This window comes from Cololabis saira, chromosome 3 (assembly GCF_033807715.1).
Source record: "Cololabis saira isolate AMF1-May2022 chromosome 3, fColSai1.1, whole genome shotgun sequence".
In the NCBI taxonomy this organism is placed as follows: domain Eukaryota; kingdom Metazoa; phylum Chordata; class Actinopteri; order Beloniformes; family Belonidae; genus Cololabis; species Cololabis saira.
In genome coordinates, this window is record NC_084589.1 from 21,020,037 (window position 1) to 21,239,353 (window position 219,317).

At 40.3% G+C, this 219,317-nt stretch overlaps 17 protein-coding genes across 26 annotated transcripts in view; 13 read left to right on the forward strand and 4 right to left on the reverse strand.

The window, feature by feature from the left end:
- Positions 1-1,409: 1,409 nt before the first annotated feature.
- On the reverse strand, positions 1,410-12,692 carry fez2a (fasciculation and elongation protein zeta 2a). Of its 2 annotated transcripts, XM_061716478.1 has the most exons (9): positions 12,360-12,692; positions 10,113-10,221; positions 9,833-9,949; positions 9,086-9,212; positions 8,732-8,997; positions 7,582-7,662; positions 7,325-7,400; positions 7,179-7,244; positions 1,410-3,667 (listed from the first exon to the last, which is right to left on the reverse strand). In XM_061716478.1, exons 1-9 carry the CDS (start codon positions 12,626-12,628, stop codon positions 3,651-3,653), a joined length of 1,128 nt encoding a protein of 375 aa, XP_061572462.1. In that variant the 5' UTR covers positions 12,629-12,692; the 3' UTR covers positions 1,410-3,650. The 2 variants fall into 2 exon arrangements, with proteins under 2 accessions (XP_061572462.1, XP_061572463.1); XM_061716479.1 differs by lacking the exon at positions 7,582-7,662.
- A 1,881-nt stretch (positions 12,693-14,573) lies between these two features.
- Positions 14,574-19,163, forward strand: ubxn11 (UBX domain protein 11). The gene is made up of 14 exons (XM_061717919.1): positions 14,574-14,644; positions 14,797-14,837; positions 15,748-15,855; positions 16,021-16,139; positions 16,226-16,277; positions 16,363-16,442; positions 16,547-16,613; positions 16,709-16,926; positions 17,016-17,093; positions 17,174-17,297; positions 17,376-17,479; positions 17,583-17,653; positions 18,746-18,892; positions 18,976-19,163. Exons 1-14 carry the CDS (start codon positions 14,574-14,576, stop codon positions 19,142-19,144), a joined length of 1,449 nt encoding a protein of 482 aa, XP_061573903.1. The 3' UTR covers positions 19,145-19,163.
- A 529-nt stretch (positions 19,164-19,692) lies between these two features.
- cep85 (centrosomal protein 85) lies at positions 19,693-33,979 on the reverse strand. 2 transcript variants are annotated; one of them, XM_061716480.1, is made up of 14 exons: positions 33,863-33,979; positions 32,065-32,124; positions 31,832-31,963; positions 26,210-26,991; positions 24,707-24,837; positions 24,370-24,487; positions 24,063-24,248; positions 23,414-23,566; positions 23,167-23,321; positions 22,930-23,047; positions 22,738-22,788; positions 22,544-22,651; positions 22,197-22,440; positions 19,693-21,577 (listed from the first exon to the last, which is right to left on the reverse strand). In XM_061716480.1, exons 1-14 carry the CDS (start codon positions 33,891-33,893, stop codon positions 21,414-21,416), a joined length of 2,433 nt encoding a protein of 810 aa, XP_061572464.1. In that variant the 5' UTR covers positions 33,894-33,979; the 3' UTR covers positions 19,693-21,413. The 2 variants fall into 2 exon arrangements, with proteins under 2 accessions (XP_061572464.1, XP_061572465.1); XM_061716481.1 differs by lacking the exons at positions 31,832-31,963; positions 32,065-32,124; positions 33,863-33,979 and adding an exon at positions 27,875-28,386.
- A 2,591-nt stretch (positions 33,980-36,570) lies between these two features.
- Positions 36,571-45,419, forward strand: wdtc1 (WD and tetratricopeptide repeats 1). Its single transcript, XM_061716482.1, has 16 exons — positions 36,571-36,848; positions 37,835-37,972; positions 38,090-38,173; positions 38,339-38,385; positions 39,176-39,287; positions 39,726-39,913; positions 40,334-40,516; positions 40,628-40,722; positions 40,869-40,984; positions 41,116-41,191; positions 41,298-41,394; positions 41,487-41,657; positions 41,742-41,977; positions 42,351-42,519; positions 43,614-43,806; positions 43,920-45,419. Exons 2-16 carry the CDS (start codon positions 37,925-37,927, stop codon positions 44,115-44,117), a joined length of 2,013 nt encoding a protein of 670 aa, XP_061572466.1. The 5' UTR covers positions 36,571-36,848; positions 37,835-37,924; the 3' UTR covers positions 44,118-45,419.
- A 555-nt stretch (positions 45,420-45,974) lies between these two features.
- On the forward strand, positions 45,975-50,890 carry LOC133427654 (transmembrane protein 222-like). The gene is made up of 6 exons (XM_061716484.1): positions 45,975-46,130; positions 46,360-46,444; positions 46,722-46,753; positions 47,208-47,304; positions 47,401-47,531; positions 50,058-50,890. The coding sequence occupies exons 1-6, from the start codon at positions 46,012-46,014 to the stop codon at positions 50,143-50,145; spliced, it is 552 nt and encodes a 183-aa protein (XP_061572468.1). The 5' UTR covers positions 45,975-46,011; the 3' UTR covers positions 50,146-50,890.
- Positions 50,891-50,909: 19 nt separating this feature from the next.
- LOC133427638 (trophoblast glycoprotein-like) lies at positions 50,910-53,925 on the forward strand. Its single transcript, XM_061716483.1, has 2 exons — positions 50,910-51,548; positions 51,916-53,925. The coding sequence occupies exons 1-2, from the start codon at positions 51,289-51,291 to the stop codon at positions 52,883-52,885; spliced, it is 1,230 nt and encodes a 409-aa protein (XP_061572467.1). The 5' UTR covers positions 50,910-51,288; the 3' UTR covers positions 52,886-53,925.
- A 1,200-nt stretch (positions 53,926-55,125) lies between these two features.
- On the forward strand, positions 55,126-59,181 carry kdf1a (keratinocyte differentiation factor 1a). Of its 2 annotated transcripts, XM_061718292.1 has the most exons (5): positions 55,127-55,286; positions 55,459-55,528; positions 56,266-57,329; positions 57,720-57,794; positions 58,561-59,181. In XM_061718292.1, exons 3-5 carry the CDS (start codon positions 56,285-56,287, stop codon positions 58,635-58,637), a joined length of 1,197 nt encoding a protein of 398 aa, XP_061574276.1. In that variant the 5' UTR covers positions 55,127-55,286; positions 55,459-55,528; positions 56,266-56,284; the 3' UTR covers positions 58,638-59,181. The 2 variants fall into 2 exon arrangements, with proteins under 2 accessions (XP_061574277.1, XP_061574276.1); XM_061718293.1 differs by lacking the exon at positions 55,459-55,528 and having other exon boundaries at positions 55,126-55,286.
- Positions 59,182-61,158: 1,977 nt separating this feature from the next.
- nr0b2a (nuclear receptor subfamily 0, group B, member 2a) lies at positions 61,159-62,563 on the reverse strand. Its single transcript, XM_061718294.1, has 2 exons — positions 61,934-62,563; positions 61,159-61,814 (listed from the first exon to the last, which is right to left on the reverse strand). The coding sequence occupies exons 1-2, from the start codon at positions 62,478-62,480 to the stop codon at positions 61,579-61,581; spliced, it is 783 nt and encodes a 260-aa protein (XP_061574278.1). The 5' UTR covers positions 62,481-62,563; the 3' UTR covers positions 61,159-61,578.
- Positions 62,564-72,726: 10,163 nt separating this feature from the next.
- Positions 72,727-77,731, forward strand: gpatch3 (G patch domain containing 3). Its single transcript, XM_061718296.1, has 7 exons — positions 72,727-73,121; positions 74,567-75,027; positions 75,155-75,329; positions 76,672-76,731; positions 76,841-76,962; positions 77,259-77,386; positions 77,486-77,731. The coding sequence occupies exons 1-7, from the start codon at positions 72,740-72,742 to the stop codon at positions 77,667-77,669; spliced, it is 1,512 nt and encodes a 503-aa protein (XP_061574280.1). The 5' UTR covers positions 72,727-72,739; the 3' UTR covers positions 77,670-77,731.
- Positions 77,732-78,370: 639 nt separating this feature from the next.
- gpn2 (GPN-loop GTPase 2) lies at positions 78,371-83,736 on the forward strand. Its single transcript, XM_061718297.1, has 5 exons — positions 78,371-79,215; positions 79,989-80,145; positions 80,329-80,489; positions 82,921-83,051; positions 83,249-83,736. The coding sequence occupies exons 1-5, from the start codon at positions 78,796-78,798 to the stop codon at positions 83,319-83,321; spliced, it is 942 nt and encodes a 313-aa protein (XP_061574281.1). The 5' UTR covers positions 78,371-78,795; the 3' UTR covers positions 83,322-83,736.
- Positions 83,737-87,455: 3,719 nt separating this feature from the next.
- Positions 87,456-104,664, forward strand: arid1aa (AT-rich interaction domain 1Aa). Of its 2 annotated transcripts, none has more exons than XM_061716485.1 (20): positions 87,456-88,734; positions 90,988-91,203; positions 91,298-91,912; positions 92,005-92,100; positions 93,456-93,699; positions 94,801-94,890; positions 94,996-95,166; positions 95,672-95,993; positions 96,108-96,253; positions 96,342-96,427; positions 96,549-96,758; positions 96,849-97,053; positions 97,174-97,327; positions 97,435-97,604; positions 97,702-97,873; positions 99,021-99,146; positions 99,843-99,933; positions 100,240-101,080; positions 101,200-101,330; positions 101,434-104,664. In XM_061716485.1, the coding sequence occupies exons 1-20, from the start codon at positions 87,742-87,744 to the stop codon at positions 103,312-103,314; spliced, it is 6,960 nt and encodes a 2,319-aa protein (XP_061572469.1). In that variant the 5' UTR covers positions 87,456-87,741; the 3' UTR covers positions 103,315-104,664. The 2 variants fall into 2 exon arrangements, with proteins under 2 accessions (XP_061572469.1, XP_061572470.1); XM_061716486.1 differs by having other exon boundaries at positions 97,192-97,327.
- A 320-nt stretch (positions 104,665-104,984) lies between these two features.
- pigv (phosphatidylinositol glycan anchor biosynthesis, class V) lies at positions 104,985-107,754 on the forward strand. Its single transcript, XM_061716487.1, has 3 exons — positions 104,985-105,468; positions 105,662-106,828; positions 106,924-107,754. The coding sequence occupies exons 1-3, from the start codon at positions 105,400-105,402 to the stop codon at positions 107,209-107,211; spliced, it is 1,524 nt and encodes a 507-aa protein (XP_061572471.1). The 5' UTR covers positions 104,985-105,399; the 3' UTR covers positions 107,212-107,754.
- Positions 107,755-111,077: 3,323 nt separating this feature from the next.
- On the forward strand, positions 111,078-121,310 carry zdhhc18a (zinc finger DHHC-type palmitoyltransferase 18a). 2 transcript variants are annotated; one of them, XM_061716490.1, is made up of 10 exons: positions 111,078-111,681; positions 112,550-112,710; positions 112,974-113,123; positions 115,930-116,067; positions 116,186-116,237; positions 117,093-117,195; positions 117,274-117,386; positions 117,932-118,037; positions 118,842-118,912; positions 119,564-119,700. In XM_061716490.1, exons 1-9 carry the CDS (start codon positions 111,446-111,448, stop codon positions 118,881-118,883), a joined length of 1,101 nt encoding a protein of 366 aa, XP_061572474.1. In that variant the 5' UTR covers positions 111,078-111,445; the 3' UTR covers positions 118,884-118,912; positions 119,564-119,700. The 2 variants fall into 2 exon arrangements, with proteins under 2 accessions (XP_061572474.1, XP_061572473.1); XM_061716489.1 differs by lacking the exon at positions 118,842-118,912 and having other exon boundaries at positions 119,564-121,310.
- Positions 121,311-134,013: 12,703 nt separating this feature from the next.
- Positions 134,014-140,250, forward strand: tent5ba (terminal nucleotidyltransferase 5ba). Its single transcript, XM_061716491.1, has 2 exons — positions 134,014-134,389; positions 138,650-140,250. Exons 1-2 carry the CDS (start codon positions 134,240-134,242, stop codon positions 139,676-139,678), a joined length of 1,179 nt encoding a protein of 392 aa, XP_061572475.1. The 5' UTR covers positions 134,014-134,239; the 3' UTR covers positions 139,679-140,250.
- A 33,751-nt stretch (positions 140,251-174,001) lies between these two features.
- tcea3 (transcription elongation factor A (SII), 3) lies at positions 174,002-186,102 on the forward strand. Of its 5 annotated transcripts, none has more exons than XM_061716492.1 (21): positions 174,002-174,227; positions 174,915-174,977; positions 175,093-175,198; positions 175,293-175,395; positions 178,174-178,668; positions 178,745-178,858; positions 179,112-179,207; positions 179,290-179,358; positions 179,476-179,586; positions 179,701-179,769; positions 180,191-180,250; positions 180,409-180,480; positions 180,588-180,656; positions 180,754-180,819; positions 180,885-180,971; positions 182,240-182,400; positions 182,526-182,581; positions 182,714-182,869; positions 182,999-183,145; positions 184,469-184,540; positions 185,139-186,102. In XM_061716492.1, the coding sequence occupies exons 1-21, from the start codon at positions 174,159-174,161 to the stop codon at positions 185,145-185,147; spliced, it is 2,250 nt and encodes a 749-aa protein (XP_061572476.1). In that variant the 5' UTR covers positions 174,002-174,158; the 3' UTR covers positions 185,148-186,102. The 5 variants fall into 5 exon arrangements, with proteins under 5 accessions (XP_061572476.1, XP_061572478.1, XP_061572477.1 ...); XM_061716494.1 differs by having other exon boundaries at positions 178,243-178,668; positions 185,139-186,101; XM_061716493.1 differs by having other exon boundaries at positions 180,897-180,971; positions 185,139-186,100.
- Positions 186,103-204,223: 18,121 nt separating this feature from the next.
- On the forward strand, positions 204,224-207,669 carry oprd1b (opioid receptor, delta 1b). Its single transcript, XM_061718298.1, has 3 exons — positions 204,224-204,489; positions 205,467-205,822; positions 205,969-207,669. The coding sequence occupies exons 1-3, from the start codon at positions 204,224-204,226 to the stop codon at positions 206,496-206,498; spliced, it is 1,152 nt and encodes a 383-aa protein (XP_061574282.1). The 3' UTR covers positions 206,499-207,669.
- Positions 207,670-215,745: 8,076 nt separating this feature from the next.
- The window catches only part of rcc1 (regulator of chromosome condensation 1), a 7,854-nt gene continuing 4,282 nt past the window's right edge, over positions 215,746-219,317 (reverse strand). Inside the window, exons 5-10 of the mRNA XM_061718299.1 lie at positions 218,765-218,861; positions 218,529-218,651; positions 218,279-218,419; positions 217,346-217,465; positions 217,085-217,237; positions 215,746-216,525 (exon numbers count right to left, since the gene is read on the reverse strand). Coding sequence (XP_061574283.1) covers positions 216,350-216,525; positions 217,085-217,237; positions 217,346-217,465; positions 218,279-218,419; positions 218,529-218,651; positions 218,765-218,861 — 810 coding nt within the window. The 3' untranslated portion in view covers positions 215,746-216,349. The remainder of the gene's footprint in view (positions 216,526-217,084; positions 217,238-217,345; positions 217,466-218,278; positions 218,420-218,528; positions 218,652-218,764; positions 218,862-219,317) is intronic.

Below are 219,317 nucleotides of genomic sequence, written 5' to 3' on the forward strand. Positions count from 1 at the left end.
AATAAATACTGAATTTGAATAGTCGTCAATGACTATATAGATTATACAGAAGTAACTAAACCTCCTCCATACAACAATTCTTAAATATAAAAGTAAAATTGCCTCCAAGATGAACTGCTGTGTTTTCTTTTTCTGTTATGTAAAACTCAAAATCAGCAGTTTTGAGTCACATTACTGATACCGATGTGAAATAAGGTGTGTGATCTTTACGTGACGGACTCAGTGCACCCCAACACTACAGGAGAAATGAGTGTGCAGATTTATGAAGTGATGCTCTGCTAACAACCCTGCTTCTTCCATGATGACAGTTGATATTAGGCTGATAGCAGGATGAAGCAGACATAGAAAAGAGGATGACGGAATGAATAAATGTTCTGAGGTCCAGTCATTCTTCTACCCCCAAACACCTGGAGTCTGAGCCATATTGTCGGATATTCAAGATGCCATCTTTAAATGTCATCTTCCCAACATCTTTTGCACTCATGCAGCCCCATATCATGATTCTCCAACCACTGGTTTTTACTGAGGTTGTCTTGGTCATGTCACAGCAAGCATCTTGGACCCTATATGAGCTGTCAAATGTTTTATATTTTTATCTGAAGAAAGAAAGTGGTGCCAATGTTCATCACGTTTTTATCAGCAAGGTTTAATTGCGTTTTTTTAAGTTATTTATGTTTGTTTTATTGTTTTAGTATATTGCTGAGTAATCTGTAGAGGTTCGCTTTATGCAGTGTCCTTCAAAGCAGTCACAGATATGCAACTCCTTTAAAAGAAGTTTGTGCAAGAAGCACTCATTAGGAGCATTTTGGTTTGTTCTGTACCTCAGATATCTAAGATATTCAGTTCGTCAATGAGATTCCTGTAGCATTTTCTATCTTAGTAAAGGCTTATTCATTTTTTTCCCCCAGTTTCTCGGGTTTTATATAGCGCGCTGATCCAGACATTTTGACATATTCAACTTCAACTGCTCAGGAGTGTTCCCTTCTGTGTTGTAAACTGTACGTTTGTGCCTCTTGTTGATGTATTGCTGGTACGGCATGTAGTGGCATGGCGTACCAGCTGAGCTGAAGTTGAAGGAAGTGCATCCCAGCAGGGACGAGATTAAATAAAACATGTTTGCAATAATGACTCATTGTGTGTAAAACTGACATTAATATGACACGTAAACTGCACGTCTCATTTCTATTACCTGCTAGGAAAAGCTACATAGAACAGTACAGCAACAACAAATCATATAATGAAGCTGTTGCATTTGTGAGACTGATTATCTGTTGTTTTCAAAATCATTGATATTATTGTCTCCGCTCTGATTATCGTTGGCATGATCATTGAAATGAAACAAATGTGCTGACACAAAGAGATTTTATTTGTCAAATACAATATTTACAAAATAAATAAATAGTAAAACATGTTCTGTAATTACTTTAGAAATATGAAATTTGTTGAAAATAAGCTCTTTATGATGTAGAAAAGTTGAATCGAAGGCAGCTTGTATAAAATAATACATAAAGAGTTAACAATGCCCAGTCGAAGTGTTTGTTGCCCTTTTGCACAGCAGGCACATCGACGCAGCAGACTCCCATCCAGAGGTCGAGTCGGCGCCGCAAAAGTACAGACATTGGGTCGTTTCACTCAAATGCATAGTTGGTTTGATGTCAGTCAAGACTGTGTCCCCTCTGCCTTCAAGACATTACCCTCCATGAAATAAAAATGAAGATCTGAGAAACATACCGATGAGGTAAGACCTGAGAACTCTGACATGATTTAGTGTCTCCATCATGTTTAACATGCATCGTTCTGCTGCTTCCTCCAATTCTATTATCTGTTGTTGCTCATATAATACATATTATTGTAATGATTATTTTTTTACTCGCTGAATGTTCTTTAAACCATTTTCATAATTAATTACGACTGCACCTTCTATGTCAATGTGCTCTGTGCATTTGTTTCCTGGCTCATAATATAGTTAAGTGCTTCAAATAGATGCAAAGTCCATTGCAAGGTAGCTTTGACCTAATCTATAGTCAAATACGTTCACCAGACACTTCATTAGGTACACCTGTCAAGTACTGGGTTGGACCCACCGTTTTCTTTATAAATGCCTTATCTCTTCATGGCATACATTCAACGAGGTGCTGGAAATTTTCCTCTGAAATACTGGTCCATATTGACAGTTTTGTGTCACATAGTTCCAGCAGATTGGTTTGCTGCACATCCATGATGCAACAATCTCATTCAAACAAATGTCAGAGGTGTTTCTATTAGACTGAGATCTGGTGGTCATCTGAGCAGTGATCTTATTGTAATGTTCATGTGACCAGTTTGAGATGATTTCAGCTTCGTGACATGGCGTAATATCCTCATGAAAGTAGCCAGAGGATGCTGCTGACTATGTGGTCAGGAGCAATACTCAAGTAGGCAGCATCATTTACATTACAAGTACTAAAAGGGCCTAAAGTGTGTCAAGACAATCTCTCCCACACCATTACACGACCTGTTGCCTGAACTTTTACAGAAGGGATCCATGCTTTCCTTTTGTTTAGACCAAATTTTGGACCATAACGTCCCAATGTTGCTGCAGAAATTGAGATATTGATCAGGCAACGTTCTTCTATTGTTCACTTTTGGACAGTGACCAATCTGAGAGCTTTTGTTGCTTTCAAGAACCTGATTTGCATTGTTTGGCCTGCTTTTCTCAGCTCAAGGCCCAAAGTGCTATGTAAAAGGTAAAAATAGAGGCTAAATCAAGAAGGTAAATGTTTTTGAAAATGCACTGGAGAAAAGAAAACGGAGAGGATGAATGAAATTAGATTTTTAAAGCAGCACAATGTAACTTTTCCACCTTAATATCATATTTCCAGAGTCATTGTGATGGTACATCAACTTCCAACAGGTTTAATGACACCTCTGTCATGGTCTGAGGGGTCTGACTGTATCGCCTTCACTGGCACTATGTAACTTGGAGGTGGATGGTACGAACCCTGCCGCACTACTGGTAAAGCACTACCGCTTTTGTCCAAAGGAGCCGCCAAACTCAACAAAAGCTGAAAGTTACATTGTGCTGCTTTAAATACCTGAATTTGAAAAAAAAAATCTAAAATGACTGTTTAATTTCAGTAATTTCTCTTTTTGAAAAGGATTTTTCAAATTGATTTTTAAAATAATTTGATCATGAATTAATTTAAATTAAGATAATTTCTTTAAAAAAATGCTCATTAAAATATAAAACATGAAAATACTTTATTAATTAGACTATTTATTTGTGGAGATAACTAATTTGCAGTCGAATTTCTTAATAGCTGTTTTTACTTCCCAATTTGTTCCCATTTATTAAAATGCCAGTGTACCAAATGAAGTGTCTGATGATTTTAAAGAGTGCATTCTTCACAGAATATAGTGTTTCTTCACAGTGCACGTATATTAAACATACACCACAAACATCCTAAATTAATCAGAATGCATCAATATTGAAAATTCTGATGTTTCACATAAAATAATGAGGGTAAAATATGATCTCACAGATAGAAAAAAAAAAAAACAGAGGTAAAAACATCTGTGAATAAATTAAGTGTGCTTGCAAATATACTGTGTGAATCCTCTTCATATTTCACCAGAAGCTTCTGCACAGTATCAGGCTCGGTCCACCCGGTCTACGTGGGGCAAAGCACTGGAAGAAAGGAGTTGAACAAGTGATTGTTAACACTAATCCTGAAGGATAACCCCTATAAACAAATTACAATGTGGGACATTAAGAAGAGGAAAAAGAAAAGGAAAAAAGTTTCAGCACATACACTGATGCTAACTATCTGACAACGAGAGAAGAGGCAATATCTCTATGAATTCTGATGCAGATGCATCACATGCTTGCAACTCCAATCAACAGAGTGCTTTTAAACTATTGATCACATGCTGGTTTCTCAAATGTAAAGTGTAAGGGTCAAAAGAGATTCAAGTTGTGATTCTAAACTCTAAAGCTGGCACGAATCACGCTGCAGCTACTCAGTGTGCAGAAGAGGGGAGGAGTGTCGGGGAGAGTCTCGGGGTCAGACTGCACTACATCAGTGACATCGTCAGTGACAACACCACAACAGTGCACCACATACTGAAATTTGTCACAAACCTCTCCATCCATGCTCAGACCAGAGCTACCAAGTGAAAGGCAGCAATAAATTATACAGAACAGCAAAGGCAGAGGTGAAAAAAGAGAAAAGAGGAATGAAAAAGAGCATGTGAAATGTGAAAGAAAAGACACACAAAAGATGGAGCTCAGGTGTTTAAATGTTCACATGTAGCTATTAAACTTTAACTGTTTTAAATTTGAAAAGTACAGGCAGCTGCAGGCTGTGGAAAGTTGTAGTATATAGTATGTAGTATGTAGTATGTAGTATGTAGTACGTAGTATGTAGTACTCAAATGCTCAGTGAAAACTGCAACTTTTGAGACTTCAGAGTCACCTTTTCAACATTTCACAACAAATAAAATAATAAATGATGATTTTGTGACAAATATCCATGCTATTTATGGATGACCAACACTGTCAAATTTGACATTTTTCTTTCTTGAATGCATCATCCTGAATTGATGGCAGCTTTGTAAACTTACACACTTAATATTAGACATTCATTATTAATTTCTGAAAGGAAGAAACTGATCGCTGCATGAGATGGACAAACACTGCAACAATGTGCAGGGGGAGGTTTTCAATTTTCCACATTTTGTTATCTTTCAGGCTAATCTTAAATACCTTTTTTTGTACATAGAACTATTAGTTCTCCAGCTCACGGATAATGATTACCAGTGATTACTAATATATCTTGTCTTTTGTACCATCGACAATAAACCTGTTCCTATCTTCTCTCTGTTCTTCTTCCTCTCTTTCTGATCTCTCTTTTCCTGCTCTGCCCGGCTGGCCTAACGCCAGCAGCTAACACAGGGACCTTCTTGTGATAGGAATAGGACAACCTAAATCCTAAATGAAAATGCTCCTCATTCTTCCTGAATGGAAACATTAAATCTCCCCTAATTCAGATGGAGGACCATCACTGCATGGCCATGTCCGGGTCTCCCCGGTGATTCCCCTCAGGGTTCAGGCAGAAGCTCTGGCTGTATTGTTGTGTTATTGAAAAGTATGCCTTCTCAACAACCGGAGACTCAGGGAAGAGCTTTCATTTAAGATTGCTATATATAACCTATCTAGACCTTTTCCTACAGTATGATTCTGCCACCACATGTCTGACTGTAAGTATAACATTACCTTTGATTAGGGGATGCTAAATGCCTATTATTCTCCACACAACTATTGGATATTGTTGCCAGTCGCTTCAGTCTTTCTTTCATCAGATGAGAGGGCTTTGATCCTTTTGGTCTTATCCTTATTCAGATGCCTTTTGACAATTTCCCAGTGAGGTATCATATGTCTTGAAGTGAGGAATAACTTCTGTCTGGTGACTCTACCACAAAGGCCTGACTGGTGGCATGTTCTGCTGATAGAGGTCCATCAGAAAACTTCATTTTAAAGGAACTCTGTCCGACCAAAGCATTTGGTCCTAGCAGGGTGCAAGGGGTGTGCGAACAGTGCGACCGCACGGGGCCTCGCGCCCCAAAGGGGCCTCGCGCTATGGGCCGTTTTTTTTTTTTTTTTTTTTTTCAAAAAAAAATGTTTTCAAATTTATTTATTTTTTCGTTTTTTCCCTTATAAATATCAACAGACACGTTCCATTACAGACCCAAATGTGTACTAGTCTGTGCATATCAATAAATATATGTGCAATGATGCGCGTGTCTGTTGTTCAATACAACTGCGTCAGACCAAGCGCAGACACAAGCTGCTCTGATCCAGACAGGTGGAGTTGGAACAAACTGCCACACAATGTCGAGAGAACGAGACAGAATCAGGAAATTTCCATCAGGGGATGAAAAAAGAAAAAAACTAAAGAAAATTGAAGAGTTTAATGCCTCTCTGAAAGGCTCGTTTGATAGATTTGTTAGAAAAATCCCCGATCCGACCGGGTGTCAAGCAGCCGTGGGGCCCCGCGTTGAGGCAAGCCCAGATGATGATGAGGCAGGGGAAGGTATCCAGTATTTTGCTAATTGGAGAGTTAAAATTGCGCATATAGACACTCAATCCGACCCGAAAAACCCAAAAATTTTGCCATTTCGCACAGGGCCTCGCAAATCTCCCAGGCGGCTCTGGGTCCTAGATTACTCAGTGTGAGACAGTCGGATATTGAAAGTGTTCATGGCATCAATCTTTTTTAATTCAATAACATAAGGAAAGACTCCCCGTGGCCTTGCCGAACTCTTCCTACACCCAAGATTTTGCTTCAGTAACAACCAAGGCTGCAGTCCACTTGGCCTGGTAGTATCTGCAGGCTGCTTAAGGAGTCCTTCAAGCTAACCAAGCTAAATAGGACTCTCTAGCCCATCTACCACCAATGACAACCTTGAGACAACAGCTCCACTCCATCTCTACCTTTTCTTTGGATCATGTGGTCATCAAGGGCGGATCATCAGCTCTCAATGGAGTGGTTTGCAGCAAAGTTTGAAGCAGCGAGAATGAGAATAAGCAGCTCAAAATCTGGGAACATTGTTGCCAACCAGAAAAGGATGGGACACTCAACTGGAATAATTATTATTAAGTATCTCGGGGTCTTCTTCACAAGTAAAGGAAGAATAGTAGAGGAGGTTGACAGGCAGATCAGTCTGTATGTTCAACCCGGAGAAGACTCAAAGGCAGACCCAGGGCACAGTGGGGAGATTACTGAGATCAAAGATTTCTTACACAAGTGAGACCTGGCCTAGAGGACAGATCCTGGGCCTTTCTGTTTAGGCTGTTTCCCCTGCAACGCATGAACGGACGGACAGATGGACGGATCTCCAAAAACTTTGGTTGTGTTATTATCGATTGATAACCTACTTTACAAGTCTGAAACATAATAAAATGTGGAAAACTGGAAAAAAAAAAGGTCTAAAAACTTTCTGTCAACAATTTAAGCATTGATGCTTTTGGCTAAAACCACTGCTGTGTTTGTTTCTGTAGATATTATTATCAGCACAGCAACAATGAACCGGTAACAATCATCTAACTGGCTCCTGTGAAACGAGAGTGATGCTGAACATGTAGCGTCAACGTGTTCTCCCACATCTACAGTACATGAACACTAGAGAGAAATGCTCACCGTTGAGGATGTAGTCTGTCAAGAGGCTGGGCACTTTGTCACTGTCGTCTCTCATAGCTTGGAGAACTAGAGGGTTAATCCAACAATTACAAATGAGGATCCGGCTAGAGCCAGTCAAACATCACAGTGGAGATGAAGATCCTTACTTTTGGTCAGGATCTGGAGATCTTCAATGGAGGGGGGGTGTCCTTTTTTCTCATAAGGGATGACTGTGGTCAAATACTGAAAAATGAAAAAGAGACCAATTAGATTGAAAACCAATGCATGAAAGACTGAGAAGACGACAAGCAGTATTAGATGAGAAGTGAAAAATTACAAGTGGCACAGCACATGTGCCATGTGAATTCCGGAGCCAAAAAGAGAAAACAAAGTTCAGAGGCGAGGGCGGGAAATGGAAAGTAACCTGTCGTTCACTGCACCCACTCCCAAATGTTTGCCGAAAGCTGTTTTGTATGACAGAGGAGAGTCCCTCCATGCTGAAACGCTGAGGAGGAAGGAAGAAATGCAAGGAAACGTCAGAAGAGAAACAACAAAGACTTCAAGAAAGGTTCATGCAGTTTGTTGGAAAATAAAACAAAAGCAGCAAGAAATCCACGAAGAGCAATATCTTTCATTGGAAAGGGGATTTCAGTACAGACTAGGGATGGGCGATATTTTACCATTCACGATATACCGTCAAAAAAATTCCCCACGGTAAGAATTTGTCATCTCGCGGCAAAAACGATAAATTACCGTTGATGACGTTTTTGTGCAAAGCTGATTTATGGTTCTGCGTTAAATCCACGCACAACGTATGTGAAGGAAGGAAGGAAGGAAGGAAGGAAGGGAGGAAGGAAGGAAGGAAGGAAGGAAGGAAGGAAGGAAGGAAGGAAGGAAGGAAGGAAGGAAGGAAGGAAGGAAGGAAGGAAGGAAGGAAGGAAGGAAGGAAGAAAAGAGGAAGGAAGGAAGGAAGGAAGGAAGGAAGGAAGGAAGGAAGGAAGGAAGGAAGGAAGGAAGGAAGGAAGGAAGGAAGGAAGGAAGGAAGGAAGGAAGGAAGGAAGGAAGGAAGGAAGGGAGGGAGGGAGGGAGGGAGGGAGGAAGGAAGGAAGATATGAGCCTGAAAGAAAGAAAGAAAGATATGAGCCTGAAAGAAAGAAAGAAAGAAAGAAAGAAAGAAAGAAAGAAAGAAAGAAAGAAAGAAAGAAAGAAAGAAAGAAAGAAAGAAAGAAAGAAAGAAAGAAAGAAAGAAATGAGCCACAAAGAAAGTAAGAAAGAAAGAAAGAAAGAAAGATAAATTCCCATTGATGACGTTTAGTAGTATTTAGTATCTTTTAGAGCAGTGATTTAGGGGCTCCAAAGACTGAATGTGGTGATAGATTTATATTTAAAAAGGTGGAGTTGAATTGGTATTTTTTTTAGCATCATTTTTATCATTATCGGGATAAATGCCAGAAATTATTGTGATACATTTTTTAGTCCATACCGCCCATCCCTAGTACAGACACCAATACAGACGGATGTGCCGGCAGACCAATAATGATTTCTTAAAACCGCACTGTACACAAAGTACTGACCGATCCAGGCGGTCTCTCTGTGAGGCCCTGCACTGTCCCAGCTCCTCCTTTAAGCTTCTTCTTCTTCCTCATCGACTCCCTCTGCTCTTTCTGCCGGTTCTGCACATCGATGAGCGCTGAGATGAAACTGTTTTTCACCTCCTTCTCAAAGTCCAACTCATCCCTGATAGCCAGCTGCTGCACCAGCTCCTCAGAAAACCTCCTGATGGTTGTCTCTGCCTCCTCCAGACGCTCCATCAGCTCTGAAACGTTCAGGACCCTCATCCCTGAACACTCGGACAACAAGCCCACTCATGAAACACAAGTTACAGATGAGAAGAGAATGCACTGTAATACGCTGCGGTGGACACTCACTCTCCTCGAAGCCGGGACTGCACCACTGGACGTCCAGAGAGAGCATGGACAGGTCTGACTGCGAGGGATTGCGCTCTGCCTCCATGTCAGATGAGTCCTGCATCATTTCCTCTATCTCCTCAATTACCTGCACATTGTCAGCCCATCAGAGATGCAGGACTGAAGGGTAGTTGTAACAAATTTTATAATAAGTGTCTTCCCCTTTCTTACATTCTTCCACTCTCTCCAGTCCCTGCCTCCTGATTGACGGATCCCTCCTCCCTCTCTGCTCTCATTCCTCTCTTTCTTCCTCCTTTTTATCTATTTATTTACTTTTCCTTTGTTTTTGGGGTTTGTTTTTTTTTGCTTTGAGTTTTTTTTTCTTGTTTTTTTTCTCCCCCTTTTTATTCATCTATTTTTAATTTATACTGTGTAGCTTTATTACTTAAATATTACTTAGAATCATTTTCATTTATTTGTCATTATTTTGTGTGGATTTTTTGTTCTGTTCTTGAATCAAAAAAAAAAAAAAAAACATCCTAGGAGGTAGACTGTGTATCTTTTTTTTTAAATTCCTGTTCTACCGTGCCTTACCCCCTAATAAAAAATATTAAAACAAAAAAGAGATGCAGGACTGAAAATACCTCAGCAATCATCGGTCATTAATCTTATCTTTGGGGAATGTTAATCGGCTGACCTAAATTCCTAAAAGATGACTGCATTTGGAATTAACTACGCTGCCACAACAGAGATGTGTCTGCAACGTACCTGCTCCGCCGTGACCAGGGGTTCGTCTGCCAGACAGGGCACGATGATGGAGTGCAAATCCAGCTGCTCCCGCAGCTCCTCCTTGTCCGACAGCTCGGCCGCAACATCCGTCTCTGTCTAGCCGAGAGCACAGCAAAGGAAGAAAATGTAATCATCCAAACCGCGGCAAAACGAAAATTTGAGATTTGTGATAAACTGAGGAGAGATTTGACATGGGATGAAGAGAAAGTGGGACAGAAATGGTGTGGGGGCAGAGTCACTGGGTCACTGGGTCACTCACCGGCTTCTCCTCCAAGCTGAACGTGGAAATGTAGAGCGAGCGTGTTCGACACTGACGCCAGTCCACCGGCTCCACGTGGCCATAATTACTGGAAAGAGCATTCCAGAGTCTGCGTGGCGGGAGAAGATCACTCGTTATGCAACAGATCACATAGTCTAGGAGGGGAGTTAACTCAAAGGTCAGAAAATTTAAATTTTGCTTTCATTAAAAAGCTTCACCCCAGTTTTGGTGAAGTAGCAGCAGGTTTGGTAGCAGGAAGGACAGACTAGGCGTGTGAGGGGGGATGGATTGTGGAAAATCAAGCATTTTCAAAGTTTGACCTAAAAACTAAAAGAATATATTGTAAAAACAGCCTGAGATGTGAGGATAACTTTTAATTAGTATGAAACTTATTTCATCCAATTGCATTTAAATTTGCATATACTTTTAATGAACTTCTCAATTCTCTTGTAGCATCATTTATTATTTTATCTACAACATTTTAATACTGTTTTTCTTAGCATTATTAGTGTATGTGGGGTGGAGTGGGGCGGTATATGTGTGCTGTGTGGGTATTAATGTGAGGATGTGTGTGAGAATGACCACATGTGTGTTTTTAACCATGAGTGTGTGCGTTTTTATATTTTAAATGTTGATTTTATTATGTAAAGCCCTTTGCGTTACTATTGTATGAAAAGTGCTATATAAATAAAGTTTGATTTGATTGTTTTAATGGTTTAGGAAATGTCATTTCTTTTTTTGGTGTTCTTTATCGATATTTGTATTTTATTACTGATGTATAAGACTTTGAATGGCCTTTGTGTACAAGACGTGCTATAAATAAATCTGCTTTCCTTATACTTAAGATCATTACCTGTAAGTGGATTGCTCAAGCACCCCTGTATTCATGTCAGTTACCTGAAAACAAGCCTAGGTTACTATCAAGTATCCTAATAGAGACTATGGAAACCAAACAAATGCTTTTCAGCATCACACTTACAAGCATAATCAGATTGAACTGCTCAGATGGAAAGGTTAAATGTGTAATCCTTGATTTAGCTGATCAAGTTGAAACACCTTGGATGAGATGTTTGAAAGTCAATCACAAAGCAGCAGTATGCTAAATCCTGCTGAAGCACAGGCGTCATGTCATGAGATACTGTAGCTTATAATGGATGAATTAGATACTTTTGTCCCTTCAATATGCTGAAAGACTAAAACAACACAATGATAAAGTGAAGTTAAGCACGCCTACAGGATCCTTGCCTTATTCTTTGTTTAGCGACGACTTTCAGCACAGATTCCAGCTTATGTTATAGATTGATGATCAAGGGGCAACATCTGATATTTAGTAGTATATATAAGTATGGATAAGTGCAGTTCACTGAGTGTCCACAAGGGGCTGGCCCCATGTCCCACACCAACTCCCCCCAAAAGCTAGATATTTAGCACTTTTAATGAACTTGACTTCTGTGTTATGAATAAAGGTCTTAAAGAGCAGTCATTCTTTTTCCCAAAAAAAAGATAATGTGACTTGTGCTGTTAATTATACTAAAAGATTGCTGCAAAGTCACAATTTCTTTATTTTTTTAACAAATTTCAAAGTTTATTAACTAAAAATTTTCTATTTTATATACATTTTTGAGTTTATGGATGCAAAAATTCTGAGTTTTTACAGGAAATTTGACTCCCTTCCCCAAAGTACTTCAGAAATCTAGCCAGCTTTTTTCTTTAGGTGCAACAGTTTTATACATCACTTTAGAGCATCTTTAAAGGGTTTGGACATACTGTACCCATTGCATTGTAGTCTTACAGAAAACAAACAACAAACCAAAACAAACGGGGCCCTGTACATAAGTTTGTGGGAAGAAGAACACAATATTATGTGTGTGTTTGTGTGTGGTGGGGGGGGGTACTGGCCAGTATGGGTTTTCAGTAGGAGCTGGTCCCACAAATGATGCTCACATACACATCCTTATATCATTCAGCAAGTATGAACACCACTTAAAAAAGAAGATGCAGATAACATGCCTTTGTGTGTTTTTTGTGGAGATCTGCAGCAGGATGCATCCACACTGGTAAACATAAAGGCTGATTTATGCTTCCGCGTCATACCAACGCAGAGCTACGCCGTAGCTTACGCGGCGATGCGCAGCCTACGCCGTACCATACGGCATAAGCTCTGCGTCGATTTAACGCGGAACCATAAATTCAGGCTTAAAGCCGTACAGGCCAGATACACAAACACACAATCACACAAACACTCACTCGTCTTTCTCCACCAGACTGTCTTCGTCTATCAGGGCGATGCTGTCCATCTCAGCTCCATGGTCTGGGCCGAGGTCTGCTGAGGTCTCCTGCAAACCGGTGAGCTGGTCCTGGGACCAGACAGGAGCGCAGTCTCCCCGCTGATCCGCGGGGCGGCCGCTCCGGGCCGGCGCTCCTCCCACGGAAACCCCGCTCCCATCTCCCACATTCGGCCTCCCACATTCGACCTCGTCCAAATGTGAGACAGGTGCAGCCATAGCCCGCACCATGCTAATCGCCTCGGGTGGATGATGGATTTGTTGCGGTGGAGCCGGCAGGCCTCCACATCCCCGAGTCCGGCCCACTAGTGGCCACAGGCAGCATGGCGAGCTGCTGTCACCAGCTCACCACATAGCCGGATTTATGGTTCCGCGTTAAATCGACGCAGAACCCACAGCGTACGGTGCGCGTCGCCGCGTTTGCCTACGCCGTAGGTCTGCGTTGGTGTAACGCGGAACCATAAATCATATGAATGATAATAAATAGCCTAGATACTTTTATTTTTTTAATATTTCTTTTTTATTGGTTTGCACACAATAAAAGTAACACTTGCAAAAAACAAATGTGATTGTAGATTTTGCTCTGATTGTTAGGGCTGGGCAACGCCTTTTTTAAAAGGCACATTGTCGAATAAAAAATGGTTGAATTGTAACAGTGGTGTCGCTTTCATTTTTTTCAAACATTATTGATTGAGCTGAGGAATATTAAAAATTTGGAGTGTATTTCCCACAGGCTATGAGTTGAGGAAAATAGAAAGTGGAAACTTAAAACATTTAAAAATATAACTTAAATATTTTGGTGTATCCATTTACACAAAAAATTTGGAGTTCTGTGAACTTATTCGGGTTAACAGTGTAATAACAAAGTGATTAATGCTGCCTGGAAATCAATAGTATTTTATGATTATAACCGAGGATTTAAACCTCAGAATGAGAAAATAACTGTGTCTATGTTGATAAAAGCTCATTCTAAATATATTAGATGGCCCATTTCCCCAAAGGTTAAGGAAACTCAAAATATTGTATAAAGTGTACCCGGTTGCAGAATTCCTTAAAAAAAAAAAGATTCAAGTTCGAAGTTGATCAATGTGCTTTCTGTAATGTAGCAGATGAAACTTTAGATCATATGTTTTTCCTGTGCCCTGTGTCCAGAAACCTCTGCTTAGAATTAGGAAACTGGTTACTTCTTAGAATAGAGGACATACCAGTCTTTGATATCTCTCATATTTTTTTCTATATAGATAACTTGAAGTCGAATGTATCTGACTAATAAATATAGTTATTCTCATGGGTAAATGTCATTTTCATAGTAGTAAGTGCAGGAATAGCAAACCATCCGTTGATTGGTTTTTAAATTATTTTAAATTATTCTTCTTATCCCTAAGAAAAATAGACTCCAACAAAATGGCTAAAAAGATTTGTGACGATATATCTTGTTTTCTGCTTTTTTGACGCATGCCTCAGTCCTTGCTCCTCTTTTGGCACTTTTGTTTGCCTGATTTTAAATACTGTGATACTTTTATAGTTTGCACTTTATAAAAACCCCTGTTTGTCTTTTATTTCAATATATAGTTAATTGTTTTTCTATATAGCTCTATATTTGACAGCATCTCATATTATGTCTACTAAGTATACTATCATCCTTACGAGAAGATGTTTAATTACTGTTCTATGTTGTTTTATTGTGTTCAATAAAGAAGAAAAAAAGTGTGTCTAAAATTAAAAACATTTATCCTAAAGCAACATATTTGTTTGTTATAACATGTGGTTATTTAAATTAAATAAACGTAAAAAATATATGCTACTTATAAAATACTTGCATATAGGCTATTTTGAACAATTATAAGTCAATAAATTATCAGCAGAATAAATGATCTATTCTCTGCTATAGCCATATTACTTACGTTGTGTAAAAACTGTCATATAAAGCTAAACTGTCAAATAAATCTCAAAACTAGTTATGCATGATAAACATAAATGGCGTGTATGTGAAGCGGGGAAACAGCGACCTCCTGCGGATGAAACAAACCCTGCAGGTTTCTTCAAGCTGGGGCGTTTTGTTGTTGTCATGGTGACAGAGTCCAAACAACCTGAAACAGTCACGGGAAATCCCTCCGACCAGCCTTCTGGGGAATTAAAAAGTTTATAATATCCACATTTTGCTCTAAAAAGTCAAATGAGTTCACCCTTTTCCATGTTGAAGAAAACCAAGCGCAGTCCACTGCAGGGCTCTCCCCATGACCAATGGTATGTTACCACCAAAGTGCATTCATCCAATAGTCTTTGCTGCATTTTTTTGCCTGTTCAATTTGATTCCATGTCTTCATTTTTCATACAATTGTGAATGATTATTGTGCAGATGTTAAAGATGTGCAAACACAATTATCTTTGGCCTGCAGGGACAAACAAAAGCTCGCTCTCAGGAGGAATCTGCAACAAGGTAAGCTCCAGACTACTAATAGACCCCCAGCAGAGTAACAAATCCTGTAACTTCACTTGAATAAAAATACTCACTGCTTTGAAAGAATACAGAAGTTGTTTTGTTTTGTTTTTTTTCTTTTTCTGATATTGTTAAACTGAATGTACCTCCTTAAAGCAAAGCTGTGTATACTAAGTATATTTCAAGAGACTTTTAAGATCACTTCAAAACAGAGAACCTTGATCGACTTAGGACTCCTGCAGGGCAGGAGGATAATAGCTTATCTTGGAGAAGAATGGAAATGCCTCCAATAAGTGTCTGTGAAGGAAATGACACCCTGTAGTGTGCTGGAGAAACTAACTTACATGATCAAAGGAAGAGCAGAGGGATTTGAAAATGCGTGGAAGCTTCTGCTGGACTTCCTCAACCAAGAACATGTGTTGAGTTGTGGAGTGCATTATGTAGATTTTTATTTTGTGATGTTGTAAATAATTTATTTTGTTATTTGTATGTTCTAAACATGTTCAAATGTTTTAACAAAATGTTGTAAATTATAAATTATAAAACACCCTAATAACTTTCCAAATCTGACATCCTTTTATATCTTCCTATGTTCGTCTCTGAAAAAACATGCAATTCTCATGGTGACCGATCGTTGGCTAATGGTTAATGTAGGCCACTCCTAGTTAACAGTATGACAATGTTTATGTTTTAAATGCAAACTCTTTGTTTTTGAAAGTAAATAGTTTTTTTTAAAACCCTTATTACATGCAGGGGCATAAAAAGATATTAAGGGTGTAAAATGTGCATGTTAGAACAACTTTTGAGTTAATGTACTTCATATTGAACTGCTTTTTCTCCTAACTTTGACCTGCCCCCTTCTCTATCTCTTTTAAATCCTTCTTGGTCCCTCACACATTTTTATTTCCAGAGTTTGAGGAAGATTTGGCTGCCAATGACTCTTCTGATCCAGCTCTGCACTCTTCTCTATCTGGCAAAGACCCCTTCACCTCACGGCCCAAAATGTCATTAAACAAAGGTATATACGCTAAATGCTGCTACGTTCCCTTACAGAATCTGTTTTCTTTTTCTGTTATAATAGAAACGCAAAATTTGCGTGAATCTAATCCCATCGTGGTTTTTTGAATCCTACTGTGCAGCATCACGATTTAATTTTTAAGAGATAGGTTTCTTTTTCCCATAGTAGAACGATGCCAACCAGGCCTTCCTGGAAGTGACTCTGAGGTCACATCTGCCATGATTCAGCGAGTGGCCTTGCTGGAGAAAACGGTGAAGACCCAAGCACAGGAGACAGAGAGATTGGTGAACACACCCGCCGAATAGCAGAGCTAGCAGTTCTACCAAAACACCTCAAACTCTTACTTTGTGTTTTCTTCGCTCCTTTGAAGGGAAAGATTATTTCCATTTTGGAGGAGAAGCTGAGGGCTCAAGAGGAATCAGGTATGTACAACATGTAGAGCTTGAAGAGACCTGGGTTTGAGGTGCTTTTCTAGATTAAAGTGACAGTGCTTGTGTTTGGATTTAGTAAAGACACATTGCTCAAGAGACAGAGAAGATCTTGAAAGAAGGTTAAAACAGCTGCAAAATCAAGTGTATGAAATGGAGGTAAGAAACAAGCACAATGGACGTAGGTTAATAAAATACAGTAGGCTATAGGAATAAGTTGTCCATACTGCAAAGACACAGTTTTACTGTCTTCTTCTATGCAGACATTTCTGGGTGACTGTGCTCTGGTCTCGGCAGAGAATGAGGACAGCTCAGACGTCTGGCAGCCAGGTATTTGACGATCATGGGCCCTGAGCTTTCCTCCAAACTCTCACTGAGTGCAGAGTTTGGGTTCCTCCCTCATGTTGGGTGCGTGTCTTTTATAGGAACATCTGCAGACAGAAGCTTCCGTGTCGACTTTGACCTTGTGCTGCAGAGGATCAAGGACCTGAACATCGTGACAGGGGAAGGAGAGTGTTTTGTGCAAACAACATTGACGGGAGCAAAGCTGGCAAAAAAGGATCCAATTCCACTTAGGCTCTACAGCAACGGCATGATGATGTTTGATGGTCCTTTCCGCTCTTATCAGGAGCCCAGTACCCAGGTTAACTTCCTGAAACTACAATGAAAACATCCTACTGTCGACTGGAACATTTTCTGGTTAAAACTCTTTGTTTTCTTTGGTTCTCACAGCAGTGCATGCAAGACCTGATGGATGGCTATTTTCCATCAGAGCTTCAGCAAAGATTTCCAGATGGCATACCATTTGAGGTGTGAATGTGTGACTGTGTGACTGTGTTCCTTGGTGTCTGAGCACAAATGTGCAGCTCTGATTAAAGTTCTTTGTGCAGGCTCATGACAGGCGACATGAGGAATTTGTCATCAGGCGGCCATGGGACACGTTTCCTGGCAAAGGACAGGCTCTTCTTCGGGAGAAAGATGAATCGTGGAATGCAGTCAGCTCTCAGTTACAGGGTTCGTTCTCCGGTCATCACCCTTCCACACCAGGAAATCCTGTCTTCAGTGTTGTCTTGTTTTGTTTATGATTGACAGGTAAGAACCTGAGCACAGAGCGGTTCCTGAACAAGCTTCAAAAGGTGGTAGTCGAAGCCGATAAGATGATCGATATCAGGGACTCGCTGAGGACATTACTGCAGGTGATCAACAAAGATGAATCATTCCATGGAGAATGAACTAAAAGTGTTAATCTATAAACACCTCTGCTTTAAATAGTGCTCATTATGTAACCATCTTCACTAGGGATCATCTGACACCCAGAGCAGCAGCTCGATTCTCATAAACACACCAGCACTGCAAGCAGAAGACGAGAGGTAAACAAAATGTCATGCACCCACTCTGTTTCCATTTCTCATGTACGCTGAAGATGAATCACGTCACCAGATGGTGTCAGTCATGTTGATCGAGTAGTCCGGTTTCCACACGGGTATTTTACATGACTGACTTTTGTAAAAGAATCTTCGATCCATCTCCCAATTCTTGGTTGAAAGACCTGATGTCCTTTTTATATTCAGAGAAAATTAAATACGGTATTAGGGGTTGCTCTGATAAGTTTTCTTATATTTGGGAACCTATTCTTTCTTTTAATTCTTTGGCATCCTTGGAAGATTAATTTAATTTGATTTAATTTAATTATAGGGAAGTATGATATTGCTAACCTAGTCTATTTTTTTAGGGTTCTTCTTATGTCTGTTTATTTTAATTTTTATTTATTTATCTTATTTCATTTATCTATCTATCTTTTTTGTTGTTTTGTGTGTCCTGTATTTTATTTTATTACTTTATTTTTCCTATTATTATTGTCTTCAGTCAGAGTTTGATTGGTAATTGGTACTTACTTTGGGACCTGTTTATGATTACGTATTTTGCAGTCGGTGTGTTTTGGGGTGTTTGTTATGTTAAGTTTTGTGTCCTTATTTATTTTACTTGTTTTTTTTTGTGTGTGCTTGTGTGTGTGGTAAAATATAAAACGGGGTATTCTGTTGAATCCTTTAAAAAATGTTTGTGTAATATGCATTACATCGACTACCCAATAAAGAAACGTGTTAAAAAAAAAAAAAGATCTTCGATGCAAAGTTCTGACCCCCCCCAGTAAAGTTAGGATTATGACATGGAACATACAGAAATATCAGATGTAATGATTTATGCAGAATAACTGGGTTTTAAAGGGTTAAAGTAATGAACTGGATTCAACAAGTAAATACTTGATGTAGAGCTGGATTAAATCCTGATTTGGCCAAGACGGCTGATTGTGTAGATTACCGGATGCATGGATCTGAAAACTAGGTCAGGCCGGCCTGGACAGCTTGTGATGATGTTCGCTGACAGCAGTGACTGCTGGTGAACACCTAATCCAGAGAGCAATGCTCAAGCTGTTCTTTTCTCTTTCAACAATATGTATACAGAAAGCAGACACACACAGAGAAACGTCCACCTGCCAATGCCAGTATCAAACTCAAGGTGAAATCCGAAGAGGGAAACCGTACTTACATGATGAAAATGTGCCTCTCAGAAACAGTCGGGGACCTGAGGAACCATCTGGACAAGCACAGGTGAGAGCACGCCCTCCTTCACCGACAGCATCTCCCCATTAGTAACATCTATAACCATGTGGCTGTTTTTGTCTTTATTGCAGAGGGACTGTGCTGCCTGGTTACGACATCATCAGCGTGCTTCCCAAACGCTGCTTCAGTGATGATAGTCAGACGCTCCAATCATGTGGACTCTTGGCAAACACTACCCTGCTGCTGCTGCGAAAAACGCAGCAAAGTCAACCTCTGATGGAAGTTTATAAACTTACTTAATGACTATACCTTTTATTTGATTGGCACCTTTCTTAACCAGAGGCCACCTTCCAAAGCTAAAACATTAACAAACGGGTAAGACAAAAAAAAACATTAAAACAAATTAACTTAAATTTATAATTTTTTTTCCATATCAGCTTAGCAGGAAAGACTGTTTCAGTTCTGACAGTGAAGCCAGCAGCCACTTGGCCAAGACTTTAAAACTACACATTAATTTTATTGGTTTTATCTGTAGTGAAAACCAGACGTAATTTCCTTGATGGGCTGATGGACTAAAGACCACTGATACACAACACAGATTAAGCATATTAAGTTCTTATTTAATAAGACAGGCTGCTACCACAGTAAAAACAGTCTGCTACATGGCTGAAAGATCGAGCTGATGTTGGGGTCATTTTATAACAGCAGCCTATGTGGATTTCTCATAAAATGTTTGAGCAAAACTTGGGCATGCCGGATACAGAAAACCTACTCAAGGCTTTCTGCATAGATTTAATGCAAAGGTTATAGTTAAAAAAAAAAAAAAGTTGTTAGATATAAGAAATTAATTGAAAACCAAAATCTGGAAAATCTTTATTTCTAAAATATGCAATACAAACAAGAACAAAAGTATGAAAATATAAACATCTTTTTTTCCCTTTTGCAAACATTTGAGATGTTAAGGCATGCAGTGTCTGACTTTCTAAAGTCAAATCTTGTGCTACTGAAGATTAAAAGGTCCCATGAAATGAAATATGGCTTGAGTGTCCCTGGGAGAGTTGTTCTGTATTACTGTTGTCCAAAAAAAAAAGTAAAAGTAAATTCTTTGTTGCATATTTTTTACGTAAAAATCCCTTTCAGATAAAGTGACAAGTTTTTCCAAATGGCTTTTCCTGCACACTGAACAAATAAAGAAAAATTCCTTCTGGTACTTTGTGATTGATTGAGGGGTGATCCAGCCAGCCCTTACAATCATCATCACATGGGATTAAAAAAAAAAAAAGAAACGAACACACCACAACAAACCACAGAGGGAAAAAAAACAAAAACATATGCTATGTAATATACACTCCATGGGACCTTTACACATTGTGGATGTTTTCTAAACACATTAGCACGTTATTACAGCAACACAGTAGACCCTGAAAGCTGTCACACCGAGTTGTCAATGCAAACAAAAAAATATATAATACTGAAAGTTAATACTGTTTGTCAGTCATACCTTTATCATTTAACCACTCTATCAAATGCGAGCCAGCCATAATCAACATGAAATGAAATATCCGCTGAGCAAATTATGCATAGCTCACTCTGACATATTAGTTTCACTTGAATGCATTCATCTACCAGTAACAAAAAAACAACAAAAAAAAAGAAGTCTCAGGGCCTCATCAAGCTTTGTGATGTTGCCCACAATATCCTACATTCAGAGTCAGGGAATGTATTGACTATCCTATTGGTTGATAAAACAGAGAAATGTCATTTTGGAAGAATCAGCTGCAAACAGCCCTTCTGGTTGGTCTAAAAGGAATTAGCATTGTAGTTAGAAATGTGACAAAGGCACATGCTGGTGTTCAATCAGAACGATGCCTGCAGCACAGATGTGTGTTCACAAACATTCACACACAGTTGCACAACAACTTTGACCAGAGTTTCTTTGGTATTAAGAGGTGTTGTAGGCTTGTTGGTGTGAGAAGCTGATTTGGTATTAAACCGTTCAGTTGTTATGTCCTATAGGTCACAGCTGAGTCTGATATTACAGTTCACCATTTGAAATAATGGCGCATTAGTTACTTTTTTCTTTGCAGTCAGTTAAAAGCACAGGTCAAAATATTCTCAGTTGATTGTCAACCACTTAAGGGCAATTCCCCAAAAGAGGGAAATCAAATTTTAAATAAATTATAACTGTGGTACGTCTACGTAACAATATACCCACGAGAGTGGAACAGAAAGTATAAGACTGTTAACTTACAGCATCATGTCGTCATTAAAAACACAACCAACGCTTAAAAGGATCAAGTATTAGAGGCAAGTTATTTTTTGTTAGCCCTTGGACTGAAATAGATGAACTCACCGAGGGCAGGGGAGGGTTTTGAGCTACAGGCAGGCTTGAAACTGAAAGTTAAGTCAGTTGAGGGAAGCAGAAGCTAAACCATTTGGGTTTTCCTTTGTCCTCATTGTAATAAAATTAAATTCCAGTCCTCTTTCCGGCAGCAACTAGGCATGAAAGCTGAGCCCGTGAGATGCTGCAGAGGCAAAAAGGGGCTACTGCAAGGTTCCTCCGTCAAGGTTATTGAGTTATGCAGTTTTCTCCCATGTCCTGTGCATAACGGTCCAGTATAACAGTGCGCAGTTCCTCAACATCACGACGGAGCTGTTGGGCTTCAGCCAACTTCTTCTGCAGTACGTCAGGATCCATCCAGTCTTCATTCTGCTGTGCCACTGCTGGTGGTGCTGGAAACGACAAAAAATAACTGGTACCACATCCAATCCCTGTTTCATAGCATATTAGAACATTAAAAAAAAGAAAAAGACCGAAACGCAGTAATCTTTTTTTTTTTTTTTTTTTTTTTCGCAGTTTATCCATTTATTTTGTCAGTTTTTTCACCATTGCATAAATCAAATAAATGTGCTTTAGGCATGCTTTTTAAAGAAAAAAATCTTTTACAAAATTACAAGGTAGAAATATTTTTTGAACATGAACAACTGAACATTTTTTAATTTCCCAGCATTTTTAAATATTCCAGAAGACATTATACCAACAAGGCACAATAACTTAAAATAAATAAGCAAAATTATTTTTTTGGCCATCTTTGAGTTTACATTAGGCCTATAACTGACTGTTGAAAAATTGTAACATAGTCCTTAAAACAAAAAAAATGCATTTAATAAATTAAAGTGCATTGTAAAAAAAGTGCAAAAGAAGTGGATAAAACAAAAACAAAGAAAAAGAAAATCAATCCCTTTCCCATACAAGTATTAATATGGGAAAGGGATTTATCCTCTCTATTTTATTTTATCCACCTCCCCTGCGTCATCTGAACATGCCGTGTAATCTTGAGGTAATGCTTACCAGTGAGACCAAGCAGCAGAGAGAGGTTGGGGTTTTGTCCTTGGGCTCGCTGGGTCAGAATGCTGCACAGGGAGCGCAGGTCGCTGAGGCAGGAAGCAATCTCCAAGTGCAGTCTTTGTGTGAGATGAGCTCCTGCTGGCTGTAGCAGAGAAGAGGCCTGGTTGCTGCTTCTCTGCTCCGGATCGTTCATCCGCTCCTGCAGCGTCAGATTCTGCTCCATCAGTTCCTGGTTCTGGGCCGACAGCTACAACAGTAATCAGCATCAGTGTTAGAAACCGACTGGTCCAGCGGCATCAAGAAGTCACAGTCATTATGTCCTTTTTTTCCCCGGACTCAGTCCATCTCACCTCTTTCATGGCTGTGTGGAGCTCCAGCACATTCTGCTCTTTGGCCAACACCTCCTCTCTGAGAGCCTGAGAGCTGCTGTCTTCCTGAGATATTTGAGCCTCCAACGCCTGCAGACATGTGAAGGCTTATGAATGTTAATACTCTGAAAAAGAACAAGAGCCCACACAATCACTCAAATTCACTGTGAAAAGACCTGAATCTGGGAGCCAAGCTGTTCCATCATTCGATGTTGCTTCTCAATAACCTACAAAAAGAAGAATTTGGCTTTAAAACGAGATACAACTTAACTTTTAGTCACAAAAGAGATCTTGGCAATCTCGTTTTGGGAAATTAAACAGAATTTCTTGAGGTATTTTAACATTAATGCTTTTAGCCATATTGCCACCTTTTTGAGTCTCTGCTGCTCCTCTCTTAAAGAACTGTTCTCCCCTCTGAGTTTCTCAATATCCAAACAGGGCAGTCTGGCTCCATCCTCAAGGCCTTGTTTCACCCGCTGTTGCATACTAATGACAAAAATAAAAACACAAAACAGTCATTATGCAGCAGTCTTACGGCGTCTTTGTACACGGGGAGAAAGGGGGATTCACATGCCTACATGGAGGATGGCACACAGTGTACATACTCAGTAATGGTCGTCAGTAGGTCTCTCTCCCTGCGTTTTTGCTCCTCCAGCTGCGTGTCTTTGTCCCGCAGTTGGGAGCGCATCGTCTCCAGGCTGGCTTCCAGGTCTCTTACTTTCCCTTGTAGCTGGTCAGCCTGCTCTTCAGCTTCTAAGAGCTAATTCAAACGACACAATACACTTACACTTACACATATTGACCAAAATATAACGAAACAGCCTCAGAGTAAAACTGCTGGACTCGTCTTACCTGCTTATTCTGTCTCTGGTAGTCCTCCATGGTTGGCAGGTCAGCAAGGTAGCGCTCCAGAGTTTCAATACGCTGCTGGTTCTCCCTCTTCAGCTCGGCTTCCTTTTGACATTTCTTCTTTAGGTTGTTGATGTGCTTGTCCCGACTGCGTATCTGTGCACATTATTTAGAAAATAAAAACTCAGCCAAATAAAGACCTGTTTGAAAAACCTTTTAACCAAAAGCTGGACTCAGAAGAAAGGCTTCCTCTTATCTTGCTCAGTCAAAGTGAAAATGAGGAAGTGAAATTGTAAAAACGCTAACAGCTGTACCTGTTATTTTAGACCAGATCTATTGGTGTACTAAACCTGGTTTATTTTAATACACAATCTGACAGATGTTCACGGTTCAAACACTACCAGTAATTTACTGAGAGAGGGGGAGGGGGAAAAAAAAGAAAAAAAAAAAAAAAAAAAAAACTCTTGAAGAGTTAAGGTTAAAAGAAAATTACAAGAGTAAAATGCAACCTTCAATCCATTAATGAAATAAGAACCAAGCACAGGTAATAATCATTATTGTAAGTTCTCAATGTATTTCCCCCCCTTGTACTTTTGTGGTTTTCTAACTTGCAAAACATGGGTTTAGTCAGATGAGTCAGATAAGCACACACCCTCTCTTCCTGTTTCTTCATCTCCTCAGCATGCCTCTCGCAGGCTTCCTTCAAACTCTCTGTGATCCGCCGTGTCTCAGCCTCGACGGCCCCCAGCCTGCGTTCTGCCTCTGCTTTCTCCAGGGCAACGCAGTCAGTGCGCTCAGTAAACTGTGCCCTCAGGAATGCATTCTCCCTCTGAGCCTCCTGCAACATCACCATGTGATATAAAGGACTCAACTGAGAGTTTTTCAAAGTGTAAAAAGCTTGTAAAGGTTAAAAACGATGAGAACCACGATTGTGGGAACTGCAACATGTTTCCACTAACCTGGAGACGCAACATACACATGTCCCCAAAAGATGCTCCTCGGCCAAGGAGGGCTCCGTGGACCTGCAACTCGCTTTCCCTCAGGCGCTGTTCCAGCTGGGTCATGTGCTGCTTTTGTCTGCATCAAATCCAGGTTCAACCATTAAAACAAGAACGATATTAGAAGAGTAACCTTCAGGTGGATATTTAAATCAAAAATGTCTCAGATTTACAACGCCACTGTACACTATAATGTAAAGATAAGCTGAGTTGTATGACAGTGAGACAAAGACTCTTTAACCCTCCCCTCTCCATGATAGTCCCGGTATGAGCAGTAAAAGCTGTTAGAAACACTTGCCTCTCAATAATAAGCTCCTTCTCTTTTAGCAGACTCTCGCTGGCTTTGACCAGAGCATCCCACTTGCCCGAGTCTGAGTGAAGCGGTGATGAGTACAAAGATGGATACTGACCCACTCCAGCATTCATTAACTGAAGTGAAAGAGATACAACCTGATAAGTTTCAATGTCACTGGCAGCTAAAGCTGAACTAAATATTGAAAACAAAAGCACAATTTGCAAAAACATCACAGTTTTGATCCCTAAAATAACTGGCACAAGGCAGGTGATGAATTTTCTTAAGCTGCAATTACTCTGGCATACAGTATATTAAACACAGTGTCAATAACAGCTAGTCAATTTCATATGATTACCTTTGATGGTTAAAATTTGGATACTAGCCCTGATCACTAAATAAAAGGTGCCATTTACTAACATTTAAAACAAAAAGAAAACAAAAACAAACCTGCTTTAAAATGGACATAAATTGCAAGCACATCTCTTTCATTTAAATATATTTTTACATGGAAAAATACCACAGGTATACAGAACAAGTTAGTTTAAGACATTTTCCAGTTACAATTTGTTTTCCAACTATAACAACTGGATAACTGAGACAAAGCAATAAACATGCTGTATTCCGTTTTGCAAATTATTCTCTCTTCTTTTTTTTTTTGTTTATTTATAAACCAGAGCCCCTTTTCATGACTTCGGCCCTCCCTAAAAGCCTAAACTCACTCATTGCCAAGCTCCCTTACATTTAGCTCTTTGGAATCAAAAAAAGGTTGAAAATAAAAATAAATAAGAAAGTAAATGTTTTGGAAACTACCGTAATAAGAATTATGATTATTTTTTTATTTAAAGAATGCATAATGGCTTAATGCCATCGTGTCAAATACTCCTAATCTAAATATTGACCAAAATTGGGTGCAATGAGGCTTTTCGTTGAACTATTCTGTCCAGTCTTAATCACTCATTAAGCTTCTTATCAGATTAGGAATGACTGAGCAGCAGATATCCAACATTTTTTTAAGCATTTTACAAAATACGAAAGGGAGGCAACAACTGCTTCATGTTAAAGAAACAGGATTTTATCAGTCCAAGTTGTATTAGACTTGTTTGAGGTCCTAATTGAGATTTTAATTTGTCTGACTGCTTTGACATTTCCCGCTTTAAAGTAGGACAAAGTGTCTGTGTGCCTTCAGGCTTCTTTTGGTGACATGTTATTTTTCCAATGTTGACCCATTTACAGTATTTTCACTTGAACTTGATTTCTGCACACATTTCAATGTCTTAAACAAGTAACTGACATGTGCATCTACTGCAATAGCTTTTACTTTTCCACAGAAAAGCTTTTCATTTACTCACAGCAGATAAAACTATTTATTTTCCAGTTAACTAGCAACATTAGAGGCTGAAATCATTAAGCTGAAATAGGTCAGAAAGAATTGAAAAATGCTCTGCAACCACAGGTTTGTTTTCAGACATCAATCTGTAGAATTATCTGTTCAGAAAAGATACTTGCCTGCATTTGTTCCATTTGGAGGCGTAGACTGTCTAGTTGCTGTTTATGCTGCCAGCTGGAGAGTTCACTACATCTGTCCTGCCGCAAAGGATCGTAACCCTTGGGGCCAGCATGTTCTCTGAGCAGAGCCTGGGTCTGCAAACTGAGAGGGTTTGCATAAACTCCAGCAGATCCGGCTGCACCAGGCTGCCCACCCCTCTGATTAGAGGCCTCAGCTGTACCAGATAGGCCAGCTCTCGCTTCAGGCAAAACCTTGTAACTGTGGTCCAGACCTGCTCTGTAGACCTCAGACATACAGTCTGGAGTGTCTCTAATCCCAGTCGTCTGTAATCTGAGCCTTACATCAGGACACAAGCCTCCCAGCAAGGCTGACTGGTTTAGTGTAGGTTCCACAGCAGGAGTGTCAAACCTCTGGCCATCGTCCACCCGCGTCTGATCTGTGGGGAAGAGCGAGTGGTCCAACCCATTGACGAGGCTCCGATAGCGGCTCAGGCAGTCTGGCTTTGGTGTAGCGAGATCACCTCCTACACCGTCCTGAGCATCCAAGTTGGGGGACGAGGCTGATTTGGAGAGGGAAGAAGACTTTGATGTGGAACCACTTGGAGTTCTTGAGCTAGAGGAAGACCTGTGGCCCTCGGTTGAGGACAAAGAGTCCTCCGGGCCAAACGGCTGGGGCTTTGAGGCCGGGGCGCCGGCCGTGGAGGGCATGACATGTGCAGTGGGTATGGGGATCTGACTGCGAATGGGTTGGAAAGAGGGGCTACTGCTGGAACTGTGGAAATCTTTGAAAAGAAAACAAAAAAGGAATATGATTAGAAATGAAGTGTCATTTCTAACAATTTAAGATACAAATGCACATTGTTAGAAGGCAGGGGTGTCCAAAGTCGGTCCTCGAGGGCCGCAGTCCTGCATGTTTTAGTTGTTTCTCTGCATCAACACACCTGATTCTAATTAACGGCCGTCACCACCTTGTCATCAAAGCCTGGATAGTTGATGACCAAGCTCCTTGTATCAAGGTTTGATAAAAAAAAAAAGGGACATATCTAAAACATGCAGGACACCGGCCCTCGAGGACCGACTTTGGACACCCCTGGAGTAAGGTATCGAAAGCATTACTGCAGGTATTTTTTTTTCTATTTTCGGTCAGTGAAATAAAGAAGAAGCAGCTGGGCTTATAAGTGGCCTACTTCAATGATGAGGTGTCACAACTGAAAGAATTAACAGGCTCCGACTGACTCAGCCTAGGGAATAGGCTTATAATAGACTTAAACCAAAGCGCAGGATTACATAAGGAAATATGTCATGCAATTCTGTCTTAATTACTGCACTATTACTACCAGTGTACATGGAAGACAATCACAACACAAGGTAAAGAATGTGTTGCAGAAGAACCGTTGACGAAAAGGTCTCTACTTTCCACTTTGCATAAAGTGTAATTATAATTCTCTTGACATACAGGGTTTAGCGCCCTCAGGTTATACAACAGAGAACACTCTGAACCCGTTCCATTAAGCATGCCAAAAAAATGTTAACCGCCTTCCCCTGGAAAGTTGAGACGTTAAAAATCGTGCTCACAAAGAACTTAAGGAAAACAGAGACCATTACAACCAACCACCAGGCATCTCCACACGCCTCAGTACACAACTGTTTGACAGCATTACAAACCTGAGAGACCTGTTGAAGTCCAACGACAGGAAGGCACTCGAATGCAAAAAAAATGCTTTTTAGCTTTGGCATGTTTTTCCTAAAACGTAACGAAGGTAACTATAGCTGTAGGACGATGTAAATCAAAACAGACTACAATCTTCTGCATTTCCAGGCAGCTTTAAAAACAACTGCTAAAGTTTAGACTGATGGCGGTGAAGCAAGCAGGCTCCCTGCCCAAAGCTTTATTGTCCTCAGTCGGACCAGCATGTACCAAGCTTCAAGCAAACGCATACAAACAGACATACACAGGAAAGGTTAGGGGGTATTTATAGCCCACCTCTCGAGTTACAGAGTGATCCGTGGGTACCGCTTATTTAAGCACCTTGCCTCCTCCCACACATCACACGTGTACATCCAAAGTCACAAACGGCATGGGAAGCTTTTACCTTGTCCAGTTTAAAATATGTCAGTAAAAAAACACATTGTGGGAAATTTTCAAAAATAAATAATTTTCAAAAATAAGGTACAGCACATAAATGTTTTAAGAACATAAATATTATTTTCTCTTATTCCAAATAAATGGAAAAGCCTGAAGGCTCTTCTGATTCATGATTGGCAGGAACAAGTCTAAACTACTATGTTCGCTCTGAAGACATTCCTGCCTTTGGAAGTGCATAGTGTATAACTAATATAGAGAGCTTGTTTGCTGTAGTTTGTTTTTAAAAACTCTGGTGTACAAAATACGAAGAAAACCCCCCCCCCCCCAAAAAAAAACAAGTTCATCTTCCCCAAAACATTAAAAATAATTTCCAACTTTGAAAGGCACAGCTATCTTTGTCATGACAAAACTAGTAGCACATTTATTCTGAACTATAAAGTTAATGTAATAGAGTCCTCCGCTGGCAAACAAAATCTAGTATTAACCTTGTGTATGTCCATGAGGTGTTCTTATGTCCTCCAAGACGTACTATACAGTGAGCAAAAGTAAGCCAATAACACTGTCTGAGGATTGCTGATATGAATCAGCAGAGCACCACCTTGCCTTGAAGAAAGGCAAGCTGAGACACCCCTTTCGTTTAATGTAAAAGGTTGAAAGTGCTGAACCGGAAGACTCGTTAGACCGGAACTATGCAGTGCTATTGCTTGCAGTGTAAGGAACTTTTGAAATGAGAAGCTGGTGCAAGCCACAAAAAGCTTCACAGATAAGATAGCAGAAACAATACGAAGATGGGAGACAACATGTTCTGTTTATGGTTGCGATGATCACAAAATTATATTCTTAAAGCTTTAAGTCCTATTCGAATAGTGAAACTATGACATTGGGAGATTTAGTTCATTTGAAAACATTACAACACCATGAGTATACACAGGTATTCTTGTAACGGTGTTGCTTCTTCTCTTATAATGCATTTTCTCTCAGTCTTGCTCTTATTCACAAAACCTGCAACCATTTGGCAAATCCTTCAGCAAATAGTTAGAGAGCAAAATAACTTCCTGACACATCTTGGTGGAAATGTGTGAAATTCAAGTAGGTTGTGCTTCTCATGTGAAAGGTATGTGGGTTCTGTGCTGGTATGAGTTAGTGTCACTGATCTTATTAGCCATTTGAGATACAAAATATGAACTTAAGAACGTCTCAGAGTCCAGAACAAGGTTTAATTAACATTGGCATAATGTCACCCATTAAGAATGCTCTCAAAACCAGGTCATACTGTCCATTTCTGTTCTGGAAGTTGCAGAATATAAATGCGTTACCATTTGCCAATTTTATAATTGCCTTTTGATGTAAAATGTCCTCTAACTCTCTCCTTGATTTTCTGATAGCCATAAACTCTTCTTCAATGCTTCAATTTTTTAAGTGAGACCGGAAATGCCCAGATGTCCCCCTATGCCACCCCCTTATGTGATGTTTTGCAGTTCTCAGGTTGCCTGTATTGTTCTGTGATTCAAACATTTATAGACACAATGTTGCATTTTGTTCTTACATACTGCAAAAATTATTTTGTAGGTCTAATCATTTTTGGGAGGCAGTTTGGTTTTTTTTTGGTGTCACCATCACTCCAGGAGCTATAAACAAAACCGCTTTTATACTTTTTTTTTTTATAAATAGCACCTACTAAAACAGCAGCTACTAGAGGACATCTTAGCATAAGAGGAACCAATACCTAAAACCATGGTGTATCCAATACTGTATGTGTGTACTGTATGTTAAACATGTGATCACAACATTACAGCCAGGCACAAAAAAAAAAAAAAAAAACATGACACGAAGAAATAGTAAACGTCTATAAAGGGTCAGTCACATAAACAAGTTCCCAAAAAAGTTCTAACTCTAAAGAGCTATACCCAGACCAAAGGAGTGAAAATTTTTTTGAGCAAATATGATGATTTTCACTGGTCTTCCACCCAATGGTTGGCTGTTATGTCACTTCAGTATTCCTATCTGCAGTGCAAATGCAACCAGAGAAAAAAAAGCCCACAAAAGAATGTTAAAGCTCCCCAGTACCTCCAGTCCCCTTAACCCTCAAAGATCTCTGGAAACTGTTTGGTCCAAACATGCCTAATATTAGAACTGGCCTTAGCTTTACGTAGCAGAGCAAGAGGACAAAGGACACAACAGTGTCATCTGTTGAGGGGGTGGAGATGTAGGCGTAACCAGATTAGCATATTCATAGTTCCAAATTTGCTTGATGAATAAAAGACAGTAGTCATATCCAAAACCATTTTAAAAGGTTGTTAAGACAGTTTCTTGGAGCAAAAGCAAAAAAAGAAAAAAACGTTCATGCTGGAGTGGGTTTTTTTTGTTTCACATATGACCTTATGTCTACCCCACTATTTAATAAAATGTTACTTGCACCGTTTCATTTTAACCTGTGGCCTGTGTTTGGAAGCAACAATGATAATAAAGAATCTTGAAATCTTGATATGAATGGGCACAATAGTCACATAAACAGGCAGATCATAATATGAACAGATAAAGGGTTTGGACAAAAATCATACAGCCCTAACAATTGTCTGATAAACTTGATCACTTACAGTTTTGATCCTTGTAGGTATGTTGCCTTGCCAGCACTGAGACACTGCCAAGCCCTCTACACACTGTACCGTGTTGAGGGCTTGTCCAGCAACACTGAGCTTTTCAAGAACAAGTACAGAATCAGTTTCTTTAGAAGAAATATACCAACTCCTCAATGTATTCCTACTAAGGATATTTGTGAACAGTAGAGATTACTCAGTATGCAACATTAGCAAGGAAAGCACAAAAACATGCATCAATTTGTTGTCATCAAAAACCACCTACCTACCTTTAGTACCCGCTTTGTGAGGCTTAAATCCTACAATGTTGATTCACTTCTGACAACATTTCTCATTCAGTCTATTATTCCATAGCTTTTCCTGTGGAAACATGGACCACCCATCCCTTGTGACCATCCATTACAATTAACCCTTTAGCCCAATTTTTCCCATCCAGAATACAAGGACGGTGCATAAACAGACAAAATAAATGTTTTAGAGTAAAGGAAAAAAAATAAAGCGAGTTTAAACACCAAGGGTAAGGTTCAGTCCTCAAAGGTTTTCAGCAATGGCACCTCAACATCTCCTTTCAATAAGCAAAAAAATAAATAAAAAAAATACTGAAGCAGCATGTTGAGTCAGTTTTGGCTTGTACTTCCAACTATCTGTTTAAAACTCCCACATCAGGCCAAATAAATGTTCTCTCTCCAACAAACAGCAAAATAAATGACTCAACAAAGCCTTTGCAATTTCTGCACACAAAATATGTTGAAGCAGAGTATGCAGCATAATTTCTAACTATATTAAACAACTTTTGGCAACATTTTAGTGTACTCAAAAGACAGGGCTCATTTATTCCATCATGTGCAGGTGAAGCCTTCCAACAATCACAGATAGCCGTCAATGCAACGTTACACAACACAAACAAATGGCAGAGGAAGATCAGTCAAAGCTTCTCACCTTCTGTGCTGTCAGAGGCTGAGGTGCCGAGGCCAGTGTCGCCGCTGTCCGATGTCCCGGGCCTGCGGCCAAAGCGGCTTTGAAACTTCTCCGACACAGCTGGTGTCTGCCACTCCATGTCAGCAAACCGAGCTGATATATGTTGGAGGAAATGCACAATGGCAGCCAAGTTTACATCAACATGTTTAACGGTAGCAACATGTTTGCATTCAGACAGCTGAGAGTCAACATACCAGCTGGTTTTGATTCAAAATATCTATGTGAGGTTGTCATTCCACACAAGCCAGCGTCTCCTGAGAGAGAGAGAGAGATGGAGCAAGTGATTCAGACATGAGATGACACAGTAAAAAAAGGCACTTTATTTGACAAAATGTGAGTTATAAACAGGTTAGTTAAAATCTCTCTGCACTCTCCCCTCCTGGAGGAGCTGTACAACACCCTGTACAATCTCAGGAAAGCCAGGAAGATCATCTCTCTCACCCCGGACACTTACTCTTTGAACTGTTGCCATCAGGCAGACATTTCAGGACACTGAAATCACGCACAACCAGACTCAAGAACAGTTTCTATGCCAGAGCCAGAACTACACTCAATACTGCTACATAATCAAACTGACTTTTTCCATATGCAATACTGACCGAACCGTGCAATACCTGCCATAGAATCGTGCAATACCTGTATGTTGTCTTCCTATTTGTGTCCTTTTACAGATTATTTATTTTTATAGTAGTTGTTTTAAAATATCTATTTTTTAAACCATGCACCTTAATGAAGATTGCATCCAATGTCGTTGTACCTGTACAAATGACAATAAAGACATTCTAATTCTAAAATGCAATGCCAACTTAGTGCTGGGCGGTATGACCAAAAATTTATATCACGGTATTTTTCAAAATTATATCGGTTTCACGGTATATCACGGTATTTTTTTTTTCATGCACAACTGGATGTTGACATTTTCGAATGATTTGAAAATGAATTGCTGCAGTAAATTGGCTTAGAATGGACTATTTTACTGTCATGAGGAGGAAATATTGTAGAAAAACATTAATGTCCACACTAGTATAAATACAGGTTTGCATGGCCTCACAAAATGATGCCGTTTACAATGAGGTGGCAGCACTTATGATTGTAATGAAGTGAAGGAATCAGAATGCTTGACAGTTGTAGTCAAAATACAGAACCCTTTTATTTATCAAAATTTGCAAACAACTTGAAAAAAACTTTATAAAAATGAACTACACAATGTAAACAACCAGTGAACATTAATGTTGAGGTAAACTAAAAATATGCAACTTGCATTAATAATAATATTGCTGAAGCCCAGGCACACTTTTCAAGTTTTGAAAATAAATAAAAAACAGTTAACATTAAAGAAACGTGCATCAATGTGGACTTCTCTTGAGGTAAATATCTAAATATCTAAACTATATGAAAATATGCTAAACATTTAACGATACGAGTGAATTAGAGTTAGAAACCCGAATCAGAGATGCGCATTAGACAAACCCGCGTCTCCTTCACATTGAACTAGTTACATCACTGAAGCTGCACAAATAACCTCCACCACGGAGTGGTTTTAGATTCAACACAAATAACAACACGACCACATGTCTTACATAAGCGGCCTGCCTGGTACCCGTCTCCTCTAGTACACAGCAGCTTTGGGAAGATTGTTATTGGTGTTGAATCTCCGGAGCTTCAGCTGCGCCCGCTTGTTAAATCTGATCCATCAATAGCTGATTCATGAAGGAAAACGACTCCTTAAAACCACTCAAACCGAGTCACCACGAGCCAGTACTTAATTTAAACAATTAAAATAGTTGAAAAACTCAATAATCACTGCTACTCAGACCCGCCTCGTCTTAGCAGAAGAGTTTTTAACATTTTCACATTTTGGTCTTGATGCTCCAGTGCAGCTAATCCGCGCTAGCTAGCGGCTAACTGTCTCAACCTCTGGCGGTAACACTTCATCCTGGGAACGGCGCAACAATACGCTTTTCTCGGGGCCAAAGGAAGTGTTATCTGTACCTTGTGTTCCACATAAACGCCGACTGCTCATGTGAACCTGGGTTTGGGGTGAAGTGGTGTCGAGTGTGCAGCCTGCACCGCCGCGCTGCTCCGCCGACTGATCCCCTCTCGCGGCCGGCGACCCGACGGAAGACGCGAGGGACGCTTGTTTTAAATCACGGCGTCGCACGCCGCCCTACGGCGGGTTAGCTGAAGATACACACCTCGAGAGAGTTGTGAAAGTGTGAGAGCATTTACCGTCCTGGTGGGATGTTATTCTTTGGTAGTGAGATTTTTAGGCAACAACTTTACTACTCAAGCGTTGTGTTTTATTCGCACACAGCTGCCATTGACATATAACTATGGTCTGTCACATGACAACATTTTATTATTATGGAGAAAACAAGCTAACCTTACCACGACATACAGACAGCAAGAATATCCTAGAAGTGGGTTTCGTAAGGGCTTTAACGGGTTTAAACCTTTTTAAGAGATTGTAAAATACATTTTGGACCAAAAATATGTATTACTATTGAATTACATTTCTTGCTTGTGCTTGCTGGAGACACCAGACAACTGCAACCTCATTAGAAATTATTAGGTCCCTCACAATAAATGTTTTGTTAGGATAGTATTTTTTTATACTAAGCACTTCAAAGTAATATACTGATCTTACTACCCACATTTAAAGCACAGCAGGTTTTCCATTTGAAAGTAAACGAGTTAAATGTGTTCATTGCAAGTCTTGCAAGTGGAAGTACCACAAATGCTGACACCGCTTTTTTTCGTCTTCTCTTCCCCTTTTTTTTTTTTTTTTTAAAAGGAAATGGGACATCAAAAACACATTTGGCAAATATGACCTCTATACCCTGAATTGATTCATGGTATGCCTTTTTAAATATTAATTTGTATAATTTACCGTTATTTTGCATATAGTAAGAGTAATTGCGCATGATGACTATAATTTCAGGCTCTTGAATGTGTGCAGTAAATTGACTAAATTTTGTATATATTCATTGCATCTGTTTATACCACATTACAGGGCTTCTGAAACAAGTACCATTAAATTGCGAAATATAGTCTAACAAGTGAAAACACAATTTTTTGTATTATATTGAACTTGAAGTCTATTTGCATAAAGCTTTTGTGTCACTCTCACTCAAATATTAAAAAGGAAAATCTCTTTAGAGTTGCAGCTAAATGTTTTAGTTTCTGACAATCTTCTTTGATAAGATATTGTACATCAGAATCAGAATCAGAATCAGAAAAGGGTTTATTGCCAAGTTTGTGAAACACATACAAGGAATTTGTTGTGGTGATTTGTGCAATACAATACGAATATAAAAGCAAATATATAAGAGATAAAATGTATAAACAGAAATGTACAATATGAGGTTTTTAAAGTGCCGAACATTAGGTGAACAACATGCTTTGCATTTTATGTTGTACTATCTGACTTAATTTATTATCAAAACATTATAACCCATCCGTTTTGTATACCAGATGAATCCTGTGCAGGGTAATGGGGGTCTGCTGAAGTCTATCCATTCCCAGCTCATTTCAGGCAGGAGGCAGGAGGAAAACCTGGACAGGTAACCAGTCTATCACAGGGACACATACATAGACACTACACACGCTCACACTCACGCTTTAAGGCTGATTTATGGTTCCCCGTTACACCAACGCAGACCCTACGCCATACCCTACGGCGTAGGGTCTGCGTCGATTTAACGCGGAACCATAATTCAGGCTTTACTCACGCAATTTATAATCTTCAATCAACCTAACATACATGGGTGCAGATCCCGGGGGGGACGGGGGGGACATGTCCCCCCCAATTTCTGAAAAACATGAATTGTCCCCCCCAATAAAAATACTCTAAATTATTCAAAATTGAACAAATGTATTTTCAGACTTAAAGGTTGAATATGTAGAATATTTATTAAAAATATATTTCTAAAAAAATAATACATCCACGGTGCGTTTTGAGGTGTACAGAATGAAAGCAATGGGTCCTTTTTTTCTGTTTACCACCATAACTGTGTTAAAACATGATCAGTTAGTTTGAACAACTTGTTTAGGGCTCCATATTTCATACATATAGCTATTGATCGTGCATAAAGTAGTCCCATAGGATAAAAGGAAGATGGTGAGAAGAATTTGAAATGAGTAGACACTACATGCCCAAAACCCTTAAAATTATGATTTACGAATATAACAGCAGTAATATATAATAATAATAATAATAATAATAATAATAATAATAATAATAATAATAATAATAATAATAATAATAATAATAATAATAATAATAATAATAATAATAATAATAATAATATATAAGCAGTGACACACACTGTTGGCTATTTAGGACAAATAAACAAGAAAGGTAAGCACAATAAATGATTCCCTGTGCAATATTTTTGGCCAGCCTTTACCAATTTATGGCATGGTATGAGTTGCACATTGGCTAAAAATTAAAATCAGGTTGGTGTCCCCCCCAATCCTGACATAGATCTGCACCCCTGCTAACATACATGTTTTTGGACTGTGGGAGAAATCCCGAGTACGCGACAAAAAAGAAAAGAAAAACATGCAAACAGTGCTAATCACTAATCCACCATTCCGCTAAAGGGTAATACAATAATAACCCTTATTATTCGTATTCGTGTATTCAAAGTGCTATGGCTCATGCTTTTATTGTGAAATAAAACTACCGGAAGTGTTTACTCGTCGTCTCCAGCGTGAAGGGAAGCTGTTAGCGTAAACCTTGTCAACAAACTCTTACAGAGTCTTATTTATGAGTTTCGTTAAATGGACATTTCCTAAGAGAGTTGTTTTCAGTTGAAGGAAGGCCGTGGGATTGATTTGGCTGTCACCAGTGCTCATTAAAGTCCTGCAGATGTTCCCTTTAGGCGAGGTGAGGTGTTGCTCAGCTAGCGAGGCAGCGCCGGGGCGCTAACGTCAGCCCGTCTGCTGCAGGCCGGGCCACAGCTGGACCATTCTGGTAGGATAACACCACACCAGCCCTGTTCATCTGCACACAGAACACTACTTGATCTGACAGGTGTGCATGTCCAACAGGAGCTGTTGAAGGCGGGTTGTTAGGGGGACAAGCCTTCAGGTTCTGATCACTGATCTGCAGACCAGCTGACGATCTGATGTTTACATGTAGAATATACAGGGGTGCAGATCCATGTCAGGATTGGGGGGGACACCAACCTGATTTTAATTTAAATTTTTTTGCCAATAGGCAACTCATACCATGCAATAAATTGGTAAAGGCTTGCCAAAAAATACTGCACAGGGAATCATTTATTGTGCTTACCTTTCTTGTTTATTTGTCCTAAACAGCCAACAGTGTTTGTCACAGCTTATTTATTATTATTATTATTATTATTATTATTATTATTATTATATATTACTGCTGTTATATTCGTAAATCATAATTTTAAGGGTTTGGGGCATGTAGTGTCTACTCATCTCAAATTCTTCTCACCATCTTCCTTTTATCCTATGGGACTACTTTATGCACGATCAATTGATATATGGATGAAATATGGAGCCCTAAACAAGTTGTTTAAACTAACTGATCATGTTTTAACACAGTTATGGTGGTAAACGGTTCTAAAAAAAAAAAAAAAAAGGACCCATTGCTTTCATTCTGTACACCTCAAAACGCACCGTGGATGTATTATGTTTTTAGAAATATATTTTTAATAAATATTCTACATATTCAACCTTTAAGTCTGAAAATACATTTGTTCAATTTTGGATAATTTAGGGTTTTTTTATTGGGGGGGATAATTCATGTTTTTCAGAAATTGAGGGGACATGTCCTCTCCGTCCCCCCCGTGATCTGCACCCATGATTGAGGATAACATTGTAGGAAAATAATTAAAGTGGTTGATTGTAACCTTTTACAACATCACTGAGTTGTCATGTTTGTCTTGCATGATGTGTTTTGCTTTAATGCTTGCAGTGTCTTTACAGCTCGGATTTAAAGGGGAGTAAATGTCATCTGAACTGTGAGCCCTGGACTCCTTCAGCCCAGAAAGTAATCAATATATTTTCGGTGAGGCTATGACGACTGTCAACATCACCAGGGATATCCTGCACAGGCAGATCCGGGTGAGAAGACTCATGATATAAGCATATATGAGTAGACAATGCTCATGCACACACGTGTTTTCCATTTATGCTTCATAAAGGAATTTACCATTGTTTTTTCTGGATTTACGTCTTCAGGATAAGAGCGCATCAGGCTTCCAAAGGTCCTACCATGTGACTGATCCATTTATCAAAAGACTTGGACTGGAGGCTGAACTTCAGGTCATTGAAAACATGGAGCTTTTTTTATTTGAAACCCCCACCCCCCTTTTTTTTAAATAAAAAGGAATTGAGATGGTTGTAAAAAGGAAGGGACACATGACAGGATATCTCAGTGTACCTATTATTGTAATTTCTTCTGACAGTAAATGTCACCTGTCTCAACAGGGCCATACTGGCTGTGTGAACTGTTTGGAGTGGAATGAACAAGGAGAGTAAGTGTCTGGAGCTACAATGTCACTCTGCTCACTCACATATTAGGATTCTGGTCTTCACTTTATCCGTTTTTATGGGGATAATAAGATATCTGATTATGCATCTTTTTTTTATATATATCTTTATGTATATATCAGAGTTTGGGATTGTATTTGTGCAGCTGTGTAGTTTCTCACCATTCTCCATTATTACTTTCACAAAAAAAACCCACAAACTTGGCTTTGGTGTTATATGCTACATCTTTCTGTTTAAACGGAGTATAACCTTAAAGCACAGTAAGAAGTTTTTATATGTATTGTATAATACACAATCAGGAGATTACTAGTACAGGTATATACAGCTGATAGAATAGCTAGTTAGTCTGTACTCTGTGAACACCGTAATTACCAAAAAGGGTAGTGTGGAGCTTCTGTTTCTGTTACTTCTGTGCATGCCACTAAAAATAGCTCTGTAAACTCTTAATTTGCATCAAATTTAGCACTCTCATTGTTAAAAAAGACCCAACTTAACTCACAGTTGAAAAAATCAAAACCTCACTCTTTAAAGGTATAAAAGTCATCTCCCAATATTTTACTTGGCTTATTACAGCTGCTGATACATTTGTCCTAAGGGCCGGCCTACGGGTAATAACCTTATGCGGTTGAAATACAGGGTAGTCTCCTTTAAATAAGTCTAGCATTGTGCCTTGTATCTCAACTATCTCAACAATTTTAAATGGCTTGAGTCTTGAAAGACCTGAAGAAATTTTGCTTGACAACAAATTGTCTTTGTGATTCTTTTTGTGCTCAGTCTTCTGGCTTCAGGCTCGGATGATCAGCATGCCATCATCTGGGATCCATTCAGACACAAAAGGCTCACAACTATGCACACAGGTCATGCAGCGAATATATTCTCTGTGAAGGTAAGGAGAACTGAGAGAATATGCCCAATGGGTAAAATTATTTATTAATTTACTTACATTGATATTGTAATAATATTATGGCAGCAGTGTGAAAAAAGTAAAATTCCTCCAATAATGAGCATTTGTGAATTACAGTAGTAAAACATGTTGTTTTGCCTGGAGGTCATCTGAAAGGAAATGCTGTAGAGAAATCATTCCAATCATTATACAATTTCCCTTTTATTATTATTAAAATATTGTTGAATTAAACTGAGTAATGTGATGGTTTTAAGATGGTGAGGATATAGCAGCCCAGAATTGGAATATCAGTATATTGTTGTTCTTAAAATTAATTTCAGTGTTTCTACCTGTGGTTACAAACTAACTGATTACTGTACACTAGTAAAGATTGTGTCCGTGCTTATGTATTTATTCTGGTGTTTTTCTATGTCCATGCAGTTCCTCCCTCACTCTGGGGACAGAATTTTAATAACAGGTGCAGCCGACACAAAGGTCCATGTGCATGACCTGACGGTGAAGGAAACCATCCATATGTTTTCTGATCATACCAACAGAGTTAAACGCATCGCCACAGCACCCATGTGGCCTAACACCTTCTGGAGTGCTGCTGAAGATGGCATCATCAGGTCAGATTCTGGGTACCAGATATTAATCATAGCCAATAAAGACATTGCCATACCTAAGGCTATTTTTGAAATTGTATACTATACTGTTTCGGATTTTGCAAAAGTTTGTACAACCTACTGCAAAATCTGCAATTTGAGAAAATATCTGGATGGTGAACTACTTAAAGACCAAAAAAAATGGTATTCAGCTGTTTAGTCTGCCTTGAATCATTTACTTCATTTTCCAAAACAGGAAAGTCACAACAAATACCATAGCACGCTACAAATGGAATTGCTTTTGTAATACTACCTACCAGCGACCACAGAATGCAGTACATACTTGGAGCGTGGATAGTATGCCAGAACAGAATAGGTGGTTACAAAAATGGTTGGATTTTAGTTAAAGTTTTTTTGTTTTGTTTTTTTCCATTTTCTTTACAGACAATACGACCTGCGGGAGAGCAGTAAACACTCTGAAGTGCTGATCGACCTGACAGAGTTCTGTGGTCAGCTGGTTGAGGCCAAGTGTCTGGCAGTCAATCCACGTGACAACAACTACCTGGCTGTGGGAGCCAACGGGCCTTTTGTTCGTCTCTATGACATCAGGATGATTCACAACTACAGGTTAAACAGTTCTTTTTTTCATTAATTGACAATCACTTGAATGTGATGCATTAAAATTTGGACACTTGGAAAAAGGGATTTTTTTTTTTAAGCCTGTTTCGTTCCTTACAGGAAATCTTTGAGTCAGAGCACATCAGCAGCTGTCCACACATTCTGCGAAAGGCAGAAGCCCATCCCAGATGGTGCAGGGCAGTATTATGTAGCAGGTGTGTATAAATCTAAACTATATAGTATTAAATTAATTGACCTAGAACAAATGACTTAGAACGCTAATTAGGAAACGCACCAGTTGCAATAAAGTTACCTGAGAAGGATGTTCTGAATAACATCATCATCCCTGTGAATCCTTCAGGGCATCTGCCAGTGAAACTCTCAGACTACAATAACCGCCTGAGGGTCCTTGTGGCCACCTATGTTACCTTCAGCCCAGATGGCACAGAGCTGCTTGTCAACATGGGAGGGGAACAGGTAATTTGTCTTCTAAACCAACAAGAGAAGATGAGAAGATATATAAGTTGCCTTTCATTGCTATCCCTCACTTATTAATACATTGTCATGTTTTTTGGGTATTTTTTGGGTTCTTTTTATGCTTCTTTTAGGTGTATTTGTTTGACTTGACATTCAAGCAGAGGCCATACACCTTCCTGCTCCCCAAAAAATGCCAATCATCACCAGGTAAGTCTGCCACAATACTGAATAATGCCTTACTCTGCTGCTGTATATTGAGGATTTCATCCTTACACAGCAGGTGTTGGTAATATCTGAAACTGTTGCTTTCCAGGAGATGTGCAGAATGGAAAGACCACCAATGGCGTCGCCAATGGAATTCACTTGCCAGCAAGTCACATTCGTTTTGCTGGAAACAAAATACAATCTAGGTACCCGTCACTACAAAAAACATTTCATCTTTGCTGTTGAGATGTCGAGTGGTTTTAAACATTATTTTCTACTTCTCATCTAAATGTTTTAGTTCTTCTGAGCTCCCTCCACATTTGGAGAAGATAAAGCAACAAGCTAATGATGCATTTGCCCGTCAGCAGTGGACACAGGCCATCCAGTTGTATAGTTTAGGCATTCATCAGGCTAACCGGAATGCCATGCTGTACGGGAACAGGGCTGCAGCCTACATGAAACGTAAATGGTAGGTGTCGTATACTACACAGAGAGTAGTCATACATTTCTCCTGAAGGTGTTTGTATCCTTAATCTTTTGACTGTGCTTTCAGGGATGGAGACCATTATGATGCACTCAGGGATTGCATAAGGGCCCTCACACTAAACCCCAGCCATCTGAAAGCACATTTTAGACTGGCAAGGTGTCTGTTTGAGCTGAAATACGTGGCTGAGGCTCTGGAGTGTCTGGATGACTTCAAAGGAAAGTTTCCTGAGCAGGCGCACAGCAATGCCTGTGATGCCTTAGATAAAGATATCAAGGCAGCCCTTTTCTCCAAGTCCGAATCAGGTGGGAAAAAATGAGTTGAATACCTGTTTACTTTAAGTATTGTCATCGGGGGCATTAATCGTTTGCTGTAATTTGCATAATCTTGGTATCAAAGAACTCACATTTTTCAACACAAAACTTTGTTTATCTGTTTTACAAGCATTTGTTTTAAACAATACCTTGCAGACATTTATGTTCAACAAAAAGTGCAGGAGACATCAGTATTTCTTGCCAGGTTCACTGTTAATACTGATATAATAATACATTAATGATTAACTGTTTATGTTTACATATATCCTTAACTTTTGAGAGCAGACATTTTTGTTTATTTCAAATAATTTTGAGTAGGACCATTTTCTTTTTTCCTTTTTTCTCCCCCCCTTTTCTTCACCAGCTGAAGACAAAAAAACCAACAGCTCCATTCGATTTCAATCATTCAGTCGGAAAGAGTCCATCCCCGAGGATGAGTTGGTGTTGAGAGAGCGCAGTTATGATTACAAGCACAGATACTGTGGGCACTGTAACACCACCACTGATATCAAAGAGGCCAACTTCTTTGGAAGGTCAGTACACCTCACTGACAGTCTGCTTTTCACTCACTTGGGGGCAGTCATCAGCCGTTTGATGAAAATGTAACCGGATCCTCGTCTTAGTTAAAGTGGAGGTCAAACAGGAGCTTTAGCTCATGACATGTAATTATGGGTCTATTTTGTATTAATGCTCCCATTAAACACCACTAACTTCAAACACTCTTCAGAATCAGATCAAAGCTGAAAAGCCTACAGAGATATTTATTCTTTTTGAGTTTTTAAGCCCTGTTGCAAGTTAAGAATTGTCCGTTTGTTTGGTTCATTGATGTTTACAGGATTCATAGGTGTCTTAATGTAATTTTTTTTTTCTTTTTTCAAAGTTGATTTAGCTGGAGTGGGAACACATTTTCCATGTTGACACACAGCACGAATACAAAGTAGCTGTTGCAGTTTACAAAAATAACTGTTATAGTATAAAAGTTACTGATCGTTTATCAAGTCTGATTGTAGTACAGACATGAAAGAAGCTGGTTTACTTCCCTAAACTGCAACAGTCTGATAAACCACAGAGCATAAGTTGCAATATATTTTGACTGACTGTAAAAATTGAGACACCTTTACTCACCTGGTTTCTCATTGCATTATCTAGTACAGTAGGCTGATGAACGGAAATCATTGTCTTCACTTCTTACTAAATCTTGCATACCACAACGACAAAGTGAAAGCATGTACCAATATATATATATATATATATATATATATATATATATATATATTGGTACATGCTTTCACTTTGTCTACTAAATCTTGCATACCACAACGACAAAGTGAAAGCATGTACCAATATATATATATATATATATATATATATATATATATATATATATATATATATATATATATATATATATATATATATATATATATATATATATATATATATATATATATATTGGTACATGCTTTCACTTTGTCGTTGTGGTATGCAAGATTTAGTAAGAAGTGAAGACAATGATTTCTGTATTTATATGTATATATATATATATATATATTTATATATTTTTTTTTATAGGTTTCCATAAACATGCCTTGTTAGACAGGTCTGAATGGTTTCTTTTTCTCTCTAGCAAAGGCCAGTATATTGTCAGTGGCTCCGATGATGGCTCTTTCTTCATCTGGGAAAAAGAAACGACTAACCTGGTGAGGATCCTGCAAGGAGACGAGTCCATAGTGAACTGCCTACAGCCACACCCCAGCTACTGCTTCTTGGCTACTAGTGGCATTGACCCAGTGGTTCGATTATGGAACCCTAGACCAGAGGTAAGCGGGGATACCACTGCACATTTCACATACAGAAAGTACTAGATCACCACGTATGTGGTCATAATTAGTTGTCATGTCTTTAGTTGACCTCTTATTTTGTTACTTTGCAGACAGACAGTGAGAATGGGCGTGTAGTGGAGGACATGGAGGGAGCTGCTCAGGCGAACCAGAGGCGTATGAATGCGGATCCACTGGAAGTAATGCTGCTTAATATGGGCTATCGCATCACAGGCCTGCGTGGTGTTGGCCCTGATGGTTCAGACGATGAAAACAGCTCAGAGGGACAAGTACAGTGTAGGCCAAGCTAAACAAACAGTACTCCATTCTGTTGAATGGATTTAGGATGCAAAGCACACTTGCAGCTCCTGTTTGAAACTTAGGCCCCTCCCCCTCTCTGACAGAACATTAAGTGAATGTCATGTCACATCTTTGCACTATGCATCGCCCTCCCCTGTCCAATGCCAGGACTTGCGGAGACCACTTTGGGGAGAATTCATGGAGGGTTGAGACAACGCTCTTTTCGCCCTTTTCAACACTTTAACTTGTCCCTCCATCTTGTGGTGGCAAGGGAACACCTTTTGAGGAGAGCACCTTCCAAGTCAATCCCCAGTTTCTCACAGAGGAGTTTTGGCACTTTTTGCTTCTCAGCTTTATGTTGGAGAGAGACACAGCACGTAGACGAAGCAATGAGTGGTCACAAGACCTATTTTAAGGTCAGCGTGGCCACACAGTCTCAGCGTTCCCCTGGAGAATCCCGTCACAGGCCTGAAAACAGTGCTTTGTTGCATCTCCTGTACGCTCTATATATGGAGCAACATGTTGCACTCATCTTGGCAAGGCTGAACACGCAAGTCATCGATTCTGTTAGACTCGGCCCTTTTTTTTTTTTTTGTTGGAGCTTTGGTCGCAGAAAACCTAGTGGAAGTTGTAGCTCCAGTGGATTGCATTTGTATGCATTCTTTAGTTTACAGATTTATGGAAAAACAAGGGGTTTTCTCTGCCAAAGGTTGCCAGCTATCATCTCATAAGCCAAGGATCAATGTTGGTTTCTCTTTTTCATTCAAACATAAGTTTGGCTCCTTTTTAATGAAGAGTTTTTAGTTCAGTAGCTCATTGACGAGTCTGGACGATATCAGCAAAACAGTGCTTGTAATCAAATAACTTTCTAGTATTTTTTTTTTCTGTAGTCCAATTGATTGCACATGCCATTTGAGATGAAATGTTATGGACAAGCCTTTGTTGGGTGTAAGGGGGACACGTATGCTAATTTGTGTTGTTACCGCTGGGCGCAAAATATTAGGCAATAAGTGTTCCTGGCTACACGGCTCTACCATTAGTCCTTTACTGCGGTCAGGTCGGTGTTCAGCTTGCATGAGATGTCTCTGACCATAGATGTGAGGCGGGAAAAAACACAGCTACATCCATCCATGTGGAGCTTAGAAAATAGCTCATTGTAACTTTTTTGCCCTGAAAAGAATCAGTGTTAATGATGGGGTTCTCAGCAACATGCAGCACTAGGCTTCCCTGTGTTTACTTCATTCATGTTTTTTTTTTTTGTTTGTTTTTTTTGAGAAACCCAGTTATAACCTTTGTTTCAACAGAACAAAGAATAAAAAATATGAAACACTTTTCCTGTCAGTTTTCTTTCCCTTTGTTCCATGAGTGACAAATTGTTTGCTTGTTTTATTAATGAAGGAGTTACCCAGGAGACACAGCGGTACAGACAACAGTGTACCGTACTCTTTGGGAAGCAACAGTAGGCTCATTTATCAGAGTCTGATTCTGCTGACTGTGGCAGGACAGGTGTGAGTGCAGTACATCATACTCATGCTCCATATACTGTAGTAATAATGAGGTGACCCAGTTTTAAACACTAATGGTTGAAAAGACAAATGTCTACTGTTGATGGAGCCTGTGCCAAATAAGGGCTATAATTTGATCACACACGGCTGCAAAAACTAAACTTTCCCTATTTGTTAATACATGTATTAATCTGAGTAAATGTGCCATCATTATGATCATTTTCTCTGTTAAACTATAAAAGATGAGTCTATGCTGGTAATTCCCGCCAGGGAGCGTAAACGCCACAGTCGATCAACATAGACGGTGGTGCGTTCAAGCACCTGCAGTTTTACTCGGACACTTCCGCCTCCAGACCGCCGGTGCGTCACTGTCATCTCCCCGCTGTCACTGCAGGCTGTGATGGCGGAGGTGGACGATACCGACATAATGATGAACTACCAAGCCGATTTCTCAAAAACCGACAGAAAAAACGGCCGCTACCCCTACTGCGTCGTCTGGACGCCCATCCCGATCTTATCGTAAGAGGCTAAAACGCTATTTCTGGTCTTGCAACGAAATGTTATGACGCGACAGCTCACATCTCGGACGGCAGATTGTTACTTTCCAAACGAGATGAGATCATGTTCTATCACTTTATTTAATTTCTAAAACGGTATTCAATTTAATTACAAGGCTGCGTTAAAATCACAGCACAATTAGTGTTCTAGGCTACACTATAAAGAACAGACTCATTCATGTATTCTGCAGGTGGGTGCTCCCCTTCATCGGTCACATGGGCATATGCACTTCCTCTGGAGTCATTAGGGATTTTGCAGGATCGTACTTTGTTTCGGTGAGTCCTGCTGTTTTGGATCCACTGCATCACCTCATGTAAAAGATTGTTTCTTGGTCCAGTGCATTCTTGCAAGATTACAATTAAAATGCAAATATTTTGTAACCATGTAGTTAAAGCCCTGCATTAGTAGTGAGCGTTTGTAATTTATAGCATAAAGTGTTTCTTTTATTTATTTATTTATTTAAGAATAAGGTCATTTGATTTGACTGTAACTCAATAAGGAGTTCATGTTCCCTATTTCAAAATACAGCACTTTTCTTTTCTTTTTTCTCAGGAGGATAACATGGGGTTTGGCTGCCCAACAAAGTAAGTTGATCAGTCAGAGTGTAGTATTTTGATCATTAGTGACACATATACAGGACTGTCTCAGAAAATTTGAATATTGTGATAAAGTTCTTTATTTTCTGTAATGCAATTAAAAAAACAAAAATTTCATACATTCTGGATTCATTACAAATCAACTGAAATATTGCAAGCCTTTTATTATTTTAATATTGCTGATTATGGTTTACAGTTTAAGATTAAGATTCCCAGAATATTCTAATTTTTTTAGATAGGATATTTGAGTTTTCTTAAACTAAGCCATGATCAGCAGTATTAAAATAATAAAAGGCTTGCGATATTTCAGTTGATTTGTAATGAATCCAGAATGTATGACATTTTTGCATTACAGAAAATAAAGGACTTTATCACAATATTCAAATTTTCTGAGACAGTCCTGTAGAGCAAAATACTGATAGACTGTTTACGAATCTTGCAGATACTGGAAGCTTGATGTGGACAAAGTCTGTGGTAATGGTGTAGCCACATGGGACAAAGCAGTGCAGGATGCATCTGATGAGTATAAATGCAGGCCGGTAAGACTGTATAAAAGAATTTTATTTCAACTCGAGTTTTTAAATTGTCATTATTATAATAAAATATATAAATACTTTTTCCTGCTTCAACTGTAGCACAATCTGTGCTTTGATAACTGCCATTCCCATGTTGCAATGGCCCTCAACCTCATGCGATATGACAACAGCACGTCTTGGAACATGGTGAACCTGTGTGCCCTGTCGCTCATTCATGGGAGACACGTGAGGTAAGTATCTGAAACTCATTCAGCTGCTTGTCAGAGCACGGTAAACACTCAAACAACAAATATGGTAACAAGAGTAGTTAAACATGACTTAAATGGGCCGTATTGTGCTTCTTCATGTTTTCTGACATATCCATAATGTTAAAATGATTAATTAACATTTTACATGTCAGTGGAGGGTCAAAAGATGATGTCTGCATAGGTTATGGTGGAACTTGTGCACAGAATTGACAGGAAATAGGATTTACAAAGTTTTGTGGACCCTGGATGGTGAAAACTTTGCTAAATGGTTGTCTCTGTCTTATGTAAGATATATAAGACACAGTGGAATTTTCTTATACGGTTTTGGTCTATAGGCAGCGTTATACAGGGCTCCAACCAATCAGAAGACACTTGAACATGATTTACTGAGTTCATACTGAGTTCATTCTGAGTTCTTACTGAGTTCTTACTGAGTCCTCTAATTTTCCCAAAATATCTCTCACTGTATTTTTTGTCTTTGTTGGTCTGCAAACAATTATGGCCTTATGGAGATAGATTGAACTCAGAAGAACTTTAGAGATAGCATAGATTAAAATAAGATGACTGGAAAGTTGTTTAAGCAGTGGATCTCATGAACTGGTTTAATGATTGTGTAATGATGTAGGACAGATCATTTCTATCAGTGTTCATAATGAAACTGAAGTAACGTTCTCTGGTCCATGTAAGTCTGGCACGTCATCGGAGTGAAGTTACGCCACATGCAAAATACCAGGATTTAATCTTTGCATCTAACCCCGGCCTCTTTTGATTTGGTTAACTGTATGATTGCTTTTCAGGCATATTTTAGCACTATCTTTGCTGTTTACACTCATACAACTAAACACCAGCTCAGCACTGAAGTACTTTCATATTTTAATACTGTGCTTTTTCAAAAAGTGCTGAGATGCTGTGTGACATGTAAAAAAAACAGACTACCCATAATTTATTTAACTGAAAATAGTTTCAACCCAATTCCAAGAAATGTTTGGACACTGTGTAAAATATCATTTGAGGAACAGAATGCAAGACTTGTAAATCTCATAAACCAGCTCAAAGTTTATCTTCTCTTAAAATGAACTTTTCTTACTGCTCTACTTGTTTTAAGTTTACTGGAAATCTTCCACTCTTTCCACGATAATTCTTTGATTACAGAGGACATAATGAATAAACACTTTTCTGTGGTTGAGAACATATATTTGTGTCTCTGACAACTTTGACATAGCAGTCATTTTGAACACAACTTTACTTAGTTTTGAGAAACTTCAATCTAAATATAACCTAAGGGAACATTCAGATTTGTGACTGTGAGCTCTCAGTATAATTATCCCGACTTCTAATCTTTTCCTCCACCCAACTCAACTCAGTATATGCTGGTCCTGTGAAGCTTTAACACTGATTTCAGAAGATGCAATGCAGAGGAGGAGGGTGGACTCAAGCCAAGTGTCCAACTCCTCCCCCTAAAAACTGTCTGCTGTGAATTGAGCTCTAAAACATGTTGAAACAGGAGTTGTTTTACTGCATCGCTTTAATATTTTGACAAAAGTATGTTACAGACTTTTCATTGTGACCTCAGGATATGGTCTCAGCTTTGGAAGAAAGGACAGAATTTGTCTCTTTTTAATATCCTTTTTTTTGCCACCCTGCTTTTCATTATTTACTTCAGAGATCTGTTTATTATTTCATTGTCACTTACATGCATTGTGAAGGGGATTTGGAGATTTTCATCTGAGTGCAAGACATCTGGGATCAAAACAGAACATGTGCACACTCCTCCACTTTATGTATAGCAGCTTCCCAAGAGCAAATCCCCCTTAAATCCCAGAGGATAAGCAAAAAGCTTGATTATAATTGGGGTATTTTTTCATATTGAAGTTCTTGTTATGTTTGACTATCCAAGCTTAAGTAATTAGTTAATATTTATTTTCACAAGTCTTTCTATCCAGAAAAGTTAGAAAAAAAATATACAATCTTTTTCTAATAACAAAGAGAACACAAGTAGCTGTTGTAATAAGGTGACAGAAGCCTTAACACCCGTTTAGGACCTTCATTTCAAGCATGCACGGGAAAAACAAACTGGATTTTGGTTGTATTAAGGCACATATGGCTCAGAGATCCCCCCTTCATTATTCTCCACTGACCCACATAGAGAATGCTGGCGTCACAGCTTGTGCCGCCTGTGCACTCTCCCCCACTCCACAGGAGTCTTTTAAACAGATGGGGAGTCATGTAATTCATCACCGACAGTTGCGCTCCCCTTTGTGCCACAGCTGGAGGTCACCTCACTGCCGGGGCTCCCTGCAACAACTGAGATGGGATAGTAGGACTCACGCCTAATGAGCAGGGGATCTGTGTGAAGTTACAAAACAAACAAAATAAACACGGGAACACCAAATACCTCAGCGCATCACACGTGCCCTCGGCTGTCTGAAAAACACCAGGAAAGATTGTTGACCCTGTGTGTCATTCTCCTTCAGTTTCCGCCTCTAACACAGTCTTTCTGTCCCTCAGCTGGGGCGCGTTCCTCAAGACCTGGCTGCCCTTCGCCATGCTCTGCGGAGTCCTTGCCACGTTCGTCCTAACTTTCCATCTCCAGTAGTGCAACCAGCTGCACAAGGAGATGACTTTTGTTATACTTTATGCATCATCATTGACATGAATGGTGTATTGTGATAGAGCATTTGTATATACAAAGAAAGCAAACAAACAAAGGACTTCATGGTGTGTTGTAATTAGTAGTGATCTAGTCTTTGGCAGGGCAGTTAAGGTTAAAGCCTTGCTGTTTGTCAGTAGATTTGACACTTTTTTTTTTCTCTGTGCTGTATTAGTTTAGCCAGCTCTACTTCAGTATTTGCAAATCCACTCTTCACGATATATAGTGTTTTACATGGTGGGGTCTCTGTCCTTGTTTTGCTTTGCAAATAGCATTCTCAAGGATGTCTGTCTGTTATACGACACAGTGGAGTAATGTATTTAAACTCCAGAGATGCATTTTTCATGAACGGCAATGATGAATGTGTTTTCAGTCCGGCTAATGTTGATTTCAGTGACGAATCACCGCAAAATCTTAATGCTGAAACTACTCATCTATTATTTGTCCAAGAGATATGAGCCGCTACCAAAGATAGAATGATGGAAGACCCATGTGTAAAAAAAAAAAAAAAAAAAACCCAATGTATTGTCCTCCACTGAATCGGTGCTTCTCATATGTGAAGAAAGATGTGTTCATTTTTATAAAATCATTATTGCTATTGTTTATCTTCATAAAAAAACTGTTTGCTTTCCAATTATGGAAGTGCATGCTGAAATGTTACTTTAACCCTGCCAAATGATTTTGTATGTATGTATATATATATATATATATATATATATAAAATCATTATTTATTATTGTGTATCTTTATCTGTTTAACATTGTTTTGTAAGGCAACATTTTACATTTTTCTGGTGTATGAAGCAAACTAAGGTGTAGATATGGATGCCCTAATTGTCCTCTGTACCTTTAAGGGAACCATGCACCTTTTTCATCCAGCAGATTCTGTGTGATATGAACTACCATCATTATACAGGGACCCGTCTCTCCATAGTAGGGCAGATGAGGAAGGACTGACACTGCAACGAGCAATCCCTGTCACCGATGCAGTGTTAGTCTATGAACAAAGAAGGTTGCATTTTTTTCACTGCTGCAATTCTTTCTTGTAAACTTTTTCTTTTTCAATTCTAATATTAGCTCTTGTTTAAGGATGTGTACTCTTGCGGTCCATGTGCTTTTGGGACTTTTTCTTTGTGCATCCTACCAGTGCTTGGACTGTCCTTTTGGGTGTGAGTGTTTTGCTGTCACCTGCACGGTGAAATGTGTCTCCCAGGCACTGCTCGTCGTGCCACAGAATCTCCCAGGATATGCCAGGACTCTCATCATCACAGGGAATAATATTCACCAGATTGGACCGGATTCATTTAAAGAGCTGGAAAATGTCACTAACATCATTTTAAGCAATAACAGGTGAGAATGTCAGCTTTGGTTTTTTTTCTTTGTGTGTGTGTGTGTGTGTGTGTGTGTGTGTGTGTGTGTGTGTGTGTGTGTGTGTGTGTGTGTGTGTGTGTGTGTGTGTGTGTGTGTGTGTGTGTGTGTGTGTGTGTGTGTGTGTGTGTGTGTGTGTGTGTGTGTGTGTGTGTGTGTGTGTGTGTGTGTGTGTGTGTGTAGCCATATTTGGACAATATGACTAACTTTGTTTTATGTTAACATAAATAAATGAATACTATCTTTATCTGTGAATTGGTTGTTATTTAAAAGATGTGTTACTTGTTTCCGGTTACAAGAATGGTGACATTTCTAAGAGCAGGTGTTACAGTGTTAGTCATCTTCTCAGGATTACAGAGTTGGCATCTCACTCCTTCTCTGCCCTCGCCAACCTGCGCTTCCTGGACCTCAGTGGAAACCAGCTGGCGCTCATTCATCCAGAGTCTCTCAGCATACCCGGTAGTCCGCTTCAGGAGCTCAACCTGAGCCGATCACTCTACAACTTCACTGCCCTGACGGACCTCACCACTGCCCTGCGCTGGGGGGGTGTCTCAGGGCTCCTCCGCCTTGATCTCTCTGGAAACAACCTTCCCTTGCTGCCGCCTGGAATGTTCTCCCACGTTCCCAATCTGCAGCAGCTCCGTCTCACCAACAACTCTTTGCTGGCTGTCTACAGCGGGACCTTTTCTGGCATGGATCATCTGGAGATGCTGGACCTGACACACAACGCCCTCAGTACTTTCAAGGCCGACGCTCTACAAGAGCTGGAGAGACTTGGAAGCATTAAAATACTACTCGGCAACAACCCCTACGTCTGCTCTTGTGAGATCAATGGTTTTGTAACTTGGCTGAACAAATCAAAAGCGTGGGTGGATATGGATGTTGTTAGATGTGGCTCACCAGAGGGATTAACCAACTCGCAGCTTCGAGGTCTCTCCATCCAAGCCATTGGCTGTGTTGTTCCAGTCCACGCTGAGGTGACAGACCTCACCCTGCAGACGTCCTACGTCTTCCTGGGGCTGGTGCTGGGGTTGGTGGGCATGGTTTTTCTCTTTGTGCTCTACCTGAATCGCGATGGTATGAAGAAATGGATTATCGAGACAAGAGATGCATGTCAAGATATTTTGGAGGGCTATCAGTACCGTTATGAGATTGACTCAGACCCTCGGCTTGGGCGCGTTCCAGCAGATAACAGCAGGGCTCAAAGGCATGTAGGATTAGCTCTGTCACAACAGCTGCCAAGTGACACCTGTATTGTCCAGGGCTCCACAGAAACACACACCAAAAGGGCGGCAACCTCCCCTCCTGCAGACTTATGATCGTCAACATTTATAGAAACAGATGAAGTAGACGAGATAGAGGACAGTTTTACTGCTGTTTGGAGCTCACTATATATACTGTAGTTGTAACCTGTCATTAACCCTTTAAAGGAGATGTGAAAAAAACAACATTTACTTTGATAGAAACCATTTGGTTGGGTGTTTGAAGTCACAATCAACTCAAAAATGTTGAGATAATACAACCCTGACTAGTTCTGCTTAGGTTTGAAAGCACATAATTGAGTAAACCATTCAGATTTACAGGTTTCTGTGACATCACGCACACAGATCAGAGTTATCTCACCAAACATTACATCTTGCTGCATTTTATCATATGTCTGAACTGGGTAGCACGAAGCAGTAACTCTGATCTCAATATGTGGTCGAGTTGTTAATGTCACAAATCTTTTATAAGACCTCAGAACATTTTCAACTTTTTAAAAACGACTGTAATAAACTCCTTTCAAAGGGCCTTTGTGTTTTTTGGGGCACTGAAACATTATCTGTGACTGGAATTATCTTCATCGCACATTTTAATAAACCTAATTTAGACAGCTTTAGTAATGTTCTAGAGATGCCATTTTTACTCTTGCTTTTGGGGAATGTTGTAATAACACACTGAAAATAAAATATACAATATCTTAGAAGCATGGGAAGAGTGTGTTGACTTAAACTTAAGAGTAAATCTTTATTATGCCATATAAGCTTAAGTAAAATATTGGAGCAAAAACTTCTCTAATGAAGTGTTTGTGTTTATTGTTCTTAGTAGCTCCTATAACGTTATCTGTATTGCTATATATTCAGTATATAAAAGGGACATGAACGCTGTATATGCTCACATTTAACTATGAGTAAAACATTTGTCTACTTAATTTTCTGGTCGTGTTCTGTCACTGTGAATGTTTTGTTCCTTTACAATGTCAAAGAATGTGTGATTAAGTATCTCCATGCAGTGAAAATGGGGCAGAGTGAAAGATATTGTTTGGAAACACACCTGCAGCTGTGCAGCTGTGCAGCCCTGCGCTGACGGACAATGTAAAGCTCAAACTGCCATGTTGGTGATAGTCCATGGGCCAGACCAGATATCAGTACCACTCAAGGTGACAAAACTAGCTTATGATTTTTGAAAAGATCCATGTCTATAGATGATATTTTGGTATGACAACCCTTCCTGAGTGGCAGCTGGATCATAGTTATCAGCTCATGAAGTCACCCACCCCCTTCAGAAAATTACATTTTAGATGCTTGTTTATAAAACTAAGCTGGTTCCTTATCTCATTGTGGTGTCCTTTATGTTGTGTATTTGCATGATAAAGACCAGTTTGTGACATTAGTGGCTGTTATAGTTTCATAGGAGCCTAATGATGCTCTTCTAGTTTAAGGCTCACAATGACCTGTAACAATGATATAGTATGGGGTATATTATACATTTCTTGAATCCTTATGGTCCTGTGAGTATTCCAGTTTTTGTATTTTGTGTCTCTGTTGTTCCTAGATGACACAGGGCTGAGGGCTAAAAGATAGTATATCATTTAGGCGAAAATTGTGTAAAAATGTGTGTTGTTTATAGTTTAAAGAGCTGCAGTGACCTCTATGTTGGTCAGAAAGATTCACATCTTAGCTTGAATGAATGCTTAAAAGGTCCCCTTTGACAGACATTGACAGATATCCTGTACATGAGTCTAAACCAGGATATGCAGCAGCATCTAAAATTTAATTTTAGTATGTAATGCTGGTGCATATCCTGGTGCATCATTAGGCTCCTATGAAACTATAACAGCCACTAGGCTAGTGTCACAAACTGGTCTTTATCATGCAAATACAGGACATAAAGGATACCACAATGAGATAAGGAACCAGCTTAGTTTTATAAACAAGCATCTAAAATTAAATTTTCTGAAGGGGGTGGTAACTTCATGAGCTGATAATAACTATGATACAGCTGCCACTCGGGAAGGGTTATCATACCAAAATATCTATAGACATGGATCTTTTCAAAAATCACAAGTAAGTTTTGTCACCTTGAGTGGTACTGAAAAGTGAAATTTTGGGGCTCTGGCCCATGGAAAATTTACAGAAAGTTCAAAGATTCAGTCGTTCGCATTTTACTTTTTTTTTTGTCAATTCCTTGTTGCTGCACCCTGGTGTAGTTTAAATCCATCCCTTATTATTTTTGACTATTCAGTGCGCGCTTATGTCGGGTTGATGGTTTATACCCGCCTCTCGTGACGTCACCGCTCACCTGTGGGTGGGTGTCAGGATCTGGGATTAGCTGTAGCCGCAGGTAATAACCAAACATTGGGACACACGGCAACACAGGGTACTCCCTTTTCATTTTTAGCCCAAAGAGACGACACGGAAGAGCCGGCTCACGTCGGCGGGGCTCAGCGCCGGACTCCAGGTACCAGCTTTTCAAAGTTTGTTCTCCGTCTGAAGTCTAAATTATGGTTCCGCGTTAAATCGACGCAGAACCTACGCCGTAAGGTACGCGTCGACACGCAACGTACGGTGGGCGTCGCTGCGTTGGTGTAACGCGGAACCATAAATCAGCCTTGAGTCTCTTTCTTCGCCAGACTTCCGCGGTCTGCTCGCTGAACAAGTTACCAGGGAGTAAACGCCGACACCACGGGCTCTTCTTATGCGGTAAGTGGACGTTTTTGCAAGTAAAAACTAAAACCAGTAACTGCTGAATGGGGTTTGGTAATAACTGCACGCATTAGGACGAGGACGGGTCCAAAGAAATGGGGATAATTTCCTTTATCAAACAAGCAATCAGTGCACCTAGTTTTACACTGCAAAAACTCAAAAGCTTAACAAGAATTTTGTCTTATTTCTAGTTAAAATGTTTCATTTTTAGTAAAAAAAAAAAAAAAAAAAAATCTCATTACACTTAAAACAAGACTCATCGATGGAAAAAACAACAATTTTCACCTATTTCAAGTAGATTTTCATTTAAAATAAGTAGAAAAATCTGCCAGTGGAACAAGATTTTGTTGCTTGTAATGAGAAGATAAATCTTGTCACACTGAGAGATTTTTCTACTTATTTAAAGTGAAAATTTACTTGAAACGGGTGAAAATTGTCAAATAACAAGTTATTTTTCTGGTAATGACTCTTGTTTTAATTGTAATGAGATTTTTTGACTAAAAATGAGACATTTTAACTAGAAATAAGACAAATATTCCCGGTAAGATTTTGAGTTTTTGCAGTGTATTTACATTCTCAGTCATTCAGGGCGGATATTTTAGTGGAAGATATTGTTACCTTCTCTGCTTTTTATTTGTATTACTTTGGTTTTCATCGTGCTTTTAAAGGTGTAAACCTGTGTTGCAAGAAAAGGGGCGGTTCACTGGTTTATAAACAATCCTGTTCCCCCTCAGGTCCCAGGAGCTCTGAGCCATGCCTGGCCGCAGCGCAGGGGCTCCCCAGACGTCCCGCCATGACAAACACCACAGCGCCAGCTCCAGACGGGACAACTACAGACAGTCTCGGACTGCATCCAAGGACAGCACGGCCAGCCACGACTCCTACAAGGATTCCCACGGGGAGCACCTACGGGAGCACCACACTGACCACTCCCGGTATTCAGAAAACAAGCATGGTCGCAGCAGAAGTCTGCCACGAAACGGCACAGGACGAGGCTCCGAAACCATAGGATTTATTCCAGGGTCAGCGGACAACACGCCTGCGAGCAGACCGACCTGCGGCTCCTGTACGTCCATGGGCTGGAGTGGCTGCAAGGCTCTCATCTGCTGTGTACTGACCTGTGGATTTTATGGCAGCCGAGAGCCATGCTTACCTGTTAATGAGAGCTCCACAGACCATCCCCCCAAAGCAGGTAGTGCGCCCCACCCTCCTAACGGCATGGCTGTTACCAACCCCACCTGCGGTATCCCTGTGGAGCCAGTAAAGTCCAACAAAACTCCCAAGTTGCCGGCAAGTGAAAGCTTCCGGTACCAGGATGTGCGCATTAGAGGTCAGACTGTAAAGTATCCAGTTAACGCCCCGAAACGGACCCGTATACCCAAGGAGAAAGGAGAAACCCAGCGACCAGTCAGCAACACCAGCCTGTTGTCCAATGATTACTATGACTTAGATGAGCAGTGCGACAGCACGGACGTTGACTCTCTCATCACCAAGAAGCTGCTGGAGCTTTATGCTCTTCATCAGATCGACCAGCTGGCCAAGTGCACCTCTGACTCGTCTTTCTCTCGCAAGACAAACGAGATCAGTGAGCTCATCTACAGCATTGCTCAGGACTACAACCTCGAGGAGCAGGAGGCCGAGTGCAAGCTGGTGCACGGAGTTATCCGCATCAGCACGCGTAAAGGCAAGAGGAACAAGAGCCATCAGCCAGCAGGGCAGCGTCCGAATGGCAGGAGCGACGGGACCCTCCCTGACAGTGGCAATGAGACTATGACCCACACTTTCATGAGCAGTGACTGTAAGAATATCTTTCCACGGCTTTGTTTGACACTAATAATTACTGCAAAGTAAATATTTATGATACAATTAGACTCAAAATATTACTATCCGGCCATAACATGTCAAATATTCCAATCACCTGACCCACTTTTTCCACAGTGACTCAGTGTCTTTTGGAACGCAGCTGCTTTTGTTTGTCTTTCAGTCGTAAGAATCGTAACAGCGGTGGCCAATAACAGTCCATTTGTCAGAGACAAGCTGACACAAGTATACGGTGTCAACTAAAACATTGCAAAATAACAAAGATGACCAGATAATCTCTTAGTTCAGAGCACTTTAGTGTCAGTTGAGAAGTGCTTTGTCTACTCGTGTTCATTTTGTCTTTCTTTCTTTTCATTCCCTGCTGCAGTTCCAGAGGTGAAAGTGTCTGAACAGACGCCATCAGACAAGCTGGCAAGGGAAATGAGACTTTACAGTGATAGAAGTAAGTATACGTGAGGAAATTTTCCATTACAGGCTCACAGGGCCTTTCCCGGCTGTTTTTGAAACTTTTTGGGTTTAAAAAGCACGTATGAGGAATTAAGATATCACGGTATTAAATTGCATGTCACCAGCCACAGCCTCCATTTGTCCTGGTGTAATTCCCACCCTGGTGTGTGAGTCAGCATGCACAGCTTAGACTCTAAAACCGATTGTGCCCAATGCACCTGCAGCGCTTTTTTTTTTACCCCCTCTCTAATTTCCAGTAACATACTACTGACAGTAAAAACCCTGCATTCATCCTCTTTTCACATTGCAATCCATGGCTCATTAAAAGCCTTCTCGGCACTTCTGCCACCTAACACCAACCCATCCGCCTGCCTCATTCTGACCCTCCAGCTCAGCGGTCATGCTACACCATCTACTAAAGCTACAGATCGAGTCACATTAAATATATGCCTCATAATGTTCCCCCATGTCTTCTGTAATTTTAGCAAACAACTTGGGTTACAGGTGGATTGTTGTGCAGCAGGCTTGCAGCTTGCTTTTTTCTTTCACCCTCCTTGCTGTTCTGTGACAAGGCGGTTAAAGAAAGAGGTGTCTTGTTACTGCTCTTTGAATGAGAGTAAACCACATGGTATTTGTGCAACTTTTGCATTGAGGCCTGGGAATGTGTCAACATCTTGGACTGAGTAAAAGTGTAACGGTGCTCATCTTGTGTGAACAAAATATTAAAATGAATAAAATTCATGTTCTATTTCACCTTCCAGCATATTCTTCCAGCACTGCCACGGGCTACCACTATGACACCGAAACGGACTCCTCAGGTGCTCCTCTGCTTATTTGATGAACGCAGAGCCCAAAAGTGCCTGTACTGGCAAATTCTGTAGCCAGTTTCTCCCCTTTATTGTCATTTATGCTGTTACTGAGTGGAGCACCTTTTCCCTTGGACTAGTTATATTTCTCCTTTTTAGTGGTCAAGATGATAGGAGGGGTTCCTATGTCGAGGACCCTTATCTTTCTTTCATATGACCAACAGGAGGTTGTTTTTTTTTGTCCATGTAGGGATGTGAGTTTATTTTAATTTGCATGCAGTGTTTAACGTTTAAGTGGCTGCTGTAGATGTAAAATCAGCAGTCTGGAGCCTGCAGATAGTAGAGGTTGATGTTAGAACGTGACCGTCCTCATTCCTTTTGTTTATAAAAGTTGTGTATGTTCATGCTTATTGTCTCCTGCCATTTCTTTAGGTTCCTAAGATGCAATTTGTTTTCTTTTTTTTTACCTGTATTGTTACAAGCCATATTTTGATGTTACTTTGTGCAATATGGTTTCCATTTTTTATATTATACAGTGTCTTATTTTACCAAAATAAAACTATGTGCTGTTTTACAGTTCCTGTGTTGTTGCTTTTTAATTAAGAAAATTACCTAATATGTGTCCTTGTAAAGGTTTCTTGTTATTATTTTCTTGCAGAGCCTTTTTTCCTTTTTTTTAACAAGCCACAATTCATGAAGTCTGTACATGAGCTTCCCTGTATATTTTTTAGATAAATATTCTCAAATCTCAGCAATTTTTCTCCTTTTTTTTTCTTTTTGTTTGTCTTTGGCTCATTTCCCTCTTTATCTGTGGGATTAGTGTTGTCAGGCTCATCTCCCCTAGGTCAGTGTTGTGGCAAGCAGGCAGGCATTTTGTGCCCTCAGCAAAAAGAAGAACTTGTTTGGCGGGTTCTTACAGAAAGGAAATAAAATCCTTGTCTTTGTCTTTGCTATTTATTACAAAAAGAAAAAGCGGTGCAGAAACCAAGGCTGATTTTAGGAATCTAATCTCTTTTAATTACTTTGTTTTATTTACAAACAGCACTAACAGGTTTTGTTGAAAATAATACACACCTCAGACTCTAGGTGACAGGTATGTTTCTTCAGTTATTGACATGAAAAAAAATGTTACCAGCTGGTGTGTGTGTATAATCTATACACAGTGGTTTTGAAGTATTCTGTGACTGAGGTTTTAGTGCAGTGAAACAAGACAAAAAAAATCAGATCATAGACTTGCATCGACAAAATGTTTCTTAAACATTCTTGAGATTGTGCTTTAGTTTCCATGAAAAGCAGATAAAGATTTCTTCACTCATGCTGGAAAAAAACTAAACTGCAAATGATGAATGTCTGTCTGTATTTCTGTGTCACATTTTGACCTCCTATGGATCTCTTTCCCTGCGTAACCCCCATTTCCTCCCTCCAACTCACTGCCCTCACCAGTATATTCCTGTTTTACCTGTATGAGGCGTCACGTCAAGACTCACAGTTTCACAACTGACATACCGCAGAGCCACGGCGCAGGATGAATCACACCAACTACTGCATATGGACTTCCTAAATCGTTAAATATAACTTTTGTCCATGACTTTAATATTCTTAAAAGTTGCTCAATGTCAAAAAAAAGAAAAAAGTGAATGTGTACATCGCTCCAATGAGTTGTAATTTCCATTGGGGGGCGACAACACACCACTTTGTAATTTAAAAAATGACAACAAAAAAACATTGCCCTTATACTTTAATTTTCCATATTGAATAAGCGATAATGAGAGAGCATATTACACAAGAGTGTGTAACTTTCCTAGAGATATTTATTATTCTCTCTATGTTCTGGCAGGGGTTTCTGAGTAATTAGCATGTTTTCCTTGTGCATGAGTGGGTATTTCTCCAGGTACTTCAGTTTCTTCCTACACTTCTAAAACGGTCATGTTCAGCTAATTGGAGATTTTAAATAGACCACAGGAGGGAGTGTGAGTGCATGTGGTTATCTGTCTGTAAGTGGGCCTGCAGTAGACAGGAGTACACCTGTCCAGGCTCCAGCACATCCTGGTGATCCTATGTAGGACGAAGTGAGTATAAATAATGGATGGGTGATGTTTCACGTGTAATATTAACTGAGTACATATGACACTGAAATGTTTTTGTAATGTCTGACTATGAATATTTGTCATACTGTTAAGAATGTATAAGTAATGGGCCATATTAAATACAATGCTGCCTACTGAGTTTGAAGCCTTGCAGGTTCCCCTTAGATTTAGAATACTTTCTGTAGGTTTCTGCCAAATAATTAAGGTTTGTATCAAGTAAATATATTATCAGTGTATCAACACATTGCCCTTTAAAAGATATGATAAGGTAGCTACATAAATCGTTTACAGAATTTTACTGATGAAAACTTTTTTCAAGGCATCCGTTCCCTTTTCCCAGAAAACACTCGTCATTAGAAGAATTAAAAAACAAAAATGTTGAGTTCAACATGGCTGTCAATATGGACCTGCCAAGTGAATTACAGTATTAAGGAAGTTCACAGTGGCTAAACACACAGGATAAACATTCACTGTAACATTCAGTGTATAAAAATATATTTATTTGAACTTTTATGCCAATACACGCAACATTTATTTACAACAATGAAATAAAAAAAAAAGATTCTTAACAAAAGATCAAGGACACGGACAGTAAAGCACAGTCAGCCCTCGTGTGGAAAGTAAAATCTTTCCACTTCATTGAAGGAAATCTGCTCAGACAGAGCTAAAGTGACCTCGGCTTCAGTGTAAATGTCAGCAAATCATATTCCTGTGCTCAGCAAATCACACTTTTTCTTGGCTCTTATAAGTGTGCTTCATAGCAACCCCCTGTCGGGAGTCCTTACATTTCATGAGAGGGTGCTGCACGGATGCTGTCAGAAGCATCCTCGTTCAAAATGTTCAACTTTCTTCAGGATAGTTTTCACAAAGTCCACAGCTCCTATCTTTAGAAGAGCATGTCGACCAGCAGTTCCAGCAGGTTAGCCTGGCCTATGACGGGCCGGAAGAACAGTTCAGTGATGAGGCTGGGTGTGATGCCTTGCAGCGTGGAGGCTGTGAGGAGGATTCGAGCAAAGCGCTCCTGCTGCCCTGGGTGAAGGAGCTGGACCACCTCGCTCAGAGCATGCTGAGCTTCCTGTTGTAAGCCCTCAACAAACAGGCCCGCCTTTAAATTTGGTACATCTGTTGATGGTAAACATAGAAAACTTGGATCAAATGGATGCATAATAAAGTTTTGCACATCATGCTTTTGCAAAAGTAAAATTCTTTAGTCTGAAGAGATTAATTATTTCAATTCATACCTGGATTAAATATCGTGGTCCCTTTCAGGTACGCATACTCCTTTGGGCTCAAATCCAAACTCCAAAACTTTTTAAGGCAAGACTTGAGTTTACTGACGCCTGCCACGGTGGGCTGCTCCCTTTCCAGCTCCGGGCTTTCCTGACGGTTCAGGAGAATCTTTTTCAGCATGCTGTCAGCAGGGACGTCTACAACCTCAAAGTCCACGTGCTCCTGGGCCAGACCCAAAATGAAGAGAGGAGCCCAGCAACTTTTCAGAAGTGCAAACTGGTCACTTGATGGTAGCTGGTTGAAAGCAGGTAAGTTCTTCATGAAATGAACAGTTTTCACCAGGACGGCTGACGCTGCTTTGCAGATCTCAGTGGGTCTTTTCAAGCACAGGGTCCTGCGCGCCTCACATTTGCATCTATGAGGAACTGAACTGTAGTCAAAGTGGTCTTGACTTGGTCTGCTGCTATCCATTTGGCTCAGGATGTTATAGAGGATAGGATTCAAAAACCTATCACTGCTGGTCAAACAATGACATTCCTTATCCATCTTTTTTTGCATGAATAATCTGTCTGTAGTTAAATGTGTGTGTCCTTCAGAGGATAGGCTCTTTATGAGAATGTGAGCGCTGCTGCCTTTGCTTCCTCGAGCCTCCCTGTATTTATAGAGCCAACCCTCCGCCCCCTGCTTGGTGGACCTTGAATTGTCAATACGCTCTATGCGAAAAACAACCATGTGCTCTGCCAGGTGATTGCTGGAATTACCCTGGGAAACCAATAAGCTTTTCTCAATGAAAAGTAGCTGCGGGAGTAACGCATTGATATCTAGAGGGTTGGGCCTTATCTCGTAACTGGTGTCATTAACCCAGGCAGTACCATGCTACCAAGGACTACAGAGGTAATCAGCCTCACACCGTGTCACTGCACCCGCCAGCTCACACCTGCTGAGCTGGAAACAGGCCAGGACACAAGTAGGGCATTGACCGAGCAGTTCATTCCCCAAAAAGTGCAGTTCAAGTTTATGAAATTCCATATACGGTTCAGTCAGGGATAATGCCAAACAAGTTCATGATCACAAGGAGTGACAGAGCAACAAAGAACCTCACAGAAAGAAAAAAAAGATGGTTTAAGGCTAGGAAAGATCATTTTTAACTGTCAGTCTGAAGAGCCTCCAGTAAGCAACTGCACACCACAACATACGAGCAGGTAATGTTTGTTTCTTTAACACATAGGTTGTTCAGTCACAAACTGTCTGACATAACCGGTAGAGTAAAGGATAAGGTTAGCTGCAGATAATTACCGTCTGAGGGGTTTGAGTGATTTATTATTTACATTTAAAGGAATATAAATAACCTTTTTCATGTTAAGATATCAGTTTCTTTATTCAGTTTTAGGAAACACCATCTAACTATTGGCCTCTCCTGTTTCTACTATCAGTTAAAACACATGAGGTTTCCCATCCTGGTTGTCTCTTGTGACAAATGTGTACTGCTTTTTGGTATTATGTCACACATCAACAGAGCTGGCTGAAATAGCTACAGTTAGAATCGAGGAAGAGGAGATTAAGAGACACAAGAAAGTCATAAGAGAAGAGAAATCAAGAATGACTGAACACGAGAGCAAACAAGAGTCAATTTTCAACAGGGGCATAAAAGTGGCTTAACATCCACACCCATAGGGTGATCTACCAAGCTAAAAATGTCTTAAGTTCAGATTCACGCATTAGTTGTCAAGTTCATTCACTAAAAGTCTAAAATCAAGCAACTTCTTCCAGCTTCTCTCTTTCTAGGGTCAACAGACTGGTGAGTGATCTGACGTCATTTTTTATGGCTGAGGACAAACCCTTTCCTCCATTCGTGTCAGTAACAAGAGTATAATGTTTCTTTTCCTTGGCTTCTTTATTTAGTCCATCCAGAGAAGAACGCAACAATATAAATAAACTTTATATCTTGTTATTACCATGGGACAGAAAGTAGAACTACTGTAATGCTCCCAGTTGCTGCTATAGACTGTAAAATAACAGTGGATGAAGCATTAAGTCATATGATTCATTGGTTTCTAAAGAGGCGTTTTAAAGCCTCTTTTCCTTTGTACTATGGGCAGCCCTGTTCCTCAGAAAGCTGACGGAAACACCCCCCCATTTGTCAATCAAAGTTAGCAGTGGTTACCAGCTCATACAGCCCATCATCGCCAAAATATCTGCAGAGCTGCCGGCAGACGTTGACGGCGGAAAATACAGTTGAACATGTTGACTCGATGGCAAGATTAAAAATTTCAGTTGCATTCGGCCCGGTTATTACACACTGCTGATGGCTTCGCTATGTAGCATGACGATTACAGATGAAGAAGTGATAGAGGCTAGGCTTTGGCTCAGCAGACTGCCACTCAATCATATTAGAAATACATTTATTGCTTTATATGAACTCTCCTGATGTGGAACAAAAAAGTCCCCCCCATCAGCCTTGCCATGGATGTGAAAACCAATGATTGAGACCAAAACAGTTTAGTGAACCAGGCTTTAAATATATTTATTTCTCCTTTAAAGTTGGCAATTTTAACATGGGAGTCAAAGCAGAAAGACTCACTTTTGCAACCTGCTTTTAGCGGCCAGTCAAGGAACTGCAACCTTCTGTAGAGACCCAACCTGGAGTTAGATGGTTGGTGCTTGGTTGCTGCCGGTATTTGTGATACTACAATGGAGAATGGAAGAAAGATGATGGATGGGGTTTACGCTGGTGCAAGCTCCTCCTGGTTGCTCAGCACAACAACACAGTCTGACCAGCGGCTTGTGTCCCAAATCGAGAGTTTGTAATACAACCAGTGCATCTGGTCTCCCTGCACCTTCTTTTCAGTGGGCCTCCACACCATTATCAGATGACCCCTAGGGCCTTGTCTCAGCATCCCTGTCGATAGACTGATTTCATCCTCTGTGTGGAGAATACAGCCATATCTGTTTTGTGTAAATTCACACAGCACTCATTTATCCCCATTACACCTCTGTCAGCACCTCCCAAAGTGGTACAGCCGTGAAGTAAAATGTTACACCATTCCACCTCCTGTGCCATTCACACATTATCTACAAGCATAAGATTCAGTTGTAACTTACAACTGACAACAAAAAGCAAGGTGTGAGCATGTTGAAAATGATATTAAAAATGCAGGCTAACAACCAGAATGAAAAGAAAGAGTGTCATCTTCATTTTTTCTTACAGATCTGATTTCTTTAACAATTCTCCAATATTTTTGGGAGGATTGTTAAAGTAATCAGATCATTTTCACCATCCTGTGAAAGGGCAGCCCTTGATGCTATCAGAGGGAAAACTGCACAGGTGCAAAGGAGAAGATGGGAACCATCTTGTGGACTGAAGTCTTTTCATATACATTTGCCTGGGTATCAGAGGAACTGCGTGGAAACTACAAAGCTAAGGCAAGAGACCAATTTTTTTTCACTTGTAGCCGAAAAACATTTTTTGTTGTTGTAGTATTCCCATTTATATATTTTTTCTTTTAGAAAAAATCCAGTTTATGGCACCTACAAACCTAATATCTTATCTCTGCGGTGCCTGGCACGGTGGTTTCACACGGATAAGTAAATCACTTTATTACTATTACTAATAAAAAATACTATGAAATGCGGAACTCCTTTGGTTCGGACATTCAACACCATGAACCCCAAAAGACAAACTGTTTCCCACATTCGGACGTCACACGATAATGTACCCTTCTCTTTATATCCACCGGGCCTCCTGCCAAGAAGCTTTAAAATGTCAGAGAGGTTGAGTTCTCGGGGGAAGACGTTAAACCATCGAGCAGTGGAGTCAAGGTCAGTCACGGAGTAGATGACCGCAATAAAGAGATTAAACACCAGACACAACTGGCAGCACCAGTCACCGAATGTTTGCCTAACTCCATCACTCACTTTAGTCATTCCTTTAAACAATACTCTGGAAAATCAGCTCATCTCCTCTCCCTGGGGTAATATCATAATGACACACTGCGATGATTCAAACAAGACATGATGTCCGTAGAAGATAAATAACACAGGACCATGGCTTCAAGACATGATAAAAACACACTATCATGAAGAATGTGATCCTTTCAGCAGTGACCTACAATACACCCGGCAGCCCTCGGGCTTCATGAAGCATGATGACAGTTGTAAATGCCTGCGATAAGGCGTGTGTTTATAGAAGTTAGGAGCAGGCACAGACGGGCACGGAGGACAGACGCTTATCTCTGCCAGAACAGTAAAAATGAAATGTCCTTCATTTAATAAGTGGAACAACTGTGTGTGTGATTTTGACATAAAGTAACCTCCCCAAAATGTCCTACGCAGATAAACCATGACGTTATGATTGACATGTCCAAATCTTTACTTTGCAGGGTCAAATCATTTGAAACACATGCTAACATGCTAACAATTTTCCAAGTCACTGGATCATTTCAAGGAGAATGAGAGTGAATCTTGCACCCACTGAAGCTCGGTTTGCTGTCTTTCAGCAACTTCCCACTATGATGGATTTTTTTGTTGACTTCACTTCTCCTCGTTATAGCTTTCCCACTGGGTCAGTGAACCTGCAGCATGTGTGTGCGTGTTAGACGGCATGTCTGGAGCATGACCCTTTATCTTGATTAGGCTGCTAATACAATGGATATGAGCCTGTCTCTGTTTGAAAAAGCTCAACAGCGCCTAAAAACCCCCCCCAAAAAACAAAATGTATATATATATTTTTTTTTAATTCACATTTTTTCATATTTTTCTGTGGAGTTTACTGTTAGCCTTCAGTTATGGATGAGGAATGGGATCATCAGCAGTCAGCAGTTTTATGCATTTCATTACAGCTAAGGAAAGATTTTTGTAATGTTGCCAGCATCCCTATCAGAGAAAGAAACGTCCTGAATGTTCCTGGCACGTCTTTCAACATCCCCCAAACGTATTTCATCCCAACCAATTTACTTTTGGCTGATGAAATTCTTGTTTTTCATTTTCTTTTCTTCTTTGTCTTGTTTTAATAACTTGTAATATTTTTTAAATCTTTTGTTGATAAAAGACACATAACTTTAATCTTTCAATCCTCCTTGAAATAAGTTTAATCCACAGCATTAAACAAATAACTTATATGTCTCAATGAAGTCGGATTACTTGGAAACCAGAAACAAATGTGGCACCTTGCCAGATGTATTCAGTTACATCCACAAAGTTCAGAGTCTCACAATTTTCTTTTTGCTTCTTTATGGGCCTTTCAAAAATTAAAAACAAACAAAACAACCAGAAATGTGTTGAAGCTGCATGTACAGCTTGTAAACTCCAAATGATTTATTATTTTTGCAAAGAGTGGAAACAGAAAGTTTTCTGTGTCCGTTCTGTTTAAGAAACACCAGGGTTTGCAAGTTAAAGGCTGTAGTTAAAGGCTCAGTGTAGTCATTAAAAACATATCTGGAGAGATATAGTAACTAATGTCTGCACGTAAGACCTCACAGATCTGGAAACAAGTTGGATTTTCTGTTACTACTACTGTCATTTAGCAGACAGTTTCATCCACACACATACACCATGGAGCAATTAGAGTTAACGGCCTTCTTCAGGGGCTCAAGGTGGTTCATCTTGGTTGTCATTCCGGGGCTTGAACCTCCAGACTCATGCCCAGCTCTGTAGCCACTAGACTACCACCCCTGTTGATGTAAGCTGACAATCACTTCACTTAGTGGTAAATAGATAATTCTGATAATTCAACGATATTTCAGTCTTTAACATATCTTTAGCGAGGAATGAACGTCCTTAGATTTAATGTTAACATTTTATCCCCATATACAACAAGAACTCTATAAGAGACACCAAACTCAGTTGCAATGATCTATGATGAGACCCTTCGATTTCTGGAAACACAATTTCTCTGTTTATTATATTTTAGTATTTCATAAAATAAAAAGATATATGCCTAAACATAAAACTAAAACTGGAAGTATGATTCTATATAATAAATCTGCAAAGTAAATGTTTCAAAAAAGTTTTTCTCAAATTTTTTTATCCATAATTTCTCCCTCTTAATCCTAAACAACCAGGGTTACAATGACTAAAGCATCATAATGTGTGTAATATGATGCATACTATGATGTCAGGGTCCAGACGAGTGAGTTTAGTTTTATTGCCCATTACTAACAAAATACAAAGATAAAAGCTGAGGTGAAGGCCAAAGCAGGAGTTAGCCTCCCGGTTAATGATCTCTGACCGAGCATATTTATCGTATGCCGCTGTGAAAGAGTAAAAAACACCCAGATTCAATAAATGATCTGACATTTTGTCTTTTGCCCCATTTTAACCTCCTAAGACCTGGTGTAGACATACTGTACAGGACTGTCTCAGAAAATTAGAATATTGCGATTTTCTGTAATGCAATTACAAAAACAAAAATGTCATACATTCTGGATCCATTACAAATCAACTGAAATATTGCAAACCTTTTATTATTTTAATATTGCTCATCAGGGCTTACAGCTTAAGAAAACTCAAATATCCTATCTCAAAAAATTGGAATATTCTGGGAATCTTAATCTTAAAATGTAAGCCATAATCAGCAATATTAAAGTAATAAAAGGCTTGCAATTTTTCAGTTGATTTGTAATGAATCCAGACTTTATCACTTTATCACAAACATTTTCTAAGACAGTCCTGTATGTGGACATCACACATTTTACTGTTTATTTCATAATATTCCATTTCTCAGCGGGGACCCAAAGCAACAAAAAAATATAGAAACAATGCAACAGACTGTAAAATGCATGTAGCTCTCTGAAAATTGCTTTATTGTCCATGAAAGGAAAGGAATAAAAACCCTTTTTTAAAACCCTCTTTTTAAACTTTTAAATCAGGGTTTCTGCCCTGTGATGTACTAGAGACCTGACCTTCCCCCTCCAGTAGACAGTAGAACCCCAGCTTCCTCACAACTCTAGACAGACAGACAGACAGACAGACAGACAGATAGATAGATAGATAGATGGATGGATGGATGGATGGATGGATGGATGGATAGATAGATAGATAGATAGATAGATAGATAGATAGATAGATAGATAGATAGATAGATAGATAGATAGATAGATAGATAGATAGATAGATAGATAGATAGATAGATAGATAGATAGATAGATAGATAGATGGATGGATGGATGGATGGATGGATGGATGGATGGATGGATGGATGGATGGATGGATGGATGGATGGATGGATGGATGGATGGATGGATGGATGGATGGATGGATGGATGGATGGATGGATGGATGGATGGATGGATGGATGGATGGATGGATGGATGGATGGATGGATGGATGGATGGATGGATGGATGGATGGATGGATGGATGGATGGATGGATGGATAGATAGATAGATAGATAGATAGATAGATAGATAGATAGATAGATAGATAGATAGATAGATAGATAGATAGATAGATAGATAGATAGATAGATAGATGGATAGATAGATGGATGTTTTGGTTTTCTTTGTGGCTACGCTTGTTAAGCAGATATGTCTGATATGTGACAGCGACAGCAGTTACTGAGTCTCTGCAACACTTTGTCTCTTGCTCAGAGAGGTTCAACTATGATGGAAAGTGGATTCAGTTTATCTGGGGACTTTGCAATTTCAACAAAATGAATGAATGAATGAATGAAAGAATGATAAGTTTAACCCATAGACTGTACAAAACTCCTAATCAACTTTTTCCCCCACTAAGATGTCTTGCTTGTGTTGTTCTCTCAGATGTAAGTCGCTTTGGATAAAAGCCTCTGCTAAATTACAGTAGTAGTAGTAAAATTGTTCAAATCTGTTCAATTTAGTTTTGCCAGAATAGGTTTGGCAACTCTAACTACATCGCTTTAATATTGTTACATTTTCTACTAAGCTGAAAAGGAAATGAAAAAAATGTATTCTCTATCTGATACCTTGTGACACTTTATAAATTCACTTTCTCTTCCCGATAATAAATATAGTGGGCGGGGCCAGATTAGGTCACTCACTAGTTCCTCCACTCTGAAATGGAAAAAGGTGTCAAATATTATAAAAACACTTTAACTGTGTAATACGTTCATGATTGTCATTATTATAATTATTATTTAGCATAGACTTCGAAAGGCACAACTACCAACTACCAACTTTTACCAACTACCTCCTCGCACTACTGTAAATACTTCAACCTGATCAGGTTGCAATACTTCCACACTGTGAATGCTGCAATCACCCATGTACATACTGCAACTCAAATCTTTTGTAAATCATATAATCACATATCATCTGTTTATATTATATATTATCACTCATTCATGTCTGACCTGCACTTTATAACAACAGTGTTTATTAATCTGCACTGTGTACATACATATTTATATGTATGTACACATATTTATATGTGTATATACAGTATCTGTATATGCTGTACATTGTGTTTATTTCACTGCACAAGCACTTACGGTTAGATGCTAACTGCATTCCGTTGCCTGTACTTTAACATGTGCAATGATAATAAAATTGAATCTAATCTAAACTGTGAGACAGTGATCATTTGTTATAAAAGTAACAGGTTTTGGTTCCAACATTTATGCAATGGAATCCGACTTTTCCTGCCTAATCTATCTCATTGTTAAACATTCACTTTGTGTATGTGTTTTGCATACAGTTATGAAGTTTTTAATGTTGTAACCATAGACATATATACATGTACAGGACTGTCTCAGAAAATTAGAATATTGTGATAAAGTTATTTATTTTCTGTAATGCAATTAAAAAAACAAAAATGTCATACATTCTGGATTCATTTCAAATCAACTGAAATATTGCAAGCCTTTTATTATTTGAATATTGCTGATTATGGTTTACAGTTTAAGATTAACATTCCCAGAATATTCTAATTTTTTGAGATAGGATATTTGAGTTTTCTTAAACTGTAAGCCATGATCAGCAATATTAAAATAATAAAAGGCTTGCACTAGTTCAGTTGATTTGTAATGAATCCAGAATGTATGACATTTTTGCATTACAGAAAATAAAGGACTTTATCCAGTGCTTAATTTGTCCAAGAAGAGGTCCCGGAACATCGAGGGGGTACGGGGGGGGGTCCCCCCCGGGAAATTTTTTGAGCATAATGCATTTAAATGCATCAATCTGGTGCACTTTGGAAAGCTAGAATAACAATAATAGGGTGTCTGCTGCCTTAACTTACCTTGGAACATAGCTCCGGAGCTTCTCTACCCGGCTAAACTATTCTCCGCTCCTCTGTTTGTGTGTGATGCCGCGTTCCATTTGTCCTCGGAAGTCGGAATTTCCCAGTTCCCAGTCGGAATTTTCAACTGGAACGCCCCTCGAAGTCGGATTTCCTACTGATTGGCTGCATCAACCCCAAAATAACGCCGTTTTAAATCGTACAAACACAATATTGGTATCGTTGGAAAGGGAAAAATGTCCTCTTAATTTTGGGGGGGGCTGAGATCAAATTTGGGGGGGCTTCAGCCCGTTTTTTTATTTGTAGTGAGAACATAATCCACAGCAACCGACACAAATCCATTCATGTGTATGTGTCCGCGGCGCAAGGACCACATTGATTGCGCTGCAGCTGCCCTCATCGCCGCTTTTGCTTTTCTGATTCGTTTTGAAGAATCATGCAACTCTTCCTTCTTTTTGAAAAAAGACAGTAAATTCAGCTGTCTTTTTGACATGTTTGCGTTGCTCGCTGCTGGCTCCCCAGATCCAGCAAATTTCCAAAGTTTTTTTGGTCGGGGGCGTGGTTTGCTGGCCCATCTTTTCATTGCATCAACAAATCTCCGACTCTTTCAAATTACGTTAAATCTTTATAAACAACATGAAATTCTTGGGATTTGTTCTGTAAATGAATTTATGCATATTATTATTTTTTATACATTAAAAAAAAACCTTTTTATATTATTATTGTTTTATATATATACGAGAGGTGCCGGATCTGCCCAAATAAGTCCCGGAACACAGGGAGGCCAAAATCGAGAGGTGCCGGATCTTGTTCCGGCAGGATCAGCCCCCGGGTCTCCCACTCAGAAGGCGCGCCGATTTTTTCCAGTGGCCAACCGCGGTACTGCAACCAAAAATCCCATGCGGCCCAGAAAGCTTTTTTCCCATAGACCGCAATAGTAAAAGAGAAGCCTCTAAAACTGTTCACAGGACACCTCCAGCTGTAATCCCCGGCAATTACTAATCTTTGTATTCTATATTTTTAAGTCATGGACTTTATATCCGTCAAAAATGTTTTATAACGGCCAGAAAAGTAAAAGAAAAGTCTCTTTCTGGGCGTGACGTCACGGCTGACGTCACAGCCGTGTCCGTGCATTCCACGGATGTTTTATATTAATATATATTATATAATTATATTATATTAATACATTAATAATATATGTAATGCTATACATGTAATAATATACATGAATTAAGATATTATATTAATACATATTATATTAATATTCGCGGCATTGCCCCGGGGCATGATGGGAGGCCCCAGAGCATCATGGGAGGTGACTCAACTGCGCATGCTCTATGGGCCGCTGTATGCGGAAGTAAACCCGGAAGTCAGAGATTTTTTCGGCTTATGCGCTGGCTGAGCAGAATGCATTGAAATGAATGGGCGGCCATTTTTAGTCTCCAATCCAGTTTCTATAATACATCCATGGGCAGGATCCGGCACAAATTAACCCCTGACTTTATCACAATATTCAAATTTTCTGAGACAGTCATGTCATTTCGTCCCAAACCGGAAGCGGATGTGACGTCATCTAGCGTGTGTGTGAAGAAACGTAAACAGTCATGGCGGACTCAGAAGACCAACGTCCCTTGTTCTTTGCGATCAGCAACATTCCTGAAACTTTCCGCTCTGCAGACCTGAGAAATTACTTCAGCCAGTTCATAGAGAGCGGCGGGTTCGAGTGTTTCCACTACCGACACCGGCCGGAGGTCCTCAGGGCGTGTGAGGGGCCCGGAGGGGCCGGCAGTCCCGCGTCCTCCCCGGACCCGGACGGGTCCTCGAAGAACAAGGAGGTGAAATCCTGCTGCTGTGTCGTGTCCGTCCGAGCCCGGGACGCGGACAGGTTCTTCAAGATGTATGCGGGGAACCACTGGATCGACTCTGGGGGAGCCTGGCTGTCCAGGCGCTGCGTTATCAGACGAGTGAAGGTTTCTGAAGACAAAGGTGTGTGTGATTTATTATAGTATAGCACAGTTTTAAAGGTATACAAGAAAATATCAGATATAAATACTATACGGTGCAGGAAGAGGCAAAAAAACCCAATGGGCTTATTTGAAGCCTCCACCAAAGTTATTAAGAGTTCACATGTTATAAAAAACACAAGATTAACAATATACAAAAACAAAAAGTATAACTAAGCAAAAGTGATGGCAAACTAATAATGCAATATATAAACAATAAAGACACAAATAAGTGTGTGTGTGAGTGTTACGAACTGAACAAACTAGGAGGTTCAGGAGCAACAATAGTAGAAATTTCCCAGGAAGGGAAAAAGATGACGGCTGGGAGTTTAAACAAAATTCAGGGATTTATTAATAAACAAGGACTCAAAAATTATTAAACACAAAACAATCCTCCAAAAACCGAGGACAACAAGGACTAACCATTTAACAAAAAACAATCCACTCAAAAGGAGGGACAACCAAGCACGATCAGGGAAACTCAGGAAAAACACCAAATTAAACTTGCTACACACTGGTAGAATACACCTAAATCAAAAACCCTGGCAGAACGCAAGGTGGTGAGACAGCGGTTCTGGGGAGCACTGAAGCAGTCCACGGACACCGAACACAGCAGACACCACGGTCCACACAGGACAGCCCCCCGGCAGCTCCAGTCCACTCTCCTTTGTAGCAGTCTCCTGATTGTAGATGGGCAACAGCTGCAAGGCACCATCCCAGCAGCTCCTGCAACAAGCAGAAAAAGAAAACACCACACACACCACGGCACGTAACAGTGAGTGTGCATGCCAGGGATATTGTTTTAACAACTCCTGAGTAAATAAGACTAATGGTAGAAATTATCATGTCACTATGAGTGAAACACAAAAAAAAACATGGGTACATGTACAACATTACATTGGGAAAACAGTTACAAAACAGCAGTCAAGTGGTCCTTCAAACGTCTTTTATACTGTAACATTTCAAAGAGGATGAGCTCTTTGCCAAGTGGGAAAAATCATTCCACAATTTAGTGCCCCTAAATCTCATCTAGTTTTGGAAAGAAAGTTTCTAGTTTTGGCAGAAATGCTCTCTCTCTCTCTCTCTCTCGTTACATCCATCCATCTCTGAATTGTTGTTCCGAATTTGCTCCCGTTGTCGCCACTAACCTCACAAGAACTGCCACCCAGACTACAGCTGGTGGCAGTTCTCGCGAGGCCAGTGACAATTCAGTTTGGTGTTTGAAGATTATTATATTATAAAACGGGAAATTTAATGGGAAAATACTAATACGGGAGGACGGCCAGAAAGAGGGGTAAAATATGGTAGTTTCCCAGCCAAAACGGAAGACTTGACAGGTATGAATCTGCCAGATGTTCATTTCTAGTAGGTGTAGCCCAGTGTTACTGTTGTGGATACTTATTGTCTTTCGTGTACATTGTTTTTCAGATGAAGAGTCCTTTCCCTACAAAACAAAATATGAACAGCGGCAACATGTTTCCCTAACGGAGCATTTCACAGAGGCTGATCTCAGAAGCTTACCTGAACTAAATCCACCTGCTTTGATGCAAAATGGGAATGTGGGTACATCAGTGAAAATTTTCCTCCAGCTTATCCAATCCTGCCGCCTGCCTCCGCGGCTCATACGAAAGTTGGGCCTCACCTTCCCAAAAACCAGTTCCAGTCGCCGCTACGGAAATGTACCCTTCCAGTATCGCGGTACCCGCATCCTTCCAGCGACAGAAGACACTGTATTAACAGCAACTGGACATGAAATATCAGGACCAGGCTCTTGGGCTGCTCCATCCACAAGATCAAGACCGCTGTTTGGTCGCATCCCAGAAAACATGGAAGCTAATGAGAAACACGAAGAAGTGGAAGAGGAGGATGTACAGTCAAATGCAGATGATGTGAGTTTAAGTTACTGTAAGGCTTGTGGTTGGCTGCCATTATGTCATAAATGTGTTTTCAGTTTGCAGTGGATGAATTGTCATCCATTTAGAGCAGATTATAAATTATTCATGGGTCTGGTTACAGGATGATGACTGCTGTGAGGAGTGGGAGCGTCATGAAGCTTTGCACGATGATGTAACAAGCCAGGAGCGCAGCAAAGAAAGGCTGTATGAAGAAGAGATTGAGTTAAAGTGGGAAAAGGGGGGTTCGGGCCTGGTTTTCTACACAGATGCTCAATATTGGCACGAAGAAGAAGGAGGTAGGTGGAAAAAAAACACTTTGTTAAATACTATATTTCATAATATACAGTGGGGCAAAAAAGTGTTTAGTCAGCCACCAATTGTGCAAGTTCTACTACTTAAAACAATGAGAGAGACCTGTAATTTTCATCATAGGTACGCATCAACTATGAGAGACAGAATGGGGGGAAAGAGTCCAGGAAATCACATTGTAGGATTTTTACTGGAAAGTAAATTCTTCTGTAAAATAAGTATTTGGTCACCAAAAAACAAGCAAGATTTCTGGCTTTCACAGACATGTAAGTTCTTCTTTAAGAGGCTCCTCTGTCCTCCACTCGTTACCTGTATTAATGGCACCTGTTTTAACTGGTTATCAGTATAAAAGACACCTGTCCACAACCTCAAACAGTCACACTCCAAACTCCAATATGGCGAAGATTAAAGAGCTGTCAAAGGACGTGAGAAACTAAATTGTAGACCTGCACCAGGCTGGTAAGACTTAATCTGCAAAAGGTAAGCAGCTTGGTGTGAAAAATCAACTGTGGGAATAATTATTAGAAAATGGAAGACATACAAGAACACTGATAATCTCCCTGGATCCGGGGCTCCACGCAAGATCTCACCCCTTGGGGTAAAAATGATCACAAGAACGGTGAGTAAAAATCCCAGAACCACACGGGGGACCTAGTGAATGACCTGCAGAGAGCTGGGACCAAAGTAACAAAGGAACCATCAGTAACTCACTACGCCACCAGGGACTCAGACCCTGCAGTGCCAGACATGTCTCCCTGCTTAAGCCAGTACATGTCCAGGCCAGTCCAGTCTCCAGATCTCAACCCCATAGAAAATATTTGGAGGGAGTTGTAAGTCCGTGTTACCCTGTGACAGCCCCAAAACATCACTGCTCTAGAGGAGATCTGCATGGAGGAACGGGACAAAATACCAGCAACAGTGTGTGAAAACCTTGAAGACTTACAGAAAATATTTGACCTCTGTCATTGCCAACAAAGGGTATATAACAAAGTATTGAGATGAACTTTTGTTATTGACCAAATACTTATTTTCCACTATAATTTGCAAATACATTCTTTAAAAAACGGACAATGTGATTTTTCTGGATTTTTTTTTTTTTTTTTTTTTTTTTTTTTTTTTTAATTTTGTCTCACATAGTTGAGATATACCGTACTTGTAATCCACTGTATATCTTAAAATAATATGTTAGCTCATCTTGTAATATCACTTTATTTGGGGGATACTGATTGAAAAAGTCAAATGAATGCAGTATGTTTTGTACTTTAACTTAGTTGTATTTTCACGCTGAAATAATATTTATGATTGTATCTGTTTTTTTTTTTTAAACAGATTTTGATGAGCAAACGGCAGATGACTGGGATGTTGACATGAGTGTTTATTATGATAAAGGTATGTAAGGCTGCAGTAATTACACTGATTAAGTAAGAAAGTCTAAGACAAATCTGTGTATTATCCTCAGAGAATCAAGTTTTCTTTAACCCAGTCTTTTTTCACACAGATGGAGGTGATATGGATGCTCGGGACTATGTCAGAATGCGGTACGAAAAGAGGCTGAGAGAGGGTCAAGAGGATGGATCAGGCCACAATCAAACTATTGGGAACTTTGAGAAGTTCACTAAAGTAAGAAGGTTTTCTCTGCACATTAGTTACTAATATCTCTTATTCTGTTATGAGCAGAATTTTTATTTTAATCATTGCACATTTTGATAGAATAAAAATTCCATTGCAGCAATTTTATTTTTTTTTAGCAGCTGAAATTTAAAAGAAGAAGAAGAGAAAACACGTATTCACTCTTAAATAAACTAATATGGGAAAAACTCAGGAAACAGAGTTTTTTTGTTTTGTTTTTTGGTGCTAGGTAGGTGTAAGGTAGACATTATTATGTTTTTCATTATCACAATTTGTTCATGAAATAGGGTTTTGGTCGACGCGTAATGGAGAAGCAGGGCTGGAAGGATGGTGAAGGACTGGGAAACAGCCAGGTTGGAATTCCTGACGCTCTAGAAAATGAAGGCCAACATCCCAACTGTAAAAGAGGCTTTGGGTGAATGTGAACTCTAATACAGCCAATGATACAAATTAAATATTGCGTATGCATTATGATGTAAGTGGACACTAATGTGAATTTACTTGTTTTCTGCAGGTATCATGGAGAAAAACTGCTATTGCATCCTTGGAAAAAGACCAGAAAAGAGAATCTTATAACTACAATATATGATGAACCCAATGATATAGATGGAGGCGACCCGTTACTGAGACGCCAACCAAACACCAGCATGAAATACAGAGGATGGCAACCAGGGGGCAGCATTGGCCCACGAAGATGACCATAGTTCAAATTCAGATGTAAAATAACTACTGTGTAATATTTTGTCTATTTTTTTATTAAATAATTTAATAGCCAAGCGGGGAATTTGTGCTTTGTTTGTTCTTTTTTTGTTGTTGTTGTTTTATGTTCTCAACATGCTCTCTCACGAGTCCCTAATGAAACTTTACAAAAAGACCCTTTGGGGCAGAGATAAAGTAAGAAACGGAGACTAAAGGCTGATTTATGGTTCCACGTTACACCAACGCATATCCTACGGCGTAGGGGCACGCGGCGACGCACAGCGTACGCTGCGCGTCGCCGCGTAACCTACGGCGTCGATTTAACGCAGAACCACAATTCAGCCTTCACATTGAGGCTCTTTTTTTTCAGTTTGAGGTAAAACTTTTATTTTATTTTTTTTAATAAACTTTATTTAACATTTAAAAGTACAAAATTCCTTTGAGGAAACATTTGCTTGCATCTGAAACATAACAAGCTCACAACACACAAGCGAATATGTATACCTATACATTTGTTTTCTAAGATAATCGTCTAAGATTAAATAAAATAAAAAAATATATTCAAAAATAAAATAATCACAGGGGTTGACATTTCAACAAAAGTGTTTAAGCGTAGCAAGATTGTAACTCGCATTGAGGCTCAATTCAACCAAAACAGAGGCTTTTATTTTGACATGTGCTCTTGTAACCCGGAAGTAGTTCCATTAGCATTAAAGTAAGCGGCCGTTGTACGCATGTTAACTTTTAAGCGCCCTCCTCATTAATTCTTATATAAAAGAGTATTTTTTTCTATTTTCCACAAAAGGAAACGGAACCACAATAGCAGTATTTCTGTATAGTTGTGTTTTGACACGCAGATGTTCATATCACCTCACATATGAAGTCTGAACTGATGTATTATTTCCTCCCTGTATTTGAATGTGAGGAAACTAAACTCCAGCATCTTCCCTACTAAGGTGAGAGCATGGATGTATTATAGAAAAATAGGGTGAGAGGCGGGGAACCAGAGGCGGGGAACCAGCAGGTACCTGCACCGCTGGATGCTGACACGGTGCGTGTCGCCACATGTGGTCCCTGAGAGAATCCTGCTCATGTTGAAACTCTGCACACCCTCATTTTGAAAGCATGTCCAGTCAAACGGGGGTGAAACCCTCCGTGCGCTTCGGCCAGGTGGTGATCGGACCCCCGGGCTCAGGTAAGACCACCTACTGCCAGGGAGTGCAGGAGTTCCTGAGCCAGCTGGGACGGAAGGTGGTGGTGGTGAACATGGACCCGGCCAACGAGGGGATCCCTTATTCCTGTGCGGTGGACGTGTCCGAGCTGGTCACCCTGGACGATGTGATGGACGAACTGAAGCTGGGGCCCAACGGGGGGCTGCTCTACTGCATGGAGTACCTGGAGGCCAACCTGGACTGGCTGCAGAGCAAGCTGGATCAGCACAGTGACTGCTACTTCTTGTTTGATTGTCCTGGACAGGTGGAGCTTTACACCCACCAGAGTTCAGTGAAGAACATATTCTCACAGTTGGCCAAGTGGAATTTCAGGGTAAACTTCTTAAACATTTAAGATCTAACACTGACTGTTTGTACTTGTATACAGAGGTGTCAAAAGTATTCACATTCATTACTCAGGTAGAAGTATAGATACTAGAGTTTAAAAATACTCCTGTAGAAGTTGAAGTATCAACTCAAGTACTGGTTTCAAAACTACTTAAAGTATAAAAGTAGAAGTAATGTAAGGGGGAAAAAAAGCCATTAAGGACAAAAGCCATTGAAAATTAATGCATCTTAGTATAATGCAAATAATTAAAGAACCATATATGTGTACTATTGAGCATTAACATGTGTTTCAGAGAGCAGAAGATATGATGGCTAGTTGCCTATAAGTATTGTAATGGTGCAAAAAGTCAAACTTCAGAGGTATGTTATCATTTATCCTAATGTTTATTGGAATGTACATCCAAGTTTAGTTGCAGGAATCTGAGGGAACGGATGTAAGAACAAAACTGGACAAGAACATCTGAAACAACCACAACCAAATTCACTCAATCCGGATGGCCCAATTTAACTGGATAGTTTTTTTTAAAGGCCGAAATGAAATAGAGTAACGAGGCTGTTTTTAAAATGTAAGGAGTAAAAGTAAAAAGTCGCCTGAAAAATAATTACTCCAGTGAAGTATAGATAACCAAAATTTCTACTTAAGTAAGGTAACGAAGTATTTGTACTTTGTTACTTGACACCTCTGCTTATATAACATGTCTGTTTTTTAAAGTGCATTTAGCTGCAGTAGTTTTCAATCTGCTGTACTCTTCTTTATAGCTTGCAGCAGTGCACCTTGTGGACTCTCATTACTGTGCTGACCCAGCCAAGTTCATCTCTGTGCTCTGCACTTCTCTCTCCACCATGCTGCACGTGGAGCTCCCCCATGTAAACATCCTCTCCAAGATGGACCTCATCGAGCAATATGGCAAACTAGGTAAGTAAAAGGCTGTTGTCTTTAACTCAAACAAAACAACCTCAAACTAAAAATGCTACAAATGACACGGGGCTCCTTTTTTGACAAACACCAGCTATTTTCAAACTATTTCCTACCAAAGATATTTTATTCAATATATTATCCACTGAACTAACATTTTTTTTCCAATTTGTACCTGTACAGCCTTCAACCTCGACTTCTACACCGAGGTCATGGACCTGACCTATCTTCTTGATCACTTGGCTGCAGATCCCTTCTTTAAAAAATTTCACCTTCTAAATGAAAAGTTGGCAGAAGTGATACAAGATTACAGCCTGGTCTCCTTTGTGCCTCTCAATGTACAGGTATCACTGTGGTTTTTGAATCATCTTTTTTTATATGTCGCAAAACATGTGATTAATGTGACATGTACAACAGGGATGAACAGATGTGTTTAAGTTGGGACATTAGGTGAAATGTTTTTAAAGACACAGTAAAACTTACAGCAATGTTTAATAGTGCAAGTAAATGTATTCCCATATGTACAATGTAAAAACAACTCCAGATCCATCCATCATCTATAATGACTTCTACCTACTTAGAAGTATCCAAATATCTAAGCTGTCTTTGGGCAAAAAACATTGAAGTATTTTGATTCGGCAGCTGTGTTTTTAAGATAAGAAATAAAAAAAATCCTAATTTAGGGTAATAAAAAAAGGCTCAGTTTTCTTGGGAGTAAACGGTTGAACTTTTGACCATTGGGAAAAAAGGTTATGTTGTCCAGATGATGGGTCCAGATTTGCCTTGTTTTATACTGAGGGGCACATCAGGCGAAGAGCGGTGGGTGAATCGATTCACCCATCATGCCTCTTGCATACTGCAAGCCATTGGGGGGCAGTATTATGATTTGGGATTATTTCAGTCACTGTGTGTGCTCGAAAAAAACGAAGTCATCTAACAACCTAGTATTCCAAGATGGCAGTGCGAGGACACAAGGGCCAAACTGTGAAGGAAAGTTATTAAGGGACCAGGCAACATAGAGAAATGAAAGCAAATGGAGGAAATAAATGCTGCAACACTGCATGAGCAGACTGAAACAAGGCCACAGCAAATGTGTGCCGTAATTAGAGCTAAAAGCAGTCCAAAAAATGTTTTCTCTTTTGTACAAGCAGTCTTTATTAAATAGATATCAGTGGCAATGGGGCTGTTATGTGAATCCGTTTCTATTTGTATGCATGGTTTTACTTAATTCTGTGTTGTTTTTATATTTTCTTCTGAATTAATCCAGTTTTATACTTAATTGTTTTGTTGCTAGGGTGAAGATTTTGTACTTGAATAGAAATTTCTAGCCACATTCTGAGCACCTGATTACCTTTAATAATGCCTAACAGTTCACTAAAGTCACATGTTCTGGAGGTTTTTATTTGTTCCATATTAAACACTGAATGTAATGTTTTAACTCAAGTCTGATGCTGCAGTGTACATAAAACAATTTTCCGTCCTTATAATTAGGAATAGAGCTTTTAATTTAACACTGGTATGGTGTCCTTACTCTGCATCAGCCTGTTCCCAGAGTGCATGTATTAGTGTTGGATGTAAAAAAAAGTCAGTGAATCTCAGTAAATTCATGTAAGTCCAATTAATTACAGTAGTCTTTAGTAGAAAAATAAACATGTGCAGCAGGAATGTATATACTGCTTTAATGTAGAGCTGGGCTTGAGTTCTGAGTACCAAAAAAACATGGTTAGTAAGCTCATTTTGCAGAATGCACATTTCATGTTTAGGGGGAAAGCAAAACTATCAGTAAGAAGAACTGTTATTACATCTGAGCGCAGATTTATTTTCTGCAGAAAGATGTGAGTCTGCTCAGGGATGTTGGGTGTGCACAAAGAATTCCTTCACTTCATTTCTGTCGTAAATAGGTTAAATGTCAACAGAGCATCTAATCTCTGAAGATATCGACCGAAGAGCCGGTATAAATTCCCCTCTGTCCTTCTGAAGAATTCAGAGCCATTAAAGTGATATTTCATTGTTCACACACTTTAATCATCAATCACTTGGGTTGTTTGAAACAGAAATTTGGACAATTGTTCTACAGATGGATTTACTACTTAATTAGTGTAGCCTCTCTTAACACTGTATTTGTTCCTTGACCTAACCTCTTGGATGAACACTGATATTGTATGATATGGGAGTCTAAACAATGTGCCGGCGCTGCACGAACATATGTTAGCAAATTATAGAAGCTGGTGGACGGGCCTTTTTTGTTAAATAGTAAAAATGGTGATGTCTTGTTTTCTCTGTTTTGCTCCCTCTGAGTAAAGCTTCCACTTGTTACCTTGGTGACCTAACACCATTGACCTATAAAGCAACAACACACCCCTGACCCTGAGAGAAGGAAAAGAAAGTGCTGCAGTTACTGTCAGAGAAGTTAGGGGGTTTGTGGCTTTGTATGCATCTGCTGCTTATCTCACAAAGGCAACGCTTGTCAAAGAAAACACAAGGCTGAGGAAGTTGTGTCACCACACTTTCAAGAAACCTTAATAATCTCATTAAAGGTCCTTCATGCATTACATCTGCATGGAGATGGGGGGTGGGAGCATATGATAAAGTCAGACTTATGAAAGTCTTCACGTATTATAGTTACTACTCAAACTCCAAATTGAAATGTCTTTCGGCAGCTTATTAAAGAGGCTTCAGAGAGCTATTTTAGTAAATATTTTACCAGGGTAGTTCTCTGAAATTCTGCAGGAAAATCCCCAGATCAAATGCTTTTTTTTTTTTTTTCCTCTCCAGGACAAAGAGAGCATGATTCAGGTCTTACGAGCTGTGGACAAGGCCAATGGCTACTGCTTTGGAGACCTGGAGGAGAGGAATCTGCAGGCCATGATGTCAGCTGCTGTGGGGGCCGACTTCCAGTTCAACTCGTATCCTTCCCTCATCGCTGTAGTGACTCACTCTGACTCATCTGGTTTAACATCAAACTTAAATGCACTTAAGAACTTGATAACACTCTTGTTTCTTTAATGATGTGCTTTGGGTTCAGTAAAAAGCAACATGAATCTTGAAATATAAAAATGACTTTTATGTAATTTGTTGTCTTCCTTAACATTTGATCCACTAGTACTCTTGGGGTTCAAGAGAGGTATGTTGAAACTGGTGGGAAGACTGTGGAAGAGGAAATGATGGCGCTGTAAAAGAAAAAGTGCAAATAAAAGGACAAATTTGGATGCCTCTTTAGCACCAGTTAACCAGCGAAGTTTTGGCAACGTCTATCTCACTTGGCCTGATTTCACTGCCTCAAAACAAAGGCCCTGGAAAGACTAGAATTGGATTTGGGTGCTGTACAGTAGATGCTTTCACCACACCTCGTGAAAAACACAATGAGAAAGACTGACCTGAGAAAATGCTGAGCTCTTCTTCAGGTAACAATAAGTGTGGTTGATTAACCTTCATCTTTATTAGATGTAAAAAGGTTTGGTTTTCATGTTTGTTTTGCTACAATGGATAATATTGAACCCCATATTTTATTCAGGGGTGCTGATCTTTCATGTTATCGTCAATGTAATGATCATCCCATAATAATAAATAATAAAGTGACACCATGGAGTACTGACATGTATTCATTTTCCTTTTTTTGTGTTCTCAAAATGTGCTCTTTCTATAATTATTTGATAAATTATGAAGACTAAACAGACGACTTCCGTCGTGTTTCATCTTTTGTGCATCTACACTGAAAAATGTGCAGAAGGAGATGAGAACCTGCTCTCTCCTTCTTGCTGTGCCCTTGAATGTAATGGAGGTGCCTCACAGTATTCTCAGAACTTTCTATATAGTATAGATGTAATATGATCAATATATTCAACAAAATGCATGCAATCCTTTGAATTTAGATGTATTCTAGGCTTCTTGGGTGAAATAAACGCATAGTGCGCGTTAACAAAGCCAGTAGCAGCACATCAGAACTGCAGCAGTAACCGGCTCAGGTGGTGCAGCTGCTCGGCCGGCCAGCAGGTGGCGCATGCGCTCGTCCACCCGCCTCCCGGATCCAACATAAAAGAGAGTCTGCTCCAATTTTTTCCTGCAGCCGGAGCAGAAAAATTAAGTCAGGCGGGGAGAGGAAGCCACATTAAATCTGTGTTTCTGCACAACTGGCCCTGTGTCTGCTCTTTGGGATGGAAGATCTTCTATCTTTCTAAATGCTGTTAAAACTCTGCGTATACTGTGTAGCCCCCTCCTCTGCTGCTCTTTGTGTTTGCAGCATGACCCAATTTAAAAATCTCAAAACTACGTTTTAGCTTCACGTCCACCATTGAAACTACGTCTAAACACACTCAGGCGAATATTTAACTCGAGGCTCAGTGTGTGTGTGTGTGTGTGTGTGTGTGTGTGTGTGTGTGTGTGTGTGTGTGTGTGTGTGTGTGTGTGTGTGTGTGTGTGTGTGTGTGTGTGTACTTCTGCTGGGATGCAGTTAGGACTAAAATAAAGCGTGATCCATTTGCGAGCTCGCACTGGTGTGGGAAATCACATTAACCCTGTGTGGTGTGTGATGTGGCTGCAAATTATATGTGGGCAGCTTCCTGCCTGCAAAACCGTGTGTGCATTAGGGGGGTGTGTCAGGCTGAATGTTAAATTGTGTTTCGATGTTTGTACATGTGATCAAGTATGCCCCCTCATTGGTACTTCCTGCCTTTTTCCTAAAAGCCCCCTAGAGGTAGATGCGTGTGTTTGTGAGCGCGTGAAAGGGAGTGCAAGAGAGAAACCGTTTGTGTGTGTGTGTGTGTGTGTGTGTGTGTGTGTGTGTGTGTGTGTGTGTGTGTGTGTGTGTGTGTGTGTGTGTGTGTGTGTGTGTGTGTGTGTGTGTGTGTGTGTGTGTGTGTGTATCTGTATCGAGAGTGAGAAAAGAAACCGGAAGGCAGTCCTGTCCCACTTACATGGCAAATCTGAATTTTATGCCGCGTTCCATTTGTCCTCGGAAGTGGGGATTTCCCAGTTCCCAGTCGGAATTTTCAACTGGAACGCCCCTCGTAGTGGGATTTCCCACTGGGAAAGTGGGAGAGTCTTCACCACCCCCGAGTTCACATTCCAAGATGGCTGCCCCGGTTGTAAACAGTAGAAGAGAGCTCTGTAAAAATTCGTAGCACTTCATTCTAGTTTTGGTCACACTAAATCAGTCGTATACAAGTATTGTTCGGCATATATATATGCTGCTATAGTGTAATTTAAATTTTTCATGTGGTATATGCGAACTACAAACTTGTTTTCCTACTTTGTAACTGGAACGCTGATAACTCGGCTGTGACGTCATTCCCAGTTCCGAGTTCCGACTTCCGAGGTAAATGGAACGCAGCATTAATCAATGACCAATCGAACAATAAACGCACCAGGAATATTTCAACATTTAATCTTTACACCAATTTCAAAAAAAAATTATAAAATAAACTCCCTCAGCTAAGCACACGCACACTTTTCGTTACCATCCCACCCCTGCTCAATGCAGTGCGCACACCCTTGTGTGCCAAAAATGTCTGTCTCATTTGTTTGCGCAGAAAAGGGACTCAAAAATACTTAATGTCTGTAACTGTTCTGGGTGTTTTGGTGGTTGGGGGGGGAAGGAGACGGCCGAGAGGAGAAAGAGAAGACGCATGGTCATTTCTAGTTTGGTGTAGTTCAATGTTAGTGAGCTGAGAGGAGAAGAGGAGCCTGCTCGCCCATCCCCCCACGCTCAGCAGAGAGTGTTCCTGCCGGAGTGAGATACAGACAGAGAGGAGAGGAGAGGGGGTGGTAGAGGAGAGAGGAGAGCTGAGCAGAGCTGAGCAGAGCGGGCAGGGGAGGGAACGAGAGGGAATGTGCATTGGTAGTCTCGTTTGCTGCAAGGCTTCCTCCTTCTGCTCTGGAAAAACCTGTGTGTTGCCTTTTCTTGCTTCAATACCTCTCAGAAACAGTGGTGGGAAATAACCACAAACACCAGCGCTCCCAAAGCAGATCTTTGACTTGAATATATTCATACACACATAGAAATAATCACTCTTTTTGACAAAGTATGAATATGTAACTGTTTATATGGAGAGGCCAGGCTGAATTATGTGAAGTACTTTTCAGTGTTCACGTAGTGAATTATACAGCTGAACATGTTTCATGTTTCTTACCAGACTTCTAATCAATTTTATGGTTATTAATTATTGAGTTGAACACATACTGTAGTCAGTTTTTTAAGCGTAATGACTAACATCTGACAGAAAACAACCTCAAAGACATGTTACATAAAGAAAATGGGACATAAAACCAGAATAACTTGAAAATAAAACAAAATTACCTAGAAAAGAGAATGGCTAAGAAGGGAAATTATCCAAATGGAACACAAAACAACTGCAAAGAGGGATAAATGAGACAAAACATTCAAATGAATCCCACTTTGGGACAAAGGGACCCAAGAGATACACAAAATAAGCAAAATGTGACACAAAAGAGTGGCAAAAAGATGTAAAATAACCTAAATATGACACAAAACTGGCTCAAAGAGTCAGAGAATGGCAACAAAGAGAATCCAAATGTGGCTGAAACAAGTCAGTGTAATGTCCATATAGACTATCACTCGCCCAGGTTGTGATAATCCTAATTATTTAAATGTTCGACTGTTGGAACGAAGAACTGAAGGAGGTTTTTGGGAAAGACATGACAACCCTACATTAACTAATTATATTTAGGCTCTTAAAAGGACCCAGTTGTAACAGAAAGGGGGGGCACAAAATGACTTCAGTGAGACAGAAAATGGCTGCAAAGGATGCAAAATTACAACATTTTAATTCAAACAACCAGAAGATTCAAAACTAAGCATAAAGACTTACAAAAGAGAGACATAAAATAAAAAAATATGTCAAAGAAACAAACAAAACATACTGAATCTGCATGATTTGTGAATATTTGTGCTCAGGGGACATGTTGATAAAAAGCATGGGTAACATGTACCCAGTGTGCTGTCCAACTTTTCACATTTCCAGTTTCATCAACCTTTATGCAGGCACACTTAAATAATTATATAAGTTATGAATTAATGAGTTCACCCCATCCTTGATCGCTCTAGACATTCACTTTTCTCCCTTTTTTGTGCCTCAGTCTGCATTTGGTTGCTCATATTGTTCTGAATTTCAACTCAAATTGAGACTTGTCTTGGATGTGGAGGAAAAATCTTCCATGTTTTAAGGGGGTCGAAAGGAAGGGAAAAAACCCGAGGCTTTTTGAGCCTGGAGGATCCGGTCCTGCTGCTGTGGGATCCAGCCCGTGTTTTGCGTCGCGCCGCGCGGCTCGGTAAAATGGCTGTATGTAGCGGAGCCTCGTGTTGGTTGGGTTAGCTCCCTCTGCCCGGGCTCAGTAACACAACTCCCACAACAATTTCTGTCGCTTCTCTACGCATTGTATGGAGCCTCCATCACCTCTCTAACCCGTTTACGGAGCCGAAACCGGGGAAATGGCGGCCGGATTCGGTCCGGAGTGAGGGTCGGGAATGAATCTCCACGAGGATTAATGCTTCTTAACAATTATTTATATTCAATGCGAGCTTTTGATTGTGACTGACTCGGCAGGAGCGAGGGAGAGAGAGGTGGGGGGGTATATATCATGGCGGCTCAGGTCGCCACTCTTAACACTAGCCCGCCTTCCGAGCTCAAGAAACCCGACCGAGACCCCAAGGAGGACTCGGGTCCGGCGGAGAAGCAGCAGCAGCAGCAGCCGGAGAAGAAGCAGCCGGGTCTGGACGGCGGCTCGCCGGCCGGCGGGGATCTGCAGGACGGGGCCGACGCTGGAAATGCAGGGGGAGGAGGGGAGCCCGAGATGAAGAACGGCAACGGGAACCCGCCCAGAGCCGGGAATAATACCCAGAACGACTCCGCGGGGCCGGAGGGGAACAGCCACCCGGGGCTGGTGCACCACCACGGCCCCGCGTTCCCCCCGCCGTCCTACGGGTACAGCCCGCACTACGGCCGGGCCCCTTTTCATCAACATGGCGGACAACAAAGCCCTGGCATGGCAGCTGCTGCTGCTGCTGCTGCTGCTGGTGCTGGTCCGGCCGTGCAGCAGAGCAGCATGATCGACCCGTACCAGCCCAACTCTCACGACTCCCACGGCTTCCCCAACCACCAGTTCAACAACTACAGCCCGTTCCCCCCGGGCAGGACGCCGTACCCGGGCCAGGGCTACGGCATGAACTCCCCGCGCAGCGCCCAGGCGCCGGCGGCCGGGGCCGGGGGCCAGGGGGGCCAGCAGCCGGCCAAGCCGCAGCAGAACCAGAACCCCCAGAACCAGAACCCCCAGCAACCCCAGTCCGCCCCGGCCGCCATGGCGGGGTCGTACAGCAGCCAGAGGTACAGCCTGGGGACCCCGCAGCCCACCAGCACGCCGACCCTCAACAAGCTGCTGACCTCCCCCAGCTCTGCGCGGGGGTACCAGGGCTACCCGCCCGGAGACTACAGCAGCCAGGAGGGCGGCAAGGGACCCGCCGACCCCGGCCAGTACGGGGCCAGCAGCACCCCGGGCTGGCAACAAAGGGGCCACCACCCGTCGCCCATGAGCCCGGGCCCGGGCAGTGCCGGCCAGCCGCTCGCCAGGAGCCAGGTAAAGCCGTTAACCAGCGGGTAACGGCCGCGTCCCTCCCGCTCCCTCCGCAGCCATTGTCTTCGTCGTGTTCACACAACACTCTAAAATGGCTGCCTGTCGCGGGGAGTTCTCCCTCTTTACTGCACGCTGGTAAATAAGTGCTGCTCTCGCCCCCCTGGTCCCCGCGGTTATACGGTATGTGGTCGTGGGGTAGAGGCGGGTTTTTTTGGCCGTGGACGGAGCAGGGGGACCGGGGGAGCAGAGCAGACCCGACTTTGAGACGGGGGTGAAAATGTCGGACGAAGCTCGTCCTTTCTCTCTCTCACAGAGAGCGCCCATAGCTCAGTTTACTCTCTTTAGAGTTTAAAGGGGGTGATTTTAGCAAACTTGTTAAAAAAAGCGGATTAGTGTGTTTTAGTTGCGTGCACCGTCGTGTTTTGTGCCATTTTGTTGCCCGTGAAAGTGTTTTTTGTAGACGATAGCGGAAGCGTGCAGGCAGGACGAGGCGTTCACGGTTAGTTAAGCGATTTGCGTTCATCGCCTCTAAAAAAAAAATTGCATATTTGTCCCCGAAGTTTTTTCAAAACGGGCATGTAAAATGTTTTTAGATGTTGATAATGTGTTGAAATAAGGTGTTTTCTTTGTGCTGGGGCAGCCAGCGGGCTTTCTGAGCATGCTGTCTGTAAACAGTCGGCTGAGCCTCGTGAGTGACTGGGCGCATCCCGCAGATTGAAGTTTGCAGTGGGATTTGAATTGTGGAGGTAAAATCCTGCTGTCAAAGCCAGGAGATAGTTGGTCTTGGGTTGACATGCTAGCTGAGATCTGATTGGCTACTCATCCGCTGCTCATGGCCATTTATAATTACATGTGATGCGAGGCTACAGTCGCTGATAAGAACACAGCATTAGCTCATCGCAGGTCACAGGATGCATTACTGCTGAACTCCTCCTCCTCTACCTTTTACTCTCATTAACAGGTACTGCTGGCACAACTGCCACATGGACAGTGTGTAGTTTATTAAAAAATAAATGAATTAAAAAAATAAATATGGCAGATCCATAGGCAATTTATTTGATAATTTTTTTTCTCCATAGGACCTTAGTGGTTATCACATCTCTCCTCTGCATCACTGCCGTACACTGTTTTTTATATAATTCAAATAAAACATAATAATTATAGTCATTAGGTGTTCACGTCATGCATTGTGACATTATATGCATTTTCTTATGTACTGATCAATCTTTTCAGTCTTTGATCTTCTACGTGGAAATTAGACGCTTATACATATTTTAACTTCTTATATTATAGGGAAGAAAAAAAAGCCAAACTTGAGCCCTGCCTATATGTGTTATGTGTGTGTTGCTGCGGCCTGGCCTGCACCACAAGTTTGGCTCTGTGGCTGCAAAGAATTCCCCCCAATCCTGCCCCCCAGGCCAATCAGAGTGCAGTCCATCATCTCTCACCCACCAAGGGAGTTTCCTCTCTGTCTTATGCAGATTAGCCATGTGCTACTCTTATTTATTTCACCTCATTATCTTGGTTCTTTAGCATTTTAAAGGGGCTTTTGTTGAGGTGTCGGTGCTCCTCAGCAGAATGCATATGTGGGAGATCATTTGAAATAGTGTAATGTTTTAGTTTGTGAATACACCTTGTTTTGTTAAAATTGTCAAAAAGAGCCCTGACTTGATTCTGAAATAGATCTGTTGAAGTTGAAACCAAAAGCTCACACCTAAAAGCTATTTGTTGCATTAAGTGGTATTCGGTGTTATTTCCTGGGTTATATATTCTGTCCTGTTTGTTTTTTTTGCTCTGTTGGGAAATACTAACTGTGTTTTTGGTGTCATTCATTCAAAGCCAAGCTGCCTTCTCCAGGGGAAAAAAATAACTATTTGGACCAGGGTCAAAACAGGAGCACAGCTGGGATATGTTTAAGATTGGGCAGACTGCCCTCCATTTGAAAGTAGATAAATATAGCTCTGAATTCTAAAACTGTGGCAAAGTGAGGTGAAAGAAAAAAATCAGGGTAATGAATGTGGGAAATTAGGTGTGGGGGGGGTGAAGCACAGTTTGTCCATTCATTGAGGTTTGTTTACATACTTTAGTTCTGAAATAGTTATGAACTACATCCAATTATTTTAATGTCTTTGAAGAAAATACTGTAGTGGTTAAATAATTTGCATCCAAGGAGAGTTATTTGCAAATTCTTGGACATGTTCCTGTCTTTTTGTAGTTAACCAAATGTGTTTATTTCCACATTCTTGCCATGTCCAGCCACCTGGTCCTATGGATCCAATGGGGAAGATGAGAGGTCAGCCATATGGAGCAGGTAGTCCATACAGTCAACAGCCACAGCAGGGACACACAGGTCCTCAGCCTGGGCCGGGGTATCCTGGCCAGGCTTACGGCTCACCAAGTCCCCAGCGATACCCAGTGGGGATGCAAGGACGTACCCCAGGAGGCATGGGTGGCATGCCCTATGGTCCACAGGTATTTAATTTGATCACATTCAGAATTATGTATCTTTCCTCTTACACTTGAGCCTTCTACAGTGTGTCTAAAGCTATATGTATTCTGTTTTTAGATGGGATCCTATGGACACCAAGGACCAGGAGGCTATGGCTCTCAGGGCCAGACACCATATTACGGCCAGCCGGGCCAGGCCCCTCACCCAAGTCAGCAGCAAGCCCCCTACTCCCAGCCGACACCTGGACAACCCGGCGGACAGTCACCGTACCCAGGGCAGCCCCATCCTGCACCGACATCTGCTACACATACACAGGGAGGGCCGCCCTATCAGCAACCCCACATGCCCCCTCAGTCCCAGGGGCCAATACCAGGTCCATCCCAAGGGCCCCCACAGTCTCAGCCACCTTATTCTCAAGCGTCAGCACCACAGTCAAGCCAGTCTCCCTATGCCCAACAACAGGGGCCTCCTAGTCAGACCCCACAGCAGCCAAATTCCCAGGCTACACCTGGACCACAAGGCCAATCCAATTACTCAGGATCCACGCAGGGTCCTCAGCAACCTCCTTCACAGCAACAGCAGGCACAGTCTCATGCGCAACAGCCACCAGGACATAGTCAACATCCACAGGGGCAACCTGCAGCTTACCCACAGAACTCTCAGCAGCAGCAGCAACAGCAGCAGCAAGCACAACAGTCACCTTATCAACGCTTTCCTCCACCACAGCAGCAGGTACTACCTCAGTCTATGACACAAACTCCTGTTAATTATCTTTCCTTATTTGTGTTTCATCACACTTGACCTTTTACTTTTTGTAATGTTAGGAGGTATCCCAGGACTCGTTTCAGTCCAGTGCCCCTCCATCCACTCAGCCTAAATCGGGCTCAGAAGACAGTCAAGGCCGACCCTCCAGCCTTCCGGTTAGTAATTGGTGTTACACCATTGCTCTCATACAAAGCATTTTTCATTATGATTTTAAGTTGGGATGTTTTCCCACCTTACTGCAAGATAGTTGTACATTTGGTAATTCTACAATTTTCAAAAGCATGTCAGTTTGAATCTTACAGTATTAGTATTATAAATGTAAATGTCGGGGACTTGTGTATTAAAAGCCTCCTTCTACTGTTTACCTATAATGTGGCTACTGTTTTCTGCTGTGTGGTTTGTGTTGTGTCGCTACACTCCTGTGGTTGTTGAAAAACAATTGTGTGGGTGATGCTTGTGTAAATGAAGTGGTATGTTTGAGTTATGAAAACCGAACACTAGTGGGCAAGAAAAAACTGAAACAAGGGTGTTAGAAAATATGGTTTCAATCTGGTTCCAAGTTTGTGGCGTGAAGGCAAATATACAATATTTTTGTGTTCTTGTTTAATATATCAATTTGTTTCCTATTATCATAAATTAAACAGCTAAGTGAATTTAAACTCTACCTGTGGGTCTTTAAATTTAGGGGACGAATTTTAGATGATAGATTTTAGGAATTCGTCTAAATCATGTGGAAACTATGGAAACGTGTGTATGTGAGTTCCAGGAATTTACCCGAGAGGTTACTCAATAGTAATGGTTTGAAAATGTTTTCCTTATGTTAACTCACCTCATAACATGATTAATTTGCTGATGATAATTTCAAAACCTACGCAAAATATTCATTATTCAAGATATTTTTCTGGCGTTCTTTGTGCCAACAGAGAACATGAACACTGAGGGAGTATCAAAGTGCAGACTGACCTGAGGTCAGTCACCAAACTTTGACCTGGCGTCTGGATGAACCAGGATTACATCACAAAAATGGTCTAATCAGCGAGTTGGCTGCCAGACTAAACGATTAAACATTATGCAGACCTGGCTTGCTTTAAAAAGTCAGCCGGAATATGAATCCTTCAGAGTGCTACTTTGAAATCTTGAGATGAATGTAGTAGAAATGTATCTATTGAAATCACATGGCCAGGCTGTTGCTTTATGCTGACTCTGCCGCTTGCATCTTACAAACCTCAGTAACCATGACAACCACTGGCACTAATGCACAGTCACTTTCTCCATGAAAAACATAAACAAGGACAAAGCCCTCCAGGGTATGTGTGTGTGTGTGTGTGTGTGTGTGTGTGTGTGTGTGTGTGCATAGATGTGTAGTGTTTGAATCTATGCCAGTCATTCCTTTTAATTCAATGGAGGTGTTTGAAGCTAGTGTGTAAACATAGCAACATAATCTGTGTAAAAAAGGGAATCTTTTGTAATCATTGACGTTACTTTCGTATGTTATGGTTGGTGATTTCAGGACCTGTCAGGATCCATCGACGACCTGCCCACTGGTACCGAGGGTGCCCTGAGTCCTGGCGTGAGCACATCGGGTGTTTCGAGCAGCCAGGGCGAGCAGAGTAACCCTGCTCAGTCGCCCTTCTCTCCTCATACGTCTCCCCACCTGCCAGGCATCCGAGGAGGGCCTTCACCTTCCCCAGCAGGCTCGCCCGCCAGTGCCAGCACTCCCCGCACAGGACCGCTGTCGCCCGCCAACATGCCCGGTGAGCGGATGGTTAACGCATGAAATGAGGAATGTGATATGTAACAGAATGCTGACATCATTAATGTCAAATTACTCAACAACTGTATGTTTACATCGTTTTTATAGGCTACTGTTTTTTTTGAAGCAAATTAGGTACATAACATGGTCTAATTAAATTTGACAATTTAATAATTCTGTTCATTAAGAATACTAAAATAGCATGGAAGTACATTTTATAATCCTTATTATATACAGTTAAAAGTTCTTTTCAGACTTAAGAAAGAAAAACATCCTAACACTCGGCAACATCTCATGAAATGTAAAGATGGCAACCAGAATTTTTACTTTGCTGCAAGATTGTCACTAAGAGAGGTAATCAGAATGTATGGCATCAGTGTATGAGTCGATGTAGAAAAAGAGATAGGTTTGGTGTAAAAATGTGTAATTGGTATCGTCAAATATGTCTTGCGTGTGTGGTCTTGGCTGCACATCTGAGAGTAGTGATGAAAAGATAATGATAGTAACTACACATTGCTATTTTATTGGCTTATCTTGGTGCAAGTTAAACTTTCAAAGAGTAGCTTCCACGAGTTTTTGAAAATGCTTTTTTCTCCGCCCTATACAACAGGTGGTAAATGAGAACATTGATAGCTATAGTAAAATTTACTTGAGTCAAAAGTATATCTTGAAGAGTAAAATACTTCTTAAAAACTAGTTGCATGTCCAGGAGTGAGAAGAACACGCTCTGTAATATGTGATCCATGATTACACTTTGACAAGAGAAGACCATCTTCACCTTTTTCTGCTGAAAGTGCAGTTTGTTTGAAATCATTTAAAATTTGGGTTTATGGATTCATGATGTAACACAGGTATTTTTCTTTTCTGGCCTGATTTTTCACAAGTGACATGAGAATCGAAGGTTAACTTTGTCATTATATTTACTGTTTTTCAGTGGGAGAGCAAACATTGTCAAAATTTCTATCCACATGCTCAAATATTGAAAAAAAAAAAGGTGTTTTTTTATTTACTTTCAGGAAGGGAAATTGGATCACTCAAATTGAAATGCTTCATTGAACCTTGCCTGAGCTCCAACTAACTTAACTTAATCATTACTGTTTAGGGACCCAGATGCCTCCCAGGCCATCGAGCGTGCAGTCCGACGGTAGCCTGCACCCTGCGATGAGCCAGTCTCCCATGGCCCAGGACAGAGGTATGTTGCTGTCTATATCCAGTGTGTGCATAGTGATTAACATGTCAGGATTGTTTGCTTTAACTTCTGGGTCTAAGCATTGTCCTTTTTTTGTGTTTGTCTCAGGGTTCATGCAGAGAAACCCTCAAATGCCCCCTTACGGCCCCCCTCAGTCCGCCTCTGCACTGTCACCTCGCCAGTCCTCTGGAGGACAGATGCATCCTGGGATGGCACCATATCAGCAGAATAACTCCATGGGTGGATATGGGCAGCAGGGAGGACAGTATGGCCCCCAAGGTTTGCGTTTTGAAATTGTCTGCATGACTTTGACTCTTTAATAGAAAGTTTTATTCCGTTTTGAAATGCTGCCAGAATAAATTGTTTTTTGTTTTTTTTTAAGGGGGGTGGGGGGGGGGGTCATTTGTTCAAGTACATATCCCATAAGAAAGCCTATGGAGTACATCTCCCTGTCTCATAGGAATACCATGCTATTGCTGGTTCCTCCCTCTGACTCTGTTGCAGCTATTAATAGCTGTGAAGCAAAGAGTCAGCTGACGTAGCAGAGCCTCCTCTCTGTAGAGCTGAAACCGACAAAGGCTTGTTGCTCTGGTTGCACAGCTCTCTCTGTTGCACACTGTTAAAAACGCTGTTTTCCATAGCTCTTAAATGAAAAGGGTAGTTATTAAAAGGAAAAAAGGTGTAGTTCTATAAATAAATAGCTTTTTATCATAAAATAATATTATTATTGAACAGTGTTCAGGTGCAGTTAACTGTTTTGTTGTCATTGGGCCATCATTTCCAGGTTATCCACGGCAACCTGGCTATGGCAACATGCCTAATGCCAACTACCCTGGACCAGGTATGGGCTCCATGAACCCCATGGCAGGACAGGGGGGAGGACCACCGTACGCTGGGATGCCTCCAGGAAGGATGCCTCCTAATCAAATGGGGGCACGCCCTTATGCTCCCAATATGGGCCCCAACATGGGGCCAAATATGCCCCCGAACATGGGTAACATGCCCCCGCAGGTAGGCTCAGGAATGTGCCCTCCTCCAGGAATGAACAGAAAGCCCCAGGATCCCACTGCCATGCAACACCCTGCCACAAACTCCATGCACAACAGGTTTGTTTCAAACTCTTGCAAATATCTTTTCTTATTTGCTGTACAAAGTTGTACTGACTGGTTTGTTATCAATACTTAAATAGGACGTTAATTAATAGTTTACTCTTCTTTCAGGATGCCTGGTTTCCCCAACATGCCTCAAGGCATGATGGGCTCTGGTCCCCCATATGCCCCACCAATGAACAGCATGTCTGGAATGATAAACACTCCAGGGGGCTCACCTTATCCCATGGGGCCAAACATGGCCAATAACACCAGTGGTACGTTGTGGAAATGACTGTGTGTGGGCTTTCTCTTTTAATATATGGCAAACTTGCAGCTAATTTCCATCCTTTTCATCATGTGTAGGCATGGCTCCGAGCCCAGAGATGAATAATAAGATGAATAACAAGGTAGATGGGACTGGAACGCCCAAACCAGAACCCAAATCTAAGGTAAGTAGTCTGAAATATTTAATAAATGTTTGAGGTTCAGAGGTAAGGTTCTCATTCTGTTTGGATTTTGTTGTTTTAAAATTGGTTTCTTTCTCTTTTTTTGTGTCCCGTCTCAAAACAGAAGTCCAACTCATCCACAACAACCAGTGAAAACATCACACGCTTGTATCAGCTGGGACCGGAGCCGGACAGGAAGGTTTGGGTCGACCGCTACTTGGCTTTCATTGAGGAGAAAGCCATGGGCATGACCAACCTGCCTGCTGTGGGGCGCAAACCCCTAGACCTTTTTCGGCTGTATATGTCAGTCAAGGAGATTGGAGGAATGACACAGGTTAATATGGCATTCATACGCAATTAATTATGCGGTACACATGTGGCTGGCTCACTTCTCATGATATCCCTTACTTTGCATGTGTTTTAGGTGAACAAGAGCAAGAAGTGGCGAGATCTGGCCACGAGCTTAAATGTGGGCACATCCAGCAGTGCTGCCAGTTCCTTGAAAAAACAGTACATCCAGTGTCTTTATGCCTTTGAGTGCAAAATTGAGCGTGGTGAAGACCCTCCTCCTGAGATCTTTACAGAAAACAAAAAGAATCAAGCTGCTAAGGTCCAACCACCCTCTCCAGGTTAGTCTTTCTCATCATTTTTGAGCCTGCGTGACCCCCATTTATGAACTTAAACTTTAAAACAAAAACTTGCATTGTTATTAAAGTGTATGTCTGCTCTTTTCTTATTTCACACTGAAGCATCCCTCTGCTCCACAGCTGGGTCAGGCTCTTTACAGGGCCCACAGACTCCCCAGTCCACCAGCAGCTCCATGGCCGAGGGGGGAGACCTTAAACCTCCAACCCCAGCCTCCACGCCTCATAGTCAAATGCCCTCCATGCCTCCTGGGTCCAGGTGAATTAAATTTCAAGATTTTACCCATTTATTTGGCTTCTCAAAAACATAATTGGGTCAACTCAACCTTTTTATTTCTTTTCTTGTCGCCGTTGCATCTATTCCAGGAGCAATGTTAACCTGCAGGACCCCTTCTCTGACGGAAATGACCCCACTTTCCCCAGGAAGAACATGACTCCCAACTCCGTCTATCAATCTGGCATGAACACACCGGACATGCAAGGTCGAATGGGCCCCTACGAACCTAACAAGGACCCTTTTAGTAACATGCGTAAAGGTGGGAGCTCTAAATGAAGACCTGTTTAAAAGAGTGTTTCAGTTCAAAAAAAATCAGTTTAAATTAACTCTGAATATGACGCAATTCATGTTTACAGTCGGGGAGCAGTTTATACCTGCTAACCAGGGCCCTAACAGCGTAGTGGGTGACCAACAGCAGCAGCCGCCACAACAGCAACCTCCGTTCGCCAGAGGGCCACCAGGGTCCATGGGCACAATGCCAATGGGGCCCCGACAGCAGTATCCTTATGGACCAGGCTACGACAGGAGGTAAGACTGGTTGAATGGAAGATGGCTTTTTAAAGGTTATTTAAGGGTTTAATTAGAGCACCACTTTACATTTTTATGGTCAATTAGACCTAACAGTTGTCGTTGAGTACAGGTTTTCTCACAGTTACCTGGGTTAGCTTGGATTTGTTATTTACATGAGAAGCAAATGAATAAAATGTTGTGATTTAACTAGAATCAAAAGAAAATGTGGTGCTTTTGAAGATATAAAGTTTTTACCTATCCTGTTAGTGATTCACTTAACAGTGTGTATAAAATGGTACTGTCTTTATTTGATTTGATTTTTTTTTTTATATAATACTGATAAATATTAGAATTGAGTAAGTATATTGAATATGTGTTAGGGATATAGTAGTGCTGCTTGTTTCTTTGCAGACAGAACCTCATAGTTTAACAGAAATGACAAGTTAAATCAAGTGTTTATCATTTAACATTCAGGGTAGAATATATTTGGTTTACTGGATTGTTTTAAGAACTTAATTGAACAAGTAAGTATTACGTTGTTGTTCAAGATGAGTGTTCACAGATTTGATCATTTGTTAACAAGCTTTAGGGTAAATTGCTGGATTCTAGAGACTTTCACAAGATATAACGTAAAACATTAATGGCAAATGGCCAACTGTCTACAAAGCAGCAGTTGGATTTATATTTTCTCACTTATTACTATTTTATTATTATTATAACCGATTTGTTCCTTCATTCATCCTTCTTTCCTTCCTGTTTTCCAGTTCTGTGGATTAAAACCTTTTTGTTCAATAGTAGTTTATTTGGGCCCTATTTTCAATTTCCCTAAGGGAACCTCCCACAGGGATTAATAAAGTCAATGTCTATCCATCTATCTACCAATAGAAAAATAATAAAGTGACTTTTGTCAGTAGTTTTATCATGAAACTGTATATCTAAAGCATTTTATGTAAGAATCTGTTACTGAATGATATTAATCCCAGGTCTAATTTTTTTTAGCATTGTCACGCTAACATTTTTGTATCTATGGAATTCTTTTGTTAAATGTTTTTATTCTTTTCAATATTTAGCACAATGTACTGTATGTGCAGCAGTATATATGCAGCAAATCACGGGGAGGAAAAAAAAAAAAGGTGCATTGTGTGAATTATCCTGCTTTTTCCAGATCGGAGCAAGGACTGGGCCCAGAGGGCAACATGGGATCCGGGGCTCCTCAGCCAAACCCTATGATGCCTGCCAATGCCGACACGGGGATGTATTCGCCAAATCGCTTCCCACCACAGCAGCCACGGTGGGTTCACAAAACACTTGGTTGGCAGTCTTCCTGGGTTTACAACTGCTGTCATTGTTAGCTAATTGTTCATGTAAAGCAGGATTTGTGAATGACGCAGTAATAATGTCCAGGTCTTAAAAAGTTGCAGAAATGCTTCTGAGCTGGATATATGATGAAATCTCCCTAGTTTTACCACAACGCAGCTTTTTTCAACCAGTTATGAAGTTCATTTAAAAGAAAAATACTTTAGTATCATAAACAACAGACTTATGGGATACTATATTCACTCCGAATTGGAATTAATTCTGGGAGCGTTTTTTAAATTTTGTGTCTTATGTAGTGATACAAACACTTTGATTGATTGTACTTTAAAATGTATAATGTGTGAATCTCTCTTAAATTGAGTTGGGGTTTACTGAGCAGTGCAGCTAACAGGAAAGGCTGAGTTTTAAAATGAACCTTTGCTAATTATATTATACTGGATGCCAGGGTTTCCAGATTGAATAGGAAACCCATGTTGATTCAATTGGGACTAGGTATGATTGGTATTGTGTGTAATATAACTGATTTTAATAGGTACAGTTTAAAAAAGAGGCTGTCTTTGCAGATCTAAATTAATCAAAGGGCTTATGCATCAATAAAGACGTGTGTGTTTATTGTGTGTCAGATGCAGAACATTTTCTTGATCAAACTGATTTGGTATTATGTTTGCAGACACGATTCCTATGGTAATCAGTATCCTGGACAGGGAACGCCCCCTGCTGGTTCTTACCCAAATCAGCAGTCTGGAATGTACCCACAACAGGTAAAAGATCCATCTGCACAACACCAACTCCACCCATTCAGTACATTGGGATCTGATTTGATTGATTGTTTGTTTATTTTGTAAGTTGTACTTTTAATGAGTGCATACAACACAGGACAAAAGCTTTAAAAAAGGCATTTATTGACTAGGTTCTGAATATCGGACCATACTGCTGCATAGACTCTGGTCAAAGAAAGGGCTACATTTACAATCTGTCCTGTGGGAAAATGTTGTAAAATATTATTTTTTATTGGAATGTTTCTTGAAATGTTGTGTGATAAATCTGTATACATTATCTATCTGTAGAGTTACAAGCGCCCTGTGGAAGGAGGTTACCCTCCATCAAAACGGCATGAGGCAGATTACAGTGGGCCCTTCCCTGGTGGACAACAAGCACCGCAGCAACAGCAGCAAGGAGGTGCACCCACTCCATCTTCAGGACAGCAAGAGTCGTACAATCAGTACGGCGGCAGTGGGCCCTATCCTGGACCGGACCGCCGTCCACCTCCCTCTAGCAATCAATTCCCATTTCCTTTTGGTCGTGAACGGATGCAGGGAGCCACCCCGCCTAACGCCCAGCCTAACATGCCCCCTCAGATGATGCAGTCAGGCCCTGAAGGTCCTCAGGGAGGCATGTGGCAGGGGCCCCGAGATGTCAACTATCAGAACTACGCCAACCGACAGGGTGGCCCCGGAGGCCCGCCTCAGGGACCCAGCTACCCTGGCATGAACCGCTCGGAGGATATGATGTCGTCAGAGCAGCGCATGAATCACGAGGGCCAGTGGGGAGGTCAAATGGGCCCTCGGCAGCCTCCCTACGGTCCGACTGGGCCTGGCCAACCCATGCCTCGCTCAGTACAGTCCAACTATCAGCCTCCTCAGGGCGTGCAGAACCACATTCCACAGGTGTCCAGCCCTGCCTCCATGCCCCGCCCCATGGAGAGCAGGACATCACCTAGTAAATCCCCATATATGCACGGAGTAATGAAGATGCAGAAAGCTGGTCCCCCAGTGCCTGCGTCCCACATAGTGCCCCCTCCAGTGCAGTCGCCTCTAATAAGGAGGGACATGCCTTTTCCCCCAGGATCCATAGAAGCTACACATCCGGTCCTGAAACCTCGACGGAGACTCACGATGAAAGATATTGGTATGACTTTTTAGATTGTGTTTTTGATAGCATTCATCCATACCATTGTCCTTTTTTCAGTTCAAAAAGTTGCACAGAAAATACTCTGTACCAATTTTGATTTGTGTCTTAACTTTTAGGAACCCCAGAGGCCTGGAGAGTCATGATGTCATTAAAGTCTGGTTTATTGGCTGAAAGTACATGGGCCTTAGATACCATCAATATTCTACTGTATGATGACAACAGTATTTCTACCTTTGATCTCAACACGGTGAGACTTCATATTTATTCCCTTATTGTGGATCTGTGGTGGACTATGGATGATCATGTCTAATATTTTCCCTGATTTTTGTGTTTTTTTGTTCTGTATCTAGTTGCCTGGCCTACTAGAGTTGGTGGTTGAATATTTCAGACGCTGCCTCATTGAAATCTTTGGCATTCTGCGGGCTTATGAAGTTGGAGATCCCGGCCAAAGGACACTGCTTGATCCCGATGCCTTGAAACGAGACTTGGAGAACACGGAAGAGGAGGAGCCTCGGGATGAAGACATGGAACAAGAGGAAGAAGATGATGAAGAGGATGAGGACCATGAAATTGAGGGGCCACCTCACGTGAAAGAGGAAGAAGATCAAGAGCAGTGTTCCCGAAGTCGAGACAAAAAGACAGAAGAGGAGGAGAGGAAGAGCAAGGCTTATTCATCTGGACAGACGGGCTCATTACACTCTTTACCTGCACATGACAGACCCAAGCAATCGAGTAAGTTTGACAAATTTCCCCTGAAGGTGGTACGAAAAAAAGATCCATTTGTGGCTGCTCAGTCAAATAACCATGGTAAGGTGCAAGAGTTTGACAGTGGGCTACTCCATTGGAGTGCTGGAGGAGGAGATTCAACAGAACACATCCAGACCCACTTTGAGCCATGCAAAGACTTCTTGGAACCACGACAACGAATACCTGTTCCCCAAGCTTTACTGAAGCGGCGAGTCCTTGAAGAAGAAATACGGGAAAACTGTTTGCCTACTGAAGAGGAAAAAAGAAAGCATGAAGATGAGGAAGAAAGGCAAAAACATTCATCTTCGTCTGAGAAATCAACAACCTTAGAGAAGGCCGTTAGCAGTGAGGAAGAAAAGAAGACAGATGCTGACACAAAAGAGGCTGAGAAAGGGTCTAAAAGCAACCAGGAGAATAATAGACCCATTCTTTCCTCTGGAAGTATTTTAACCCAACAGGCACAGCAGACTGGTACCATCCTGGAGGATGAGCCTCACAGTAAAGACGAAGGGCCGCTCATTGCACTGGCCGACTGGCAGGATTCATTAGCACGTCGCTGCGTTTGCGTCTCAAATATTATCCGCAGTCTCTCCTTTGTACCAGGCAATGATCACGAGATGTCGAAACATCCAGGACTGCTGCTGATCCTCGGGCGCCTGATCCTGCTCCACCACCAGCACCCCGAGCGCAAACAGGCCCCGCTCACCTACGAAAAAGATGAAGATTCAGATGAGGGGGTGGGGCAAAGGGACGAGTGGTGGTGGGACTGCTTGGAGCTCCTGCGGGAGAACACGTTGGTCACCTTGGCAAACATTTCAGGCCAGCTGGACCTCTCCATCTACCCCGAGAGCATTTGTTTGCCCCTATTGGATGGTCTTCTCCACTGGGCTGTCTGCCCCTCAGCAGAAGCCCAGGACCCCTTCCCCACCCTGGGCCCCCACAGTGCTTTGTCACCTCAGAGACTGGTCCTGGAGACGCTAAGCAAACTAAGCATCCAAGATAACAACGTGGACCTCATCTTGGCTACGCCACCATTCAGTCGGTTGGAGAAGCTATATGGGAACCTGGTGCGGTTAATCGGAGACAGGAAGATCGCGGTCTGCAGGGAGATGGCTGTGGTCTTACTGGCCAATCTGGCCCAGGGTGACACTCTGGCAGCCCGAGCAATTGCTGTTCAGAAGGGCAGTGTGGGGAACTTGCTTGGCTTCCTGGAGGACAGTCTGGCTGCCACACAGCTCCAGCAGAGCCAGAGCTCTCTATTACACCTACAGGGGATGCACTTCGAGCCCACAAGCCCGGACATGATGCGGCGAGCTGCAAGGGCTCTGCACGCCTTAGCTAAGGTTGAGGAGAACCACTCAGAGTTCACACTACATGAGTCCCGACTCCTCGACCTTTCTGTGTCTCCCCTAATGAACTCGCTGGTTTCTCACGTTATCTGTGATGTACTCTTTTTGATTGGCCAGTCAGCTGTAGGGAGCTGATCCCCTCCTCCCTGGTAACCCTGGCTTGTGTGTGTAAAACAGGGCAAGAAAAGTTCAAGTGACTGTCTTTAATTTATGAAAATCCTTCAGATTACATTCTGTGAGCCCTCCACAGGCCAGCCTTTGCTCGAGGAGGTTAGTCGCAGAGCTGTGGTGGATTGCAAACCAGAGAGATGCAGACAAAGTGACACTACTTGCAACATGAAAGCCAACTGGATGACACAGAGCAGAGCACCATGGTTAGGAGACTGTTCTGCACTTGGAGAGGGGGAGGGGGGGGGGTTCCTTTTAATAAAGATAATAAATAAATAAATAGCTGAAAAACAAAAACTGTAACCAAAGTTGCTGTCTCGTTTACAGTGAGTTTGGGAGACGCAGTGTGCCCTAGCTCTCCCCTTGAGGGCACAGTGAGTCTGTAACTTGTTGATGTTCGGAGGTGAGGCAGGCTAACTAGTGGCCTACTGGTTATAGTTGCTATAGTTGGATCCTCACCAGTACATCCGACAGTAGACAGTGCTGTCAATAAACACCTTCACCGGGGAGGCCTGTGCAGTGTGCAGTAGATTGTAGGACATTTTCTGTACCGTACTGCTCTTGAGTGTAAGCATTCTGTAACACACGTTTCACACAGAAGCTGATGATGCATCTCTAGAGTTTGAGGTCATTTTAGTTTGGTGTTAAACAGAAAATGGCTTTCTTCCCCAAAGTACCAAGAACCAACAACACCCTTACCTCCTCTTATCCCTTGATTGTATGAATACCCTTATGAAAAGAAATCACCTCTTAGGACTGGTTTTCAACTTCAAATACAGCTTTGCTGTGGTGTATATATGATGTTGTACATTATACTTCCTTTCTGTGTCTGTCTCTGTCTGTGTCACATTCTCACACTTGTTATTGGTTCGGGATGGAGGCCGACATGTGAGTTTGGTCTGTGACTTCCAGTCCCCACTAATTAGAGCCACTCCTCTGGTCTCTCCACAGCTCCGTAGTAAGGCAGACACGGCTCAAACTTGTTATCTCCTGGTATAACGAGAATAAACCTAGATGAAGTACACATTTGACAAATTTTCTCCAGTCATGGATTCTGCATATTTGTATTTCAGACTATGTAGCTAAGACAACATGTAAATTCCTCTCTTTCCTTTTTTTTTTTGGCTCAAGGAATATCATTTATTCAGTATGAAATCTTTATACTATATGTTCCACGTGGTAAGAATAAATGTACATCAAATCTTCGTAAGCTGTTTGATGGTTTTGTTCTTTTGGAATAATGATCACTGTAAAAAAATGTGGGTTCACAAAGCTATATTCAAATAATTATAAACGTATTGACATGTCAATATTTAAGATTGCATTGTTTGAATTGCCTTTACTACTAAACATTGAATGACTGCATAAGTGAAACTAATTCATCCATGGTTTGTAGTTAAGTTCTCACATAGGCTATTCTAAACTACGTTTCTTTAAAACACACTTTATATTTATTTACAAAAGAAAATTCACCAGAAATTTGAACAATTCAAATAAAAAGACCTACACATACCACTTTGTCAGGGAGACTCTCCACTGCCTCCTAGTGAAGAGAAGAGCGATTACGTATTCACTGGATTTCATAACATGACGTTCGCAAAGTAATAGTCACTAAACTAGTAAAATATGACATGAAAATTGGTAAAAACTTGACTATTAACATTTCGCTAATCAAAACAAAACAGGAAAAAAAACATACTTGTGAAGCTTGGAAGAATGAATTAGATGTGAGCACACGAGCTTTTATTTTGAAAAATCATTGTACGTACCGGAAGTAAAACAGTCACTAAAGGAGGGATCCAGCTACAGTATAAAGGTGTGAAGACAAAGATCCCAGCTAAGCGACGAAACTAACACCTTTACGACGAGTTGTTGTTTACCATTTCTAGTGTTTGGATAATAAGTAAAAGCCCGCTTAATTTCCTATTATTTCCCCCGGATAGTTAATTTTTTTAATATAAAATATGACAAATCCAGCAGAGCGTTCCTCGTAGCAGCAGCAGTGGTCATGGCTCACCTAACCGGCTTTTCAAGAAATTATCTGCCTCATCAATGACCATGGATGTGCGAGCAGTTCTGGAGTTTGCCACAGTTACCAGGGGTGTCTCTCTGTTACTGCAGGTAAGTTCAATAGGTTCCGCATTTTGGCAACTTCGTGGTTCATGTCATACACATCACTGCGGGTTTGTCGTAATATGTTTCTCTGTTATTAAATGGCACGATGACACCGTGACATGTGTAGTACGTATTGGTAATTTCTCTAAAATTAAAGTTATTTCTGTGTGCTTTAATAATGTGATGCATTCCGCTCCAGGCTGTCTTTAATGCTGCCATCCCCGACCATGAAGCTGATGCGTTCACGCCCCCTCGGACAGAAGAACCTCTGTACCTGGACTCGGTGGTAGAATGGTTGTTTGGTGGCCTTTCGCGCTGGGATGCTGAGCACTTCCTCTTCATTGCTGAGAGGGGGTACCTCTATGAGCACAACTTTGCATTTTTCCCACTCCTTCCTGTGATCCTGCGAGGCATGGCAGAGACAGTGCTGTGGCCCCTCAGCAGCTGGCTGAGCGTGCGGGGGCGGCTGCTGGTGGCTGTAGCGCTGGGCAACAGTGCCCTCTTCCTGCTCAGCGTGGTCGCTCTGCATGCCCTGAGCAGAACAGTTCTGCAGGACAGACGTCTCGCTCTGCTTGCCAGCTTGCTTTACTGCATTACGCCTGCAAATGTTTTCATGACAGCTGGATACTCGGAGAGTCTGTTTGCCGCACTCACTTTTGGAGGTCTGTTCCTCCTGGAGAAAGGCTTTACTTTCAGAGCCTGCCTTGCCCTCAGCATAGCTGCTGCCGCACGATCAAATGGACTTGTTAACATAGGGTTTCTACTGTATCTCCCATCACTACATGCCATTACCCAGATCCGTGTGTACCGAACAACAACTAAAGGCCACTGTAGAATCCTGCACTACATTTGCGTGATTATCCGTCTCCTGCTCACCTCCCTCTTTGGAACGGCAATAATTGCCCTCCCCTTCTGTGCTTTCCAGTACTATGGCTATAGGGCATTTTGCACCCCATCCACTTCCCTGGAGCAGGTCCACCCTGCTCTTTTGACGCTGGCTGAGCGGAAAGGCTATCGGGTACCAGATGAAAATGGTCCACCACCCCTCTGGTGTATGAGACCGCTGCCCCTGCTTTATTCTCACATCCAGGATGTGTATTGGGATGTGGGCTTCCTCCGTTACTTTGAGCTGAAGCAAATACCAAACTTTATTCTGGCTCTTCCTATGGCTACACTTGGCATACTGGCTACTTATGGATATTTTCAAGCTAATTCAGAACTTTGTCTAAGACTGGGACTTTGGGAGTCTGGTACAAACAAAAGACTTGACAAGCCCACGCCAGGCTTTTTCAACCCCAGAGTGTTTGTGTATATGGTACATTCTGCTGTGCTCCTGGTGTTTGGGACACTGTGCATGCATGTGCAGGTGAGGAAAATCAATTCAACTTTTCGAAGATTGTCTTGGTTAGTCTTTTTAAATAAGATATTTATATTGGCTTCTTTTTCTGTCTGCATTTATAGGTTTTAACCAGATTCATGGCCTCCTCATCTCCTGTGCCCTTCTGGATCAGCGCTCATCTACTCCTCCTCAATGAGCCACTTCTTCATCGGAGGAAAAATTCAACCCCCAATGTGACGCTAGAGAGCCACTCCAGAAATAGTTGCAAGCACACGCCTCAAAACCCCATCACTGCACTGCTACCACATTTTAAAGCCTGTTCTCCTACCACACAAAGCATTCTGGGATACTTCCTGTCATACTGGGTGTTGGGCCTTGCACTGCATTGCAATTTCTTGCCATGGACTTGACTTCATGGATTACACTGAGGTTTCATTTGTATTTATTAAGTTGTAAAGTTGTATAGACTATAGAGCTGTTTAAGGCATGTCATCAATAGAAACTTTTTTGAAATAAATTTCCAATAGTTTGAATTTCAGGAAAAGAGAAAATGAGTTTATCAAAACTAATTGCAAATGTATTTGCAACACTTATCTATACCCGTATCTCATTAATTTATTTTTGTACTTGAAAGTCACTTCAGGAAAAAAAGGATGTACAGTTCTAATTAATTCTGTTGTTTTGCCTTTTCCTACATGGTTTACTTTTTAAACTGATGTGTTTACGATATGGATCAGTTTGAACTGCACATCATTGGCACGTGTTTGCAGTTGCATGCCTGTACTTTGTATTTTATTTTATTTTTTTAATTATTAGTGCTGAGTTCCTACACAAACTTTAAAAAAGGAATTGTTCATCTAATTCAATGCACTGCATGTTTAGAAGAGTTATTCTAAGTTGTACCTTGGATCTTTTTAAATGAGCATGAAAAACATTAAAGAAGCTCAATTTTATTGCCTCAGTTTTATTTTCATTTGAGGTTTGTTGGTTTTTTTATTTGTTTTTGAAGGCACTGGTATACACTGTTAATATTTGTTAAGAGTTTCTGGCAAGTCAGCTTCAAGTATAAAAATGTGTAGAAAATATGTAGTTACTTTAAACATTATTTTTAGTGTGGTTACCCTTAGAAATGTCTTTTCCTACAATAAGATTTGCACTAGCCAATGAATTAGTTGTAACATGAGCATCTCTTTAAAACTACCAGATGTTATTGTTCTTATAAAACAATCTCTCAGAAGATTTATTTTAGTACTTAAGAATGATGAAGATAAATAAAACACTATAAACACCTAAAGAATAAGTCTGAACTGACCGTCTTGTTTCGAGTCACATACCACATAAGAAAAGGAAAAAGAACAGTCACTACGGAAGTGTTTCATAGGTGAACAATATAAATGTAGATCTTTGTAGTCTTGAATTTCAAGTACATAAATACATTTATATTTTTGGTGAAATTAAACAGTTTATGCTAGTTTAAGCACCTACACTGTGACTATAAATCTACTTGAACATTATTGTCGAGGCATCTCAACCACAAGAGCCTCCCCCAACATCCTGAACTTCCAGAAGTTGGTTATTTTGGACTGTACTGTAGGTCAGGGATGCAAAAATGTATCTATTCTAACAAATCAACAAAGAAAAAAATTAAAGCAGTATGGTTTATACTGTCTGCAAATAAATTAAAGTTAATGTAAATCTAAACACTGTTTTTTTTCTTTGTGTTTTCCTTATAGTCCAAACTTTTTTTTCTCTAATTTGGTATAAATGACGAACACACATCTCCCCTTTACGGTAGAGGATGTCTGAAAGCAACATGAAATATATATAATATATAATATATACCTTCCCAGGAGTGGCTGGCTGACCAAAATTACCCCAAGAGCGCAGTGACGACTCCCAGAACAGAACAACACCAAAGAACTGCAGGCCTCACTGCTTCAATTAAGGTCATTGTTCAAGGAGAATGTCCGGCCATCTGTTGGTGACCTCAAGCTGAAGCTCTTGGGTTCTGCAGCAGGACAATGATCCAAAACACACCAGTAAGTCCACCTCTGAATGGCTTAAGAAAAACAAAATGAAGACTTTGGAGTGGCCTAGTCAAAGTCCCGACCTGAATCCGATTGAGATGCTGTGACATGACCTTAAAAAGGCTGCTCATGCTCGAAAACCCTCCAATGTGGGTGAATTACAACAATTCTGCAAAGATGAGTGGGCTAAAAAATTCCTCCACAGCGCTGTAAAAGACTCATTGCCAGTTATCACAAACGCTTGATTGCAGTTGTTGCTGCTAAGGGTGGCCCAACCAGTTATTAGGTTTAGGGGCAATCACTTTTTCACACAGGGCCATGTAGGTTTGGATTTTTCTTTCCCCTTAATAATAAAATATTTCATTTAAAAACTGCATTTTGTGTTTACTTGTGTTATCTTTGTCTAATATTTAAAGGAGCTGTATGTAAGAGCAATAATAAAACGAATCATAAAATGACCCCGATATGTCAACAGACATTTAAAAATCATGTTCATTTCAAATACTTTTGTCACTGACAACAGCACTCAAGCCAGGATATTCCAGTTTAAAAAGAGGAGTTGCAGCCCTCAACTGATGTTGATGTTGTCATTTTTTGTTTTGGTCCTGAAGCTCCACCCTCCACCTATCTCCCAATCACCAAGTCAGTAGTGTTTCGGCATCCGGGTTGCCAGCTCGGCTCTAATTATCGCAGCCATGGCAGCCTACGTTCCTGCTGCATTCTGCAGCCTACCTGGCAACCTCTGGTCGGGGGGAGGAGGGGGAGGGTACACGCCGCTCAACAATATTTTGAAAGTGACTGCAGTACCAGTTTTGGCCATTTCTTACAGACGTCTCCTTTAAATTTGTTTGATGATCTGAAACATTTAAGTGCGACAAAATTGCAAAAAAAATAAGAAAACAGGAAGTACACCTTTTCACACAACTGTATGCATGTGGAGTGTGTGTGTGTGTGTGTGTGTGTGTGTGTGTGTGTGTGTGTGTGTGTGTGTGTGTGTGTGTGTGTGTGTGTGTGTGTGTGTGTGTGTGTGTGTGTGTGTGTGTGTGTCACTGAATGTATTAGCTTTAGGTTAAATAACTACCATCATTCCAAATCGTTGCAGATGGCACTAATTTACTCTCCTAATTAAGTTAAAATCTAATTATATTTAATGTCTACTTCAACAGCTTTGGTCGTTTTTTTTCTTTTTACTGTAAGGCAAGGCAAGTTTATTTGTGTAGCACAATTCAACACGAGGTAATTCAAAGTGCTTTACATCAACATTAAAAGCAGCAAGATACAATGAAACAGTAAATAACAAACAGAGGTGTCAAGTAACAAAGTACAAATACTTCGTTACCTTACTTAAGTCTAAATTTTGGTTATCTATACTTCACTGGAGTAATTATTTTTCAGACGACTTTTTACTTTTACCCCTTACATTTTCACACAATTATCTGTACTTTTTACTCCTTACATTTTCACGCAATTATCTGTACTTTTTACTCCTTACATTTTAAAAACAGCCTCGTTACTCTATTTCATTTCGGCCTTTAAAAAAAAACTATCCAGTTAAATTGCTCCATCCGGATAGAGTGAATTTGGTTGTGGTTGTGGCTCAGATGTTCTTGTCCAGTTTTGTTCTTACATCCTTTCCCTCAGATTCCTGCAACTAAACTTGGATGTACATTCCAATAAAGGTTAGGATAAATGATAACACGCCTCTGAAGTTTGACTTTTTGCACCATTACAATACTTATAGGCAACTAGTCATCATATCTTCTGCTTTCTGAAACACATGTTAATGCTCAATAGTACACATATATGGTTCTTTAATATATTTGCATTATACTAAGATACATTCATTTTCAAAGGCTTTTGTCCTTAATGGCTTTATTCCCCCTTACATTACTTTTACATTTATACTTTAAGTAGTTTTGAAACCAGTACTTTTATACTTTTACTTGAGTAAAAAACTTGAGTTGATACTTCAACTTCTACAGGAGTATTTTTAAACTCTAGTATCTATACTTCTACCTGAGTAATGAATGTGAATACTTTTGACACCTCTGATAACAAATAAAATGATAAAAAAAGAGGTAAAATAATAAGTAAAGGCTGATTTATGGTTCCGCGTTACACCAACGCAGACCTTACGGCGTAGGGCCTGCGTCGATTTAACGCAGAACCATAAATCAGCTTTCAGTGTTGGTTAACGGCGGAAGCTACGTCATCACGTCGTGACGTCGCCGCTGACTGATAGAAAAAAGGAAACGTGACCAGGAGCGACGACGAGCTCCGTCCGCGTCTCAATCCGTGTTGAATTCTCGATAAAACCTGAGCTAAACGTATTCCGATATTAATACTTAGGTTTAATGTAACTACCAAACATGGTGGTTAAATCCCAGTCAGCTCATGGATGGAGTCAGTTGTCAGAAGTGACCCGGGGAGAAGGAAGAATGTCTTCGTGCTAGCTGGCGGGAGTTAGCTTCAGGATGGGCGACTGAAGGCTAACAACAAGAGAAACATCCGTGTCCACACACTCGACCTCCGCAGCAGCTCCTACTGTCAAAAGGAGCTTTGTTGGTGCCTTTTTTAGCTTTTCCCAAAGTGTGTCGACGCTGTTTTTTTTTTTGCGATGAAAAACTGCGAGTACCAGCAGATCGACCCGCGGGCGCTGAGCGTGTCGCCGGCGTCGGCGCAGAGCCGCTCTGCCGGGCAGAGAGCGCTGCGGCCCCGCAGGAGGTGGGAGGTGTTCCCGGGGAAGAACCGCTTCTTCTGCGGGGGCCGCCTCATCCTGGCCCGCCAGAGCGGCATCCTCCCCCTGACGCTGGGCCTTATTATTGTCACCTGTGGCCTTTTCTTTGCATTCGAGTGAGTGATTCACGGGCTGGTTTTCAATTACAATTCTGTGTGTATACTCAGAGGTGTCAAAAGTATTCACATTCATTACCCAGGTAGAAGTATAGATACTAGAGTTTAAAAATACACTGTAGAAGTTGAAGTATCAACTCAAGTTTTTTACTCAAGTAAAAGTATAAAGGTACTGGTTTCAAAACTACTTAAAGTATAAAAGTAAAAGTAATGTAAGGGGGAAAAAAGCCATTAAGGACAAAAGCCATTGAAAATGAATGCATCTTAGTATAATGCAAATATATTAAAGAACCATATATGTGTACTATTGAGCATTAACATGTGTTTCAGAGAGCAGAAGATATGATGACTAGTTGCCTATAAGTATTGTAATGGTGCCAAAAGTCAAACTTCAGAGGCATGTTATCATTTATCCTAACCTTTATTGGAATGTACATCCAAGTTTAGTTGCAGGAATCTGAGGGAACGGATGTAAGAACAAAACTGGACAAGAACATCTGAAACAACCACAACCAAATTCACTCTATCTGGATGGAGCAATTTAACTGGATAGTTTTTTTTAAAGACCTAAATGAAATAGAGTAACGAGGCTGTTTTTAAAATGTAAGGAGTAAAAAGTACAGATAATTGCGTAAAAATGTAAGGAGTAAAAGTAAAAAGTCGTCTGAAAAATAATTACTCCAGTGAAGTATAGATAACATAAATTTCTATTTAAGTAAGGTAACGAAGTATTTGTACTTCGTTACTTGACACCTCTGATTCTGTGTGTATACTAGAGTCATACACATTATGGTTTGCATTCAAGCGCTGTTCCCTGTAAATATAAGAGTTAAAGATATATTTTTCTCCATTTTATGTCTGTTTACAGTTGCCCATTCCTGGTGGAGCATTTGACCGTCTTCATACCTGTGATAGGTGCGGGACTTTTCGTGTTTGTGGTCATCTCCCTGCTGAGAACCAGTTTCACAGACCCAGGGATTTTACCCAGGGCTACCCCAGATGAAGCTGCAGATATAGAAAGGCAGATAGGTAAGGTGCATGCTGAGATTTCATGCATACTGTGGGGCAGATGGGCCAAAAGGGCTTTGCCGTATGGAGGACATGTTTGTCGTTGAACTCCAGACCAAGGCCTAAGCAGCTTACTCCCTGTCAAGGCTGAGAAACAAAGGCTATGCATTCCTTGATGTCATGTGCTCAAGTATCTGTTGTTTTATTCTGTGATTTAGATTTTGGATGACAAGCGGAAATATTAAAGTTGTAGTGAGTGCTTCCCTTTGTACTTATCTATCAAGATACCTCAGGGTCCTCTACATATCGCCCTCCTCCCCGGACCAGGGAGATCCTCATCAACCAGCAGGTGGTAAAGCTCAAGTACTGCTTTACTTGCAAGATGTTCCGCCCTCCTCGGACCTCCCACTGCAGTCTGTGTGACAACTGTGTTGGTAAGAATGTGCTGAGAAGTTACCACTTAATCAAATATCATGAAATTGAACATCATTGTACTTGTAAATCTTTGGGTAGAAGGCGTCTTATTTTGGTCACGCAGTGAACCTTTCATTATTTATTCCCATGTTTTTATCTGGAATGTAAGGTGCTGAGATGTTTTAATGCCATTTTTAAACATCTGCTCCTTGCAGCAGTATGTCTAAATTTGAAACTGAAAGCTTGTTGATCAGCATGAAAACCTTGCAACATCTTCCTGCCATCGTCCTTCCTGAGATCCCTCCTGGCCATTGCAATAAACCTTTGAAAAGTCTCTTCGACGAGACAAATCATAAGTGTTGCAATAATTATTATTCTTTCGGGGATTAATAAAATATATTTTTGAATTTTAATCTGAAAGAAAAGCATTTATAGTTTATATTTTAACTGACCAATTCACATTCACAAGTACAGACTATTTAATCCAAAATATCAATAGAATTAGCTAATGCTTTGTTGTGTTAGACAAGGCTAAACAATCTTTTACTGTCCCTCTATTGAAATATATCATCGTCATGCAATAAACTTAAATCAAATTAAACCTAACTCCTGGAAATGCCATAAAAAATAAATAGACTGAATAAAAGTGTTAAGGGTACACCTTTTGCTGGATGCTGAGCTTATGTAGCTGTAATAAAAGAATATAAGAGAACACTGAAACCGTGAAAATGAATACAGGGTTCTGGACACACAAGAGGAACTTCAGAAATCAGAGTTGAAAAGAAGTCTGTGGTGACGCGAGACCATCTTCTCAAAATCGTAAAGAGAAGCTGCTTTAAAAGTTATTTTCATCGTGGGAGAGGAAAAAGATTAAACAACATGGACATTTTTTGAAGGAGAGTTTTAAGATAAATTACATTTACATCTTTTCAGAGACATCATTGCTGGTCTTGTTTGTGAGCGTGCCACCAATTAAAAACAGCAGCTAATGCAGATCCCCTTGCTGTGTATGAAAACGGCAACATCTGACACTCCAGCTGTCAGTCTTCATCATGATTAATTCCCATCCATCATGATTAATTCACATCCTCGTGCAGCCCCAGCTGAGTTGCATGAGGATGTGTCAGTAATGGAAAGCAAAGTGAGAGAGACCATAGATCTCCAGGAAGAAAAGTGGCTGTATGAAGTGGTGTTTTTGTGTGGCATAATTAACCATCTGAATGTGATTAAACTGCAGAGGTCGACTCATGTGTTAATGGACTTATGCACTACAGTAAAGGAGTTACTGCTCATTTTTGCCTTATTTAGTTCAGTTGGGGTTATGCAATAGTGACTTGTCTTCAGTTCATTACATAATAATGAATGTACTTTATTTTTTAAACAAAGTATGTGCTGTGCAAGATGCCAATAGAAACAATGTCTTTAAAAAAAACCCTACTTTCAAATGAAGACAACACAAAGAAAACATGTAAAATGTTGATTTATTTGTTCTGTAGTATTTAAGAAACGGATATAAGCAATTGCCGTAGTTTTGAATATGACACGTTTTGCAGTTCAAGGATTTATTTATTAGTGCTTTAAAATAAGACATTAGGGGCTGGTCAGTATGGCATGCTGTTTTTGCTGTACATGGTTTGACAGGCCGTAAACTGTGAATGTTGGCCAGCATTAATGGAGCAGTCATAGATGAGTAACCTAATGTATGTTAAAGCATTTGTGGTTTATTATCTGCAACCTGGAAGCTGGAGAGTATTTTAGAAAGCAAGTTTAACAAGTCATGAGATAAAACCTGAGCTCAAGGTTTTCTATACCTGCGTCAGCTAAAGGAGTTTGTCGTTTCTTTTTTTCTTTCTCGGTTTATTTCATTTAATGGCTTAGTCATTGCCTCATTCAACGACATTCATTTTTCAGACAATAGGATGAAGGCAAGGCCCAGTAAAACAAGTTTAACTCTACAGTTGTACCTTTAGTGTGACATACATATAAACTTGCCTTCAGCTGCCTCTCCGCTTTAATCAAGGACAACCCATTATGGCTGGAATTTCTGGGGACACGTCCTCAATGTACATATTTTTGCTTGGTGTTTCAGACAAACATTGGGCACCAACAGGCAAGCAGTTGCCTTGGCAATATGTAGTCCCCCATGCAGAACATGCTGGGGGTTGGGGTAAAAAAAATAAGAATGGACAGCAATGGATGGTATTTGCATAAGTGTTGGGCTATTAAAAATTTGATAAAAGAAACTGTAGTACTCTATCAAAAAATAAATATATAGAGATTATGCACAAGTCTGTGGTCTTATCAGCCTCTTGGTGTAAAATGATGCAATTTAATTGAGCCTTCGTATAATTTTAGTCACTCCTCAAAAGGCAATGCCATTTTTTTCTGACCATGACAAAGCCCCAACTTTGGGTAACCTAAAAACATTTTGATTCATGACCGCAGGGTCATTTTTTTGTTTTTGTTTTATTTTTTGTGCTAGCTCATGTGAAATGCTGGACTCGCAGAAATTAAAACAAGCATGTGTTTTTTATTGATATAATCTGTCAAAACATTTTTTTGTTGTTGTTGTATTGGCACCATTTTTTTATTGAATATACAGTTTAAACAGATCTGTAAATTAATTTTTAAGGTCTAAACTTGGAGTTTTATTTTCAGCGTGTTTGATAAAATGTTGTTTTAGCCACTGCACATACAGAAGCGGTCAATTCAAACAAATATCTCGATAAAATAATTTTCCAATTTCCGTGTGTATGAAGAATTTTAAACTGGTGTTAATGCTCCTAATCTGTGATGTTTTATGTTTTTTTTTCTTCTTTCTTTCAGAACGGTTTGATCACCATTGCCCTTGGGTGGGGAACTGTGTGGGAAAACGCAATTACCGCTTTTTCTACAGCTTCATCATCTCTTTGTCCTTCCTGACATCTTTCATCTTCGGCTGTGTCATCGCACACATTACTCTGCGTAAGCCCTCTCAATATGGAAAAGTGTTGAAATGCTCTGATTCTACCACTTTCATGTCATGTAATTAAGAATGATTGCAAGATTACAATTCTCAAATTTTTTTGTCTTTTCTTTGCAGGCTCTCAAGCAGGTAAAAGCCTTGTTCAAGCCATTCAAGAGAGCCCTGCCAGATATCCTTTGTAATCATGCTTTCTAATTGTCTTCCCCTTTATGGGATGAATCAGATATTTTTCTGAATTTGCTACTGATTTGTGCCAGGAAAAAGCAGATAGATTGCTGATGAGACATTTCCCACAGCTCCTCAGCACAAACCTGCTTTTAGGAATTGGCATCCAGTGAGATAGCGCTTTTAAACAGACGGCTGTCCAGCTCTGGAGTTGCTGCCTCATGATCGACTGGGATTATACCTGTGGCAAGACAAATATAGTCATGCATGGCTTCAGAGGGGTTGGATTTGTCATCCACAAGGAGGATGTGGATTAATCTCTACGTTGTATGCATGACGCTATCACGTTAGTTCAGGTTCAAGTCTGTCTAAAGTCATAGAACATTTATAGAATGTTCTATGAAATATATCTATTTTTACAAAATGTGCAAATACACCACCATGTCCGCTACAAGTAGTGCAGAATGTACTCTGTGTTTTTAGTACTTGTAGTTTAGTTTAATTTGGACAGATTTGTATGTATTTACATTTGTATGAGTTAGTTTAAAATATAAAAACATGTATTTATCTGGCCTCAGTCTCATGCTGGTTATTGTATTTACAAATTGATTTAAAAAAAAATACAAAAGTCAAAGTCTGCTTTTAAAAAGGTTTAGAAAACCAATTTACACCATCACTTTTTTGTGTTCTTGCACATATGTATGTTGTTTTGTCTGTGGTAGACTTATAAACAGAAAACTATCCAGTGTTTAAAAGCATGTCTCTGTAATGCTGAGAGGAAAATATCCGAGTTATTGGACTTGTTTGCAGTTGTAACTTCTGGCTGGGTGATTTTATGCCTTGACTCTTCCTCTTGCACTGTGGTGGAGCTGGTTATTTGTTTCTTTTCCATCTGGTCTATTCTGGGCCTTTCAGGCTTCCACACCTACTTGGTAGCTTCCAACCTCACCACCAATGAAGATGTAAGTTTTATTATTACAGGATATTAATTTGGATGATAGCCATACATTGTTTATTAATATTTCACTGTTAATTTACAGATTAAGGGTTCCTGGTCAAATAAAAGGGGTGCAGAAGAGTCTGGGAACCCGTACAGTTACAAAAGCATTATAACCAACTGCTGTGCTACGTTATGCGGCCCTATGCCTCCAAGGTGAGTAACAAAGGCGAGAGCTGCCTCAGCATCCATATATTTATCTTTTATGATGGCTACTCTGAGTCTCAGTACTTTAGCAACCTGGTGACTTAAAACTTTACCTCATTACAGTGAGCACATTTCATGCACTGCATCAGTCTACAGGACTGTCTCAGAAAATTAGAATATTGTGATAAAGTCCTTTATTTTCTGTAATGCAAAAACATTCTGGATTCATTACAAATCAACTGAAATATTGCAAACCTTTTATTATTTCAATATTGCTGATCATGGCTTACAGCTTAAGAAAACTCAAATATCCTATCTCAAAAAATTAGAATATTGTGGGAATCTTAATCTTAAACTGTAAACCATAATCAGCAATATTAAAATAATAAAAGGCTTGCAATATTTCAGTTGATTTGTAATGAATCAAGAATGTATGACATTTTTGTTTTTTTAATTGCATTACAGAAAATAAAGAACTTTATGACAATATTCTAATTTTCTGAGACAGTCCTGTATATATTAGTTGTAACTAAATCCTCTCTCTTGTCCTCCAGTCTGATTGACAGAAGAGGTTTCCTTCCTCCCGATGAGGTGATCCCTGCTGCTTCTGTCCCGGAGATGGAGCTGCCTCCCTTCACAGCCAAGAGCGACATAAACATGGTAGGATGACACCACTTGTGGTCCATCCCATAGTGCCTCCGTGGTGTTAGCTCTGCCCGCTGTGTACCTTCTCCACCCTGTATGTCCTCTGGTTCAATTCCAGACCCTCAAGTATAGTTGACCCTGTTCACCCTGTGATTTGACTTAAAAAAAAAAAAAAAAGTAGCTGATTTGGCTGGCAGGGTGTTTAGACTGCAGACATGTAATGGTCCTCTACTTCTGTGGCATAGGACAAAACCTTAAATGTGGCACTTTTTTGTTGTCATTTTTTATTTGTTTACATAGCTTTAGGAATTAAATTGCTGTATCATTCTCCTTTTGTATGACTGTACTTTCTGGTAAAGGCTTATGCTCAAAGACTAGCAATAATGTTTTTTGTCAGTATATGCAAATGTAAATGTGTTGCATTATCACTTTATTATATAATTATTTATCTCTTGCCTTGAATTTAGTACATTTGTCCCTATTTTGTCAACATATCACATGTCTTATTTGCTGTGTTCATTGCTTTATAACAAAATCTATTTTTACATGCATACATAGACGCTGTCTTAACAGTTTTAATAAACATTATTTTTGTATTTTAAGGTTTTTGTCTGCTTTCAGTTGACTTAATTTTATTTTACTTTGGAGAAAAAAAAACATTCACTGCAGATTTGAAAATGTGGAAGATGTTTATTTATATATTTTATATATATATATATATATATATATATATATATATATATATATATGAACACACAGTATGTGTATGGCAACATGAAGCATCTGATTTTCAGTGTTGTATCCGTTCCATCTTGCTAGGAGGAGAACTGTCAGGACTTTTCTTTGTCCTGCACAGCCTGAACGGCGCTGCTGCCTATAGACAGTTGATGGTAAGAGTAGGGTTGAACATTGAACTTGAGCATCTCTTCACTCACCATTCACTCCGTCCTCTTCCGTGTGATCATGGGAGCCCCCGTCATCTCATTGCTTCTAAAAACATGGTTTGATAAAAGCCAGACAACTCGTGTAGTGATTTGTTTGTGATGATGGTGTGGATAACTCATGACTGTCTGTGTAAATTTGCATGTTTCATGACCTTCCCTTCTTCCATTTATTAACACGGGCTGGATGAAGCTTGATGGCTGGTGTTCTTCCACTTTGACATACAGTTTTTCTGTATGCACGCATGCTGGAAAAAAATCAATGCAAGTCTGTTCTTCGTACAGGCTGGAAACGGGATGAAGCAGTTTCTCATCACATCTAAATCTTTTTTTCACTTGTTTTCTATTGTTGCCTTCTTATTTCATCACCTACATCTAACTCGCCAGCTGTCTCTCCATTTGAATCTGTCGATGGTGCCACCATTGAATCTCACTGCTTTCACTGTGATTTATGCATTAGATACTAATCATTTTAATCACATTTAAAACATTTTCATTACATGCCTGGTCTGTTGTCAGTGCTGCTTCATCTTTTTCAAAACGCACCATGCTCAGCTTCTCTCCTTTTCTTGATTTCCCTCTTCCTTCCTCTTCACACAGTGCACTCAGAGCACTAAGGGTGTGCTGGAGAGGATGGTCCACTCCTCTGACTTTCATGGCCTGTGCAGTCCCGGGACCCCAAAGACCACCCCGCTGGTCCAAGAGGTCTCCAGCGCTGCGGCACCAACCCATGAGCCTTCACCCTCTGCTGGCTGCTTACGACAACACGCCCGTCAGTCTGTGGACGCCCCCTGCCCCCCGTTCAGCAGAAGCAACAAAAGGGACTCGCTGCACTCGATCAATCCAGCCTTCCGCCTGGCGTCTCCCTCGCCGTCGCTCAGCCGCAGCTCCCTGATCCTGGGTGATGCATCTGACAGTGGTTTTATTGCACTGCCCTGACTCCACCCAGTGATGGGGAAAGAAGAAAGGATGGTGTGATGGAGGTAGTGCTTATGAGCACACATTGCTGCTCTTTATCACCTGGCGATGATTTTAGCCGCAGTTTTTTTTTTTCCACAGTGCGAGTCGAGATGCATGCTGAAATTTGCTTTCTCAAGATGTCATTGTGAGGAATTGATATTTATATTACTAGTGTTTTATTCTATGTGTCCCTTTTGAATAGAGGGGAGTCTTAGTAACACACAGAAGCACAATAGAGATATTTTTTTAATCACCTTTTTTTAAGACACCCCGAACATGCCTCCGCACTTCTGCAGAACCTCAGTGTTTAAGTTCCTGATAATATCTTATGCAAACAGTTAAAATCTGGGAATGTTTATACTTCGACTGTGAATGAAGTATGGAAACACAAGTTTGAATTTAATGAATAGGCATGCTCTGGATAGAAAGCCATTTTAAAATGATCACGTCAAGAGTTATCTCCTGTCTTGTCATGTCCACTGTCACTGGGTGAGTCCAGTTTGATAGTCGTATAAATCAGTCTGGAGGGGAATGATGAGGGGCTTCTTTCCCCCTTTGTTTTATTTTTACTGCTGGATTTTTGAAATTATTTGTTTGTCAGATGCTCTTAGCTTTGCACAAGTCTTTTTTGTAATGTGTATCATGTTAAGAAGCAAATTGGTTAAAAAAAAAAAGTAAATGTAGTTAACTCTGTAGTTCTGATCATCACACTGAAATATGTAGCATTTGAGTGTCATGAAATAGCATCTCAGTGTTTCTTAATGTCCACGTTTTTCATCCTGATGTAATATTTTGGACATCAAAATTGATTATTTAAATCATTTCATGATGTGTATAGAAATATTTATCACTAATTGTCACTGTTTACTTTCATTAATATCAGCTTGATGCTCCTCAGTTTGAACAATCATCTGCTTTTTTGTTGCACATTGTTGGTAGCACACAGGCTAAAAGTAAAGATATTAAAGTAAAAGGTCTCAGAAATGTTTGAGCATGTTTTCATGGTTATTACTTTGTCATACAACATGAAATGTAACTTTGTTACAAGGAGTACAGTTTCTCATGAGGTCAACTGTAGGAGTTAGATTGAGCCACTAGGGGGCGGAATGGTAATTGCATTTTAGGCTGGCAACTGTTTAGTAATGTGGACAGCAGTAGGAGAAATGCCTTTTTATGTTATTTATTTTGTTGTAACACATTTTTGAAGTTGTATATAGATTATGTGTTTGTGGAAAAACAGCTTTCCTGTAGTAATGGAGACTTTCATCAATTGGGGCTAAAACCCTTGGGTCTAGACGATTACAAGCAGTGCTCGTGCAAACACACTTGTTTGTAAATTGCAGTGGAACAATAAAAGATTTGGTCAATAAATATTTTTCAAAAATTATGATTTATTTGAGCTTTTTCCCCCACACCTTATGAATGCTTATTAGTTTCTTTAATTATCTGAAAATGTAACAGACCTTGTTTTCAGTTTGCATTATGACTTGTGGCAGACCTGTGGTGGATGCAAGGTTCACTCACTCACAAGTCCCTTGTGGAAACGATGAGGTGTTGCATGTTGACCACATGTGCTCAGAGGTTTCCATCTAGTAATGAGAATAATATGTGAGATGCAATTATTAGACATAGTGTGGATGACAACTGACACAAAACTATGTTGGGAGAGGAGTAATACATTCACGAATAACTTTACAGATTAATTGAGGTTATGGGCTAATGGTTCATACACCACAGGGTTATTAAAATGTGTGCTGGAAAAAGATGTCAATGGTTCTCCACCTGTCATGATTAGCACTCCCATCTGATTCAGCTGAGTTAGACTGCAGCTTAAACAAATTCTCAAATTTAATCACACAAAACAATAAATCTCACGATTCATTATCTTCTTTTTTTAATCTTGAGGTGATGTTTGCAGCTATTACTTATACTCTACACATTTAAGTGTTTTTTTCTTAACTTCAATTTTTTTATATACGAAATCATTCTCATAGTTTTTACTCAGAGGTTTTGATAGAGGAGAAAAACTGAAAGAATTAAAACTGATGTGGCTTAAAACATAAATTCACCTTCAATGTCTCATTGAATTCAGATGAATGATGTCATGTTTAAAAGCCACAAATGCAACAAGGTCTCGTCTGGTATAAAATATAACTTTAATTGATTTAATCAGTATTTCTATATACACATTAGCTAATTTGACTTCAAAAGACTTTGACATGTCAGCATGGCAACCTGTATATTTTAAGCTAACATGACACAGATGGTCAAACTTTTGCTTCCCTGTCTTGTAGAAAGAAAGAGCCAAAGCTTCACTTCCTCAGCAGATGTGTTGGATTTTATCACACAAAGGACTAAAGGTTTTTTTTTTTTTTTTAAAGAGGTTGCAAATCTAAAAGTTTGAGCATTGTGTTTAATATATTCTGATGAAAGTGTGGAGCAGTGGCTTTAGAAAGGTTTGAGTGCTCACTCTTTAACTGTTCTTCGGCCCGAGTCGGAGTAATGCAGGACAGCAGGCCACCCAGTAAGTGGGGGTGATTGCCCTGCTTTCCTCTTGGACTAAGGGCATATATTTAAATCGAATGCATGGCTTGATGCAGAAAGGATATAAAAAGGCTGAGCTGGGCTGGTTCTCCTCTGCTTTTTTCACTTGATAAGTAGTTGTTATATTGACTCAGACTAAACAAAACTTCACTTTTGCTCAGATTATTCCTTCTCTTTCCTTAGAATAAGTGATACAGATACAATAAATCAGGGAAAACCATCTATTTCACTTAAATCTAATAAATTCCAGCTCCTCAAAGTCCTACTCCAACACCAGTTTTAAGCCCTGATTCTGGCTTTCATCCACTGTGTGACTCAGTGTGTCTTGTTCCTCCTCGCTGAGCCCCATTTGGGAGTGCTGTCATGTGTGCAGCTGTGTGTCACACTCTCACAAGTCTTTTTCTCATCGCTCGCTGGTCTGAGATGAGCTGAAGTGAAGCACCTCGGTGAACAAAACAGGTGACTCACAGTCAGAGATGTGGTCAGCACCATTACTGGGCTAAAAGTGTGCACCTCCGCTGACCAGTGAGGCTGGATATAATTAACCCTGTGCTGAGCAGAACAAACCAGCTTGCAAGAGAGAGCAGCTGTCAGTGAAGCACAGTTTGTGCCCACTTCAAGTGAAACATGAAGATAGAAAAAAAATACTGCGGGTAACAGGTGGTTAAAATTTCACATCCAATGAGATAAACTGTAACGCATCCAAAGCTATCTGTGCTCACTTTTCTGTTAAAAAAACATATGCATGTTGCAAAATGTCATCAAAAAGACCAGGAAGTGTTCAACATCCAGAAAATGTCAAAGCAGATCAAAGTTTTTCAGCTCTTGCATCTTATGGCAGGAAATGTCTTTTCATAGTTGGAGGGGACAATAAATAGAAAAGTTGTCAAAAGTAAAGCCTGAGTGGGGATTTTACTCCTAGACTGACCTTCCACTTCTCTCACCAAATCTGAACCGTTTATCTCTTAGAATAGTAGTCATTTCTACACTTAGAATAACCAAACACACCATCCGACACAATAGCAAGATCAGTCCAAATGTGAGAGAAACTATTTTGTAACCGTGACTCTCTGCCTCCCTTTGGGCGTTCCTGTCTCTCCAAGCCCAGCTCTGTTCTCCATGTTGCTTTGTCCTGATGACACCATCATTAAACATTGTCATCAGCACTTCACTCCTTTCATATGAAGATTTATCAAACCGACTTTGATAGCACTGGTGACAGTCTGCCTATATGTTCAAATACCCTGAAAAAATGACAATTTCTTTTCATCTCTCTGTTCCTCTTCTCTACTTTTTCAACTGACCTGGCTGGCAAATTGTTTATTGAAAAGAAAAAAGAAAAATGTATGTCACTCGCAGCATGCATTCATATATTTTAAAAAGCAGAATACAACAAAAGATACAAATATTACATAGTAATATATGGTCCGTCTTGTGTAGAGTTAAGTCACACAAAGTCTTCGAATTTTATACAGAAAGTCCTCCCACCCTTTTAGAGTGAGTCTTTTGATCTTGTTCAACCTAATAGTGGTATATTGCATTCTCACAATGTCGTCTGGGCCACTGATGCATGGGGGTATTAATTTAGGATTCATCTAGAATTACAAGATAAACCTTTTAAGCGGCTGTAAAACCTGTAATTATCCAGTTTTCTTTCGAAACAGAGTATGGCCAAAGTCAGAGTCATCCACTGATAAACTTAACTGTGGTGTTCTGGACCATTTACAGAACAGAGGCATTGTAAACATTGCACAAATGGATTATAAATAATCATAATAGATTTATTTGAAACTTTTAATAAGGTGTGGCATATTTTCTGTCAGCAATGAGACGGTTTAAACCAAATCACAGCATACTCCAGTTTAAACATATAACGTTCTCTGTATGAGCAGCATTTTAAAACAAGGAGTTATAAATGACTGAGGCTTTTCCTCGTTGACTGTTATCGATGGCTTCACTCACTCCATCATTACTGTATGTGGGCTGCTAGTGGTTTGTTCCACGGCACCCCATTAGCTTTTAGTGGAAAATTTAATAGTAAAAACACAAAATATGTAGAATAAATGCCTTCTGGAGGTACCTAGTGTTCACGAGCTTGTATCACTGAACAAATCACCAAATGCATTGATGCCCTGATGAGCCCAGATTTGAATTCGTAGTGTTTTTCCAACCATTTAAGAAAAAAAAAGTGTGGGAGTTTGCTGCAAACATGGAATAGCCCCACATATTTCTGCCCTTTTCCAAACATTTACGAGTTTGGTATTGCAACCAATGTCAGGTTACGATTTTTTTTTGTGTCCAATGAAAAGTAAATCTTGCAACTATAATCTTTTGCAGCCTCTTTATGTTTCCAGGGGATTTTTGACTGGCGATCCCACCAAACATATAAAACTCTTATTTGGAACGCCCAATAACAGGACTGGAAGTTTGGCAGGAAAAGTCCTCCAAGCAATTTGGGTCACTACAAAGTCGCCAGCTTGATTCTTTCCTGTTTATCACTGTAAACTTGGATATTAGTGAATGAAGGTCTTTTTTTCAAAAAACAATTTAGTGGTTTGGTGGTATATCTGCAGCATTAGATCTTTGTAAAATTTTCCTTAACAACTCTTGCAACTGTTGTGTGTCTAAAGGTATAATTGAAACTATTGTAAGAGAAATATTACTATAGTCAACAAATGAAGCCAATTTAAGTTAATTCAGCCAATCATTTGAAAGTATCCAACACATTCATTGCATTTATAACCAGTATGGGCACTTAAAATACATTTTATGGTGACCTTAGAATAGATAGTCAGTTTTTTATGCAGCTTCACAGCCATTCCCAGTTGATTTCCACCAATGCCTACTGTATGTGTCTCTATGATGAGTGTGTCAGTGTGTGCAGAGTTTGCGCAGTCCTGAGATACGTTTATTTGCACGTTGCTTTGCGGAGAATTCCTCTGGGTGTGACATGGGTTGACCTGACTAACTGTGTGTTGTGTATCAACACACAGGCATGTATCAACTTCCCCTGGAAGCCCTGTTTGAAGGAAAGAGAGTGGTCAAACAGTCTTGGGTTACTCTGCCCAACTAATTTCAGCTTAAAATGATAAATGTGATAATTTTATACAAGCTGATGTTGTTGGTAGGTTGTTTTTTTGGTAAATTACATAGATTTTTAGTCTGCCACAGTCCTAACTGTTAGATGGGATTTCGTGCGCCTCAGTAAGGACGTGTAGGTCAGCATGAACCCTTGTCCTTATTTCCCATTAAAATCAAAACATAATTTCCACTTTGACACAAAATGCTTTAAACCTCCACATTTGATATTCTATTTGGGATACAGGGGATGTCAATTAATAATTAAAAAGGTGTGTGATAAACTGCAGTTCTTGCAGTGGAAAGATGTTGGCTTTGCGTAGTGAAGTGGAAAACGCTCACCATGGAAACCTGAACATGTGCCATGGAGTTGGATTAGTGTGCCAGGGTGCCACAGGGTCAGACCTGATCACAGCTGCTGTTACCATGAAACCCATTTGATATCGGTCTCAGTCAATCTGTGCGGTTCGCTTTGATAATTTATAAGCCATTTTTTACATCTCAACATATGCAGAAGGTGTTTTTTTTCTTTTTCTGAGCCCATTCTACTTTGTAACCATCTTCGTGTCCCCACATGTTTCCACTGTGTAAAGTGAGAGAAGTTGAGGGGACTTATGCGACACATTTTTCTGTCATATGAACCGTCCTGTCTCTGGATCATCCTGTCCTGAGTTCCTATAACAGTATGCAACAATTTATTGCAAATAAATTCTAATTCTACTGCACCATTTCAATTCCCTAGGAGCAAATGTTTTGTGACAATAGAGATTTCTTTTTTAAAAGAAAGAAAAACATCAGTTTTTGAAGAGGAAAGCTTCTCTTCTACAGAATTACATGCTGAGAGGGCAGCCTTTTATCTCCTGTGGGAGGGGTGGGGGCAGGAAGGGAGCAGGAGACTGTCAAACAGAAAACACCTGGCAGGTTGGCGAGACAGACCAGCAAATGCAGCTCTGCAGCAGGGATCACACCAAGTGCAATGTTTTTACCAGCACAGGACAGATGTGCTCTGAAGTGCAGGAGAGAGAAATTGTAGAAGAGACACCAGAAACTGAAAAAATAACAAAATTATTATTATTATTTTTAATCTATCAGTGTGAAGTGATATGGATCACATTTTCTAAGTATTTGTTTTCTTTCATTATTCTTTCAAAATATTCATCATGTCTCTGTTTATTCAGAAAACAAAGACCTGAACTTCACAAATGCTTTTTACTACCGGTAGTAAGTTTTGACACGTCACGCCTTTACTGCATCAGTTTCACTTACTTGTTAGTGCATTGGCATTTACAATGATATGTATGTAAATATAAAAACTGCCAATGTAACCAATTTAGATTCTGACTTAAAGTATGGAGCGCGACCACTGTAGAAGGACAGTGTGAACGCTGCCCGTGTAATGTACAGATGATGTTTAAACAATAACCCATTGAGGTCAATGACTTGATGTACTTGGTCATGACCCAGGTTGGTGTGGCAACGACAATAAACCTAGAAGGGACCGGCGCTGGAACAGATAGATAGTGAATGTTGATACTGTAAGGGCATGACCAGACATATTCCCAGTATCTCCTACTCAAAAGGTCAGTCCAACTTTCAGGAGAAAGAGCAGGTGACATGCCTCATACAGCTTATCATGGGTATATATGTTTTCCAAAAGAGAGGTTATGCGAAAAGGAAAAGTTTGAAAAGTTGAACATGAAGGCAGAGAGGTGATCTATAAGCCACATGGATTTCAGTTGTACAGTTAAATGTTTTTTTGCCTGAGGGGTAAAGTGGTTTGTTGATCTAAAACCTGGAGATCTGCCCTCCAGTTGTTGCTCTGACCTCTACAGTATGCAACTCTTGGCCATTTTGGCCATCTGCGCAGCATAACCGCCTCCTGCCTGCTTTCAGTTACAGCGCCGCATAAATCTCAACACTGCAGCCAAAAACTCTCACACCGAGTCTTTTATATCACTGCAAACACTCAATAGTTGGTTTTTGCTCGAAAGCTTGCTTTGTCAAAATACATAAACACCCCTTGGTGTTCATCTGATCATTAAAGCTCTTGACAGTTTGGAAACATCCAGCTGGCTCTCCGTACCCTGAAAAAAGATGTTTCCCCACCAGGAGGGAGGAGTTTTAGGAGATCTGGATGGAGATCTGAGGAAGGTGCCGCTGAGGTGGATCATACTGGCCACCCTTGTGGCTGGGGTTTGTGTCTGACTTATGTGTTGAATAAAACTGTCTCTACTGTTTTCAGATATGAAGTGGTGTCATCTTTACTAGTCATGCTGTGCTGCTCTGCTCCAGTTAATCTCATGATTGTCCAGTGATTCCACACCATTGATCTGTTACATTTCTTTTCTTTTAAACTCCTCTGCAGGATATTCCCTCTGTGAGCTACAGGAGAGGCTAGAAGTGACAAGCAAGATTTCTGGGAATGAAATCACAGCTCACTGCTTAACAGGGCTTCCCCCTCACTACTGGCAAACATACCAGAGCCAGCTCTTTCCCTCTGCTAGGTTTTGACCAGGAGCATGTGTTAAGAAAATTACAGATTTATTATTTTATATGTCTTTATGGTTAGAATTGTTAACTTTTGCAGTACGGTGTGTTGTATTCGATCTGCGGAGACTAACCCAGGTTGCCTACAACTCAAATGCCAGGACAACACACAATAAAGGGTTTGTTTTCTTTGTTTGATTGTAATTGGAAGTGAAATTTGCGTCAATGGTGGTGGGTTTGGAGCCAGGTTGATTTAAGCTCAAGACATACAGAAGCAGGCGAAGGTGTTTTATTACCACGCCCATGGGTCCTCTCTTCAACACAGGCATCTCCATAGGTGGGAAGATGTCACGTGTGTGGAGATGTTTGGTTAGAAGCTGGAAGACCAAAATAAGAAAAATACGTAGAAAAGAATGTGCGAGTGACAAACAGACAGTCTGTCTCAATTTTCTCAGATTTATTTATTTAGATTTTTTTTCATCAGTCTGCCCTGCTTCAGTGAAAGAGTTGCTTTTTTTCTTTTTCCTTGAGAGTAAGGCAAGAAGAATTTTACATAATGCATAGCCTAAGGCTATATTTGACCGTTGAGCTTCAAAGCACTCCAACTATGCAACAAACTACTGTGTTAATGCATGTGCACGAAATGTGATGCTGCTGCTTTTTTTCTCAGCAAACAAAAAAACCAACAAACAAAAATAGTCATTTTACATCAAGAGGGTTGCAACTGACCCTTTGATTGATTTTGAAACGTTTCTAGTTCCACTTTTATCAGCTAGCAGCTGCAATCTTGGGTTTGGTTAGAAATAAAGCAGCTGAAGCTGTAATCGAGTTTCAGTTTCACAACAGTAGCAAAGCTTATTTTACATTGCTATTTCATGATTTACTTACTGTATCACTTGAAGAAACTGGTGTTAACACATTGACAAATGTACCTAGTAATTGAATGTCTGGTGTGCTTTGGAGAGCCTTGTTTTCTCCAGCAGCTCACTTATCTGTTCTCCATAGCTCTGTACCGTAATCAATCAAGCAGGCAGCGGAGGGAGTCTGACGTCAGTAGCATAGCTGCTTGCGTAATCTCCCTCTGCCTTCCCATGGATTTGTCATATGGACCAATCTGGAAAAGTAAACGTGCTCTTATCACACATTCCCTCTGTTGCAGGTAGGCCCTGGCGCCTCCGCTCAACCTGGTTGTTCAGGCAAGTATCTGCTCTGTTGGCAGTCTGAGACTGAAAAATAAAGATAAACTGGGTTAAATCGGTCACATAATCAATGAAGATTTGGATGTTTTTTTTCTTTTTGACGCTATAATAGCAGCAGCTGCATTGCTATTCTAGCTGTGGCAACACTGCCCCTAAAGTTACACATGATACACTCTAATTATAGCAAACACTCAGTCTTCTTGTGTAACATGTCTGACTGTCAGCGGCGTCAAATGAAAGAAGTCTTTTTTGGGGACATAATTCACTAAGATTGTAGAAGCCTTGACAGACGAGTAAGAAAAAGAGCTTCACAACTCACCTGGTGTGACACACGAAGTGCTATCTGTCTTCACAAAATTTATCATCATGACACTAAAGTGCTTGTTGTTTGGCAACATCAGTTTTCAGTCACACTTTACAACTCTCTGTGACGTCTGGTCATGTCCCTGCACTTGAAAACTGCGTTGTTTCTCTTCCTCTCACAGCCCGTAAGGCAAAGACAGATATAGATATATGACAGCAGCAATAAAAGAACTGTCTGATGGTTTTTTCTTCTTTTTCAAAACAATCTCTGAGGGAAAACACAAGAAAAACATCTTTAGTTGGCATCCATTAAAGGCCTTTTATAATTTTTCCTCAGATGGATAGCTTTGTTATGTTTGTTTAGGGTTAGGACCGGAATCTACGTGTGTTTAATGCATCATTTGTTTAAGGTGTGTTTAAATACTGGCTAAATCACCACACCTACAAGGCTGACAGTCTTTGTTGCCATTGCTCCAGCAGGATGTCAACTCAGGGATAAACAGAAGCTCCAGCCGCTGTAACACTGGCTTTAATGATCAAAAGTCAAAATAGGGATTCTGACTAGGGATGGTGTTAGGAGACAGGAATTTTGTCTTAATTTTATGAAAAGACTTACTCCAGAGGATCAACACGTAGCTTCCACGGTCCCCAATCACTTCTCCTATGGAACTGTGAGGGAACCTGAGAATGTCAAGTGGGCCGACATCCATCGGCCATCCTTTCTCACTCATCCCCAAACTGTTTCACATTCAGGCTGCGGGGGTTCACAGCTGCCACTGGGCGGGTTATTTATGGTCACATGACGCAGGTATCTCTCATGCGTACCTAGCAGAACCAAGTGCCTCGCTGCCCAACAACCGTAGATGTTGTTGCCACAGAAACAGGATTGTGTTGACATCACTGGACTTGAATTGATCTCCTGTGGAGAACGGATCCGCACGATGATCTCCATCTGACCCCTCAAAGGTTTGAGAGACATTGTTATCCTCCAGCTGTGGGTTTGTTTGCATCAGATGAAATGTTTATGAAATAAACACACTCACACACAACTGTTTGGAGAAGACATTATGATGTGCCTGGACGAGTGTGTCAGAGCATGTGTTTCCACCCATCTGTGTTTTATGGCTGCATTACAAAAAGAAAAAAAGAAGAAAAACACACACAGGCCAATCATGACATGAACTTTAATCTCTTGTAAACATTTTATAGATGAATAAACATGCTGTATGGATAGTTATGTGTGGACTTTCATAAATGATGATAAATCTTAAAAGAGGAAACTGCTTAACTGTTCACCTGTATTGTTCAGTGGCAAAGTATATACTGGAACAATCCAAAGACTGTGTCATCATGGAGAAGTAATGTCTGCATTTGTGAGTAATGTCTATGAATGTGTGAGCTCCCTCATTAAAGGATATTTAACATGTTTAATCAGATAAGAGGCTGCACGGATGACAGGATAAGAGGAGAATGGAAGTGTGACCACAATCCCGTCTTGTAAGAATGGCAAGATTCTGCAAACTGAGAGAGAAGATATCTAATTTCTAAGAAAGTTAACAAGACTTGTTTCATTAAAATTGGTCTTACTTTTTGTCTAGTGTCTAGACTTTGTATTCTAGTCAAGAAAGTTTGGGCTTAACATAAAACTATTTGATTAGTTGTTTTTTTTTAAACATCGGCTTATTTCTAGAGACTCTGTTTTTGCAGTGTAGGTTTCAGCTTTCATTTAAAAGGTTGAACAAAAATATTGCATTCACCAATAAGAATGACACATTCTCAGGGGCTCAAAACTATTTGGACAAAGTGACATGATTGTAAATAAACCATGATATTTGATGCTTGAATGAAAATAATTCGTAGTCAATAACTGCCTGAAGTCTTGGGTCCTTGTATGTCACAACAATTCTGAGGTTCCTCCATGGAAAAGTTTTCCCATTCCTTCACTGCAGCCACCCTCGGTTTATGGGCCTCACTGCCTGTAGTTTAATCTTCAGTAACTGAGAAGCATGTTTTATTGGTTTGAGATCATGCCACTGACTTGGCAGATGAAGAATATTCTATTTCTTTGCCTTCACAAACTCTTGAGTTGCTTTTACAATATGTTTGGGCTCATTATCCATCTGCACTGTGAATCCATCAGTTTTAGAGGGTTATAACCCTTTACACCCCAGAAATAATCTTTCTATTCTCTCAGCAGTCACATCATCAATGAACACCAGTGATCATGTTCCATTGGCAGCCATGTATACCCATACCATAACACTTCCTCCACCATGTTTGGCAGAATATGTGCATAATGAACTGTTCCTTTCTTTTCCCATCATTCTGATACAAGTTTATCTTGCTTTGGTGTTGTGATTCAAGAACATGGAAGGCTTTTTCTTTTTCTTTTTTTAGATGTTTTTTCATAAAGTCTAATCTGACTTTCCTCTTCTTGAATAGTGATTTGGACCTTGTTGTAAACCCTCTGTATTTGCATTCACAAAGTAGTTTAGATACATGAACTTGCCACTTTACTTGGTACATCAGGTGTAACTAATAAAGTGTCTGGTGCGTGTACCTTCTCTTGACTTCTGTGATGTTATAAAGATGTTTTCCTTCATCTCCAGATTCCACAACCGCTCACTTTAGTTGTTTTTCTGTGCTCTTGCAGGCCCGTTGATGTTGTCGAGCTCACCAGCGCTTTCATAACCATACATTTAGACCTAAACCGGTGTTACTTTTGGCACCAACAGTTCAGCTGCTCTGGGATTTTTGTACAGGCTAGATGTGACACAACGGTTATGAGCTGGCCAAACATGAGTTGTGAGTAAGTGGCCTCAATGCTGTTAGCTGGCTTTGACATTAGTTATGACATGTGTTGAGAGGGGTAGGCGTGGCCCAAAAGTCCAAAGAAAATGCAAATCCGTGGCACATCTGGTGGTTAGTGGATGGGTTTTATTTAAGGTTAAATCTGGGCCAAAGAAAAACTGCAGATGTTGGCCATTTGTTGAGCCAAACATTCTTTGATATTTGTGAAACTTCTCTTGTGTAATATTGCTTTATTACAACATAAGTGCTATACAATAAACCTTTCAGTGGTTTCAAAGTTGCAGTTCATTGATGTGCAGCACAAGTGTTTTTCTGAAACACTCATTCTCTCTTCTTGGAAAAAAGGAGATTTATGTCTGTCGGATTTTTAATTCACCATCAACTTAGCCGATAAAAGAAATCCATCCCTCATCCGCTTCAAACAGTTCCTAAGAAATACATTACAAGGAGGTGTTGAAACGACTGTTGTCTGATCCATATAAACAGTCGCTTTTATTGAACTATTTCAATACGACAGGGAGCCAGTACTCGAGTTGAGGGGGGGATGAGGGGGGATGGCATCCACCCTGAAATAAAAACGGTCAAAATCATCCCCCTTGTAAAACTGCCATCCCCCCTTTCCATCCCTTATGTCATTTCATCAATGAATGTGGTTTTACTGCTATTTCAACATTTAGAGTCATCACCAGAAAAATAACTTTTTGACAATTTTCACCTGTTTCAAGTACGGTACATTTTCACTTGAAATAAGTAGGAAAATCTGACAGTGGGACAAGGTTCATCTTCTTATTACAAGCAAAAAAATCTTGTTCCACTGGCAGATTTCTCTACTTATTTCAAGTGAAAATCTACTTGAAACAGGTGAAAATTGTTGTTTTTTCCAGTGATGAGTCTTGTTTTAAGTGTAATGAGATTTTTTTTTACTAAAATGAGACATTTTAACTAGAAATAAGACAAATATTCTTGTTAAGATTTTGAGTTTTTGCAGTGATCCATTTTACTTATCCTGTGAAGGACAGAGTCATATTGATAAGTTCAGAAAACTGTTTTTTATTTTTGTGTTTTGATGTATTTGATGTAAGCCCAGTGGATATTTAAAGCTTACAGAAGGCTGCATTTAACTGCTGCTATGTCATTCCTGCAGTATTTCTGCAGGTGTTTTGGTCAGTGCTATTATTTGTAATATATTATATTATTTGTAATCAGCACAAATTATCTGTCCCCATATGATAAAATCCACCATCCCCCCTGATTTCTTTTTACAACTCGAGTACTGCAGGGAGCGATTATTGTTTAATGATGCGGCAGATGTGGTCAAGTATCAAAATGTACATTTGATAAGTGAGTTTACAGGAGGAAAAAGCCGTCTCCCTGGAGCTGGGGGCAGCTGAGGAGGAGCGTGTCTCCTAACGTCACATAAGGGTGTTTCGCACGGACCAGGGCGTCCATAATCAATGACCAAACCCAGGAGCCAATCACAGGACTCGCGCTAAACGGGAGGCATTAAGGCTGATTTATGGTTCCGCGTTACACCAACGCAGAGTTACGTTGCGCGTCGCTGCGTACCCTACGCCGTAGCCTCTGCGTCTATTTAACGCAGAACCATAATTCCGGCTTTAAGCTGCCTGGACCTTCCTTATGAATCGGCACTTTGCAGACTGACCGGATTTCAGCGCTGCACACAGACAGGAGGAGGCTGCTGGTCCCGCACGAACCTCCGCACTTTGAGACTAACTTTGCTTCTTCTTCCCCTCACTCCAAGACTGATAACGGGACCTTTGGAGGGATATCTATCTCTGCTGCTCCGACGAGAGAAGACTGTTTGCTGCAGTGCCGTGAGGAGGAATCCCTGTGCCGAGTCTCCTCTCACTTTACCCGGGGGAAAGCTTGCAGCATGTCGGCCGGCCCGGAGCAGAGCCGGCGCTTCTCCGTGCTGTGCTGGGAGCAGGTGCGGCGGCTGGACGGCATCCTGGGGGAGAGCGTGCCCATCCACGGCCGGGGGAACTTCCCCACCCTGTCCGTGCAGCCGCGGCAGATCGTCCAGGTATCCGCTCACACTCACACTTCTGTCCTGCTAGACTCCATCCAGATTCAGACCGCATTTATATTCAAGTAGGCTATGACATTCACACTTTTAGGGCCTAATATAATTAATTAACTTTTTTTTTTTTATATATTTTTTTATTAACATTATTTCTTATTACAACATGTTTGTGCATCAAGTAATACAAATGTGTGCAAAGAATACCTGTTTTATAATACTGTAGTTCTATTGTGTTCATTATGTCTTCAGATAGATATCCTAAAGTTTCTTTTTTCCAGACAAAATTCCGACTCCGACAGATTGAAGGTAAGAAGTCGGAAATTTGTCTGGAAAAAAGAAACTTTAGGATACCTGTTTTATAATTTAAGAAAAAGCAAAAACAAAAGAAAACAAATAAAATCAACAAAATAGGAAATAAAAAATAAACAAATAAAAAATTGCATGTACATATGAGAACACATGCCAGCGTATGCTTCCAAGAAAAAAAGAAGGAAAAAGACAAATAATAAAATAATTCTGAACACAATAAGGAAACGCATCTAATATACATGTAGACAGGATAACAATGACTTCAGTCAAATAATGTAGAAGGCACTCATTAAAAAATAACAGGTCACAAACATGTCAGATGCAAGGAGGATTATTCACATACAAAAATTTCCCATTCCACCCCCCACCCACCTCCCTTGTATGGCTCTCTATTACCTTTCATTAATATACCTACACAGTCTATATACATATATACACACAAATGTATCATAAATCTACATAGTGCAATACTAATGAAGATCCAATAATATTATCCGTGTAGTACAGAGTCTAAAGATGGATTTGGTCCAGGAAGAGTCATCTCACGTGGTCATAAATTTTAATGTAAAGTGTAAAAATAACTGTAATATCTTTATCCCCCAATTACAGATTGAATACACTTTTCCAGAGTTTCCTTGAAACCCCTTGACGACCCCTGGTGGTCTCTTATCAGCCTGAGAGCCACTCATTCATCCAGATTGTCATCCTTGGAGAATACTTTGATACTTCCTCCATAGATTGTGTTTTACTGAAACCTTTAATTATGATTTTGGGTTTCCCATTTCCTCATTTTGGAGCGCAGAACTCTTTCAAAGACTCTTTCACAGAAAAAGAGCTGTTATTAAACAATCAAAATGATTCTGGTTAGTCTCAAAAGTGTCCATCACAGTCTGACTTGAATAGTGGATATGATCCAGGCACATGCCGAGGTCCCTCCTCTTATTCACTGCGGTTGGGTCATGTTTCACCTCCTCCTGCTGTGTCCCTTGATACTTGGCTTCGTATTGACGTGCAGAGGGAAAATGCAGAGTTAGAACTTTAAAATTATTGTGTAACTGTTACAGGATCCCCTGTCCCAACCGATTTGAGCACTGACGTGTTCAAGATGAGCACAACAAGCTGGTGAAGCCCAGCGCTCTCATGCTTGTGGTTGTGGAAAGATGAATGCTCCATTGAACACTCAGGAGGCTTAAATAGGGGTTTGATTTCTAAGTGGACGGGTACATATTTTTTCCTTTGGATTTGTGGAATCCCTGCAAAAATAAAACTGCCATCTGCTACACCGATTTATTAAGTGATAGGCTGAACACTGATGAAGACTTAATGTACGGGATATTCTAGCAGCTGTGAGGACTGACTTGTGCCTGTTCATATCGTGCACCGCAGGAGTCATGAATGAGAATATTTATTTTAATCCAACTGCAGGTTTAGAGGAAAAAAAACGACCACGTCTCGCGTCAACTCAAGCATCATGAAACACTTGAGTCTAAGGAGTTGCAGCCGTGTAACTGCAGGTTAAGATAACAACACCGGCTGCTGCACTTTCTTTCCAACTCAGACTTTTGTCTCACAGCTCACGAAGTGGACAGGAATTTGCAGCCCAACTTCAATTACCTTTCATAATTTTACTTTATTTTATTTTCCAAAGAAGGTTGTCTCTTTTCCAGCAGTTTGATGTTTGATGTGAAGCCAGCAGTGCTGATAGCTGCACTTTCAGAGTGCAGAGTTTGAGACCTGTGGAGTTAACTCTGCCTGCTCCGACATCTCAGAGCAACCGCACAAACACTCAGAAGCGACATTATCATTGCTTCTAATTGGAATTTGAACCCTGTTCACGGTGCTTTTCTTTTTTTATGGCTGAAAGATTACAATCCCGTCACAGCAACAACGATTGCTATCATGATCTTGTTCTGCTGTGCTCGGGGTTGCCTTGTCTCCAAATGTTGGTCGTCAGCGTGACCCGGTGTGTATAAATAGAGCCGTCATGTTATCTGATCACCATGGGAGAGAGAGTTAACAGACACTAATCTGACAGGCCAGTGCCAGGAAGTGGATTTAGGACTGCATGTGAGCGTGTAACAGCTAATTTGTGCTGCAGTTGTTAATGTTGCAATTGTCCGCGGCAGTTGTTTGCTCAGTTCAAACAAACTCATATCTTCCAGTCAGTGAGACATGTTTATAGTATGTATCAGCTATAAAATCGACTCTGGGTACATACACTCAGAATAAAGACGTCAAACTTTTCAGATAAAATAAGGAAGTTACTGGTAGTTATTTCACTAGGACGTGTTTACATCTGGTGCAGACAGGCATGCTGGGTGACGTGATCATAAGTGGGCGTGGCTAAACACAGGTTTATGAACTCCAGAGATGCTCCAGGGCAGAACAGTGTGAATGCATGTGTGCTCAGGACTACATTTAAGGACCCTCCACTCCTCTGACATGACTCCACATGAGCAGGATAAGTTCTTCTAGGAAGTTTTCTCCTTCTCTTTTGAAAAAAAAAAAGAAATCTATAAAAAGCAGCTCTAAAAAGCAACTCTAAGGATGTGTCTGCCAGTGAACTGAAGTTCTGCATCACTGCTGAATATAAACAATTAATAGAATAAGTTTTACTTGGATTTTGAGAAAGTTTTAGATTATTTCCTAATTTTATAGGACTGTGTAGGGATTTCATGCACTTCTTGAGCATCAATTAAAATGTTTTGAGAGCCTTTTCTGCAGCTCCTATAATATATAGCATTTACCAAATTTTAAAATGTCACACTTTAACTAGTGCTACAATGTTGAATTTTTCCAGTTTAGAAAATACATATTTTTCTCATCCCTCCCTTCAACTCTGCTCCTTTTTTTTTAAATAATATTGGAATGTTGTGTGGAATAAGCATCAAATAAAGTCAGTCTTTCTATACTGGCACACTGAAGCTGAAGAGGAACACATTAGTTAACAAAGACGGATTGTAACCAGAGCGGTGGATGTATTACGGCCTCCATAACCTGTTTATATATTACAGACAGTAAAGTTGCTGTTTATCGAGAGCACACACTGCTGTGCGTAGGCAGCTGTGACCAGCGCAGGATCCCTTTTGACGAGTGTCAGCGCTTCAGCACACTGGATTTTTTGCCTTGCTTACTCTGCTTGTGGCCTCAGTTGTTATACAAAAGTATGAAATAATATTAAAAGTGGAAAGGCTGTGGGCCATTTAAATCCCACATGCATTTTTTTTAAATGCACTTAATTTGGACCTGGAGACGTGTCATCTGTGTTGTTTGGACTCTTTCAGTTTCATTGAGACTGAAGCTGGTGGTGATGAAATGGACTTTTGTGAGCAGAGCTATTGATCTTGGCTCCACTTAACTAATGATTTCCACTAGACGTGGAGTTTAGTTGGACATGTATCTTTTCAGATGTCTGTGTGTCATGCATGTTGGAGGCAACAAATGCATGTTTTCAACATTATGACTAGGGATGGGCGGTATGGACTAAAAAACTTATCACGATAATTTCTGCCATTTATCCCGATAACGATAAAAAAAATACCAATACAAAAACGTCATCAACGGGAATTTATCCTTTCTTTCTTTCTTTCTTTCTTTCTTTCTTTCTTTCTTTCTTTCTTTCTTTCTTTCTTTCTTTCTTTCTTTCTTTCTTTCTTTCTTTCTTTCTTTCTTTCTTTCCTTCTTTCCTTCCTTCCTTCCTTCCTTCCTTCCTTCCTTCCTTCCTTCCTTCCTTCCTTCCTTCCTTCCTTCCTTCCTTCCTTCACGTATGTTGTGCGTGGATTTAACGCAGAACCATAAATCAGCTTTACACAAAAACGTCATCAACTGGAATTTATCGTTTTTACCACGAGATGACAAATTCTTACCGTGGGGAATTGTTTTGACGGTTCTTCTTAAGAAGAACTGTATTTGAAGACTGACATTTTGTGCATCTGTGCTGTCTTTGTCCAGGTGGTGCGAGCGCGGCTGGAAGAGCGAGGCGTGTGCGTGAAGGACGTGAGGCTGAACGGCTCGGCTGCCAGCCACGTGCTCCATCAGGAGAACGGGCTCGGCTACAAGGACCTCGACCTGATCTTTGGCGTTTCTCTAAAAGACGACCAGGCCTTCCGTCTGGTGAAAGACGTCGTCCTGGACTGCCTGCTGGACTTCTTGCCTGCCGGGGTCTCCAAGGAGCGCATCACAGCGCTGACCCTGAAAGAGGCCTACGTGCAGAAACTGGTGAAAGTCTGTAACGACACGGACCGCTGGAGCCTCATCTCGCTGTCCAACAACACAGGCAAGAATGTGGAGCTTAAGTTTGTGGACTCTTTAAGACGACAGTTTGAATTCAGTGTGGACTCCTTCCAGATTTGCCTCGACTCTCTGCTCTTATTCGACCGTTGCTCAGAGACGCCCATGTCTGAGAGCTTTCACCCCACGGTGATCGGGGAGAGCGTGTACGGGGACTTCAAGGAGGCTATGGACCACCTGTGTCAGAGGACTATAGCTACACGCAGCCCCGAAGAGATCAGGGGGGGCGGCTTATTGAAATACTGTCACCTGTTAGTGCGAGGGTTTACGTCCTCCTCAGAGGCGGACATGAAGCTGATGCAGCGCTACATGTGCTCCCGCTTCTTCATTGACTTCCCTGACATCGGCGAGCAGCAGAGGAAACTGGAGGCTTACTTGCAAAACCACTTTGCCGGGATGGAGCACAAACGCTACGAGTGCCTGATGACCCTGCACCAAGTTGTGAACGAGAGCACCGTGTGTCTGATGGGCCACGAGCGGCGCCAGACGCTCAGCCTCATCTCCATGTTGGCGCTGAAGGTGCTCGCTGAACAGAACGCTATCCCCACTGTGACAAACGTCACATGCTACTACCAGCCCGCGCCATACGTGCAGGACATCAACTTCAGTAACTATTATATTGCACACGTGCAGCCGCTGCAGATCACGCAGTGCAGCAACTCTTATCCGACGTGGCTGCCCTGCAGCTGAGCTGGCGTCAGTGCAACCCCTCGCTCTTTCAGAGGAGTTGGACTGAAAACACCAGAAAGAATCTCATGTTTGCCAAATGTGACCTGATTACAACTATCCTGTACTGCTGTACATCTGATCGAGCCGACGTAGTAATTCTTCTCACCTGTTTTGTCTTGCGAAACATCTGTAAGATTGCTGGTCATTTCTGAGATGTAGCTATGATATCTTATTTAATTATTAAAGAAAGAACTCACGGGGGGAAAAACAACAACCAAACTTCATGTATATATATATATATATATATATATATATATATATATATATATTTCACAAGTACAATATAAGAGGAATACATTGAAGCAGATGATGGTATTTTCATACTTTTATAATTACATACTGGACCAAAGATGTATTTGTTATTCAGAAAGGATGTTATGATGTTATCAGTGCCTACAAAGAACCACAAACTGTTCTAAAAACATCTATAAAGTGAGAACTGTGTATTTAGTGTGTCATAGATTGTACTTCTCTGTCTCTTTTCAGGAAAAGAAACATTCATTTTTGTGAGATTAAAAAAAAAATAAGACAAATATTGGTTTTCTTCCTTTTTTTTGCGTCCTGGTAATATTTAGGTTAACGTTGTTCTTTGACGTTTGATCATTATCTGAGATCCTTCAGGACCACTGGAGCTTGTTGCCACACTTGTTAGGATGCCACTGGTGTGTGTTTGTCCTGAACTTGATAGCTGATGACAACATGCAGGTTTATTTCCAGTAACCAGGGCCAGTGAAATGCTTATACCGTGGGCTCAAGTGAGTCATGTTTGTTAAACTGGAGCTGAGGATCAATTACAGTTGGAGGACATGAACCATAAGGAGGCTTTTGGGAAGCACAATGGCTTCTCTCTCCTCTGTGACACCAAAAGTTTTTAACAAAGGCCCATTTGTTCTCCCATCCATTCTAACACTGAAACCCAGCCCTGTTTGCTTGACTGATACCACAGTTTATCCATGTCACTTTGCACAAGTCAAAATCTGAAACTTCTACAGACGTGAACCATTTGTTAAAAGACAAACTGACAGACCTTGGATCGTCTCAACCTTGTCCTTGGTGCAACAAGTTACTAAAATTTCAGTTTGCATGAAGAGCAGAAACCCTTCTAATGTTTCTAATATGAAATTGTTTCTTTTGCCATATTTTCTTGCACAAATGGCCATGTCAACATGTTAAGAGACTTGGTTGTCCTCAAAGCAGTGTGTATGAAGGCTTAAATTTATTTTTTAACCATTAAATCCAGGACAGCCAGCACCCATGTGCTTAGACATGTTCCAGCTGATAGCTAGCTTATAAAGATCACTTTATTAAGAGTGAGCACTACATGAGAGGGGGTTACTGCTGATAATGTATCCATCATAGTAGAGTGTACTTTAATATTTAGCAGTTTCAATTCAATGAAATAGAACTTTAAGGTCCTAAATTCAAAGTCAGAGTTAACAAATGTCTCTTTCTTTCTGCCTCACATTCAGCAGTTAGAAATGAAATTGAAGGTTAAAGTGGTTTTTATTTCTGTTCAGGGAAAATTCAGAATTGTCACTTCTATCATAAAACCATTTCTATATTTTTTTCTATATGAGGACACAATAAAAAAGAGTTCTCTTTATCAGGTGTTAAATTGAAGTAATTACAGCGCATGACATATTGCGCCCTCACAATTTAACCAAAACTAAGCCAGAATGAGAAGCAGCATTGTGATTCATTAGCTTCAAAAACTACATCTTTCAGTGATAACTTGAAGTAAGGATTTTCTGTGTGGTGTCAGTTTCTCAGGAAACTGTGGAGACATTTTGGCCCACCGTTCTTTACATTGTTGCTTCAGTTCATTGTAGTATTTTATTGTGGATATTTATTTGTTTAAGGTTTTGTCACAGCATTTAAATGGGGCTGAAATCTGGACTTTGACTGGACCATTGCAACACCTTGATCATTTTCTTTTTCAGCCTGAAGCCACCCTGAGATGGCTTCATGTTTGACTCTTACAGCGAGTTGCCCAGGGGGGTATTCCAAGAAGGAGGTTTACTGGATAAACTGGGTACGTTAACCCAGGGTAAATGGTAAACCTGGGTTTTCCGTTCCAAAATGGTCAGGTTAGGTAAGTCACCATGGTAACATAGGCTCTGAACATAACCTGGTAGGGGGTAGGTTTTATGCCAGTTTTGTTCAGGTTTTGTTCAGATAACCCAGTTATGTTCGGGTATTTAAGCGCAAGTTCAGGAGGGCTGCTGCAACTTGTTACACAATGGCGTTTCCTTTTGACGAAGGTCCCATTATCGATATAGAAGCCCAAATTGTCCGTGCAATTCACCGTGAGAGGGTGATAAGACCACGGTATGACATTTTGGCTTTCCCCAATCAGTATTTGCGAGAGCGCTACCGTTTTTCAGCAGAATCCCTGATTTATTTGACTTAAACTGCGTTGCCTTGTTCTTTTTAGAAAAGTCCAAAAAAGCTACATTTGTGCGCACATGGTGTGTGTGTGTTTTTTTTTTTGTTTTTCAGTTGTTCTATCATGAGCTTAAAATAATATTTTTCTTCCATTTATAAATCTTTCTCACTATAGATACTCAAAATTACTTAGATATGAGCGTGTAACCCTTCTGCGATTTATTAGGCAGCATTCTCTAAGATTATTGCTGATGTCTTTCCTCCTTGGTATTGTGTTAAATCGCTTCAGACCCACAAACCACCAAAATCCCCCTTTTTAGAAGTGGTCATACATGTTGATGATCAATGAATCAAGAGTATTTGATAAGGACCACCTGCCCGCTACTAAATCCCTTTGGTTTTTTGACATGCATATTCAGCATTTATTTTTCTTTCTTTAAAAAAAAAGAAATATATGTGTCTATAATACTTTAAAAAAAACTAATAGTATGGTTAAACATTATTCATAAAAGGCAATGTATACCAGATTTTAAGCTACTGCAGAGACCACACTACTTTATTTTTTTTGTCCTGATACGTAAAATCTCAGAATTGAAAGGTGTACTTTTGTCATAGATTAGATTAGAGCTTTATTTGTCGCTGAGCCAGCGTCCCGGCACAGGGAAATTCCTGCCAGTACAACCCATATGCTTCTGTCTTTGCTCCTTGTATAAGCACAGGGGAATGATATTTATATGAGGTTCATCACACACCTCACAACCCTTAGTTTATGTAACTTGCCCTCCCAGAGACTCTATTGTTATATTTTTCATCTATTGCTGTCTTACAAACACATTCAATTATAAGAGGATGAAGTAGGTTTCAAGCCTGTGCTGATGTTAAATGTGCAGTTAACTCTCCCTGTAATCAGCGGACTAAACCAAATTTAACAAAGTTGGTGCTGTAATAATTTCTAACTCATTCAGAGAAGAAACATCTGACTTTAGATGTCATTGGTGACCACTGCTGCTGTTTGACCTGCAAAGATTGCAGTTCTGAGTTCCCATCAATGTTGATATTCATGGATCAGATTTTTCTTTAGCTCATTCAACATTTCAGAGGCCTGTCTATAATTACTATATGCACGTCAACAGCGTATATCCTTTTTGTAACCATTGCTGAAGAGCTGCTTAGCAGCCTTGTTAGAAACAATCAGGCTGTATTCAGACTGCCAGCCCACATCTGATTTTTTGGCACATCCAATCAGAGTTCTACCTTTCTGACTTGGGCTATACTTTGTTAGTGATCAGATCCAATCTGTTAATCCTTACCGACTACTTTAATCCAAATAGTTGCTATTGCGGCCGTTGTTAATCCAAAAAAAGGGCCGCGAGGGACTAAGCAGGGGAGGAAACACTGTGACGCGCTTGTATAAAGAATTCAGTTCCACTCCAATTATGCGTCTGAACATTTATTCTTTTCTTTGCTTGCACGTAAAAATAATCCAGGTACCAGTTTCCAAGACAACATTTGCGTGCGTGAGTGCGTGATTGCGTGATTGCGTGATTGCGGTCAACAGAAAAATATCACCTCCTCGAGCTCACCCCCTCTCTGTCAAACCCTGAGCAGGTGAAGGTAATGAATGAAATACTATCATCAGCTGTTACCGCCCATGCCCCGGTGAACACGCCCACCACCCAAAGTGTCAATGAAATGTGCAGGTGCAATACGAGACCGTGAACATAAAAGCAGAGGAGAATTATGGCTCCTACATTCCAGCCCCTTAATTATTCCAATAATAATTACACCACTACACATTATATACAAGAAAAACTTGAGAGAAAGATACAGTTCCTTTGAATGTCCTTTTCTTCTTTAGGCCAACACAAAAAATAGTCCAAAGTCCATGTGACAGTGTCAAAATTCATAAGACAATGAAGTCTATGAAGTTCAAAGGTCAGCTGCACGTCCTCATGGATCTTCTGCTTCCTGTAGAAGGCAAACCTTTGTAATAGGTCTGTCCAGATAGCTGGTCTTCGTCTTGATCCGCACCTGGCGCACCAGTCCTCTTCTATCTGGGATCGTTTGCACAATCCTTCCTGTGAGCCATGAATTGCGAGGTGCTGAATCATCCACTATGAGCACAATATCTCCAGGAAGAAAGTTGCGCTTGACACTTGACCACTTCTGGCGCTCCTGAAGCAGAGGCAAGTATTCCTTGACCCATCGTTTCCAAAATAAGTCGGACATGTATTGAACTTGTCTCCATCTGCGACGAGCATACGTATCTTCTCTTTGGAACTGCCCCGGTGGAAACGATGGCATGGTCTTGAGCAACAAAAGATGGTTAGGAGTTAAAGCTTCCAAGTCATTGGGATCAGTGGATGCTCTGGTTATGGGTCGACTGTTGATGATAGCTTCTGCTTCGCAGAGAACTGTGTGAAGACCTTCTTCATCAAGGTTTTGCACCTTCAAGGTGGAATTCAGGACCTTCCTCACAGATCTAATCAACCGTTCCCATACTCCTCCATGATGTGATCCAGTGGGGGGATTGAAAATCCACTTAATCCCCTTCTGAAGGAGGGTGTCGTTGATTTGAACAAGGTTCCAACCTTCCATGGCCTTCCTCAATTCCCGCTCAGCTCCGACGAAGTTAGTTCCATTATCTGAGCGCAACTCCAACACTTGTCCACGTCTTGCTATGAAGCGTCGAAGAGCATTAATAAATGAATCCGTGTCCAAAGATGACGCTACTTCGATGTGGATGGCTCTTATTGCTAAGCAGGTGAAGAGAACTCCATATTTCTTCACCATGCTCCTCCCCCGCTTGATTTCAAAGGGCCCAAAGTAATCTACTCCAACACGTGTGAATGGCGGTTCATCTGGAGAAACTCTGTCCCGAGGCAAGTCTGCCATCTGTTGGTGTGCTGGAGCAGCATACAGTCGCCGACAGACAATACATTTCGACAGGATTCTCCTTATAGCCACACTAGCACCTGGGATCCAATACCTTTGACGCAGGCTAGATAACATGTGGTTGCGACCACTATGTCCCACCTCCTGATGTATATGCTGAAGAATGATATCAGAAATGTGAAGATCTTTCGCCAATATGGCAGGATGTTTAGCTTCTTCAGGCATAGCTGCTCGGCTAAGACGCCCCCCGACTCTTAGAACACCATCGTTGAGGACTGGATTGAGCTTGTAGATATGGCTAGTCCTTTTCACACTCTCTCCCTTTAGCAAGCTGTTGAACTCATCTGGAAACCTCTTCCTTTGACAGAAGCAGATGATCTCCATCTCAGCCTTTCTGAGCTCCTCAATTGAAAGAGAACCACTAGCAGCTTGAGCCTTGACACTCTGCATCCCCTTCTCCATTTCTCTTTCCTGTTGGTTCTTATCCAGGCCAGACTGAGCAAGAGTCACACTCAATTGCCTCCTTTCCTGACTGAGACGCAGCAGCAGGCTCTTAAACCTGAGGATCCAACCAACCATTTTTTTTAGATGGGTCCAAGAGGAGAAGTGATCGATCAAACGGGTTACTGCATCAACCTCCTCTTCAGCCTGTACCGCGTTCACCTGGCTCATCTTGATCTCAGGGTCATCTAGGGAGATTTTCCCAGAACTATCAGGGTTTACAGGCCACTCCTCTAAAGGTCCACTGAGAAACCGAGGTCCAGACACCCAAGCGTCGTCCTTCAGCAGTGACTCCACTTTGACTCCCCTGGAGGCAATATCAGCAGGATTGTTGGTAGTATTAACATACCTCCACTGAGACGGATTCGACACACTGAGTATCTTTGACACCCTGTTGGCTACGAAAATTCGGAACCTTGAGGTCTCATTCCTGATGTACTTCAGTACAGAAGTACTATCAGTCCAAAAAATTGAGTCATGAAGTTGCATCCGCAGCTCCTTCCTCCATATCTCATCCATTCGACTCGCCACCATGGCAGCCGTCAGCTCCATACGAGGGATAGTGATCGGTTTCAATGGGGCAACCCTGGCCTTCCCCATTATGAAAACACAGTGAACTTGCCTGTGAATGTTGTGTAATAACAGGTAAGTCACTGTCCCATAGCCGCTTTCACTTGCATCTGCGAAATGGTGTAGCTGAGCAGACACTACCTCCCCAAAATCCACTGGTTTCAGGCATCTCTCAACCTTGAAATCTGCAAGCTGACAGAGTTCCTCCAGCCATCCTGTCCATTCTTGTGCAGCCGACGTCGGTATAGCATTGTCCCAACCAAGTCCCTTTCTGCATAAGTCCTGAAGAATCCTTTTGGCAGATAGAACCACAGGCGCCAAGATTCCCAAGGGGTCATAGATAGAGCTGACTGTGGATAGGATCCCTCTCCTGGTTAAAGGTCTGTCTCTGATCATGATCTTGAACTTAAACATATCCGACTGCACACACCACTGTACGCCCAATGCTCTTTCTATAGGAAGTGTGTCATTGTCCAAGTCCAGATCCTTAACCTCCTTAGCTCTCTCTTCTGGAGGTATAGCAGTCAGCACAGCACGTCGGTTGCTAATCCACTTTGTGAGTTTAAAGCCCCCTTTAGCACAAAGGGCACGCAGGTCTTGATATAGTGCTACTGCCTCCTCTTCAGAAGCCACAGATGAAAGGCAATCATCAACATAGAAATTGTGCACGACTGTGTCAATTACCTTGGGGCTGAACTGCTCCTGATTGTCCTCTGCACACTTCCTAAGTGCAAAACTTGCGCAACTTGGTGAGGATGTAGCTCCAAACAGATGTGCAACCATTCTATGCTCCACCAGGTTCTGATAATGATCTCCCTCCGGCCACCAGAGAAACCTCAATAGATCTGAATCTTCAGGTGGTACTCTAACCTGGTGAAACATGGCCTCGATGTCTGCCATGAGCACAACGGGTTCCTTTCTGAACCGAGTCATGACACCAATCAGTGTGCTGGTAAGATCAGGACCCTGCAGGAGTTGTGCGTTCAACGATGTTCCCTGGAACGTAGCTGCACAGTCGAATACGACTCTGATCTTTCTCTTCTGCGGGTGGTATACACCATGATGTGGTATATACCAGACCCTACCATCACTACGCTCTAGGTCCTCATCTGATACTTTCTCTGCATAGCCCTTGGAGATGATGTCATTCATGAAAGCAACGTAATCTGCATGAAACGAAGCATTCTTATCAAACCTTCTCTTGAGACTCAGAGCCCGCTGTTCGGCAATCCTTCTGTTATTTGGCATGTTCACATCCACTTTCCTCAAGGGTAAGCCAATACTGTAATGGCCATCGATCAGCTTTGCAGACTTTGTGACGTACTCCATAAAGCGATCGTCCTCTCTCGACAAGCCCATCTGCTCATCCTGACTGCACTCAGGGAAATCGACCTTTAGCTGCTGCTTCCACATGTCGTCAAATCTTGCCACAGAGATCCTATTGACTGTGACATGTGGCTGTCCACAAATAGCTGCTCTACTTCCCTCTCCTCCGAGAGGTCCATTTATGGTCCAGCCCAACATGGTTTTAACCGCGTATGGGCCTCCATCAACACTCCGAACAACTTGCCATGGCTCCAGTGCCTTGGGAACATTTGTTCCAATCAACAGGTCAATCTCTGAATCAATCTCTGTTATTTGTATGTGTTTCAGGTGTGGCCACCTTTGGAGGTCTTTCTGTCTAGGAATGTTACTTTGATGAACTGGCATGTTTTTCTGTGTGAAGATATCAGGCAGATCACAAAAACAATTGCTATCCAATCCAGCCACTTCCAGATCTGAGACAACGTAGCTTTCAACGACCTTCTCCTGACCCATAGTGCGAAGGAGAATGCCTGTTCTTCTTCCCCTGAGATTCAACCTGTTCATCAGCCTCTCTGTGCAGAATGAGGCGGAGCTCCCAGGATCCAGGAAGGCGTAAGTAATCATTGTTTCATGCCCCTTCTTAGGCTTGACATGAACTGGCACGATGGAGAGCGTACAATCATGCTCACCAGCCCCTGTAAGACCACTGGTTTGGACAGAGATCAGAGCCCCGCCCAGTGCCGACTCCGATTCTCCCTTGGTTTGCAGTGAACTTGTTTCTTTTTCTTTTGAGTGAATATGAAGTATGCTAGGGTGCTTCAGACTGCATACTTTGCATGAAAGCCGTTTCTTACAGTCTCTACTCATGTGCCCAATGCACAGGCATCCAAAACACACACCATGTCCCTTTAAGAAATCAATTTTCTCACTGTGCGCCTTCTTTTCCAATTGAAGGCACAGATCCAGTGAATGTCCACCTCCACAAAACAGGCAAACCCTTGTCCCAGATGAGCTTCTCTCCTTCGGCTTTGTCACAGGCTCAACTTTCCTTTCCACTGTGGCAATGGTGGTAGCAAAGCTACTCCCTTTTGTCCTAGAGCGAGGTTGAAACTTAACTCTCACATCCTTGGTTGCTGCAACTGATGGAGCGTCTTGTATATCCCCAAACAGTGGATCACTTGCAATCTTCACTTGTCGTTCAATGAAGCCAACAACGTCAGTAAACGTAGCTCTCCGTCCACGCCTCTCCTGCAGCTCACATGCCACCGTCCTCCACCTGTCCCTGAGTTTGTAGGGCAACCTTTTTATGATGGTTAGCATATTGGCAGGCATGTCCAAATCACACATGTATTCAACTTCTTCCATGGCGTTGCAGCAGCCTCTCAAGAAGAGACCAAATGCCTGCAGAGCTTTCACATCTTCAGATTTTATTGGGTGCCATGAAAGAGCCTTTTCCATGTAGGCTGAAGCAATTTTCTGTGCATTGCCAAAATGATCTTGTAGCAAATTCTTAGCCTTGGCATATCCTCCATCAGGGACCATATGCTGACAACTCCGAACGAGGTCCCGAGGCTGCCCCCTGGTGTACTGTTCGAGGAAATATAGGCAGTCTCTTGAGTTGTCAGTCTTCTTTTCAATGCTGTTCTCAAAAGCCCTTATGAATGTGTGATATTGCAAAGGGTCACCGTCAAAAATTTGAATGTCTCTTCTAGGCAAAAATGAAAGAGACTGCTGTTGAACTAACAAGGCTGTTATTTCATTCTGTTTCTCCAAGACTGTGATTATGTTGTGCTGGTCACTGCTTGGAACCAGTGCTGCAGGGTGGTTGCTTTGGTGCTGAGGCTGTGAAGATGCTCGACTGCCTGGCACTGGTGCTGCAGGGAGATAGCCTTGGTGTGGCTGAAACAGAGGAGGTGCTTGAGTTTGTGTTGCACTTTGATGTATTTTAGCCTCTGAGCGTCTTGACAATGTGGGTGGAGGTTGTAAATCCTGATTTAAATATCCCACTTTAGGTCTTGCGCCCAAAACATGTGAACCATTCTGGCCAGCTGAAATGTTTGTATCAGGCACAAATGGGGTTGCATCAGCGCTGAGTGTCTTTAGTTTCCTTTGCCCCTTTTCAAAGTAAGAGGTCATGCCATCGGATTTCACAGATGTACTACTTGCTACACGAGATCCTCCAGAGCCTCTCAGCACATTCACTTTAGCCACTGATGCAGCTATCTCCGTTTCAAGTGCAAGTTGCTCCTTTTTCTTCCTTAACAGCTCCTCCTGTTCCTCCAATGCATGCTTGTCCTTTAAAAGCCTTTGTTTTGCCATGAGAGCGGCCATGTCAGCCTCAGCCTGAATGCGAGCTGATGATGTTGTTGAGCTACTGGACCTACTTCCAGTAGAGCTTTGCTTTCCAGACCGTCTGCTTCCAATGTTTGACACACTGTCGTATGGTTTAATGTCATCTTGTGCAACAGAGGCTCCATCATTTTGTCCCGAGTGCTTTGAAACATGAGATGAAACATGAGACTCTTTCTCAGCATGATGTGTATCAGAAACTTGAATGAGAGTTGACCCCTGTTGTGTTACAGACATGGGAACATCATTTGTTCTATTTATTTCATCATTTAATTCATCATTCTTTGCAACCTGGGCAATGGTATTGCTTATTTGTCTCCCAGTTTCAGAACACCACTGCTGGGCATCCACAACAAATCCATTATTACATCTGAGCACATTTGCAAACCATTCATTTTGTTTTTCCTGTTCCTTTTTAGGAAGTAAAGGAATCAGAGACTCATGGAACAGGGTGGTGTTTTCAACCATTTGATTCAACTTCTCCATTTGAGACTGCACTTGTGGGAAATTATCATCATTTTGCATAAGATCCTTTATTGTGTTTGTTAAACCTTTAATTTTGTTAACCATTGCTTTACGTTCCTTCTGGAGAGTTTCAATTTTATTGAACAGGGCGTTGGTAGTGAGTTTAATTTCTCTTTTTTGTTCATCCATTTTTGAACCATTTTCAACTGAACTCGCCTTTGATCCACTCACTGACATTTTCCAGTAGCAAACTCAAAATCCACTTCAAAACGATCAATCACTTCACCGCTGCCTCATAAACGTCATCCACTTCAGCAAACGACACCAGCAAACAACATCACGTCCCCAATGGACAAGCGGCAGCAGAGTTTTCAGACTGTGCTCAAACAAACAATCCACACAGCAAGAACTGAAATCGAGTTTCTACATACCGCTTCTGTTGCTGTGTCGTTTGCCCCACCTTGTCTCCGTGGCTTCCTTTTGTGAATGAAAGAACGAATGAATGAATGAAGCGCGTGCTCCAGGCGTTTCAATGTTTCCTTAGATCCAAAGCGCTCCAGCGCGATATGAGGAATCCTTAATGAACGAAAACAGTTTACTCCTCTTGATCAACACTTTGGATGAAAACTTTTCTGTTGACATATATTGCGGCCGTTGTTAATCCAAAAAAAGGGCCGCGAGGGACTAAGCAGGGGAGGAAACACTGTGACGCGCTTGTATAAAGAATTCAGTTCCACTCCAATTATGCGTCTGAACATTTATTCTTTTCTTTGCTTGCACGTAAAAATAATCCAGGTACCAGTTTCCAAGACAACATTTGCGTGCGTGAGTGCGTGATTGCGTGATTGCGTGATTGCGGTCAACAGAAAAATATCACCTCCTCGAGCTCACCCCCTCTCTGTCAAACCCTGAGCAGGTGAAGGTAATGAATGAAATACTATCATCAGCTGTTACCGCCCATGCCCCGGTGAACACGCCCACCACCCAAAGTGTCAATGAAATGTGCAGGTGCAATACGAGACCGTGAACATAAAAGCAGAGGAGAATTATGGCTCCTACAGTTGCTATGGTAACCCACACACGTAGAACAGATGTAGCTAACCAAAATGAGCTGCCTTCACTGGTGTTACAAATGGTTATGTAGAGCTGTGGTGCAAACTTTTTTTTACCAAGGTACAAGAAAGCGCTGCATGCAGACTGAGGGCTTTTCTGTGGACTAGTTTATTTCAGGCAGCTATTTCCATCGCCTGTGTCAGTACAGCGGCATGTATGGTCCGGGCAGGTTAGTGAAGTGATGGCTGAGGCTAGCAATCCTCCATCACTCTGTCAGAGTCCTTGTTTGTGCTGCATTGTGAATGACACAAAAGTGACCTATTGAATCCACATTTGAGCCTCCAGAACTTTCAGACTTGGACACATCTGTGCAGATCAGATCAAAACCACATTTGAAACCACACTCCTTATGTGGATTGAACTTGGTTTGGAAAAACTGCCAGTCATTTGGTGTCCGGCTGTTCAGACTGTTGAGAAATCCTTCTAGAGCCAATCTGGAAATGCTAAATATCAGATTTGGGCTGCCAGTGTAAGCATAGCCTAATATTAGTTAATGGATAAGGTGGCTCATTTGGATTGATACAATACAGTCAGATAATTCACTTTTCTTCCAGTTTTCCACATACAGGGTGACTTGAGGAGAGTGGATTTACAATGAATTTAGATGCTGGCATTATACAACAATACCGCATGCATGACCTTTTTGTGAGGAAATGTTCTTAATTGCTTGGCTTCAATGCCATTTAAAGTTCAAGGGAACGTTAGAAGATTATTTAAACCAGTCTTCTTTACTTTGTAATCTTGAACTTGAACACCTTTTCTTGCTCCACATAACAACACATTGCTTCAATAAAGAATGAAAAAGCTTGGATGTAAGAGTGGAGGTGTAACTCTGGATGCGATTTAGCAGTAAGCACACTGAAAGTGATTTATTGCTGGACTCTTGTCTTGTGAATCTAACATCCTGGCTAAACTGTCATGATCATTGACTTCAGCTGTTAGTGTTAAGCGGAATGTGCCAAGACTAATATCCCAGTGTGCACGTCTGTTATTTTCCCTTTCATCTCTACATATTAGTCAAGCTGCAGTGCGGTGAAAGCTCCAGACAGTTAAAGTGGTTTCACATTTAAATATAATGCCAATCCATCTATAATATTTTTAGAAACTGGATTCAATGGAAAAGAAATGTTACTCTGCAGTGGTGATAGCAGAGGTTGACACAGCTGATTAAAACAAACTTTTTATCAACCGCCATATCAGGATGACAGATGTGGAAATGGTAGACCGCGGATAAGGGTGCGAGACATTTAATTTGGGCTTTCATTTGGAGTGTGTGTGTGGGCCCAGGTTCTGTACACATGTCTGTGTGAAACCTAGGTGATGACAGGACAGAGACACAGTAATGACAGAGATTTCACCATTTCTTGCCACAACACAAATCAAATTCACCCTGGCTTGGTGTGTGTGCTATTACCTCTCCCAAGAAAGGGTTTATTCACCCAAGGGAGCGATTATGAAGTCGCAGTCAGCCATTATACAAAGGGAGTTTTTAGCTGCTTGTTGTGCATTTTCTATTTTTGTTGTCTCCCCACATGCAGGGAAAAACTTTTAAGACTTACGGTAATCCTGATCACGTTTTGAGCCAGGATATGGGATGTTTTGAATTAGGCTGCACTTGGGCAACACATGACTCCGTGGATGTGACATCATCCCAGGGGATGCAGAAGAGAAACACATGTCTTTACTGAATGATTGGAGAAAGCTGACAGCGCAGTGGAGATGCATGTGTGTGTTGTTTCTGTCTTTTGTGTTGCCGGGGTTCAGCGCTGAGGAGCCTCCACAGGTTCATCACAAACTCTTGACGCGGGGGAAAGACTTGTGGCAGCTCCAACCCTCTGGATGTACTTTGTGGTTGCAGTGAAACCTGCTCAGACTTCAATCACTAGTTGATACTCCTAAATGGAAACCCAATATCTCCAAAATGTCAGTTTTCAGGGATTATGACAGCACCACACAGTTTTGGATATGTTTTAGGAACATTTTCATGTCAGTTTTCATGGGATATTGAAAAATATGCTGTTGAGCACACAAAGTTTATATTGTCTTGTTAACACCCTAGAAATCCGGACCACAGGATGTTAATCAACGTTGTTTTGGCCTGAATACAGTAAAGTCCGAATGCAGACACTTGGGGGTAGCTCAGTGGGACTCGGATACAGCTTGACACTTGTTTGACAAAAGCTTTGAATCCTCTGACGTGCGTGCCTCTTCATGAGTGTGTCTGTTCACGCGCTGATTTACAAAGTCATGCCTTGATGAGCAGTTGAACGTGCTGGAAAGTGCCAGAACAGAGAATAGACCAGAGTATCTACATGGCAGGGGGTCGGGTAATTTAAAGTAGTTTGTGTGTGTCTTTGTGTGTGTGTGTAGATTCTTGTTTTTGCTACCTCAGTGGGACCTCTTTTGGTATAACCATCATTGGAACCAAGGAACCTTGTGGTCCAAGAGAGACAGAATATCATTTCTGGGGTCGTGATTTGGGTTAGAGCTGAGGTATGAAATGAGATTAGGTTATGGTTGGGGAAAGAGCTTGGATTGGGCTGAAAATAATTAAATGGAGTCAATCCAATGTCCTAATAAGGATAGTTGTGTGTTGCTGCATATGCAGGAAATAAACAGGATCTGTTACTTCACAGGTCGGGGGAGGCGGGGTGGCACCGCGGATACAAACGGCTGCTGGACAGGCAAAACTGTGAGAGACACTTACACACAGCGCTGAGCATTCCTGGCATTACAGCCCGCTGACACACAATCCTAACTTTATCCAGTGAGCTGGGCCAACTGAATAGCTGCAGTGTGTACAGTGTACCCACTGGTGGGGGGGGGGGGGTCCAACCAGCCCAGTCCTCCACTCTGTCCCCATCCAAACATTATGATGTCTGAGGAAGGACTGTCAGCTCAACTTGTCATCATCAACAAGCCGGTTATTTACTAAGATTGTGGCGCAAGCTATCCTTGTTAATGGATCTATCATTATTATTGCAGCAGAACATGCTTCACACCCAGGAACTCTTTGATGATTCTTGACTAAATACATCAGGACAGAAATCCTACTCCTATAAACAAAGATAAACTTTGTCAGATGGGATTAAAGAGAATCAGCTGCACAGATGAGCATCCTCTACATTTGTATTCAAAAATCAATTTGATGAGGAAAACAGCTTCTACTCTGAAACGAAGATCAAACCATTGTTTTTTATTCATAAAGCCAAACTCTGCACGACAAGCGGCCCATGAAATTCACATCGATGTGAGGACAAAATGAATGCCATGAGACATGCTGAATGATTGAGTTATATCATAAATATACATTTCATTAATTGTATTACTTTCCTTTGTAAACAAGGTTTAGTTTAGTGATTTTCAAAAATGTGGTTATTGTTTTACCGCTAAAACTCCTCAAACAATTCTCTTGTTCTTTTCCTCTGAAAATTGTTCAGGCATTCACAGTATAAGTTGGAAAAGCAGTGCTATCCTGCAGATAGAACAGTTGGACCTCTTTTAGCTCAAAAAAAAAACAAAAAGCAAAAAAACAACACTTAAACAGTTTGAACTTGTGCTTCTCAGGAAGAGTCTGCAGATGTGAAACATGAAAGACAAAGACATCACAGAAGAGTTCCCAGTGAGGATTGTTTGTCTGGATAAACCTTGAAAGAGTTATTTAAGAGTCCACACAGAGCCAGCTGCAAATTTAAATAAAAAATTGCAATGGTAACTTGGATATGCGCTCTGCTAAAATGTAAAGCTTCTCAATCACAATAACAGAAGTTTGATGGAATTCCAACTTATAATGACCTGAATAACTTTTTGTCAATGATTACTGTAAAACCATGACTGAAAGAGTCTTAAATTGAGACTCAAACCCATGCCAAAGGACAAGCGATTTTATCTGTTGAACTTTGCAGCTGTTATTGGCTGAACTGAGGATGTTTTCTCAGTGGAAGACTAACAAGAAATCATTGGGCTTCATATAAAACTTTGTGAGAACTTAAACAACTTTGCATCTGCTGAGGAGGATCATGTGACAAAGATTCACTTAAAAAAAGAACCCTGAAGTCATCTTTAGACGCGGGATGAGTTTCTGTTACTGGGTACGATCCTCTTACCTTCTCACCAGTTGGACACCATGTGGAGCCCATCAATAAGGCTCCTTTCACTTATGTCCGCCTTCCTGCATTCCTGAAGCAGGGCAGGAAGTGTGATATTGAGAGAAGGGCTTGGCTGTGCTCTTCATCAACACTGGTGCAGTGTTGAACATCTCCGTGCGGGGTTTCCAATAAAATGGATGACTCACGCATGAGGACCCAAGTCCAATTTAACGTGGGTTTGTTTACTCAGACTCTAGCAAAATCATTGTTCCACATTTTGAATTTTCCACGTATCTCAGATCAGCTCGTATCCCTCACAGCCAGTGCTGTCTGGCTTCTCAGTCCCCACAAAATGCCTCCCGCTGCGGGAGATTGGGGTTACTGGCTGCCGCTTTACCGAGATCCAAGTCTGGATGTAGCCGCCAGAGTTATTGAAGAAGTTTTGAGGATGGCACTTTCCCCATTCAAAACCAACATTTCTATCAAATTGCACTTCTCGTGTTTCTGAAGCTGAGATCAGATGGAAAACCAGACCTAGTCAAAGCACATAAATCAGGGATTTGTTTTGCCAGTTTTCATGTCTGCGACATGTGTGTTTTGCTCCAAACCATACTAATCTATTGCATGTTCCAACATCGGCCTTCAGGGATCTGTCAAAGAGACCATGGAAGCCTCAGCCAGACTTTTCATTTGTATTTTTCCTTTGATAGGGGTTGAAAAGAAATTGACGAGCACTGTGATTAAACTGAGTGCAACATAGTCTTTCACTACTGTCTTTTGCATCAAAAAATAGAAGCGTATCCTTTGGGTTAAATATAAAATACATTTATGCTTACACACTATGATTTTAACCACCAGCAGAGAAGATAATTCACTTGGACCGGTTTAAAATAACCACAAATCACGTGCATATCCTTTGGTAAATACTTTATATTTCCTATGGCATATAAGCATTCCCAAGTTAAAACTTTTCCAGTTAATAGCATGAAGACAAAGAATTTTCCAGTTCATTATTTAAATGCATTTCCAAGTATTAAACCCTGCTTGCCAAAGCGATTAAGTCATAAGCATGTAATAAGCATGCACTGTCAGTTTTCGTAGCGTGGGATAAAAATGTGCAAGTTTATTTCTCATTAAATCATTTTGTCAGAATACCATAAGATCCAAAGTTTATTCTTAAAAGCCAAGAAAAATACTTATTTTTTTCTTTGTGTGATAGCCTTAGGCAACGGTCATTAACTGTTATTCTAAATATCCAGCTGGTGAGGTGTTTTGGTAAAAAGGATTGTCAAATAGAGTCATCAAGTGGCCTTCACTCAGGTCAGTCTCCTATGAGCTTTGGACATTATATTGTCCAGTTAATGGCATGAAATAGAGGGGCAGATTTGGAGCAGCCTGCTTCATCCACTACTGTCAGCCCACATCCAACACAAACATCTGCGTTTCCAGAGGATAAAAATGTCAGATTTGAACATTTTAAAGCAAGGACGCTGGACATGAATCTCCAGTCTGCTCCCAAAAGACAAATTTAGTCATCCTGTAAGAACTGAACACTCTTATTTTTCAATTTCACAATAGTTTCTCAGAGTCCTGATGGCATTTTAATAAGAAGATGAGAAAACATGCAGGGAGTTGTTTATTTATGTCTAACAAACACAGAAAAACATTTATTTCTAACTGAACATAAATGAGAAGGCAAAAAAGGTTGCCTATATGTTGTTGATGGATATCAGAGTGGAGATCTAAACCATGAACTTGAGTCTTTGTCTGTAGACCTGCTGAACAGGATTGAATCAAGGAAAAGATGAGGAAGAAGACAAAACATTTCAGTAATGAAAGAAATTTGAAAGCACAAACAGGTTCCAGAAAACCTAATGATTGGCATGCAGAGTCAACAAAGAAACCAATAGTCCTCACTCAATGACACGTGACAGGGGCTGGGAGTTTGTCAAACGGCACCTGAATCCTCCTCAGAGTGGAAATGAGCAGAAATGAAATTATTTGGCCACAATGTGGCATATATGAAGGAAACCAGACTAGCTGTGGGGTGTTTATGCGACAGGGACTGGGGAACTAGTGTGGAAAAGATGAATGAGGAAAAGTTTAGACCCATCCTAAGGTTTCATGCTGATGCAAAAGATGCAAATGACTTCGAGCTTACCGCTAAGAAAAGCAGAGTCTGAACCTGAACCCAGCAGAGCAGCTGTTGACAGGACCACAGTCTGAGTAGGAGGTGGAGACTCTAAATGGAGATTTCTGATGCTGTAAAGAGAGAAAGAAGAAACTTCCATTAGCTTGCTCTCCGCTTGTCAACTAGAAACGCTTCTAAACCAAAGTGTACAACAGCAGCTAACTTCAGTCGGGATTACAGCGCGGTGACACAAACACATCCAGCAGCCTGACCGTTGGCATTCAGCCCAATGATGTAACAGTAACCTGCCTTCCACGGCTCTGAAGAGCTCAAACATTAATGAATTGATTGGATGACTTTGCTTTTCTTTATCTTTATAATCTTTTTGTTTTCTTCCTGCCTTTCAGTTTACTCCTTAGAACAAGGTAAAGTCCTGCTTGTCCATGTTTTCTCTCTCCGTGCAGGTTAGAGCAAGCTGCATGCCACCAGTCAGAGACAGAGTATACATGCAAGAATATTACTTTAGTACTGAGTGGACATTGTAAATTCAAAGCACATATTGTTGTCATCTGATATTTTTGCAGGAAGCCTTAGATGATTCGAGACATCCTGTTAAGAGACAGAGAGACCCCTTAACGTCCACATAGACAGAGTGAGTTTGTGCTCTGTCAGTGAACCAAAACAGATACTAATGGACACATCAGTCTTGTCCACCTCTCCCAAAAGACCAACACACACACACACACACACACACACACACACACACACACACACACACACACACACACACACACACACACACACACACACACACACACACACACACACACACACACACACACACACACACACACACACACACACACTCTCAGCACACATTTCTGTCTCTGAGACACAAACACAAAAAGGCTTCAGTACACATCCTGGTTTCACCCTTGGAGACGTCTAAGTTGTGACATCACCCACGCTGTAACATGTCAGCTTGTGCTCAGGAGAATTTTGTATTTTTCGTAGGAGTTCTTGAACAAAAACCCCTTTCCTTTGGGCTTGTAAAGTCTCATGTGGTAGTAATAAATCCACCACAAACTTGAAATAAGTGCAGCTGAAAGATGTTTAGACTGGCAACAGTCTTGCTTTGTCTTCTTCTTGTTTTACTCTATGTTTTTTTTTCTAATAAATGTTTATTTTTCTTTTTGTTTTTTCCTGAATTCATTGTTTTAGTTACTCCCACACATGCGATATAGCTGAGGGAGGGAATGAACACCAAATGATCAAAGTCAAAAATACATTAACGACAATTCCTTTTTATTTCTTCTTTTTTCAGTCAAACCCAAGGGCACCATAACAAAAAAAAGTGAATTAACATACTTCCTTTGGCAAAAAATCCCTCTATAGTGAAACATGTTAGCTGAGTAGATAAGAGAGGGATGTTATAAAACAACTGCAATGGTGATGACAACGTCATGGCAAAACAGCCCGACAAACAGTCCAGGCAAGTCTGGACGGAAGAATGAGACATCCAGTCTTCTTCTTCTACATCATATAGCCGTGATAAAAAGGAGAATCTGAGATTCATAACATAGTTTAGACAATTAATTATTCTCTTTAACAAAGTAAGAGCAGAAGCTTGAATGATCAAAAACTCTGGAACGTCAAATTCTCACTATATCGTCTTTCTGTCTCATACTTCTAGTTTAGATTGGTTCTTTAAACATTTTGTCTTTTTTTAAATAAATAAATATTTCTTCTGTTGTTACCCTAAAGACTGAAAGGGTCTCCATTTGGCTTTTTTTTTTACCTGAATAACACTTTTTAAGGTAAATAAATCATAGTGGTTGCTGATATTTTGAAATCTCCAATACATTCCCAACATAAAAGATAAAACAGCTCTTTGCTAAATAGTTCTGTGAGTTAAGATGCTTACGTATAGTTGATTTCTGAACTGCATTTAAATGGGCAGCACTGCAATGACTTTTGCTGTGAATAGATGCTGTAGAAATAAATAGAGTTGAAATGACTTGAATTTCTCCAGACGTCAGACTCCTGGTTCTCTTAAAGGGCCTACATTACAAAAGAATATATTTGTTGTGCTTGCAATGGTTGCATTTAGGTGCAAGTTCACATGGGGCCAATGTGGAACCAGCGGATAATCCCATATGGAGATTTTTTGGCCCATTTATATCACTTATGGACATACATATCAAACATTGGCAGCTGCTGTGGGCGGAGGTGTAAAAATGTGTTTGAAAGGAACAATTTCATATTGTGTCCTTGGGATATTTTGACCAAATGATAAAAAACCAGAACCATGGGAAATTAAGTCAGCTTTTGATAACAAAAAAAGAAAAGGCCTAATGTGTCTCCCTGAAATCCCAGGTCTTCATTAGCCGGTTTACCAAAGATGGGCCTGAAAAAGCTGCCTAATCAGGAGGGAAATGTGTAGGAGGTGTCTCGGGTTTTGAACTAAAGTGCACTTGGTGGATTTGAAAAGGAAATCAGACTAAGCAGGGATTTACACACTAACACATTTCAGCCTGTTAGCGTAGCAGCTCTGCTTGGTCTATTAACAGTTTGACCTGTCGGGCAACAGAAAACATCTACTTTATTAGTTATTAAAGTGTGATTATACTGAGGCACAAAAATTGCAGCACATCTTCCAGTTGCTCAGCCATTCATGACTTACGGATTTGCCTCTTATTTTTATTATCATTTGGGGGGTGCTTCCTTCCTCGTTCAGTCTCTAGCCGAAGGAATTATGCACTGATTTGGCAGCATGAAGTTGAAGCTAAAGCAGAAACAAAAAGAGCTCAGAGATTGAAAAAGCAAAACCCCGGCAGCCTTAAGGAAGAACCACAGGATCTTTTTGCAGACACACAACATAAATGACTCACAGTCTATGCTCTGTCCCAGTAATTAACAGTTGTGGATAAGTTATAGTAGTCTATATATTTCCTGCTTCCTTTACTTTTTTGGAGGAGGCATTTAAGAGAATCTTTTTTTTGTTACGCAGCGATGCTGAACCGTTTTTTTTTTCTTTCTCACCTCGTTATTTTCTGCAGCTTGAGTGACAAACTACTTCTGTACTTTTGTAGTCAGAATGGGTTAAACATCTCCTGCTCAGTGCATAATTCAGACTTAGTTTAGTTTGTCATTTAGCTATTTTGGTTGGATTGTGTCTAACGTGACACCACCAGTTATTTTGGTTAAAGGTAGCCTAAAACTATGGCCCCACCGAAATACTTCTGGATATGGCAGGTTTGGTGTGTGTGTGTGTGTGTGTTGCAGTAAATAGAGATTTAGACACAGCTGAAGATACAAGGATGTTCTTAAAGTCTTTGGGTGGTCCAACCTCTCAGTCTACTTTTTCTGTAAGTGGCGACACTAAACAGTGGTCATTATTAACAGACAAGCCAACCACACCAGGCTGGGATTACCTTCCAGCCAACTGCAGATGTGGATGTCTAAACAATTCTCCCACTATGTTTTGACAGGCTCTATTATATGCTCTCTGTTTTACCCCAGATCCAGAAAAAAAAAAATTGACAGCTAAAAGAAATCATTCATTTGCTCGTCTGATGTCATCCAAAAATTGCCATAATTGCCCGAGCCTGGCGTCTCTGGTCTGTGACTGGCAGAGACACCAGCACTGGGCGAGGTGCGCGGAGAGGAAAGTTCTGCAGACTGGTAGATGCTCTCTGCTCAATCTGTGCAACCCATCTGTGGATTCAAACACGAGGGGCTCTCAGCGCAGGCGAGAACCACTCTCTCTCCTGTCTGCTTGACTCACACGGCTTGAGCGTTTCACTGCAGTCACAGACGGACAAGACCGGACTTGATGTGGTCAAATCCAGGAGGCTAATGATAGACTCTGACCCAGCAGCAGAGGCTTAGAGTACTTCAGTGCAGCATATGGGAGTGTGCACAGTTTGCAGTTATGTAACTATGTAAAACCTGAGAGCCACAACTCTGGACTGAGGGAGATGCAGTCAAAATAACGACAAAATAACAGAAACCTGTGTCCTTTTGGAGGTTTCTCACCTCAGCTGTGTCAGGACATCAGGATTTCTGTTATTTGAATACTTTCCTGTATGGCAGGGGCGTCAATTGGGTATGGCAAGGTATGGCAGCCGCCACACCTTTGCTTCAAGGGTTAAATGTAAATGTTTGTTTTTTTAAATACATTCATGGAATAACTACAAATGCAAATAAGAACAACATGATCGATTTCACTAGTTATTACTAGTTATTACTACAAGAATATTTGTCTTATTTCTAGTTAAAATGTCTCATTTTTAGTCTCATTTTTTTTTAAATCTCATTACATTTAAGACAATACTCAAAAACAACCATTTTCACCTGTTTCAACTAGATTTTCACTTAAAATAAGTAGAAAAATCTGCCAGTGGAACAAGATTGTTTTGCTTGTAATGAGAAGATAAATCTTGTCCCACTGGCAGATTTTTCTACTTATTTCAAGTGAAAATTTACTTGAAACAGGTGAAAATGGTCAAATAACAAGTTTTTTTCTGCTAATGACTCTTGTTTTAAGTGTAATGAGATTTTTTGACTAAAAATGAGACATTTTAACTAGAAATAAGACAAATATTCCTGGTAAGATTTTGAGTTTTTGCAGTGAGCGAGACTGCATTTGAAAAAGTTCCAATTTTCTTGACCACACAGATAAGCTCCATAGCAGACTTCTGTGATGAGTATTTGCTGGACGTGTTGATTGATACTCCAGTTAAGTTCTGTGACTCGTAACCTTGCCATACCTTAGCTTCCACTGAATTGACGCCACTGCTGTATGGTAATGTCCTTAGCAATGTTAGAAGAAGAATCTGTATGATATGCCACAGTGCAGAAGTGAAGTTTATTTTATCAAAGGCTGTTGAGTGCCAGGATCCATCCTCCCTGATACTTGCCTGATATATTTAACCCGAGTGAGATAAATGCTTTACAAGTTTTTTCTTTGTCTCTCCTGCTTCCTCTCTCTGCATACCTGCCGCTTATCTACAAGCAGCCCATCTGTGAGCCCCTGAGTCACCCCAGCCGAGTGTGAGAGTTGCTCGGGTTGTTTTGCCGTTCACATTTTGATGCTTGACGGCTGAAAAACCTGCGTGCTGCTTCGACACCGTGCTCACCTCCCTACTTTAGACGCTCCAGGAAACCAGCCTGTTTGCCAGGCGAACCCTTCAGCCTACTTTCCCACATGGTTGCCCACATCTCCTCCGGCCACTTCTTTATTCTCTTTTTAAGCCTGTGCTAAAAGCAGTTAACTGTCATCTGCTGTGTCAGTTTCTAATCAAACTTGAGATATGATGACAATCCATTTATCCAGAGTTTACTGCTGTCTTGTGTTCATTTAAACAGGTGGAAGCAAAAGTCAACAGATAAAATGTAGATGTAGGACTTCACAACTTTATTAGACTCTGGCTCTTGAGTCCAAGACTGTTTGCCTTTATAATTTAGGAATCATTACTGACTTAATTTGGCTGCCAATTAGAAGGAAAATGGATGAAACATGTAAAGCTGCCAGTTAGACTGAACCGAGAAACAGACTAACCCTGTCTGAGGGAAACAGAATCTGCCACCAGGATGTTGTGGTTTCATTGAAGGTCATGTGCCAGTATGTTTGGTGCTTTACTGCTTTTCTAGCTATCGACTCTCTGTACTGAGCTGCTTGTTTTCTTTAGCTTCTTATACCCTCGGCTTTTTTTTTTTTTTTTTTTAATATTTTGCTATCACTAATTATTTTAACATTTCCAACTTTAGTCAGCAACAGATGTCACGGCGTTGACTTTTGTAGAATACAGGGAATAAAGAAACATGATATGTCCTCTTGTCTGACGACTGGACTACTTAGGATCCTAAATGCCCGGTTTTGGAACGAGGTAGGAAGCCGGAGTACCTGGAGAAAACCCATGCAGGCACGTGGAGAGTGTGCACACTGCACAGACTAAGAGCCCGTCCACACGTAGCTGGGTATCTGCTAAACCGAAGATATTTTCCTACGTTTGGACCTGTCATCCACACGAAAACGCAAATAAACGAATGTTTAAAAAAACTCCGGGCAAAGCGAAGATTTTTGAAAACTCTGTTTATGTAGATGCGTGTAGACGGAGGCAACCGGAGTTTTGCGTTTTCGAACGTCACATTATGCGCCAAAACAACAACAAATCTGCTCTGACGTGCGACTTTTGTTTACTACAGAACTACAGATGATCCAGCATCTGTTCTCCAAGCTATTTATTAAATAAATGGCCTCTGCTCTTGACCACCACTTACTGCGTTACACCAACACAGAGCCTACGCCGTAGGGTACGCGGCGACGCGCACCGTACGCCAGACTCTACGGCGTAGGGCTGCGTCGATAACACGGCAGCTCCGTGGCAGACACGGGGGGAACTGCGGCTTACCAAGAAGGAGACGCGCCTGCCAGGGAAGCTGCGCCGCGGAGGCGCAGCTTCCCTGGCAGGCGCAGATGATCTTCAGGTTTAGAATGCTTATGAATGTGGTCGAAAACGCAGATCTAGCCGGGTATTTACAAAAACGGATATTTCCCCCTCTACGTTTTCAAAAATATCCTCGTTTACACGAACCCGCATGAAAACGCTGTTAAGGGTGCTATGAGCATCCAAACCTGCAGGGGGCAGTGTAACGAGAAGCGTAAAGTTTGCTTTGAGCTCCGTTTTCGTGTAAACGAACGGCCAAAACGCATGAAGCCTCAGTTTTTGCTCCGTGTAAACGGGGCCTAAAAAGCCCCAGCTGAAATCTGAAGCAGGAACGTTTGGTTACTTTGTAACCTTGGTTCTCTGAGTGAGAGACTATCTCTCCACTCCGTTACATATTCCATATGTACGGGAAGCTGGAGAGATAGTCTCGATACGATAGAGAACGTTTGGTTACTCTGTAACCTTGGTTCTCTGAGTGAGAGATTATCTCTCCAGCTTCCCGTACATATGGAATATGTAACGGAGTGGAGAGATAGTCTCGATACGATAGAGAACATCATTGCTGTGAGGTGAGTGACGGTGCAAACCACCGCACCACGTGTTGCTCTGGACCTGAACAAAACAGCAAAGTTCTTTTAATGGCACCTCAAATCATAAAATCTGGCTTGATATGAAAATGAAAGAAACGTCTTGTTATCTCTTCACATTTACTTCATGTATCAGTATATATCTCCGTTTAAAAAGATTGGGACACCTGAGCTTTTCAATAAAAGTATAAATTACAAATCCACATAATTAGTTTTGTCTTAGATGAAGCACAACAGCGTTACATCCAGAACCTTTTTACCAGTTAAACTGGGGCAGGGACTGCCTTTTATTGGCCTGGCCAGCCATCCTTATCTATCTTTCCTCTATACAAAGAATTACTTAATGTTATCATTTTTGTGAGGTGAATGGGTGTGGCTGACCAGGAAAGCATTTGAACAGTCTAGTAGGACCATCCTGTCCTAACAGATGAGCCATTTTTGTGAATAGACAAATATGAACATGGTGCTGATCTCATAAAACCTTTATTTTGAAATCCTTCAAATTATTGCTTTTACTTAGAGTGGGCGGTGTAGATGCAAAGAACAATATATGTGTGTTTGATAGTAAATTCTGAATATTTCTTAATGGAATGACTGTTGTAGTATAAGTTTAATTATAAATGAAAATAAATACTCAATATTTGACTTCATTGTAGTAAAGAGGAAGTTAGAGAATTAGTTAAAGTAGCATCAAAAGGGAAAATCATTGATATGGACTGGACTCCATCTGTTTCACACTGGCAGATAGAAAATCAATAAGTCTTAACGAATGGTACTTAGGTTTAATAAAATATTTAAGGGCACAGCAAGGTCTACATGTACTTTTAAAGAGTGAAGAGGTTCTTAAAAAAAATTAACTGTCTGAAGAGATCAATCTGGTCGTCTGGGAAACGGGTCGGAAGTTGCTGGAGGACTGTGGCTTTTCAGGCATTTAGGTTTCGTACGTGGAGTTAAAGGATGTTGCAGGCTGGCCTTGATCACTGATTCTTCCTCTTAACCTGCTTCCTTTGTTGCCTCACGGTGATCTGCCCCAGTTCCCGAGTTGGCCAACGCCGTCTAGCTGCCAGACAGGCCGAGGCCGGGGCAGCAGGGTGGGAGCCACTCTCAGCCTGTTGCATAAGAGCAGTGTAAAGAGATAATGCACTTTGCTCAAGACAAGTCTTAGCCTGTACTTTCACCTGTCATCGTTAACACAGTTATCTTGAAATCCCTGTGCTACAAACACTTGTTTTTTTTTGTTTCCTTAGGATCTCATGCTTAAACTGGCTTAAACTTCACTATTGGCCTTTAAGCCTTTGTACTGATCAGTACTCATCTGTAATGCTACACTTGGTTAAAATTATACAGAATCAGTTCATACCCATTCAATTTGACACACACTTGTTTACTCTTGGTGTTTCTAAAGTCTTTGCTTCCCACAGCTCTAACTGGACTGGGGCTCAGTTCCTGGTGGATTCTGGGAATAAACCTACACAACTGTAGGAGACATCCTTTGAAGACAGTCGGAGACCGGCAAGTTTTCCAGCAAGATGTCAAAGATGAAATACAGACATATTTTACGGAGACACAAAAGTACATGCAACTGAAAAATAAATGGCCTTGCATGCATCTTGAACAGCTGTCTGGGATTTTTAAACCAACTCCAGCTGCAGGATTCAGTGTGACCGTAAGTCGCACGGACTGGCATCCAAGTCATTTTAATGACTTTATTCAGATCAGCACTGGATGGCATACAGTGCAAACGGGACATTTTCAAACATTTACAAGTTTGGTACATTTTGTTTATTCCAAACTTTTCTGAACATTAATTAAAATATTTTTTGTTCTCACACAATTTTCCACGATGACAAATCAAAACCACTTTTTCTTCTTTTGATGAGTTGTTAAAAGTCTAAGACCGAAATGTCCTATTATGTACTAGTACTGAGAACCCTGGTACATCTTCACTTAGTCCTAATTATATTAATTGGACCTAATTAAGAAGGCACACCTCTTTCTATAAGATTAAGCAGCGATGGTGTTTGTAAGAGTCAAACACAAGCTGATCAAGAAAATCACCTGTAGAACAGCAAGACAGATGATACGACACCCGGAAGTTTTTTTAGGGAGAGAATCACCCTCGGCATCAGGGGGTTAGAAACAAGTTCTGGGCCCTGTACACTCTCAATGTCAGTGGGGCCCTATCCATGCCAGTGTATGAGGTGCGTGAGCAAGAAAAGGGGGTATTTATTTAAAAAAAGAAGAAGCATAATTAGGGTTTCAAGCTACAATCAGATCAGATAAGATGATCAGTGGTTCCTTCATTCACCACCTGAATTGATCCATTTGGCCTATTTGTGCTCAAATAAAGATGATGTGAAAGGTTGCAAATATCTTCATTAAAAGTCTAACTTGAAGTAAACATCAGATATGCTTAATTGTTTGCTATAACACACAGTATTCATCATGGTCAGCGAGTTGCAGAGCCAAAAACATTTTTTAAACTATAATTCCGTCAGATGGAGAAGCTAACTGTTTTTCTATGTTCTCCCACCTACACCTTTCTTATCTTTTATTAACCCTTTAAAAACTGACCTATTTCTGAATCCTTGAGTTGCGTTTGGAGCATGTAAATAGGACTTATATACACTCAGCGGCCACTTTATTAGGCACGCCTGTCCAACTGCTCGTTAACGCAAATTTCTAAGTCAGCCATTCACATGGCAGCAACTCAATGCATTTAGGCATGTAGACATGGTCAAGACCATCTGCTGCAGTTCAAACAGAGCATCAGAATGGAAGAAAGGTGATTCAAGTGACTTTGAACATGCATTGGTTGTTGGTGCCGGACGGGCTGGTCCGAGTATTTCAGAAACTGCTGATCTACTGGGATTTTCACGCACAACCATCTCTAGGGTTTACAAAAAACGGTCCGACAAAGAGAAAAATATCCAGTGAGCAGCAGTTCTTAGGGCGCAAATGCCTTGTTGATGCCAGAGGTCAGAGGAGAATGGCCAGACTGGTTCGAGCTGATGGAAAGGCAACAGTAACTCAAATAACCACTTGTTACAACAGAGGTATGCAGGAGAGTATCTCTGAACGCACAGCACGTCAAACCTTGAGGCGGATGGGCTACAGCAGCTGAAGACCTCACCGGGTGCCACTCCTGTCAGCATAGAACAGGAAACTGAGGCTACAATTCACACAGGCTCACCAAAACTGGACAACAGAAGATTGGAAAAACGTTGCCTGGTCTGATTTCTGTCTTGATTTCTGCTATGACAATCAGATGGTAGGGTCAGAATTTGGCAACAAACAACATGAAAGCATGGATCCATCCTGCCTTGTATCAATGGTTCAGGCTGGTGGTGGTGGTGTAGTGGTGTGGGGGATATTTTCCTGGCACACTTTGGGCCCATTAGTACCAATTGACCATCGCATCAACAGCACAGCCTACCTGAGTGTTGTTGCTGACCATGTCCATCCCTTTATGACCACAGTGTACCATCTTCTGATGGCTACTTCCAGCAGGATAATGCACCATGTTATAAAGCGCAAATCATCTGAGTCTGGTTTCCTGAACATGACAATGAGTTCACTGTATTCAAATGGCCTCCACAATCACCAGATATCAATCCAAACTGATGAATCTGCAGCAACTGCGTGATGCTATCATGTTAATATGTACCAAACTCTCTGAGGAATGTTTCCAGTACCTTTTGAATCGATGCCACAAAGGATTAAGGCAGTTCTGAAGGCAAAAGGGGGTCCAACCCGGTACTAGCAAGGTGTACCTAATAAAGTGACCGGTGAGTGTAGCTTTGTAGCCCAGGTGCTCTTTGTTAATTTGATGTACCACATTGCTTTGTTATTTCACACTTAAGCCTGACAGACAGCGCGGTGATGCTTTGATCACCATCGCCCTTAATTGGGGACTTCTTGGGTTCAAGGGGTTGTCTCAGAACGGATTTTCACTTTTATGCATTTCGGGTAGCAGGACATCTTGTCCCCAGGTCATTCAATCAGGGCTCACTGACGTTACAGTGTCGCTTGTCGCTGTCAGGTGGACTAAACCATTTTGCGGCTCCCAGAATGTCCAATATGTTGGGAGGACTGTGACATAAGTTCATTCTCTCAGTTGATGTTATCAATATATTTGAAATAAATGACACCAATTAATTGGAGGGCCCAATTCATTTGAAATATAAACATCACAATAGATGAATAAAAATTTGGATTTTGGGCCCCTCTCCCTACTTGGGTCAGGTCCATTCCCCCCCACCACCACCACGGTTGGCATCAATCAACCTTTATTTGAATTCGGAGAAATCATTGAGAGCAAGCCCTCATTTACAATGATGCCGAATGTACAACAACCATATAAAAAGAATAATACAATAAAATAAAAGAGAAAAATTTAAAAAAATTACAAACATGAGCGAAATGGTCAGCAATTAAGGATTTGAATTGACCAAGCTGCACAAACGTTTCCAACTTCAATGCATGTTACAAAATGTTCCAACTGTGCAGTAGATAAATGCAGTTTTTCCAAATTCAGTCCGTGGACATGACAATTCCAGCATAAGAAAATCAGAGGAGCGGGTTGAGTATCTACCATTATGCCACCTCAGTAAGGAGCTAAGGTAATGAGGAAGCCTTCCAATTAGGGGTTTATAAACAAAGAGAAACCAATGCCTATCACGTCTGACAGAAAGGGGACTCCACCCAAGTTTTTCATATAAGATGCAGTGATGAGTAGGATAACTGTCACCAGTGATGAATCTTAGAGCTGAGTGATAAACAGCATCAAGTGATTTTAGGGTGGAAGCAGATGCGTGTTGATAAATAACATCACCATAATCCAGAACTGACAGGAAGATCTGCCTCAATAACCCGCTTTCTGCAGGACATAGGAACATTTTCTCTGTATTATAAAAATACCCAATTTTCTGCTTTGTAACAAGTATGTAATGTATGTAGGTAATATGATGCTTGAAAGTGAGTTTTTGATCCAGCCAAATACCAAGATATTTATATTCTGGAACCCTTTACAATATTTTGACCCTCCTGGGTCCTGATGCCCAGCGGCATGTCAATGTCAACATCATTTCTGGAAAAAAACATAAATTTAGTCTTATTTGGTAATAATTTTAACTTCAAAAGTGTATTTTGTAGGCTGACAAAAGTTATTTGAAGGGTTTCAATAGTCGCCTGAGCAGTATAAGCAGAACAGTCTAGAATTGTATCATCTGCATAGAGATGAGCGCTACTGCTCGTCAAAGCCGATGTAATATTGTTTATAAAGATTGAAAACAGGATAGGACCCAGAATAGACCCTTGAGGAACCCCTTTTGACAGTGGCAGGAACATTGAACGCTCATTTCCCAAGATCACACATTGTTGTCTATGAGACAAATAATCACAAAACCAATTACAAGAGTTAAAATCAAAACCAATGTCACATAATTTCTGAAGGAGCACGGTCAACAGTGTCAAATGCTTTTGTAAGATCAATAAAAAGTGCAGCACAGTACTTCCTCTTATCAATATCAGAAATAATATCATTTAAAACCATGGTAGTAGCAGTGATGGTACTATGTTGGGCTCTAAAGCCAGATTGATTTGGACTCAACACAGAATTTTCTGAGAGGAACAATTTGAGCTGTTCATTTACAAGGGATTCCAGTATTTTAGCAAGGCAAGGTAGTTATGAAATTGGTCGATAGTCATTTAAATCATTTTTATCCCCACCTTTATGCAGTGGCATTACATGGGCAGATTTCCAGACTAGAGGGACAATTCCACTTGAATATTGGACATCAAACATATTTCCAGCAGAAGCAAATTGGGTGTTGAAAGCCTGACAAATATCTGATATCTTATTTACCAAACAATTATTTAACATGATATGAGATGGAATTGCTATAGAGGACTTTTTTATCTTTTATATTTACTGCTTTCCAAAATTTTGAGGGATTGGAAGAAGAGCTGGCAATCAACTTTACATGATAGTCTGCTTGTGCTTTCCGTACAGAGGATGTGCATTTATTTTTAAAATGTCTGAAAGTTAGCCAATCTGCTGCTTGACCAGGCATACTAAAAAATGATCTCAGATCAATCTCCACATGGAATAAATAGCAGGACTGAAAAGCAGGAAAGGATGAGCGTAAGTGAAAGTACAGGTAAGAATCATTGCTTTTTAAAATTTGAATTTTCCAAACCGAGCCAACTTTTTTCTTGTGATTTGGGCTTGTATTTGTAAGTATGGAGTACAACACTCTGAACATCTCCTCATCACTACCATCCCTGCTGTCAAACAAGGTGATGGCAACGTCATTCTGTACAAATGATTTTCTGTGACTTACAGAGACTGAGAGAAAAGTCGAGATAGATGGACTCCCACAAAAAATGGCAGTGCAATCTTTATTTAAAAAAACACACTTTTTTCATGTGCCAAGGATCTTAGGCTGCAGCAAATGTTTATATTTCAACAAGATAACAATCCAAAGCACATCACCAAGACAATACAAAAACAAATTTAGTGAGAACCTTTGAGAGTCGCTGAGTGACTCAGAAAAAGTGTAGACTGGTCGAGCATCTCTGGAGAGACATGAAAATGAATGTGAGATGACATTCTAAGCCTAAACGGGTGGAATTTGAGTGTAAATATAAAATAAATGTTTTGCTTGCCTTGGGCACATTTCAGATTGCATTCAAAGAGGCTCAGATAACAGCTGTGTTCAAAACCCCCACTCTGCACCCCATTTAAATTAAAAACCAGTCGTGCTGCTTCAATTCCTGTTCAGGTTTATCAAAAGCTCAGTTTTCAGACAGATCTCAGATTTCCTTCCTCAGAGCAAACGGATCCTAATCAGTCTGGCCTTAAAGGAAACAGATTATGTCCCTTTTCTTCAAAAGCTGACAAAATGAACATGAAAATGTGAAATGCCCGTATGCTTTGGTGAAAATTACCAATATATTCTACCAATGCACCGCGAGAAAAGCAGATTTCTCATCCAGCGTATCAAACATTAGACAAAGTACTGGTACGGCATCATTTACACATTTATTTCTAAAGTTGTTGAACTATTCAACTGCTGATGAGCATTTCCTGTTGATAATCAAAGGCTGAACAAAAGAAAGTAAGTTTTGATTTCTCACTTCCACAGAACAGGGAACGTATTGAGACTGGAAGCTGAAGCTGGATTTAGATAAATATTTGGACGCTGGATCATTCTCCTTCTCTGCTGATAACTTAACATTGAAAATCTGAAGTGTTTCCTAGATGGGATGGGAAGTTGAAGGTGTTTTTTTTTGCAGATCTTTTGGTTAGTTGGTCACTTCAGTCATTCAAATAAATGCAGCTTTTTTTCCATATATGTTCACTGAGACATCTCGGCTGTCTGGTACAGATGTGATACCAAAGCTGTTAAGGCAGCCACAGGAGAAGCTCGGCCTTATCTCGCTAAATTTTTTTTGTTCCCTTGGACATTGACGATTCTACTGTCTGTACTGCCTGAGATGTTCATCTCAGGGAACACACATTCTTGATATGAATCAAACCTTACTGAGTGTTTTTCAAACATGTAAAGGCACACACAAACATCTGCATTCCTTCGTCTGTCTGCAGGGGTGTCCCAGGTCTCAGTCTCCTTCATATACACCACCTCATTGAACCTGGTCACGTAATCATCACAGTCTGCATGAAAGTCTGTTCAGAACATATGGAGTTGAATGGAAACATCCTCTACAACATGACAAAGATCCACACTGAGTATGCAACACAACTCCTGGTACAGATCATGGTCATCTCTCCTATTTGCAGATTTCGCAGCATGCACAGTGATACCCTTGTAGATTATCCAGATCGGGGTCGAGAATCCAGTGTGCCATCACAACACTTTAAAATATTCTTGGTCAGCCTATGCAAATTTAAGTTTTTCACTTTGCCTGCAAACTGACTTTGGCTCTGCAACGGTGTCTAAACTCATACAGGCTCCTTCTCCAGCACTGTTTCTGAGATTATATCTCTCCACTTTCAGGAATCTGTTGAAGACTTATCACCTCAGGGAACACATCAGTTCCAAACCTCCACTTATTTCTCAGACTTATCTTTCTCGTTTAAATAGGTAGATGGTGTTGTGAAAGATTTCTTACCACTCTTTAGCTTGGATCTCAATGCTCACTTGAAACCCAGATTAGATAAAAGCATCTGCTGAGTGGTTATAATAATATCACTGGGTGTATATGGATTTCTTGGAAAACAGCCCCAACACTATCAATACAAGACGACTGTTTACACAAACTGGTTCTTCAAAAGGAGGAGACGAGAAAAACAAAAAAGCAAACGTGAAAGGTCATAGTTTTTTCAACGTGAAAGAATAATAAATGGCCTTGCATGGATCTTGAACAGCTGTCTGGGGTCCTCTCTCAGCCGGGGTCAGCCAGACTGGGTCCGGCTCTCTGCTGCCCCCTGCAGGGCGAAGCAGGAACAGCACACAACCGGATCCTGAGCTTCGCTCAAGAAAAATTGGGCCACCGCTCCCTCTGGCGGCCAAAGGTTGTAATTACAATGTCAAGTTTCTATATTTCTTTTGTCTTTTCTTTTGTTTCTTCTTTTGTTTTGTGTTGAAAGAAAATTGCATTCGTTCATTCATTTAGTTAATTCAATCATTTAACCTAAAGTTAGTTAGTTAGTTAGTTAGTTAGTTAGTTAGTTAGTTAGTTAGTTAGTTAGTTAGTTAGTTAGTTAGTTAGTTAATATTTATTTCCGTCAATCACAAGCATAAAAATCAACAAACAAGATAACAAACATCCACAGGTTTTTCCCTGGTCAACATTGTGATTATTTTGACCGAAAAGGTCTGGGCTTGAAGCATAAAGCTTATCTTGCCCACCTTTTAACATAGTAGAATATACAAAAAGAACAAATGAAGTATCATGAGGTAACACTAAATAATTAGTAATAATAATAATAATAATAATAATAATAATAATAATAATAATAATAATAATAATAATAATAATAATAATAATAGCGGTAATAACCGTAATAATAGTAATATAATGATAATAATAATAATGATAGCTCTGAAAACAGAAAGTGAAAAGATGCTTCTTTGTTTGTTACAGTTGAAACTAAAAGGTGTAGGTGTGAGACAGACTGATTGTAAACGGTCATTCATAGTCAAACTTTACTTTGGCACATGTGCCAATGACTTGAGTCCACACTGACTGGGCCCGACCTTCAATTCGTAAAGATTAATAATTAGACAATGACCCCATTTGAGCGGAGATTTTAAAGCAACCAACACTTACGGAAATGCAAAACCAAAGTTTAAAATGTGAAGGTGGTAGAATCGTAATAAAAGTTGTAAAAACCCCCGTTCCATGTATTCTGCAGGGCTCCCAGTGGTGGGCTGTAGTGTGTCCACTCAGTCTATATATAGTTGTTGTGATGTGTAGCGGGTCAGCTGGGAGCAGGACACGCCTCTGACTGAATGGAGAGCGCCGCGCGTAAAAGTCGGACCTGCAGCGCACCCAAACTTCCCCCACTTCTCCTGGTTCCGTTAAGAATCAAACCAGCATCGGAAATTAGTTTATATTCGACTAAATGCAGCGATGACTCAAGAAGAAGACCTCATCCGGATCGCTAAAAAACTAGACAAGATGGTGTCTAGAAATAACACGGTGAGACTATATTTTGACACCCACAGGTGGCGCGTTGCCTCGTGCTGCGCAGAACAGAAGGCCCGCGGTTCCGTCCCGGCCAAACGGAACTTTCTTCCTCAAAGTTGAAATTGAATGAGTTTGTGGTGCTATACCCTGCAAACCGCAGACTCCTCACAAGTCTTAACAAGAGGTTAACTGTTCCGTAGCAAATGGTGAACAGGTGTTTGGCTCGGGCTGCGTCTCTTCCTCTCGCTGCTATTCCAGCCACGCTTTTTAGGGGTCAAGTATTGACCGTATTCTCGGGCGTTTTTTTTCGTGCAAAGCTTCGCCTGTTGGGTCATTCAGACACAAAATGAGCGGTGCAACAGAAAGTAAACAGCGTGAGTTGTTGACAGAGCTGTGCGTGTCTCTGCCTCTGGAAGCGGGACATTGTTTTCGTGGCGCTTCTGCACAGTAAAAAGGCTGAAACGGTCACGCTGCAGTAACTTCCAGCAAGAGCAGACTGAGCAGCAAGGGAAACGCTTATTCTGTCCCTGCTGTCCTTGCATTTAAACTATGTTATCCGACTTTATCTGTTTTAAAAATGATGACTACACCAAATACAGAAGTGAAAGTTGTTCACCATATTGTTTTTTCTCTTTATGTGTCTGTTTTTAAATGAAACGTTAAGCCTTGAGGTTTAAAAGCCCACTGTTGTCTGTACAGGATGGAGCCTTGGACCTGCTGAAAGAGCTGAAGGCCTTCAACATGACACTAAAACTTCTCCAGGTGTGCACAGGAGTGCAGCTTTTGCATTTATATGAAAAACAAGAATCCTTCACCAAAATGGCAAATGACCCAACTGCCGGATAATTTTATTTCAAAATCTATATTATTATTTCAGGAAACGAGAATTGGAATGTCTGTGAACAGTATCAGGAAACACTGCACAGATGAAGAAGTCATTGCCTTGGCAAAAGTCCTCATTAAAGACTGGAAGAGACTTCTGGGTATGATATTTGTGACATTTTTTGCCCACAATCTGCAGAGTAGTGCAATAGTAGTTTGTGCATTATCAGAATAAATGTTTTTACACTCTCACAGATGCTGGCTGTTCTCACCCGGAGAAAGTGCCTGAAACAAAGAATGGTTTGGACTCAAAATCGTCAGCAGCTCCAAACTGCCCCCCCTCTGAGGCAAAAAGCAGGTCAGTAGTTGCACAGCTGTTGCACAGAAACTACACAACACATGTCCAAGTCACATGATGCGTAGTACATTGCATGCACATTAAGAAATGAAGTGTTGTTCGTATCAGCAAACCTGCAGCAACTGCCTCTTGTCAAAACCAGTATGGCAAGTCTGGCTTGAGTGTTTCTATTCTGACAGTTGGTAGTAAATAATTTGTATCTGCAATGTGGCTCAATACAGCAAGAGAACATTTCAAAGAAGAAAAAAAAAAAAATTTAACCTATTTAGATGTATAAAGGCCACTTTACTCTCAATTATACAATGAAATATGAAGTTTGTCACAGTAACCATGCCAAGCTTCTTTTTTCTTTTTACACTGCGGTTAATTCTCAAAGTAGTATATGGTATACTATATAGAGGTACCGGTATAGGACAAACGCCATAGACAGTCAATGTAACAAATGAATTAACTTCCAGTCCTATTTCTCCAACATTGTCCCCCATTATTGATGCAGTACCGCTTCTGACCACATGGGGGCAGCACATGAGACCAAAGTTCACGTTTCAGACCCACAGGCTGTATAAAACAATCGTGTTAAGCCTGAATTAAGGTTCTGCGTTAAACCAACGCAGAGCATACGCCGTTGCGTAGGGTGCACGTCGCCGTGTACCCTACGGCTTTACGCTTTGGTTTCTAAAGACTGGTTTAGAGGCCCGTTTTTGCCTTTTTTCTGAAAAACAAAAAGACTAACCCTAACGCTACGTCATGCATTCTAGCAGTTTGTTAGACCCCTACTTTTACCTGGAAGTAAACATTTGATTCAAAGATGATTTTAGACAGATTCAGCAATATATCCTTATCAACTAGTTAATTTATGCGTCAGCCACTGCTATGACTAAGATAGTGAAATTAATTTCACACTTTTTATTTTAAATAAAATGAAATTCAATTTAAGCATTTTCTAGATCATGCCTTTAAAACAGTAATGGTTTTAATTAAGTCTATAAACTGACTAAAGTGCACTCAAAGTAAATATTGTGTAAACATTTTGGATTTTCACTTTGAAGGTGAGTCGAGACCACAATCGAGCTCAATAAAACTCATGACATCTCAATGATAACTGCAGCTTTCGGCTCTCGCCTCAGCAACAGAACTCTCTCCAGGGTCCCTGCCTGTGGACCTGCCTGACTCACTCTCAGCATCAACCTCCTTTCAAAGATGGAGATGAACTTATCATTGTTTTTCTAATGACAACTGAAATAAGTGAGCTTTAAAAAGTTATAAAGTTAACATGAGATGACATCAATAAAGGACATATTTGACTTGGTTTCATTCATGGTTGTGGCCACCTTCAGTCCAGTAGTCTCATCATCCGGATTTTAAAAATGTTGGATTAGGACTTAAGTATTATTTTATGCACAAAAATAATGAAACATGAAATATATTAAACTCCCAATAAACTTTTTTTTTTACATTATTTTATTCTTGCTGATAATAATAAAGCCAACAGATGGCACTCTGTGTACTTATAATGGTCATGGCTGACTCTTGTAAATTACAAAAGTATTGAGCTCACTTGGTCATTATATACTTTTTTAAATCTCAGCAGGCAATCAATAAATATCATCAGAGCAGACTTGATCTCATTCTTGGCCTTACAAAATGGTCTAAATATCAAAAAAGAATCTATGATAGTTTTATGTCATTGTTGAACCTGGATGAAATAGTTAATATTAAACCAGCAGGTGGATTTACTGACATCGAGTAGCCAGCGAACTGCACTAACCTTTCCATAGGAAAAAAAATATGTTGCCTTGGAAAAGTTGTGACTTACCTGAGATGACAGTTAAGATGTTCCCTCCTCCAGGTTTGAGCAGTCTGCACAGGCGGTTCATTTCGGTCTTAAACTTTATTATAGACGACCGATGAACCAGGTTTTAAACCAACTTTTATTTATGTTTGTGTGCAGTGAATTGTTGTGTATGAAACCAGGAAATCCTGGAGTCGACTTTGAATGGTTTGCTAACTGATCAGGTGGAATGGACTAACTCGTATGCTTTACCTGTTAAATGTAGAGGGGGGGGTCACGTCCCGTTCTGTCCCGTCCCTCTTCTCTCCTCCTCTCCTCTCCCATATAATGGTTGTGACGCCTGACGGGGCCTGAGTGGGGCAAAGTGTTATTTCCCCACCAACTCAGACTCAAACCCCTGTGTGGTCAGAAGTGGTTTTACTACATAGAGTGGCTTTAAGTGAAGGGATTTCAGTATTTATTGTACCGTCACCATGTTTACCCACGTCCTCATTCAATCTTTTAAACCAAAGGCTAATATTTTTCGAATGGCTTTTGAAAATCCTTGGGAAATAAGAACGCCTCCACAGCTTTAAGGCCACACTGAACAACCTTGGGCTCTGTGGATAGGAGATACTTCAGAGAGCAAAAGTCCTTATCGTCAGGACAGAATGAAACTTGAAAAATACCAGGAAAAACATCCGTTTTTCTTTCATTCAAATAAACAAGTTTACAATAATAAGATGATGTTTAGCCTGTTCTAAAACATTTTTACCCACAAGTTGTCCAAGTCTGATGCAGCTAAAATGTAGCACTGCAAACGACTGGTCCAACTTGGGCAGAGCTCCACTAGTTATTATGCAGGAGCCCACAGTGTGGAAATGGTAAACATCACATACGTATATCTGAATGTTATCAAAATAACATTGTAAAATAAATACATGAAAACAAAACAGGTACATTTTTGGCTATGAAGTAGTTGTTAAATGATCCTATGTCTCTGTTAGTCACAGGAGGCTGGATGTCAAAACAAAACCTGACTCAGACCCTAACAAAAAGTACTCTGATAAATACAGAAAAGAAAAACAGAATGATGACCACATAAACACCAGGGACCCCGAGGACGAAATGCACCTCAAGGACCTCAGAAATGAGAAACATCTTCAAGAAAAAGGGGAGAGGCAAACATTCACGGAAAATCCCAAGGTGGAGCGGGATAATAAGAAGCAGGAGCATGCACAAGACCCGTGGAGTGGAAAACACAAGTTAGATCATCAAATGAAAGACGGAGCAATAGAAAAAAAGAAGATGAGGCACTTGGAGAAGCTGAAGAGAGAGAAACACCCAGAGGAATTAAAGAAGTATGGATATGATGTGAAGAAGGACAAAGACAGAGGAGAAAGCAGACACGACAGGCCGGCCAACGCGCCTCAGCGAGAGAGACCGCTGACTGAACCCCAGAGAGAGAAACCTGCCGATGTTCACAGACCCATGTTTGAAAGGTGAGAGGTGGTGGATCAAAAAGTGATGATGACACATTGCAAAAAGCAGAGCTTCAGGCTTAATGATTCATTTCAGGAGAGGAGTGCTGGACAGCAGCATTCTGTATCCCACCCGCTTCCCCTCCCCTCCTCGACCTGCTCGACCGCCGTTGCCCGTCAAACGTCCGTCTTTGGACCAGAAAAAAGACAGGTCAGAACCCCTGCCTGAGCTGAAGGGTGTGATGGATGGAGATGTTGCTGCTAATTGCATCAAATTAACAGTGTCTGCGTTTGTCACATGCATGAACATTTGTTTCTACAGTTTCATAACGGACATGTGGCCTAACAAGGATACCTGCGGTGTACAACGCATGATGTGATGAGTCAGTCAGGTGTATCTGTATGTGTTCACGCTCCGCATTCTCTGCACTGATTCATCTGTACTGGTCTGCAAATCTGTTCAGAAGGGACAGCAAAGAATCTGAACATCCTCGTCCTCATGCACCTAAACCAACCTCCCCGCCAGCTAAACGACCTGCAGAAGAAGTAAAGAAAGAGAGGTCAGGCGTTGGTGTATGTCTGCAAGAATCTCGTTAAAGTCCACGATGAAAGGGATTTAACAAAAGTTCATTTTCACATCAGGAAAGTTCCGCCAGACCCAAATGCTCCAATAGCTCCTCTTCCTCTTCACCTTCATCCTCCTCCAGCAAGGTTAGGCTCTGCCTGCATGCCTGTCTGTGTGCGGTGCACCACAGTGTCTAGTCGCTGCTATTGCTGTTCCTCATTGTGAAGCGGTCCAGCTTAGCTGAAGGTTGTCTTTTCATTTAGAAAGATGCCTCCAGACCCCAACGCTCCTCTTCCTCCGCTTCCTCTTCACCTTCACCCTCCTCCTCCTACACCGAAGCGTCCCTCACTGGATGTGAAAAAGGAGAAAGACTGGTCTGCATCAGATGAGTTCTAATTACAGACTGGAGAAGTGTAGAGAGAAATATTCAGGAAAACAAAAACCCCTGTAATTCCATTTGGACTTGTCTTGTCTGTTGTTGGCTGCAGCAGGAAATTGTCCACAGACTCGAAGCTTCCTGCACAGAAAAAGTCTGCAGATGCTGTGAAGACAGACAGGTCTGGGGTGTGGGAATTTTTCTGTCTCTGATTCGCACATTATAGAAATTTGCACTTGTCGGTTGAGGAGAAATTATTGCTTTAAATGAACAAGCTTGTGCAAGCTTGTCTTTGTAATGTAGGCTTTTACTGCTACTGATGCGTATCAGGAAGCACAAAAAAGAAGTCGTATTTTCTTGCTGAGATCTGATACAACAGACAGATTTCTGGCAGTCTTATTAACTCATATCTTTCCTAAATAAAAAAGTTTTATTTGCACTTCTGAGATGCTGCAAATGCAGCATGATGAGCAGATGATAGTTGGAGGTCTGATTCTCCAAAATAAACTCTTAAGCGCAGAAAAAAGTGATAATTTCCATAATATCTCCCTTTTTCTTCAAGGTGTTGATCTTTTGGCAACACGATTGTTTTCTTTTTGCAGGAAAAACTCAGTGGATAGCAAAGTGCCTAAAAAACACTCAGATGAAGCCAAGAGAGAAAGGTTGGCAAGAGACGAGTCTGTTAAAACTGTGCTGCTGATTTTCAGATGATTTTATCCTTCAGCCTGATCTTGTTTAAACAGTTTTTAGTGCATGAAGACATGGGGTCATTGTACTTTTACTGCCCACGGCTGGAAAACCAAATGTTTTCTTTTATCAGGAAAGATTCATCCGAGTCCAAACCTCCTCCTCCAAAACAGCCCTGCGCTGAGGTCAAAAAAGAAAAACACAGGTGTGCAGGCGTGTGAAAATGAGCCCCACCGTGTAAATAACTTAAGTGCACACTTTTTCACAAGACCTTATGTTAGCGTCACAACTCTGGCTCTGTTTTTGCTGCAGGAAGGATTCCTGTGACTCAAAGTCTGGCCAAGTTACCAAACACCTTTCAACTGACAGCAAACCTGAGAGGTAAGACGGGTATCTGCCTAAAATCCCAGTCAAACAAAACAAAAACACATCAAGTCTGAAATAAATAAGGATTTACTGAAATTGTCTCATTACTTAGATGGGAGTCCAATGATTTGAAAAAAAGCAGTTCACCGCCAGCAAAGAAGCTCATCATGGGTGAAAGGTAAATGAGAGGAAGAAGCTGCCTTTTAAGTTCTATGGAAAGCAGACATGACATCAGTTACACAGCTTGTTTCACAGGAGAGAGTCGCTCGGCTCGAAGCCTACGCAGCCCGGACCTCCGCAGAGGAAGCTCTCCACCGACTGCATTGAAAGGTATTTTTTAACTTTGCACAAAATTCAAGTGACCAAAGTTCACTGGCCATTCATTCATTTCAAAAGCAAAACCAAGCTACAGCATTTAAGGACAAGGCTCTTTTATAATAAAAATCATGAAATATGACAACAAAGGTAAAGCTGGTGAAGTCGATATAAATCATTGTGAGTTAACCAGATCTCTTCTGGACTGATGTCCAAATCTGTTACTGTGAATGGCGGCCTTAAATAAGGGGAAGTGAGGAGGCTGAGGCAGAAATAATGTTATCCCTTGTATGGGCATTTATTATACACCGTAAGACAGACCACTGACTACAACCCTTCACCCTGGTTGAGCTCTTATATACCCTCCTCACATGGATTGGACAAGACCACATACCAGCGTAGGGATCCAGTTTACACACACACACATAACACACATCACTTGGCCAAGAGTATTTAAATAATATATTACATCATCCCCCTTACTATAATTATAATATATATTGGCCCACATCCGATCTCTGTGTGGCTGCATCAACACAAATTGACAAAAACAATTATAGAGCCACACCCCTCTCTTGCTTCCCACACTTGGTACGATCCAGGAAGTATAAATAAGTCTCACCAGCCTCAGGACAATCCTTTGTCACAGAATACAGGTAAGTGTTTAAATCCACTCCACCTTGCAAACATGTTAGCAGTGCTAAGTGTTAGCAGAGTACCACCAAACAACAGCCTGTTTGTGGTACTGTCCCCTGCTGATTTAGGTACCATGCTTTGTGCAGGACTGACTTCCATAGCTGCCAAGGAATCCTCCTAAGTGACAAAATCACAAACATTAATACACATAGCATGACATTTGATCATGTGACATGGAGGGATGGGATACCTCCATCAGTTACTATTATTCATAAAACAAGTGTGAATAAAAACTGCTTTTGTATTTTGTACTGTTCAAGTTTAATGCATTATGTCTTATTGTGCCTAAATATGGAAAAATACTTCTAAAACTAATGTTGGACCAATAATTTAAACTTCAAAAATGAGAAATTAGAATAATAAAACTGTTATGATTTATGCATTTTCTTTGGGTTTCTGATTTTTTTGGGTTTGTTCTTTTCCATTTCCTTTGATTTTACAAGGTAGGCACGATAAGTGATGAGCTTCAGGATATTTCCTTTGTGGCTATTGACACATTTGTTTTAAAATATTTTTTTGAATGTGCTTTTTAATTTGTATGTAGCTGAAATAAATCTCTCTATTGCTCTTTCTGTCCTTTTCTACAGGAAAAGTAAAGCAGAAACGCCCAGAACTCCCACCACCCCGACCAGCCCCATGTCGCCCAGCTTTGCTTCACCTGGGGGGCCGCTGCCCCCTCACCTGTCCACCGGAGACTCCGTCAGAGACAAGTGCGTGGAGATGCTGGCAGCTGCCCTGCGCACAGACGGTGAGGCCGCGACTACAGACTCACCGCAGCAGATTACACATGAAAACACACCTCGCTGTAGGAGCACTCTTTCAACACCGGTATGTCAATTTATAAACATAAATGATATGTCCTGGTCTTCACAGATGATTACAAAGTTTTTGGATCTAACTGTGACAGCATGGGAGCAGAGATTGAAGATCATATCCTTCAAAATAGTTATTTGCAGCCATGGGCTAGTTTCTCTGTTGTCAGTGCTAAGCTAAATGCAAAGCATCCTCTTTGCCATCATTATGATTTCATCAAATGAAACAGCCTTGACTGCGTGACTGCACATATCTACCAGGAGATCAAAGCCACCGATATGAAGTACAAGAACAGAGTGCGGAGCCGCATCAGCAACTTGAAGGACCCCAAGAACCCGGGGCTTCGCAAAAATGTCCTCGCGGGAGCCATCGAGCTAAGACGCATCGCCACCATGTCTGCCGAGGTACACGCCTCCTCGCGTGCTGCTCGCTTTCCTTTCCGTCCGTAGTAATAGGGCTGGCTTCGGTGCTTCTTGTTCCTCGCAAATCCCTCCACTATCTTGGCGTGTGATTATTATTTTTTTTTAATCCAGGAAATGGCCAGTGACGAGCTGAAACAGCTGAGGAACGTTCTCACCCAGGAGGCCATCAGGGAGCACCAGATGGCCAAAACTGGTGGCACCACCACAGACCTGCTGCAGTGCGGCAAGTGCAGGAAGAAGAACGTCACCTACAACCAGGCAAGTGCTCAGACGCATAATTCACCAGCACAGAATCCACAACACAAACTCTCACGAGTGAAACTCGAGTGTGATGGTGGTTGTTTGAATTTCACAGTGAGTGTTTGAAGCAGAGATTTATGTGTGTATGTTTGTTAAACTCTACAGTGAAATAGAAACAGCTGAAAGAAAACCAGCAAGGGAGAGTGACATCATTCCACCAATGTGATATGGTTATGCTGGATATTCATAGAGCTTTTGCTGGTCTCAGATTTAATCAGGATCTGATTTTTAGAGCATTGCTTTGCTGTGAGAGGCTGCTGCAGCAATTTATCTCCTGCTGTTTTTCTTCAGTTTATGAATTAGTTATATAGTGTCGGGTTATGTTATAAAATGGGAGCAGAGACATGGAAAGAAGCATCATTTAGTTAGCAGTGTGGGGGCTCTTATCCAGCACAAACTGTAATTTTAGTTTCCTAGATCTTTACGTCACCTGGCCTCTAAGATGATGTAAGACACAGCAACCACCAATCAAAAATCCTCCATGCACAGAAAAGTCAACTGGTGGATCACCACAAAAAGAATATTTTATGAATTTTCTTTATCAAAAACATGTTGTCGCTGAGAAATGCTTAACACTGTTATTTGGATAAAACACTAAATCTGAAGATTTCTGTTTGGATGGCTCGCAAGAGCATCTCCAAGTCTTACAGCTGCAACAAACTGCCAACATTATGAATTAGTTAACTGAAAGCTATCGTATAAGCCTGGGAAATTGAGCATCATCTTCTGATACTGAATTTCTGACAAAATGGCATCTCAAACGTCTCCTTTATCTGCTTTAACTCTGAGAGAGTAAAAGTTATTTACCGCTGCCAAAGAGAAACACCGATCCAGTCTTTTCAGTCCCGCTCAGATACTGAGGTATTTTTTTTTCTTGAATATTATTATACTTACACCCTTGGTATTGACACTATGTGTGGGTTACAGTAGTAAAGCCTAATATTACATTTTAATTTTAAATTCCAAGGAAATGTACTTTAATTATTATTATTAATAATAATTAATTATTATAATTAATACATTGTGGCAAGAAATGAAATGTTCCTTTTATTGTTGGATGTAGCATCACAGGGTCACACTGCCTCACAAGCCTCTTGACGTCTGAGATTTTAGACGCATACATACCTGGAAAAATAAATGCACTAGGGACACATTGCATCAAGAATGAGCTTAACATTTCTAACAAGTTATGTCACAAATTCATCTAGTTTTTCTGTGGGTGATAATTCTTTTTCAGGGTCAATATTCTGCTTACAGAAAAACTCCCTTTGTGTGTTTCAGGTTCAGACACGCAGTGCTGATGAGCCAATGACTACATTTTGTCTGTGCAACGAGTGTGGAAATCGGTGGAAAGTAAGTCTTTACCTTGTTTAAATATTTTTCTTTCTGTTAAGTTAGTGAAGAGCTGCAGTAGAAAGTGATCATAGTTTGGAGGATCAATGAGAAATTCTGACAAGGGTTAGGGCATTAGAGGGGTCAAATTTTCACCATCTAAAACAATTCAAACAGAATAAATGTCATGTGAAGTTGAGCAAATGTATTGTGAATTGCTACATGAAAGTTCTTATGCATCGGTTGGGATATGAACTTGGTCTATGCAAGATGGTCCATGTTGCAACACAGTAGGTACAAAAGTTATTAACTGTAGTGTTAAAGAGTGACGCAGCATAAATGTGTCTAATACAGTCTCCTCTCAAACCAGTAGGAGCTTTATTTTAGTTTATGTAGTTTAAGTTTCTTTTAGATGCTGAAATTGGCTGCTCTATCAAATATGATTGAACAGTTCACATGGAACTCATTTGGGGCGCATTAATTTCTCAGATTTCCCCAACACACACATTTTGGCTGGAAAGCTAAAACAAAACTGAAATATTGCTGTAATCATCGTTTTCTCTTTGTATAGTGACTGAAGAACATTTCTTCATCTGTTGCTTTATTTTTATATTTTCAGTTCTGCTGATCCTCCCAAGGTGAAACTACATTTCCTCAGATGCTTATTTTCTATAACTGGATGGAAAAGGAGTTTGTTGATTATTGCAGCTGGTGGTTTAAAAGATAATGTTGTTTTTTTCAATTTTTACTTGAACACTTATGATTTATAAGCATGTGCTAGTAATTAAGGGTTAATTAATGTGGATTTAATGACTGAGTGTGAATGTCAGTTAGATAACTGAGTTGATAAATCAACCAACTTGTAACTTTAATTATAATCACGGTGCTGTCATGATGCAGATTCATAATCTGGTTAGTGAGACGTGTCATACTACAGATGCTCACATTGTACATATCTAATTCCAATAAAATTGCATAAAATATGGGTGTGGTTGCTTTTTAAATGGATTTTAACAGAAGGGCTGTTTATTTTAATCCAGCTGTTTTCCCTTTTTTTAATTGTGATGTCAAAATAGAACTTGAGTATGAATCATAAACGTAATTTCAGGCACACTAATAGAAAACCCCTTTTTTTTTATGAAAAAAGTTTCTCATAAAAAACTGCAGTGAGGAAAAAATAGATGTGATGATTTAATATAACGTTACCTTCAGTCTGTCGATATTCAATGAAGTCAATGAACCAACATCCCACACAGAATGATTGTAAATGTATATTTTGGAAACTTCTTTTTTGTTGCACTACTAGACGACAATGGTAGATGGCGACAATTCACCAGAAAACACACTGCTGTTTCATCTCCACCGGTAACGCAGTTTTGTCAGTAACCAAAGAAAAGTGCATTGCTGAATTCGTAAATTGAGAATATCAGATACATCCTGCAATATTTAAGAGTGAAAACTGGCTTTCTAATAATATTGACCCTGAAATTAACAATGGATAAAATAGTAATTTCACTGACTGCATTGACTGGTGTTTTGTCACTTTAAATTCTTATACAACACATTAAATTCATAGTCCATGCAAAGCTGAAATTTGTGCTGTTATAATTTATCAATGGATTCTGAATCATTTGCCATGTTTTCAGTTGCTGGCAGCTACTCTCTTCCCTGACATCTGTTTCCCACACAGTTGGTGAATTTGCATCAAAAAGAAAATTGTGAAAAATCTATTAAAAAAACAACAAAAAAAACAACCCTGGAAAACAGTTGTTCAAGTTATGCATGCTAATTTGATAAATGAATCCTTCCATTTGTTTTTTTTAGTTTTTTTTAAATAACTGCTTCATCCTGTTCTGCTGGATCTTGTCATACTCTGTAAGACATCATTAGCACTGAGACAAAGCTCACTCAACAAGGGTCAGTACAATGACTAAAAGAGGTGTGCATGTAAAGTTTCAGTTTTCCCTTTGTACTCATCTGTATTGTAATCATTAAGGTGATCTACAAAAATGTGTTTATCACATCAGTCATCTGGTGGTGCGTAATTGAACCACTTAAGAAAATCATTGAAAGGGTCTATTGTACCGATGCTTCGCAAAGATTCTGACATACGGTATATGAAAAAAGGGCAATCAATGATCATTTTTAGGTCATCAGCACCAATTAATATGAACGGTATGTAAACTGTATCAACGGTATGATGCACAATGTGACCATTTTCGTATTCTTTCATTCAACAATAAGTTTCCTGCTTGGGCTAAACATTCTATGAACAATAATTGTAGTTTTACAAATGTATAAACCAAACCATCCACTTTCTATACCCACTTAATCCTGTACAGGGTCACGGGGTCTGCAGGAGCCTATCCCAGCTCACCCAGCAGGGCCACATATATAGACAAACCACCACACACACACACACTTACCGGAAATATATACAACAAAAGATAAATTAAAATTAAAAACAAAAATATTATGGTACCAGTTACACTGCCTTTATGCTTTAATTATTCTTGACATGGGTCCAGAATTTTCCCTGGGTCTTATTCTGGAGGCAGAATGACAAAGATAAATGGGACGGCTAATGTGCATCAGCCATCATTAGTGCTAGTGATATCTCTGGGTTTTTTCTGCTGTGAAAACTTAAATTAGTCACCATGAAAAACGTATAATGGACATAATTTAGAAATACACACATCTTCGTCTGGTCCCACAACCCTGGTTTTAGGGTTTTAGATAAATCTCGGAAAACTAAATAAGCCAGAATTCAATTCAGTTATTGTAAAATCAAATTGTATTTGACTGATCTACTTTCGGAGAACTTGACTTTTGTTTTTTTTTCATAAAAATTACAAGAATTTTTATCAAGTTGTCATTTTAAACTCATTTGTATATTTTAAACTCACTGCTATAATCAAATGCTGCTTATATCTAAACTGGAATAATTGCAACATTAATGTCACAAATGTATATGCGCTTTACCCATAAAAATATGGCCATGCATGATCATGCAAAATGTCAGAGGTTCTCGAAAATAAATTGGGTGCAGATTTAGTTCGGGAGAACTGCAGTGAAATGCATCAGTTTTCTGCAAGCCACTCAAGTGTAAGGCTCCAATCAGCTTGGAGTAACTAGATAGTGCTTTACCAGTCCAAAGAGCATGAGGAAAAAAGATTACATGGTTTGACAAGTTCAGGACTGAGAAAAACTCTAAGCAGTGTCTTTGTCAAACATCAGGTTGACTCAATACTTGATAATGCCATCCTTGTAGAGAAGCATGTTGGTGGCAACATTATGCTGTTACTAAGCAGCAGGGACAAAGATGGAACATGGTAAAAAAAAAGCTCAGATATTAATCAGATTAAATCAATATTACGATCATGAAAGTACCACATAAACAGCACACATGTTCTAAATGAGGTCACAACTAAAGTAAGCAATTATCGGATGAAGCTATATGGACTATATCCATGACAGTGGCATTATTAAGACTTGTAAACACCTTAATAACAATATGATGTCATGTTGGAGTTTTCACTGCTTTTCACTGTTGTGGCTCCAAGTATCCTCCGCATTCAACAGTTGTGATAACAGGTGCAAAACAAACAAACAATGATGTCTGTATGCTGACAGACTCCTGTATGGTGTTGTGAGAAACATGGAAGGAAATGCAGTAGGTGTTTAACTAGATTCTGAATGCATGTGGAGAAACGGTCCTGGGAATGCAGACAGCTAAACAAAAACATCAAAACTTTAAGACTGAAACTGCAGTCCAGAGGATGTTAGAATTTCTGCTAGTTTCTGTTATGAATATTTCATATTGGATTCAATGTCTTTTTCCTCATAACTGTGTTTTCCTTCTGACATGACGCACAAGACAAATCTATATATTCTTGTTGCGACGTGACGTTCAGGCTCCATATACAAGTTACACACGTGTCCTTTTCTCTTTTCTGTCACGTAAGACCATCATCCAGTCACGTGGTTTCATAAGCTTCAAAACAGGAGCTTAAGTGTCTGTTGGTGAGAAGGAATTATTTATCATACATCACATGTGGATGTGTTGACATCATTTTTAGAAGAAAACAGACATTACTTAAAGATGCATACTGTTGTATTTGTGAACTCCCTTGGCCTGAGTTTCTCTGTACTGTTATGAGCCTCTCATTGTTGCTGCATGCAGCTTCTCTATAAACAGAATTTGATGAGACTCTGAACACAAGCTGTGCCCCTCATATTATCACAACGCTTCATCCAGCCACCAAGGATGGGATCAATATGAAGGTGAAGAAAGATTTATTTTGATTTCTGAAGACAAAACAAAACATATTTTTGAAGATAAAGTACAATTAAAATAGCTTGCTTATGAACACCGTTTATGTAGATGGGAATGTCAGATTTGATCACAAATCCTATAAGTGGGCATGCACAGAAGCATAAACAGCTTTCTGAAGATGTAAGAAAAACAATTATTGATTCTTATCAGGCTGGAAAAGGTTGCAAATCCATCTTTGGAGATTACAGTCGACGAGGTTGCATGCACATTGAGGACAGTAAGACCTTTTGTTTTTGTACCTAGAAGGAGCTAAATTGTTCAGGAGATCACTGGAGAACCAAGCAACTAAATGCCTTACTAATGTGGAATAATGTTAACTCACATCAAAAGACATCCAACAAAAGACGTATGACAGGACAGAAATGCTTAAACGTTATACTCCATTCTAGCATCAGACCTTTTTTACTAGTAACTTAGTCACTAAAAGTGAACTTACATATTTAGTTTCAAACTCATAGGAGAAAATGGAAGAGGAAATGTTACTTTGAAAACTGAAAAAATCAATAACATTATACTGTGTTTCCGGTAGTTAATAAGAATACGTCACAATGTTAAATCTAATAACATGTAAGTAAAGTGCAAAGTAAGTGCAGGGCAACGTGCTGCATCTGTCTTGTTATCAGAAGTATAAAGCAGTGTGAAGATAAAGAGGTCTTGTCAAAGTTGAGCTCATTCAGCACAACCTGACTGAGGGAACCAGAAGTCCAGGATCATTTGCTATTTAGGTGATGACATAAGCCTCATGAAATATTCTATATATTTTCAACTCTGAAATGAACAGAATCGAGATGGAAGAAGGTCAACTTTTTAAAAGAGGCTTATTATTTTTTTTTCCAGCTCTCTGTAAAAGTGATCATAAAAGAAAAAAGCCTTGAGCTTGAGTCTTGCATTCTGCAAACATTTTTTCTCTCTCTGCATAACGCATCTTAAAAGTAATGTCATCGCACCATCCTGCTGTGAAAAACATTATCTCCATGTGAAACCTTTCAATTTGGAGCATCTGAATTTACCGAAGCATCCAAACTGTCCTTGGTGCTTGAGATAGTGCCGTGTCTGCACTCCAGTGACCAGTTGTAGTCATCCAACCATCGTCTCTTCCTTTAAAACATTTGTGATGCGCTGGCACAGAGCTTTAATAGGAGACTTCTTCAGGTCGTTTTTGAAACAGTTAAAAGTTCTAAAAATGTAATTACATCATGTCCATCTCGATTTATTTCTTTTCAATTTATGGGATTATTATATTTTTTTGTGCAGATTGAAAGAAAATGCATTTTTAGCAGTAATTGTTGAGTCAAGACATTTTAGATGGTCAATATTTAATCTTGTAATAATCGATGAGTGCATCTGAATCGGATGCTTTCCTATATGTAACACTGATAGAAGATGCTGGCTTTGCATGTGAGAGCTCAGAGAAGTCAGAAAAAAACTTAAGCCGTCCATGTCTGGGAAATATTGCACACTTGCTGCTTTTCATACGTATTCATATATTTTGAGACTGCAAATTCCCACGGTGCACAACTGCCGTTGGGTCTGCTCTATTGATAATAAATAACAGCCTGTTTGGTGGAGAAGGAAGTGGTTCAGTGGTTATTATCCAGGAGCCATGTCTCTTCCTCTCAGGATGTTTGTGTCAAGGAACATTAACGGGTACTGTATGACACCAGCAGTGTCCTGTTTCTTGGTAACAATGTCACTTCTTTTTTAAGGAGGACGTTTGCTGAAACAAATGATGCTGAATGCAGATTTAACTCTCAAGGAAGAGGAGTAGGAAATTCTCCACTGCTGAACTGCAACTTTTCAGATGTTTTTGAAAAAAGCCAAGATATGCTGCTGTTGAAATTGTTAATTAATGTTATGATATACATGGCAGTGTGATGGCAAGCTTGTTTCTTGGCAAGAAACGAGTGGAACTGGTATTTATTTGAGTATTAAGCACATTTGATAAATGATAATTGACGAAAACTAAAATCAAGCTTCTAGGATTACTTCTGGTGAAAATTTAAATCACACAAATAAATAAAAACAATTATCCTTATACAAATGTCACAGAGAGAGGAACAAATATCATGCCCATTTCAGACAGTCTTCATTAGCACCATGATCAGGCACGATTAGGCTGAAGTTGCCATTGTCATGGAGATTTTGTTTCCCTCTCTTCTACTGAAGATGATTCAATGAGCAGCTCTGATAGAGTGAAGAACTCCTAATAACAGGGGGAGGGAGCTCAGTAAAAACAATATTTATCTTAGTGACTCAAAATTTTCCGAAATATGAACACTATTGAATTGAATCCAAATGTATCATTTCACAAGGGGAAATTGTATTGTTGTAGTGTAAATGAAGATAAACAAGAGGCGAGGAACTGTAGAATAGTAGGCTCAGTTGAAATCCGCAAAGTGCTTTGTGAATCCATTTGAGCATTTAATTGTGTTTGTCGCTTGGCAACAACTGTGATGATAATGCTACTGCAGCATTGTCCAGTAGCATGGATGAACTCTCTCAATAGACAGCATGGATGAAAACCTAGTCAGCAGTTAAACATCTGGGGTGCAGAGGTGCTTCTTCAGTCAGTTTTTTGTCTAAATGGCTACTACAGCGCATGCTTCTAACAAAAATAGTGACAATAAACACCACTAATTAGCTATCGAGCTGTATTCTTTCCAGCAAAAGTTCAGTCTGTTCAAGGAAACTTGATGTCTCTATAATGTCCATAAAACATGGACTGCAAGTGTTTCATTGATGCAGCTACACCAATAACTATTCACTATTTTTTTCTTTAAAAGGTACTTGAATAACATTCTGTTTTGTAGGAACACCAACTCACTTAATGTCATCAAACTGTCAACTAATTATGTTGTGTTTTAACACCTGAGGATGTACAAACCTCCATTCTCAGGGTTTCTATCACTTCCCCTCCCTTCAATTCAGTCCTGCTTCATCCATTAAACTGTAAGTTGTTCCGGTCCCTCCATCTCTGCATCTGCCTGCGTCTGGCTTTCGAACCTTCGGATATAATCCTGCACAATAATGACTCTTGGTTCAAACTTATTTCAAATAGATCATAATGAACAGATGTTTAAATTATTGAAGTGGGATTGATGGTGTAATGGCCTTGAGAACTTAAGATGGAGTTATATGAATCGACTAGTACACAACCTGGTGGTTGCAGTCATAAACAGTTCATAGGCATAAACCTCAAGGAACGGAACCAACGGCATAGTCAGAGAAGGTCGGATGACAGTATCTCTTCACTGTAAAATCAATTCTCTTCATGAAGCACAGTTCACCCTTTCCCAAAGCTTTATCTTTATTGATTCCCCAGCGATGCAGTGATCTCTCACCCACAGACAAAGACTAGTTGAGTGGAATTTCTCTTTAGTTGGAGTTAGTCAATCACAGCTGTGAACACAGCTGTCAACTTTATGTATGAAGAGCGGTGATGGAGTGGCTTGTTGTATCTTTTTGCCCCCCCACTGAATGTTAAAATGTATCAGGAAATTTGTTAAGCTTCTAATTGCCACTTTGGTGATGTTTATTCATACATTGAAGCCCATTGACACATTACTTTAATTCAGTGCTCTTGTTTCTGTGTATGATCTGGCTCAAACCTATTATTATGTTGTACAGGTAGATGAGGGCGGTTGGGTCTGGCTGCTCTCACAGTGCACTGTATGTGGATGTGAATATGTATATGAGTATCAGTGTGCAGTTGGATGTGAAAGTCTATCTGGATGTGAATTTACAACTCTAAATTAATATTAGATTATATTTTTGTTTGTTTTGGGTTTTTATTCCCATGAATTCATAAAACTCAGAAAACCAGATGAATGTAAAGTGTAATTATGGATGAATGGAGCAGGGATAGGATTAAATAAATGTTACTCTTCTTCCTACCCCTCCTACAGGATTTATGTGTAATGTTTTATTTTATTTAATTTTTTTATATTTTTATGTACATATATATACAGTATATACAGTATATATATATATATATATATATATATATATATATATATATATATATATATATATATATATATATATATATATATATATATATATATATATATATATATATATACATACATATATATATAATGTGTGTGTACAATCATTGAAAACAGTCATAGTCATATGATTCATACAAGTGGGAATGTTGTTATACTATAGACAATGGTTTTGACATGTCTGGAATGAATCAATAAATGAAACGAAATGAAATGAAGACTTCTATTGATCAAATATGATTTGAGAAGAAAATAAGAAAAAACAAGCAAACATATTTTCTAACCTCCATGAAATCTGAATGACCTGCTGCCCCTCATTTTCTCCACTGATGGAAATTCTATCATTCATATTTCAGCTAAAATGTTGCTCATCTTTTTTTTTTTTTTTTATCGTAATACCCCAGTGGGTTATGGTCTCCTAGTAACATTCACCATGCAGCACCTTGCTGGCTTAAACCTGATTATAAACAGAGGCTGTGTCTCATCGTAACTGTGCAGCAGATAACACAGAGGCTAGCAGGACTTTTCAGAGGAGAGCAAAAAGCAGAAAAACAGAAGCAGTCTGCTCTGCTCTTTCAGGGGAAAATACATATGGAAATGAATCCAGGTTTCCTTGACAACCACATTAGATTTTTATTTTTTGTCTCACTGATTGGTGATGTACTCTAATTCATACAAATACTTGATTGTATTTTGTATCCAGACACTATTGATGCTTTTTTCCCATAAACAGCTGCATTCAAATATGTCTATATTTCTCATTGCTTCTTACAACCAGCTTTTATTTCCTCTGTGTCCTTTCATCATGATTTCAATTTGTCCAACCTCCTTTTTTTGTCTGTTAACCTGACAGACATTTTTCATTTGTTGCTGCGGTTCATCTCCATATTTCTCTCCTTTCACTTCAGCATCTCTTGGAGTGGTTGTTGTCACTTTTGCATAAGTGGAACCAGCTAGATGTATCCTTGTTACCGAAGCAGCAGGTAGCGGACATCTCTACCGGTGTTTCCACATGATTAGCAGAAGTAGTTCAGAATCCATTTGGTACCTTTTCAAAAAGGTAAAAATGATGCAAAATCTACATGCAGTGAAAGTATTCAGACCCCTTTAAATGTGTCCCTCTTTGTTTCCTTGCCGCCATTTTCTAAAATTAAAACAGTTCATTTTATTTCTCATTAATGAACACTCAACACCCCATCTTGACAGAAAAAAAAGAAATGTAGAATTTATTTGCAAATTTATTAAAAAAGAAAAACTGAAATATCTGTGTATTCATGGTATATATGGATTAAGTTTCTTGGTACTCACTGTGCATGCTTCTCAGAAGGTTGGTTGATTTAAAAGTTGATTTTTTTTAAGAGAAAGCAGACATACGGTAATTCATTGCACTCTGAAGGCCATCGGTCACTTCTTCGCCTTACTGCCTCCATTCAGTCATCATTACTGACACGGCTGCCCTTCCACCACAATGATTAGAACAGGACAGCTGGACCCTGGTCTTTCTGTTGTAGGTAATAATCCACTAAATTCTATGTCCTGACAAAATGTCAGCCATTAAAAATATTACAGACAGTTTTTTCAGTCAGTATTTGCTTCTCTGTGCTTGTCTGTGCTGGTTGTCACTGCAAGAGGGAAATCAACAAGCTAATCAAGCCCTCGGCTCACAGAAATTACTGTTGCATGGCTAATTGTAAGCTGAAACAACAAATTGAACTGCTGGCTTTTATTTCAGAATACTGTGGTGAGGAAAATAATCACAAAAGGAGGAAAATAACATCCTGTGAGATTTCCATCTAGCAGCTTTAGTACAGCAATTGAGAGTGAATAACTGTCAGTCACAGATATTATGGCAGGGGTAGCTTTGAGTGCAGACTTAACCATTTCCTGGAGGAGAGAATCTGGGAAAAGACTGGATTTGGGAAACATGAGCTTTGCAGTTAGAGCTGGTACTACAATATTTTTTCTGTAATAATCACTTTTATTGGTATCATATAATGTTTTTATTATAAACCAGGCAATCAACTCAGTGCAAATTATTTTTTTTAAATCTTCTTCTTTTCCTATTCGGATGCTTTCTTCAGGGGTCACAAGTCATCCGTCTCCATCTACCTCCATCCTCTGCATCCTCTTCTACCACACCAACCAACCTCATGTCCTCCTTCACTACATCCATATCCATCTCCTCTTTGGTCTCCAGCCTGGCAGTTCTCACCTAAGCATCCTTTTCCTAATACATTTACTGTGCCTTCTCTGTACATGTCCAAACCATCTCAATCTTGCGTCTCTGACTTTATCTTCAAAACATCTAACATGTACTGTACTGTCCCTCTAATGTACTCATTCCTGATTCTATCCACCCTTGTCACGCCCAAAGAGAACCTCAACATTTTCACTTCTGCTACCTCTAGCTCTACCTCCTGTCCCTTCCTCAGTGCCACTGTCTTCAAACCAGACAACGTTGCTGGTCTTATCACTGTATTTTAATTAAAAAATAAAAAATGAAAAATTACCATTATTTACTGTATAGGATGTATAAAGTCAAATTTCACTAGGGAAAGACTCCTATTGAAATAATGATTACATGTTGAGAATGAATCAGTACATTTTTAAATGTGATTTGATATATTATCCAGCCATATGATATTGACGTGCCTCTGCTCCAGCATTAATGAGCATTTTAAGTTTGGGTTTTGGAGATGAGACCCTGCGTTGAAGAAAGAGTGAGCTCATATGCACAAGATAAGTAGGCAATGTTCCTCTTAGGCACACATAGTGTACCTGATTCAGGGAGACGTGATAAATCAGCCTGGTCTCATGGCAAAACATGAAGTAGTAATAACATGTAATACAATTCAGTGGGATATGACTGCATTTTCTTAACAGCTCTGTGTTGCCATGACTCCTCTGAAACACAGAATCCAGCTATGAAACCAACTCAAAGTCATACAAGAAGGGAAAATCAGAGAACTCTTGTGTCGAGTGATTGAATCATATCCTCGCTTTTCTTTACAGTCACTTTTTTCCAAAAGAATTTCAGAAATATTGTAGTGGACCTTGTTTGGTGGGTGTGATTCTGTTGCCATGGCAACTCATTAAACTGAGCCGCACCTCATGTGCTGTTGCTGCCATGAGTTACTCTAGGTAATTGTACTGAGCTGGACTTGATTGCAGTGATGTTAAACTTCTAAAAGAGAGCCGAGAGGAGTAGCAGTGTGTATCTAACTTAGTTTTCATGTGTAGTTTTGTTATTCTCTTTGTGCTTTTTGCTTCTCTTCCTGCTCTTGGTGAAGGTGGACGCTTTTCTTCTCCCTCTCCCTCCCTGTCTGCCCTGCTGCTACTCTCTGTCTTATGCTGTCTTGTAAATCTATTGGAGCCTCTCTTTTGCATATCCTCCGAAAATGTATAAAATCATGGAATTGGTTTGTACGATGGACTCCTGGCTGAAGTGGAGAATCGTGTGTCCTCCGGTCGAGGATGTTGAAGATGTCTACTGCAATTCTTGAACAAAATCAATCACAGGCTAGCTGTGGTATTTGAACTCATTGCCAGGAAAAGACCTTGGAGAAGTTGCAACCTCGGCTTGATGGAAATTGACCACAAATTCGGCTGTTTGGAGTCGCCATTGAGATGAACCAGAGAGACTTTAAGGCACAAGGAAATTTACTGGAGTCGGACTGACCCAAATACAGCCACAATCTCCTGGATGTTATGAAAATAAGATGCTCTGCTCCCACTAACCGTCCCCCTCCCTTCATGACACCTGTGGACCTGAATCAGAAGAAGCTGATAACACTCCATCGCTATCAAGGACTATGCTGGGGGACTAAACTGGGACAGAGTTCACAGACTTACTTACGTACTCACACAAACATGCACACACACACTATAAAGAAACACGCCCTTATCACTGTCTACGCTGCACCCCACATATGCTAGTCTCTTCAGTTTTTTTTTTGGTATGATGTCTGAGTATGTTGGTTTTTGTGCTGTGGTGTTATTTGCAATCTCGCACTGTGTCCTCTGACAGGCACATAGTGTGGGAGATGCTTGTTTTCCCCCCTACTCTTTCCTATTGTCATGCTTTTCTCACCTAATGAAAGGGTGGCACTGACCCATTGGCTGCAGGCTCATGCACCTGTCTACCCATCACTTATGTTGTTTTTTTGTTCTCTTGGATGGGCTGTTCTGGAATGTAATTTCATTGTGCTGGGATGCTGGCTCGATGACAAATAAATGAATCTGAATTTGATTCAGGTCCACAGAAGAAAAGGCTTCCACCTTCACCGAAAGCAGGAAGAGAGTTTTGCTCTTGTTTGGTTTCTCAGTGAATGAAATGATGATGATACCATCCAATTGGAAGCAAGATTTGTCCAGCTTGCTCTATCTGCCCTAAGTACTTCTATAGCTCCTTCCATGTGGGCTCTCTGGTAGTAAAGGTCAAACTGTGTGATGGGTGATAGTACGTCTATTTTGGACCTAAGAGGGGTAGGCTGTAGCCTTAGGCCCCTATTACAATCACTTAGGGTCATATGCAGGTGTCAATCCACTTTTTTCTTGGAGAACATCAGATGTCCCCTGCGCTTCTGGCCCGGCTGCTGTTTGGTGAACCAGCTTGCTTTCTAGACCTCTCTGTCTCCCTTTGTGCCACGCTGCTCTGTGCAGTCACCTTCTTCCGTAAAATGTGATAGAGCTCAGTGGAGTGGAACTTTCTCACCCTCAGTTGTTCCCTTAAACTGGCTTGTCAGAGCTCTTGGTGGATCTGGTTATTTTTTTGGTTCATGCTGTAACCTGGTCTGCTGGTTTTACCGTCTTCTGCACCTAGCTTCTTATTGCAAAACTGATGATGATGGTGGTTGGTGTCTGCAGCCATTTGTCTGTGCTACCAGTTACTGTGGAAATGACAATTCTTGGCATATCCCTAAAGTTGTGTCAAAGTCAGTGTTTCCTGGCTGGTGGCCACTTGATCCACTGCTGCTGGACTATTCAGCACTGGAGCGCTTGGAGGTTCTGGGCACTGTGGGTTGTGTCAGGCTCCTCATGGAGATCCCCATAATAAACTACTGTGCTTTACTGCAATCTCCTCCAGCAAGTCAGTTGTTCCTGGTCTGATGGATCTCAGAACTCACAAATGAATTAAACACAGCCATATATAGTTCAATCTTAGCATAATTCAAACAGACTTGTTCTATTCCTACTTTTACTATTGTCATAAACTACTAACACGTGGACATATATACACTTTATCTCTACAAGGAAACTGCAGTGTTTGTTTTATTCTGCTAATCTTTGTGACAAGTAAAAAAAAGATCCATATAGACGAAGTTTATATCATGCAAAACAGGAAACAGAAATATATTCAGTCTTGTCTTACTTGCTAAAATACTACAGTATACATTCTTCTATACCCTGCATACTGTACGGAGTTTACAAAGCCACAAAATGTGGTGCAGAAACATATTAAATATATGACTCTAATGTCACACCAGCTACCATGAAAGAACACACACATTTCCACTAATAGAACAATTTTAGCTTTTTGGCTTTTTTCTTTTTCATTTATTTAAATGTACCTTACACAGCTAATTACTTCACTGTGAGGAAGTAAAATGTCAAGCTAAAACATGGTATGAATTTCTACATTTTCTGACCTTTCTGAAGCTGAAATACCAACTTACCAACTTCTCTACTGTTGTTGCACATAATATATTGAGACCTTATAATTAAAATAAAACAAACCCACCCACAATACAAGCAACACAAATTTCACAGTTTAAGTAATCTAATAAAACAGTAATAGTCTATTTCAATTGTTTCAACTATAAGCAGCTGGTAGGGGTTTTGCCTAATCTTGTCTTGTTTAATCATTAAAGAGGAGTATGTTGAGGAATCCCTGTGGCAAAAAACTAACAACAAGCTCATGTTAAAATGTCTGTAGTCTGTATTTCTTGCGATGAGTGAGATTATTCAGGGAGGCAGTACAATGCTTCCTACAGTTTCCGCTGGGCTGAGGATTGATGTGGATAATCATGCCGCTTGCATAGACTAATCATATTCTCTTCCTTTCTCCTGAGGGAGAAAAGAAGAGAATATAAACATATCAGTGGCAGCATTAGTTTTGCAGCCCATGCACTTCCCTCCCCTTTTCAACACATGTCTAACATTTGTCAAAATTTTGCTCATCATATTAGCTCTTCAATAGCAAAGAGCACCTGCCTCACACTAAAAGCATGATTGTTTTTAGCCATCCTGCTTTGTGGAATAGATGGTTCTCTGCAGTAACCCTACATGTCATTATCTTCTGCAGCACAACCAGGTATTGGTCGGTGCTCTACAAAGAACTCATGAAAAATGTAACTAAGTGACCTGCTGTGTGGGTGAGCTTTCCTACTCAGCTGTTGCTGTCCAGGGTAAGCATCGTGAGTCAAGGCTTCAAGGTTAGACGTGAATATAAATACAAGGCTAGATAACTATAGAGAAAATAATTCATCACATCTGGAGGCGTTGAGGGTTGAATCCAATGAAAATCTGTGACCTCTACCCAATGTCACTTCCTCTTCTTGATTTGCATGTATGAGTACTCCCCATGACGATGCCCACTCGTCATCATGAGTTTCAATGGCTCCTTTATTTAGGCTGAGCTCATTATCCCTAGATTTGCAAAAAACCTAAATATTGCAAAGGAATCCTATAACGGAATCACGTTTTATTCACAAAAGCTGCCCAATATTGCAAAAACCTTTTTATGCTTTCATAAGGGGGTTTATCAAATGTGTTTTAAAATCCAGTTTATTGCAAGAGAGTAATGGAAACACTTTTATTTGTATTTGAATGTCTCTGGCAGCACTGCATGTGAGGTAGTTGGTCAATCTAAAGTAATTACAATCTAGTTTCTAGTTTCTAGTTTCTAGTTTCTAGTTATTTTTTGGCCTCATTAATCCAATATATCTTCTGTTGAAATGTTAAAATTATTTGGCCAAAACTAAAGACGTTTTCATCCATCGTCTTGAAGTCGAGACTTTCTTTCTTATTTTTTTGTTGTTTTGAAGAGAAGACTAGCAGGACGAGATAGGACACTTATTTTCAGTAAAAGAAAAACATTGTTCAATGGAAACAATGCAGCTGTACATTTTGTTGCAAATTCACAGTTTTGCTTTTGTTTTACAAAAAGTGAATGGAAATCCTCCTACAGACTGGCTGCAGGGCAAATCTGTTAGCAGGAGGCCATCACCTATTGGCACTTGTTCGTTAATGTGAGAACAACTCAAAGATGCTCACCAATGAGCCATTTCAGCTGCTAATGGATGCGTTAACATGTCAACTATCTGGGCGGGAGGTGGGCGAGGGCTTAAATTGCAATTCACTGCGTCTACTCCAGGGGCTGAAACACGAACTTCCTTGTGATATGCTTCCCCTATGTGGCCAGGATTGCATAGAAGACTTTATAACTCATACAAGTCTTTAAAATATATCCCAAATTTAGTAATTATACCAACCGCTGTTAATTATTGTAACCACCAGAACTTGAATATAGAATAAAAAGGGGAATTGTAGTTAAGCTATTACTTGTTCTGAATAGGTATCATTTCACAGTGTGGCTGTGATGGTTGTGTACATGCAATGCTGCCTCTAATTTAATCTTTTTCTTATCTTTTGCCTTCAGGGAAGAAAATTAGGGAACTTTTTTGGTATTTTCCCTCACAACCATATTAGATGAACATTGCAGTTCCAAAGAAAATGTCTATGGATAGGTACGGTGCTAACGTGGGAAAAAAGATCCCTTCAATAAAGATTAACGTGTACATTTAGTTTAGCTATCTGGGGGCTTCTGTTCACCATGCTGGGCTCATTATTCTGACTGTCTCTGCTTTGGACAGAGCTGATGAGGAGTTCTGGTGGAGTTTTATAAAGGTCAGTTTGCAGAGTGTAAAAAGATAACTGAAACAGCCACTGGAGAACCGTGTGAGTGTGAAACCTCTTAGGAATATTCAAAGACGTGTTAATAAGTCCAACACACCTGATCACATGCAGGTGCAGGTTTTCTGATCTTCACTGCAATGAACTACTGACAAGAGACTCACCTGCTCTGCAATTAAACTCAACTATTGGTGTATTTAAGGATGATACAATGTCAAGTATTTTTGAATTTAATTAAATTTGAATTCGGATGCGTTTTTGCCACAAACAGTACTGGACATAAAATTAATGGTTCTTAGAGATGAAATGCTCAGAAAAACTTAAAAACTGAAGTTATATTCCAGAGGATTTAGCAAGTGAGACATAGAAATATGCGTTATTCTCTTAACCATGATGATCTGATTACACTGCAAATATGGAAGTCAAAAATGAAAAAAATATCTTCATTGTATTTGTTCATATTGCTGCAAATGATTACAACAATAACTTTTCTGGTTAGCTCAATAATTCACAGGTACTGATTATAAAACCCACACAATTGACAGATGCTGCATAAGCCATCAAAACCATGTTAAATATTTAATCAGCACTAGAACTGGCAGGTAATTACATCAGTCCAGTGGTTTAGTGAGGTAATTTCAAAAGCTTTTCATGGCTGATGAGCACAGCAAGCTTTCTAATGTAGCTCCCCCAACACGAGCCACCGGCCATGAAAAGCATGTAGGTGTTGTAAACAGGCAGCAATAAGAGAATCTCTCAAGTCAGACATGTCTAATTGGGCCATTAAGCTACAACAGTGAGGGATGTTCGCAATGGTTATTTGTTTGGTGAGTTGCTGCGTAACAGGTAGGAGAGGCTGCTCTTTTAGGGAGAGAGATATTAAATGGATGTGATGGAGCATTATTACATGCTAGGGCTATTGTAGTAATGGAAAGCCACTCAAGACAAACAGGGTAAACATTCAGCCGACTGAAACTGTGAATCAATAGCTGATGACTTCCATAAAGACAATTGTGTGCTATTACAAGCTTTCTAAAACTCCACAGTCATATATGAGGTTTATAGCTAAAGACGTAATTTCTTAATGTTTCCAGAACAGAAATCTGAGGAGGGGATGAAGCCAGGTCCACATAATTACACTTATATTGTCATAATGTAGGGTTTCTGATTCTGAAAGGTATTCCTTGTGTTTGTAGTTGTTTTTTGGCCTCTTTTGCTGTCCAGATTGTCAACAGCTGTGTCTTGTCGCTATTAAAATGTCTGTGAGCATGAAAAATAGCAGATTCTGTATTCTGGATGGTTTACCACTTCCAAGTAAATTTCCAGTGTGCACCTGACTGCTGTTTGGGTGCATTGCTTGGAGCAGTTTCCACTTGTGCTGTGCCTTGCCTCCACTTGCCCTCCCGCAGTCCATAATATGGATCATGGGCCCTGCTGGTCAACACAAAGAAGTAGCTTCTTAATGGCTGGACCAGCTTGATGCTAATGTTACGAATGGCAACCCGTTGCTGCCATGCAGAAATTGTTTGTGTGAACTATGGATGTTCATGAAATAGCTTAACAGAGTTTTTTCTCAATGTACTTTAGAATGAATGGAGAGATCTTTGTTTGTGTCCAAACCAGATATTTATTAGCACTATTTTGTTTGGATATATAAAATTGAATAAAATAAACTTAATTGCCCATCCTCTTGGGATACATGGAATCTGTATTCGGTGCCTAATACACATTTTTAGTTTTTTAATGAATATAACTCCATGATGAGATGAGAGCTCAGGATGTTGCAATGTTTTTCCTTAGAGCTGAAAGCTGCAGGTGCCTGTGCAACATATACTCAACAGCCATTGGTTTATCTGCGTTTGAGGGGCCTGGTCTCACTTATAGGCCATAGTGGGTATATGCTCTTGTGACCTCACTCCTAGAATTGCTTTTGTCACATCCTTTTCTTGCTAGATCATTGTAATTTAATTGTTATGCCTCTAGTCTTCCTTTCTGTGCCCCTTGTCTGTCTCCTCTTGGGATGTTTTTATTTTCCTGTCAGTTTGTGTTTGGTTCAAGGTTTTTGGAATCACTGTCGTGGCAGCACTTTTGGATTATAATAATAATAATGATGCTCCCGGCCGATCCGTACTGTTTCCATCCAACTTGTGTCCTGTCAGGTTTTTGATTAACGCTTGGGTTTTTTGTGAACCTGCTCGGCAGCCCTTTTGGTTTTATTTTGGCATAATAAATCACTGTTTTCTGGAACGCCTGCCTCCTCGTCTCCTACATCTTGGTCCTATCCACCACATTCGTGACAGAACGGACCAGCCGGCAGCGAGGGAAAGACAAGACCAGATATACACAGAGGGGTTGACGAGACACAGGTGCAGACAATCAGGGCAGATGGGAACCAGGGAAGTCCAGACAGAACTGAAACACAATTTCAGTCAAATTTCATCAAATTAAGACACAAGACATTTTAATCAGATGTCATGTTTAATGAGAAAATATTAAATCAACTTATTAGATATGCTATATGGTTGGAATACTTTTTTTATTGAAATTAATAAACAAATAAAATAGGGAAAAAGGTATATTATACTTGCTTAAAATATGTTTAGATATTTATGTGGATATGTATGTAGTATATATTATATGTTGAGAGGGATAGTTATAATTATGTAATATATTTTATATATCTATTTGGTATGTAGCATATATATATTTATAGGGATATTTATGTAGTTTATATAGTGTATATTTATATAGATTTATATATTTGTATTTTCTACATATTGATATAATATTTATGTAATATTTATATTTTCTATATACTTATATGGATAATTATGTAGTAATAGGCATGTTAACGTAGTATTTATATAGACTATATTTATATGGATATTGTGTAGATATAATATTAAAAATAACGTAAATTCATAGAGTTATAAAGGGGTAGGAACTAGGAAAAAGTGTATACTTCTTCCTCCTTCTTTTTTCGAACATATGTGAATATGAAGATATTACTGTTTATTTTTTATTTTTATTTTTTTATATACATGTTCGAAATAAAAATTCATTCATTCATTCATTCATTCATTCATTCATTCATTCATTCATTCATCCATTCATTCATTCATTCATTCATTCATTCATTCATTCATTCATTCATTCATTCATTCATTCATTCATTAATGAAGACAAAAACTCAAATGGAAAAAACAAATGTTCAGCACTATAAATTGGTATTTTATTTTCACACACCTTGCTCTGTGCGCCAGTGCGCTTTGCCAAAGGAGCGCGCACAGACGCGCGGGCTCACAGAGAAAAGCCCACAGAAAGAGAGGAGGAGCTCAGACATCCTCAGAGCCCGGTGCCTCAAACACATGTAGGGCTCTTGCGCTACTGAACATCTGCACCAGAAATCTCCGACTTGCTCCAAAAATCCTGCCCCGAACCATTAGAATGGAGTTCACCAGTCTCCCTCCCGACGACTTGGAGCAGCGCTTCTCGGTGTCTGGAGCTCCCTTCAACGCTACGGGCTCCGGGGGTCTGGGCTCCGGGGGTCTGGGCTCCGGGGGGCTGCTCTCTGCGGCCCCAGGAGGCAACGGGACCGGCGGGGACAGAGGCAGGACCGGGGTCGTCCTGGCCGTCTGCATCACGGCGCTCTACTCCCTCATCTGCGTGCTGGGACTGCTGGGAAACGTGCTGGTGATGTACGGGGTGGTCAGGTAAGAAACAAAACCCACCAATTATTGGGAGGGGAAAAGAGACACTAAGTTTGACTTTTATACATCACTGAGCCTTAGAATAACGCCCTTGTTAGAATATTGAACAGTTAACGACAGTAATGCATTTTAAGCATGCAGCAAAATAATAAATCTTCACATGTGATGGCATGTTGTCCTTGCCCCCACTCTGCAGTACAACCGCCCACATATGTGCTCCTACACACACACACACTTTCTCACACACCTCCCACATATAGGGAGGTGAGAAGAAGGACCAAAGCTTTCTGATGAAACACTCACAGGTTGTAATGTCTGGATGGGAACAAACTATCAACTCCCTACATATTAGCCTATACTATTCCAATATCATTATCAGCAGTAGTACAAATAATTCAATGTAAACGAGTGCAGCCTAAATGTCTTAAATGAGAAAGTGGCCTAAATGATGAAGCAATGATGTAATGGTTTGGAAGAGATGTGTCAAAGATTAGGCTTTGATCTTCAAATTCAGAGTAATTTCAAAAATCCAGTATGAAATAGCATTTATTACAGTTAGTTCCTGACAAATCGGTTATATTCAGAGTGAAATCCTACACAATGTGTGTAATGAAAGAATTTATGGGGGTAGGTGACATGTAAAACGACCCCTTTAGAGGTGGAAACAATGGAACCAGCCACTGTCAACATTCTGCTGTTGAGCTGGCGTCCAGACAAAACATACCCATTACAGAAAAAAAAAAAAAACGAATCCAAAAGGGAGTTTTAGAGACTTGTTGCAGAAATCGAAAATGATTATATCCATCTATAGAACTTCTTTCTAGCTTCAACATTTTCACTGACCATCGTGACTAAAGCACAAAGCCTGTGGTGTAGGAGCAGGCTGACCTTGGAGCGCATTCAATCTCTTTTAACATGCTTTTAACATCATTATGAGTCAGAATCTGTTACACACGCTCTCTTTTCTTTTACCCAAACAGATATACCAAGATGAAGACGGCTACCAACATCTACATCTTTAACCTGGCTCTGGCTGACGCTCTGGCCACCAGCACCCTCCCTTTCCAGAGCGCTAAGTACCTGATGGGGACGTGGCCCTTTGGCCAGCTTCTATGTAAAGTGGTTATTGCCATCGATTACTACAACATGTTCACGAGCATCTTTACGCTCACCATGATGAGCGTTGACCGCTACATTGCAGTGTGTCATCCAGTAAAGGCGCTGGACTTCCGCACGGCCGGCAAAGCAAAGATCATCAATGTTTGCATCTGGATCCTCTCCTCTGCTGTCGGAGTGCCCGTGATGATTGCAGCCGTAACCAAGGAGACAGATACAGGTGGGTGAGTTTAAGCGTTTCAGAAAAATGCAATCACTGTCATTTATTATTTTAAGTAGCAATTATGACAGCAGGCAGCACACTCAAGCTCATATTAATTTAGGGCCAGGCCCCGAACTAAATCTTGTATTGCTTTAAATCCTCAGGCAGCACTGCGTGTACACTCAGGTTTCCAAACCCAGCGTGGTACTGGGACACCTTGACAAAAATCTGCGTGTTCATCTTTGCCTTCGTGGTGCCCGTCCTCGTCATCACCATCTGCTACGGTCTGATGATTCTGCGGCTGAAGAGCGTCCGTCTCCTGTCGGGTTCTAAGGAGAAGGACAAAAACCTGCGGCGCATCACACGCATGGTCCTGGTGGTCGTAGCTGCTTTCATCTTCTGCTGGACCCCCATTCACATCTTTATTATCGTTAAGACCGCAGTGAAAATTGACAACAGGAACCTCGTGGTGATCGCCTGCTGGCACCTGTGCATCGCTCTAGGCTACATCAACAGCAGTTTGAACCCTGTGCTGTATGCCTTTTTAGATGAAAACTTCAAGAGGTGCTTCAGGGATTTCTGCCTGCCCTATCGCAACAACTCGGAGCAGAGCAGCTTCTCCAGAGTGCGCAATAGTGCGAGGGAACCAGCTTCTGTTTGCGCACCTGCAGTGCCACACAGAGCCACGGCCTGACTGACCACGAACCACTCAGAGGGGAGAGTCCAGATGGAGCTCAAGACGCCGCTGACACAGTCCTCCACCACAGGAGTCCCCCGATGGCTTACACTGCCCTCCAATCAAGCCATGGATTGGATATGAATTATTAAACACATAGTCAGCGGACTCAAGAATACTTCCGAGTGTTCTGGCTGCACCTCAGCACAATTTAAGGATATTTTTTTCAGCTTTTACATTTGTAGTTTTTCGCATCCATATTAGTTGAACATTTGGATTTTCTAATGATGAAGTTGTCAGTAATAACTTGATGTCAAGTGGGCAGAAGATGTCACTAACGTGTCTTTTTATGGCCAAGCGCTGATCATTAGTCTCGTACATGTTGAAGACCGGAATGACTCAGAAAATCCTGTGACAGGATTTTCACTCACTCATCTGGCCAAAGAGCAGAAGGCAAGATACTGAAAATACTGTTTGTGGCTCAGTAATTGTGCAGTTTTAAGACTGAATTGCCCATATTGTGACTCTGTTTATGTGCGTGCTTGTTCATAAAGTAACTTTCCAGTCAATCCATCAGTGGATTAAAGACCGCCTCTCCTGAGCTGTGAACCATAAAAGTGAGATAACTGCTTTTATGGAACACAAAACTGATACATTGCCACGTTTAAACGTTGCATCAAAGTGGTTTGCCAACAGCTCATTACACTTCAACATTTCCAAGCTGTGGCTGTGCTGTGGGCTGTGTTTCTGACAATCTAACAAGTTTAATTCAATTAATTCACTCTTGTGAGTGAATGTCTTTTGTATGGAGGCACCGGAGCGCCAAAAATCTCTAAACAAATAAGAAGACAAATGTTGAAAATATACAAAAGTTGCACTAAATGACTATCATGGTTAAAATAATTCAAAATAATGACATCATTATGCTGAAATATAAGTTTCTCTCTCTTTTTTAGCACACAAATCACAAATATAAAGTTGAGAGACCGTCTGTAACCATAATTGTACAAAACTCTACAAAATAGAAGGTTGCACACAATAATACTGAGATAACTCTTATTTCTAATTATTATTGAAATCAAATGTGGTTTTCTGTATCCATGTTTTATCATGCTTTTTAATATTATATATTTATATTACCACATTTCAATTTTAATTTTACTTTTATTTATTTTTTTGTGGAACAAAACTATCCAAAATGTAGGTCCCCTGCAGACGTCTGCACATTTAATTATGTGATATGTATTTATGTATGTATGTGTATATATATATATATATATATATATATATATATATATATATATATATATATATATATATATAGCAGTTTTAAATCTGAACTTGAGCTCGGTCAAAAGTGTAGAAAAAATTGACTATGCTATGTACATCTAGACTCATAGTAATTACTATTTATTTATTTTTGCTATGTGACTAGCAGTAAGATTAACTATACATGCAGATGTTAAAAGAAGACATTTTTTTTACTCACTGGATGTCTTCAGCTTCATGCTTGTTCTTGTTATTGCAAGAGAGGACTGTGGACAAATACCACTGAAGGATTAAAAACAAACTCAAAGTAGGTCATATTTTCTGAAGGAGATACCTGTGGAAGTCACTTCACTTTACAGATGAATACTGCCGTCACGAGTTAGCAGTGGTGACCTTTTCAGCTGTGCTCCATAGTTCCAGATCCCACACAGACTGCTGTGTTTTTTAGAATCGACATGTTCAGAAGAATAAGGGGAATGTGGGGTTTTGCTCCTTGAATTTACGATCAATCCAAAGTGATGGTGACAAGTACGGGGGCGTTTCAGCAGTGGGAGAACATTTACTGATTTGAGAGATTATCAGAAATTCGGACTCTCATTTTACCCCTGCATCAAAGTTATTTGGCTGACGTGGTGTATATACTGTAATAAATATTATTCTGATGCTCTTGTACCGTAATGACATATTTAATGGTTACCTGTATTGATCATCTTCTTTGTTCGTGCCAATGAAGCTCCTTTACCAATGGGCTGAGTACAATGAAGTGTAAAATACATCACAACAACATTCCTGCCTTTTCTCTTCAATTTTTAAAGCCATTGTTGTTAGAAGAACATTTATAAACATCTTGCTTCGTTGTTGACCGCAAGTTTAAATGAATAAATCAACCATTATGCCTTATTCAGCTTTTTGTTTAGCTCTTTTTAGTAGAAAATGAATGTTTTGGAGATAGGAAAAACTGTTTTGGTCTGAAAGTAATAATTTTGCAACAAATGACCATTGTACAAGTGTAATAACTGCATTTGTCTCTTGAAAACTACAATAAAACTAGTTTGTGCTGCATGCTTTTATATTTAAATGTTATTTGTTGATGAGCAATATCATGCATGATCTTAAACTCTTATTCATTTTTTCATCATGGTTGATGGGTAAATATTCAAGTGGCACTTAATTTAATTTCTTGGACACTACATTGAAGGACTCTATGTGCTGAATGACTAATAGAGTAGAACCTGGAGAGTAATGCTTGGCTCAGTACTCTCAATCTAGTGAATTTACACTTGTATTACTCAGATGACTGGAACAAGAGATACTCAGTCTAAACATAGAGATTCAATATTAATTAAATTTTTCAAGAAGGATAAATGTATTATTGTTTAGCAGAGGTTATATCCCCATAGGCCGTACCCCTGGTGGCTACTCACGGGTCTAGGTTTGTTTGAGAGCAGAGTCTGGCACTCAAGGCTGTGGAGCTCAGTCTGTGAGTGAGTTTCAAGGGAGAAATAATGGCAAATGCTGAGCTGAATTCAATAAACAACATACTGATATAGGAGCTGTTGTTAAGGTGTGTGAACACAGAGTGACGTGGTGAAGATGATATCCTCTGTGAATCTGTTGGCCCTGAATGCACCACTGAGGATAAAGGCAGGGCAAGTAGTGCTCAGAAAAGACTGGAACCATCTCAGGACTGAACCTTTAATACCAACAAACTGCTGAAGACACGATAGCAAAATGTTTGATCTGGCTAATTGAAATTAAGGATTACTCATTTGCTAAAAGTAATAAAGGCAAACGAGAACAAAGGGAGTCTGGTCAAAGCATTAAGAACGCCACAATATTGCAGCCATTTAAACAACAAATGCCTCGGTGCAGCTTACTGTGGACACAGTGCCATCTTATAAATCTGGATTTCAGATAACCCGTCGTAGTGGATGGCATTACACAACCTGTCAGTGGTAATTCAATGCCACATGACCCCTAAATATGCTAAAAAGAAAACAAAAAATTAAAAAATGAAGGGAATCATGATGTGGAGAGTTTTGATACTGGCCTGCAGCGTTGTGTGACAGATGCTTGCAATGGAGAGATCAGGCCGTCTCACTGTGTCTGAAATGTTGGCAAAATGCCTGCAGAACAAAAAGCTGTGAAACAGTTTTTTTGTTGCAGAAGAGCTGAGACTGGGGTCAAATATGGGTGCCATCTGCTGGCATTTTACAACAGACTGTAGGAAAATAACTGATTTGTAAGGGGTGAGAACTGAACCTTGTATTTCACTTCATGAAACAGCAAGACCTTTTCAGGATTACATTCCCTCTGGATTATTAAAAAAGGGATTTAAGAAAACTAACTGTTAATGTAAAATCTTTCAAGTATAAAGAATTGATTGACACTGACATTTGAATAATTAAATTGCATGGATAAAACAAATGTAAAATAAATAAATATTAAACTAAGAACAATAAACCTGATGGAGTAAAAGACTAAACTAACAACGTAAATGAAAAGTAAAACAATTTGCTCAACTGGGACTAAATGCCAATGGAAAGAGATGTTGTGCCTTTTAAAAATACATCTCAAAGGAGGAATATACAGTATATAAATATATATACACACACGAGGACACGGCTGAGGAGTGATGGCCTAAATGAACAGAGAAGCTTTATCTGTCAGGGACGACTGGAACAATCTCAAGACTGAACCGAACCTTAATACCAACAAACTGCTCAAGACATGCTAGCAAAATGTTTTGATCAGGCCTGTCAAATGCAGCTGATAAGTCTAATAGCAGCAGGACAACGGAGTTCACTGAGTCCACACTTTTAAGCAGGTAATTTAAAACTCTTAATAGGGTTATTTCTGTGCAAAACCAGATTGGAACTTCTCAGACAGACCATTCAGGTCAAGATATGAAAGTGGTTCATTAAAAACTATCTGCTTTAAAGGCTTAGATAGAAAAGGGAGTGTGGAAATAGGCCTGGAGATAGAGATGACAGACAAATGTATGCTTTTATTTTCAATGAGGAGCTGGATCATAGCATGTTTGAAAGCAGCTGGAACACCACCAGGCAACAGTGAAGAATTTCTCAAATCCACAACATGGCACATGGTATTAAAAACATCATTAAAAAAGACATGGTGGGATGCTGTTTCAGGGACAGATGGGTGCATGTGCTGGACAATTTTGTACAAAAAGGAACAAGACACTGGTTCAAAACTCTAAATGGTAACAGACCATTTGATCACCGAAATCAGAAAAGAAAATTTGACAAGAGCAGGTAAAGACACAACGCCATATGAATAGCTGAGATTTATGAGAGAATAATGTGTCTTAAAAAGAAGTTTAGGTTTATGCCTATTATCTGACACAACGTTAGCTAAAACCTGCATTTTTTAAGCTTTCACTGCCCTCTAGTACTCTAAAAAGCTGGGTTTTTTTTTTTATTTCTTAGGGAACCAGCAGATGGTCCTCAATCCATTTTCTTTCAGCACACCTGTAAGCATGTCTGAGAGCCCAAGTGTCATCACTCAGCCAGGGTTTAGACTGTAACTTTAGACTGTTTAACTCTGCAGGGGGCCACTACGCCCAACACTTCAGTGCAAGTAGAATTAAAAAGATACTTGAGATCTCTCTCATCAACAGCTGATATCACCACCTGCGCAAGGGACTGCTGTGGAAAAGCAATTCAAATGCCACTTAAAACATCGCTGAGCAAAACAGAAGCTTTAACATCTCTAGACTCTGAAGCATCTGGAGCCACCACACAATGAAGCTACAAAGGCTTTTTTGTTTTGAAGGCAACATTTGTCGTATGCTTTGGACCAAAAATGAAATGGACCACCCAAACTGTTATCAACAAAAAGTCCCAAATACAGTGTAGGCAGTAGCTACTCGAGTTGTACAAAAACATCAGGGTGATGGTGGATTTTATCATATGGGGACAGATCATTTGTGCTGATTACAAATAATATAATATATTACAAATAATAGCACTGACCAAAACACCTGCAGAAATACTGCAGGAATGACATAGCAGCAGTTAAATGCAGCCTTCTGTAAGCTTTAAATATCCACTGGGCTTACATCAAATACATCAAAACACAACAATAAAAAACAGTTTTCTGAACTTATCAATATGCCTCTGTCCTTCACAGGATAAGTAAAATGGATCACTGCAAAAACTCAAAATCTTAACAAGAATATTTGTCTTATTTCTAGTTAAAATGTCTCATTTTAGTAAATAAATCTCATTACACTTAAAACAAGACTCATCACTGATAACTTATTTGACAATTTCCACCTGTTTCAAGTAGATTCTCACTTGAAATAAGTAGAAAAATCTGCCAGTGGAACAAGATTTTTTTGCTTGTAATAAGAAGATAAATCCCACTGGCAGATTTTCCTACTTATTTCAATTGAAAATGTACTTGAAACAGGTGAGAATTGTCAAATAAGTTATTTTTCTGGTGATGATCATGACTAAATGTTGAAATAGCAGTAAAACCACATTCATTGATGAAATGACATAAGGGATGGAAAGGGCGGATGGCAGTTTGACAGGGGGGATGATTTTGACCGTTTTTATTTCAGGAGGGGATGCCATCCCCCCTCACCCCCCCTCAACTCCAGTACTGAGTGTGGGGTATTTGGGTACATTTAGTGGACTGGACTACATAGATTCCTAATCTGTACTCAATAAAGTAGAAAGAGGAGGAGAATTTTGAAACTAAAAGCTGGACCAACATGACCTCATTCACTTGGACACCTTAAAGGCATGGTAAGCAATTTCTGGATGATGTCACATCTGTCCATATTTGAACAAAGCATCAACAAAATATGGAGAACCATTTCCTTCTTCCGTCTACCTCCAATTCTCCCAGAAAACCCACCATGAACTTTGGCAATCCTCTCCCCCCACTTCATGTGCATGACCATGAACCCTCCCCCTGTCAGTGATTGGCTGGAGCCATGTTTGTTATGGTTTTGGGAGCAGGCTGTCACAACTGTTTTAGTTCATTTTACAAACTGGGGCGTAGTGAAACAAAAAAGTTCTGGATTAGTAATTCCATGGAATCACTTACCCTACCTTTAAGATGTGTTTGCAGCAAGAATGAGACAAACTGACAACAGTCATTTGATATCTTCTGTGACAGAACACCTTTAACATTACAAACTACAACTTTTGTTTGGAATATATTGCAGTTTTAAAATGTAAAAATGGATTTATATTAACATATTAAGTTGATGAGAAAGAAATTGGGAATATTTTGGGTTTGTGGCTCAAGAAAAGGCCCTCAGTCTGTTACAAATGGTTTATTCTCTGAATCCAATGTCAAGTACAGGAATCCTCACTAATTACTTATGTGAGTCCCTGGAGTACCAACAGCTTATCAGTAAGAGAGACTTTTACTGATAATAACTCACTTTTCTTACACACTTTATGTAAATTAAGCTACTGTATTTAGTTTCATACATTGACTATTGCAATGCAAAAGATTACTATTGCAACAACACATCATCAGTAGGGTAAACCTAACCTGTCTCACTAACAGTGAAATGTTTTAGTTTGATATAGTAATGATGTATCATGTATGTTAATGAATACATGTAGTTTTCTTTCTGCCAAACATCAATCAATATAATGCAAAGTGAATTTCAACCTACACAGTATGATGGTAAAACGAATATAAACCAAAAGAACATGGTCTGAATGTTTTCTCCCACAAATAGACACATTATCTGTAATTTCACAGCAGTAATAACAGGAAATTACCACTAAGGTTCATTTGAAGTGGTTTAGGGAATAACATGATGTGTTATGGGTACATTTCGTTTTTTTTAAACAGGTTTACTGCACTCCTCTTAAATACCCCACAGATGAGTTGCAAAAACTTTCCAAGCTGATTTAGAAAAATAATAATTTGTACTAAAGCTCCATGCTCTTCCATATTAAACAGACTTCCACCACAGATAATAAAAAGAAAAACAAACTCCAAATAAAAAACAAACAAAAAAAAACAGTGTGACTCAAGAGCAGACATGTTTAATGTGGTAAATGATGCAGAATTTGTCCGGTTGCAGATTCTTAATAACATGAAGCTGCCACTCAGAGCTGTACCCTGCAGCCTGTAAAGAATCCCTTCCGCATGAGCAGTGTAAACCACACACAAAATAGTTTGTACATTGTGAAGTGGATCAGCCGGCTGATTTATGTGGCTCTCTCTTTCACTGGAGCGAATGTGAGGCGTTGCAGGTGCTGGAAACTTGTTCCTCTCCTGTGTAATTAGTCAAACAAGAAGATCAGAGCTCTACACATGAAGACAAATGTTGTTTTTCCTCTATGACAGAAAGGATTAATCGCAGGATATAATTGCCGTATATCCGCAGAAATGTCTCTCTTTGTGCCGGGAACTAATGACAAAGCTTTCAAGCATTGTAAAAGCTGAAAGCGCCAGTATGAGGGAAGCTGAGAAAAGCATCCATCCGTGACGCCAGTTAACCCTTCAGTTTCTGTCAGTCACATTTTTGCTCAAGTGTGTCTGCAAGGAGAAAATCTGATTTTGTGAGAATTCAGATGTTTAGTTTTGACAGATGTGAGGATAGAAAATACATTTATAACATCAATATTTGAACGACTTTGAGGTTGTAACAGCAGGTTAATGAAATTAAGAACTTCATCAGAAGAATATTCACGGACTGACCCATCAAAAAGTGTGTTGAAGAGTTGAGTTGTGTTAAAAGACAGTTTTGTTGATTCATACAAATAACCTTAGTATTGGATAGAGTCATCCATGTCATTTATTTTTTTTAATCTCCAGGGGCCTCATCTACAAAGATTTTAATTTGAACATCACAACCATGTCCAGTTGTCTCCACAGAGAGAACTGGACATTTGTTTCGCCAGAGGATTCAACTTCTTTTTGGCTCCGGAGTCATTTAACTACATTTTTTAAAAAGAAACTCCCAGCAGGTTATGTACATTTTGGTTGGTTCACTGTCTCACTGAATATATTTCCTCTGCAGGTTTCTCCCAGGTTTTTTAAATACAAGAAATCCAGATCTCATTCAGTGATTATGGGCTTGTTATCTAACCAGTACCCCAATGTAACATCCCTTTATTTATACATTCCTTTCCAAGGCCTTTTCTATGTTTATAGTCTATACTTGGCTTTTTCCTTTATCACTCCCACACCAAGCAATAACAAAACACCGACAGGATCAAAAGCACCGACGCTCCAGCGGACAGATGACCAGTGTCTCCTCAACCTCAGATACCCCAGATGTTCTTTAGATATGCAGGAAACACTGCTGACCGTATCGGTATTTTCAAATCAAATCAGTTTTGATTTTCAGTTTAAAAGACCCAAATACATACGGCCATTAATTTTTATTAAAAATATCTATTAGGTTAAATTCTGAAGTGAAATTAAATTAGGAAATCCATGGCAAATGTGAAATGCTTATAATATAAGCTGTTATAAGCCATAACAGAAATGCACCACGTCCTCATTTGAAACCAGAAAAATGCACCCTAAACTTTAGTTACCGGTATTTGGTCCACTGAACACCATTAACCCTCACGCTTTCCCCCCCTCCACTTTATCGTAAAGTTTGGTATAGCGGTCATCCCTCACATTTCAGATCAAAATTTCACACCTGCTCTATTTTGGATTTTGCTTTTACATGCAGGTAGGTGCGACTATCCTGAAATAAAGAAAAGTAGTTCTTAGTGTCTTACAGTAGTTTGATTACTTCTAAATTGTTTTATCAATACACTCAGATGTCGAGAACCAAAAAAAAAAAAAATCCAGGGTTTAAAGCAATATGCTTTGCTTTCCCAACCACGGCTAAAAGTTAAAAACACATTACAAGCAGCAAAACCACTATATGATACTAGAAACTACTAGTTATAGATATTAGCTGGGATTTTTTTTGTGATAACCATTTTGAAAATATCCGCAATATAATTGCTTGAAGCAAGAATGGTTTTAAACAGGAAAAAAAAGAGAAAACACCTTTATTTTTCAGACAGGAAAGGCAACAAATTGCAGAATACAGTATGATGATCTAATGCCAAAGATTTTAATTAGTCAGTAATTTTGTGCACTGGGTAAAATTAAAAGTGGGCAAACCTGTAAAACTCAGCTAACAAATATCCTGTCTGAACCAAATTCACTCTAATCACTGCTTTAAAGAAAACATTTAAAAGGACTAGTGTCCAGGTCAATTACTAAGCAGTGTGCACTTTTATATATGACTCTTTTATGGAACATACACTCTCACATTCAGACGAATTCAAAATACTATCATACACTCAAATGACTTGATGAAACAATTTCAAAGAAACATCAAAAAGTAGAATTAAAAAAATAGTCTCATTTGTCAATCTACCAAAAACATTGTCCCCCCCAAAGTTAAGAACAGACGTTCCCATAAAAGAGGCCGCACCTCATCTTAGTCATGCACCCCGAACCTTTCACACTCCCTCGGATCAGAGATGGAAGTCACAGAGATTAACCCCCATCCACATCTGAGCACCCTGAACAAGATCTGATCTTGACAAAGATCAAAACACTCCCGATCATCCTGTCAGAAGAGGATATCAGCTCTCCTGCGTGTCTCTGACCAGTAAGACTGTGTGCTGCCCTCCACTGGAGGCCATCAGTACTTCTCGGTTCTCCAGCTGCTTGCCAGTCACCTTTACAGGACTCCACTCATCATCTTCTTCTCCTGTGCCGAGCTGCAAGTTAGTTCCCATGCCCCAGGCATACACAGATCCTGGAGGGAGAGGAAAACAGCACAAACAATAAAAAGTATGAAGTCAAAAACAGTTAAGTGAGCAACATTCTGACAGCAAACATTTGAGAGGAGAAAGACTTGTGTTCTGTCTTAGATGATTAACATCCCAAATTATCCATCGGTCAACATGTCTCAAAGTGCAATTTAAGGAGCAACTCTGATCCGTCTGTGGTTAATTATTACAATTAGCAGGCATTACAGAGCAGATATTTACATCAATCTGTAGCTTATGATGAATTGATGTTTACAGGTTAAATCTCATTTCAACAGAAGACTAAGGCAAGGCAAGTTTATTTGTATAGCACAATTCAACACAAGATAATTCAAAGTGCTTTACATCAACATTAAAAGCAGCAGGACACAAACAGTAAATAACAAATAAAAAGATTAGAATGCTAAATGTATGGCGGTGACATCACAAACAGTATCTTGAAGATACGAGGACTTTTGGAATATCACTCCCTACGAATATGTAAAACAAGAAACCAGTTCAGAATCTGGTAATGAAAGCCTCAGCTGTATTTGCTCCGTTTCCTACCTTCTTTTGTAACCGCATAGCTGACAGAAGCTCCACACGTGACTGCTTTTGCGGGTTCCATCCCCATCACAGGCACAGGTTCACTCTTCTCCTCAGCCCCTTGGCCGAGACCAAGACGACCATACTCTGCTCTGCCCAAGCTGTACACCTGCCCTAACGATGACAGGGGGAAAGAACTGTTAGGTTGCACGTCTTTTACATGGATGGGGTTTTTTTTTTTTTTTTTAACACTCTCCACTGGATGAGATGTGATCTGCTTACCTTCAGCATCGAGGCAGAGAGTGTGATGCTGTCCTCCAGAAAAGTCCACCCAGTTGGTGGTAGAGTTCTTAAAGCATGTCAGTTTTACAGGGACAAAACACATCTTAGTGCTTTTTGTGCCTGAAAAGATGATTTGGGGAAAGAAAAAATATAACGCAAGACTACACACAACATGTTTGATTTAATTTCCTCAGAAAAGTGTTGATGATGCAGCTGAACACAGTAATATCACAGTGCAGTTTACATTATCTATACTCATTGTAGGGCTGGGCGATATATCGAGATTTTAATATATATCGATATATTTTCAAACGCGATATGGTACGAGACAATATCGTTTATATCGATTTAAAAAAAATTATAATTTTTTTAAATGATTTTGATATGGCTTATTTTGTGACAAATTGACTTGAATGTTTTATTTGAGATTTGCACAAATGTTTTGTTATTTGCACAACTGTCAACCTCAGTGGAAAAGTCTGCCTGTTACTGTCTACATTGTACTAATTGCACAGTGTATTTTAATTGAATTGTTACGCAGGAAAGGGATATTTGTTTTATTTTATTCAAGAAGCATTTTTATTCTATATATGCAGGCAGTTTATTTTTTATTTCATTTGTTTTATACATTTTGATATTGTGCAGACCTCTGTTAATAAAGGAACCTGTGTGACATTTGGCACGAGGCTTTGTATTAAAACTGACTGTTTTTTAAGGGTTTGCCCCAGAAAAAATTAAGCTAACAGAGATGCTATGCTATAATGCTTTGGGGGAAACCCCAATTATGGCACAGAAAAAATATTGATATATATATATATATATATATATATATCTCGAGTATCGCCATTCAGCTAGAATAATCAAGATATGACTTTTGGTCCATATCGCCCAGCCCTAACTCATTGTAATTACAGACTGATAAGCCACACTCACCCAGCTGGTGATAGTTTGAGAGACCAAATCCGTATACATATCCTTCCCTCGACACGGCAAAAGTCAAGTAAGCCCCACAAAACACATCATTGAAGTGAACTTTCCCCTTGAACTTTACCATCTGTGGTACCAGAAGTCGCTCTGCAATCAAAAGACAATCAAAGAGTTAGTACAATATAGGAAGGAGAACTCTTAATGCAATAAGAGATAAGATGATTTCTTCCAACAAAAGGGAAAATGCGTTACCTACCAAGACCTTTCCTGCCTCCTCTATTTGAAAAATGCTCCGGCACCCTTCCCAGCTGTCCCTGCTCAGCACAGCCTGATGTGTAAAGATCCCCATCCCGTGTCAATATTACCAGGTGATCGTTACCTGTTGAACCATCCATGAATATTAAAAACAGAAATACAGGAGATAAAAAAATAAATCAATTCATAGTGTGACCAAAAAGAAATGTGAGGAAATGAGGAAAAACTGGAGCGTACCTGAGACGATTTTCACAACAGGGTCTGTAATGGGGATCTTAGTTGGAAGGGGACACGTTTTCATGGGCTCAAGAAGACCAATAACACCATTGTTGTCCTGGAGGGAGAAAAAAATAAATAAGTCCAGCACATAGGAAGTTAGCAGATTTACAGAAAATGACTGCAGCACATGGTAACCGATTTGATTAATGCAGGAGCAGATATGGATGAACAAGCAGCTTATGAAACGAAATGAAGCACAGACATTTTAAGAGTGGAGGATAGCTCCTAGCAATACAAACTAAATTAGAAGACTTCCATTATTTTTGTTGTATTGAAAAGACGTATGGCCAGCAGGAGATACTGGATTTATTTTAATTTGACTTTGTCATTGGAAAAAGAAATTAAAAAGTTAAGCTATCTCGAGGTATCTGGCTAATTTCTGAATCTTGGAGGATTTATATGGAAGTGAGATTAATTGGTTAGTGAGGTATAATTTAATTAAAGTAAGACTTCTCAGTGTCGTTATAGGGGCTGCATCGTCATGGTAACTCCTGCTCCAGGGAAGTTTAAG

Bases quoted from the DNA above. Each gene is read 5' to 3' on its own strand.
- nr0b2a (XM_061718294.1), bottom strand. From the start codon at position 62,480: ATGCAAAAAAAGATGGATAAGGAATGTCATTGTTTGACCAGCAGTGAT. The intron at 61,815-61,933 runs GTATGAATTGAA...TACCATCAACAG, and splicing joins GACCACGATATTTAATCCAG to ATGTACCAAATTTAAAGGCG.
- arid1aa (XM_061716485.1), top strand. From the start codon at position 87,742: ATGGCGGCTCAGGTCGCCACTCTTAACACTAGCCCGCCTTCCGAGCTC. The intron at 99,147-99,842 runs GTGGGTTCACAA...TTATGTTTGCAG, and splicing joins TTCCCACCACAGCAGCCACG to ACACGATTCCTATGGTAATC. The intron at 99,934-100,239 runs GTAAAAGATCCA...ATCTATCTGTAG, and splicing joins CTGGAATGTACCCACAACAG to AGTTACAAGCGCCCTGTGGA.
- gpatch3 (XM_061718296.1), top strand. From the start codon at position 72,740: ATGGCGGACTCAGAAGACCAACGTCCCTTGTTCTTTGCGATCAGCAAC. The intron at 73,122-74,566 runs GTGTGTGTGATT...ATTGTTTTTCAG, and splicing joins GAAGGTTTCTGAAGACAAAG to ATGAAGAGTCCTTTCCCTAC. The intron at 76,732-76,840 runs GTATGTAAGGCT...TTTTTCACACAG, and splicing joins GAGTGTTTATTATGATAAAG to ATGGAGGTGATATGGATGCT.
- wdtc1 (XM_061716482.1), top strand. From the start codon at position 37,925: ATGACGACTGTCAACATCACCAGGGATATCCTGCACAGGCAGATCCGG. The intron at 38,174-38,338 runs GTCATTGAAAAC...CTGTCTCAACAG, and splicing joins GACTGGAGGCTGAACTTCAG to GGCCATACTGGCTGTGTGAA. The intron at 40,723-40,868 runs GTGTGTATAAAT...TGAATCCTTCAG, and splicing joins AGGGCAGTATTATGTAGCAG to GGCATCTGCCAGTGAAACTC.
- tcea3 (XM_061716492.1), top strand. From the start codon at position 174,159: ATGACTCAAGAAGAAGACCTCATCCGGATCGCTAAAAAACTAGACAAG. The intron at 174,228-174,914 runs GTGAGACTATAT...TTGTCTGTACAG, and splicing joins TGGTGTCTAGAAATAACACG to GATGGAGCCTTGGACCTGCT. The intron at 180,820-180,884 runs GTAAATGAGAGG...TCAGTTACACAG, and splicing joins AAGCTCATCATGGGTGAAAG to CTTGTTTCACAGGAGAGAGT.
- gpn2 (XM_061718297.1), top strand. From the start codon at position 78,796: ATGTCCAGTCAAACGGGGGTGAAACCCTCCGTGCGCTTCGGCCAGGTG. The intron at 80,490-82,920 runs GTATCACTGTGG...TTTCCTCTCCAG, and splicing joins TTGTGCCTCTCAATGTACAG to GACAAAGAGAGCATGATTCA. The intron at 83,052-83,248 runs GTATCCTTCCCT...TTGATCCACTAG, and splicing joins GCCGACTTCCAGTTCAACTC to TACTCTTGGGGTTCAAGAGA.
- ubxn11 (XM_061717919.1), top strand. From the start codon at position 14,574: ATGAGTTCACCCTTTTCCATGTTGAAGAAAACCAAGCGCAGTCCACTG. The intron at 16,278-16,362 runs GTATGTACAACA...GTTTGGATTTAG, and splicing joins GAGGGCTCAAGAGGAATCAG to TAAAGACACATTGCTCAAGA. The intron at 17,480-17,582 runs GTGATCAACAAA...CATCTTCACTAG, and splicing joins CGCTGAGGACATTACTGCAG to GGATCATCTGACACCCAGAG.
- kdf1a (XM_061718293.1), top strand. From the start codon at position 56,285: ATGCCTGGCCGCAGCGCAGGGGCTCCCCAGACGTCCCGCCATGACAAA. The intron at 57,330-57,719 runs GTAAGAATATCT...TCCCTGCTGCAG, and splicing joins CACTTTCATGAGCAGTGACT to TTCCAGAGGTGAAAGTGTCT. The intron at 57,795-58,560 runs GTAAGTATACGT...TTCACCTTCCAG, and splicing joins GAGACTTTACAGTGATAGAA to CATATTCTTCCAGCACTGCC.
- pigv (XM_061716487.1), top strand. From the start codon at position 105,400: ATGACCATGGATGTGCGAGCAGTTCTGGAGTTTGCCACAGTTACCAGG. The intron at 105,469-105,661 runs GTAAGTTCAATA...ATTCCGCTCCAG, and splicing joins GTGTCTCTCTGTTACTGCAG to GCTGTCTTTAATGCTGCCAT. The intron at 106,829-106,923 runs GTGAGGAAAATC...CTGCATTTATAG, and splicing joins CACTGTGCATGCATGTGCAG to GTTTTAACCAGATTCATGGC.
- LOC133427654 (XM_061716484.1), top strand. From the start codon at position 46,012: ATGGCGGAGGTGGACGATACCGACATAATGATGAACTACCAAGCCGAT. The intron at 46,131-46,359 runs GTAAGAGGCTAA...TGTATTCTGCAG, and splicing joins ACGCCCATCCCGATCTTATC to GTGGGTGCTCCCCTTCATCG. The intron at 47,305-47,400 runs GTAAGACTGTAT...CTTCAACTGTAG, and splicing joins ATGAGTATAAATGCAGGCCG to CACAATCTGTGCTTTGATAA.
- LOC133427638 (XM_061716483.1), top strand. From the start codon at position 51,289: ATGTGTACTCTTGCGGTCCATGTGCTTTTGGGACTTTTTCTTTGTGCA. The intron at 51,549-51,915 runs GTGAGAATGTCA...TCATCTTCTCAG, and splicing joins ATCATTTTAAGCAATAACAG to GATTACAGAGTTGGCATCTC.
- cep85 (XM_061716480.1), bottom strand. From the start codon at position 33,893: ATGAGCAGTCGGCGTTTATGTGGAACACAAG. The intron at 23,322-23,413 runs GTAAGACGAGTC...CGTTTGAATTAG, and splicing joins ACCAGAGACAGAATAAGCAG to CTCTTAGAAGCTGAAGAGCA. The intron at 22,652-22,737 runs GTCTTTTCACAG...ACATGTCTGCAG, and splicing joins AGCTTGGCTCCCAGATTCAG to GCGTTGGAGGCTCAAATATC.
- oprd1b (XM_061718298.1), top strand. From the start codon at position 204,224: ATGGAGTTCACCAGTCTCCCTCCCGACGACTTGGAGCAGCGCTTCTCG. The intron at 204,490-205,466 runs GTAAGAAACAAA...TTACCCAAACAG, and splicing joins GTGATGTACGGGGTGGTCAG to ATATACCAAGATGAAGACGG. The intron at 205,823-205,968 runs GTGGGTGAGTTT...TTAAATCCTCAG, and splicing joins AACCAAGGAGACAGATACAG to GCAGCACTGCGTGTACACTC.
- fez2a (XM_061716478.1), bottom strand. From the start codon at position 12,628: ATGGTGCGGGCTATGGCTGCACCTGTCTCACATTTGGACGAGGTCGAA. The intron at 10,222-12,359 runs GTGAGTGTTTGT...CCCGCCACGCAG, and splicing joins AGTCTGGTGGAGAAAGACGA to ACTCTGGAATGCTCTTTCCA. The intron at 9,950-10,112 runs GTGAGTGACCCA...GCTCTCGGCTAG, and splicing joins TCAGCTTGGAGGAGAAGCCG to ACAGAGACGGATGTTGCGGC.
- tent5ba (XM_061716491.1), top strand. From the start codon at position 134,240: ATGTCGGCCGGCCCGGAGCAGAGCCGGCGCTTCTCCGTGCTGTGCTGG. The intron at 134,390-138,649 runs GTATCCGCTCAC...GTCTTTGTCCAG, and splicing joins AGCCGCGGCAGATCGTCCAG to GTGGTGCGAGCGCGGCTGGA.
- zdhhc18a (XM_061716489.1), top strand. From the start codon at position 111,446: ATGAAAAACTGCGAGTACCAGCAGATCGACCCGCGGGCGCTGAGCGTG. The intron at 111,682-112,549 runs GTGAGTGATTCA...GTCTGTTTACAG, and splicing joins GGCCTTTTCTTTGCATTCGA to TTGCCCATTCCTGGTGGAGC. The intron at 113,124-115,929 runs GTAAGAATGTGC...TCTTTCTTTCAG, and splicing joins TCTGTGTGACAACTGTGTTG to AACGGTTTGATCACCATTGC.